The sequence below is a fragment of the Microplitis demolitor genome, chromosome 4, assembly GCF_026212275.2.
Source record: "Microplitis demolitor isolate Queensland-Clemson2020A chromosome 4, iyMicDemo2.1a, whole genome shotgun sequence".
NCBI classification, from domain to species: Eukaryota; Metazoa; Arthropoda; class Insecta; order Hymenoptera; family Braconidae; genus Microplitis; species Microplitis demolitor.
In genome coordinates this window covers 18,311,388-18,555,180 of record NC_068548.1, presented here as the reverse complement: position 1 = coordinate 18,555,180, position 243,793 = coordinate 18,311,388, and the positions used below count along the sequence as shown (strand labels likewise).

The 243,793-nt window shown below is 28.2% G+C and overlaps 25 protein-coding genes, 1 long non-coding RNA gene and 2 other non-coding genes across 50 annotated transcripts in view; 14 read left to right on the top strand and 14 right to left on the bottom strand.

The window, feature by feature from the left end:
• Positions 1–2,087: 2,087 nt before the first annotated feature.
• LOC103568305 (uncharacterized) lies at positions 2,088–2,844 on the bottom strand. The gene is made up of 3 exons (XR_548858.2): positions 2,759–2,844; positions 2,333–2,670; positions 2,088–2,140 (listed from the first exon to the last, which is right to left on the bottom strand). It is a non-coding gene; the product is annotated as an uncharacterized LOC103568305 (long non-coding RNA).
• Positions 2,845–7,199: 4,355 nt separating this feature from the next.
• Positions 7,200–9,349, top strand: LOC103568307 (RNA 5'-monophosphate methyltransferase). 2 transcript variants are annotated; one of them, XM_053738541.1, is made up of 4 exons: positions 7,200–7,439; positions 7,524–7,597; positions 7,678–7,912; positions 8,659–9,349. In XM_053738541.1, the coding sequence occupies exons 3-4, from the start codon at positions 7,730–7,732 to the stop codon at positions 9,199–9,201; spliced, it is 726 nt and encodes a 241-aa protein (XP_053594516.1). In that variant the 5' UTR covers positions 7,200–7,439; positions 7,524–7,597; positions 7,678–7,729; the 3' UTR covers positions 9,202–9,349. The 2 variants fall into 2 exon arrangements, with proteins under 2 accessions (XP_053594516.1, XP_014296298.1); XM_014440812.2 differs by having other exon boundaries at positions 7,200–7,597.
• A 1,111-nt stretch (positions 9,350–10,460) lies between these two features.
• On the top strand, positions 10,461–12,746 carry LOC103568306 (chromatin complexes subunit BAP18). 2 transcript variants are annotated; one of them, XM_014440906.2, is made up of 4 exons: positions 10,461–10,578; positions 10,971–11,062; positions 11,927–12,025; positions 12,307–12,746. In XM_014440906.2, the coding sequence occupies exons 1-4, from the start codon at positions 10,561–10,563 to the stop codon at positions 12,560–12,562; spliced, it is 465 nt and encodes a 154-aa protein (XP_014296392.1). In that variant the 5' UTR covers positions 10,461–10,560; the 3' UTR covers positions 12,563–12,746. The 2 variants fall into 2 exon arrangements, with proteins under 2 accessions (XP_014296392.1, XP_014296391.1); XM_014440905.2 differs by lacking the exon at positions 10,461–10,578 and adding an exon at positions 10,683–10,795.
• Positions 12,747–13,351: 605 nt separating this feature from the next.
• Positions 13,352–15,690, top strand: LOC103568308 (protein lin-7 homolog C). The gene is made up of 5 exons (XM_008545129.3): positions 13,352–13,561; positions 13,706–13,747; positions 13,865–13,977; positions 14,395–14,640; positions 14,903–15,690. Exons 1-5 carry the CDS (start codon positions 13,525–13,527, stop codon positions 15,062–15,064), a joined length of 600 nt encoding a protein of 199 aa, XP_008543351.1. The 5' UTR covers positions 13,352–13,524; the 3' UTR covers positions 15,065–15,690.
• Positions 15,691–17,051: 1,361 nt separating this feature from the next.
• On the top strand, positions 17,052–20,059 carry LOC103568309 (COP9 signalosome complex subunit 8). The gene is made up of 3 exons (XM_008545130.2): positions 17,052–17,246; positions 17,449–17,698; positions 19,744–20,059. Exons 1-3 carry the CDS (start codon positions 17,190–17,192, stop codon positions 19,992–19,994), a joined length of 558 nt encoding a protein of 185 aa, XP_008543352.1. The 5' UTR covers positions 17,052–17,189; the 3' UTR covers positions 19,995–20,059.
• An 11,700-nt stretch (positions 20,060–31,759) lies between these two features.
• On the top strand, positions 31,760–51,969 carry LOC103568310 (nuclear receptor subfamily 4 group A member 2). Of its 2 annotated transcripts, XM_014440907.2 has the most exons (9): positions 31,760–32,003; positions 32,399–33,575; positions 46,327–46,571; positions 48,643–48,863; positions 48,992–49,313; positions 49,382–50,068; positions 50,144–50,452; positions 51,041–51,275; positions 51,692–51,969. In XM_014440907.2, the coding sequence occupies exons 2-9, from the start codon at positions 33,296–33,298 to the stop codon at positions 51,946–51,948; spliced, it is 2,556 nt and encodes an 851-aa protein (XP_014296393.1). In that variant the 5' UTR covers positions 31,760–32,003; positions 32,399–33,295; the 3' UTR covers positions 51,949–51,969. The 2 variants fall into 2 exon arrangements, with proteins under 2 accessions (XP_014296393.1, XP_014296394.1); XM_014440908.2 differs by having other exon boundaries at positions 31,760–33,575; positions 49,010–49,313.
• Positions 51,970–56,645: 4,676 nt separating this feature from the next.
• On the top strand, positions 56,646–63,209 carry LOC103568313 (importin subunit beta-1). Of its 2 annotated transcripts, XM_008545138.3 has the most exons (7): positions 56,648–57,073; positions 57,604–57,662; positions 57,745–57,927; positions 58,778–59,131; positions 59,370–59,519; positions 59,594–61,464; positions 61,853–63,209. In XM_008545138.3, coding segments are annotated over exons 1-7 (2,679 nt in total). In that variant the 5' UTR covers positions 56,648–57,012; the 3' UTR covers positions 61,854–63,209. The 2 variants fall into 2 exon arrangements, with proteins under 2 accessions (XP_008543359.1, XP_008543360.1); XM_008545137.3 differs by lacking the exon at positions 61,853–63,209 and having other exon boundaries at positions 56,646–57,073; positions 59,594–61,468.
• A 2,921-nt stretch (positions 63,210–66,130) lies between these two features.
• On the top strand, positions 66,131–71,801 carry LOC103568312 (carcinine transporter). Its single transcript, XM_053737933.1, has 10 exons — positions 66,131–66,202; positions 66,294–66,518; positions 67,403–67,579; positions 67,649–67,752; positions 68,815–68,969; positions 69,061–69,478; positions 69,549–69,763; positions 70,715–70,896; positions 71,097–71,275; positions 71,400–71,801. Exons 1-10 carry the CDS (start codon positions 66,131–66,133, stop codon positions 71,611–71,613), a joined length of 1,941 nt encoding a protein of 646 aa, XP_053593908.1. The 3' UTR covers positions 71,614–71,801.
• LOC103568311 (uncharacterized) lies at positions 71,775–76,021 on the bottom strand. The gene is made up of 7 exons (XM_008545135.3): positions 75,785–76,021; positions 75,524–75,631; positions 75,244–75,453; positions 73,201–73,758; positions 72,896–73,128; positions 71,962–72,183; positions 71,775–71,863 (listed from the first exon to the last, which is right to left on the bottom strand). The coding sequence occupies exons 1-7, from the start codon at positions 75,809–75,811 to the stop codon at positions 71,836–71,838; spliced, it is 1,386 nt and encodes a 461-aa protein (XP_008543357.1). The 5' UTR covers positions 75,812–76,021; the 3' UTR covers positions 71,775–71,835.
• Positions 76,022–78,556: 2,535 nt separating this feature from the next.
• LOC103568314 (eukaryotic translation initiation factor 3 subunit J) lies at positions 78,557–82,553 on the bottom strand. The gene is made up of 6 exons (XM_008545139.3): positions 82,198–82,553; positions 82,018–82,100; positions 81,438–81,557; positions 81,013–81,151; positions 79,788–79,937; positions 78,557–78,917 (listed from the first exon to the last, which is right to left on the bottom strand). Exons 1-6 carry the CDS (start codon positions 82,211–82,213, stop codon positions 78,721–78,723), a joined length of 705 nt encoding a protein of 234 aa, XP_008543361.1. The 5' UTR covers positions 82,214–82,553; the 3' UTR covers positions 78,557–78,720.
• A 1,663-nt stretch (positions 82,554–84,216) lies between these two features.
• Positions 84,217–87,287, bottom strand: LOC103568383 (odorant receptor 43a-like). The gene is made up of 6 exons (XM_053737932.1): positions 86,945–87,287; positions 86,006–86,480; positions 85,551–85,650; positions 85,346–85,468; positions 84,860–85,015; positions 84,217–84,645 (listed from the first exon to the last, which is right to left on the bottom strand). Exons 1-6 carry the CDS (start codon positions 87,285–87,287, stop codon positions 84,592–84,594), a joined length of 1,251 nt encoding a protein of 416 aa, XP_053593907.1. The 3' UTR covers positions 84,217–84,591.
• A 1,531-nt stretch (positions 87,288–88,818) lies between these two features.
• LOC103568315 (39S ribosomal protein L42, mitochondrial) lies at positions 88,819–89,414 on the top strand. The gene is made up of 2 exons (XM_008545140.2): positions 88,819–88,923; positions 88,987–89,414. The coding sequence occupies exon 2, from the start codon at positions 88,987–88,989 to the stop codon at positions 89,341–89,343; it is 357 nt and encodes a 118-aa protein (XP_008543362.1). The 5' UTR covers positions 88,819–88,923; the 3' UTR covers positions 89,344–89,414.
• A 389-nt stretch (positions 89,415–89,803) lies between these two features.
• LOC103568384 (uncharacterized protein DDB_G0283697) lies at positions 89,804–94,689 on the bottom strand. 2 transcript variants are annotated; one of them, XM_053738463.1, is made up of 6 exons: positions 94,496–94,689; positions 94,309–94,407; positions 91,646–93,717; positions 91,468–91,572; positions 90,942–90,997; positions 89,804–90,850 (listed from the first exon to the last, which is right to left on the bottom strand). In XM_053738463.1, the coding sequence occupies exons 2-6, from the start codon at positions 94,318–94,320 to the stop codon at positions 89,997–89,999; spliced, it is 3,099 nt and encodes a 1,032-aa protein (XP_053594438.1). In that variant the 5' UTR covers positions 94,321–94,407; positions 94,496–94,689; the 3' UTR covers positions 89,804–89,996. The 2 variants fall into 2 exon arrangements, with proteins under 2 accessions (XP_053594438.1, XP_053594437.1); XM_053738462.1 differs by having other exon boundaries at positions 94,309–94,689.
• Positions 91,074–96,804, top strand: LOC103568317 (enkurin). Of its 7 annotated transcripts, none has more exons than XM_008545145.3 (8): positions 91,074–91,157; positions 91,514–91,668; positions 91,770–91,899; positions 92,289–92,376; positions 94,715–94,790; positions 95,003–95,433; positions 96,186–96,428; positions 96,619–96,804. In XM_008545145.3, exons 6-8 carry the CDS (start codon positions 95,035–95,037, stop codon positions 96,802–96,804), a joined length of 828 nt encoding a protein of 275 aa, XP_008543367.1. In that variant the 5' UTR covers positions 91,074–91,157; positions 91,514–91,668; positions 91,770–91,899; positions 92,289–92,376; positions 94,715–94,790; positions 95,003–95,034. The 7 variants fall into 7 exon arrangements, 4 of the variants coding, with proteins under 4 accessions (XP_008543367.1, XP_053594440.1, XP_053594441.1 ...); XM_053738465.1 differs by having other exon boundaries at positions 91,107–91,136; XM_053738466.1 differs by lacking the exon at positions 91,074–91,157 and adding an exon at positions 91,211–91,334.
• Positions 96,735–101,814, bottom strand: LOC103568316 (uncharacterized). Its single transcript, XM_008545143.3, has 5 exons — positions 101,724–101,814; positions 100,857–100,976; positions 98,929–99,862; positions 96,930–98,085; positions 96,735–96,832 (listed from the first exon to the last, which is right to left on the bottom strand). The coding sequence occupies exons 2-5, from the start codon at positions 100,974–100,976 to the stop codon at positions 96,820–96,822; spliced, it is 2,223 nt and encodes a 740-aa protein (XP_008543365.1). The 5' UTR covers positions 101,724–101,814; the 3' UTR covers positions 96,735–96,819.
• LOC103568385 (uncharacterized) lies at positions 100,983–118,919 on the top strand. 2 transcript variants are annotated; one of them, XM_053738460.1, is made up of 4 exons: positions 100,983–101,482; positions 103,563–115,639; positions 115,729–115,968; positions 116,579–118,919. In XM_053738460.1, exons 2-4 carry the CDS (start codon positions 103,664–103,666, stop codon positions 116,648–116,650), a joined length of 12,288 nt encoding a protein of 4,095 aa, XP_053594435.1. In that variant the 5' UTR covers positions 100,983–101,482; positions 103,563–103,663; the 3' UTR covers positions 116,651–118,919. The 2 variants fall into 2 exon arrangements, with proteins under 2 accessions (XP_053594435.1, XP_053594436.1); XM_053738461.1 differs by lacking the exon at positions 100,983–101,482 and adding an exon at positions 101,753–101,838.
• Positions 118,920–122,291: 3,372 nt separating this feature from the next.
• Positions 122,292–124,062, top strand: LOC103568318 (CXXC motif containing zinc binding protein). Of its 4 annotated transcripts, none has more exons than XM_008545149.3 (2): positions 122,292–122,388; positions 122,540–124,062. In XM_008545149.3, the coding sequence occupies exon 2, from the start codon at positions 122,582–122,584 to the stop codon at positions 123,065–123,067; it is 486 nt and encodes a 161-aa protein (XP_008543371.1). In that variant the 5' UTR covers positions 122,292–122,388; positions 122,540–122,581; the 3' UTR covers positions 123,068–124,062. The 4 variants fall into 4 exon arrangements, with proteins under 4 accessions (XP_008543371.1, XP_008543370.1, XP_008543368.1 ...); XM_008545148.2 differs by having other exon boundaries at positions 122,373–122,453; XM_008545146.3 differs by having other exon boundaries at positions 122,381–122,471; positions 122,540–124,061.
• A 2,400-nt stretch (positions 124,063–126,462) lies between these two features.
• Positions 126,463–161,665, bottom strand: LOC103568320 (uncharacterized). Its single transcript, XM_008545150.3, has 8 exons — positions 161,492–161,665; positions 135,883–136,268; positions 134,517–134,939; positions 131,825–132,321; positions 129,548–130,027; positions 128,298–129,476; positions 127,492–127,661; positions 126,463–127,420 (listed from the first exon to the last, which is right to left on the bottom strand). The coding sequence occupies exons 2-8, from the start codon at positions 136,030–136,032 to the stop codon at positions 127,185–127,187; spliced, it is 3,135 nt and encodes a 1,044-aa protein (XP_008543372.1). The 5' UTR covers positions 136,033–136,268; positions 161,492–161,665; the 3' UTR covers positions 126,463–127,184.
• Positions 161,666–166,277: 4,612 nt separating this feature from the next.
• On the bottom strand, positions 166,278–166,350 carry Trnak-cuu (transfer RNA lysine (anticodon CUU)). The gene has a single exon. It is a non-coding gene; the product is annotated as a tRNA-Lys (tRNA).
• A 191-nt stretch (positions 166,351–166,541) lies between these two features.
• Positions 166,542–166,623, bottom strand: Trnas-gcu (transfer RNA serine (anticodon GCU)). Its single transcript has one exon. It is a non-coding gene; the product is annotated as a tRNA-Ser (tRNA).
• Positions 166,624–167,751: 1,128 nt separating this feature from the next.
• Positions 167,752–179,657, bottom strand: LOC103568387 (serine-rich adhesin for platelets). The gene is made up of 52 exons (XM_053737931.1): positions 179,489–179,657; positions 179,343–179,399; positions 179,193–179,258; positions 179,040–179,096; positions 178,898–178,954; positions 178,764–178,817; positions 178,622–178,678; positions 178,481–178,534; positions 178,343–178,399; positions 178,201–178,257; positions 178,064–178,120; positions 177,918–177,974; positions 177,797–177,853; positions 177,517–177,570; positions 177,381–177,437; positions 177,239–177,298; positions 177,101–177,157; positions 176,959–177,015; positions 176,820–176,873; positions 176,678–176,734; positions 176,540–176,596; positions 176,401–176,457; positions 176,259–176,315; positions 176,117–176,173; positions 175,975–176,031; positions 175,835–175,888; positions 175,693–175,749; positions 175,551–175,607; positions 175,078–175,134; positions 174,949–175,005; positions 174,807–174,863; positions 174,658–174,714; positions 174,513–174,569; positions 173,643–173,699; positions 173,501–173,557; positions 173,357–173,410; positions 173,215–173,271; positions 173,073–173,129; positions 171,261–171,317; positions 171,122–171,175; positions 170,982–171,038; positions 170,840–170,896; positions 170,701–170,757; positions 170,561–170,614; positions 170,423–170,479; positions 170,290–170,343; positions 170,147–170,203; positions 170,007–170,060; positions 169,854–169,910; positions 169,719–169,775; positions 169,511–169,637; positions 167,752–169,119 (listed from the first exon to the last, which is right to left on the bottom strand). Exons 1-52 carry the CDS (start codon positions 179,655–179,657, stop codon positions 168,027–168,029), a joined length of 4,164 nt encoding a protein of 1,387 aa, XP_053593906.1. The 3' UTR covers positions 167,752–168,026.
• A 5,557-nt stretch (positions 179,658–185,214) lies between these two features.
• On the bottom strand, positions 185,215–188,148 carry LOC103568321 (uncharacterized). The gene is made up of 6 exons (XM_008545151.2): positions 187,475–188,148; positions 187,194–187,399; positions 186,846–186,983; positions 186,704–186,770; positions 186,149–186,443; positions 185,215–186,086 (listed from the first exon to the last, which is right to left on the bottom strand). Exons 1-6 carry the CDS (start codon positions 187,821–187,823, stop codon positions 185,774–185,776), a joined length of 1,368 nt encoding a protein of 455 aa, XP_008543373.1. The 5' UTR covers positions 187,824–188,148; the 3' UTR covers positions 185,215–185,773.
• A 2,408-nt stretch (positions 188,149–190,556) lies between these two features.
• Positions 190,557–191,855, bottom strand: LOC103568388 (putative uncharacterized protein DDB_G0286333). Its single transcript, XM_014440817.1, has 2 exons — positions 191,457–191,855; positions 190,557–191,353 (listed from the first exon to the last, which is right to left on the bottom strand). The coding sequence occupies exons 1-2, from the start codon at positions 191,587–191,589 to the stop codon at positions 190,557–190,559; spliced, it is 930 nt and encodes a 309-aa protein (XP_014296303.1). The 5' UTR covers positions 191,590–191,855.
• A 1,212-nt stretch (positions 191,856–193,067) lies between these two features.
• LOC106693396 (uncharacterized) lies at positions 193,068–194,328 on the bottom strand. The gene is made up of 5 exons (XM_014440893.2): positions 194,195–194,328; positions 193,869–194,007; positions 193,656–193,793; positions 193,419–193,570; positions 193,068–193,328 (listed from the first exon to the last, which is right to left on the bottom strand). The coding sequence occupies exons 1-5, from the start codon at positions 194,293–194,295 to the stop codon at positions 193,097–193,099; spliced, it is 762 nt and encodes a 253-aa protein (XP_014296379.1). The 5' UTR covers positions 194,296–194,328; the 3' UTR covers positions 193,068–193,096.
• A 6,259-nt stretch (positions 194,329–200,587) lies between these two features.
• LOC103568323 (phosphatidate phosphatase LPIN2) lies at positions 200,588–214,802 on the top strand. 3 transcript variants are annotated; one of them, XM_008545155.2, is made up of 11 exons: positions 200,588–200,786; positions 205,605–206,692; positions 207,335–207,507; positions 207,587–208,436; positions 208,521–208,624; positions 208,840–209,030; positions 209,228–209,407; positions 210,405–211,038; positions 211,132–211,909; positions 211,988–212,091; positions 213,686–214,802. In XM_008545155.2, exons 2-11 carry the CDS (start codon positions 206,504–206,506, stop codon positions 213,834–213,836), a joined length of 3,354 nt encoding a protein of 1,117 aa, XP_008543377.1. In that variant the 5' UTR covers positions 200,588–200,786; positions 205,605–206,503; the 3' UTR covers positions 213,837–214,802. The 3 variants fall into 3 exon arrangements, with proteins under 3 accessions (XP_008543377.1, XP_008543376.1, XP_008543378.1); XM_008545154.2 differs by having other exon boundaries at positions 208,825–209,030; positions 213,686–214,799; XM_008545156.2 differs by lacking the exon at positions 209,228–209,407 and having other exon boundaries at positions 208,825–209,030; positions 213,686–214,796.
• Positions 214,803–216,132: 1,330 nt separating this feature from the next.
• Positions 216,133–217,967, bottom strand: LOC103568324 (mRNA turnover protein 4 homolog). Its single transcript, XM_014440830.2, has 4 exons — positions 217,827–217,967; positions 217,390–217,694; positions 217,079–217,315; positions 216,133–216,342 (listed from the first exon to the last, which is right to left on the bottom strand). The coding sequence occupies exons 1-4, from the start codon at positions 217,852–217,854 to the stop codon at positions 216,193–216,195; spliced, it is 720 nt and encodes a 239-aa protein (XP_014296316.1). The 5' UTR covers positions 217,855–217,967; the 3' UTR covers positions 216,133–216,192.
• Positions 217,968–218,283: 316 nt separating this feature from the next.
• On the top strand, positions 218,284–239,708 carry LOC103568325 (14-3-3 protein zeta). Of its 4 annotated transcripts, none has more exons than XM_008545161.2 (5): positions 218,284–218,394; positions 231,892–232,199; positions 234,290–234,413; positions 235,504–235,667; positions 236,295–239,708. In XM_008545161.2, the coding sequence occupies exons 2-5, from the start codon at positions 231,900–231,902 to the stop codon at positions 236,448–236,450; spliced, it is 744 nt and encodes a 247-aa protein (XP_008543383.1). In that variant the 5' UTR covers positions 218,284–218,394; positions 231,892–231,899; the 3' UTR covers positions 236,451–239,708. The 4 variants fall into 4 exon arrangements, with proteins under 4 accessions (XP_008543383.1, XP_008543380.1, XP_008543382.1 ...); XM_008545158.2 differs by lacking the exon at positions 235,504–235,667 and adding an exon at positions 235,000–235,163; XM_008545160.3 differs by lacking the exons at positions 218,284–218,394; positions 235,504–235,667 and adding exons at positions 218,542–218,652; positions 235,000–235,163.
• A 3,839-nt stretch (positions 239,709–243,547) lies between these two features.
• LOC103568326 (ATP-dependent 6-phosphofructokinase) overlaps positions 243,548–243,793 on the top strand; it is a 9,674-nt gene continuing 9,428 nt past the window's right edge. For 2 of the 3 annotated variants that reach the window (XM_053738554.1, XM_053738552.1), the window contains exon 1: positions 243,548–243,653. The gene's annotated coding sequence lies outside the window, so the exon portion shown is untranslated. Of the gene's footprint in view, positions 243,654–243,786 lie in introns of those variants that run through there. The other variant, XM_053738553.1, reaches the window with a different exon arrangement.

The window sequence follows — 243,793 nt, the reverse complement described above, 5'->3', positions numbered from 1 at the left end:
AGCTGGCTGATGACATGATCGTGTCAGTAGTAACCAGCAAGATACCAGGGGACTATTGCGCCAGTCCGACCGAGTTGCACAGCCATACAATCCGGGGCAAGATACCGAGACCTTTTTTGATCGAGAGGTCTCCAAGACTTTGGAGGACATTGTGTGTGGTTTTATACATATATGTATAGTATATACTTACATATACATTAATATGTATATATATATATATATATAAAGAGAAAAAGTAGTAGTAGAGTATATAAGCAACATTTCTTAGCAATATATGTAATATATACACGCAACTGGGAGTGACGGTCATAAAGGAAGGCCACGGATCAGGTGCCCGTGTTGTATTTTCCCTCCTACTGTTTTATTATTTATATTCTTTTATCCTTAATACTTTTATCTTATTTTATATTAACCCCTTACTTATCTGCGTCTATGACTACTCCATTATTATCGTCACCATAACCGTCAATTCGACAGGTTTTCTGCCCTCTTTTCTGTCCCTGAGTAAAAATATTCTCTTTGAGTCTGAGTAAATTTTTACCACCAAGATTTACACCGAGAAATTCAAAGCTATATTCGTTTTCTGTCTCATTATTTAAACTCTTGTTTTTTTTTTTATTTTTATTTTACTCTTTGTGTCTGTCTTCTCGACACTTGCAATATCTGCAATAGCTTTAACTTGTACTGGGCGGACCTGGCGCAACTTTCTGCCTCTTACTCTTCATCCCCATCATCAACTCGCAATATACAGTTAATGTTTCGCCGTCTTCGTAGTCTTCATCATCATCGTTGCCTTTAAAAAAAAACTCTCCTGCAATTGCTGCTGTTTCACTGTCGCCATTTCCTGACATTGCATTCATCATTTATTTAATTTAGTCTAAGAAATAAACATTATAACATTAATACTGTATCATTTATCACTATCTTAAAGAGTAAAAAATAAATAAATGACATGATAAGATGATAAATATACTGTATGATATTGTATTTAAGAAGATTATATTTTTTATTAGTTATATAAAAATAATAAAGTGGAAAAAAAAATTGATTTCGCAATAAGATCTGAAGAGAATTTATTTTAATATTATTTTTATCCCTACATATTTCTTTTTCATCATCATATTTATTTTAATTATTTTATTATATTAAATTTTACATATATTTTTATTATTTACTTATTTTTATAAATATTAAACTAAAGTGTAAATATATTCATATGTGACGCAAAATGATTATGATTGATCGAAATAGAATTGAGGAAGGTTGAAGAAAAATATTATTTCAGTATGTTTCACTAATATATACACACATATAAACGAATATATGACCACATTTTAAATCGTCTTGTGTGATGTTCTTAACAGAGATATATATTCATTATTTCGTAATAATGAATTAGCAAATAGTAAAGCTTAAAGAATTAACTCATTCGTTTTTTATTTTTTCCATCTTCCTATCTTATTTATATACTTTTATAATTCTATTAGTTTTTTTTTACTTTTTTATTACTATTATGTTTTTTATATTTTAGAACTAATGGAAGATTTTTATATAATATTACAAAAATTGTAAACCACTGAGAATAATATATAGCAGCCAAGGTCTTTATAAATTTTTCTACCTTATTTTTTCATTGCTACATCTCTATTTAGATACCACGAATAAGAATAATTCATTTACGATTCCACTGAAGCGCAATAATTCACGTATATACTCTTGTCTTGTCGCACGACCCAGTTACACTCGTTAACCGTCTCAACGAGTTTTTAAAAACAACATTACACGTACCGGCGATTAACGAGGAGACTTTGCAACCCCCTTCCAATAAATTTATAATATATCGATTTGATAATAATAATTTAATAGGCCATTAATTTTATTGATTTAATATTTCATTCATTAAATTTATAATAAAAAAAAAAACCAATCATAAACCAATAAAAAAATACATAATAATGAATATTTATAATTATATTTGATTTCGTATTTTATTTATTGTATTTCTTCTTTTCTTCTCTTTATATGTTTTTGTTAAAATTTTTTTTTTAGTCAATTTTGTAACCTGGCGATTGTAAAATCATTGAAGAATGTGGCTCGGCAGATTTTAGGTGGATTACGACCGGATGTGCTCACACGTTCGCTGTAGATCAAGATACATTAACTACATATACATATACTTCCATAAATATATACGTGTATATACTTGTACTAATGTATTTATGTATGTCTGTACGAATATAAATGTATACGACACATGAATAATATCTTTAGCATGTGTATAAATACACGCAAAAGAGCAAAAGGTAGTGAGTTAAAAATTGCGTCATTTTACCCAGAGTGTATCCAAGGTCTACAATCGATTTGATCATCCACAAAAACGAAGGCCCTCTGGCAAATAAGATGAATTGCCTGAGAATTAAGAGGGCCCTCGAGGTCAGAGACAGTTTTTTTTTTAATTTCGCAAATATATGTTTATATATAATCCTCTGTCGTTATTATGTCTATTGATACAAATCTTTTTTTTGTCTAGTTTATGGCTTATGGTTAAATAAGACAGACAGATTAAGGAAGTCACTGACGAAACCCCGTTGGCTTAAAGATATAAAATTATGTAGGAGCTAAAAATTAAAAAAAAACCTCATAAAATTTAACAACGGTTAGTTTTGGGTCCTGAAATTAAAATTTTTTAGTCATAAATCTTGAATAAATAAATTTGTATTTTTTTATATTTAACTGAATCATATTTATAATTAATTACCTGATGATTTTTTTCGACATAGAAATAAGGCGTCATCGAGGCCACGTGACTAATTATTATACGGCGTCGCAATCGAGCAAATTTATCGTCAAGTCAAGAGATAAGCTCCCCCACTGCTAAATTACAATATGTGTAATATTCACTCAGTTATTCACGTTCACGTGAACAATATCTTCATAATACTGATGTTTTGTACAACTAAGAATACGTACATATAAATTCATATGTATGTATTCGTCTATATCAACATTCCCACGTTTTGATAAGGTATCAAAGGGGACACAGAGTCAGTGGTAGAAATTTAAAAACAATTTTAATGTTAATGATTTGAGGTGAAATTTTCGGATCATTTACTTGCTAAAAAATAACATTCGCCGTAGGAAAAGAAAAATTTGAAAAAGTATCGATTATTTTTAATCTCTTAACTTAAGGGAACACGTCACCGCACCTCTTTCTACACTCAGAAAAATAAACGGGACTATTTTTGTTGCACTTGTAGAGTAAATGAGAATTTGAAAATAATTTTTCTCGGAAAGAAATTAGAATTTTTGAAAATACGAAATTTTTAGCCCTCTATTAAGGGGGGAAGCTGGTCTGAGAGACAAAGAAAGTATATTTTTGGGATTTTATTTTTTTGAACGAAGGAATAAATAAAATCTGGGCGTCGGTTGGCCCCGCGGGCCAGTCCCAAAACTTCCCGCTGTTTTCGACCTCAAAGATCTCGAAAACATTAGTGTGGATATATTTTCGAGCTCGAAAATGCTATCACATGCAATTGTTTTTTTTATGATCTTTTCAGGCTGTAACAAGTTACGTTTTATGCTGAAGTTTGAAAATTTAAGAATCGAAAATCATTAGTGACAAAGCGGTTTTTTAAATTTAATTCCTGATTATGTTCAATAAAATAAGTGTATTGAGGCAGAAATCAATGTCAGAGATCAAAATCAAGATTCAAATAAGTTTTGACTCATGTAAGATACAATAAAATATGAAATATCCGATAAAAATATTAAAAACTACGTTTTTTCGATTTTTTTGTTGATATTATGATTTAAACTAAAAAACATGTTTGATGACATTATATGATATGATCAAAAGAAATCATAAAAAGGAAGAGTTGGTATGATTTAAGACACATTTTAGTACATTATATTATGATTTATCCGGAAAAAATAACATAAAATGTTATTTTTTAAGTTTTCAACGCCGATATCTTCCTAACGAATTAATCGATTTTGACGTTTGAGGTGGCAATCGGCGCGTTTTATTAAATTCTAGAGCTGATTAAAATTTGAAATCGATCGAGTCAGTCGCTTCGAAAATATTTGGAAAAAACCGTTTTTCACCATTTCTTTCTCCAACCATACTTCACGAACGAATGAACCGATTTTGATGGTTAAGGCGGCAATTGACGTATTTTAATATTCTAAAGCTGATCAGATTTTGGAATTGTTTAGTTAAGTAATTTCAAATATATGCGCAAATAACTTTTATTTACCATTTCTTTCTCCCGCGATATCTCTCGATAACCGATTGAGATGGCTAAGGTGGCAATCGACCCGTTTTATCAAATTCTAGAGCTGATTAGATTTTGAAGTCGATTGTTCAAGTCGTTTCTGAGAAATCACTAAAAAACTAAAAAAAAAAAATTATTTTTTTCGTAATTCGCAAATATTTTCGAGTCTACTTGATCAAATGATCTAAGATTTTTAGTTTTTGAAAACTCGGTTTTCGAAAACCGGGGTGAAACCAATAACTTTCAGAATTTTTAAAAATTTACAATTTTCTTAGCGAGAAGTTAAAAATATTCATTTTTGAATTTTTGGTAAAGATGCAATCAAAAAACTCAGAGTTTCGCTAAAAGATTCTCCTTTTGTTTGATTAAAAAATAAGTAGTTATTGAAAAAAAAATCCTTTGTTGAAATCTAAGATGAACTTATGTACTAAAGAAATCTTTTTGGTTTTTTCATTTCAGATGAAGCAGTAATGAGTTATCCTGCCTACGACATGGAGACTTTTTTTTGGAGATGACTCGGCTCTCCCCATTACCACTGGCTTATTTTTCAATATTATTTTATGAAAATTTAGCAGAATATTCTTGGAATGATACTTAATAATGTTACAAATTTTGAAAATTTTAATAAAGAAGGTACTAAAAAAAAAAAAAAATGACAAAAATATTCTCTTTTTTTTGTATCTCAGACCAGCTTCCCCCTTAAGGTTTTAAAAAACGCTAAAGACTCTATTTTAGGTTTCCAGTGTTTGTCCGTTAATTAAATTGAATTGAAAATCAGTTGATGTTACCTTAAACTTAAGTTTTGAGCTCAATTTCGATGAGGATTTTTTTTTTTTTTTACTGTATACCAACTTTTCGAATAATAAAAAGAAAAATTTTAATAATTAAAATTTTTTTCCAATACCCTAGTATATATATATATACATATGTAAATATATATCCGGATTATATCCGGAAGTCACGTGTCGTATCCGCTACTGGGTACTGTACTGACTGTTCACTTTGGTAAGCAAAAGTTTCTATTGTCACTGCATCCGCTGTCGTTTAAGTCTCTGTTCGATATGTCAAAAAGAGGAAACCCAATGAATTGTCTCCATCACCACCACCAAGCGCCGTTAAGTCTAAACGACTATTTCAATGTATTTCAACGACAACCAAAGCATCCGGACCACCTGCAGGATAATAAGAATATTTTATTCACAAAAATACTGACTATCTGCTAAAAAAAAAAGTCAAATGACGCATATGTCAATGAAGGTATATTTAGAAATAAATAAATATATATTTTTATATACAGCATAAACATTAACGGTAAATATGACGTTGATTTTACTACTATACGTGTTACTTATTACCGAGTAGAATATAGATATTGACCATGGACTCATAAAAGAAGGCTGTCGTTGCAGTTGAGTAAACTAACAATTGAATTTATTTGTAAAAATACACGCAAGAACTATAAAAACATCTAAATCTCGAGGACAAAGAGATCATAAGATTTAAAAGGACTAACAGACAATAGTTAAGGTTTTTACCCGCATGTACCTGCCTCTAACAACCGAATCTTCTACGCTCAATCCGATTGCCATTATAATAAAGTATCAAAGTTAAAGCCAGACTAAAATCCGGAAAGGTTGGATTTACTCAGAGTAAAAAACAAATCATCAAAGCCCAGGATGTTGGTCACCTTATGCTGGCTCCCGGAAGTTTATTACAGACAGAACTAAACTTAGATATTAAAATTTTTTTATCTTCCTCTTGTCCGTTTTCTTCTTCTTCTTCTTACTCATTGTACCTGGAAACTGGTAATTTAAGTAAACTATTAACAAGACGAGGAAAACTCAACAGCTGTACTATCTAAAAATATTTACCCTTCCGTTTTAGCTTCAATGGTAAATACATCCCGTTTAAATTATTTGGTTTATATATAACTTGGTTTTAAAATTTTTTTGCTTAATTTATTCAGTGTGTAATTTTAAAAAAATAATTAAAAATGTCTTATATGTATTATCATACGATAAAATATTTAGATTAAATTATCGTTGAATATTTTTGTATAATTTTAGCAGATATGTACGTGCTTAAATAAACGTAGACATTTAGTAATATAAGTAAAGCAGCAGTTAAACTCTTCGTTAAGACAGGAATGAGGAAATTCAATATTTATCTGTCTTTTGAAAGTTATTGACAGTCTGGTGTACACGCGTTCTTACAAGAAGCCTCACTCATTATCTTTGTAATGTTTGAAGCTGCGTGGCATATCACATTGCTGCCCATCTGTCAGTTAAAAAGAGAGATCCGAAGAAGTAGAGGAATTAAATGTAATGGCATAAGGGTATACTGTAAAGTTGTTGAGCCAAAGAAAGCATCAGGGTGCGGCACACGCGCATCAGATCAAAGTATCCCCGGGTTTTTAGTTGATGCATTTTATTATAAAATATGGGAGAGAAAGAAAGGACCGGTGTGTCCAACACCTGCCTTTGGTTTGCTTCTTCATCTCTCTGATTACTACACTCTGTTCGATAGACTCACGTGTAGACACGCGTGCTTTCTGATATACCTGAAAAAATATATATAAGGATACATAATAAGTGTCCAGTTCGTGCTTAAGAATTTCTAAATTTTACATTTTAGTTTTGTAGATACAAAACCTTTTACTTGAGTTTTTTTCTTCTCTTCGTTTTATCTTTTTTATTTTTAAGAAACTGAAGAACTGAGTTGGGAGAGAAACATAAAGAATTCGATATGACGGTAGATTTGGACGTGGATGCGGGTAGAGACCGTTAAAATATATCAAGTGAAATAAGATATAGATCCTTTTTTTCAAGCATCATCAGGTCATTGTCTATGGTTTACGTAATGTGACTCTGAGGTACATTGGTGGTGATTTCTAAAGCCCACCATGACCCCAAGGACCATTTAGAAGGCCAGTGTATGCCGGCAATCTAGGTCGTGGACACTCGCGAATTATCCCGCGATCCTTCCGCTGTTGGCAAATCCTTCTCCCACCCAACATGTAACCATACTCTGCATCACCAGAGTTGCGGTTCAGTGTTCCACTGGGCATAGTTGGAGGTCTTAGTCTGATCAGTTAAAGCAATAAGTTGAGAACTCTAGACTCTAGATTACACGCGTCCGTCACAACTGCTTTGAGGGTCGACGTAGGTATGTTGCAAGCTTAAATTTACCGCGTTTCTCGGCAGTCGGCAGCACCAGTTGCCAACTCACATGCTTATTGGATTTCTTTAGACTCATTCACTTGCCTCTGCGTTGTATGGCTGCCTCGCCGTTCCCGTCTATGTCCCAACACATTTAGCCATCTGGTATTTGTTGCAATTTAATTGTTTATCACCATTGTATATCATTACATTGTAAATTATGCATTTATACATATTTATTACAGGTCATGTTTATTTAAATATTATTATTTTATTAATAATTTATACTAATAAAAGATGAAAGGAAATAATGAAGCTGGTGGTGATGGAGATCCGGGTGCTAGTCGGCACGGAAATTTTATCAATTATTACAAATTTCACCCGGCAAACGAACGTATCTGTCAACTTCCGCAAGGCGTGTGGTTCTCTCAACATCCGGACCGGAAATATATCGCGCTGGATGTCGGCTGCAACGCCGGGGTGAGTTGAGGATACAGAGTATTATGGAGGATAAAGTAAAGTAAAGAATTAGTCTCATCATCAACAGGCTTGTTAGTTGATTTTTATAAATATATGTGTATACTAGAGCTAGCAGCTGCAGCCGGACGGAAGAGGCTGGGTAGCATGAAGTACGCAGCATCCTGATTCCATATATACTACCATTAAAACAGAGTACTACTCTTTTTACTAAATTTAGATTAGACATGAATTAGTCATTTGCTCATTCCCGCTTTACTTATTTCCTTTTTTCCTTTCTTTCTTTACTCAATATAGCATACGCACGCGCCATACCCAGCACCACATCCTAAACTAAATGACTGACTGACTGACTGGTATGTAATGTGTCTGTTACCACTTCCAGAGGCGGCTCGTTGTGGTCGTGTATTAAAAATAGAGCCTGGACCTGGACTATTTCACTGGATATTGGAACCCTTCTTTCGTTCTTTCTTTCTTTCTTTCAGCTTGGGTGTTTTACTTCGCCGCAGAGACCCAGTTTACGAGACAACGACAAGGATGATGACGACGACGGTCCCTTTTTATAAATTTTTTGAAACATGCCGTCTGTGGATCAATCTTGTCTATAAATAAAGAACCCTCTTTTTGCAGCCACTGATTTATCTTCAAGGTCCTCCAGTGTCTCGCTCTTTTTTTTTATTTATTTTGTATCTGAAATAAACGTAATGATAAATATATTTTTTAAAAATCCATTTCTATTTTGTTTACAGGAACTCACTATCGAACTGCGTAAATTTCTTCAAGATAATCTGACAGTAAACACAGATATAAATTTACTGGGTATTGACCTCGATCCCATTTTAATACAGCGGGCACGTGAAAATAATTTTAATCAATCGATTACTTTTGAATGCCTAGATTTTGTGTTATCTCAAAATAGAAATGATATTATTAAAAATTATTTGACAAAATTTGATAGAAATAAATTTGATGTTATATTTTGTTTTTCTATCACAATGTGGATTCATTTAAATCACGGCGACGAGGGTCTTGTTAAATTCTTGGAAGACATTTGCTCGTATACCCAAATGCTTGTTATTGAACCGCAGCCATGGAAGTGTTACAGAAATGCCTCAAGAAGACTGAGACGTTCTGGTGAACAAGATTTCACGTTAATTAATTTTTTAAAATTTAACGGTGATATGGAGAAACACATTATTGATATTTGTACTAAAAAATGTGGATTTCAAAAAGTTTCTACGAGCGAAAACAATAGCTGGGGTAGAAAACTTTTGATTTTTAATAAAAATTAATTTTCAAATAATTATTTCAGCTGCCCAATTTCAAAACACAGTAAAGGGCAAATTTTTAAAAATCGATATTTTAGTATTTTTAGTTCCAGTGAACATGATGGTTCCGTAACAAAATATTCAAAAACGTCAATATCTCGGACAAAATATCAATGCACAAAATTTAAAAACTACGAAATGTCTGCAGACGAAGTTACCAACCGAAATAATAATCTGTATATAAAGTAGGGATCAATTATCTACTAAAAAATACATATGTTATATTTCAATGAGTGTGAATGTAGCAGACATCAGACAAATTTAAAATTATTAATAAATCAAGTAAATAATTATTAACATAAAATTTTTAAAAAATGAGCATATAAAAAATTTTGAAATTAATGAATGAATTTTTTAAAATTATTGTTTGTTAAATTATTTATTTTATTTATTTATAATTTTAAATTTGTCTGATATCTGCAACATTCACTCATTATATTTCAACAATCAAAAGTTGTAGTCGACTTTTACGGCTACTTCGTAACACACCCACTCAAGTACGCTGAAAATAATCCAGTAATTGACGAAATTAAATTTCAACATTATATTAAAATATGAGTATTTTTTCTTCAGTTCATTTAATAAATATGAATATTTCTTCCACTGATATTTTGTCTACAGATATTTTATCCCGTGGATATTTTCATGCGGCACCGAACATGATTCAATTTATACTTCAAAAATTTTATTTTTTTCAGTTACTATGTTTTGAAATGCGGCAGCCGATTAATTTTATTTATTTATTTATTTATTTGTTTTGACACCTATAGCTCAATCATTTTAAAACTTTCCTCAAAGTTTCCTTATGAAGTTTAAATATCACTTTTTTTTTTTTATTCAATCAATATTGTCCTCAATAATTGACCTCGATAGTAAGTTATAGATACTTAATTATAATTTTTTTTATTCATTATCATTCTCTTTCTTAATTTTCGTGCTAGTTTTTAAAATAACTAGTTGTTTTAAAAATAGAATTTATTAATGATCAATTTACAAATAATAGTCATTAAAATACTTATACTACAACAAGAAATCAATGAACAATTTACTGTATTAATACTATACTACATATATATGTGAGTTTACACATATATATCTATGTATTTATATATTACACGTTCATTAATAAAAATATTTTTTTTAAATCATGAAAGAATAGAGACAGAGAATAAATTGAAAAATAAAAAAAAAAAATAATAAGATTGTAAAGACGACACGAGAGGGCAGACGCGTACTGTATGAATAACTTGTGTGATATGTGGAAGTGGATGATGCTCCGTCATCAATGCTCGTAGTGGTAAAGTTTAACTACAGGAAATAGTCATGAATTCAGCGAGTAAGGTAAGAAAATAAGGATAAGAGCACACAAATTACCTGGAATTCGGGTCTACTTCCGGACCTAATTCCCACTCTCTAAATATCCTACTGTTAACCACCACCATTTTGTCACACACCATTGTTAGTCACGTGTCATACATCCAAAGCCCGCCTAAATTTGTTGCTTGCACTATTTTGTATATTGTGCTAAATAAAAATGGATGTCGATAGTGGTAGAAAGGTCAGGTTATATTTACGTTCTTATTTTTTTATATTCACTCAAAATTATTATTTTACTTAATTTTTTTTAGTTTAAATAATCGCCCTGATACTTTATTTGTTTATTAAATAACTTGAATTTTACTATTTTATGTATTTATTGCAAGTAATAGCTAATATGTATTTTATTTGTTTAGGTTGGAGAAATATTTACGGCTGCCGGTGCAGCTTTCAATAAACTTGGTGAGCTGACGATGCAGCTACATCCAACAACAGATTCACCAGCTGGGTATGCTTTCATTATTTATCTTGATAATTTTAATTTGTGGGTAAAAAATATCGTGTTATTTACATTGATAGGTATATTTTGTTTGGTTAGTATTTTTTTCGAGCGTAACTTAGCGCCATGTTGGACGCTTCGCGCTTATATTTTGGCGCGATATTTGAAAATTTATAAATTGTAATTGATATAAATAATAATAAATATGGGATTGAAGTTAGCCGATATTAATAATTTTTGGAATATTTTCAGAAGGATAAATTACAAAGAAAAAAGTATTTTAAAAAATTGCACTTATAGTTTTTTTAATTTTCTACATGTGCATATTTTTTTTTGTGATTGATTTGTTTGAAAATAATCTAAAAATTGTTAATTGTTTGCTAACTTCAGGATCATAAATTAGCCGGCGTCTAATAATTTTTGGATTTTTTTAAAAATGATAAATTTAAAAAAAAAAATATTGAAAAAATTGCACCTATAGTTTTTAAAATTTTCTACATGTGCATATTTTTTTTTTTTTGCATTTGATTTTTTGAAAAAAAAAAAAAATCTAAAAATTATTAGATGTTGGCTAACTTCAGGGTAATTAATAATTATGATCCTGAAGTTAGAAGACAGTTAAAAATTTTCAGATTTTTTTAACAATTCAATTACCAAAGAAAACAACAGGTACAATTTTAAAAAATATTTTTTTGTTATACTTTATTGTTTTGAAAAAAATTCAAAAATTACTACAGGTCGGTTAAGATCAGTATCATTAATAATTATATTATATTTAAAAAGAAAAATATATTTATTTAATATTATTAATTTTGAGTTAAAAAAATGATTTGTTTATTTTTATTTATTAAAATTTTTATTATTTTAATACAGTAAATGGACTGACGAGGAAATTGAGATGCTCCGTCACTCGGTTAAGACATTCAGCGAAGATTTACACAAAATAAGTGATCACATCAAAGGGCGAACGGTGTAAGTTGGAAAAATTAATAAGAAAATAAACTCTGAAAAATTTTCAGACTTGTATTTAAACTTTTTCCTATTTTCAAGTTGTTCCGTTACAATAAATCAGACGCTCGTTATAAACTCAAACGATTTTTTAAAATTAAACTTAAATTATTAATTTTCCTCTCAATAATTTTAAATTTCCCAACGGACAGCTGAACAAAACAATGTCACGTGTAGCATCATTCAATTTTCTACGTCACTTATTAATTATTATTTAACTTAATTTTTTTTCACATTTACTTTAGATCACAAATAAAAACAGGCTTGAAGAAAAAAGTATTTGAAGAAGCTGGTGTACCTATAAGACACCCAGTACAGCAGAACGTTCAAATTAAAAAACAACCTACTGTTAATACTAATCAAGGATTAATGAATACGTCAGCGGAAGTAACATTAAATATGTTGAATGCAACCGAATCTGAAGTTGACGTTGAAGGACTTCCTGAAGAGTGTCAAGTTAAATTAGAATTCGAGGGTGCCACTGAAGAAGTTGCGTCTTAACTTCCTTTTAAAATTTAATTAGTTGATAAAAAAATTAAATATCCATTATTTTTATACAAGAAAAACAAATTGATCTTAAGACAAAGTAAATTTATTAATGTAAATTGTTTTATTGTAAGTGTCGGTAAATTCATAAGTATGTAATTATTTCTTCAATTATTTTTAAATATATAGTAGTATTTAATTATTTTTTATTTATAGTAACAAGGATGAAACTATAAAACTATAAAAATATGTTATCAATTACGTAGACTTATTTAATTTTAAATCAATAAACTTCATAAATTATAAATATCTTAAAGTAGTTGACTCGCAAACCGACTTTTCATAAGAATTTCATGTAATTGAAATATGATATCAATGAAGATTTCCTGTATGTAATTTTAAAAAATCATAATTTTTGACCGTTTGCAAAGCGAGGTATTGATAATCAAAGTGCACACAATTGACATGTAGTATCTCGGACTAACTTAAAAAAAATTATATTTTCACGTATTTTTCAAATTATTCTGCTTAAGAATCTTTCCAAAAACTAATAAATTATAGAAAGAAACATTTCAAATTTAAAAATGTAGAAAAACGATCATACTACCGATTAGTAAAAGAGTTATAAATATTCAAAGAAATCTTTCACAATTTCAAATGAGTAAAAGCGAGTAAGCGATATCAAGTAAAATAGGAAGCAATAGCGAGTGAGAGAGTAAGCAATAGCTACTAATCAATGTTGAATACCTGTGCAACTAATTTACCTGTTGGATTCTCAACCAGAATAAACAAGTAGTGAACTCTAGTGACAGTTCGTGAGATAAAAAATGGCGATATTTTTTCTTATTGGTACTGATGGGAAAAAAACTGTCACCTGAAACCACTTTTTGCTCTATTAACGCGCCACACCTTGACAATTTGGTGTTTTATTGTTGTTTTATAAATAAATATAATAATTAGTCAGATTTTTAAATACAATGGCATCAGTGACGGAAACTCTTACGTTAAAAAATGGTAAGAAAACTTTTATTAAAAAATTACTCGCTCCAATTACTGTTTTTTTTTTTTTATTTTTATTATTTACTTTTTGACCTTTAGATGTAATATTTTAGAAATTTAATTCTATTGATAATTATAGTTTTTGATGTTTAATTTTAGATGTAGATCGTGCAATAGAATTATTGGATAAACTTCAAAAAAGTATGTATTTATATTATTGTAAATTTATTTATTGATTTAGTATTATTGTAATTGTTATTTGTTTATTAATAATTTATTCGAGTAATATATTAACTAGTATGATTATTATTAATGTAGGTGGTGAAGTGCCAAGCACAAAATTAGCAGCTTTACAAAAAGTACTACAGAGCGATTTTCTAAATGCTGTGAGAGAGGTTTATGAGCATGTTTATGAAACTGTTGATATTCAGGTAAAAATGAATTAAAAATAATCATAGTTATTTTTAAATACTTTTTAAATAAATGGTTTATTGGGCTGTGCGAATAGTTTGAACTGACGAATTATTTGTATCGAATCGAATCATACTATTCAATTTGAATTTCGAATTATTTGTAAATTCTTGAATAATTTAAAAATTGTCTTTTGAACGACTGGAAATTGTAATATTTTTTCTAATAATTCAAATTTTAGTCAGAGCTAAAAAGAGTTCAGACACGAATCTACGAAAAAATGATCTTTGTTATTTTAGAAATTAAGCTCTCCATTAAATAAAAATTGAATATTTGAAAGCTGATAAAAACTTTTTCAATTCGAATCAAATAATTTAAAAATAAACATTCATTCTATACTTAATTTATTTAAATTATTTTAAAAATATCTATTGAAGGGATCGCAAGATGTGAGAGCATCAGCAACAGCAAAAGCGACGGTAGCAGCATTTGCAGCAAGTGAAGGACATGCTCACCCACGTGTTGTAGAATTACCAAAGACTGAAGAAGGTCTTGGTTTCAATGTTATGGGCGGTAAAGAACAAAATTCACCAATTTATATATCAAGAATTATTCCTGGTGGTGTTGCTGACAGGCATGGTGGATTAAAACGTGGAGATCAATTACTTTCTGTCAATGGCGTTGTAAGTTATTTAAAATTTAATTTTTTAAATATATGTGATACTGTAATGGCACACGACCAACACTTTTGTTGTTTTTATTAAAAAATTGAATATCACGCTTTCGCACTTGAGGTGTGCAAAATATTTGAAAATATAAACTTATAGAATTTTAAAAGTTTTTTTTTTTTTTTTTTTGTAAATAAAAAATTTTTGGTTGACTGCTGTTCGCTTTTGATTCTTTAATAATTTAATTAATAATAAATAATATAAATTATTTTTTCAGTGTGTTGAAGGTGAAAATCACGAAAAAGCTGTTGAATTACTAAAACAAGCTCAAAATTCGGTTAAGCTAGTAGTTCGTTATACTCCACGAGTTTTAGAAGAAATGGAATTGAGATTTGATAAACAGCGAGCTGCTCGCAATAGACGTCAACATGTGCAATAAATATTATTTTTAAATCATCTTTTACTATCTCTATTCTTCATCTATATTTATAATTCATTTTTATTAATTTTATTATATATATATATATCTGCATTTATTATTACACATTTTTCCATTTCATTCGCACTATTTATTATTTAGGATATAATATATAAAAAAATATTATAGTGTTATTAATATCAATGTATTATGTGTGATCAAAATAAATATTAGTCAATAAAACAAAGTTTAAATAATGTCTTGAATAAAAAAGTAATCAATTAAATCGTTTACCTTTGATATTTATCATCATGCAGTTTATCAATTGCGCATACAATTTTTCACCAGATCTGTACCTGAAAGTTTAAAATTTTACCTCTAAAAGTTTGCGGGAAGAATGACACATGTACTAATTTTAATCGTTTGTTTTTTCATGAAAGGAAAGAACGACTTTCTACCCTCTTAACGGGACAGGAATTTAAACTTTCGGTGCAATTATGGTAAAAAGTATAATTATATACTACAAAATAACCCCGAATCCCGATCAATATGATTAAGACATTAAAATTTATTTATTACCAAGACATAAGATGTAAATTTATTTGTAAAAAATGAAATTTTTTATTTATGATCGCACTAAATGTGTTTTATCATACAATATATTTTAAATCGAATAATTAGTAGATTAATTTACATATTTATACATATTCATTTACATTATTCTACTTGTAATACACATATTCTCTGAAAAAATAAAGAAAGAACAAAGAGATTTTTTTAGGTATTCTATTTTATCATTTAACTTTTAAGGCCTTATCTTTTTCGCAATTATACTTTTTGCAGGATTATTTTTTAGGATTTTATGAATCGCGGGTATTTTGTCGACGATTCAAATACTACGCAGCTATAAGAGCTAACTGTCTAATGTTCGACAATCACAATAAATATTAAGTCACGAAAAATTAGTTTGACTCTATCGATCGTTTCCAACGATTTTCCAAATAAAAGATTTCTTTACTCAGTGATAATTTTTTAAATATATTTTAAACTATAATAATTTTTATCCAGAGCATTCGATATATGTTATTCTTGAACGCCTTCAGAATCTTTCAATAATTTATCTTATAAATATTTTAAAGTTATTATTTATAAATCATGTATGTCTATTCGAATTTTAACGTAGTTATAAAAAAATATAAATGATTATTTATAACAAGAAAATGTAATGTAATATTGAATGAGTATAAATGTCCTGACAATTAGCAGTTTTTTAAATTTTGAAATAAACAAAAAAAATATTAGTAAAATAAAAAATAAAAAGTACGCTTTTAAATAATTAAAAAATGAAAAATCAGTACGCGCATTTTTAAAATTTCATTATTTAAATTAATTAATTTATTTGAAATCTATAAATAGTGTCATGTCTACGAAATTTACTCTTATAATATCGATATAATTAAAAATTATTGGGTTAATTATTGATTCCATTTATTTAATTACCAATGATATATTTAAATATATAAAAAAAAAGATCCAGTTTTATTAAAATTTTCTAGTGACAAAGTTTGATAAAATAAAAAATTTTTAGTGTGAGTGTAACATAAAAGAGGGAATTTTTTTAATTTCTGAATAAATAAATAAAATGTAAGTAGAATAAATATTGAAAAATGCAAATTTATATCAATAAAAAATCAGTACGCGCATTTTTTTTAAATTCCATTATTTATTTATTTGAAATTTGCTTCACTCACACTCATAAAAATTTCCATACTCATAGAAAGAAAATATTTTTTTTTCCCCACTTGTTTGTTGCATTTACACTCAAAAATTTTTATTTTTAAAATTAATATAAAAAAAGTAAAAGTTAATTTATATACGAGCGCGTAAATTTTAACAACCAATAATAAATTTTAAAAAACTAATTCACAATTAATTCATAGAATAAATCATCATGTCTAGATAAAAACTAGCCTTAATGTAAAAATTCATTTCCATGTATTTCAGTTTTCCGTCCAATGTTTTGTCCACTTTCGTGCGTGTTATTTAATAACAATTCCTATATATACAAGTTGTCACAAATCACAATTGACCTCAATACTCAAATACTTAAATTATAAGAAAAAAAAAAATAAATAAACTTAAAACCATGGTATTAAATGAAGTCGAAACTTTGGTTTACGAGCTTGAAAAATCTGAGCTAGAAGTAAGTATTGTATTTCGTAACATTATAGGTTATATTTGACCGGTTATTTTATATATTACTTTCTAAAATACCCAACATTATATTATTTATTACGAGCTTAATGACATGTTAAGTAATTTATTATTTATTAACAATAAATCTGAAAGTGATGAACATTTTAAAAGTTTGAATAATTAATTAATTAATTAATATTTTTTTTTAGGCTCCTAATGGTTGTGCATCACCGCAAACTTATGCTCAATTATTGGCTGTATATCTTTATCAAAATGATTTATGTAATGCTAAGTATTTATGGAAAAGAATACCATCGAGTATAAAGAATAATAAGACTGAGCTACAGCAAATATGGATTGTCGGGCAACGTATGTGGCAGAGAGATTGGCCAGCAGTTCATACAGCTTTGGACATCGAGTGGACTGATGAAGTCAGTGGAATAATGCTTGCTCTTAAAGGTAATTTGTATTCACATTTTTATATTTAAACTTATAAAAGTACAAGTAAAATACAAGTAAGAGACCTAGTATTCGATCAGGAAACAAATACCCAATCACTCATGTATTTGTATAGATATATTTTATAATGAGAGCAACCTACAGTCACTACTTGACTGCTCGAATATTACTACGAAATTTACTAAATATTATTTGAATTTAACTTTATACTAAAATATTTACTTTTAAATTAACTCTAGAACTTTTTGTTTATTTTTATTATCATTGAAATTTGATAAGACAAATCTTATCATGTCATCATTAACTCGCAAACTTATTGATTTCGATGATTGTACAATTATAGAATACTTGGAAAAAAATTTACACGGTTAAATTTTTTTTTATTAATCATCTTATATATATTTTTTTCACTGACACCAAATTAAATTTTTATTATCATGAAAGACATGTCATTGACTAAAAATTTTTTTTCTTTTCTTAATTATATATGTAATATATTTTCAGTCATATTCAGTGACAGAATAATTAAAATATTAGTTTATTTGAAGAAAATACGATCGTCTTTTTTCCCGCGTAATTTAAATGGAATTAGAAGAATTTAGATAAATTTATTTGTGTCGAAACTTGGCAATAAAAAAGAGCTCAAACCATGAAAAGGCACAAATTTAAGTCAAGACCTTTTCAATGATATAAAATTAGACCAAGCAATAATATAGATTAGTATTAAACAATTATTCATAACATTTACAAATAATTATTTATGAAATTTTTTTGCTTAAAATTTTTAAATTTTAATGAGACAATTGTTTTTTTAAAAATACTATTATTTATTAGTATATTACACATCATGGGAAATAAAGTAAGAAATGACCTCGGCTCCGCCTCGGCCAACAATTACATGTGATCTGAGACATTTCTTACTTTACTTCCCTAGGTGTGTAATATACTATTTTTCATGATACCAGCATCTAAATTTGAAGTTTCAGTGTCTCTACAGCCTGTCGAAACAAGCTAATTTCAAGCCGATGCTGCAAACAACTGCTAGCGAATTCGTAATTCACAAATCCCTTTACAACAGGCAGAAACATACGTGTTTCTTCCCTTGGGAAGAAACAAAATTGTTTCTGCCCTGTGCTAGATATATTTAATGCTCATTTGCAGCCTTATTACTCTCATTTGTCTACTTGTCACTTCAGTTTACTCATTTCATTTTTTAAGTGACAGATTTAATTAAACAAATAAAATTACTAAAAATAAGTGCAAATAATATTTTTGTATTATTTACTATTTAATAAGTGACTGCGAATCACATATTTCTCATTCTCTAACAGTTCTCCGCATCATCGGCTTGAAATTAACTTGTTTCTTACTGGCTGCTGACACTGAATCTTCAAGTTCCAATACAGGTAATCATGAAAAATATAGTGTGTGAATCAGGATAAAACACGATTTCAGACTGCGGGTGATGTCAGCCGCCTGCGGCTCGGGCAGCCAACCTCACCCTAGTCTGAAATCGTCTTGTTTCATACCTTGTCACACAATATACTATTAAATGTTATATCAGGTTGCCTTAAATTTCAGATTAAAACAACGTCATTATTCATCATAAAATAAAATCACTGATCAAACAAATAATTTATATATCCTAAAAAAATATATAAAAATATTTTGAAACATCTTAACATAAAATATATATCTATACTTACTAAATTTTAATGATCCTGAAGTTACAAGATAATTAATAATTTTCGAGCTTATTTTCCAACAAATAATTTACAAAAAAATAAAAATTGAAAATATGCACATGGAGAAAATTTAAAAAAATAAAAGTGCATTTTTTTCAAATACTTTTTTTTATTATTTATCATTTAAAAAAAAAATCCAAAAATGATTAGACGTCAGTTAACAATCTCATAAATTTTTAGTAAATATAAATATACAAATACATAGAGTGATCGAGTACTAGTTCCCTGATCGGGTACTAGGTCTTTCACCTTATAATTAATATTAATAATTATTGCTATTATATTCTTTTTTACGAATAGAAAATGTCCGTGAAAGAGCAATGTCACTTATTTCTGAGGCCTATTCGTCCGTAAACCTGACAGTACTCGCCGCAATGACGGGTTTGTCATTAGAACAAGCTAAATTGTCAGCACTTGAACGTGGATGGATTTTAGATGATACCACAGTGAGACCTTGTAAAGTAGATAAAGAGGAAACGACAATTCAAGCTTCCCTTGCTGAAAATCAGTTGCACAAACTTACGCAATTTGTTTCTTTCTTAGAAAATTAAGAGTAATTATAAATTATATAATAATAGTTAAAAAATAAATTTTTATCATTACTAATATTATTATTATTATTAGATTAATTATTATGGTTTAAGATAAAAAAAAAGAAAGATATTAATTATTATTAAAACACGTTTAAAATAAGAATTTAATATTTAAATCTTTTAAATCTATAAGAGATATCAACAAATGTATAAAAAAGTATCAGCAACATCTTTAGCACGTAGCAGAGATGATTAAAATGGTTATAAATGACCATTAATTACGAAAATGAACTGTCAGTGGCGTTAACTCATCTAACCGAAGCTCATTTACTTAAAAATGTGAATTGCCGGAGTTGTTACGAGTAAATGTAAATATATTAATAATCGGATAAAAAGTGTTTCCACATCACAAGTTACAAAGAGGGATGTAATATTGCAAGTTAAAGTCGAGATGAATAAAAAAACTAATAAGACGAAGAGGAAAAAAAGGAAAGGAAGATTAAGACGACGAGGCACACACGAGGTGACCTAGGAGGAGAGTGGCAAGAAGTGACTCTCTGACTGCCGTCGGCATCGTCGTGACCTCTTGGCGTTGTATCGCACGGAAGATGCTTCTTTAACATCATCTTCTTCTATGTATACTCTTTTTATTTTATATATAAATGTATATCTGTGTTGAGGTGCAGAAACGACCTTTGCGCTCGGTACTCGCTCTGTACCTATGACTTGAGAGCGTGCGCTCATAGTTCTCGGATTTTACTATCAACTGAGTTGCACTCTGGCACCGTGCACCAAGTATCCAGCCATCCAACCATCAAGTAACGTTTTCATACCCATTCTTTATGGTATATACCATCCAGTACCAACACGGCAACGCATTAGAGACTAAACCCGAGGTAAACGAGGATATTCACCACGACATCGTGATGACGAAATCATTATTCCGTGTGGCACGCACCCCGTGTCTATGAACGATAGATATTATTACTTTGTCTACAGTAAAAGAGGGAGAGAGAAAAAGAAATAAAAGTAAAATATCTTGTGGGTCTTTTGCTAGGAGGAGAAAATTCTCCTGGGTACGGGAGAATGAACGTCATGTACAAGAAGAGAGCGCGTTATCTCACGTAGCTAAGTGCTTAGTGGTGATGTCGCAATACGACATCACCGAGCGTTAAAACATTCAGGGCGGTGCGGGTTGGTTCGTTGGCTTGCAAGAGGGCTCGTTCGATTGTTTCGTTATCGCGATCATCCTCGCTCCTTCGCCGACGGGTCAATCTACCGCTCTCACCCGGTGTTTTATATTTCATTCTTTTCCTTTCCCTCTCTCTTTCTCTCTCTCACTCTTTTATACTCTCTCAGCCTTGTAAGACGAGAGTAAAATAGTAAAAGAGCTTCTACGAATGGATATGAGGTGCGCCTAGACATAGCTCATTCCTCTGTGCCGACGGCGATAACGCCTCCTCTTCATCAGAACACATCAAAACAACAACAACAGTAACATCAATGCTCTACAATTCCGTATAGTGTATTTGATACTTTGCATCATATAATAATAATAATAATAATAATGATAACAATAATAATAAAATCAGCATCTCGACAATATGATTTTTCAATGTATCATTGTGAATTGTAGGCAGTATTAAACTCTCTGGTAAACCCATCGACTAGGATGACTAGATATAAAAAGCGCGCGCGAGGTAGGCTAGCCGAATTACTTTCCCTGCAGGCGAAAGCCACACCATAAATTACATAGATTTATTTATATATATGCATGGGATATATATTAATCGAAAACCCGTCGAACCGGGATTCAATCGACGCATGGATTTATACCTCGTACATGAATAAATGTATACGTGTATTAATTTTTATTTTTTTTTAACATATTCTCCTCTTCTACTAGTTAAGTAGGGATGTAATCAGCGGTACGAATCTCTGAGCACACATCTACTAAGCTTATTATGTCCTCTTTTATTTATAAATTTATTTTATTTATTTTTGAAATTAAGTTACTAGACATCAGAGAATGTCTGAACGGACGGCCTTCATCGTCAGCAAGTCTGAGTGACAATAATTTATGAAGATCGCCGTGAACATCACGGTGAACGTCGTCGCTGATAACCCTGTGTAAATCTGTGGCAAGTATAACAACAATAACACCAGCTCGACTATTAGCAATAAAAATCGCAAGAGCAACGGCAACAACGGGGTCGAGCAGGGCTACAACCGCGGGGGCTAAATGTGTACATACACATCTCTTTCTCTTTTTATTTATCATATATACTTTAATACTTAATAGAGTATTTGATGTTAGCTATGCAGTGACGGTATAAAATAAGACTCTTCGTGAAATTTCACAACAACCTGGCACTCCACTAAGCTCCGCCGGAGCGAGAGAAATATCTGAAAGGTGCAGGTTAGAGACGACGACGAGAGGTGAGGCCATGGCAATAGGCTACAAGCCCTCGAGGAGTCTGTATAGGTACTACTCTGTACTCTCTGTACTCTCTATATTACATAGTATAAACATGAATATATATACATTTATACGCGACTTGTGCTATGGCTTATACCTAGATGTGTATTCCCCGACACACTGTTTGATGCTGCACGAATGTGTTCCGGGAGGCGGAGGAGAGACGGGAATTCAAGAACCGAATAAGATGCTGGTGCCTTGAGGTAAATATATACATATATATATACTCTAACAGAGAGAACGGAATATGGGATCACCTCGGGTTAGGGTTCGCGGGATGCTGCGCCCACGCTTCTATTGTTTCTCTTTCTTCATTTTTTTAACCCGTTCCTTTCAGCTGCACTATATAGTATAATGCTCTACGGTGTATTGTTATTGTTGTTATTGTAGTGAGTGCCGACAAATCGGCAGAGTATCAAGTAATGCTTGATACGCTCAATGTGCATAGTAAACCGAGTTCATCTCTAATACACCAGGAAGTCTTTTTATTTATGTTAAAAAATTAATCGATCAAGTCTATGTATTATATACATGTATACGTTTAGTGACGTAATTGTTGATTCATTTTTTATTAATTATCACCAGAAAATGAATAAAATTAACTTGCTTATTACAGGACATATTCTAATCACAGATTAATAAAAAAGATTATCCGTTGATATTTAGAACTATTTTAATTAACTGTCTAGGCAGCTGGAAATTATAATTTTCATTGATGTGAGTAATTAATTGTATTCTAATTATTTGAACCAACTTTACTATAAAATAATTTAGCACATGAATAATGTAATTTAAGTAAATTATAATTTTTAATTACATCAGTATCAAATGTCCATCAGACACTCGCATCTTCCGTGTAAGATTAAGATCAAATTGTATGTGTGGTCTCTTCTTGCACTGGAGTATAAGTGATAAAAAAGAATGAGACAGAGAAAGAGTTAGATCCAAGTCTAATCGTTCACGCGCAGCAATCGTCGGTGTCCCACTTGACTGGAATGGAATAGCGTGGGATAGGCCCTTGGGAGATGATAATTATACGTCGCACTGGCGTTACTGCATCAACCAGCAGCTCTGGGCATTCGCATTTGCAACAGTGTCTGTAAGTAACTAATAGTAGTAGTGTTAGTAGCACGACTTGCGGCGTTTGCATGCTTCGCAAGCTTATCTTATTAGATAGGTGTCTTTGATTCTTTTGTAGATTCAAACATTTACGATCGTTGGATCGTTTGCAGAAGCCAGAGAGCAAACCACGAGGTTACTATGATGTATAGCATGACTTGTTGAGATTTCCGTACAGGTTTAGAGGGTTACAGATAATATATATCTATATATGTATATATATAGATAAAAGAATAAGAAGAAACAGAAAACGAGTGGAGGTAAAGCATTCAGGTCGTGTTAGTAGTTGTCGTCTTGACTCGGCTGTGACTATTCGTACCTGCAATCTGCATATTTAACAGCATCTGTACGATATATACGATCGAAGAACTACCAGCCGATGAACCACGACTTGACTGTTACCTCTCACCTCGAATGCGTCGCTCTCATCTCAAAACACACGTAATCGTCTTCTTTAACGCTGGAATAAAAGCGATGGTACTTTTTATTTTTTTTAAATCAAAGATATTTTTAAATTTTATAAAACTAAATTATATATCAAAATAATTATACATCGGTATAAAAATTATGATAAATAATAAAAAAGTAAATAAAATAATTAGGTCTATTTAAATGAATAAACTTTTGACACTCCTTAGTGTGCTCATTACATGTTCGATTTTTAAAAAAAGTCTTGATTACAGTGATAGGATTTTCACTTTTGTCCACTTATCTGGCAGGTATCATTATCATTATCATTATTGTCATTAACATCATCGTCAGCCGGGATTGCAATTAACGCATTTGAGTACTCATAACTTTATGTAGTCATCTTTTCTTTCTTTTTCTCTTCCTTTTATCTATATTAAAAATGACGGCTTCGTCATCATCATCATCACCAGCATGATGATGATCATCTTGAGAGAATACGTCGCGTGAGAGTAGTAAATACACAAGAAACTTAGTACGGTGTGGGAATGAAATTGGCCCCGCGGCGGCTGCGCGCACAACGCGAGATTTACTATAATATGATAATAGCTGCAGGTAGGCAAAAGGCACTCCCCATAGACCACACGAGACTGTCTTTACCTCTCTTTCTCTTTTTATTTATTTTTTTTTTATTTTTTTTTTTTTATTTAACTAAAACTCTTATTCTCCCTCAGTTGTTTTCTCAACTCGCGTCTTCTCAAAGTGAAAGGCGGCGGGCGAGTCGCGTCATTGCGGCTTGTGCGCTAAGCTAGTAGTTTATACCGCTATACACACCGTCTAAATCCTCTTAGTCTTCGTCGTCGTAGTCGTATGGTCGTAGTCGTCGTGCGCCGCTATTCACCGTCTCCAATCTCGTGCATTTGTATCCGCTATGTTATGCTGTAGCAGGCATACTACTCCACGGCAAGGTCCCCGCACCCACGGGGTCAGGGGTCGGCTCACCCACTCCCTCTCTACCTGGCCCTTCACCTCCTGCTGCTGCTGCAAGCGTAGCTAAGAGGTGCGAGCGTGTTCAGAGACAGCGCAACAGTCACCTCGATAGATCTTAACCCGTGTAAATCGAAGGCGATATTTTTTCGATACTGTTTCGGAAATGAAAAAGAAAAAAAATTAATTTGAATGAAAAAAAAAAAAAAAAATTAGTACCGCTACAATATATGTAGAATCCAATAAAATAATTGAGTATTTATGTGTCCCACGGAGATTAGCGAAATTACAAATAATTAATCGATTCCTTGTGGACTACTCATGCAACCAATGAGAAAAAGCCATTCACTTACATAGTATTATAATATATATATATATATATATACAATGTTTAGCTTTGGCGGTCTTTAATTATCCTTATCCATAGATATACACACAATTGTGGATTCTTGGATACTTTGAGATGGCAATCGTTGTAACTTCCGTCTCTATACTGACTGTTTAGTAAGTCTACCGATGATCATACTGAGACGCAGGTGCGATTATAGCTTGCAATATGCGTGACAGATGACACATGAAGGCATCGTATCTTGACAGGGGTGTAATGAAGTTACTTACCTAATCAAGTAATTGGTTGTATAGTAGTAAGGATTGATAGTTGAATGAGATTTTTACTGGGTAATGAAAGGTCGCACAAAGCGTATGTGTCTTTCCCTTTTTTTATTTTTGTATTTGATTTAATGTTCGTTCTGAGTTTATTAACGCAGGAATTTTAAAAAGCCATGATTTTAATAACGAAACTGAGTATTGCTGGAGAAAGTCGGTATTTGATATCCTAGGCCGTTATCCTCTTTGCTATCCATTTTCATCCTGAATAATTTCTGGTTCACGGGTTCGACTGTAAGTCGGTCGCGCTCGCGCAATTTAACCCGATATATATTTGACCTGATACGTCATCAAATCACATTAATAAATTGTTTTAAAATTTATTTTTGATTTATCGTCGTCTTGAATGGATACCAGTTGACATTATTGTTATTCTGAAAAAATAATTAAGACCATGAATCTTTTTTTACTGTCCTGGTTCTGTGCAATATTTTCTTACCCTGTTTTTATGTCTATTTATTTATATGTTTACATATACTTAATATATAATTGGATGCAAGCATTAAGATAATGATGAACGATGCAAAAGATTTGTTTGCATAGCGAATGCACGATGGCAAAGGTAGAAGACACGTGGACGAACCCAGAAGGTGGTAAAAAGACAACGAAGGATTCGTCGTGACGTTACGTGCTGCGGAGAGAGTCTCTTGGGAGACCAGGTCGATCGTAGTCGTCCTCCTCCTTCTCCTCCTCCTCATTCTCCTCATCTCCGTCGTCATGTTGCCGACCGCTAGCTTTCCCTTTCACACGCGGCGCTAATAGCCCATCGTTTCCCGATCTATCGGAGAATCGAGAAGCGAGAGAAAAATATAAAAAATTATAAGAGAGATAGAAGTTAATAGCAATGCAGAGATGTACTTTTATACATGTAAATATACTTACTTACTCCCGAGTAAATCCAGATAAAATTATAAGAGAAATATAAATTTTATATTAAGTCAAATTGAATAAATTTTATTTGACACACATGTCCATCTACTTTTTTGACTTCACCTAAATCTTATTTCATTACGACCTATAACAGGTCACATTGATCATTCTTTTGAATTTTTAAAATTTTATTAACAGGCGTTTTTACTTTTTTTCTTCTCACATTATTATCTTTGTTGCACTAATGTAGTAATCAGGAACTTTGGCCGAGTTTTTCTTTTTCTCTTAAACAAACGAATATTATCTAAATTTGAAAATTAAAGGTCACTTCGCTAGATTAGACAGTATAGCGCATCAATGTGTACACAGAAAGAAAGGATTTGGCGCTAAATATTTTTACTCGCTCCAGGGAAAATTTTATCCATCTCAAGAAATTTTTGCATTATGAATTGAAAACGAAAATTTTCTTGGAGACCCGAGTCAAAAAACAAATTCGGATTTAAGTCTTAAAGTTCTCAAAATATAAAGGAATAATTTTATCCGCATTTGAATCTCAAAAGTATCATTCAAAGTATTCTCTCCCCTCTCTTTTTCTATCTAAAATTTTCAAAATTCGAAAGATAACTTTTCATTCGTTGAAGATTTTGAGGTCTTGATTATAATTCAAAATCAATAAATTATTCGCATTTAGACCTCATAGTTGTCATTGAGGATTTTGAGTACTAAAGTAGAGATACTTTCTGGGCGGCAAATAAAACATCAAAGGAATTGAGGCTTTTGAGGACTAAACTAGAATTAGTTTTTTAACTCGGGGAGAGAAAAAAATTTCTTCTGTCAAGAAAATTTTTGTTTCCATTTCATAGTACAAAATTTTTCTTGCGCCAAGAAATACTTTTTTTCTGTCCACTGAAAAAAAAATTTATTTGAGCCAAAGATATCGTATATTTGGATATGGCCAAATAAATATTTAATTGTGAGAAAAATATAATGTAATTGAGCAAATTCATTGCACGAAATAAGTGATTTATTTGAGGTAAAGAAATTATCCAATTGCTGCATATAATAGTTAGCTGAGCCATGTGAAATATCGTAAAATTTTCCGTCATTCGTCAAAAATTCAATATCTTTACCATAAATATATAAATTACTTACCACAAATAAATTATATATTTCAATCAAATTATAAAATTATTTGAATCAACTGTCATATTTAGTCGTACCAAACATATGTATTTGTCATTAAGAAATATTTAAAAAAAAGCTACAAATAAATTGATTTATCTGGGACAAATATTTCTTTTTTTCAGTGCGCAGTCCGTAGTTTGTACTCAGGGATTTTGTTCAAACCAAAAAAAACAGCCGAAAATATTTAAAATATTTAAATTAGCATTACGTATTTATTTTTATCGTATCGAATTTCAATTCACTTAAAGTTAAATATGAGTTCTTCAATCACTAAATCAATTGATTAAGTAAATTTGATTCCAATGATAGCTAAAAAAAACAAGTAATCTATTTTGTACAGAGTTACACACTTTCCTAAATATATACTTGATTCATCAACTTCATCATTCCTTAATTGAGAGTATATCAATATAAAAAGGGAGGTCATGTTACTTGTTCTCAACCCGTTATATATCTGTGTACATCAATCAATAAAACGAGTTGATGTATACTTATACCCATACACAACTAACTGTCTCGATAGTAACAGCGAGGCCTACTGAAGCATCATAAGTCCCCGTCCTAAAACAACTATCACATATATGCGTCTCTCCGGATCTTAAAACAACAGTACGCTTTTCTTCCGGGACCTTGGCTCGATTAGATAACATTAATAATTAATCTAAAAAACAACTAATGCCCTTCGCTTTTGGCGGTCGTTTATGGCTGATGATGTGTGTACGTACATTAAGCTCTACTACCGTATTATCTTATTATTATATTACTCTTTCTCCAATAAATAAATATATATATATAGATACATAAACCTAACACATGACATCGTGACGATGTGACTTTCTCCATGTACACTTGGAATACAAGGAAGAAAGAAAGAGATCATCAACTAGGTAAATCATGAGTAACTGAGAAAAGTGATTAGGGAAAGACAGATCAAACGATTAAACTCGATTTCTCAGTGTCGACATCATCATGGTTAACTCCTTTCTTCTTCATTATCATCATCATCGTCATTATTCATCTATCCATTTATTCACTCCTTTCAATGATGTGTTCGACTATAATTTAATAAAAAAAATAAATAAATTTATCATGCTTTGTGTATATGCATGTCACTAGGTAATATACATAGCAGTACCGCGGTCGTCTGGTCCACTCGTGGAATTCAAGGCTTTCTTCTCATGTTTTATTATATTTTAACGGCCTCCACCCGAACCGAAGATGCACGGACACACTCTCTTCTCTTCTCACCCATTTCTTCTTTCCGCGTCACCACCAGCAATGTAATAATCATTAATATAACCATTATCATAATAATAATTATTATTATTATCGCCATCATCAACAGTAACAACAGCAATAAATAACATATGGATTCGTCTAGACTGTCATCTTACTACCTACAACATTGCCAATAGTGGATTTTAATAGACGCTTTTATATATATATTTATAAATCTATATATGCAAAAGCACCGTGAGATAAACAAAGACACATACATATAATATTCACACACATGCCCACACACTTGAGGGCCTTGCCCCGTAACTTTCGTTTTCGTACTCTGTCGATATTCGCCGATTACGCAACCTGTTGCCGTTGCCGGTGCTGGTTAGAAGTGCTGGTGCTGTTATTATTCCTGGTGTGGTCCACCCTACGCTTTCAGTATTAACAGTCACAGACATGACAGGGCACTGGCCGGTTGTTGGCCGTGATTTCTGTACACTCGTCCACCTTCTCCATTATAAAAAATTTTTAATGTTTCTAAACTTTTTTTTTTTTAATTACACTTGCTGTCATTTCGTTATGCCTCACCCTATAAATTTATCACCTAATAATTATTCGTATTTTTTTTTTATATAAAATATATAAAGTATAAATAACTATAAAAATGTTTTTAGTATATTAAAAAAAAATAAATTAAAAAAAAATTAATAGCATGCAAATTTTAGTGGCGTGTAATTTTGCTAAGCATAGTGAGATCAAGGGCAGCATCATAATTAAATAAAACACATCTGGATATATTTATTTATCATATTTGTTGTTTGGTGTTGTCTCTGGATCACCTCGATAATTTCTTCCTCTTTCGTTTCCTCAGACTCTTGATTTCTTCTTTTTCCCAATTGCCCAATGTGCATCAACTACTACCACATATCCATCATACGCACCTTCGCTTTGCCACTTTCTAAAGAATTCCGAAGACCTTCGAAATTGCCTCGCGGGCAGCTGCTCCTCCTTTCGCTATCTTACTTTTGCATCGTTCTTGCTGGTTTAAGATACCGATGATGATTCCTCTTTTTATGCACGATTAATTTAACAACAAATAAATAAATAAATATATAAAACTTGAATATTACATTGTGACTTAATATAGTTGTTTTTGATGCTGTCTGTTACTTCATCACCTAGAAAAATTGAGATAAATTTAATTCACTTTTTTTTTTTAAATAATATTTTATTCAGTATAAGTGATACATGAGAAATAACGATAAACGAGACAAGAGTTTCACGTGCATTAACTATCGTAATTTCCAAGTATTGCATAAAAGCTTATGTATCATATTATGTACATACTGGTGAAGCAAAAAAAAAATACATCAGACTCTTGGTTCGTTGGATCCAATGGTTCATGTATCGTACACATTTTTTTTCATACTTCCCCGCATCATCTCAGGATCGATTAAATAATTATAATGATAATAATAATCATTATCATCATCATCGAATGTTTTTTATGCGAAAAATGAGTGAACGAGGAAGTGCAAGATATTGGAGGCGAAAATGCCACTAGAGCATGAAGGTTAATAAATAATAAAAAATATAAAGGGCTGATAAAAAAAATGGTTTCATAATGACACGATGCAAGGTTAAAAGGTGATTGCCGGTTGTTTAATGAAGTAGCTTTAAGCTTTAACCGTCACCATGACCTAAGCCATTAAATCTCCACTGGGGCGTTCGATCGTCAGTTCCGTCAATAACAAATACGAATAGTAGAAGAGTAATCAGAAAAAATGATTAACGCTTAGTCACAAAAATAAATATAACTTATGTATAAATATATATGTTCATATAGATTAGGCACCTTAAGTTATGAAGGGGAAGAAAAAATAAATATGAAAAAATAGTTACGTTTCACTTGCAGCCTGTGATGTGAATTGAACGGGTAAACTTTGAGTAGGCGGTGGGTGGCACAGTGACGAAACGGAAGGAAAAGTGACGCAGACGTGGGCGAGATTATGGTAAGGGTGGCCTGCTACACTACACGTGCTCTCGTTCATCCCGCCTACGTATTATGCCACGCGTATACTCCATCCACGGTAGCTTTTATCTTGTATAATGTGTTAACTAAAAGAGACTGTGAGAGTTGACCCATACGTAATAGTCTGTTTGCACATGGCATCGTGCCAGGTAATAAACTCTATGAAGGAAAATAAAAAATAAGATAGTACTGATAGAGAATTTATTATGAATGAATATATAAGAGAACAAGAGGATGAAGAAGAAGAAAGAAAATAAGATGAGGAAACTGATGATGATATAGATATGTTACGTCGTAGAATTCACCCTTCATTAACTCTTTTGTGGAATATTGCTTGAATGGATTTCGTCACCATTGTTATAAATACTATGATAATCATTATCAATGCTATAGTAATAAACTGGCTGATAAGTATTTTCCGGTTGGTGAAATTCATTCTTCAATTCCTTGTCCAGAGTATTCTATTTTTTCGCGCCCTCGATTACGACGACTGCTCGAGGCGCAGACTGACGATATGACGTCACTCATAACAATGACGTCATTGTTAGCGGAGACAGAGTAAAGTGAGGTAACCACCCCCTTGTCACTACCCGGCACCCCCAATAGCAGTAGTAGCTGGAGCTTTACTGTTAAGGGTCATATCACTATACTGCTGCGCAAGTCCATCGATCCACCGTTGCCCCGGTCTATCCCGGTGTATGACGTTCACAATGACGTCATCGTGGCGCCGTTCGCCGCTACACACAGTACGGTTTTAATATAGTGGAGAACCGCGCGCGCTCCGGACTCAGTTACGCGGTGACCGGCCTTACGTGCACCACCACGAGAGCTGTATCAGCTTCTCTTAATCCGCGTGCTCCGATAATCAACAGTGAGACAGTTATTACTTTATTTGCAATTAATAACGTGACTTATTATCTATAAATGTCTAAAATATATAATTAACTTTATTGCTATTTGTTTACACAAGTGTATTCTTCAGACTTTATTTTCATATTTATTTCCATCAATGATTTCTCAACTAATTAACAAGATTTAAATCCACATTAAATCACCTGTAAGTAAAAAAAAAGGAACTGAATTAAAAAGTTATAGTTGTAAAAAATTAACCAATATTTTAAAACTTTACCTTGCACATTTTTAATCACACAGCCCATGCGTGGAATTTTATTTATAAATTCAAGTGTAATAACTTTTAGCCCACTTCCTATTGTTCTCCAACGAATTCGTGAAATAATATTCCTTTTTTTTATTCATTATCGTTATATTTAATTCTTCAACCACTTGCTCACTTGACGCAAATTCACGAGCCACTAGGCGCGTGTTTTACAGAGTTTTAAAAAAGCGCATAGCTGTTCCTCATATATATATATAAGATACTCCTAAATCCTGCACGTAAAATTAAATACGTAGGACATATGAGTTAACAAAACTGTACGTCGTGGAATACAGGGAGAAGAATCATCTCCTCATTGATAACATCAAGGCAATCGAAGTGAACAACTATCTAGAATAAAGACCATAGATGCTGAATCAACCAAGTGCTTATCAGTTCGATTGTCATCGTCATAACAATAATCCTCTGGTGGATATTTACATCGTGGAATAAAGACCGAACAATAAATATCCAAGAGATAGAGAGAGGGAGAGACAGAAGTATAGAGTTAAAAACACCCTAAAGTAAATATTTGGTGGCCGTATGCGAGTTCCCAGGTCGGAATTGTGGAACGAGCGATTGGTGCCGCCTGAGTGTCTGGAGCTCGCAGTCAACGAGAGAGTCTTCAATGCCATTTGGAGGGAATCTGGAACACCATCATCGGCGACTGTGGCAGGTCGGTTGTGTGTTCTTAATACACAAAGACAACGTCTTGTTATTTTAATTTTTCACCCTATACTATTGTTATTATTACGCGTCACATCCTTTTTTATACACCACCACTCTCTGTTACTTGCAATCAACGAGTCCTTGGGTGTTAGTTGTCCATCTCACACCAACAAATCATACCTAAGCACTCTAATATATATTATTACTGCACTATTGTTGTTATTGTTAATATTGCTGTTAGTATTTTTATTATCACTGCAATCAAAACTCATCGCGCAGAATTACAAATTCAGATAAGTTAGTGGACTTTTTAAATTTTTTAAATTTCATCACCGCCAACCTGGAAAATTTAGTAATACTATCAGTAGGTTTATGAACAATGTCTTATTATTACTATGACTATTACTATCATTAATATAAATATTTATGCGATACGATAAATAATTGGATTATTAATTACGGGAGCAATTAATAAAACAAAAGTAAAGAAAGAAAAAAAAATAAACATAAGAGAGTGCGTAGATATGCGTACTGTTGAAAACGTGATTGGAACTAAAACGAATACAGTTGAACCTGCGGTATCTGGTGGCACGACAATGCGCGGTAGCATTGTCGAGGACTGTGTTGTTGTGGAGGAGTGCAGCGTTGCGGCCCACGTTGGATCCAGGACAATTGGTGCAGCTGTTTATCCTGGTAGACCTGGGTTCCCACCACCAGATAATAACAATAATAATGATCATCACAGAAACCTTGAGGCCACTGAGCATCTCAATCATCATAGTGATCATCACTCATGGAACAAGTGTAAGTCCTTCGACTCACTCTACTATTGTGCCTTGACTCACTTGTCGCTGTTTTAACTTTAAATTCAAAATTATTAAAATTTTTGGGCTATGGTTTTTTAATCGGATGAATTACTAACAAACTTGTCTCACCTTGACCTGTGCTGCTGGAATATATTGCTGATTAATTAACCATTTACTTCTTTATTCTGATTAGTTATTTTTTTTTCCTTCAATATTTAACAAAAAAAAGAGAAGGAATGAAGAAAGTCTGGGTGAATTTTTTTTTGCTATCGCGCCCTCGACGTTCCTCGGGCCAGGATGTCGACGACGACGGTGAGAGGTTTTACCGTTATATTATATGTATATATATATATAAAAGATAGACTATATGGATACATGCATTCGCACATACCTACATAAATTATTGTCCGCGTGAGGTGGTCATGGTGATGGTGGTGATTGTGGAGGCGGCGTTGGTGATCGAGAGACGATCGTTGTCGAGTCATTGGATTGAATTATCATAAAAACACTCACACGTATATGATGCCATAGTGTTGTTATTATTATAATTATTGCTGTTGTTGTATCTAGTAAAAGAATCGAAAGTCGAGAGATAAGTGGTATTGAAAGAAAAATATTTCTCTCTCACTATTTTCCTCTTGTCATTGAATAGTTGCATTAAATTACAATATTGTGTCTGATAAGTATCTAATGAAGTCATACCCGATAATACATTAATTGTTTCAATCATAACTATCAATAAAAAAAATATAAAATAGATAGAGAAAATAGCAAACCATAAATAAATAAATAAATAATAATTTGCCACTAATTGACAACTTGAGGAATAAATTACAAAGAAGTTATAACTGATGAGTGATGATTAATAAATGACAAAAACAGTAATTCACAACAGCTTAGCTATTAGTGTTTAACAAACTTTGAGCATCTGAAAGTAAGTGTTGAGCTGATGTGTCCCCGATCGACAGTTAAACTCTTCGGGAAACATAGTTACTCTCTACTGAGTCTTTACAGGTGTAACCGGTTCGTTGGTTGATAAATATAGTCTGGCAACACGCCCGACACTAACTACTAGGCGTTATTTCTTAGCCTCGGTTACAACAAGATACACGCGGATATAGCCACTTTGTCGTTCATGCCATTCGTCTCGGTGGTCACGCACCCGCGTTTTTATCACTGGCACGCGTCTGTCTGACTAACGTATAAAAATTACCCTTCATCATCATTATCATCATCATCATCATCACTTTTATTTAAAGTCAATCAACAACTTTTTAAAACCCACTTAATCAAATCGATTTTCTGCATACAATTACCCAAAATAAATTTTAACTTACATATTTCATCTCTATTTAAATTTATATAATTATAATTACAACTAATATCGATCAATCTATTAATGAACTTGTCGGTGAATATTCATCATCTCGAGACATTTGTTAGCTTACGTATATACTTAAATATATTTTGCTGTTGAGAAATTTGGCCAGCATCAAACATCTTTTATATCAATGACCGTTGTTTTTTGTATGATAATTTACGTCCGCGGCTTTCCCTTTCCATATCACGAATCGCCACGTGCTTTTCTCACGTAATATAAGTTTACTGCATGTACACGATGTATGACACGCTAACTTTACACATGAATCAGACATTTATTTATTTAACGCTTACAACATATTAATATACAGTTGTTATTAAATTTATACACCGATATTTCACACTAATTATGATGATAATCATAATTATAAGTATACAGAGCAACTCGTGTCAATAATTAAAATTTAAATGATCATAAGTAGATTTTTATAATTGTTCAGTAAACAAGTTTATATATATATATATATATATATATATATATATATATATATATATATGTGTTTATAAAATTTAAAAAATGAAGCAGTGAAGCTTTTTTGATCATACACTTCCGCAGCGTATCTTCTTCTTCTTAGAAGCCAACTGCATTGTTTTGCTGCTCGACTAAATATACACGCATGATCCAACTGCTTGGCTAGAGTACAAAGACCCGAGTCACGTGCCACTATACTTTTTACATATTTTTTAAATTAAACATATATCTCTTTATCAATCATATCATCATCTTCTATTTCATTTCTTCTATGAAAGACGACAATAAAAAAAAAATATTTAAAAATATGAGTCCTAATTTAAAAATGTACACAGTACACTATTTAAATTATAAATATAAATATAAATATAAATATAAATATACGTAACTTTCTTGAGTTTATTTCTCTTGGTGATTAAAATTATTTGATCACGCGGTCCCACGAGACCACCGGAAATATCTTCTAACCAACTAATGCATACGTTTGACGTATTTGTTTGCGTGCGCAAACGATCGAACATATTTATAAATTTATTTAAACGTACACACAAATACAAATATATAAGCAAAAAAAAAAACATGCATCAAAGTGTAATAAATATTAGTAAATTATGCAAATATATATATTTATTTAAAAAAATAAAAGACATTAATCGTCAATTCATCAACTCTATATAATACAGATAATATATCAGTACTTAACTGTGTCCTTAAAACAAAGTACCTATCACAAAGTAGGTCGTAGAACATTTCATTTGAAGGGTTAACAACCTCGTTCCAAATAAGTCAACATATACAAATCCTTTAAGACAAAGTATCATATCCGTGAGTATAATGACAGGTGTAAGAATAATGAAAAATTAAAAACTATTCCAATTGACGAAATTGCTTTCATGTTTTATTTGCTAAAAAAAAAAAAAAAAATAACAAACAAAAAAAAAATCAATTGAATTGTATAAAAACAAAGTACTTGAGAAATCGAAACTAGCCACTTAATAAAACATGCAGACACAAACTACCCTCGCCTCATCAGCGTATCAAAACCGATCACGTGTCTAGAACAACCAAATAGATAAATAGAAATAAATATACGATGTATCGAGTCCATTGATTTATATCGTGCACAATACGTCTATTAATTGATAATAATCTTACAACACTTATTTTTTTTTTCCATAACTTTTTTTTATAAATAAGTTAATGGTGATTTTCTTTTTATACACAGACAGTACGGACGTACATTAATTTTATTAGTTTGAATCAGTATCTGAAAATATTTAATTCATAATTATTTCAACAGATATTTAAGCATTATCATATATATATACTTATAATATAAAAAATATTGAGGTCGCATTTAAAGCCATAAATAATTATATTTGAATACTTGGTATCGGTATTTCTTGGAGGCTTAACGGCGGTCGGATCACAGCTCCAGTGTTGACCACTTTTAAAATTGGTACTTCTGGGTCACGAGACCCAGTAATATCTTGGGTCCAGCCAGTTCATCAAGTTTTGAATCGTTAAATCTATTAATCCATCATTACTTAGCTATGCTATATGCTGTCGCGGGAATCAAGTTGATGAAGCCACTCCTTTCCATATCTTACTGCAAGAGAGTGAAAAATAAGAAAGCTAGTATGGAGATGATTACCGCATTAATTTTAATCTCCACGAGACAATGTACATACGGATAGAAAATATACTTACTGCATCATATCATTACTATATACCGTCTATATATGAGTATATATATATATATATCATATGAGTACATATATATGTGAATATATATACACAAGTATGCAAGTGAAGTATACAAAGAAAAATATCAAAGTATGATAGAAAAAGATAAAGAAAGAGAGAGAAAGTCGTGTAGGCGACCAGCTGAGCATGTCGGGGTAGGTGAAGGGAAACGGACGAGCCAGACGCCTGGTGGTTCGGTGGCAACGTCCAACGCTGACGTCACAATTCCACCCCGCCCGTTATCGAGCGACTTACGAGGACGTCATACTTCAAGGACGTATGCCGCTATTTCGGGGCCGCCCGACTCGGGATATTTTGCTTAGTTTCATATACAGGTGTATTATATATAAATATATATACAAAATTTAACTTGTTCTCTTGCTTACTCCCACTTAAATTTATCTCTATTACCCTCAACAACTCTGTATATGTTTATATATAAATCTTTACTCGACCTCGTTCTTTTACTTCCTAACTTCCATCATTTCGTGCAAAAAAACTTTACCGGCACTTTTATCTAATCCTCTCTTGCTATTGAATTTTATTTATTTTTTTTTTTGTAAATGTTTGTTACACAGTAGAGTTAATTTATATCTCGCAAACTGACAAATTAATATTGACGTTGGCATTTTCGATTGATGTGAACTCAAACGTATTTTAAAAATAGTAAATGAAAAAGTTTAATTAGTGTTAATGTACATCAGTGTAGCAGATGCACATTTACATTAAATGATATAATTAAGTAAAGATTAATTAGTATGAAATATGATAAATATGAGTATAATTAATCTGAACATCGTTGAAATAAATCCGTTATTTCTCTATTTTATTTAACTTCTTATGTATTTATCTTATGCTCAATACTGCATACTATTATTCATTGGCTATTTCTCATAGATGCAAGTGAACGTGAACAATCAACGACACTATTGCAGAATATGAGTAGCTAAATCTAATGGATTCTGTTCATAAAGAGTTAGTGTATCATGCGGAGACGTTAAAGACTATCATACCAAAGAGAACAAAGAAAAGTTTGTGATAGTATATAACAGCAAAGAGTAGCATTACTTGCACCTAACGATGAGATATATATGTAACATAATAATGTTCTGAACACGATGTTTAATATTAGTTAAGTTGAGTTGAGCTGAGTAGAAATAAAGAAAAACGTGATCTATACTCTCGTCGCGGGAAACTACTCTATTCTCTTCTAGTACTGATCCACACGATTGAACATGATGTGATCAACAACTATGTATATATATATATATATATGTAGACTTTCCTTTGTTACTGTACTATGAGCGAGATAGTTGCAATGCATTATAGGAAAGTCGAGCTGTATAAATAATTTGAGAGTGAGAGGAGAGACTTTACCCAGTAATCTTTAATGTATATTGAGATCGAGAGTGTGGTTGAGGGAATGTATCGTGATCGTGGGCGTGCGTTCATTGAAGGGGTGGATTCATCTGGATGGAAAGTGCTTTGGCAGAAGAGTAAATTAAAGGTCTTAGATGTTATGATGTATTATATATGCACAGTAAAAAAAAAAATCCATTATTATTTTATGTTGGCTATAAATATATTATTTTATAGGTATAGCTAAATTGTATAACTTTTATAAATTAATATCGATCGATGTGTTTGATAACCAGTGTGTCGTAATTTAAATATTTTAAAAATTTAACTGTAAAAAAAATATTAAAAACAGGTTTTAAGATTTAGTGTTAATTATATAGTTTTTTTGAGTCCTCAGACTAAACAATCAATTAATTTATATTTTATTAATAATAATAATTGATTTGATTAACTTTCATATTTTATACTATACTACGATGAAAGTCTTATAAATTTATTTTATGATTTTTTTTTCTGATGATTTAATTAAATTATTTAAATAAAAATATAATTAAATTTTTTTTTTTAAATTTAAACAAATAAAATTTATATAAATTTTTTAAGACTTAAGCACTGATTTATATTTTATTTTATTGTAGCATACCAAAGTACTGAAGTTATGTCATAAATAATGAATTTAAAAAGGCCAAGTGTGTAGGTAAATAATATATTTATGCTTATCTTGAGCGTAATGATAATCGATGATCACATTTCTCACGCCTGGGCTAATATTCATAGGAGTGTATACAAGTGTGATAGATACAAACATATATATATACATAAAGCAGGAAGTGAAAATGCTTGAGTTGATTTAGAGTAGGTGGGTAAGGTGTAAAATAAGCTGATAAAAATGAATATGAATTAATACAATAAAAAAGAGGAAAGAAAAAGTATGTCCATTTTTTCAAAACTTTTCGAGATATTTTCATTTATTTATGTTTGTAAACAACACAACATTAAATAATAGAAAAATAATAAAATGCGTGTAACATTTAAATCCAGTAGTCAGTTAGCAGTATGTGAAAAAGAGTGATAAGTAAATATATAAATATATATGGATATGCATATAATAGAATGTGAGGATGGGATGGGATAATCGATGAACGGAACTGCGGCACAACGATGACGTCATAAACTGCCGTTACTACGTCACAACCGACGAGGTGGTTGCAGAATAACAGAGTGAGGGTGGTGGTGAGATACTAGGGTGGTAATAGTGGTGGTGGTAATGTAAAGCAGAAGCTGTACTGGGTCAACTTGCATGTCGGTGTATAAGAGAAGTATGTGGACGTCGACATCGACGATGAAACACCGCCAAGGCCGTATTTAACTCATTGCTCTGGTGTTAAAGGGGAGCGTTCAATATATTGAAGCAGTATATATTTATATTAAAATATAAACCAAATATGTTTATGTTGATACTAAACTTATTGTTGGCATATCAACGATTTACTGATTAATATTTTTATTTTTCCTCGCATGCACGATTTTTTTATTTTCGGTTTATTCACGTTCGTGAGTATGACCTACACTTTACACTTGTTTGAGTTGTTAATCACCCTGAAATAACAACGTCCTTGTTAGTGACATTCAAAATCCTATTGTTTTTCTTTCATTTTTTGTTGTAAGTTTTAAATTATTGCCATAACATGAAACTGATGATACGAATTATTTACTCTATCATTTGATTCAATTTTTAAAAAAATAAAAAATATTATTTTTATATTATTGACAATGTCTCAATATCGTAAAAAAAAGTTTGGTGTGAAGTATTTAGTAGGTAAACAGTTTACAAGTTTGTTTTATACATCAATCCACATTGATTTAGTGCTCACTAAATAAAAAACATTTTTTAAAATCCTTTGACCTTAATAGCGAGTTATTTTGAATTTTTAAAAGATCCTCTTAGAAATTTCTCTGATAGAAATTTAGACAGGATTTAGAATAAATTTACAGTAAAATGGTAATAGGATGTGTGTCTAATTTATTCCTTTTTGCAAAAATAAATATATGATACCTCCTGCACTGCCGAAATTATTACAAAAAGTTTTCACAAACTTTTACTTATTTTAATTGAAATATTTAAAAAAACGTTAATTATCATTGAATTATCGGTAATCAAACAGTTTCATGTAAATATAAACAAATCTTGTTAGATCAATAAAAAAGTTATTTCTTAAAGTTTAATCATTTATGTACAACGGTAGACATCAATTGATTAACGATCCGTTTACTATTTAAAAAAAAAATCTCTAAATCGAATAAACGCGTCGATTTATCAAATTATCAGACATAATATGTCATATAAACAACAATAATTATAATAATGAATTTAAAAAAATAAAAATCCGTATTAATGAGGATAATAAATATTCGAAACAAGGTCTAATTTTAGTGTGTGGTTATAGTTGTAGTGAATGCGAATCAAAATCAAAGAATAAAAAGGTCGAACAAAAAGTATTCGTGTCCTGTATAAAGAACCTGTTCTCTCCAGCTTGTATTATTATATCCTAGTGATTTTATCCATACACTTGTGTACTGTTACAGTGTATTAACAAGGTGTGATTGTATATATGTAACGATGGCTAGCGTTTACCCACGCGGTTAGTTGATAGAGGAACAGGTTGGCGGACACCGGGAAACCGGTACCCACTTTCCTCGGTCACACTATACATACGTTTATTCTCATTATTACACATATATAAATATAAATATGTATTTATACATGTATATAAATACATATGATCAGTGTAATAGTCCTGCAAACAGCAGCGGGTGGTTATCACGTGATCTCTGTCTTGCAGTCTCTCTTGTCCGCCTTCGTGGCTAATGTAAGCTAATCCAGATGCTTTCGTTTGTCTATTTATAAAACTCTTTTTTTGGTAAACATCGAAAATTTTTCCTTAAGCAATTGTGTTACACGGAGAAATTATTCGCGTTTGAAATTCTATGGTGTCATTGTAAAGCCTAACTATGCACTGTAAAAAATCGGGAGTGAATTCGGAGTGATTACGGATTTTATTTAAATCTGCATTCAATCCGATTCGGAGTTTGAATATTTAAATAAATTCCCTTTAGAAGTTAATTTCTCTTCGAACCGGAGTTTCAAAATTATAATAAGCTCACCTTTGGAGTGAATTTTACTCCAAGAGCATTAATTGCAATGTAAAAACTCGGGAGTGAATTCGGAGTATTTATTCGGAGTTTTATTGCAATCCGAATTCGCCCGAAATTTTTGAATTTTTACCTGACGAAAATTGAAATAAACACATGCAAAAATTACTATGACCATATTAAAATTTCCAATGGTCGTATTACAAATTAGTGTAAACATTAGAAATTTTACTAAATGGTCATACAGTAGGACCTCGTTATAAGACTATTAGTTTCTCTCTCAAACTATCGCGATACCTGGTTTATAAAAAAAGACAGAATTAAAGTCTTATAACGAGGTCCAACTGCAGTAACTTTTGCATTTTCTTACGATTTTCGTCAGGTGGCCAACATGGTCCGGCTTTACTATGACACCATAATTTTCAGGCAAGAATAATTTCTCCATGCATGGAACAAAATTTTTTTTTTTTACAAATTTTGCTGACGAATTTTTTTTTTTATTTCCAAAAGGTAAAAACAGTGTCATGAAAATAATTACTGCTTTATTTGCGGAGGGTAATATACCCCTTTGGATCAATGCATCAGAGTAGTAGAGGCGGCTTATCCGTCGAGCGTTGAATCGATTATAACGGTATAAATAAATAATTGAAGATAAAAATTAAAAAAAAATATTTAACATGAAATCAAGTGTCACTGAGGTATTTTATGTTAAAATATAAATGATTAATCGTCCTATTAATTTTTATTATACGAATTTCACTTGGTTGATTTGAGGAGAAAGGTTTTTTTTTTCTTCAAGTAGTAAAAGGGCACTATGTAGCTCATCAAGATGTGACTACTAACGATTACCTAAATCGGACATAATCAATTCTCCGTTCACTTTTGTATAAATAAATCTAAAAAATAAAATAATAAATAAAAAAAAATGTTCAAGATGAAAAAGTATATAAGAAAAAGTTTAGTACGGTGTCTGAATAAATGAGGAATATTCAATTGACGTTGAATGAATGTTAAGAAGATGATTGCAAAGAAAATTATTGGATAGCAGTTTAAGTAGGACTATTGAATACAGTAGACAGCAGCGGCTGGGAGAGTTCGATGCTCGTGTATTACCCCGACTACTTTTATAAATATATATATAATATATATGTGTTCGTCGTATGTTAAAAATGTGTGCGGTGACACATGGACACACTTATATATGTATACACACACAGATCCAGACAGAAAAAGAGAAGAGGCCGGGCGTTCTATCTTTAAATTACTATAATAGATGACCTCCGATTGGCCTGGTCATTGGTGGCCTCTTCCGATACCAATCGATACCATTAAGTCTGGAAGCATATAACGAAAAAGATTAAGAGAAAATAATTTAATAGATCAATAGAAAGAAAGAGGAAGAAAGTTTGAGATAATATACTTGTAATAAATTTAAATCACTGTGATTATTATGATAAAATTAAAATATTTTCCTCATTAAAGATTAAAATTAAATAAAACTAGGACTTAGTTTGGATTAACTTTAGTCTAGGATCAATTACATGGCTAGACACTGGTACAAATAAATCTTGAGAGTGGAGAGCCGTTGACTACACTAGATTCACTGCATGCTCGACCAGGTGCTGCTGATAGTATTAAATCTATAGGCATAAATATATATACAAGACAAACGTGTGCGCTCTCAAATACGCTGATACGTAACCTATAGAGCGCACGTAAAGAGAGTGCGCTCACTCTTACACCGGGTACAGCTATAAGAGACTCGGTCTCACGGTAGTACAATATCGTAAGTAACTTACGCTGAGGTTAAAGGGCACGGACCTACATATCCGCGTCGCATTGAACGGTCGCTTCTCATTCGTGCCTATCTTTTATATTTATTTCTGTTACTTCTTCGAAATCGAATTTAAAATCACTCTACACAGGTCTGGTCTATGTATTTATATGTATGTACACATGTATACTTTTTAAAGAGTCCTGGTTTATTTTTTGATAAAGTGAAATCTGTAAAAATTTATCTCAGGTATATGCTTGAGTCAAAAAACAAATTTGGATTTAAGTCTCAAAGTTCTCAATGAGCTTTTTGAAGATCAATTTAGAATTTTAAGATTGACGACAGTATAGAAAGTTATCCTAGTTTAGTCCTCAAAGTAGTAGCTACGACCAATTTTACCCCTTTGAGGACTAAACTGGAATATAACATAATCTGAATTAGAGCCTCAGAATACTCAAAACGTAAAGGAATAATTTCATCCGCATTTTAATTTCAAAAGTCTCATTCGAAGTATTCTCTTCCCTCTCTTTTTCTAACTAAAATTTTCAAAATTCGAAAGATAACTTTTCATTCGTTGAGGATTTTGAGATCTTATGTATAATTCAAAATCAATAAATTATTTGCATTTAGACTTCATAGTTCTCATTGAGGATTTTGAGTACTTAAGTAGAGTTACTTTTTGGGCAGCAAATAAAATATCAAAAAAATTGAGTGATTTGAGGACTAAACTAGAATTTGTTTTTTAACTCGGGATAAATTATTATTTTGTTGAGCAGTTGGATTGAGGGTAATGAAAATATATTACATATATAATGAATTTAAAGAGATAAAAATATTCATTTGATTGTTAGAGTGTTAGAGTATAAATTTAAAAGAAGAACTGGGTGGTAAAAATAGAAATGTATTTGCGAACGTGGTTGTCTAGCAAGCAAAAAAAAGTAATGATGAGAGCTTTCTTAATTTGGTACCTTGATACGCGGGCTGTATCTTATCTGTTACTTCTTATCATTAAACCCAGCTTTGTCATGTCGTCGCAATTCAACGGAACGGAATAGCGAACCAACCATCGGCCGAAGGCTGGCTACACGTGCGCAGGCACGTGGAGAGGCGTGGCTTCAGATGTATATAATACTTGTGGAAGGGAATAAAACCGAGTCCAGTGACGAGATCTTGGTATGATGATTTCTGGTAGCAATCTACTTATCCCTTATATCCGCACCAGACTTATCTACTTAATCAAGTCTTACACTCATGGTCTTTCTACTGATATGTACTTTACGATCTATACACAATATGTCACATATATTATTGCTATTTATACTCTTCAGTCCATAAATATTCGTCACGCCTTGTAAATCAAGTGCTGCAAAATAAAAAAATGATACAGTAGGGAAATTAAATTGACGGCTTTTATAATCCGTGACTATCTGATTTGTATAAGTTTACCAGCATCATTATTGTCGAAGGGTTTGTTTAGTATTTTTTTTCTTTACTTGGGTAAGGAAGTAGATTAAATTTCATTTTTTTACCCCTATGATACTTTATTAATATATATTTCACTTCTTCCCTTATTTATTTATTTTTTAATTTATAAATCACTGCGTTATCATCTTGTCATCAAACTTACCCCGCAGGTGGGTAAACATTGAATTAAAATAAAATAATTATGTCCCATTTAAAGACGTACATCATCACACGAAGATCGACGCAGATTCGTTTCGTTTTTTCAGATTAACTCCAGGCTGTAGTTCATCGATTCTTTGCTACTGAAATCATCATTCGAAAAGTTGCGATTATTATACATGTCAAGAAAAGTATCCGTACTTACGTATAAGAATGAGGATACTAAAGATTTAGGGTGGTTTTACCACTTGTCTGCAAGGACATCAACGCCGCAGTTTAAAAATATGATATATTTCAAATGCCAATGATTTCATGTCTCCCTTGAGATAATATACACATGCAAGGGTTGCCAAGTGGGATAGCTTCTATATAGATATGACCAGGACACCGAGGACTTCAGTTCATATCGACGTCTACTCATAGCAACTTCTATTTAAATAATAAAAAAAAAACTTAAAAATTAAATAATTGTATGAAAAAAAAAGTGAAAAAAAACTTTAAATTGGACTTGAGTTTTACCACGCAGTGACCGCACATTTTTTACCATTAAAATTATTTTAAAAAATAATATTTTGCATACTTGATAGATACTCAAAATTTCATATTTAAACTTATTAACATATCATACATTTTAATATAAAAATATTCCCATTATAATTAAATTAATAGTTTGAGTCTATTTAACAAGATTAATTATCAAAAAACTAGACTCTTGGGATATTAATCATTAAATTAAATTTTAAAATCTGTATCCAATTGTACTTTGGGTGAACTATTTATCGTATGTATGTTATACATATCAGAAGAGATAATCAATAAAATTGTCTAATAAACGATCCAGTTGTCGACGACAACCAAGACCGGGACTTTATTCGAAGTTATGATCGACATGGACCGTACGCAGTACGATAAATACTGTATCGATCAGTGTACGTATGCATTGTTAAAAAAAAGCGTTTCGTCGATTGCTCAGTTGCCCTCTCTTTCTTCCTAATCACTGATAACATAATCATAATTATCTCTTTGATTTTTGCCATGCACCTGTAACAAAATGCACTTAAATTTCTTATAAAATTGCTTATTTTGTTGATGAATGTATTGTAAAGTTACTTACCTTGACTCAGTTACTTATTTAAATATTTATTTACTCGATCACATGACTGACTAAATAAATAATTTATTGATAAAATTATAATTAAAAAAAATATTTATATTTAAAATTTATTCGTGTATGATCAACAGGGCAGCTTCATACGCCCAGTGGCGAAGACGATTGTGAAAAAGAATTTACCGGTCATCAATTACCGGTTGATATATCTAGTAGTGAACAAAATCAACATCATCAACGTACATCATCATTATCATCATCCACTGAATTAATTTGCACAGATCGTGGCTCTGTTACCACTGCAATCACAACGGCTTCCACAACGACCACTGGCACTGCATTCACAGTTGCATCAAGTATGCTTCTGCTACAGACACAGGTGATTTTATTTTTTTAGCTATTAATAAATATTATTATCATAAATATTTTTAACAAATTATACACATCAGTAAATTTATTATTTCATATTTATTTATAATATATATTATATTTTTAAAATATATATTAGGGTGACCCAAACAACCGGCTTTTTTGTTTTCGAGTCTTATATGAAAATTTGTTGGTTTAGAATGTTTTAAGAACCTCCAAAAATCAGTTTAATAAACAATTTTTAAGGGGTCGCTCAAAAAATTTGAAAATTCCAAAAATGATTGAAATTCGTTTTTTTTTTTTATTTTTTACTTTCTTGTGGAGGAAATATTTTCTATCTGTAAAATCAATGCCATGCTGAAAATTTTGGCTCAAAATATAGATTTTTAAACCTCGTTCAAGAATTTTGAATATTAACTCATAATAGGCAGCTAATACTTTGAATAATTTTTGTATTTTTTTAAAACTTAATTATCATATTACGACACGGAAATAATTTTCGTATGAATATTGCCATGTTATTTATTCTAAAAATTACTCTAAATCGAGTAATCTCGGGCCATTACGACTTTTTACTTTTGAATTACGAAATTTTACTCTTTCAGTGAGTAAAAATCAATCAGATTAATTTTTACTCATACTTACGAGTAAAAATTACACCTAGCGACTGTCTAAATAAATTCTCTCGTTCAATTTTTACTCGTCAGTTATGATAAAAAAATTGATGATTCAATTAATAAAATTTATATTGAATTAAAATAAAAACTACAATGAATAGGCTGAAATTTCTATAAGAAATAAAAAAAACCATCTAATTGCCTTAGAATATGAATTAATATAAATATTTTGAAAAAGAATAAAAAAAAAAAATTACTCGTATTGTGTTGAAAAAGAAAAGATACAAATTTTTTTTTTAATTTTAAAATAAATATTAAGTTATAGAGAGATACAGAGATCGTCTTTTTTTCCAAGCCTACGTTTGTGTGCGTAACATGTTAGTTGCGAGCAAAATAAAAGACATTTAATCGAAGCCGATATTAAGCGAAGATTAACGGAGACTACTGAAATATTACTCTGCAGTTTAGAGTAAAAATTACTTTCATAGATTAGAAAATTTATTCGAGTTAGAAGCAGTTTTTCATCAAAAAATTAATGGGTTTAAAAGAATGGTATATTGAAAAGTAAAAATTAATCGCATGGAGTAAAAGTTAATAGATTAAGATGAGATATTCAAAATAATTGAATAAATATAAGACTTTTAAAAAATTACTCAATAATAGAGTTAAATATACTCTAGCAATGTTAATATTTAATCAAAAAATTTAAATTTTAAACCAAAAATAAAAGTATGTAAATAATTATTTTTTCTAAGCCTCGGGTTCTGTTTTTATTCGTTATGATATAAATTGATGGTGAAAAAATTAAGATTATTTAATATTAATATCCAAGGGACGCTCCAAAACGTCTAAAAAACAGCACTCAGAAACATTCGAAATTTTTGAGCGACGTTTGATTATTTAAATTTTGGGCAAAAATTTTCAGCATGGCATTGATTCTTCAGAAAGAAAATATTTCTGTCAAGAGAAAGAGAAAATTTACCAAAAAAAAAAATCCGAATTTCTATAATTTTTGGAATTTACAAAATTTGAGCTTCTTAAAAATGTTTTAGCGCCCTGACTTTAGAGGGTTTTGAAAATAAAATTTTCATATATGACTCGAAAGTAAAAAAAATTGTTTTTTTTGGGTCACCCTTATATATATAAATATATCAATTGTTTTAAAATAAAATATAAAATATATAGACCAGCAATAGACATTAACTATGAAACCCAGTTATTGTCAAGAATGAGGTCCCTAAGGAGCAATGAGTTAAATGTCAAACCATCGAATAGAATACCTACCCTTCTTTTTTTTCTCTCTTCTTTTACATGCTTTTTACCATCTATACCATTTATTGCTCGTTTATCCTGTCGTCTAGCTGTCATAATAGCAATGTATCATTCTGAGTATACACAACAAATAGAAAGTAACACATCGATAGCCGTCTATAATAAATGAGGCTTTCCTTTTGAACATTGCAGAGCCCATTTGGCTGCGGCAGTTTTGCTGATTTACTCAGTGCACCTTACACTGATCCTACGGATACAGGAAGTCTTACTGAAGAATTAGAACCCTTTCCAGAGTTACAGTTAGGCAATTCTCAGTCTGTAACAGCAACACAAGACGATATCACCCAATCAAATCTACATCATCAAATTCAATCTCGATCACTACCTGGAGATCTACAAACAGATTCATTGAGGTGAATTTCATAACATCTTGGTCTACAGTTTTTTTTCTTAAACTTTTTTTTTCGTTACTTTGAAAGATGTTTAACGTACATTAACTTAGTATACTTACGTATTATTACGGATATTTAATAAATAACAGCCCAACTCCACTACCCAGTTTCCAAGAGACGTACACCGTTCATCAGCGCTACACACGCCAAGAACTCCAGAGTCTGGATATCAAGATGGATGACGAGTGTTTCGATGCTCTTCAGTATGCTTGTGCAGACACTCCTTACACTGCTGAATTCAATGCTGCTATTCCCTATCATCCTCAACAACAACAGCAGCAGCAGCACCACCATCACCATCATCAGCAATCCCAACATCATCAGCAACATCAAATGATGCATCATCACCAACAGCAACTTTCTCATCATCATCATCACCATCATCGTCAAGACAATCATCACCACCAAAATGTAAGTTAGCACGAATTATTTATTGATTATTATTGACGGTATTAGTAATCAAAGTAATATTAAAATAGATTCCGCCAACGTTGACACCACCTCCAGTAGCAGTGCCAATTCAATCAGTAACAGCGATGGCTATTTCACCATCTCCACCATCACCTTCACAACCAACTCCGCCACCTCCTCCACCACCACCACCTCCACCGGGTTATTTTTCCGCGATTACGTCAAATCACGGTGCCCCAATGCAGTCAGCTGGTAATTTACACCAGAGAGACATGTCTAGTGGGTTTACAAACGTACCTATACCGGCTTATGGTCAAGGGAATCTAATGAGTGTATCACCGGTTTCAATGACATCCAACGTCACTGGATCAAATGTCCACATTGGGTCAACACGTTCTCGGGCACCAATGTTACAGAGGTCAGACTCTACGAGCAGTGGTAGTAATCAAGAATCACCAAAATCATGTCCCAGCACATCCAGTAATGTTAATTCAACTCCGTCACCTAGTGCTAGTAATGAGAGAGCACCACAGAGTCCAAGTCAACTGTGTGCTGTTTGTGGTGACACTGCTGCTTGCCAGCATTACGGAGTACGTACTTGTGAAGGTTGTAAAGGATTTTTCAAGAGGACTGTTCAAAAAGGATCTAAATATGTTTGTTTAGCTGAAAAATCATGTCCTGTTGACAAACGACGTCGCAATCGATGTCAATTTTGTCGGTTTCAAAAGTGCCTGATGGTTGGTATGGTCAAAGAGGTTTGTATTATTTTTATGTAAAAATAAATATATGTGGAGAATTTATTAGATTGATAATCATTTTTTTTTCTTCAGGTCGTCAGAACAGATTCTTTGAAAGGTCGACGAGGTCGACTTCCCTCCAAGCCAAAATCTCCTCAAGAATCTCCGCCCAGTCCGCCCGTTACACTGATCACTGCATTAGTACGAGCGCACGTTGATACTACTCCTGATGTTGCTAATTTAGATTACTCTCAATATCATGAGCCAGGCGTACCAGCACCTTTGGTAACAGACGCTGAAAAAGTCCAGCAATTTTACAGTCTCCTTGCGACGTCCATTGATGTTATTCATAATTTTGCCGAAAAAATTCCTGGATTTACGGATCTCTTAAAAGAAGATCAAGTAAATTATTATTTTTCATTAAATCTATCCCGAGCCAAAAAACAAATTTGGATTTAAGTCTCAAAGTTCTCAATGAGCTTTTTGAAGATCAATTTAGAATTTCAAGATTGACGACAGTATAGAAAGTTATCCTAGTTTAGTCCTCAAAGTAGTAGCTACGACCAATTTTACCCCTTTGAGGACTAAACTGGAATATAACATAATCTGAATTAGAGCCTCAGAATACTCAAAACGTAAAGGAATAATTTCATCCGCATTTTAATTTCAAAAGTCTCATTCGAAGTATTCTCTTCCCTCTCTTTTTCTAACTAAAATTTTCAAAATTCGAAAGATAACTTTTCATTCGTTGAGGATTTTGAGATCTTATGTATAATTCAAAATCGATAAATTATTTGCATTTAGACCTCATAGTTCTCATTGAGGATTTTGAGTATTAAAGTAGAGCTACTTTTTGGGCGGCAAATAAAATATCAAAGAAATTGAGGTTTTTGAGGACCAAACTAGAGTTTGTTTTTTGACTCGGATAATCTGAATAGTTTAATTTGCTGACTATAAATAATAATAAAATTAATTAATATGTTATTTCAGGAGTTACTCTTCCAATCAGCAAGCTTGGAACTTTTTATTCTTAGGTTGGCTTATCGCACGAGAGTCAGTGATAATACTTTAACATTTTGCAACGGTGTTGTACTATCACGAACACAATGTTACCGATGTTTCGACGAATGGCTATTCAATATCCTCAAATTCTGTCATGTTCTTCATAGTGTAGAAATTGATGTCAGTGCATTCGCATGTCTTTGTGCGCTTACACTCGTTACAGGTAAACTAATAATATAATAATTGTAATAATGATACAACCATTAATCAATAGTAACCATCAATTATTTTATAACATCAAAGATTCGTTGAGTAGTCAATTTTTTATTTATAATTGTATTGTTTCTTCAATTACTTGCATTACGTTTTCTCGTGCGTTGATTTATATTTTTTTTTACTATTTTTTACAATTAATAATTCACATATTCTTTGGGAAATTACGTATTGACGTTGATGCATGCACCTGTTTCTCGACTTTGAAATCGTTCATGTTATCACGCGATTACTGATCGATCCAAGTTCATTCGCCTTCACTTCTCATCTTTTTTTTTTTTCTTTCACAATAAAAATATTAATGTTACAATATCTTACGTGTGTTACTTTCAGTGTATAATAATATAATTACTAATTGAATTATAGATCGATATGGTTTGAAAGAACCACAACGAGTAGAAGATTTACAAATGAGAATAGTAGCATCACTACGTGATCACGTTACTTACAATTCAGAAGCCCAGAGAAAAACTCAGTACCTGTCACATTTATTAAGTAAACTCCCCGACTTAAGGAGTCTTGCTGCACAAGGTCTTCAGCGAATTTTTTACCTCAAGGTGGAAAATCTTGCACCGATGCCACCTCTTATTGAATCTTTATTTGTTAATAGCATTCCCTATTAAAAGAACAAAAAAAAAATAATGAAAAAAAAAAAAAAGAAAACATGACATACTCATTAACTATAGTTATCATAAACTCGATTAATATTTCATTAAAAATAATCTTTAAACTTTTAAGTTATAAATATTTTCATATAATACACGGTAAAAAATTAACGGAGTAAATCCAGAATGGATGCCCGTTTATTTATTTGATTCTTCTGGAGTGAAATTCATTCCCAAGAGTTAATTTAAATACTAAAACTCCGAATCGGAGACAATGTGGATTTAAATAAAATCCAGATCATTTCGAAATCACTCCGCTAAAAAAAAATCTCCCTATTTACTCCGTATGCGGGTGATTTTTAAAAAATTCCGGAACTCCGAGTGACGGAGTGAACTCAGATTTAAATAAAATCCATTTTCACTCACAATTTTTTACAGTGTATAATTTTATAAAAAATTTAAATTTTGAAATAATTAAAAAAAAGTTCCTAATCGATAAATAAAATTTTATTCTAATAAAATAATTCAAAAGTTTTATAATAAAAAAATGTTTATAATTTTTTTTCATATTTAAAATATTTAAAAATTAAAATTTAAAGGATATTTCCAAGAAATATTAATCTTGAAAAATATTATCATAATATGCATATATATAAAACAAAAAAAAAGAGAATACACGCCTTACTTTAACAATAAGCTCCTCTCACGGACCCAAATGGATAATTATTATATTAATAAATAATTATTAACGTGAGAAGTATGAGAATTGTTTATATAAACATATCAGGATATCGAGATGATCAGTCGTTACGACAAATAATCTATTTTGCGATGGATATTTTTTTCATCTTTCTCACGATTTAATATATTTAATAAATCCCCTTAATGTTTTATATTAAATATAAATATATATATATAAATATATTCACAACGAGGCACGTATGACAAATACCACATGATAATCGTTGAGTGAGATTTTAAGGTAAAAAGATAAAATAAATAAATAAATCAATTATCAATTAATAATTATTGATATAAATATATATTAATAAAGAATTAAATATACAAATCGACCCTTCGATCAGTCCTTATACATTTATGTCTATGTGATTTTAGTAATTTAAGACTTATTAAAATAATCATGGTGTCGTCTTGTTTTATAATTTATCAAATTTTATAAATAGAAAAATAAAAAATGTATATGTTAGTTGTAATAAAGACCGTGGTGATAAATTTATAAAAAAAAAATAAAATTAATAAAAAAAAATCAAGACGGCACTAGAGTAAAGTTACCCATTATTTTATAATATTAATTTTAATAAAGAAACTAATATATAAAAAGTCGAGTGAAAATAAAAAAAATGAATAATTGTCTTTATACATGTTTTACGCTATTGTTTATAATTGTTTATATGATTGTTATTATTCATTTATGTTAATTAATTCATTATTAAATACATATATATACATTATATTTTATTTTTAGATTAATTTGCAACAGATTTAAATTTGTCATCAACAAAAAATCCTATAATCATTACTGATAATTGCAATAATTATGATTATTTGTATTGATTAATATATAATTAAATTTAAAAAAAGAAAAAAAAATGTCTGCGATGTGTAATGAAATTAATTAATCGTGCCTCTTAGAAAATTTTCCTATTGTCTATTAGATATACTTACTAGTGATTGCTCTACGGCAATTACAATAAATAATTTGTAATAATAACTTTGAAAAAAAAAAAAAAAAAAAAAAAAAAAAGATATCTTTTATTACATTTTCCGCTGTGATTAAAGTACAAAAGACAGCTTAGATATCAAGTTTTAATTATATTTTTAAAAATCACGTTCTTTAGCTCGTGATGTTCTAAGCACCCTCTTGTAGAATTGTTCGTGTACTGATTTTAAGTTTTGTTAAAGAAATGAAATTATACATTAAAAAAAAAATAAATAAATAAATATATCTACTAGTTATAAATCAGTTAATGATAAATAAAATAGATAAATAAATAAATATTTAAATGTTATTAATTTAAAAAATAGTATTTTTCATTATCTTTAAAAAATTATTTTGTGTCTGCAATAAAATTTTCAAATCTTTATTTTTTATTTTATATCAATTTTTTTCTGCATTATTGACCCATTTAAAAAATATCAATCGCAGTTATAAATCGATAGAAAAAATTTTTTAACAATTAAATAACTGCCTTTTTTTTTTAATTTCCAATTTTCTTAGCGGGAAGTTTAAAAAATTATTAAAATTTTAAAATTTAAAAAGGTCTAAATATTTTACCGCGGAAATTTATTATTTTTATTTCAATTAAAATTTTTAGAGTCTACAAGTAGATAATAAAATTTAAATCTTTTTTTATTGAGGGTGTTTAAAAAATAAAGAAATAAAAAATTTTTATTCTCTTATATTGGTTGATAAATTTTTTTCTACAAGTGTGAATGCAGCAGACATCAGACTAATTCAAAATTATAAATAAATGTAGTAAATAATTAATAAAATAAAATTTTTTAAAAATGCGCAAAAAATTTTAAAATTAATAAGTGCATTTTATATAAATATTATTTTTTTCATTAATTTACTCTATTCATTTATAATTTTAAGTTTGTCTTATGTCTGCTACATTCACACTAATTTGTTTCTTGCATTAAAATATACACTAATGGCCTCAAAAAATAATTTATTTATATAAAAATATACATTATTATTATTAATATACGCATAATCATTATTATATGCTTATTATAATTGGCCAGTAATGAATGAGGTGTGCAATAATTTTTACGAATTTATTGAGAGCAAGAGAATGTATTTGATAATAAAAAAAAAATCTATAAATATAAATACATAAATTAATAATAAATAAATTTTTTTCTATTAATTAAATTTTTCGCCGAAAGCACGTCCATTGTTATAACTTTTTTACAAAATGCTGTCAATGCACATTTTTTAAATTATTAATTTTATTTCTCTTTTCAACTTACTATTAATTTATAGTAATAATAGTTTTTAAGTATATATACTATCATTTGTTGTGATTGTTCAATAAATTATGTTGTGATCATAAAAAAAAACAGAATTACTGTAAAAGATATGATAGATATAAGAAAAATAATTAATTTGAATAATATATTACTACAATCATTATTATTATTATATTAATATAAATTAAATAGGTTTATGAAAAAAAAAAAAAAAAAAAATTTGTGTAGATACTGGTCCATGAGCTTTGTAATATAAGAAAAAAAAGGAACAAAAAACATGTTGAAAATTCTTTGTTTCTTTTTTTCAAATAATTATATATAAATAAATTGTAATACCACTCACATTCATATGAAACAACTTTTTTTTTTTTTTAATGTAATGCCTATAAAATGTATTTATACAAAACCAATGCACGGTCCCTATTTTCGAGAAAAAATATATATATATATACTTATATATAATCTTATATGAATTATTAAAAAAAACTAAATAAATAAAAGTGTCCCAATTATTTACTTAATTTTTTCCAAAAATCCATACGGCAATCGCTATAAATATATTTTATAGAAAAAAAAAAATAAATAAAATAATGTGATATATAAATAATAAGATATAATAAATGCTCGTTATAATGCTTATCAAAAATAAAATGTATTCTCATACATTGTTTCATTAAATTAATGAAAAAAAAAATGGCTTCCTTTTATTAAGTACCCGTATAAAGAATACATTAAAAATTAAATTCGTTAATAAAAAGTTTGTAGTAATTAAAAAAATAATATTTATAAAAAATGCACTTAGTAATTACAAAGTTTTTTAAGCGCACATTTTTTAAAAATTTTATTTGATTAATTATTTACTATATTTATTTAAAATTTTAAATTTGTCTGATGTTTGCTACATTCACATATGATTAATGATTCCGAAGTCAACACACGATTTACAATTTTTGGATTTTTTTTAACAAATCAATTATGAAAAAATAATTTCAAAAATGCACTTGTAGAAAATTTAAAAAACTGTACGTGCAATTTTTTTAAATATTTTTTTTTAATAATTGTTGTTTTAAGAAAATTTTGAAAATTATTCGACGGCGGCTAACTTCAGTATCATATATGATTACAAAGTTAGCTGACGTCTAATAGTTTTTGGTTTTTTTTTTGTCAAAACGATAAATTATAAAAAAAATATATTAAAAAAAATTGTACCTATAGATTTTTAAATTTTCTACATCTGTATTTTGTTTTCTTTGCGATTGATTTGTTTAAAAAAAAATTCGAAAATTTTTAATTGTCCGCTAACTTCAAGATCATCATCCACACTCGTTTCTCACTTTAAATTATGCGCGCCAGCGCGCATGCGCATTTAAAGCGTCCGCCATTTCGCGGTTTTATTTTACGCATGCGCGCCGCGTAAAAAAATAGTCCCTCAAAATATAATTAAAAGTAATATATTTTCAAAAATAATATCATAATTACCCAGTAAATATATAAATTATATTCAAAATAATATTTAAAAATTTTTAATTTATTTATTTATCCATCAAGTGATGAAATAATTATTTAAAGTAACGATAAAATAAACTGATGTTCGATTACTCATTAGAAACTCGTTCGATGATAAAATCCCGCGTCCATTTTTTATCAAGCCACCACTAGCGCCAGTGAAATTGCAAACCAACAAAGTTCGACGCATAAATAATTCCTCACGTTAAATAGAGATAAGTATAGTTCGATTGTCGCGACATTTTAAAACGCGGATATAAATAAAGATATTTTTGTCCGTTGGATAGCTGACAAGCTCAAAAATTTCTCATAACGATCAGGAAGTCAATGGTGGGGATTTGGTTGTCGTGCATCTTGAGAGGAGACTTTAGTACAGTGACTACATGTGGATATCCGCCGGTCGTTGGTCGCTTTTATCCGTTTCTATACGTTAAAGAATTACTACATCCACTTTTATTTCGCTACGTTATATTGTTATTATTATCTACACTATATACTATTAAATTACAATTTTTTAGTACAATAAAGGTTTATAAATATATTATTTAATAATATTTATATTAAAACGGGTGTTGAAAGATGCAAATGGATCAGATGACGGTGCAGCTGATACAGGTCCTAGAGAAGACCGTATCACAAGGTGAGGCATCATTTTCATTTTTTATATATCCATAATACCCAACCTAATTATTCTCCACGCGCGAGAAATTGCCAGAAATATTTATATGCTTTATCTTTTGAAAATTACTCACCGGCTTCATTTTATTCACTTGATATATTTTTTTTAAAGCTATTTATTATATACAATTTAATTGTTCTCAAATAAATGTATTATCGTCAAGGACATGTGCTTTTAAATCAAGAGTTAGCTTTCATATTTTTTTTCTTTTCAATCATGCGTCACTCCTCAATACAAACGATTGCATTCTTTGACATCATGATAACGTGCTACAATAATTATATTTAAATACAAACTCTATTGATATTTATTTATTATTATCAATAATTGTAGACGGATTGAAATATAGGTTAATTTTTTTAGTTTGAAAGATGCCAAAAAAAAATTATCTCGCGTGCCTGTTGCTAGGGGCATGAAAAATAATTCGATAAATTATTTACGTATATATTTAAGCGTTATCTTAATATTAATTTTTTTTTATTGGGTTTCAGATAAAAATGAGCTGGAAGCGGCGCAACATTTTTTGGAACAAGCTGCTCTTACAAACATTGTAAATATTTATATATTTATTTTAATTTTTTTATTGCTGACTTTAATTATTTGGTATTTATTTATCAAATGTTTTTTTTTAGCATGAGTTCGTACAAAGACTCAGTGGAGTACTGGGTACTCCGGCTGCCAGTACCGTAGCACGTATGGCTGCTGGTCTTCAACTAAAAAACCAGCTCACATCCAAAGATCCAACTTTAAAAGCACAATACCAACAAAGGTGGCTCGCTATTCCTGCTGAGACACGAGAATTTATTAAGAAAAATGTAATATATATAACTACTTATTTTTAAAATCATGTAATTAACCCTTCTCGGTTGAACATGGGTCGTTTGTGTCCAAATATTCTACTGTAAACAGCCTACATGCCTCTGAATTTTAATGAAAATGTTTATTGGATATTTATAGTGGCCACATTTCTGGAAAATATGAAAAAATCAGGGAATTTCGTTACAAACCTGGAAAGATTTTTAATTAATTTTTTTTTTTTTTTATTGCAAAAATCTGTAAAATTCTATTTTCCGTCCAAACTGCAAAAAGCAAACTGTAATTTCGCCTTGAAAAAAAATTAGTAGAAATTTATTCCATTAGTGAAAAAATGAAGTAGTTAAAATTAATAAAAGCTGTAAGAAAAAAAAAATCTTCATAGAAATCGTCAGGATCTTCAGCTTCTAAAATGCATATTAACAAGTGAAAAAATAAAAAACACTTGGAGTATACATAAATATTGAACTGATTTGTTTCACTATATTTATTATCCGCGTACTTGAATAATATTTTATTGATATTGTATAAAACGTTCATTACTACCTGTGCTCAGGGAATTTTTTAATTATTTGACTGAAATACCTGGGAAAGTAAGAGAATTTCGGTTTCAAAAATCTGTGGTCACTATGAAAAAGGATTTACAGGACTGGCAACAAATCTATCGCATAGTTAGAAGTCCAAAGAAAACCTATGAATTTATTAAGATTTTTCCTTACAGAATAAAATAATTAAATAAGCGGCGGCCACTAATAACCCATGTTAAACTTTTTCGAATGCTGAAAATAGCAACACCGGATTAGGGGTAATAATTTATACCGATGTATTTATTTATTTTAAATTGTATTTTAGATCTTAGGAGCATTAGGAACAGAAAATAATCGACCAAGTTCAGCAGCACAGTGTGTAGCATACGTAGCAGTAGCAGAATTACCAGTTGGTCAATGGACCGAATTAATAGCACTGTTGGTAAACAATATTGCCGATCAAAATGGTACAGAAATGATGAAAGAAGCGACACTAGAAGCTATTGGTTACATTTGTCAAGAAATAGACAGTGAAGTTTTGGTATCTCAGTCAAATCAAATTCTTACCGCAATTATTCATGGTATGAGAGGTTCCAGTACATCAAATCATGTTAAACTAGCAGCTACACGTGCTCTTTATAATTCACTTGAATTTACCAAGGGTAATTTTGAGATTGAGGTAAATTTATTATTTATTTAAATATTAATGAGTGTGAATGTAGCAGACATCAGACAAATTTTAAATTATAAATAAATAGAGTAATATTTATATTTTTGTAATTTGTCGTTTTCAAAAAAATTTTAAAATTATTAGACGTCAATTAACTTCAGTATAATTACATTCACACTCATAAATATTAAACATTCATAGCACTGACAAGAATGAGTGTTATTTATTTTATTTTTTTTTTTTTTAGACTGAAAGAAATTTCATTATGGAAGTTGTATGTGAAACAACACAATCAACTCATACGCAAATACGAGTAGCAGCTCTCCAGTGCCTTGTCAAGATCATGTCACTGTATTATCAATTTATGGAGCCTTATATGGGTCCTGCACTTTTCCCTGTAAGTATTTAATAAAAAAAAAAAACGCAATTGTTGTTAATGGAAAGACAAACTAATGAATATTTGTAATATAGATAACACTTGAAGCGATGAAGTCAGATACCGATGAGGTGGCACTTCAGGGAATTGAATTCTGGTCAAATGTTGCTGAAGAAGAGGTAGATTTATCAATGGAAGAGGGTGAAGCTTCTGAAGGAGGTAGACCGCCATCAAAAGTGTCTCGACATTATGCCAAAGGTGCTCTAATGTTCCTCGTGCCAGTGTTGATTCAAAAGCTCACGAAACAAGAAGAGTTTGATGATGAAGATGATTGGAATCCATCAAAATCTGCTGGTGTCTGTCTGATGCTCTTGGCATCATGCTGTGAAGAAAATATTGTGCCGCACGTCCTTCCATTTGTTACTGAAAATATTAAAAACCCAGACTGGAGATTCAGGGACGCAGCATTGATGGCATTTGGTTCAATTCTTGGTGGACTGGAACCATCAACATTGAAGCCTCTTGTTGAACAAGCAATGCCAACATTAATTGAATTGATGTACGACGTCAGTGTTGTTGTAAGAGATACAGCTGCTTGGACATTTGGTAGAATTTGTGAAATAATACCCGAGGCAGCCATAAATGAAACTTATTTGAAACCATTGTTAGAATCTTTAGCAAATGGTCTACATGCTGAGCCAAGAGTTGCCGCCAATGTTTGCTGGGCATTCACAGGATTGGCTGAAGCGAGTTACGAAGCCGCTGAAACTGAAGATGGACAACAACCTGAAACTTACTGTATGTCTGCATTCTTTGATTACATTGTCCAAAAACTTTTAGAAACAACAGATCGTCCAGATGGTGCGCAGGCGAACCTACGATCTGCTGCATACGAAGCTCTTATGGAGATGGTTAAAAATTCACCAAGAGATTGCTATGTAACCGTACAAAAAACAACAATGGTAATTTTAGAACGACTACAGCAGGTATTACAAATGGAGACACACATTCAAAATCATTCAGACCGTGCTCAGTATCATGATTTGCAATCGCTTCTCTGTGCTACTCTACAATCTGTCTTGAGAAGAGTAACACCAGAAGATGCGCCGCGAATTTCAGATGCGATAATGACCGCACTTTTATCGATGTTCAGTTCGAACTCTGGTAAAGTTGGTGGAGTCCAAGAAGACGCATTGATGGCAGTATCAACTTTAGTTGAACAACTTGGTGAAGGTTTTTTGAAGTACATGGAGGCATTCAAACCATTCCTTTGCATGGGTTTGAAGAATCATGCTGAGTATCAAGTGTGTGGAGCTGCTGTTGGACTTACCGGTGACATTTGTCGTGCTCTTAAGAGCAAAGTATTACCGTATTGCGATGATATTATTACATTGTTATTAGAAAATCTCAGGAATAATACAGTCCATCGGTCAGTGAAGCCGCAAATTCTTTCGGTCTTTGGAGATATTGCTCTGAGTATCGGCCCAGAGTTTAAAAAATACCTCGAAGTTGTTTTACAAACGCTTGTTGAAGCTTCGCAAACAGATGTCGATCGTAATGACTACGACATGATTGATTACCTAAATGAGTTACGTGTTGGTGTTCTTGAAGCTTACACCGGAATAATCCAAGGTTTCCGCGGTGATGCTGAAGGCACTAATCCGGATGTACCGAATCCTGATGTCCTTTTAATAGAACCTCAGGTCCCGTTCATCATTCAGTTCATCACCACAATTGCTCAAGATCGTGAACATTTGGATGAAAGTATGTCAGCAGCAATTGGTCTACTTGGTGATCTCATAATGGTATTTGGAGCTAAACTTTTACCCCTTGTTGAAACTGAACCACTCACTGAGCTACTTATCAAAGGTAGACGAGCACGTAATAGTAAAGCACGAGCTCTTGCTATTTGGGTCACTAAGGAAATTCGCAAGCGCAAAAACGCTGTTAATTCTACGTCAAGTTGGTGAGTAATTTATTTATGATCATGTATTATTTTAACTCTTTAATTTTTTTTTTTTTTTTTTTTTTTATTATAATGATGCTGATGATTATGATGATGCAGACTATGATGTGAAAAAGAGTGAACGTTGTTGAATATCCCTCTAATCATTTGTCATCCATTAATTATTTTTGTTTATTATTATTATTTAATTAGTTTTAATTTTTAATTCTACACGTGAATTTTCTTTGCTCTCAATGTCGACAAATTCGTGCCTTACAACGTAAAAATAAATAATAAAAAAAATTTATTACATTGTGATAATAGACAAAATTATTATCGGTAAAAAAACGAAAAAAAAAAATTTCTAAATAATCGTTAATTATATTTGGCCCGCTTTTGTTATTTGCAGATCGCCCCATGATTGTACTCTCGTGCGAATTGATTTGACTAGAAAGCTATCGAACACAATACAAAGACAACAAGATTGGATGGTGCGGATGCGAGTAGATGGATGTGCGTGAGTTCCAATGTTTAAAATTAAAAAAAAAAAAAAAATAGAAAAAAAAAAAAATTTTAAAAATAGAAAAAAAAATTAAAAAAAAAAAAATTAATGAGGATGTCAATGACAAAATGATGAAAGATATAGGATGATAATGTCTGCACGTGTTCTTCCTGGCGTTGACGCTACTATCCCCCGGTCAAGATCAATCCATAATTAATCGACTGGAATTAATGATTAAAATATAATATAAAAATGATGTAATTGCCGGGTAAGCTGCGTCCGTCAGAATTTGGATGGCCGACGAAGGATGAAGGAAGAGTGCAAGTGGATATGTTGCCAAATAATGAATGTGAAAACAAGAGACACGTCTGTTTATAATGTCTGGTGATAAGAGTGTGCCTGATATTAAACTATTTAAATAAATGAAATGAGAGAAATAATATTTGAAAAAATGGATTTAAATAGAGTACAGGACTAATCACACTGCTTGGTGTCACGGTGCCATGTAGTTTGATTGTAGCGTGTGATAGATATGAATAAATTTTTGCGTGTGATAATTGCATTGGATAGATCCATTTATGAATGACTATGATGTAAGATTGTTTTACAATGCGATACTTTTGAATACATTATTACTATTATTATTATTATTATGATTATTATTATTATTATTATTATTATTATTATTACTATTATTATGATTATTACTATTATTATTACTACTTTTACTATTAAATAATAAGAGTAAACTAATAATTATTAACGATGTCAGTAGTTATTATATAAATATACATAAATAGATATATTTTTTTTAATCATTAATAATAGGCTTACGTGGAAAATATTGTTAATTTTCCATAAAACAACTGCTCTTATTTCAAATGTATTTTTTTTTGTTTATGAATTTATATAAAAGAAAAAAAAAAGAGAAAAAAAAAATTTTTACAACAATCGCATTGAGTGCGCTAGTAACGAATGAGTTAATCTATAATAAGTGAAGAACTAAGAATGATTATTTTATGTATGTACTATGAATATAAGTTGTATGAATGAATATATGAGAAAATAAAGTACTAGTAATAAAAAAAAAAAAAAAGAAAATAATAAAAAAAAGTTATGGATGACTGAATGGAACACGTGCGTGTGTAAGTATGAGTTATTGAATGTAGTTGTAAATGTTTTTTTTTGTGCATATGGTACGTTATGATTTTTTCGTATCTTGAATGTCTGTTCAACTGTTGATTCATTAAAATTAATAATCTTTTTTGCTGGAATAATTTATTGAATTTTACATAACAAAAAAAAAAAAAAAAAAAAAAAGAAACAAAACTAATCGTGTCAATATTCAGTTTTCTTTTTTTTTTAATGTTTTGTTTATTTTTTTCTTTTTTTTTTTTTTACTAACTTCCACAAATCCCTTTACTTCCTCATTTTATTTTTTTATAACTCGAAAAAAACTGTAACCAATCAATATTTTTATCATATCATGTCGCTCATGATATACGAGAAGTTATATTTTCCGTACGAGTAGTTAATTTTTATTTTTTTTTAATATTGAACTTTTATTATTTTTAAATGTTCAATAAATGTTATTGAGAACAAAAGTTGATGTTGGGTTGATGCTTATGATACTTTAAATGGCGCAATAAAAATATTTTTAACTATCAGAAATATTAATAATTGGAAGATTGTTTATGTTTTTTTTAATTAATATATATTCGTGTAAAAAAAAGTTTTAAAAATGATGTACCTGAAAATGAGAACGTTTTTCGCGGAGCGAAAATAAAAAATCTACTTGATCTAGATTTTTGAAATGTTTCGCATGGGTGCTGGTGTGTCAACCGAAAATTGCAGGCACTCTCAATTACTCATTAAATAGTCGAATTGCATAAACTTTTTCAACTTTAGTTGCGCGAAAAACGTTCCGATTTTCAGTTACATTAAAATTGCTCGACACAAAGAATTTCGCTTGATTTTCGAGTTCGAAATAAAGTTGAAATTTGAAAATTCAAAACAAAAAATACCAGTTGGGTTTTTGTAGACAATTTTTAAATATTTTTTTTTAAATATCCACAAATTTATTTCAAGTTTTCTTTTACTTTGTAAAAAATTGAGTTTAAAATTATTTTTAAACAGTTCAAACTTTCTTTCAAAAAGTTAATTTTAGTTTTTTTTTTTTTTTTTAGAAACAAAAAATTTTATGATTCTGAAGTTAGCAGACAATTAACAATTTCCGACAACAACAATTTTTTTTTGAACAATTTCATTAAAAAAAAAACTAAAATATGCACATGTAGAAAATAAAAAAAACTACAAATGCAATTTTAAAAAAAAAAATTTTTTTTTTAACGTATTATTTTTAAAAAAATTAAAAAATTATTAGACGTCAGTTAATTTCAGTATCATAAAATTTAAAAGTAAATGTTTTAAAAACATTTCAAATAAATTTTCAAAAAACGTTTGCAAAAAATTTTAAACCGATCAGTTTTTCTCGTTTTGAATCTTTAAAAATTTTGAATCATCTCGAATTTGCAAGTTCTTGCCGCAAAACTTTTTTTCGCACGAATCGATTAAAATTTTGATAAGTTTCTCTAAATTTAAAAAATTATTTAATTAAAATTTCAAAAAAACATATATCATAATTTAAAAAATGATTTTAATTAACAGTATTATATCTTAAAGTTTTATTAATAAACATATTTATACTTAAGTCTCAAGTGTATCAACAAGAACATCAGTAAAATAATTAAAAATTTTTGATTCTAATAATGGTATGAATATTTCGTGACAATCGCGCGTGGACTCAACGAAAGTACCTTTATTGAATAAATGGGCTAGTGATATTTATGAATTATGATTAGTTAACTAATGATATAAATGTAAACTTGATAGAGAGAAAGAGACTGGATGTCTGTGCGTGCTAGTATCAACTGGCAACTAAAACGCATAGTGGAGTAAAAAGATAAAAAATACAAACTAAATAAAAAGATTCTCTTTGGATTTTTCTTAACATAAAATTGAATTTTGTACACTCAATTTATAAAATAAATAAAATACGATAATCAATCATGGATAACTAACAAAACAAAAATTTTTTAAGAGAATCTATGATGAAATAAAAAAAAATAAAAATCGTCGTCAATTTAATTATTGCGGCGTTTGTACATTTTACTATATATTTTTTTGTGCCAGATGATAATGAGTAATAATATGAAAAAAGGTGAAAGTAATTTTTGAATGAACGAAATTTATGATGAAGTAAAGACAAGTAACAAACAGAGTGATGGAGCGTGAGAGAAAAATAAAGAGAACAAGAGTGATAATAAGTGTGATAAATGATAATAATGATATTTAAATAAATATATATCAGTTTGTATTTGCGTAATTTACGATAAATTACGAATGCCTGCGTATCGTTCGATTCATTAAATGATGTACCTGTGGAGTCAAAAAATGTGTGTCAAAAAATAATGAATATGATCGAAAAATGAAAACAAACGTGTGGTAAAATTAAGAAAAGAAAATAATTGGAATAAATGAGGGTGCTGTCTAAGAACGATATTTTAGTCTCTATATCTATGAATCCAAATAATGAAAAGTCTGATAAAAAAAAAAAAAAACAATTTCGGTATAATGATAATAATAATTAAGTAATAATATATAATTATGTATAGAGCTTAAATAGTTTACAGGTGAAAATGATGATAGTGCATTTAATGAATTTAAATGCCCGATTTATCCTCATCTACGTGAAGTCCCATGTAACTAGTGACATACTCTGTGTCACCGGTGTCCTCAATCCTCTTCTAAGTACCCTTAACCCAATTGAATTACCCCCGACAACTTGGGTAATCATACATCGTCATCATTCATCCCCCAACACCGCTCACATCGGAAACCCGTTACTTTTTGTGTTGGATCTTCCAAGTGATACTTAGATTCAAGTGGTATCGAATATTATTATCAGTATCAATAATACTAGTATATATCTATGTTTATATATTACATCTTATTTAAATAAATATAAATTATCAGTGTCCTTGAGAGTATCGTGTTGTATATAGTGCATCATTGGTAACAAAAAGACAGAGATTTAACGATGCAACAACTCACGTGACACGTTTGTACGGTATCTCTATTTTCGTAGCCACTTGAATCAAAGCGCGTTAAGATAAACGATCGAGTATGTATGGATCTGATGATAATCCATCTTCGACGGGTCCTGATAATCAGTCCAAGAAAAAAAGTGATGATGATGTAAGTGATGGTACCATTAATGGTATAGATGATTGGTGTGTGCTGTGTTACTTTACGTAAGAATTTAGATCTAAAGAGATTGTTTAAATAGGATGCATTTGATCTCGATGATTTATTACCAATTGTCGGAGAATTCGGTCACTACCAGAAGAAATTACTTTGGTTGGTTTGTTTACCCGCATGTTTGCCATGCGGTTTTTGTGCTTTTAATCAGCTCTTTATGGCATCAACACCCCCTCACTGGTGCCGTGTCCCGGGTCTTGATGCTCTGGACCCTTCACGTCGACAAAGACTCGCGATACCGGCTACTCATCAGGTGCAGAGTACTCAAAGACAATGATTGTAGATTTTTTTATAGTTATCCAGGCGCTTGTGTAACCCAACCCCTTTGAACGTCATCACAGAAAAAAAATATTTTACTCACGTAAAAAATTTTTACTCCCAAGAAAATTTTTGAATTTTTAATTGAAAACAAAAAATTTTTTTAAGCGAAAAAAAATTTAAGCCAAAAAATTTTTTTTAGTCCTACACTAAAAAATTGGGAGTGAATTCCGAGTGATTACAGATTTTATTTAAATCCGGATTCACTCCGTCACTTGAAGTTTCGGAGTTTTTAAAAAAAATCACTCGACATACGAAGTAATAGGGAGTTTGTCATTTCAACAGAGTGATTTGGAGTTTTAGTATTAAAATAAACTTCCCTTTGGAATAAATTTCACTCTAAGGGGATTAAATAAATAAATAGTCATCCGCTCCGCATTCACTCCGCAAATTTTTAGATTTAATCCGTATTCACTCCAAAAATTTTTTACAGTGTAAGAAAATTTTTGTCTTCAATTCATAATACAAAATATTTCTTGCGCCGAGAAATCCTTTTTTCTGTGTAGATTAATATATTTATTCCTGTAGGTATAAATAAATCTCTATTGGAAAACCATCGTATATTATTAATTGATACTCATTATTATAAATTAATTATATTATCATTATACAGTTGATTTATAAAATTAAAAAAATTTGTGGCATTGAGAGTATGCACTAAGGCTTGTCTAGAATGAACGCTCTGCTGTCTGTGATATATATTTTTATAAAGTAAATATCTATTAGTTTAATTTAGTGACATTAAGTCACAGGTTGTTTTGATGATTGGAGGTGTGTAAACACTCATTTAAATGATGAAGCTGATTTATGTCTTAGTAGGACGCCAATGAGACAGTGTACAGTCAGTGCACGAGGTATGATGTCAATTGGTCAGATCCTATCGTCGACTTTATGTATATCGATGGCAACATGACCAACACTTCCTGGCCAATTGTACCTTGCGATCATGGATGGGAGTACGATATGTCTGAAATAGTATCATCTATTGTCATTGATGTATGTTTAGCATCTAGTATTACATTTTAAATTTTATTTGTCATCTTACCTAATTTACTTGTCTTTCAGTTTGACTTGGTCTGTGACAAAGATATTTATCCAACACTTGGACTGGTGGCTCTTAATACGGGTGGTCCTATTGGAGTTTATCTCTTTGGTACTTTAAATGACAGGTAACAAAAAAAAATCTATGACAATAATTATTACATTGTAAAAAATTGGGAGTTAATTCAGAGTGATTATGGATTTTATTTGAATCCGAACTCACTCCATCACTCGGACTTTTAAAAAAATTACTTCGGACAAGGAGTTTGTTTTTCCAGTAGAGTGATCTAGATTTTATTAGAATCCGAATTCAATCCAAATGGAAATTTTAATATTAAAAAAGATGATTTTTTGAGATTTTTTAAAGAAAACTACTGTATGAAATGTTTTAATGTTAGGAGGATATATAATGAGTACAAAATATAAGTTTTGGACCAAAAAATTAAAAATTCAGTGAATTATTCACAATCTCCTAACAATAAAAAAAAAATTCTCCCACTGCTGCACTGAGCGACCGCAGTGCATGAAATAAAAAAAAACCAAAAAGTTTATTAAACTAGACGTTATTTCCCGTACCATGCCCCTTGGGCAAAGAAAAAAATTGAAACTTAACAAAATGGCGGAGTTTAAAAAAAAAATTTCAAAATTTGATGATTTTTGGCCTGGCAAAATTACATTTTTGATTCGATCGAAAAACTGGAGGTTCATGGTACGTAGAATCATATATAAAAGAAGCTGTAATTTGAATCAAATCGATCGGATGATTTCTCTTTAAGTTATAACTGCAGCAATTTTGAAAAATCCATTTTTGAGAACCGATAAGCGGCTGCCTTTCAGATGGCTGTAACTCAAAAAAAACTATTCGAGATATACACTAACAATTTTAGTATGTAATTTTTGAAGGTATAGAGTATCGAAGTATGCCAAAAAAACATTGATTTTTTCAAAATTTCACACTATGCGTCCTCCTTAAAATAAATTTCCTTTCGGAGTTAATTTCACTTTCGAAACGAAATTTCAAAATTATAATCAACTGCCCTTCGGAGTGAATTTTACTTCAAGAGCATTAAATAAATACACAGTCATCCGCTCCGCATTTACTCCGGATTTAATCTGTGGTTACTGTAAATTTTTTTCAGTGTAACAGCAAATAAACATTATAATTATTGTTTTTATTTCTGTTTTATTAGAATTGGAAGAAGACTATCATTTTTTTCATGTTTGGCTACACTTATTACTGGAGGTATTCTTACATCAGTATCCAATAGTTTTTGGACATGGGCTGCGTGTCGAGTTGTCGTGGGACTTACGATACCAGCAATATATCAAATACCTTTTATTATCTGTAATTAATTTATTTTATAATGACAGTGACAGTACATTATACGGATTGTAAATATTAATTAAGAAAACATTGTTTTTTTTTTTGTTAATAGCTTTAGAACTTGTCGGCCCTAACTACCGATCATTCGTCACAGTAATGACCTGTTCATTTTACACAATGGGACTGTGTATGTTAGCTGGTGTAACTTATTTGATACCACAATGGAGACTATTAGCACTTATTACCAGTACACCTTTTCTCGCTTACTTTTTTTACTGGTGGTTTTTACCTGAATCACCCCGATGGCTTTTAGCCAAAGGACGATTGAGTGAAGCGAGTGATATTCTGCAGACTCTAGCAAAAGTTAACGGTAAAGAGTTACCAGAATCATTCACCCAAAAATTGAAACAACGAATGACAATGTCGAGAAGTAAAAGTGAAGAAGAAAGATTACGAAGTGGACCTGGTGTTTTATCGTTATTTAAAACACCAAATATGCGTTTGAAAACTTGTTTAATTACTCTTAATTGGTAAAAATTTATTTCATGAAAATTTGAGTAAAAAGTTAATGAGTAATTATTAATATCTTTTTTTTTGTAGGTTTGCTAATAATATGGTCTATGTAGGATTGTCTTATTATGGTCCAGCTCTTGGTAATGAAGAGCATTTGAGTTTTTTCTTTTCATCATTAGCAGAGATACCAAGTTATCTCGCGTGTTGGGTTGCGATGGATCGATGGGGTCGAAGGTGGCCTTTGTGTCTTTGCATGGTCACTGCTGGATTGTCTTGTGTTGCAACTGTACTTTTACCATCTGGTAAAATATTTTTATATTTTATTATTCTTATTAATAAATATGAGCGATGTGAAAATTTGATTTGAATCGAATAATTCGAATTTTCTCGTATTATTCAAATCTTTTTGAAGTAGTCGTAACTTTTTAAATTATTCATCAGTTTTATAACTATCCGAACGTTTTTGAATTAAGGTAAAATACCTAGTACCCGATCAAGAAACTAGTACTCGATCACTCCACGTATTTGTATAGGTATATTTAGTAAATATAGATATACGAATACATAAGTAATCGGGTACTAGTTCTTTGATCGGGTACTGGGTCTCTTATTTTATATAAATTGAAAAACGACGACTAATAATATATTATGATGAAGTCATCCGTACTTACTATCATTCTAAGTAGTAATTCTTTCATTAATGATTAAAACGTGAAGAATTATTAAACAAGTATTAAAGTTTATTGTCTATGCAAGAAAAATGAATATTTAAACTGCAAAAATCATAACTGAAACTTAAAAAATTTGGAATGTTGAAGTTCCCTGTATTAACATCCAGGTCCCGAGTTATAATTCAGACACTAATTTTCAAAGTTTATTTTTTTCATGCATACAAATACATGAGTGATTGGGTACTAGTTCCCTGATCGAGTTCTGAGTTTTTTGCCTTATTTGTAACTTTTCAAATTGCTCGATTTGAATCGACAAAATTTTGGTCAGCTTTAAAACATTCAATTTTCATTTAATGGAGAGCTTAGTTTCTAAAGTAACAAAAAAATATTTTTTTGTAGATTCTTGCCTAAACTATTTATCTCTGATGAAAATTTGAATTATTCAAAAAACTATTACAATTTTAAGTCGTTTCAAAAGAAATTTTTGAATTATTAGTAAATATTCAAATAATTCAATAATTCCAAAATTATTCGCATATCACTATTAAATATCAACAATAAATTTATTTAAATAATTTACAGATGCTGTAATTACTACATTAGTTTTATTCCTACTATCAAAATCAGCAATATCTGCATCTTTCTTAATAATATATCCATTCGCTGGCGAATTATATCCAACACAATTGCGAGGTGTTGCTATAGGATTTTCAGCGTACATCAGTGGATTGGGATTAATTATAATCCCATTTATTACATACTTGGTAAGACGTAATTTAATTAATTAAAATCAATAGTTTATATTTTATCATGAGCATCAATGGATTTATTCAAGTACATGAGATATAATTATTTTAAAGAAAAAATATAAAAAATTAAATAGAATGAGAAAATGGACCAACACTGCATATTAATTACTATTATTAATAAGTATGAAAGTTTAGATTTATTTATTGTATTTTAGGGTAGAGATAATTTGGTATTACCTCTTGTAATACTTGGGGTAGTTTCCGTAATTGGAGGATTGTCTGGATTACGATTACCAGAAACGCTACATCATCGACTGCCACAGACTGTAGAGGAAGGAGAGCTCTTCGGAAAGGATTGGAAATGTGCTGACTGTCTTCACTGTGTGCCCATCAAGTAAGTCAAATAATTTATAACAATCTTAAAGACTAGTATTACAGTGACAATTTATTTATTAATTAATTAATTTTTCTTTTTTTTAAATTATTTATTTAAATTTAATTAATGATATTTATTTTAGACCTTCCTCAGCGACGACGTCATACGAAGATCTCTCAGTTGGTGAGACAGTTGAAATGCAACCAGTGACAGATACATCTGCAGTTGAATTAGATCAACAAGTACAATTAACTAGAGGACCCAGTACGTCGACTCGTCGACTGATGCGTCAGTCTAGTGTAATGGACACCCAGAGAGACTCTGACGGTTCTATTAAAATGACATACTGGTTTTAATGTTGATAAGCCAAAAAATAAACATTCACGAGAAATGGAAATTTTATGTTTTCTTTTAATTTTGGAAATACTTTCTTGTTTTTTTTTCTTTTTTCTTAATTAATTAATTAAGTATTGATATCTGATATACGTTGATACTGAAGAATGAGAAAATGTGTTGCGCATGATTATGTGCGTGCGTTAATCAAAAAATTTTATTTTATTTAATCATCTTCCGTCGAGTTATAACCTCGTGGTTCGATTGTAGCAACTGTAAAAAATATAATTTAATGATAGAGATGTCGAAATATGATATATATTTAATAAAAAAAAAAACAAACTAGGTATATTTAAGTAAATAATAATGACCTTTCTAGAAGACGACGCTTAAGTTCTGGTGGATAAGCGACGTAAATATAATGGTCCGGCATTGCTCCGGCAGCAATCAGTCTATCTTCGTCTTCATATTTTCTTCTTTCCCCTGACTGACCGTCACCTCCGGGATCATGAAGAGAACTAGATGGTCGGTCCGGCCCATCATGAAACTCTGGATTGTCCTCGCTACCATCCATGCAATCGTCGTCCCCCGAACTAGTCATATTTTATTTTTAATAATTGTATGTCTAATTGATATTCGACTGTGTCCAATAAAACTGATATTTTTTCTCAAGTTTGGAATTTTATAATTCATTAACTGATCAAAGGACTAACACTACCAAAATATACTTTCGTAGAAAATTGAACACTACAAAAAAAGTCTCATAATTTTTTGATAAACTTCACAGTTCAAAAGTTACATTTTTACGTAATTAAATTTTTTTCTCAAACAATTAATTTGTAAAACCTGTAACTTTTTAACTGTGAGATTAAAAAATTATTAAATAACAGATTTTGGTTAAAAAAAAAATTATCTACAAGAACAGTCTTGACATTTTGCGATTAGATTGATAGTTTCGCTGGAAAAGTAAAAAAAAATAGTCAAATTTACCATAAATTTGAATTTAAGCTTCAATAACTTCTGAACAGTTAGATTTTTAAAAAAATTATGGGGACTTTTTTATAGAACATTTACTTTTCTACAAGAATATGTGTTGATTGTGTCAATTCTTTGATCAGTTGATGAGTTATAAAATTCTAAACCAAAAAAAAATTTTTCCCATGTTATCTAAATAGGAAATCTTATTTAGGCGAGCGCTAGCTTTGTAATTGAGTTAGAGGACTTTATAGGGTGGCTAATTTTTTTTTTCTACACAAAATTTTCGTATGAGACCGATAAAAAAAAATGTATATATATTTAAAATACCTAAGGAGAAGAGAGACGACATAATAACACGCAGATATGCCAGAAGAAAGTAAAAACAAAAATGTTACGAGCAGGTACCAAGGTGTATGACGTTGATGACGTTTTGTATCTTCCCAATATCTGTCACAACTCAAGTACCAACAAATTGCACGATTTAATTCTCCCTCGATTTCTTGAAAATCTTTTAGTGAAAGATTAGCAAGAAGACCAGCAATACAATCTCTTACCAATATCTACACCAAAAAATAACAATAATAATAAATGAATAAATAATGAATACATTAAATAAATTTAATGAAACTTACCTCACATTGTATTTTGAGCTTTTGTAATTCCTCTGGATTACAATTTGATTTAAAATTCCTAATTTCTGACTCACGATTTTTTTCTCGTCTATCACCAGCAGAAGGGAGAGCTGCTTCCACTAAATTGCTTGTGTCATTTTCACCCTCGTTATCATCATTATCACAAGCACTGCTTTTGTTGTCAGTATCATGAGGGATATCACGATGATAGCCGGATGACGATGCAGTTGTTGTTGATGTTGATGAAGCTGTCTGTGAAGTACCACGTTCACCTGTCTGGCAATGTTTTGTATGTGCACGATGATAAGACGAGCTTGTAGAAATAATTTCCGATTTATCGCTATTACCAACATTACTGCTGTACACCCTCGCTAATTCACGACATTCACAGGGCACATAAGGTGTTACCCTACTGTCTGTATTCTCTCGCCAAACTTGTATATCTGTATTTACTGAACCTGTTGAATCATCAACTAGAGAACCGTCAAGTTCCATCATACCCAAGACATCACAACGCATGATGTCACAATAATTTGCTAAACAAACAGCATCTTCAGCCTAAAAAATATATGACAATAATAATAATTGCATTGTGTATGAAGTAAAGATTATTATTTAGTCTCTAAACCATGAGTTTCTATCATCATTTTATCTAGATTTTTTTTAGTTGTTACTCAATTCAAAAATTTTAAATTGTCAACATGCGTAATATGATATAGAATATCAATTCAGGATGATGAAGTCAACTATTAAGACTTGTCATGTGTAAAGTGCATCAAAAGTGAATTTGTCCCTGGTACGCTAAGAGAATTATTGATAAAGCTGATGTTGATATTTGCCTCAGAGTACATTTCTATTAGTACGAGTGAAGCCAAAACACTAGCGAACTTAATGAGTTAAACCGACAGTAACTAGTGGCGGATAGTATGTCCTCTTTACGCATCTATTTACGTGATTCGAAGCTACATTATATTTCATAGTCATCGAATAACTGAAGTATGTCAATTTAAATTCCCAAGTAGCATGAGACAACTTTAAGATGCTATAAAAATGTTTTTTAAAAGAGCAATGCAAGACAAATTTTTTTTGTTTCAAGCCAAGTTTCTTTATATAAATAAGACATACAGATGTTGGTGTTAGGAGATATTGAACTTAAAAAAGTAATTTAAATTAAGAAATCAATTAGATAATGACTTGTTTGTAATCAACTTTTTGTCGTCACTTGTTCAAAGTTTTTTAAGCAGATATTTTTTCGGTGACAAAATATATAAATTTCTAATTATTTTGTCAACATATTGGTGCCTTATCGATGAGTCAAAAAGAAATCTAATTTGGAATGAGTTGAGATTACGTAACTAAATCATTTTGAATCATTCCAAATTGTCTGAACTATTTTGCTTTCGAGTATAAATTTTGGAATGAATGATTTTAAGTTAGATTGAACTCAAAAGTAACGAAATATTATTTTCTGATTTGAGATTATTTAAAATGATTTTAACTCTCGAATCATTTCAAATTAAGTCAAATTAGAAAATAATATCGCAATTTCTAGTTTATAATTTTATGATTTAAAATAATTCGAAATTGAGAATTTTTAATTATTTTAATTATAATTTTATGATATGATCCAATATCAAATAATTTAGATTTTTCAAATCATTTTAAATTAGATTTTTTAAACAGAGATAGTTGTAGATCTATATTTATAAAATTTTACTAAATATAGAATACAAATTCATGGAGCGATCGAGTACTAGGTCTTTTACCTTAAATGTCACAGAGCCGAGTATGCTACTTGGGTTTTTCAAAATTTTAAATTTAATTTTCAAACTAGACACACTGCATGCCATCGTCCACCTTACAGCAATAATTATATTATTTTTAAAATTAAATGATTTGTTAAGTGAAATTGATAACACAACAGTTTATCATCACGATTTTTAAATTATGAGAAAACAAAATTTAAGCCACTATTTGTAATTTTACATTTATTGCTCTCATTTTCACAAATGCATCATAAAAATAATTACCTAACATACGTACCGTATTGACATTACTCTTATGTCTGCTATCGAAATGTGCATCGAGATGTTTTTCTGCATAAAATGATTTCCCGCACAGTCCACATGTCCACTGTGATGTCCTGTGCTGTATCTTGGCCACTTGCTGAGGGTAAAATATATCTCGACTTTCGTGGAATGGGCATTCCAAAGGCAATTCCACTTGATATTTTTTTAAAATAGGTATCCATCTCTAAATAATAAATATGTTCAATCAATACCAATATAAATATCCATTTAAATAAAAAATAAATTTGGTTTACTTTATGTACGATTCGTCGCACCATAGACGCACGATCACGGGGGCATGATATTTTAAAGACAGATGGTCCTGGCCACGGAATCACAGATAGCAGCAACACCACCACAATCTATATTTCATAATATAAATAGAATGTTGATACATAATAATCAATAATGTTGAACAATTATCGTAAACTTTAAGTTTATTTAATTATTTATCCACTAAATAAGTAATTTAGTTTTGTTAAAAATTATAATAAAATTTATTGCACTTTGATTACCTCGAAATAACAAGATTTGGTCTTCATTCATAGCCTTATGTCTGCTGAACAGATCTTCCTGATTAGCTTGTTGTATTTAATGTCAATTTCGTGGTCTTGGTTAATGTTAAATAGTCTAAGTGCTATTCCAGTATGATTATATTATACGCGCACGCGTCCATTGCATTAATCCATCTACGAGTCTAGGTCTTATCATCGGGGGTAGTAGTTTCAACCCCCAAAGGAATTGAGGCTTTGACGTGGTTGGTGTCAATGGGGTTGCGCAATCGCATCACCAATGTTCATATTATATTAATATATGTGTCTAAATAAAGGACACTGCTGTTTAAAAATAATATATTAATTTTTATATCACTTGCATTGAAATTAGAAGTTGCAACATCTGTTTAAGGGGGAAACGGCTATGAGATACAAAAAAAAGAGGATAATTGTGATTTTTTTTTCAGAGTACCTTCGTTATTAAAATTCTTAAAAATTTGTGTCATTATTAAGCATCATTCGAAGAATGTTCTGCTAAATTTTCATAAAAAAATATTGAAAAATAAGCCAGTGGTAGTGGGGAGAGACAAGTCACCTCGAAAAAAAAGTCTCCATGGGGTAGACAGGATAACTCATGACTACTTCATCTGAAATGAAAAAACCAAAAAGATTTCTTAAACATAAGTTTATCTTAGATCTGAATGAAGGATTAAACCAGAGTTTTTTGATTGCACCTTTACCAAAAATTCAAAAATGAATATTTTGTTTATTCCTTCGTTCAAATCCAAGATAAACTTATGTACTGAAGAAATCTTTTTGGTTCTTTGATTTCAGATGAAACAGTCAAAAGTTGTCCTGCCTACGACATGGAGACTTTTTTTTGAGGTGACTCGGCTCTCCCGATTACCACTGGCTTATTTTTCAATATTATTTTATGAAAATTTAGCAGAATATTCTTGAAATGATGCTTAATAATGTCACAAATTTTCAGAATTTTAATAATGAAGGTACTCTGAAAAAAAAAAAAAAATCACAAAAATATGCTCTTTTTTTTTGTATCTCAGACCCGTTTTTTCCTTTATCAGTCAAAAGAAGACGATTTCAGACCAACTCGATTTGAATATCATCAGTTTCTTCCTTAGAACAAGCGGTTAATTTCTGACTTAATTTAAATAAAATTGAGTTTTATTCCCACATGCGTTGTTGGTATTGAGTCATTGAAACTCTATATTTCAACGCTGTAATCACAAAAAAAAATTAAATGCCTGCGTAGTTTATTTTTAAAATTCGACATGAGCATGTCACCTGATATTACCAGGACCTAGGCTGGCTTACGTTAAGACTGAAGCGAGACTTTTTTCTGTTATTTAGTATATAAGGCAATTAATATGAGTCAAATGCCTCTTTTCCGTAATTAAATTATTCTTCTTGAGACCTGACTTTGTAGAGGTGATATTAGGCAGGATTTTTTGGTACTTCTTAACTCTCAGTACAAAATACGATAAATCTTTCATTTTAAGCGCTGTTAAATAAATTGCCTATAGATTCTACAAGCCGACGTACTTTTAAAGAGTATCATAATTCTTGGTATCACTTTAAAAGCAGGACTTATATTGGTTGATGGGTGAATGATAATGTTATATTATACTATAACTGCATTAAAAAAAAACGATTTCTTGGCACAAGAAATTTTTTCTCTTCCCATGAAAATTTTTATTTTTCAATTCATACTGCAAACAATTTCTTAAGACGCGTTTTCATTTGTTTCTCTATTCGCACTCAACTGGATAAACGGTACTATCTCTGTTGCACTTGTACATTGAATAGGAACTTTGTCCAAGCTTTTCTCGTAAACAAATGGAAGTTATCAAAAAATTCAAGTGCACTTCGCTAGTTCATAGAGTAAAGCATCGGGTCTGTGTCTTTATTTTGCGTTTAGAGCTTTTATTTCAGAGAATAGCTGGGACAAAATTATCTGAAAACCGTTCTTAAGGCAAGTAAAAATTTTTGTACCGAGAAATCCTTTTTTTCTGTGTGTAAAATTGTCAATACTATGAGATTTATACATAAATCCTGTGTCTTACTATACCCATCCTGAGACCATGGCTAAGTTTGGTGAACAGATGTCACAGCGAGCCTAAGCCTCCCACATTAAACATAATCTGCTTAAGTTGTAAACAACTAGAACTTAAATTTTATTATTTAATTGTTACTATAAAAACTAGTCTCAATTGTTGGGAATTTCTCGTCCCATTGGAAAACTCCATTTTATTCTTTCATCTCCGACATATATATATAAGTTGTTTGTTAAAAATCTATATTGTATGACCGCAAAAAGCTTCGGTTTTATCACCAAATAAATAATAAATAAATAATGTAGATAATTATAAAAAATGTACTGTTGCGGAATAAAAAATATTTTTAAACTCGATATGGAGAAAGTCATCTTTTTCTCGTCTGAAATCGTCTTGTTTCATCTCTTTCTATACAATATATCATTAAGAGCTAATTTGTAATTAATAAATATATATTAATAAGATACTTGTTATGTTTATGATCAATCTTTATTTAGAAATATGCGCATCCAATATCAATGATTAACGGATATTTTAGCATCTTAACAAGTAAGGCTATATCAGTAGCACAAATGCACACCTCATTGTAATAGTTATTATCATTACTATTATTATTATTATTAAAATGAATAATAAGAATGAACGAGCAAACATTCTGAGGAAACAAGTACTTAAAAATGTTTCTTAATAATAATTGCCGGCATTTATACACACGTAATTGTTCTTCTCATATATATAATTCTTATTCAAATAACATATCAATTTTTTCAATAAAATTGTCAACGAATTATTATTAATATTAAATGTTATTAAATTTATTATTTAAAAATCATTTGTATTTATAGAATAATTCAATATAATTGTCAGAATGAATAACGGCCGCTACATAAATTCATCATAATTATCATCATACGAATAACTGTCGTATTCGTTCAAATGGGTGTTGTCTCCTTCCAATTTTAATTTTGCTTTTCCTTTACCTTTACTTTTTTTACCCTTGTCGCCTTTTTCTATTTTTTGTTTTTCAATAGCTAGATTGTTGATTGTTGTACTGAGTTTCTTTAGAGAAACTGATGGTACTGAAAAATAAAAATTTTTAATAAAAAACCAATAAGTTAATAATAATATAAACATATGGTGGTCGTTAAAAACTAAATTTTCTCAGACGCACCACAAAAGCTACTTTTTAGTGAAAAAATACCTGGGGAGTTTTGTTTTTTTTTTTCAAGTAAAAAGAACCCGCGCATCAAACTATCAAAGTTTGTTTCGATACGATCGCGTTTTTTTTAAATATCTCATGAAATATATAGATTAAAGGAAAAAATCATAGGAACAATTTTGTAGGAAATTAAATTCTTGACAAAAAAGGTCATGTTCATTTTTTTTGTAGAATGTATATTTATGAAGATATTTTAAAAAAACTTTTTTAGATTTTACGAATTGAGCATTCTAAGGATTAGAAATAATAAAATAACGTTTTTCCTTAAATATAGACAACTTCGTAACTCGTAACATATCAATTATTATCAAGCATTAATGAATGCTTATAGTTTGTATATACTTAGAAAAATATTATTATCAATATTTGTAATCCTTAAAACGCTCAATTCTAAAGATCTAAAATACTTTTTTTAAAATATCTTCTTAAATACACATTCTATAAAAAAGATGAATATGTCCTTTTTTGTCAAGAATTTAATTTCCTATAAAATTGTTGCTATGATTTTTTTCTTTAATCTGCGTATTTCACGAGATATTTGAAAAAAACCGAGATTGTATCGAAAAATGAACTTTGATTGTCCTGAAACACGTTTTTTTTTTTACTTAAAAAGAAAAAACCCAATTCCTCATGTATTTTTTTTACTAAAAAGAAGCTTTTTATGGAGCGTCTGAAAAAATTTAATTTTTAGCGACCACCCTAATAAACATAATAAATTTATATAACTTACAATTAACAGATATACGATTAATAAGTTCTTCCGCAAATGCGGGATACTCGATGTGCGACTTAAATTGATTGATCTTCTGTACCAATGCATCACCAAACTGATCGAATTCTTCTTTAGTATCAGGGAGCATTGCATCAATAGCTGTGACGCCTTTAAAAACATTATTAAATTAATTTATTTAGTGACTTAAATTTAGTGACTTAAATTTAATTGGTATCAATTATTATTTTTTTTTTAAATAATTAAATAAATGTTTTACATTGACCAGGAACAATACAGGATAGATTGATAATGAAACGCAATGGCGAATAGGTTAAAAAAGTACGTCTAGAAAAAAAATTAATTTACACTGTAGTTCTTTTTTGCATGAAATTGCGATTTTTATTACAATACAATAACATTATATATGTTATGTTAATTTTAAATAATTAATTACTTTTTTATCTTCTTCTTTAAATGTTTAATTGACAATTAAGACTTATTTTTATTACTCAATTTCACTGGTTTAGTTATATTACTTCCTGAGCATTATCATCTATCTCTATTACGGTTCCTGACAATTTAAACCATTACTTGTTTCAATACCTTATGACATCAATTTAGAAATATAAAGAAATTCACTTTTTAAATGATCAATTGTCTATCAACAATTGATTTATTTCAAATTTTTAATATCATTCTTTAATTATCGCTTATGATCTTGAGCTTCATTGCCATCAATTCAGTCTATTTGCACAGAAAAATCGATTTGACTTTGTTCATGCGTAATACTGCAATCATTTATTAATAATTTGTTGATTTATCAACAAATTTTAGCGCATTTTATACTATTACTCATATTGTAAAAAAAAAAAATCATTACCAACTTATGCGCAAATTGAATTGATTTTTTACAGATATTATATTTTATTTCAATATCTTTTTCATTTAATGACTTTGTAATGCCTCTTTAGTTTACCGATGAATCTTAATCATCTCTTAATATATAAATATAAATTTAATACAAATATTTTTCATGTACGAAAGAGTATTAATGTTGTAAAAAATAAAAAAATTAATATTTGCGCGCACCCGAATTTATACCATTTTAAATTTAAGATCACGTGGTTATTTAATTTTATTTTATGATTTATAAAACTCATTAGATAATGGCACAATAACTTGGGCTATTTCTTAGTAGTTTTAGGGGGTTTGCGGGGACTAAAGTCTACAAGGTTTGACAAACCAAAAGTTTCCATCGCCAGTCGTAGATCTGCTTCCTCAGCCATTTTTTGTCGCCTTAACTGCTCAGCTCTCCTTTCCTCAGGTGTCATCGCTTCTTCTTTTTCCTTTGCCTTCTTTTCGGCTTCTTCACGAGCTTTCCTCTAATTATTTAGAACATAATGTCAATTATTATCAATACTTCCAATTAAAATAATTATCAAAAAAAAAATATCAATTGATAACAACTAAAAATATGAGAATGTAGCAGACATCAGACAAATTTAAAATTATAAATAGAGTAAATAATTTAAAAAATGTACTTATTAATTTCAAAATTTAAAATATTATTTTATTAATTATTTACTCTATTATTAATAATTTTAAATTTGTTTGATGTCTGCTACATTCACAGTCATCTAAAAATTAATAACTAATATTTAAATTTACCTCTCGTTCTTCGATTTTCTCAGCTACTTTCTTTTTCGGTTTAGGCTTAGGTTTTGGTGCATCAGCGGGTTTCTCAACATCTTTTTTCTCTTCTTCATCATCTACATCTTCCCAACTGTCCTATTTTTATGAAATATTTTAAGTATTAATATTTAAATATTCTCATAAATTAAAAATTAATTAGTTTGGATTTTTTAAATAAATCATTTATAAACAACCCCATTTATCGGTTTTTTTAAATGTTACTGTGACAATTGTATAAGTGTAAATGTGGTAGGCATACAATTTTTTAATTACAAATACAAAAATTGAAATAATAAAATTTAAAAATTTTGAATTGACGAAATATGAATTTTTTTATTTTTATTTTAAGAATATCTTAATTTATTAATTCAAAGTTTTAAAAATTTTCCGATGCCCGCTAACTTAACTATCTGGACAATTGTCAGTGTAGGTATTTCTGATAATATTATTTCAGTAGATATGATAACATATTGAAGAAAGGGTTAAACGTAGAGTGTACGTATGAAGTTGCTGTAAAAATGGACATTCACAAGTACCATTAATAAATTATTTTTACCTTGACTTCTTCCTCTTCATCTTCACCCTCCCATTTATTCGATCGCAAGGTCAACTCAAGTTTTGAGCTGATATCATCCGCATCTATAAGACATTAATTATTTTATACCTTATGCTACAAAATCGTATAATTTTTTTTTACAGCCCATGTGAAATGCAGATGGAAAATTCAAGTACTTACCCCATGCGTTCTCCATAATTTTAACTTTGAAAAATCAATATTTACGAGGCTGATGAACTAAGTTTTAAAAACCAGATATTTGTTAGTTAATAATTTTATAAACTATTCTTTAAATAATCCAGATTGATATTTTCTCGACGCGACTATTAGAGAGCCTCGTGTTCACCACGAAAACCACAGATGGGAAACAGTCGTCCGCGGGTCGTCTATGAATTTATTTTTACTCACTGTGGCGCTGTGCTGATGTATTTTTTTTTAATATCAAAAGTTATTTATTACAAAGAGAATTGTTTTGCTGTCAAAATAATTATCATCTCAATGTTGACAATGAAAATATTTAAATTTTTTAAAAATGATTTAAATATTTGTATTGTTGAATAAATTCTGTTTATTTATTCATTCAATTATACACAATATTCGATTTATCTATCGATATCTCGATTAGTATATCTTGAACATGGCTGCGAATTAAAAAACCCGCGAAATATTTTTTTTTCAAATTTTATTTTGAGAAAACCAGTTACAGCAATTCAAAATAATAAATTGTTGGTAAAAATATAATTATTTAAACTGTCACTTTATAAAAAATACGAAAATTTTAATTTTAATTATTTTTAAAATAATACATGTCATTAATTTAAAGTGCGCATCAAATTAAGACAGACTGTTATTATGAAAATTAGAATCGGAAAAAAATTATAGTGAATTAGCACAATGTGGCACCTTAGAGATTTGATGAAAGGAACAAAATTTTTTTTGTCGTGAGTTAATAACAGGTTTTGAAATGATAAACTAGGACAGTGTAAAACAAGACAGAAAAAAATTTTTATAATTAATTATTTTGCTTCAGAAAAATTATAACACACGAAAAATAAGTGGTGCTGCAACAGAACTTTTCTGCAGGAGTTTCTAATCATTTCAAAGCAAAAAAACTCCAGTATAAAATCAATTTGTATGAAAAAATAATTTTAATTTTTATCGAATGTAAATCTTGTTATAAAAATGTGGGAAAAGTTATAATTGACAACAAAAGTAATAGAAAGTAATTGGTTAAAAAATTTTCGCTATTCGTGAAGATTTCGATTAACAAGAAATACTAAAATCGATGTGTGAATGTAGCAGACATCAGAACAATTTTAAATTATTAATAGAGCAAATAATTAATAAAATAAAATTTTTAAAAATGCGCCTTTAAAAAATTTTGAAATTAATAAGTGCATTTGTTGTAAATATTATTTTTTAAATTATTTACTCTATTTATTTATAATTTTAAAATTGTCTGATGTCTGCTACACACAGATTCATTAAATTTTACCTCATAACAATCATTGATTTGAATGGCAATGAAAATCGAATTTTTGGCCCTAATAGCCCCATTTTACTCTATATAATTTGCAATCATATCATAGACCATTCACGACGATTTTGTTTTTACAAATTGATAATCTTGTTGCAGCCACATAAAAGTCCAGTTGCTGCAACATTTTTTTCTGTACAGAAATGCTGCCTATAATCAGAGGAGGACCTGTTTTTATAAAAACTTCCTGGTAAGTTAAAATTACTAATCAACAAATTCTCTAATTTTGAATATCTATTGAGTAATTAATTGGCTATCATTACAGGGATTTTTTCAGCTTCCGGAAAAATGCATGACAGGAATTTCCTTGGAAGATTTTCATCGTTCGAGTACCAAAAATATTTAAAGCATAAGAACACTAAGATCCGAAAATTCGGATAGTGTACTACCGACCCTTAAACTGTAACTGGTGGGACATTTTAAGATCTTTTTCACCTCACTGATCATACAGGAGCTGAAATATCGTCAGTATTAATCACCGAAACTGTCAGGTACAAGATCCTGTGCGACATTGTGGCATTACAGGAGTCCCTTAGAAGTCAGTAGACAATTAAAAATATTTGAAACTGTATTTCGGGCAGTTTCAAAAGTTTATGTCTATTATGTATGACTTGCTGCTTCAGAAATTCAAGCCATCAAACCATTTATAATAATTTGTGAGTTTGAGAACAATATAAAGTTTTCAAATTGGATCATATAGTCATATAGGGTCTATACAATCTATTTTATTTACAAATGACTTTTCAAATAATTTTTTGAGCGGATTAAATGAATAATTTACAAAACATTCCATGCAGAATCGCCTATAAGAGCCCTGATCATTATCAAAAATTATTTAAAATGATTCAAAACAATTTGAAATAATTTAAAACTAAATTTGAATATACACTTAGCATGGATTAAATCATTTTTCTTAATCAGAGAGGATCAGGCTCTAGATCTAGATGATTTGGCATAGAATGCCTCATATTCGTTCTTGTACAATGAAAATACTAAGTATACTGAATTAAATAATCATATAATAAATGGAATTGACATTATTCTTTTACAGCAAGTAAAAAAGAAATATAACCACCCGAAGTTTTCAGCAACTGGAAAAGTAAAATGATGATAAATTATATAAAATTCATTTATGTAAACTATACTAAAAAATTATAATTAATTTGAATTAAATATTAAGTTTTGTGTGTGGTATGGGATAATTCACGATTTTGGATTTGATGCCGGTCAAATTCAGTATCGTCTAAAATTGTCGTGTTCTATGCAAAAATTGAAAACGTGATTCATAGTAATAGGAATTCTTACTTGAAGAAATGTATTCATCGATAAGGGTATCATATTTCCTGCAGTAATTTGAAGTGGATATTGAGAACGAAAAATCATAAGTATAATATCTTTCGATTCATTATGATCACAAGATATCCAGTTGCAATCACAAGCAGCCATATAAATTGAACTGCTCTAAAAATTTTTTTTTACAAATTAATAAATAGCATTTATTAAAATTAAAAAAATCATTTGATCTATTTATTCTTGTCAAAAAAATTAAGTGACCATTTTGAATAAAAAAAAAAAAACATTTATAATTTCTATTATAAATTGTTAAGCTCTTTTTTTAAGTTCGAAATTTTTTCTGTCATAAATTGAAAAGGAAGAGAATTCAATGTAAGACCAACTCGAGAAATATTCTGATTTTGATCTACACATTATTTAATAAAATAGTATTTGTATTATATGCCATCATTATTATCCGTTCTAAATTCTCTGAAATTAAACAAAATAAACATTCACCTGAGTAAGAAGCGTTTCACCAACCCACGAATAAACAAATGTTAGAAATAAGCAATAGCTTAAAAATTGCATATAAAAAACTATTTGTGTAATCGGTAAATCAATTGTTGTATCTGTAAAAACCTATAGGAACGTACAAAAAAATGTTTAAAGCTGGTTTCTCTATACTTAAATTTACAAAACATACATAATCTTATTACTTTACATTTATGAATTGAAATCCTTGAATGCAAAATGTAATAGCGACAGAACCAAACAATGCAAGTAACATCAAGCTAAACATTTTTTCAATATCTTGCACAAACCTACAGAATATGTATGTAAGTAAACTATTTTTATTATATTTTATCATGGAAAAAAATCATTTATATCTAACATATATGTAAGGTAAGACTCGATACTTGATCAGGGAACTAGTATCCGATCACTCATGCATTTGTATATTTATATTTACTAAATTTGATTAAATATAGATATACAAGTACATTGAGTGATCAAGTACTACCCATGTAACAATTTCCATTACAAGTTGCTGATCAAAGCACTGATCACAAGAATCTTTTGATAGATACTACACAGACTTATCCAATATGACTTATACAAGACAATCTTATGGTATTTTTTCGTGCGGAATAAAAAAGAATAATAAACAACAAATACCGAATTAGTCGAACGTGATTCTTTACATGTTCTCGCAGTAGCCGTGAAAAATATTGTGGTTTGTCAGCAATTATTTTAATTCGACTAGCAAGTATTTCCAATTGACCACATACATGAAGAACAATCATACCAAATAATACATCTGCGTTAGTATAAGCAACAGCAGAAAGCCCGCATCCAACAATTTGGCTTATTCTCGTCAAATAGTAACTGTAAACTGTTGAAGTATCATAAAGATAAACAGCTTGAAGAGAAAATAAATTATCAGGATCATCAGTCAGATTTGTTATTGTACGTAAAACAATGCCAAATGTTAATGGGCCTTGATACAATATAAGACTGAAGAAAGCACCGCATAATCCACATATTGTCATTATCCTTGATATTGTTGCGTATTTTATCATTATATTTCTTTCATTCTCATTTTTAATACCATGCCAATCTTTTTCAATCTCGTCGAATAACGCTACCAAAACTTAACAATAATTCTATATTACACATTAAAAAAGAATTTCTTGGCGCAAAAATTTCTTTCTCGCTTCAAGAAAATTTTTACTCGCCATGAGAAATTTTTCACATTATGAATTGAAAACACGAGTGTGAATGTAGCAGAACATCAGACAAATTTAAAATTATAAATAAATAGAATAAATAATTTAAAAAATAATATTTATAAAATATTAATTTCAAAATTTTTTAAATGCGCATTTTTAAAAAATTTTATTTTATTAATTATTTACTCTATTTATTAATTTTAAATTTGCCTGATGTCTGCCACATTCACACGTAAAAATTTTTGTTTTCATTTTTTAATCCAAATTTTTCTTGGTGCCAAGAAATCTATTTTTCTATGTGTAATTATTTAATATATTATAATATTTATTACTGATTAAAAAAAATGAAAATAATAAAACAAATTTTTTTTAAATGTTACCATACCTTTCTTATGCCACCATAAAATAAATATTTTTAATTCGCATGTTGTAATCGGTAAATTAACAATAAGATTATCAACAATTAGTGTTAAATCTCCCCAGATTTTAATCAATGCTAACGTTTGAGGAAATGTTACAAAAGTAAATATTCCAATTACAAAAATAAATGTTTGAACATTAAATGTTAATGTTTGCCATCGTGTTTGATTATTATAATACCATAAACCAAGAATTTTCAAAACTGTCCGATTTAATCCCACTGCCCATTTCAAATCTTTAGAAGCAGTACTATGGATATTATCAAGTGAATTATTATTATTAATTCTGGACTTAAGAGAAGGTACCATTACGATAGTTGAATTACAACTGACAGTTAGCAACTTAGTATAACTACCTTAATTTTTTTTTGCAGAAACTCCGGGAAGACTGTGCACGTGCTCATACATAATTTATTCAAACTTAATAATGCAGTAAGTTCTTTATCCGCTTTATTATTAACGTTCGTATGAGACAATTTTTTCGCATTATTTCTTCGAATCATACAGTTTGAAACTTTTGTACTTTAGATTGATAAAAAAAACTTCATTGTCTGGTGTTTTGAATAATAAAGTATATTAATATACTTCGTAAAAGTCACCGGTCGTTATATTTTTTTATTATCATAAATACTTTATTAAATATGACGAATGGTTGATAGAATTAAATTCATGTTACAAAAAACATAAAAAGTTAATAATGAAAAAAAATTGCTGTACTTTTGTCAACGAAAGTTTGTTGAAATTCTTTATTTAAAGCGTGCAGGTAAAAGTTTGATATTTATTGTCTATGGTATATAATTTTTTTTCTTAACGTTAACAAATTTTGTATTGAAATTATGTATATTTTTCGAAAACTCGAAGTTTCAGTATCAAATTCCAATTTCAGTCTATGGAAATTTTATTATCTAGAAAATTTTCATTCATTTATTAATTGTAGATTTGTTAATTCAAAGAGTTCTATAGGCCATCAAATTCTATCTTTTTTTTATATTAATAAAATGATCAAGGATAAGGAGGGAATAAGCTCTATGGCTTATTCACCTCAAACTTTTACAGTTTTTGTAACAATTGTTTATCAAAAATATTACATATACAAAAAGTTTTCATGAATTCTATCTTGTGTCGGGTAAAATGGTACATAAGCTCTTTTTCACATCTAATAGAATAAATGAAATTATTTTATTGCGCCTCTAGAGTAAATGTTGATTTCAAACCAATTATTCTTGAAAAATTATGATACTGAACCATTTTTGAATTTTTTAAAAAACGATAAATTATATAAAAAAAAATATATATTTAAAAAATTGAACCTATAATTTTTTTAATTTCTGCATGCGCATATTTTTAGTATTTCTATTTCTGTAATTAATTTGTTGAAAAAAAAAGTTGGAAAATTTTTAATTATCTGCTAATTTTAAGATCATGAAAAATTAGAATTGTTGAAAATACTCAATTTTTAATCTAGAATTGTAGTTCTGGAAAACGCTAAAAACTCTCCGATTGAGATTTCCAGTTTTTGTTGGTGAATTAAATAACGAGAGTAAATGTAGCAGACATAAAGCAAGTCTAAAATTATAAATAAAGAGAGAAAATAACTACTAAACTATAATATTTGTAAAAAATGCACTTATTAATTTCAAAATTTTTTAAATGCGCATTTTTTAAAAATTTTATTTTATTAATTATTTATTCTATTTATAATTTTAAATTAATCTGTCTGCTACATTTACACTTATAATTAAATGGACATCGACTTTTAAAAAACATGTGTCGGTTAAAAATATTTCTACCGATGATAAAATACAAATCCTATTCTTGATAATATCATTTTCTTCAACCATTTCATATATTACCAACATCACTACTCGAAATAAATTTCATAACCTAGAAGAAAAATAATTCCGGTGTTCATAAAATAACAAAATTAAAATTTAATAATTCAAAGGTACGATAATTTAATTTTTACAATTAATGAAATGATAATAAAATAATATATATATTTTTCCAGATGTCATTCCGACAATCTCTATTTCGATCATTGAGAAACTATTGCCACAGACGAAATTACAGTGACAAACCCGACGAATTAATTATATTTAAAAATGATATGGCTATTTGTTGGCACCCAGAGCCTAAATTTCCTTACGAATGTTCTAAGCCGCTTCCAAAAGTAATAACACCACCAAAGTCAATTTTGAAGACATCTGAAGAAGAAGCTTTCAAGATGTTCACTCGTCCAGAAAAACCACCAGAAGTTATGGCAGATGAACTAGCTAAAATGACTTACACGACAAAACACATTTGGTTTCCTCGTGCCAGAGACAAGAAGGCCAAGAAAACTGAACCAGACAGACCTTACTTGTAAATTAAACTCCTGTAAGATTTTCATATAGATTATAAATAATACTTTTATTAAAAACCATTTAAACTCTTTCATTGATGTTATTTATTTAAATATTATTGCTTTTTATTTTTCATCAAACGATATCGTTATTTATATACAAATATTAATCATCGTAACTCAAATTATATATAAAAATTTTACAAAAATATCAAATTATTTTTTATTGCACAGTCTTTTATATTTTTAAAATTATATTTTTATTTATATTCTATTAGTTATTTATATTTTTTAAACGAGTGTAAATGTGGCAGACATACGACAGTTTTTTAATTTCATATAAAAAAGTTAAATAATTAAAATAATAAAATTTAAAAAAATGCATGTACTGAACTTTGAATTTTCTGAACATGCATTTTTTTATTTTTTATTTTATAAACATTTAAATTTATTATTTCAAAATTTTTAAAATTGTCAGATGACCGCTAACTTTACCTTCATATTTTTTAAATTAGTATCTTTCATTTTTATATTTATTCTCATATTTATAACTTTAAATTAATATATTATTCTTCTCTATAACTTTAATTGCAAATATTATAAACTCATATTCTATAAAAATATAAAAATTTTATATAAACTTTATCTTTTACTTACAATAATATTTTTAAAAAAATCTATGTAATACTTTGTGGAAATAATTGTCGTTCGCCTTCGTACATAAATATTTCCATGGCTTTATAGAGTAAATAATTACCGACACCAATTTTATCCAAATTACCCATTGTCGTAATAATACCATAGTAATTGCCACGAACGCAATTAGTCAATTTATCAAGACCTATAGCGTCAATCATTGCTGCCTCGCGAGTAAAAGCTTCTTCTTGCATGCGATTCATATAAACATGTAGACAAATAACACCTTTTGAATCCCGCCAAATGTCTAATATTTTACGAATTTTGGTAGAAGGTTCACCAGACTTATTTTTAAACCAAAAATCGAATGCGTCATACAGGTGAGCTGCTGGTCGCGTTGCTTTGCCCTTGCCGATATAAAAAATAGCTTTGAGAAATATATTCCAGCGTTGTCCAGATGATAAACTACGACCATTTCGCGGTAGATTATTTGTAATCCGCGGATCCAGGAGAATATAATTGAAATATGATTTAGATATACCTCCGCGGTATCTTCTATTAGGTTTTGGTGACTCGAATTCTTTGAATATTCGATCCTCCAGATCTTGAAAAGGTTGAAGATTACATGCCCAAGGATCTGGTAATGCGGTTTCAATTAAAGGAGAAAGTGTACGCTCATGTTGGAGTGACAACTTTTGCATGCCGACGTTTAAATCAACATCTTTTTCTAATTTTGTCAGTCTTTTTAAATATACATGGTAAGTTGTTGATGTTATTGGTCCAGGTTGCTCTCCCAGCAAAATTAAACGATTGCGAAGGTCATAATTTGTGAGAATTTTTTTACCTTGCATTGGTTTATACACAACTTTTGATGGATAATTATCATTATTTTCAGCTAAAATAAATATTATAATTAAATAAATATTATAATTAAATAATTATTATATTAAATAATTAAAATTTATATTTTTATAAAAAATTCTTACGCATTTCATCTAATAAACTGGATCCACTTATATATTTATCTGACACGTCGAGTTTTCTGCAACACAAAGAATATTGTAAAATGGCTATGACTAACAATTGTTATCAATTACGCAATAATTTAAACCAAGTACTTTAAATAGATATCACTGTAGTTGCATAAAGACTGAAAGTATACCGTCAGATACAAGCAATGAGTAAAAATATTTAAAATAAATGTTAATATTATTTTCCATATTAATTTAATTTATTATAGATCTATATTCATTAAAATTTTTTACTCTGCTTATAAGTATAACTGTGACTGTGTATTTGCGAGCGAAATTTAATTAATATTATCAATATCGTTCTTATTATTACTGCAATTAGCATTATCATTTAAATTACTAATTAACGTAATGATAAGTTAATAATATTAGCAAAGTTAAATTTATTATAGAGATTTTTATAAAATATTTATCAACAATAATTTATTTAAATAAATTTTTATTGCATATAATTAAATAGTAATTTAATAAAATTACTTACGGTAAAACACATAACCGACGTTCCAAGAAAGCTTTCTTTTTTTCAGGATCAATGTAATGATATTGCTCTTCGACAGTAACAAATGAATCATCGCATGATGAAGAACTGCAAATAAATAATTTTATTAATTAATTATTAATAATTAATACAAATTTAAGAGTTTAAATAGACTACAAACCTAAATGATCTAAAAGGAGTTTCGTAAGTGCCAGTATCACTACTTTCCATTTTGTCTTCAACTTTTATTTTACTATTAATGTCATTATTTTCTTTGTTTGGATAAAAATCATCGCACTCATTAGTCGTGTCAATAGATGGTTTGTAAATTAAAAACGAATCCATAAAATTTTCTGATAATGCTGTTGGCTCCTCACTGGACCAAGACTCGTCGGATCTCTTTGAGATTGAAGCAGGTGGTGTTCTATTACCTTGGTAAATATTATTTATTTCATAGAGCAGCTCAAGTTCTTCTTCTTGGCTAAGTTCTGATTTTATTGATAAATAATTTGACGTCGGTGTAGAAGATCCTGGACTATCAAGAATAGATTTTATTTTTTCATTAAAAGAAACATCTAATTTAGTTTCTTCATTATTTTTTTCATCAACAATTTTATCTCTCACTTTATTTTTTAGTCTACCAGATGGAAGAAGTAGATGAGATCCTTTGGAACATGAGCTGGGTTTTATTTTATTAATTCCCAAAATTTTTTTACCGTCTACATCTAATTTATGAGCTTTATTTCTTATTGAATTGTCATTGCTTATTAATTCCGAGTATTTTTTATCATAATCGTCGTCATAAGAATCATTTAAATTTCTAGCGACATTTTTCAGTAAAGATCCATCATCGACATCTGATTTACTCTCATTATTTTGCGAAGAAGACGATGTATCACAACCATTATCGCTGTAAGTCGAATTCGATGAATTCTTATCAATATTACTATTAAAATATTCTTTTTCTTTAGATTTATATTGTTTACGTTTAAACTTTCTTCTCGACGTTGAACTGGCACTTTTAACACATAAATTATTATCCGATGGTTGAGTTAACGAGGTTTCGTTTGATGAATTATCGTTTTCCAATGATTTCGATCTATTTATTATATTATTTTTATTTACATTAACATTAATATGAAAATTTGGTGACTTACTGACGATCGATGTATCAAGTAATGCCTCATATGTTTTGTTTTTCATACACTCTAAATTATTTTTAAATATTTTTGGTTGAGGAAGTAAACTTACATATTTTTTAGTATGCTTGCAATTTTTAATTTCATCACTCAATTTTTTATTGTTCAATGAACCACAAGTTTTTTCAAATGAATTAGAAAGTCTCCTTATTATTTTTTTAACCAGTTTTTTTTCGTCTCTAATAAATCCGGACTTCAACTCTGATACAATTTCATCATGCAGTATTGGTGATATAGCATTTGTATTGGTACTATTACTATTATTATTATTATTATTATCATAAGTTCGTTGCCGTCGACGAAGTGTTATATTATTATTAGGAAAAAAATTAAAATAATCTTCATCAGTCGTATTTGAATATTTTGTTTGCATCGAAAAATTATCAGGCGGTAAATTACAACTAAAAGAACTGTCTGATTTATATAAATCATTCAATCTTTTTATATTTTGTTTACTCTCATCAATAGTGTTACTCGTTAAATCAATTTCTGACGGTACATACTCAGCTATTACGTTCCCACGATTGATAAAAATTTTTTCAAGAGTTATTTGAACTTTAGGCTTCTCATTATCACTATTACTGTCATCATCATCGTCATCATCATAATTGTCATCTTGAGTTTTACTTGAATATTTTGCCAAGACAATGATAGCTTCGAAATACGAGCCTTCAAACGCATAGTGAAATGGAGTATGACCGTCATCGTCAGTAGACAATGGATCTCCACCGTTGGCAAGCAGTAATTCGAGTACTTGCACACGTCCCCAAGCAGCGGCTACGTGGACTGGTGTCATTCCATCAGTTGATTTAACATTCGGATCACCTCCGTGACGTAAAAACAGTTTGGTAACTTCTTCAGCGAATGCTTCAGACTCATTACCAATCACCAGATGAAATGGCGAGATACCATAAGATGGAATTAAAATATTTGGATCAGCTTCTTTATCTTTTAGCAATGCTTTTACTTGGTTTATATTATTATCTTCTAGCCCATCATATAATGAAGATGCCAAATACAGTCCACTTTTTTTCGTTATGAGTGAATTTAATTCCTGTTTAATTATTCATAGAAAATATTAGTTTATTATAATAATGAATATAATAATGAGTGCCAATGTAGCAGACATGAGACAATTTATAAATTTCAAATAAATAAATTAATTCATTAAACCCAAGTAGCACAAAGACAACTTTAAGATGTCATCAAGATATCTTTTAAAAGGAAAAGACAAATTTTTTTTCGTCAAAACCAAGTTTTTTTTATATAAATAAGACATACAGATGTTAGCCCTAGAAGTTAGAAAAAGTTTCCGTTCTTTTTTCCGTCTCAAAGAAGTCTTTTAAGCAGATATTTTTTTAGTGACATAAATTTCTGATCGTTTTGTCAACATTTTGGCGCTTTATCGAAACGTCAAATAACAGCCTAAAACCTGATATATTATAGATGTCATGAAGTCAAATGCTACTTGGAAATGTGCGTACTGATTTTTCGATGATCTAAATACGCATTTTCTATTATTAATTTTCCTTCTACCTACATTTTATTTATTTATTCAAAAATTAAAAAATTGCCACTTGTCAGTTACACTCATTCACTCTTACGTATAATAATTAATAAAGTAATATAACTTAAAAATATTTACCGGATGGAACATTTTGTTTTACTTCAACTTTCTGGACTTAAAAAAAAATTTTAATTTATAATTAAAGTAATTATTTTGTCAGATCAATTAAAAGTCACTCTGAAAACAATTAATTTTTTGAATATTTACTTGAATAAATCATGCAACCTGTTTACAATAGAAAAAAAAAAAAGTTTTTAAAACAAACCTTCTAATTAAAAACCTAAATAATTAATACAATAAATTTATTTAACTTCTACAAATTACTCTCTTATTTTTCATATTTATAATACTAAAATATAACTTATTTTTATTTTTACAAATTAACTTGTGATTGTTGTTACAAAAGAAAACAAATGATTGGTAAATAAATACAACAAATTACAAGGTTATGATTTTGAATTTTTATTTTTAAAAAAACTTTTAGATGGCGCTAAAACAAAATGGCTGGCGGTCGATAGTAAAAGCGGAACATTTAAAAATAAAAACATGTGGTTGCTAAGGTAATATATTTATTATTGATAAAATATTAAATATATGTACATACATGTCATGCGGTAGATAATATCTGTGATAAATAATTACCATAAACTTTTAATTATAAAATTTATACTAATATACTAAACGCGATATTTATTTAACAAGTGGAATTATTTATAAATTATAAAAATGGTTTATGAAAATGATCTTGATGAAAATATAATGGAATTAATAGCAAAGCCACCGATTGAAATAGAAGAACCGCCAATGTACGTATCTAAATTTCGTAATTCTGTTAAAAGAGCTTCTACTCGTGGCAAAAGTGCGCATAAAACTTTCGGTGTACCTCGGGTATCATTAAATCCACCGCAAGAATTTTTAAGAAAACATTCGCGCAATGAAATACAACGTCCTGATATAAAACATAAACATTATCATATACCAGATTATCAACACAAATTACCGGAATGGAAGTCACGTAAATTATCAAATACTTCAGATAAAATACCAAGAAATTCAACAAATTCTGAAAAAAATTTTAAACGTGATAATATTATTAAAATTAAAAATACGCAAGCAAAAAAGCCGATACTCTATTACGTTGATGACCGCCGTGGAAATTCGTTTCCACGAAAACCTGCTAGTTTTTCTGTTTGTCAAAGTGTGGTAATTTTTTTTTTTTTTTTATTATTATTAAACGGATTCTACGGTTTTCGTGACACCGTCAAATGACTGGGAATTCGTGTGGAACTCAACGAAATGAAACTTTTTAAGAATAAAATTTTTCGATATCTCACTTTGTTTTCGAGAAAAATGCGATTTTTTCAAAAAAGTGAAAAATTTCGTAAATTTTAATATCTTCAATTTTTTTCGGAAAGTACATTTACATTGTAGCAAATTAGGTGTAAATTCAAAGTGATTATGGATTTTATTTTAATCCGAATTCACTTTCTCACTAGGAGTTTCGAAGTTTTAAAAAAAAATCACCCCGCATATAGAGTAATTAGGGAGTTTGTTTTTCAAGCGGAGTTTCAAAATTATAATAAACTCCCCTTTGGAGTGAAATTTACTCCAAGGAAATTAAATAAATAGTCATCCGCTCCGCATTCACTCCGGATTTAATCCACGTTCAGTCCGAAAATTTTGTACAGTGTTAAGACAAAAAAAATTTTTTTTTCTTCTTTTGGCTATCGTCCCAATTGGGCCATGTGCCAAAAAGACAAAAATTATGAAAAAAAAATTTCTGAATTAGTCCATTTTGGAAAAAGTTATGGCTGTTTAAAAAAGTCTTATTTCGTCGAGTTTTACAAGAATTCGTAGTCATTTAGCGGCGCCACGGAAACCGTAGACTTCTTATCATTAAAAAATCAAATTTATAAATTTTCTAATAAAATATTTTGTGTAATTATTAACTTTAGGAAAATGAAAATCCTCAATTTTATTTAGAAAAAAATCGTATGAGTGAAAAAGCAAGAAAAAAATTTTTAAATAAATTTATAAACGCTAGAAAAACTTCAGATCAATCATCTGCAAAGAGTGAAAAGTCATCAGAGTATGACAGATTAGAAAGTAAAGAAAATAAAAAAAAATCGTTTAAAAAACATAGTAAAGAACTGAATTGCCGTTACGTTAGTGATGAGGAACGTGCTCAGCTACTTTCGGTAAGCTAATAATAGAGTATCTTTGCTTTTAATTTTTTTATAAATTTAGTATCCATTAAAAAGTATTAAATTATTTTTCATCATTGAAATAAGAACAATTTTGATTGTTTTTTTTTTTTTTTTTTTTTTTTTTTTTTTTTTTTTTTTTTTTTTTTTATTAAAAATAGAAATTGTAATTTTTTTTTTACAGGGTATGAAAAAAAGATGGGAAGAAATGATGAAACAGTTTCAAAGCCTTCCATTTCTTACTGACACGCCGCCCAAGGCCAAAAGAAAAGCAAAAATGGAGCAGGATTTAAAGCAACTGGAGAAGGATATAGATATGATAGAACGCCATCCTCATATTTACGTTTACGACGATAATAATGATGATTAAAAAAAAAAAAATGGTTTATTGATTTATCCTGTAAAAGAAAATTGATATATACAATTGAATGGTCATAATTAAAGTCAATAATAACTGTCGGTAAATTAAAAACAAAAAAAAATTAAAATTCTTGCCAAGTTTCCGTAATAGTTTCATCGTTTTTATTAACGATCAAAGTGAAAGTATCACCGCTATTGGTTTTACGTTTTTTCGATCGTTTTTCACTAACTAAATTCTCACTTTCTTGTACTTTACTGTTCTGTTGATCACTGAGTGGTCGTAGAGAAAGATTTTGACAGTTTTCTTCAATTTCATTGCTAATAGCGACAATTCTATTGTCATGTATAGCCGGTATATCACAATAAAAACACTTAACATCATCGAATTCATCATCCAACAGTGGATGAAATATTCTACCACAATTAGGACAGTTCCGATACTTAAGGCATGTTACTTGCAATAGTGTAATGGAACATCGTGGTAACCGATGACCTACTGGACATGTTGGTTTATTCCAAGGTAAATCAGTTACCATTTCACCGCACAAATTACAATATTCTGCTTCAATTAAATTTAATTTAGCTGTTGCAGACAACGCATTTTTTGCCCGTTTAACTGAAATACTTTTTTCCGTACTTTCATCTTCACCAGCCAAAAAAACTTCCATATAAAGACGTAAAAAATGAATAGAAAGCCTCAAATCATCAGATAATAATTTTTTCTTAGATATTTTAATCATAAAATCGGCTGCCGAATGAACGAATATCAATGGCTGAGCTTCTGATACTTCACCAACAAAGTTATCAATCTTCTTAACAAGCTTTTTATTCTTCATAACTTCTGTAATCAATGTTAGCCACATGATAACACGAAGTCTGTGAGTACTCAATGATTCTAAATCCTCAGAAATAACTGGGAAAATTCGTTCTGGATTAGCATCACGTGACGCCCGTATTCTTATTGATTCCAAACAGTCCCAATGATCACCGAGCGTTACGTCGTCTTTATTTAAAACTTTCCAATGGTCAAATTCATCATCTTTGAAGTTGAATAAATACATTGTGCTTGGTTCTCGGTTCACTAGATGATCGTACAATACATTTGGACTTGTGACATTTACTAATGTAACACCACTTGGTGCACATGCTAATCCCAAAAAATGAACTTTTGACGGTTTCATATCATGACTAATACTCTCGCTAGTTAATTTACATTTTTTCATTGTTATTAAATACATTTTGCTGTTTTGTGTTGTTACTACTAATCGATTATTTCCAATCGAAGTTAACCCTGAAATAATTAATAATAAATAAATATTAAATAGTAATTAAGACCATTTTCAGACAGTACTCCCGCTTTTTAAAAATATACAATGATTTTCAATTGTCAAAAGAGTATCAAAATTTGATCAATGAATTAAAAATAAATTTAATTCAGTTGATATGAATTGGGAATCAAGGGGTGAACATGGGTCTGAGATACAAAAAAAAAGCATATTTTTGTGATTTTTTTTTTCAGAGTACCTACGTTATTAAAATTCTCAAAATTTGTACCATTATTTAGCATCATTCTAAGAATGCTCTACTAAATTTTCATAAAAAAATATTGAAAAATATGGAAACTTTTTTTTGAGGTGACTCGGCTCTCCCCATTACCACTGGCTTATTTTTCAAATTTTATGAAAATTTAGCAGAATATTCTTGGAATGATGCTTAATAATGTCACAAATTTTAATAATTTTAATAGCGAAGGTACTTTGAAAAAAAAAAATCACAAAAATATGCTTTTTTTTTTGTATCTCAGACGCGTTTCCACCGTAAACGAAATTTGTTAAATAAATTTCAGTGATTTTTCATGTCAATTTAAAAATTCGAATTTTCAAATTTTGTAAACTAAAATTTATTCACTAAATTTTGTTTAACTCCTAGTTGATATTAACTATAAGTAATTTTTTTTTAAATTCTATGTCGCGGCAAAATTACTACGACGTTGTCCGTTTTTCAATTAAATTTCCAATTTTTTTTCAATTAATTAATTAATTAAATTTTAATACGCTTTTGACAGTTGAAAGTCATCGTATATTTTTAAAAAGTGGGGGGTCTGAGAATACTCTGAAAAATATATAAAAATTACCAGATATTAAAAATCCTGGTAATTGAATGTGTTGTTGTCCCAAAAATTGTCCTTTCTTATCAATTGTTAACATTATTAAAAAATAACTTTTAACAATAATAATATTTATTACTTCAGTAGTGCGTGTAAATTCTTGTATAAAACTCACAGCCATACGATCAGGAGTAGATTCATATTTATAAAGTGATTCTTTAATGATTTTATTATTCGTTTTATTTATTTGAAGACCATAAACACGTCCATCAATAAATCCAACGATAATTAAATATTTATTGGTATCAAGATTTACCCAAACAAGTTTTGAAATTTTAACATTTATATCAAAACACGTGCGATAGACAATCGTAGGCTGTACTTTTATTTTTATTTCAAACACTTTCATAACTTTCCAGATGACTAGATCACCGCTACGATACCCCGTCACCAAATAGCTATAAGACAATGATTTATCTTCATAGAGTGGACTCCATGTTATAGCTGTTCCAAGTAATCTCTGTAAATTACTTCTAAATTTATCAGCATTGACAAGATCTGCTTGAATATTTTCTGGATCATATTCCAATTCATCTTTGACTGTTTCCCACCATAACGCTGATAAATTACTTATAGAATACCAACTATTTCTTATTTTAGTAGTTACATCTATAGCACCAGTTGATGTAACAACAGCCAATAAACATTTTGATGGTGACAATAATTTAATTGGTGACCAAGCTACTCCAACAATTCTTGGTGTATGATCTATTTTATCTTGTATTTTTGGTGTTAACGTTACATCTAATAAAAATGAGTACATGTCGTTTCGAGTGAACTCATTTATTATTAAACTCATGTGGGGTAAAAATTTTCCGATTGGTAAATAACTCGATGCATAAATAAATGATCGTTTGAATTTAGCTGTAGGATATGCACACAATGGATTCGGTTGTAACTCCTGTAATAAATATAATTATTATATTAATATAAATGATAATAAAGTATATTAACAACCCTGTTAAAAAAATGAGTCAAAACAATCCAATTTCAATACTATTATTTATTTAAGCCTTCGTAGGATTACTGTCGATAATTTGAATGTCAGGGAGGATTTTAGTAATATAGTTCTTGAATGCTCGACTTACAATCCCCACAGTGGAAAATTTCTAAGCCCATGGATAGAAAATTATACTCCAGATTTGTGACGTATTTTAGATTTCAGAACAAGGAACAAATTAGAGCCATGTTTTATTATTTTATAAATGTATTTACTATACGTGATCTCGAAAACAGTTTTATGAAAGTCCTTTGCCAAGAGGTTCATATAATCTTACGAAGGCTTAAATAATAATAAAAACTATATAGATATACATTTAACACTGAGTACATCATTTTCTTTAATCAGGCAAGTATATGGTTGATAAAAAGTTATTTTAAATGTCTAGTTATTTTAATTTTTTAAATAAATAAATATAATTTTGAAGTTGGCAGGCAATTAAAAATGATTGAATTCTTTTTTCAACAATTTAATTTAAAAAAAAAAAAAAACTAAAATTATACACATGTAGAAAATCAAAAAACTGTAAGGGCAACATTTTGAAATATTTTTTTTTTAAATTTGTCATTTGTAGAAAAAATATAAAAATTTGATTTTATGATTTTTAAATTGTCATATGTCCGCGAACGTTTCTGTCATATTATAATGAGTATAAATGTAGCAGACATAGGACAATTTTTAAATTACATATAAAAAAATTAATCAATTAAATTGATAAAATTAAAAAAAACATGGACTAATTTTAGGATTTTTTAAAAGTCAGCTTTTTAATTTATTTTGAAAAAAATTTGATTTTATGATTTTTAAATTTTAAAAATTGTCAAATGTCCGCGAACTTTTTTATCATATTATAAATAAGTAATGTTAGTAAATAATAAAACAAATAAATAATTACAAATATATGAACGCCTTTTTCGGTTAAAACCGAAATTTGATTATCTTGTGACCAATCAACAGCAAAAGGAGATATAACAAGTTCGTGTATTGATAAATTATAATAGTCACTGGCTTCCATCTTAAAAATAAATTATTAATATAGCTCATAAAATTAATTATTTATAAGTATACAGAGTTAGAGTTGAAATAAATAAATAATTAGGTTGTGTTTTTTTAACCATAATAACAAACAAGCCACATGTGTGAAGGGTAAATACGGATATAGTGATTACGGATACGAAGTATAGAACATGAAGGGCATGAAAAGAGAGTGCGCCATTTTTAAATACCCGCGCATGCGGATGAATAAAAAGCGGTAAATTGAAAACGGGACTTGATAAAAATGTGTGTTTGTAAGAACAGTGAGAGCAGCAGTTGTGATATGAAAACCGATTGTACAACAGAGCACCCTCGCATTGGGGAATTATATTGCTCTAACATACTTCCGGAACACCTGTATTAACGATGTTTTGATATATCCATACGTGTGTGTAATTTAAAGACAGCAGGGGGCGCGTGATTTTTTTTTCTCAATAATTCAAGTCCAAAATGGCGAGTGTGTTGTGAATGTATATTGAAACGCAGGTGAGAGACAATTATTTTTTTAAATACCACTGCTAATATTATTTATTTTGTTCATTGTAGGTATATATATGTGTATACATTTTAAGTTGAATTAATTGTGTAATTGGAGTGTGACACGTGGATAGCGTAGTAATGTGGACAATAATTATTATATTTTGTATCGTGTCAAGGCGTTACCATGTTGGTTTTACTGTTAAATATGTCATAGCATATCAAACGTGATAAACTATTTTATTCTTACCTTTTTTTTTACGTCCTTTATAAAACAACATCACTCAAATATTATTCTTACATCATTCATTATTTTTATTACCATTTTATAAGTGCTAGTGAAATTAACTTTATTTTTATAATACGTATGTATATTACTTTATTTCATTTTATTTTTTTTTCGCGGTAATAGATTATTACCGTATGAAATTTTTTATTATAATAAGTCACTTGTCTCACACGTTTTGCTTCGAAAAATTATACTGATATGCCGTGACGGATATTGTCTTGTTATTGTTTAAATTATCGTTATTTATTTTTTTTTTCTTTTTAACTGTACGATTATTTACATACACGATTTTCCAATAAATAATGTAGATAATGTGTATTTAACTTGTCTTTCTAGAAAAAAAAAGTAATCATAATAATAACTCACACATTCACACATACACGTGTTTATCAATATGTTTTTTTTTTCTTTACGTTCTTGAACTGGAAACATCGCAATTAACCACGGAATTATTTATTTTTTAAATACTTAATTCAATAAATATGGCAATTTTTTACTGGCGCATATCTATTTTTAATTATTTGACACTTAAATTTTTATATATGAATGGAGCAGACATCAGATAAATGTAAAACTAAATAAATAGAGTAAATAATTTAAAAAATAATATTCATAAAAAATGCACTTATTATTTTTAAAATTTTATTCTATTCAATAATAATTTTAAATTTGTCTAATGTCTGCTACATTCACATTCAAAAATTTGATGATAGTAAAGCTAGCGGACATCTGACAATTTTAAAAACTTTTAAGTAATAAATTTAAATGTTTTTAAAATAAAAATAAAAAAATACATGTTTAGACAATTCAAAGTTCAGTACATGCATTTTTTAATATTTTATTTTAAGTATTTAATTTTTTATATGTAATTAAAAAATTGTATGCCTGCGACATTCACACTCATAAATTTTAAATGATTTTGCACTTTTCAAATTTGAATTATCAAAAATTTTTTTTAAACTGTAGTTATATTGATAATTTAAAAGAATACTAGTTTTTTTGTACATCGAATTGAAGGACTATTGTGCTTATTGGAGTCTATAGTTAATTGATTGTTTTGTCATCAAATCTCTTATCACAAGCTAGTGAAATAGCTAAGGCTACCTTATCAGCTTGATAAACTCTACCACATTTATTCTGAGCACTTACACGTCGTTATAAACCAATTGTTTTTTCCAAGTTTGTTTTTTATTTTTTAAATAAACTATATCAATTGAACAAATAAGAATGAAAAATAAGAATAAACAATTAATTTATGATCAATAATGTTTAAAAATAATTTTTATTAAAAAAAAAAAGTAATAAAATACATTTGATAAAATGTTATTGACCTAAATGAGTATGACTGTGTTTAAAATTTGTCGCTATAATAATTAAAAATTTATTTATCACGGATTAATCGAAATAATTATTATATTTGTTATTAAAAATATATATATTTATATGCAAACAATTAAAATTATTAATTCTTTGTGCTAGATTTTATTTCGCAATTAATATAAATATATATACATACACATTAATTTCATTTAAATTATCATTAAACTTCCATATTAATGACTTTGATATTTGCACTATATATAATATATATTTGTATATATTTTCATACCAGATAATATTATTACTTTTATGTTATAATATTATTAATATTATAAATATGTAATCTCTCGGTTGTCTGCTTTAAGTTATTTAACGAAAAAGTAAAAAAAACTTGCAGCATATTTGCTACAGTAAAAAAAAAAATTGACTCGACATATTTACTATTTCACTTTACAGTACATTAAAAAAAACTAATTTCAGGTTCCGAGTGTCCTGCCGTGTCAACATGACCGCTAGTAAATGAGAAAGCAAATAACATTGGGCATTGAAAATAAAAGTTTTGATCAGCAAGACAATGTACAATGAGCTACAGCGGGAACCTGCCAGATTGGCATCAGTATAACCCACCGCAGCATGGACGTACAGGATCGTCCAGCTCACAAAATGCTAATCCCAATCATATATTTCACTCTAGTATTAATCCACCGGCTCTAGATTCAATAAATTTATCGACAAACGAACGTCAAAGCAAGCACCACCGCAATGACGTCAATTATTCACGAAATTACGCGTCGACGGCGATGGCCGGACCGAGTTGTACGACAAACTCAAACACGGGTGTCCACATGGGACTTTCGGGTTGTGTGGGTCACTACGGTACATCGCCGTCAAGAAATCCGATGATGGAGGGCATGCCGGGTTCAATGGATCCACGTCTAGCGCCTGTGGGTCCACTCAATGAACCCGAATTACCGCATCGGAACAATCAAATGCCATTCAACCCACCTAATAATCATTCAAGTGGATCAAATATAAGTAACATTCATTCCAGTATGGCTCCACAGACCTCACCAGTAGGGCCCATGTCACCAGGAGGACGTCAAGCTCCACCATTCGGGACTTGCAAAGGTCCCTGCTGTAATCCCGACACGAGTATTGCTTACCAGCACTGGGAAAAATATGGTCACTATCCAGCGAACGCTGCCTACAGAGATAACATGCGATCTGCTGGTTATCATATGGAAAATCGACGCTTTGTACCTGACATGAACCTCAGAAAAGATTGTATCGAGAATAAAGAATTACCACCAGCGGCATTTCCCGTGGACAACCGTCGTAATTATCCCGAGTACAAATATCGTAAAGAATTATCACGAAATTATCCTAGCTCTAGTTTAATTCAAAATTATAATTCAATGCAAAATTATAATTTTACATCGGAATGCCAAAAGTGTCCTCACTCGGTGAAAGATTATTTAAGACGCAGCGGCCCTAATTCACAGGCTATTAATTCACAAAATCAAGGAATTATTAAGTATCCAGAGCAACAAAATGTCATTGTACAGCAAAAGTACAATAATAAACAGATGCCTTATCAAAATGGTGCTTTAGGAACAAATAGTATGCCAACATCAAGCGCAAATAATCTTCCATCATCAATACAAAATTCATATTTTAATCCTCAACTACCTCGGGATATGGCCAGAGATTTTCCACGCGAATTTCCAGATCCCAATGCCGTTGGTACTAGGTTACCAACGTCACCTTCAGCATTACACGGACCTTATCAAAAATACCACGCGTATCAACAAAAATTATCTATGCAACGGTTTTCAATTGAAAGTCATTTACGTGCAATGACAAGAGTGCCGGGTTATCAATCTCATCCTAAATATCAAGAATATCTGATGAGATATCGTGAAATATTGAGATTACAACAGAATGCTGACTATCAAGGAATGTTACAAGAAACATCTAAATTACCAAGTCCTTCTAATGGTCCACCTCAAATACCACCGATTAATTTACAGTTTGATCAGAACGGTGTTCTTATCAATACTAATTACAACCCTGGGCATTTTCCGGGGATTCTTAATCCTGTTAATCCAATTGGTACATCAGAAAATACTGACAATACGGATAATAATAATCAAACTAATGTTATTAGAAATCCAATGGATCAACAGCAAAATAATTACAATAAAATAACAGAGCAATCATTAAATTTATCAAGGAATCGTGATAATTTACATAACCAAGATAATTATATGATGCGAAAGAATGATGCCACGGATTTTGATAATTTAATAGTTAATGTTGATGACCTTGATATGTCTCCGCCTATAAGAACATCAGTGGGAGATACTCTGGGAACAACAACTTCAATGCCTACGATTGATAATCAAAATTCAAAAGAATTTACAGACAAACCGGCACTTGATGTCCGACAATTTTTAGCTAATTGGGATGAAACTGAGGAAGAAGAAGCCACAGCTGCAAATCTTTCGCAAGCTGGAATGAATAATATTGCATCAGTTGTTGCAGCCAGACGGGCTTCTGTTTCACCACCAAAACAAATTATAACTGAAGATAATCGTGAATCACAACAAAATAAAATAAATAACGTTGATAAAATTAGCGAACAGACAACAATAATAGATGCTAATTTAATTGTACAAAATAATGTAGAAAATATAAATGTTACTGGATTAAAAACAATTGAAGAATTAGCTAATTCTGGTACTATTGTCCAGTGTATACAGAGTGATAGTGATGATATACCAACAATTCATATTGTTGATCATTTGCCAAATGAATCCGAATTGACGACAATTCAAACGGTATATAGCGATGTATCCTCATTGACAATGGAACAAATTGCTAAGGCACCAATTGAGATTATTAATGAAACACCTGAGGGTACTGAAACAATAACACTGTACGAACCAGACTCTGATGTTTGTACTAAAATAACGGAATGTAATGATACTACGAAAGAAACAGGAGGTGTAATTGTCGTTGATCAAGTTGTTGCATCAATAATTGATGCGTCTGTAGAAATTGCTGAGGTAACAACTGAAACCGCAAATGATAATAATAGTCGAGATAAAACATTGCAAGTTAATTATGAAAAATCATCATCACAAACTGATAACACGGATAAAAATAATAAAAATAATAATGATAACAATAATAAAAATAATGATAATAATAACAGCAATGATAATAATAATGATAGTCAAATAAAAATTATTGAGTCGAGTAAAATTAATCCATCTAATAATGATAGTAATAATTCATTAAATCTCAAAAAACAACATTCTTTTGCTAGTGAAGAATCGCACAATCCAGATGATATTAGTTTACCTGATCTACCAATGTCTGAATGTACGCCTATTTCAACGACATTGAATACGCCTATTCATTCTGACAGTGAAGAATCACCAGAGCACGTTACGGATTTATCAATATCAACAAATCCAATAGAAGTTATACAAAATAGTCCTATCATAAGTTTTTCACATTCGCCGATTAAAATTGATCCTTATGGTAATTTAGAAAATGGAAGATTAAATGAAAAACGTCCTGAAGATTCATTGGATTTTGATTTTAGTGAAGAAGACAATTTAAAAAATAAATTTAACGACAGCAATACTAGCGGTAATAATAAAAATAATAACGATAATGATGGTAATAAAAAAACGGCTGTTGAAGATTTTGAAATTGCAAGAAGATCTTGTACATCAGCAAGTAATACAAATGTCTCTGCTATCATCAGTGTCAGTAGTGATAATAATCCACATTCAGCAAATAAACTTGAACTTGAAGATCATCATGAACAAGTGCCTTTAAATTTAATATCGATGGATAAAAATAAATCTCCAGAAAAAGATAAAGAATTTTACCCATCATCGGATCCTTTGGTTGGAATGACGCAGTCTTCAGACTCAATATCAAAAAATAATTTAGAAACGTCTGATAATATTGGTGACATTTCAAATGACATGATACAATCTGGCGATTGTTCTGGCGAATCATTAGGAGCCAATACTATTCTTGGTAACTCAGTAAGTCGTATATTGTCGTCTGATGAAATAGACACAGGTAAATGTCCATCAATTATAAATACTGAAGATTTTCAACAGTCTGACGAACTTGATAAACTATGTAATATGTCATTAGACGACTCTTGCATGATGCCATTAATAAGCGACGATAGTTCAAGGTTAGCAAGAATACCTATGACGTCTATTGAAGATCGATCATTAACCAAAGTAATGACAAATATATTACCCATTAGTGATATAAATGTACTTGAATCGTCAGATGACGATAATGACGACAATGATGATGAACAGTTAGATAAAGAGGACGATGACTGGATAGAAGTTAAGTCTTTAGACGGTCAAGAAAATTTAACTGTAAACTTATCCACTAATGAAATGGTAAATAGTGATAAAAATAGTACTGAGAACTTGCTAAGTAATTTACAAATACATTCCAATGAGTCAGATAAAAAAACTCATGGTAATTATGATGATGTTATACAAATTAAAAAATATAACAAAACTTTTCCTGCTACTATTGATACGGCAAATACCTCAGCCGAGTACAATTTAAAGTGTGATAATTATTTAAATAATGACAAATCGCGGGGTGAAGATAAAAAAAATTATATTCCATCTATTTTTGATATTTCCGGTGAATCTCAGAGCACGGATTTTGATAAATTTGAACGTCGGAGACAGGAAAAAAATAATAAAGATCGTTTGAAGTCATTACGAGAATATCGTCGGGATAAATCTGTTGAAAAATTATCATTAGGTAAAAATGATTTGAATGATTATGATTGTAGTCAAGATAATTCATTATCTGATGAGTCGACAATAACAACCAAAACGATTCAAGTTCGTGGTATCATTTTATCAAATAATGATAATAACGAAAATGCTGATAATAATGAAAGAAATAAAAAATTTAATAATTATAACAATAATAATACTAGACAACAAATGGATGAAATGTCGAGTGTACAGAGTGATAAATCATTTGAGACAATATCTAATGCATTCAGATCCTTGGAAACGCACACAGTTACCAAATGCTTTCGTGGTGGGCATAAAGATACTGATGTACAAATACACGTTGCTAATATTAATGTTAAAGAAAAAAGTGATGATGAAGCAAGTGAAGCCATTGACGCGATTGAAATAAAGATAAATGTGTCACGTAGTGATAAAAATCGTGGTAATAAACAATTGAACGATAAATTAACTGATAGTGTTAATGAAATTTGTCGCAATAATAAAAAACGTGGCTTCTTTTCATTTCCCGAACGTGAAACAGTAAATTATTCACCTAAATCAATTTTTAATTATCGTCGTCGTAAATCAGTGCCCGATGAATTCGACACTCGGAAGTCTAAGTTTCACAGTGAGAAATTTTATCGTCGACACAGTGGGGGCCACAGTTTTAAATCATATCGACGTAAGTCTAATGAAGATAAACATTTTACTGATAATAACAAAAAAGTAAATCATGAGAATATAAATTCAAATAATAGTAATAATAATAATAGAAATTTTGAACCCACTTTAATGCAAGACCGTAAAATAATTGATAAAGATAATGATGATAGTTATAATTATGTTAATTTAAGTCAAATGTCTCGTCAATCACACGATGATTTACAAGAAACACTAAAAAATAATACGAATAATATTTTGGATATTATACCAGAAGATACCAAAGAAAATGAAAATAGTGAATCGGCGAGTGATTTAAATAAAAGTAAAGACGCACCACGTAGATTATCAGTAGACACAACATTAAATACTTGCCGTATTGATGATCTAGATAATATTGCTTCTAGATCATCGTGTGACATGACACCTGGCCCATCTGATACAACTTTAATAAACAACATTTGGAATAAATCAAATTTTTTAATCGACAATACATCATCATTTGATTTTGATAATTTTGACGTTGCACCAAATTATAGTAGCAATAATAATAATAACAACAACAACAATAATAACAATAATACTAATAATAATAATGACAATGATAACAACAGTCAAACAGGATATTCACTGATAGACGACGAGGATGGTATATCATCGCGAATGGACGCAGAGGTGCGTAATAGGAGATTGGAAGATAGCGAAAGATATCGTAATCCGTACTCAAATGTTAGACAATCTAGTCCAGATAGCTTGGAGATTAATCTTAATACAGTTCCGGTTTACACAACTAAAGATGGCAAGATAACGTACAGTCCCAACCCACGATACACTTATCGTGTTCTACTTATGGAAGCGAGACAACGCGAAGGTTATCCGATGATTAAAGACCTATATCAGCCAAGAACACAACCAAAAGATTACCAAGAAAAGAGATGGAATAAACGTAAATACGAGCCAACTGACAGAGACAAATATTTAGATACGGGTAAAAGAACTAAGTCAATGACTTGTAAGCCTGGGAGTGGAAGGTGGGGTGATAGTCATCATGAAAGACAGTTTAAGATTAATAATAGAGTGATCAATAATAAATATGAGTGCAGATCTAGAGATAGGGTTGATGATTATGATGATTTTATTGGTGATCAAAGTACTATTTATACGGAAATTTCAACTCCGTTGAATTATTCACCGAGTGATTCGACATTTAGTTATGATCACCATCGTCATTCCCAGTCTATGATGTACACCGGCCGTAGGAGTGAAGATTTTTATCACGAGGATACGTCGAATTTTAAGAGAAGACATGATGGTAATTTAGAATGGGATCGTGCAATTGATTTACCAAGTGGTTCTTCGATTAATCATATTAATTATGACAATAAAATAATAAGTAATGATAATTTTGAAGGTAATAGAGGTGTAGAGTCGAAAATATCAAATGGAGAAGAATTGGAATTATTTTCTAAAAATTTAACACAAGTTCATCATGATTGTCATGATCAAGATGTTACGGATACTTCAATGTCTACTATTGTGAAATCAAATGTCATACCTTCAAAGGACATCCGTAGCGTTGAAGAAAGACGTGAGAAAACAGCGAGAGAAAAAAATAAAATGACTCCTGATTCTTTAGATCCTGAAGCGTCGAATGACGACGATGATGATTTTAAAGATATCGGGGGTAATTCAATAATGATGATGAAGCCACCAGCTAGCGTTGATACTGAGCAGGATTCTCAAGCAATGCTTACTGACAGTGGACTTGAATCTTCTACTACTTACACAGAAGGTAGTAAAAGTAGCAAAGAGCCAAAGAGATGCCAAAGATGGCCAAAAAATTTGTTACATCATGTGGAAAAAGTTGATAATATTAGAGAGTCTAAAAATGATAATAATATTTTTGAATCAATAGTTGAGTTAAATGTTAACAATGATGTTGTTTTACCAGTTACTAATTCTGATAATAATGTTAATAATAATGTTGATAAAGTTGATGATATAAATAAAGATAATGCCAAATTGTTTGTTGAAAATGAAGGTGAAGGTGAAGAAATGAGAGAAGAGGAAGAAGAAATAGAAGATAAAAATCATGAAATAAGAATAGAAGAAGAAATTAAAATACAGGAAAATATAAATAAAACAATACCAAATATTACAAATATAGAAAAATTAACGAATTTTATGTTGTTAATAAAAAATAATAAAAATTATGACAGTTCAATGCTAAAAGGTCTTGATTTAGCATTTCCTAGTCATAAAGTAACTCGTAAATTAAATTGTCAAGTTAAAATAAATAACGAGACTGCTGTCAACGATAACGATAAAGATGAACCAAATAATAAAAATGATAAATTAAAAGAGTTACCAGCGTCATTATCGTCATCTGTATGTACAAAGCAAATGTCAAATTTTATTGAATTTAAAAAATTAAACGATGGAACGATATTAAGACGGATATCTAGTGATGAAGTTGAATCACGCAAAAGAGAAAATAATATGAGTATTTATTATGAAGATATAAGTAGTTATACTGGTGCAGGAACTTCATTATCAACGGCAACTGATGCGATTGCTGATAGGAATATTATTGGTTACAGGAAATTTAACGTTAAAATGCCGAGTGATAAATTAGTCGATGTACAAACAAGCAGAGAAGCTGATACGTGTGATGATATGCTACCAAATGATACAGCCATTTGTTTATCCTTGAAAGAGTTATCGGTTAATGACAATAGGCATAAGGATAATGATGAAGACGATGATGTATTTGAAAAACCATCAGTACCACCAGTTGTTTTTGGACCTTTGAATAATCCAAATTTGATTAAAACCCACGAGCCTGACGTTAGTGAAATTTCAATAGAGTCAGAAGTTTCGAATTATATTGACACGCGAAGTTCAACACAATTTGGAAGTGATTGCGCTGAATCCAAACAAGGAAGCGATGACTTTAGTAATAACGGTGGTATTAATTTTTTGTCAACGTCTAGTCAAGAAGCCATCGATGCGACTGATCTTAATGACGTGAGAAAAAGTTTAGTATTAAATGGACTAAAAAATGATAACTGTGAAACTCGAGAACAGCAGGAAACATTTGATAAATTGAATGATTTATCAAAAGTTGATGACGACAATAATGATGAGGATAATGATGATGATGATGTTGAAGTTAATGTCGTTGATAATGAAACAGAAGATGATAATAAAAATAATAAATGTGATATTAATGATAAATTATTATCATTTTCTGGTAGAATATCGAGTGAAAGTGAAGATGATTCTAATGCTCAAGATGCATCACCATTACAAAGTGATAAAGTTGAAAATTTGAATGTTAATGAAAAAGAAAAAGAAAAAATTTTAAGTTTTACTGGACGCATAGACAGTCCAGAAAATCATATAGATATAAAACAAAATTCACCGGTTATTTTTTTTGATGATAAATTAGAAGATAAAAATAATAAAGATAATAATTTAAAAGTTTTAAATTTTTCTGGACGTATACCAAGTCCAAAATATCATTTTGATACATTTTCAATTCACCAATCCCATGAGCTAACGGAAGATTTGAATACATCATCAAATGTCAATGAAAATACGGATAAAAATTTAACATTTTTGGGTAAAATAACGAGTGATGTAAGTGGGAAACTGTTGGATAGTAAGAAACCATCAACGACAATTGTGTCAGATAAAATACCAAAATTTATAATTAAAAAGACTGATTATTCATCAAAATCATCAACTATATCACAAATATTACCTCCATCAGATATATCGTCACTAAAAAGTATAGACACCAAAGCATCATCAAGTCATAAAATTTCTTCACATCCTAAAATACCAAAGATGATAATACGAAATTTAAAATCACGTCCTGGTACACCGACAGTTGAAGAAAATGCTGTTGAGTTATCGTTTCCTAAAGCTCACGAGGATCAAAAAATATTTCAAGTTAAAATAAAATTGGATGATAAAAAACACCATGAATCGCGTAAGGATTCAATTAAAAAATCAATTGGAATTATTGAGTGCAAAGTACCCAAAATGAAGATAAAACTTGATGATTGTCAACCGAAAATGATTTTTGAAAATGCGAGTATGGAATTATATGATAATGATTCAGAGTCTACGAAAAATGTACCGAAAGTTAAAATTCGCAAGATAAAAAGATCAACTTCACGAGAAGGAAAGTCGTCATCCAGTAAAACTACTAAGAAAAGTGAGCATTCAGAAAGATCTGAAAAATCAGAGCGTATTAGTGGCAGTAGGCCTGATAAATCCAGTGAAAAACGTCGAGTTGGTGACTCAAGGCGTGATGTAAATACCGAGGAGAGACATGAAAAAATTCCAAAATTAAAAATTAAAAAATCAGAATCTCGTGTTTCTCAATCATCTCATGATTCGAAAAAGAAAAGATCAAAAAGTCCAACAGATACTTCTAGCTCGTCACAAAAAAGTCATCAGAAAAAATCATCAAGTCGACATCGAAGTGAAACTAAACAGCAAAGTGAACGTTCACCGTCAGTAGACAAAGAGGGAAATACAAACTCTCATACAAGTATGTCAGAGAAAATACCGAAAGTGATAATAAAACGTGCATCATCAAGTGCTGAGTTCAAGTGTGAACTAAGTAAAGATGGTGGGGATGCAATTAAATTAGATTCTAAATGGCAACCAGAAGTTAAACTCGAACGTTTTAAAGTACTGGATACCATGGCTAAAGAATCATCGCATGTTAAAATTCCAGTTAATATGCTTCAAGTCCTCACAATGACTGATATATCTCATGTGTCCACATGTTCAAAGAGAGATCGTTGGACACGCACATCGTCTGATCCAAGTGATAAAATTCATTTAAGTTCGGATAGATCAATCAGTAAAGGCAAACGCAGACATTCGGATTCCGGGAGATCAGGAAAAGGATCTTCAAGTTCTAGTTATCATAGCCATAGTCATAGTTATAGTCATACTCACGGTCATGGTCATGAGAAAAAATCTAATGTAAGAAGAAATTCAACGAGAAGTTTAAATGATGATTCAGATGCTGAAGATTTCCCGCGAATTATCCGACGCGATGGACCAAAACGTCTGAATGATGAGTCGAGTCAAGATGAAAGTCTTGATACTAAACTAACAGCCTTCACTGATTCATCTAAAAATCACCACCACCAGCAGCAACAACATCAAGATCAAAATCAAAAAGAGAAAACAGCCGTAGTTGAACTAACAACACCAACGATAGCAACAACAAGTGCAGAAACTATGAGTGAATTTGAATTTAGTGCAACATCTTGCAATAAAAAAATAAATGATTTAATAACAGAACAAACTGCCACGACACTTGCCAGTGAACGTGATGTGACAGTAGATGTTGTAAATAAAAATATTGATGATGTTGATGTTGGTGAAAATTATGAAGTACCTGAGTCGGTGATAAAACTTGAATCGTCAGACGAGAGTCAAACAACTATTGAAATTCTTCCAGCATCACCAGAATTATCACAACCAGAATCCGAAGTACCAATGCCACTTGAAGGTAAACGTAGGATAGCTAATGGTGATATGGCACAATTGTATTCAGAGGATGCGATACCAACTCAGTTTGAGCTTGAACTAGAAATAGTTGATAATAGCTCTGAATCATTGGAAGTTCCTGTACCAGAGATAACGAGTTCTATTGTTGATGATTATTGTTCGCCTAGTTATGCGGAATCTGTTAGTACTGCAGTTGGTGATGGTGATAATAATAAAGACAGATGGAAGAGTCGCAGCGATAATATTGTTGATAATACGGATGATGGTGGTTCAACATCAATGGCAATTAATCATCACCATAAATGTGATGTGCCGAGTGAAATAAATATCTGCTGTTCTGATTCGTTGGTTAAAGAAGTTTTGGCGGCTAAAGAAACTCTTAAACGTTGTCTTGCTAAAACTGCAAGTGAATATAAAAATAATGGTAGTAGTAGTACTAATAATAATAATAATAATAATAATAATAATGATAATAGTAATAATAATAATAATAATAATAGTAATAGAAGTAGTAGTAAAGTTAAATTATTATCATCAAGACCAAAGACTGCGGCGGAAAAGAAACAAGGCGCTGGATTTGATGTGACAAAAAGTTCTTCAAGCAGAAAAGATGAAATAAAAATGGATAAAAATCATGTCTTCCAAGAGAGTGGAGTTTCGTATGATGTTTCACGTAAGGATTCAACAAAATCACATCATGAGGAAATTGATAAAAAACATGAAGGAAGTAATAGAAAACATGAAGAAAGATCTGATAGAAAACATGAAAGTTCCGATAGAAAATATTCAAAGTCGAAGAGAACTAGTAGTTCTGATAGAAGAGAAAAACGTTCGAAAATTGAGTCAGAGAGTTGTAGTAGCGGTAGTAAAAAACATGAAGAAACATCTGTCAGTGTAACAGTTGCACGTGACAGCACTCTTTTGGTTAATGATACGATAAAAAGTCTTAAACGTTCAAGAGAATCGAATGATTTGAGTGAATCTAGTAATTCTGTCACGAAGAAAATAAAATCTTCATCATCTTCACATTCTGCTGAAAGCTCTAGTTCAAGATCAAAAGCATCAAGTTCTTCATTGTCATCATCATCGTCAACGTTATCATCATCATCATCATCATCAAGAAAACATAATTATGATTCTGGACGTTCTAAAGACTCAGAAAATCGGCAGCCATGTCCGTCACCAAGTACTGATAGTTCAAGTAAGGTATGTAATTATAAAGTACCTAAAATACCTAAACAACATCATCAGCAGCAGCATCATCATCAGCACCAACAAGAATTAAAAACAACCACGACTGAAGTTACGAAAAATAGAACAGAGATAATGCCTACTTTAGAACCAGCTGATCAAGTTAATTTTGATCTCAATGAAAGAGATACTTCGAGATCTCCGCCGGAAATAACAAAGCAAGACAGCACGGAATTGAATCCTGATAGTCCGAAAAAAGTTGATGAGAAAAAATGTGAAAAGGATGATTCTATTATACATCAAGATTCTGAAGCTGTTACATTTGCTGATATCGTTGCGCAAATGGCTTATCATGAAAAGGTTTGTTTTGAACATTATTGTTGTTCATTTATTTGATGATTAATGAGATATATTATATTATATTATTTAATGAATTGTTACGTTTACAGGCGACTATTAAGCACAAACGTTACTGCATATTGTGTGAGAGATGGTTCCCAACAACAGAAAGGCATAGAAGACATTTAACTGGATATCAGCATCGGCATACTGAACTTACCCAACGCAGAACCGTCCATGCTTTATTCATGCTGTTCACTGGTAAACCATGTCCTCGATTATTACCTGCCAGTATCGTTAGGACAGACTGCGTACCTGGTGAACCAACTCCACTTCAAATAGCTGTTCAAGTAATTTATTTATTTTTTAATTTCCGTGTAAAAAAAAAATTCGTTCTAAAGAAGTTTAATAATACTAAAATTAGCTGACGTCTAATAATTTTTTGATTTTTTTTTAAAAACGATAAATTAAAAAAAAAATATATTTAAAAAATTACACTTATAGTTTTTTCAATTTTCTACATGTGCATTTTTTTTTTAAATTAAATTATTGAAAAAAAAAATTTGAAAATTATTAATTGTCTGATAACTTCAGGATCATAAAAGTTTAACTCAATGTTTTAAATTGTCTAAAATTTTTAAGTTTTTTGTGATTAAAATTGTTGAAACAAATTTTTTTTACACAATTTATTACTAATTATATTTTAACTGTTAATAAATTTTAATATTTTTTATCAATAGATTTCTATAAAAATAGTTTATAATCGATTGGGGTAAACCCAAATTATTAATGATACCATATTTTTTTTAAATTAAGTTATAATTAAAAAACGAAAAATACGGTGATAAAAAATTTTTGATAGCGTAATTAAACTCGATAAATTTAATGGACGGGATATTAATAATTTAATTAGTCAATTAAAAAAAATTATTATTAATGATAATTAATTTATTTTTTCAGGATGTAGCGATAAGTTTGGAAAAAGGCGCCAGTAATAAGAATAAAACTATCAATGAAGACGACAAATCGTGAGTAAATAATTAATAAGTTGGTTAGCCAAAGATATTAGTGAAATAAAAAAAAAAGTAAGAAAAAAAAGCTTGAAAGAAAAAAAAATATATATACATAGTTATACATATATAGATATATAAATAAAAAAAAATCAGTTAGTTGATTTAGTGTATATTTAAATAATTTGAATTTGCCAAGAGATTTTCGAGGTATTTCAAACAATTGTACAAATAAATGTTACGAGTACGTTATACTCGTGGTTGTTTAATTCACGGAAAAAAAATCTTATCTCATAAGTCAAAAAACAAAAAAAAAACATAAATATTAAACATAATATATTTATAGATATAAATCTTATTTTGAAATAATATATTGATATTTATTTATGTGATTTCGAGTATGAAATTGCATGGATATTACATACACGTAAGTATGTTCGGGTTACACGAGTAATATATATTTTAAAATAAATCACTTAATAATTGTGGGAATTAATTTTTTAAGTAGACAAAGATTTTTTTATCTTTATTTGTGAATTGGTGATTTTAGTATATATTTAATAATGGACAAGGGTATTAATATAAATATAATTATATAAATTATATTTTAAAAAATTTTTTAATATGTTTGGCCTTTTTATCCACTCTCTTGCTCTTATAAATAATTTTTAGCCTATGTTTAATTTTTTTCTATTAAAATAATGCACGTGTGCCTTAATTATTATACATTGAATTTAAAAAAAAAACAAAGATTTTAATTAAACTAATAAGTATACTATTATTATACAAATAAATGAATCTCTTTTAAGTGAAGGCCTAAAAGGGCACTAGTTTTAAATGAATTTTATAGAAATTTTATGCACGTTTTTTTGTCTTTTATATTCGAATTTGATAATCATGTTAAATTATTTATGACTACTGGTAAAAATTTATTCATAAAAAAAACAAAATATTAGCACACGTTACGCTTAAATTTTTTTTTTAAATCAAACAAAAAATTCAATACCATTGTGACCTTATGAAATATTTTATTGCTACGCTAGATAAATATTTTGCATTAAATATAAATTTTAGATAAATTTTATGCGGTAAAAATATTTTTTTTTAATATTTATGTGCAATCAAATTCGCAAAGTATTTTTACCTATAAAAAAAAAGTTCATATATATTTATAATTAAAAAATATAGACAAATTTTTAAACTGCACAGGCTAATTATGCTGATAATAATGAATTAATAATTATTTGAGCATTTAACATAATCAATTGAGAGTGGTACCATAAATTATTTCTTTAAAAAAAATACCGTCAGAAAAAAAAACAATCATAATTATTATCAAACATTAGATGTGTTAATTATTGCAATCAGTGTGTGTTCTTTGTGCCTAAATGATATAAAAAAAAAGTAATAAATATCTATTAATGTTTAATAATATATTGGACATAAATATATACTATAAATATATAAAATATATATATTTATATTTGTAGACATGTACAAAAAAATTAAATGTGCGGTTGAATTGAATGCCGTGTGGGATTTGTTATTAAATCGTAATTCGAATGTGCCGTAATAGATTTTTATCATTACATCGAATACAAATGAAATAAAAAAAATAAAAAAAAAAAAAAAATAAAAAAACTCCTACAAAGGAAAAAAAATAATTAAAAAAAGATACCTTCAAAAAAGTATCTGCCTTATTAATTTACAATAAAAACGTAAACACTATAATGCAGTTACATTTGTGATAATAAAAAAAAAAAAAACAGGTGAACAAATATGCATAATTATTTATCATATACATATTTATTCATTTAAAATAACAATAAAATTAAAATAAACAAAAGTTAAAATAAATATAAATAAATCGATTAATGAACTCCATAAAATTATTTTGCAATTAAATAATCGAGTTAGCTGTTCAATAGTCACTGTAAATTTGTACCTATAATACATTAAATTAATGTTTGTTTTTCTTTGCATTAGACAGTATTTGATAAAAAAAAAAAAGTTTAATTTAAATAAACACAATACGTGTGTTGATATTCACTGTTTCTTGTTATATAATTGTATTTATATAAATATCTATAACTATTGTCTTATTGAAAGTAATTAATTAAAATCGATTAAAAAATTTTTAAAAAATTGATATATTAAATATATATTGACTATTTAACAATGCTCAGAGTTTTTTCATCGGGTTATTATCTTTTAATTTTTGTCTGTCATTTTAATATAAATTTATATAAATAATTGTTTTTTGAGTGTACAAAGTGTGTTTTCAATCGAAGTTATTTATAAATATTTGTAAATGATACAAAAAAAATTAATTATTATTAATAATAATAATATAAATATATATTTATACGTCAGTTCAATACATTAAGTTAAAAGTGTGATTGAAATTTAATCACATGGTTAATTTTTAATTAGTTTGAAAATTTTATGTGGACAGGGTTTTTATTCAATGGATCTCTTTTATAATAATTTTTTTTTTTTAATTAACATTACCATTATTTTATAATGAATAAATATAGACGAATTACTACAATACAAAATAATTTTTCAAACAAATAATCAACGTTACCACTGTTTATTTTTAATTAAATTTTTTATCGAACATATTGTTAAAAAAAATTAATAAAATCTAGATTAATTTCATCACTAAAAAAATGCTCGTTATTATGAAATTAAAATTTAGTAAACTGTTAATAATCTTTTTAGTCATGGAATTATTATTAAAAAAAAAAAAAAAGCAAAAAAAAAATATTTGTTTGATGTACTTAGGAGTCATATATTTGCGAAACCAAATCTGCATTGATTGAAAACCAAAATATTAATTTTGAAATAAAAAATTTAAAATCGTTCTTATATAGAATATTGATGTTTAATAATACAGCGGCCGTTATTTTTTGTTTACAGCCGTTTTTAAATGTATAAAGTAATCATATTAACTACTTAACATTCCGATATCATTATCATCAAACTTGTTGAGTTTTGTTTTTTTGTTTGGTAATTATGCATTAAAAGTACTGCAATTAAATTTAATTGTCTCAATGATAATATATAAATATTTTTGCACTTTGGTAATTAATTTGAGTAAATTTTTTTCTTTGCCTATCACGAGTGATTTAGATGTGAAATTTAAATTTAAATTTATTTGAGATAATTAAATTTAATAAAAATACTTGTGCGTTCTTACATTGTTATTATTAATTATCATTTTTACGGTTATTATTGTCATGAATTATTATTATTATTATTATTTTATTTGATGTATAAAATCTATATTTGTTATTTGTTATTTTATAAATGTATAATAATAGTTTTATGTTAGAACGTTAATAGTTATTAAAAAATGGTTTTTACACGGGCATTTTATTCGCGCATTTGCATTTTAATTTATATTATTATTATTATTAATTAATTTTAAATATACAATCGATTAAGTGTACGTCAATAATTTCGAATTTAAGATGAAATAATAATAATTTTCATTTAAGTAATTTAATACATTATTGTAATTATTATATTTACATTAGTGATGGTAATTAGGACGATAAAGCGCTGGACGATATTAAAAAAATGAATAATTTGTTTATTTAAATGATACATTCCTTTGAGATAAATTTTTAATCATCAATTATAATATTAATGTTTTGTTTTATGAGTGACGGATTACCAAAGTGACCTTCAACATTTTATTAATTAAATTTAAAATCGTCGCTTATTTTTTTTCATAATAATTTGTAATAATTATTTAAATATAGAAAAAGAGTTATGCAGAACGGGACATTGAGTCATATGCCTTATTATGATCGATAACTGATTGTTAATAATAAATTTTTAATTGTATAAACTTTTATCATAATTTTAAATATAGATATATACATATATAAATATATAAATACATTTTTATTTGAATAGTCCCACCTGATATTTTACTGTGTGTTTAATATAATAAAAGGGGGTGCTGTACATTGTAAAATGTTTTATGTGTGTGATAAGACTTGTTTTTTGTTAACGTCAGCCTGTTGCACTATTATTATAAATAAAAGAAATTTATGCAATTTATTGTCTTATTATTATTAAATGTTCCACCATGATATCTCCCCAGACGAAATCTCCCCTACAAAATTTCCCTACAACAAAATCTGTTTAACACAATCTCTATAAATGAGATCTTATAATAATCTATGCAATTACAATGATTTCTACATTTACAACTGGAATCGTATTCAGGTTTTCTTCACATTTTATATGTACATCATAAATACATAGAATGTGTTACACATACATGTATGAAATCATGGAAAATTCCCAGCCGAAATTTGACATCATTGTCAATTGCAAGAACTTGACGTAAACTTACTGTGAAGTTAATCAAAATCATTGAATGTCAAATTTCTGAAGTGATAGTATGGCCATCCGGGATTGGACTGATAAAAATAATTTTCGAAATTTTATCCTGGAGAGATTTTGTCCAGAGAGATGAAGTCGTGTTATCATTATTAAAACATTACAAATATTTATTTATTTAATTCAATTTACTTCAATCGGCATTATTCATAAAAATATAATTCTATAAATTTAAAGAAAAACATGTTGCACCATATTGCCTACATGAGTATTATTACGCAGAATCAAATAGTACATAGTAAAATTTTTACAACTGTAAAAAACGAGGAAAGGGATCCACCAAAGAAGTTGATATCATGAGTAGCAATCCTATTTCTAAGTCTATTCTAGACATAATTTTTATTTGACCTATCAGCCGATAGTAGTCCTCTTGTTTTTAGGTCAGTCCTTAAGCAAATAAAGCCAAAATCAGACAGAATTTCAGGCGCATCTACCTGTCTGTTGACCCCTTTAAAAAAGAAGTACAGATTTATCTGCGACTCTGAACTACTGATCTTAAATTGGTGGTAAATGTTGATGATGTTGTTTGCATTCTCTAACCGCATAAAGTAACGTAAACATTTACAAAATTTCCATTGAACCTTTTTATTACTATTGATATGTTGCTCAATATATGGAGACCAGATCATAGACCCTTACTCCAGGTTTGACAAACGCTGAGAAGATATGTATTAGTGTGCTGATATTCTTGAACTCTGCTTGCTCTACAGATAAATCCTGGACTTCGATAAGCACGAAGCGAAATATTATTTGTTAAATTATTTTTGTAGTCTATTCTAATCATGAAATTAATTTATAATAGGGTGACTGAGCCAGTAAATGAACGCTTAACCAGTGAATGAATGATTGAATTTTTTAATATTTTAATTTAGAAGGATTCAACAGAAGGATGCAACAAAATTAGAATAGATAATTTTTTTAGCCCTTTAAATTTTCTTAGAAATAAGATATTTTTATCTATTTTTAAAAATTTTTTTTTCTAGCTCAAAAATCTATGAAAAAAAAACTTAATTTTTTTCTATGGAATTCTATGGCACTCTATAAAGATTTAAGATCTTAACTTAAGAATTAAAATTACATGTCAATTATTAAAATGGAGCTAAAAATGATAAAAAATTTTTTTGTAATCTTTTAAATTTCTTACGTAATAATATTTTTTACGCATTTATCAAGTTGATTATTTTAAAAGTCAATAAAAAAAAACTGTTTTCTACAGAATTCGACGACATTCGATGTTATTCCAACGTGTGCTTATGCGCATTTCCTTGCGCTTGCGCGCGAACAAGCGCACCAGTACGTTCCATGATAAATTGTTTGATTCCTCATGTAAACTGCTCTTAGGTAAATAAAGTCACACATGTTTTTATCAGTAAAATCGAGTGTAACCTAAACAATAATATTCAAACGTAGTTATCAATTTAATTGTAAGCTGGGAAGGTAAAAAACTCAAACGCAATAATAAGTATCTAATAATTTCTATGTATTTTTACAGTTTAACTAAACAAAAACAAAACTAAAATCTCTCGAAATAAAAATGGTAAAAATAGGATTAAAATTTCAAGCAACATTAGAAAACATAGAAGAGTTAAACCCAACAGACCCAAATTTTCGTTGGGGTCTTAAACTAAAATGTTCCAATTGCAATGAATCAACTGACAAGTGGCATTATTTATCATTAAACGAAGAAGTTCCAGCACCTCATGGCAAAGACATTCATCATCTTGTATGCAAATGTAAACTTTGCTCACGTGTCAATACCGTAACAATAATTAAAGATTCAATAAAAAAGTACACTGCTGAAGACACCGAGAAATTTAAAACAATAGCAGTGTTTGATTGTCGAGGATTAGAACCTACGGAATTTTCACCAGGAGATGGATGGGTCGTCAAGACTATTGAGAATGGAACCGAGTTTGAAGATGTTGATTTGAGTGATCTTCCCTGGGCCGATTACTGCGATAAAGTCAAAAAACCAGTCAGTGTTGATGATATTAGATATGAATTTGAAAAAGTCAAGTAATTGTAATTTTTTTTTTTTTTTTTATTGATAAAAGATATGATATATTTGTACCAAGGATTAATGATTGAAGTTAGCAGACATCTATTTTTGAATTTTTTTCAAAACGATAAGTTACAAAAAAAACATATTTTCAAATATTGCATTTAAATTTTTTTAATTTTCTGCATGTGTATTTTTTTTTTAGCAAATAATTTGTTAAAAATTTGAAAATTGTTGGTTATCTGATGAGTGTAAGTGTAGCAGACACGTCAATTTTTTAACTACATATAAAAAATTAAATAATTAATATAATAAAATTTTAAAAAATTCATGTACTGATTTTTGAATTGTCTAAACGTGTATTTTTTTATTTTTAATTTATAAACATTTTAATTTTATATTTAAAAGTTTTAAAAATTGTCAGATATCTGCTATCTTTGTCTTATTTTTTGCTAACTTCAGGATCCATGAAGTAATAGATCATAAGGATTAAATAATAAAATAATTATTATTAACAACGACATAATATAATTTATTCATAATCATATACAAAAAAACCATTCATTATTTAATGATAAATTGTTCGAGACAGATTAAATTTATTATTGTTCATAACAATAGTCTTTTATTAGTTCATCTCGTTATTTCGTTAATTATTTTTTTTTCTACCCTGCACTGTCCGTCAGATGACTGGAGACAAATCCGAGCAGGGGAACACTTAAAAGTAAACCAATTTTAATATTAATTACTTTTTTTTTTTTTGTTGAATTTTATGAATTTTGATAAATGTTGATGTCACTTGGAATGTATTAAAGCAGCCAATAAATTAATTTAATTTGGTATTCAATTAATATGTCAGTGTACCATTTAATTAATTATATTATTAAGTATAATTGTTAAAAAGGAAAATTAACAAAAATAATAGTTATATACATTGGGCAATTAAATTTAAATAATAAATAATGCTGCCTTGCAGTTCTACTATTTTTTGTAAAGGGATCACTGTAAAAAAAATTTAAAACTTTTTTTTTAGAAGTGTCAGTTAAAATAATTGAATTAAATTTTAAATAAAATTATTTCGACTAAAATAAAATGAGTGTTAAATAAAAGTTATTAAATTTATTTTCATTTTAAATTCAACTTTCTTAAAAATAAAAACTTGATAAAAAATACATTAATAAATAAATAATAATTTATCTAATACGATTACTATAACTATAATAAATAGTTAATATCTAAATTCTATGACTTTTCTAAACATTAACTACGTAATTACTATGTTCTAGTATTTAAATTTTAAATAAATATTGCATTTTACGATTAATTTATAATGATTTCGTTTTTAACGAAAATATTCCAACGTAAATCACATGAAAATTTCTAATTACTAATACTAATAATTGATTGATTAATTAATTAATTAATTAATTAAATCTAATCATACCACTATCAGTCTATTCTCACAAAAATATCACCGTGACTGAATACAATAATTTTTTTTTTTATCATGAATGTTAATCAAAGTATCGTCGATGTACTTTCAAACCCAATAAAAAAAAAATTTTTTACGAGTATAAATCAATGAACGTGTTATTAATTAATAACACTGGTTTAATATATTGGATTTATACATGCAAAGTGTGAAAACATTTTTGAATTGGAAAAAAACAAATCCAATGATGATCTTTTAAGATAATCGTAAAGCTCAGGTCGGGTAAAATCATGCAAAACTATTAATTCAGTCACTGAATACATTTTAATAAAATTAATTATTACTAAAAAAAAAGTATTTTTCATGATACCAGCTTAGTGTCATCTAGGTCATAAAGTACCAGCATTGAAACTTTCAATTTCAGTGTCTCTATGGCCAGTCGGAAGAAGCTTATTTCAGTGCAATGCCGCGAATGAATAGTAGCAAACGTATAAATTGTGAATGCCTTCAGTCAATAGGCAGAAACTTGTTTCGTTCCTTGGAAACAAACAAACAATGTTTCTGCCCGCTTACTGAAAGCATTCGCAACTTAAACTCTGATACACAAAAAAAAAAAAATAAACTTTGAAAATTAGTGGTTGAAATCATAACCCGGATTCTGGGTGTTATAAGAAATTTTAACATTCCAAATAATAAATTTTATAATACGTGCCATAAATTTTGAATGTTTAAATTACGATTTTTAAAGTTCAAATATTAATTTTTTCTGCATAGACAATAAATTCTAATATTTACCTTAAAATGATTCACATTTTAATTATAAATGAATGAATTACTATTTAGAATGATAGTATTTACTGATCACTTTATCATTATGTTTTTTATCGTTTCTGAATTTATACCGTTTATTTTTTCCGTGTAGTTGTCATTTGTTTAATAGTAATTTCAGATCGAGTATTAATTTTATTTGCGTAAATGACAGTCTTGGCTTTGTAATTAAGTTTTATAAAAATTAGTTTGAATAATGGCCCTGTTTAAAAATATTGATTGAAAAGAATTAAAGATGACGAAATTCGAATTCTTTTCAATAATTTCAATTCTTTTGTTTGTATATATAGATATATAGTTTGCATGGAGTGACAGCTTCTCAATTCTTTTCAATCAGTATTTTTAACCAGGGGGGTAGTATTTATAGTTTCTGCTTAATTATAAATTGCAAATTACAATTTTGCTTACGCTAATAGTTGATGACACCATTGGTCTTAAATTAACTTGTTTCTGACTGACTGCTGACAATAAAACTAAGTTCCAATGCAGGTGATCATGAAAAATCTAGAGTGTAACTCAAGATAAAACATGATTTCAGTCTGTGGGTAATATCAGCCTTCGTCTACGGCTCGGACAGTCAACTTTACCCTGGTTTGAAATCATTTTTCGTCTCTTGTCACACAATATACTATTTACATTCGACTTTAAATCCGTCAACTATAATTAATTTAAATGAATTAATTTAACAATAACGAACATAAGTACAATTTTTGGCATCGAAATTAATCATCTACAATAATAAACTTGTCAGAATATTTTCTTTTTCTCTTCGTTTTCTAATGAAGCAAAGTTACTTTTTTTTGTTCATTTTCTATATTATCTTTGGTAAAGTGGGAAAGTTAGTCCTACTGACAAACAAAAAGCTATATTACTAGACTATTTTAATATAATCCAAAGTATTGACAGTATGACGTAAAACGTAATATAAATATATAACTTATATGTATTGTGTTATATAAATTATTGTTAAATACAATCCGAGATAATAAATAATATAATAGAAATTCTATTTCAATAATATCTGTTTTAAAAATAAAAATCTCGGTCATTTTCTTTTAATGAAGTAAAAAATTGTCGATTATGAAATAGTAAACGTCTGTCTCTAAATATAAGTAATGAATAATTGTCTTTTTTTTTTATTATTTTTTTTTTTTATTACTTTAGAAAAAAGCAATGGAGTTAAATAATATATAAATACTTCTAAGTGGGTCATATTCATTAGGGTGTTAAGAATATAATTTATTTGGTTATTGATTGATGGATAATAATTTTTAAATATCTACTTTATATGTACTAGTGATTACTGATGTATTGTTTAGAGAATAATTACTACCGCCATTTTAAAAATTTTAAATGTATTAATTTTTTATACGTAGCAAATTTAATCTATTTACTATATATAATACACATATATATTTGAATATGACCATAAAAAAAATATATCTACACTAAAAAATGTGCCCATTTCTATTAAAAATAAAATAAAAATTATGAAGAAGTTTGATTTTGAAATAAATTTAAAAATTTGTCTATGTATGATGATAATGAAGATGAGTAATGAATTTTAAATTCCATTAATTTGTATATTCAGTATATTAATAAACATTGAGACTGTTATAACACGCGTTTGTAAAAAGTTTAAACGACCAGGAAAAATACCCTGAAAATATTTTATATAGTACGTCATATATGACTTTGACGTTTCTTTTAATCTTCCTCACGTTTAGTTGTAGACAGACATAAAAATATATGTGAGTCCCCCTGCAGGATGTCTGTTAAAAAAAAATCCCCTCTGTACCTATACAGACAATTAGGTATTATGTTAAAAGTTAAAATAAAAAAAGAAAATACTTTGAGGGACAAGTTTTTCGTATCGATTCAAGGCAACGTGTCGTCGAGGATCGTGTCCTGAAGGCACGTCTGCTTTAGAGTAGCCGACTGGTCCTCGAGGCTACGCTTTAGGCCTGCGATCGTGTGCATCAGCATTTGTCTTCGCAGCTGTGTCAGGTGATGCTGAAAATTTTGGTTGTCTTGAGCACTAAGATTTGCTTCTGCTGCTAAACGTTCTTGTCGTAATTGTGCTATTTTTTCTCTCAATGTCCGTCTTGAATCATCTGTAATTTTATTTAATTATAGTAATTTATTATTTTAATTATTGTTTCAAATTATATTTATAAATTAATACCTGTGTCATCAGTCGCAGTATCTCCATCTGAATTTCTCAAAATAACATGCTCGCCTAAAGTCTTTTGTATTCTTCCATATGTTGCACTACCAGCGTAAACTTTTCTCTTTACTGGTTCACTTTGAGGACAATAGTAAGTGCTTTCTTTAATCGGTCCCATATCAATAGATCTATTGAGTAAAAAAAAAAAAATAAATAAATAATAATCTATATTATTAAGAGAATAAGGAAAATTTTATTCCAGCCATATCTATTAGAGTTAGTTAATGCTATTAAATTTGGTATCGTTAAAAAGACCTTGACTTGCATTTGTGTCTTTTCATGGTTTAAACTCTTTTTTATTGCCAAGTATCGAGATAAATCAATTTATCTATATCATTCGATTTACATTTAAATTACGCGGGGAAAAAAGACGATCGTATTTATTTTCTTTAAATAAATTAATATTTTAATTATTTTATCACTGAATATGACTGAATATATACAACTATTATATATATAATTAAAAGAGAATAAGCAAATAGATTAGACGACTAATAGAAAAGAATTGACCATGTGTAGATTTTTTTAAAAATCCCATGATTATACAATCACCGAAATCAATAAGCTTGTGAGTTAATGACGAGATTTGTCTTATTAAATTTCAATGATAATAAAAATAAACAAAAGATTTTGGAGTAAATTTTAGAGTAGATTTTAAAAAACAGTTGAATTCAAATCATATTTAATAAATTTGGCAGTAATTTTCAGACAGTCATGTAGTAACTGTAGGTCGCTCGTTATTATTATTGACGATAAATATTTACCTGAATGTCATCAAAGGTGCTCGTCTCAATTCACATCTATCGTCTGACTCTGAAGAACTTGACGTAAGCGTATCTTCTTTAGTTTGTCTTGGAATTTCATTTTTAATCATAAGACTAGACTTTTTTTGAGCAAGAGATAATGCTTGCTCTCTAGTAAAAGTTTTAGATAATCTACCGTCTTGACTAAACGATCTAATGCCATTCAATTCAATGGCACGCGATCTCGATCTATCTTTTGTCTCTTGTTCCATCATTAAAACGCGATTCTGTACCAAATTACGGCATGGGGAATGTTGTGGTGTCTGGCGTAAGACAACCGGTGAATCGGGGCATTTATCGTGACGATAATGATAATTATCTTTTATTAAATTACCAGAATTACGTTCCATAAAACGATGGATCGGTGAACAAGGCTGATTAAATTGTCTTTTAGGACTAGTGTGTTCAATATCACGTATATTTCCGCTCTGTAGTTCCGGTTGTGAATTACGGCTTTTTAATAATGCCAATTCAATATTTAGTTCGGTATTTTTAATTAATTCTACTCGTTTATTAGCTAACCCGTTGTGAATACGTCGTGACGGCGAAGGCATTATAACAGGTGAAGTATTTCGAGTATTTGTAGCAGTAGTTGTTGTTGTTGTACTGCTGGTATTTTTCATATTTACAAGAATATTTTCAGCTTCAAGTATAAGCTCGCGATATTTTCTATCCGCTTCTCTATCGGCTTCCATAAGCGCAAGTTCTGATGCAAAGGTTGTCATATAAGAATTTCCAGACATACGCTGCTGTTTTAATATATTCCCATTGACATAACTTACAGAGTTTGAGCGGCGCTTTACCACGTCATTATCCATCACACTTGGATGAATAAAGTTACGGCGGTGATCTTCATTCTGCCTCAAGGACGACAAATTATCATTTATGTCGTGATGCTTTCTACGTCTCAAACAAATCGGCGTACCACCGACACTTCGACTCCCTTGATTAAAACCAGAGTTTTTTAGTAACATTCTTTCTACCAGTACCCTGTTTAAATTTGCTGTTGCGTCGTCGCATTTTTCTAATCCAGTTTTTTTACGTTGTGATTGACGTTTTTTACGTTTCTCACTAGACTTATCATCGAATTTTTTGTGCCGAAGACTTTGACGCTTTGAATTATTTCTCATACTTGCGGATCTAAAAAAAATTAAGAGATTATTTTTTTTTTAAAATAATTTTATGGTTGCCATGTTTATTTAAAAACTTACCTATGCTGAATTTCATCTTTAGATTGTCTTTTCAAAAGCGATTCTCTCAGCCGCGTACTGCGACGTGTTAGTTCAGTTGTAAATGTAAAATAAGTACAGTGGCCAGTGTTGGGTAAATGAGCTTCTAAATCCTCAAGATCCAAAAAACTCCCGTTATCAATATAATCAAGTTCATCATTTTCAAGTGGATCATTTTCATCACCGCCATCCTGACCAGTGTCAATGTCCGACGGTGAATGATTGACATAATCCTCGCAATCAGTTGGATCACTGTCTGACAAAATGTCAGTCTCTTTTTCATAAATATAACTCTCGTCAAATTTACCCATCATTTCATTAAGCGTAATGTCATCTTCAGAAGACCGAAAACTCTGTGTCATTGATGATGTTTCTGATGAACTACTGCTATCTCTCCTTAATAATCCGGTTATCTTTGATCTAACATCCATCGCTGGTGAAATCCTCCAGTTTTGATTTATTCTATCAAACAAAAAAAAGTACATTAGTAGATAATAAACTTATTCATTTCATTTTGACTTTTAAAAGTTTGTTTCTTTTTTTTTTAACCAGCGAATAAAAGTCTCTGCGGATAGACTACACAAAAAGAAGTCTCTAGACGTATTGTCAATTGTACTCTGTGATTAAAAGTTTGAAATAAAGTAGAAAAAAAATGTATGTGATGAAATGAAAAAAAAAAATAAACATTTAATTGGTAAACTCTTGAAAGTTTATTCATCTAAATATGATGGGAAAATAAATTGGAAAAGTGTTAATCCATTTTGGGTTAAAAGACGCCATACATTTCTCAAAACTAAATATTTTTTTTTTACTGGAATTAATTAACTATTTTTAAAATATCAATTTGTCTTAATAATTTATTTATTAAAAAATTTTATTCCAGATAAAAAAAACTCATAAAAATTTACTTGTATTTTATAAGACGTAAAATTTAAAAAAAAGACATAAAATTTCAGGAGATTTTAAAAAGTTCAGTTTGAAAATAAGTCATACAATAACTGCTTACACAATCGGTAGCAGAGACAATAGCAATGAGGGAATCGTTATAATCATCACCAGAGAGTAGCTGGTACAACATTGTCGAGTTTTTACAAAAAAGGTGAGTTTTTAATTACATTGAAACTTCTATTCATTTTTGTAATTAATGTATGTAATAAATATTTTACTTGTAAATATTAGACTGAGAAAAAAAATAACTTTTGTAAAAACATTTTTTTTTTCGAGTAATCGATATTAATTATTGTATTATTAATTTCATATTTAGCGCGAAGAATTATTTTTTTGACGGAAAAAAATCAAAATTTATTTACACTACTGCAAAAAGAAAATGAAAATATCTTTAAATAAACTTGGGTTTCTTCGATTAAAAAAATTATTTTGAATATCTTCAAATTTAAGCGCCAAAAATATGTTAGATTTAAAATTTTTAATACCATAATTTCTTGTGGTAAGAATATAGGGGAGAGAGGAGTAAAACGGGGTACTTAAGGAAATACCAAGTTTTCGAGGACTCAAATACCCTAAATCTTATTTTGTTTAATGATATTCAAAGTAAATACAAAAAATTGTCAGGTACCGTTAAAAAAAAACATTTTTCATTTTCGCGGGCAAAATGGGGTATCCCTTAAAAAAGATAAAAAAAAACATTTCTGGATTTTAAATGAATTTAATTAAGTTAAACTTTTTTTGCAAGTAATATACATGAAGATAAACTATATTTTGCATGATTATAAGATACAAAAGAAGAAAAACAAATTTTTAATAGTGTTTATTATAAAACAAAAGTCATTAAGATTTTTCAACTGACATTTGATTTTTGAAAAAGTTTAACAAAAAAAATTAAAAATAATGCTCAATTATATTTACAAAAGTGATTTTGGAATGTTTAAGACCATTTTAAATATAAAATTTTGGGGTTACCCCGTTTTGCCTACCCTACCCCCCTTTGCCGCTCTTCCCTTACAATGATTCAAAAAGATTTTTTTTCTCTCAGTGTATTTAAAAAAAAAAAATCCTTCAGTTTTATTATTTAATTTGTTTATAATATTTATTTTTTTCTGTTTGTATTATGGACCGTCAATGAGTCAGAATATTGTCAATATACTTTTCAATCCATTAAAAAAAAAAAAATTTTTACAGATGTAAATAATTAATTGTGGTATTAATTAACAACCAGTAGTATAATACGTTAGATTTATAGATACAAACTGTTTAAACGTCTGTCAAGCCTCATAAAATCAATGGCATCGATATACTCACGGACTACGCCCTGCGCTGAGGCTCTCCTGTCGGCACTCCCTCTTGGCGTGGCCGTTCCTATGGTTATTAACATTCACATCGCTAGCACTTCCGGAAGACTCAGTGAGCTTAAGACCAGAGCTACTACTGGTCTCGTCAAGGGTTAAACGTGATTTGTTGTAACCATTTGCAATTGTTCCAGTTGTTGCTGTTGTTGTTGTTGTAGCAGTACTGGAACCAGAAGAATTGGCCGAAAGCCATGGGTTTGTTCGAATGCGGGAACGTTGTCGGGGTGATTGAGCTGCGGGCGAAGAAATTAAGGGCGGAGGAATTGACGAGGGCACTGGTAAACTATTACGAGCCGTTACATCGGTTGAATATGACTCGGTCCTTCTGTGCTGCGGTTGCTGATGATGATACTGCTGCTGGTGTTGGTGCAGTTGAAGGGAGTCTCGCTGATGAGTCTGCGAATTCAGCTGACTCTGCTTGTTGACTAGATGGTTAACTGCCTCTGCAGTCTATGATGGAAAAAAATAAGCTTTCAATGTATGAAAGTCATATATTTGTTTTTTTTTTTTTTTCTTAGTAGTTATGTTGCGGAATATTTCTTTCAAGTTGGGTATAATTGTTTTACGAATGTTAATGTCAGTGGGTTAGTCTATTTCAAATTCAACCCTCTTTTTATGTGAACACAGTCGCCTGTCCTTTTACCAGTACGTCGGGTTGCTTTCAATTCGATTTGCATACTAAACGAACCACCCGTCGCTTATTGGACGCTCTGATGCCGAATGAAAAACCGTTAATTCAAACTGACGTCTATTTTACACAGGATCTGTTGTGATGATTAGCGTGTCTTGTCAAACAAAATTTGTTATCAAGTTAAATGTCATGATAAAAATTTCAAACTTTATAAATATATTTTTAAGTTACTGATGGGAATGTATAAAAGTTTGATTTTATTTTAAACTTTTAATTATTCAAAAGTTCGTATTAGATTTTATTTTCATAAAAAAATATAAAAATAAAAATGTGTTACATAATTTAAAAACAACGAATCTAACTTCCGGGTCTGCGTTCATTAGATAAAAAAAAAGACAAACATTTTATCGTGAGATAAGCTTTCAATGTGTGTATGGGCGTGTGTGTTCTTTTTTTACTTTTTTTTTCCAACACTAAAGTTACTTTAAAATGTATGCAAAAATTTACAACGGCGGAAGAAGAGATACGCGAATACACATGGTAGCTTTGACAACACCGGTGTTCTATATGAATAAACTCACCGAGGTGTCTTTGAACCTAACCACCAAGAACAGCTAATCTCAGGTCATGAACTCTTTGGGTAAGGTTCAACGATAATATACATTCGACCGGAGATGCTCTATAACAATCATGATAAACTTTCTCAACTGATAAGATAAAAAATCAAACTTTTGACCCCGTTTGAATAGCTACTGCTCTCGTGTTTAATTAGCACGTAAAAGTATTGATTGCTTTGGGTATTCGGGTTTATTCTATAACTAATACGTAATTCAAATTTTTTTGCTCATTCTTGACCTAAATTTACAGAAGAATATTAAAATTTATTATGATATGAGTAAACATTATTATTATTACGTTATTGGATTTGCAAAGAATTTATTTTCCAATAAATTTTTTAAAAAAATAACAGAAAAAAAACATTTCTTGCCCCAATTAATTTTGTATTATGAATTGAAAATAAAAATTTTCTTAGGAGTAGAAAAAATTTCTTGCCGAAAATAATTTTTTATTAACTTAAGAAAATCTTTTCTCGTCCCAAGAAATTTTTTTGTTTTTTCAATTCATGATGCACGAAATTTCTTGGGGTGAGTAAACCCGTATGAAAAAGGTATATATTGTTAGAAATATATAAAGAAATATATTATAAAAGTATGTGATAAATATATGGCGGCAAAAATATCTATATTGATAAATATATGTTTTTTACATATATTGGATTATGTACTCATAATAATATATTTATTTTTATATGTTTTATATATGGATAGTATATTTATAATTTATAAAATATAATGTAATAGACTATATATATTTACATACATTTAGACTCATATAATTAGTAATTGTCTCTATATAATTGATTATATATAGAAGAATTTATGTTTAAACCTATCCCACATGGAAAAAGATATATCCGGGAATACATGCCGGCAAAATAGCATACATATGACAATACTAGATATAAGTCGGATATATACTATCTTGTCGGGATATATATTTTTTCGTGAGGGTATTGTTCGCGGTATATTAAAATTATATTTTTCCAATATATTAAAAATTATACTTTGCAATATACTAGAAAACATATATGAAAAATATACATGATACTATATATTAATTAATATGCTACTATCAATACAATATATCAATATAAAAAAGATATACGTTAAACATACATCACAAAAGTTATATTGATAAATATATAGTTATTATATTGTAGCAGTATATTTTTTTTCAATATATTATCATATATTAATACGGCAAAAATGTAAAAATTATTATATATATATATATTTATATATATATATATATATATATATATATATATATATATATATATTGTACAATATATCATATTATAATATTCATATATTTTTTTACATGTAAAATTTTTTCATGCGGGAAATTTTTTGCACCAAGAAATACTTTTTTTTGTGAATAATTATTATATTACCTTAAAGGGAATAGTAGTTTTTAATTCTCTGATGAGTTTGTTCTCTCGTGTCATGTTAATGTTACCATTCACCCTGACATTCTCAACGCACTCGTCAATCTGGGTCTCATTTACCGGACCGTTGACCATTATACTGGCAGTATCACCTGGTCGCTTGTTAACGCGACCTCCTTTGTTACTTTGAAAGTAATGCGTCCCCGTCCTGATATTTATATAATACTCTGGTGGATAACTGGCTCCTGGCGATGTTCCGTCTGTCGAATACCCGGTACTATAAGCACTTTCGGGTGATGATAAATTAACACTTCCGGTTCCACCTGAAGTTCCAGACGAGTTTGTTGTTGCACCTACGTACGTTGTCGTTGAACCGTTCTTCAAAATAATATTGTCTACGTTTTTTACTGGTGAGTTAAGTGGGTAAACCTTTGAACAATAAAATAATAAATAAAACAAATTTATATACAAGGTAAAAGTACCGGCTTTCGATACTTAATATTTTATTTTAACATATGAGGAATAAAAAAAAGTATTTTTACGGTAATAAGTATAATTACAATATCTTTAAATATGATAGAAGTATCATTATATTTTTGCATCTTGTATAAATTACATTATAAAAATTTTTGAAGTGTCTATATAACCGGTAATTCTACTCCATTAAATTTATAATTATAAATAATTAATAAAAATTTTACTGGGAAGTTTTTTTAGTAGATAAAAATAATGTATTTTTTAAGATGAGATAGACGAATAAATGGAGTTGATATAGATAAAAAAGTTAAAGTTGGATATAGATAACAAGTGTCTTTCAAAATCAGTGTAAAGAAACTGAAAATGGTAAAGAGAGAAGTCTATAATTCGATGGCTAGCCGATAAAAATAAACGAGTGATTTTGTGACTTGAAAAAGAGATACGAGAGTTACTTCAAATAGAAAAATACGTCTGATTTTTATTTTAATCTAAAGTATATTTTTTTTTCATTGATCTAAAGTCTACCTTTATAGATTACGGTTGCTTTTATATACTATATATTATAAATATATATATGTATATTGTTCGTTAGTTTGTCAAATAATTTCTTATTGATCTCTGCGTACTGTTAAGAGGATGAGGATTAAATATGGCTCATAAATATCATGGCGTTCTGGTAAACCAGGGTTTTATTAAAGGCGAGGGTAAGTGTTGAATATTAAAGAGCCTCCTGCGACTAAATATTTGAAAACAATATGTCTCACCACAGGAGATAACAATATTTATATTAATATATTTATGATGATGGTTTTTAAAATTAATTGTCATGTTTATTTAAGATTATTAATTATAGCTAACATTTAAAATTTTATTTATTATATAAAAATTTAAATACCTGATGAAGTCCTGGCGATCGATTATTACTATGACTACCTGGTGAGTTGCAATTTGAATCAAAACCTTTTTCACCTTTCTTTCTATCTTTTTTTTTCTTTGGTCGCACAATATGCGCCTCCATCCACGTACGCAACTTCGTACCGAACATGATTACGCCCACGACTAACTATTATTATCAGCTTTGCCGATTTATATTGTCGTCTTTATATTCAAATTTATTCAATTTTATTACTTATAAATAATTAAATTTAATTTAATATTTAAATTAATATTATTTTTTAAAATATAAATTTACTTTATAGAATTATATTAAAAATTTTTATAATATCTTTGACGTGATTCGTATTTTTTTCCACCAAATTTCCCTTTTTTCCTCCCGCCCATCTGTAACAAAAAAAAATATTTTGTTAATATATAAAATATATAAAAATAAGATGTAATAATTTATTTTCTCTGAGTTAAAAAAAAAAAAAAAATAATAAAAAAAAATTGGAAAGTTAAAGAAGATTGAAATCTAGTAGAAAGCTTTCAGTAAAATTTCTCAACAATGAACGTACAGAGGTATTAGGAACTTTACCGTCTCTACTCTCGACTTGTTCAACTTGTAATATATATATATATATATATGTATAATAACATTTAGTTGTGGGGGCGACTGACTTTTCTGCAAACGGAACTAGGGTTGAGAAGTTATAATGCGTGGATCATCGAGATGAGGGTGTACTCGTAGTACTTTCGATTTCTGACATGAGTCAAACTTTACTTCAAATATAACATTCTAAAAATATATGTATATATTTTTTTATGTGAAAAATTTTTTCATATTAATAAATGTGAAACTCATGTAAAAATTTTCTTGTTAATTCAATAGGTTTAAATAAATAATTGGTTTTTTTTTATATAGAGTACGAATTAATAAAGGATCAATATTTAAGTGATATTATTAACGGTTCACATTTATATATATATTTAATTATTTGAGTAATGATAAGTGACATCTTTATACTCCATTAAATTTTATGTAATAGTAAGTTAACTATTTTTATAATTGTAATAATTAATATCATTATTATAATTAAAAAATATTTAATATTTGATCAGAAATTACCGATTATGAGAATACGCTCAAAATTGTATAAGCCACGAAAAAAAATAATAATGAATTTCAAGAGAAAAAAAAATTATTAAGTTTAGGAAAAAAAATAATAATGAATTTCAAGAGAAAAAAAAATTATTAAGTTTAGGAAATATTAATTCAAAATTAAAACAGTATTATGTGATATAGATTAAATTTAAATGAACTTTTAAATATTAAATTATAAATTTAATTTTTACTGACAATTTTAAACACAACTCCATTTAACTTAATTTGAATCAGTTGAGTTTTATAAAATCATAACTAACTAGATAAAAGTCTAAGTTTAAATTAAAGCTACACAAAATTCGTTAATACTTGATAGTTTATAAAAGGTCAAACTATAAATATTTAATAAATATTTTCAATTAAATATCTTAGTTAATTAGCGTACAATTTATTTTATAAATTAATTAAGAATCATACTTTATTGTGCACTCGCTTCACAAATAAGAGATTAAATATAATTTTATAAATTCTCTATACATGAGAATTATCATGCGTATTAATTTCCTGAATACAAACCAGATGTTGAAAAAAAAAAAAAAAAAAAAAGTAATTTATATTTCACGTGGACTTGATGCTTTTAATTATCTTTCTGCGCATTTTCGAACTGTTGCGTCTCTATTGCTTTGGGGATAAATTTATCGGTTCATTCATGTAGATATATATTTTTGACACGCACCCTCAGAATTAATTATCTTTATTATTATTCTAATATTTTTCAAATAAAACATCGAAGCAAACAACCCACGTGCCATATATAAATTAAACAATTAAAAACAAATTACTATATTGTACATATATGATATATATTATTAAAGAGGCATAATATGTACATTATTTGTAACATTGAATATACAATAAAATTTGTATTTTCCGGTTAAATATAATTAATACACGAGAGCGATTTAATGCTGGTTTTACTCTGTTATTATACACATTCCGCTCTGGCATTGTACCATATATATGTATATACATTTACAACATTCATCCATTTATCCATATTATTTACAGATACCCTTGATGAGAGTAACATATAAGCACGTACATAAAGAGTAGTGTGTATTATATGTGCGAATATGAAGTCTGTTTCAGAGTATCGCATCATATAATATGGAGTGTATGAGAGTGTGTAGAGTCCTTGGTGCATTATAACCAACGAAGGGTTCAGTTCTGTGGTCGTTGGAACCACATACCCTCCCAGGAAATGTACACTCCACCCTCGTATAGAGTTAGTGCAAAGTGACATCATGTATATACATGATGTAACAGACGACACGAGCTGGTGCATCGAGAGAATTGGGGGACAAGTCAAAGCCTTGTTAGTGTCTGGTGCTACCTGACAAACGTCTCCCTAACAATAAAGGGTTATCATCACCCTGTTTGGTCAATTTAATTTATTGTAAGTCTGTGGTCAATCCATTATTTGTTTGTTTTTTTGTCAATACAATTCAATATCATAGATAATTTTTTTTTTATTAATTTACGACACATTTGAATAGCGGAAATTGTCATCTTGTCTCGTCGACTGTTCGTGCATATCAATTGTCAGCTCGATTTTAAATTACAAATTTTTTTGTTTTTTAAATAATATTTTTTATCCTCTCGCATTCTCGATTATACTTTATTCTCATTCTTTATTTTATATATATGTAAATAGTTTTTTTTTCTCTTGTCATATTCATGTGCATGCACGAACGCTTCGACGGCAGTCATTCATTGCACGGACTTTACGCCCATTTGATTACCCATTTGGGAATTGAATTCGTATATCCGGGCATACGTGATATCCTTCCATATAAAAGTCTCGGAATATCAGTAAAATGTTTTAAGAATTTATATAAATAAATAAATAGAAAAAAATATATATTCACTTAATATAATATTTCTAGAAAAATCATTTGAATAATTTAAATTTATATTCAGCAATAATTTAAAGTCGAATATTTAAAATAATATTTAAATAAAAAAATTGAAATATTTAATTTTAAATTTCATTCAATACGAGAGATATTTAATAGCCTCCTGTATAAACTTTTTTCATAACATTAGTAATGAATATAGTTTAAGTGATGTATTAGTAAGAAGCTGAGTTAGTAAATGGAATAAAAAATAATGAAAGTTATTAAAGTTTTCATCATTTATAATAAATTTAAAAATAACTTTCAACAGGGAGTAATATTATTTTTTATTTAACGGGAAAAGTCTTTATAAGATTTTTCCCGTGCACGTGCAGAAGATTAAAATTGGTAGGAAATGATGGTGGTAGGTAGCCGCACGATTTAGAGGGATGATGGGTATGGGGTTTGGTACATGAAGCATCTTCCTGACTCCGGAAATAAAGATAGCTTGCTATACTCTTTGGCAAAAGGATGAGAGAAGAGATTTTAGAGAATGGAAGCAAAGAGTCGTTGAAAATTCACTGACACAACTATTTTATACACATATACACCATGAGAATATGATTTATCCATGTGGACTCTTGCGATTTTCCTCAGTCTGCTGTGCGTCTGGTTTATATCTCTACGAATTTTGTATTTGTATATATACGCTTGTGCACCCGAGCATCCCTTTACTAGAAAATCTCAGGAGGGATGAAAACGAGCAACGAGACAAGGGATAGGAATATTCAATTATCTGCTTTCGCGAGAAAACCCAGATGAGAATAGAGAAATTGTATAAATTGTAAGTAGGTAACTTTTGATTTTTAAATTAATTTTTTTTTTCGTTTATAAACTCATCAGTTGTGCAAGATTGCAATACTGCATTGTTTCAGATATTGTTCTAATACTTTAATTAGATTATATTTTAATTAAAATATAGAGAAGACAGGGCACAACAAGATATAGAGATTAATTAATTCTTGTGGCTTTTGAGCACTGAATCAAATTTATATGCATCTATTTCGGTCAAATTTGTCATCATTTGTATTAAATTATTCTTTAAGATTTAATAACATATTAAAAAAAAATTAAATTAAAAAATTTTTCATTTCATTGTTTCATTGTAACAATTTTAATTACTGTTATATACTTTCACTTCATTTATATTTAATATATTTATCATTATTTTTTATGAAAATTTGGATCCGAATTCTATGATAAACTTAAAGTAATAAAAGAATTTTCAATTATTCTTTTTTTTAACAAAATTTTTGGGACATTCCGCTGTAGTTACTCTCCCCTGCTATAATTATTTCTTTAATCCAATCCACTTTTATTGAATTAATAAACATAAAAATATTTAACTTTTGTGTCATTTAGAAAATTTTTAATAAAACTTTTTTTTAATTAAAAGGGTTGTAAACTAAATTCCATTTTTGATAAAATAATAACAAATTTTTTATTTGAATTTTTTTATAATTTTTTAAAAATTTCAAGTATAAATAAAATAATGGTGAAATAGGGTGCTTCGTTTCCGGCGAAAGTATTTTTTTTTGTTGCGAATCAAGCAAAATATTGTTTTTTATGCTATAACAAAAATTCATCCCGAGTTTGAGCTCTTAATTCCAATCCTAGGTACTTTCCATTTGATTTCCAAGATTTCCCATTTAAGATACACGTAAATTAAATTACTTTTTTTTTAACTTTCTAATACTCAGCTGCGTTTTATGATATCGACGCGGTTTTGGTCGCAAATTGTAGGGCATTTGTTCTTCAAAAGTGCTAATAGTAACTTAGCTGTAATTCCAGCTGTTTCACTGATGTCCGCTGAGGAAGTCATTTTTCGTATCAAATTGACCTTTATTGGCTTGCAGAACGTAAACCAATGAATGCACATCAAAAATGTTAATGGGAATTTTATAGGAAATTTTATTCCCTTCAAAAAATTTTTAAAAAAAGTGACTTAAAATTGAGTTCGTTTTATTCCTTACGGGGGACCACTAGTGTGACTAACCGAAAAAAAGATGACTTTTGGGAATTTTTTTTTTTTTTTAAACTACGGCATGGAAGGTTTTAATGTTTTAAGGATATATTTTGTGGATATATAATGAATACAAGATAAAATTTTTGGACTAAAAAATTCAAAACTCAGCGAGTTATTCACAATCTCCCAATGCTCCAAAAAAGTCCCCACACTGCTGCAGTGATAGCAACCTTCACAATACCTGAATTCAAAAAAACTAAAAAGTATATTAAGCTAGAAGGTATTTTCCGTACCATGACCCTCAGGCTAAGAAAAAAATTTAAATCTAATAAAATGGCGGAGTTTTAAAAAAAATTTCAAATTTTACACAAAAATGATATAATTTTTGGCCTGCCAAAATTACATTTTAATTCGATCGGAAAACTGAAGGTTCATGGTACGTAGAAACATATATAAAAGAAGCTGCAGTTGGAATCAAATCGATCAAATGATTTGTCTTCGAGATAACTGCAGCAATTTTGCTCTTCCGATGGCTGTAACTCAAAAAACTATATGAGATATGCACTCAAAATTTTATTACATCATTTTTTAAGTTATAGACTATCGAAATATGCAAAAAAGAAATCGATTTTTAAAAATTTCATACTAGTGGCCCTCTTAATGAATTATCTTTCAAATGATATGAATGTTCTAGTTGAGAATATTTGAATAAGTGTAAATATAATTTCTACATGAGTGAATCAGCTGGTACCGAGTAATTGTTAGCAAAACATATCTCATTACTTCGCAATAAAGTTATGCAATATTTATTTTTATGTAAAAATAAAAATATATATTTTTGATTAAAATCTCATAAATATTGAGGAACGAAAATAACAAAATGAATGATGAGCTTCTAGACTATATATGGGAATGTATATTATTTTTAATAATATTTTTTTATAAATGACTTTTTCACGTGAAAATAAAATAACGAGGATTAGATGATTTATTGGAGTGTGAAGAGAAGTAGCGATCATATGTGTTTACTTGTTGGAAAAGACTCGATGAAATGAGTCTCTTGAGACAAGCTAGAGACGTTAGGTATATAGGGATCCGAGTCAACATCATGCAGCTAAACCCTATTTACGAAATAACAAGATGAGATGGGAATGTAGTATAGTATGGTATGGTATAGTATTGAGAAAAAAAAATCCAGTCCAAAGTTAGCACCTCGACTGTGACTCATCCAATCTGAAAATATCTGTACGAGAGAATAAACTCTAGAGAGCTAAGAGACAGCGAGAGGAAAAGATTTCAAATAAATATGTATTTATTTCATAATATTTTTTTATTTACCTTTTACTTTATTTATTACTGTTTATTTATTTTTTTAACTGAAATAAAAATTAATAAAAAGCAAAATAACTGTAGAGCAAGTTGGTAAATTATTTTTATGGAAGAGGTCGCATTTAGTTGAGTAAATATTTAATGAAAGTGAGACATAAACTAATGGGTTGTTTAAAGTGAACACGCAAGTGTGAAAATTTGTGGGTTTTTTTTTTTTAAATTATAAAAGAATAGTTTGGATGAGAAATGAGGTATAAGAATAAAGAGTAGAGTAGAGTAGAATAGAGAGGGTAAAAGTAAAAAAAAATATAAGTGAGCATCCCTGTTGGCAAAATACATATACAAGCAAGCAACCCTCGAGTCACAAACTAAAGGGATGCGCGACACTTTCCTCTTTTTTTCCTTGGCTCTTTAAAATCTAAAGGACAGTCATTATCGTCTACAATCGTGCTTGTATAAGTTAATGGTTAAGCACAGTGACCTATTTTATTTTTAATATTATATAATGTATAATATTTTTAAATTTATTTAAATGGAGAACTTGTGTATACATAGATAGTAAGTAAAGATTATAATCGATCATCAGTTGCTTTTCAAAATTTATCTTGGCAATTTCACATCACTCGGATACAAGAGATATTATACGAGATTTTGGCACATAAGGAGTGTAGATAAGAAAAAGAAATATCGTGTTTAACATTTGGAGCTAAGCCAGGTGTACTATTACTATGGCTTTTATCCAAGATATTCGGGTATGCTATTATATTTTATATGTACTAAGTTAACTATAGTTTTTAACTAGGTTTAGTAATAGCTCTTATTACTGCAGTTACTTCATTGTACACATTTCTATCAATAAAAAACAATTTTTTTTTATTAAAAAAAATAATCCATTGAATATTTGGTATAATTATGCAGTTGGACGATCTCACATCGATGATTAAGTATAAAAAATGATTATACACGGAAAAAAATGATGCTCAAAATTTGAATAGTTTGTAATTTGTAGTTTATTTTTGACTTAAAATTAGTATATTTGTATACTAATATCAAACCAGGATCATTATATATTATAAAATGGCTATTATTTATATTAAAATTTGATACGCATAGAAGAGCAAAATATGTAATTTTGTATATTTAAATTAATATGAAAAAGAATCGATAAATTGGTATCTACATTTATTTATTACTATTCAAATAAACATAGAATAATTTAAAAAATTTACCACTTATTCGATTTATGTATATAATAAATTAATTTGTAATAACGAATAAATAACATTTCATATTAATTTGTAATAAAATTTCATATTAATTTGTAATAACGAATAAATAACATTTCATATTAATTTGTAATAACGAATAAATAACATTTCATATTAATAACTAATCAATAGGATAGAATTTATAAAATAAGAGTAAAAAGTTTTCAGTATTTTTATGAGTAAAGGATCAGTATCTAGTACTCTAATTTTTTATTTTATTATTTACTACTTATTCGATTTATGTATATTGTAAATTAATTTATAATGATGAATAAATGATATTTTAATCTAATAATTCATCAGTGATATCGAATTTATGAAATAAAAGTTTGTATTTTTTGAGATTTTCCGGCTGTAAAAATCAGTATCTAAGATAGCAATTGTTAATTTGACCAATCACTTTTTAATATCCCGTATGAAAATAACATATATGGTCAAAATATATGTAAAAATATATGATAAATATCAGAAAATATATGTGGCCAATTTAACTATATTTTCTGATATATTTTTTTTGATATTAAAAAATATAATATTCATCATACACGAGTCCGTATATGTTTAGTATATATAAAATATATATGTCAATCATATACAAAAAATATATTTTTATCATATATGAAAATATATTTCTTGTCATGTACGAAAACTATATTTTTTTCATACATAAAAATATATATTTTTATTATATACGAGAAATATACTTTGATCATATATAAAAACATATATTAATATTGTGTATGGAAAAAAAAGTTCCTTATTCGTATGACCCACTCCAATTAAATTAGATCTAAATTTTAATATACTCTTTAAATTGCAGATAAAATTTTCAAAATTATTTAATTTGATGCGAATATATGATGTACCCATATACATATACATATATCGAATAAGAAATATGCTAAAATATAACAAAAAAAATATATGGTGCCATATATAATATAAATTATATACTATCATATATTTCATTTCATATAAAAATTTTATATTTTTTGAATATAAAAGGAAATATATCAATACAATTTAATATAATGTAAATATAAATGTATATATAGCTTCATATAAAAAACATATAAGTTACATAAATCGAATACATATATTTACTACTGTATATAATTTTATATTAAATCGGCCAAAATCACTATATGATTTTTTATAACATACAATATACTATATCATATATTTTTTTGTTGCAAACATATATGATTTTATATATTTTAACCATATATTGTTTTTTCATACGGGATATGTATGCCATAAATTAATCAATTTTCACTAATAAAGTCACGTATTTATAGCTAAAAGTAATAGTATTTAGTTATTTTTTGAAATAATTGATAGTAGTTTTTCTAAATCTACAAAAATTAGTAAACTACTTAGCATTAAGTACATAATAGTACTAATTATTGATAACAGATTCCACTTTTTACTATTATTTATTCATTTTTACTATTCTGTTTTTTTCCGTGTAGGTTAACCCCCTTTCTGGGTAAACCTCGTAACTAAATTTTTTTCATAATTCAACTTATGAGTGAAAAAAATTCTTTAGTACTGCTATTGCATAAAAAAAGCTTCAAATTTTAATAATTATAATAGAATGTTCGAGAGACTTTTGAATTTTAATACTTCCATTCACGGGTGTGTAACAGAATAGATGTTTTGACCGATTTCTGAAAAATTATAATTTTGCAGTTACGAGAGTTACCCAGAAAGGGGACGTTATTTTTCGAATGTTTGTAGTAATTGAAATGGATGGATTATTTAATTATTTATCAATTAATTACTTTCAATAATAAATGATTGAATCACATCCCATTAAAATAACATTATTTATTAAAATTTAAATGATAAATGGTAATAAAATAAAAATTAATTATTGAGGAATTATTTAAATGCAACTATTTTAATATTATAATTATCTGATAAAAAATGTTAATTAACTTAAAGTATTGATAAATTTTTTCAAGGAACGTAAAAAATTGAGCCTCTATTTTTGATATTAATTAAAAAAGTATAATTTCATGCATTTTAAAAAATGTATGAAAACTTTAACCGTAACTATAAAGTTTTAATTTATAAAAGTTTAAAAAAATGAGAGAGTTGAAGTGAAAACTTTTTTAGATGAAAATTTTTATAAACTAAAATATACTATGACCTGAAAAAATATTTACGTTAGAATTTGTCACATGGAAATTAACTAATTAATTTTGTTTGAGGCTAATAGAATCTGGATTGTATAAATTACTTGAATTAATAATTTTAAAAAATATTTCTGTCGTAAACAACAAATTATATTAGTAAAAAAAATTTTTATTATTAATGTAAGTTTGCCTAAATTTTTTTTATTATCGTAAACATGCCGAGGGATTTTATTTATTTAGGACAAAGGCTTTACAAGCTCAATATTTTTTATTTCAACAGCTTACGTAATAGGGCGGATCAAAATATAAAAAAAAATTGCTGATAAATTTTAATTTTTTCATGAATCGTGCTAGTACGCTACGTTAAAAATTTACGGAGTGAACGCGGATTAAATCCGGAGTTAATGCGGAGTCAATGTAGTGCAAAAGACTGTTTACGGAGAAAAATATTGGCACGAAATCACTAATTTGTATTATACTATCGATCAAACTTGAAACAGGAAGTGAAGCATCCAAAAAACTATTATACTGCACAGTACTTACTACACACGAAAATACTTATCGATAAGATTTAATAACAATTACTTTCATACATTATAATAATTGGGATGCGACTTAATAATTTTTTATAAGAGCATAATAACTTTTTAAATGCTTTACTTCTTTTTTCAAGTTTGGTCGATAGCATAATAAAAATTGATAGGATTCGAGTCAAAATTTTTCTTTGTATTTATTTATTTAATTCCCTGGGAGTGAAATTTACTCCGAGGGGTAGTTTAATTTAATATTGAAACACCGGTCCGAAGTGAAATTAACTCCTAAAGGAAGTTTATTCTAATATTAAAACTCCGAATCTAAGTAAATTCGGATTCAAATAAAATCTATAATTATTCTGAATTAATTCCCAATTTTTCACAGTATGTAAAAACTAAGAAACGTTTAATCAAATCTTTAATTAAACCCAAAAGACCTAATGCTTTCAATTTATACAAACTGTAATAATATTTTTAGGTTAAAAAATAAAACACCCAGTGACGATCTTTTAAAATAATCGCAGGGTATCAAAGTGGGGTAAACCCTCTATGCCAAACTGAGAATTTATTCTTAGTGAAGTAAATGGCAATCTTGCTATTGTTTCATGTTTAAAAAACTAAGCGGAAAATTCCCGTTGAGTTTTCAGGGCGCCAGAGACACGAGTGATTAAAAATAAAAAAGCGATCTAAAAAAAAAAAAAAAACAATAACAATAATGATAATGATAAAAGTAAAAGATGCAAATGTTTCAATTCAAGTAGAAAAAAAATTAATTGAGGCCACGAGTGCTTTCAATGTTTCAAACAAATAAATTTATGTCAATGTATATAATAAATATATGTATTAAATTGAAATTTATATTTTATAATAAATTATATTTAAATGTATGTATTTATTCTGGTGAGAAAAATCTGGTATTGATATTGTTCCGCCATCGTGTTTTTGTATTTTACATATACAATTCCGGATGTAAATGCCACCGATGCGGAAATCGATGAAACGTCAAAGTGTCTTATATATATATCTATAACGAGAAAACTTATTGATGTGCATTATTTTATATAATATATAATAAATATATAAATATTATATATAACTGGATATAATATAGGGAGAGGGTGTGAACCCAATTGTTGAGTTTTTATATAAGGGGAGGCATTATCACACCCAGGTCTTCTATTAATGTAATGTAATGCTACCTACTTCATTTGCACGTTTCATTTGCCAAAGCTATGGCTACAGTGGTTTGCAGGAGATATTTAGGATATTAATTTTAAGTCTGCTAAAGCTCTTAATGCTTATATTCTACTGCATAATATTACTACCGACAATTATGTAAATTGTATTTAAGCATTTGCATTTGCATTTATTTTTTTTTTCACCACCGAAAGCTTTGCACTTTTTAAATTATTATTGCATAAAATAACAAGGTACTTTGAATATCGTATAATAGTTTATTGTTGTAGTTTATTTTTTATGAAGAAAAATTATGACCAATGAAAATAACTCCATAAATCTGTTGAGAAAAACTGAATGAACAATCTTTTGTCTATCAGACTTTAAAACATGTAATTAAATAAAATTAATTACATTTTTGTAAAACAAAAAAAAAACAACACATATTTTTTAAAGTTTTAAGAATAAAATAGCTTAATTGTTGATAATGGTAAAGAGAGAGCAAGATCGAGTGGTACTTATATTAATTCTCAATTAGTAAGGCTTAGTAGTAGTAAAAACGAGAAAAATAAAGTGAGAGGCAGTGAAGAGGATAAGAGTGAATAAGAGTAAGAGGTAAAAGGAAAATGAGGGATGAATTTGACCCAGGGGTTCACTCCACAATTTTCCTTGACGGTACTTATCCTTTTCAAGTATTTCAGGGAGTCCTTTTCTCTTCTCAACAGAGTGAAGTAGAAATCCCGCATGAATTTATACAAGTCATACATAAATCTATGTGTCTAACAATATTCTAAACTTCACTATTTGTTTCAGTCATTTTCAACAAATTTACGTCATGATTTGTATTATTTGTTTATTTATTATTATTATTTTGTATTATGCTTTGCATTGCACGTGGTCATATTATTGTTATTATATTTTTGGTGTAGATGACTTTTTATTTTAAAATTTTTGGTGTCTTATTTTTGTGATACTGGAAATCATCAGGACATTTAGGAATATAATATACATATATATTCATGAGACAATTAAATAATAAATTTATTAATTTTTTAGAGTAATTCCAATGTTATAATTGAAAGGAACTGATAATTTTTTCTCAGTTCTTTTCTATAACATTGAAATTACTCACAAAAATTGTTATTATTATTATGTATTTTAATATACTAATGATATATATTTAAATTAATCCGTGCTTTCCGATTTTAGATGCTAATTAACACTCTATTGTCTTAAGAGCTGAATAAAGAAACAGAAAAAGATAAAAAAGAGAGAGAAAAATATAAAAGTAAGAACAAGAGATGAAGACGATGAAGGAAGGAGCTCATTACTTCTACCAATTATGGTCTTGAACGAACGAGGAAGAATCAGAAGAGCTTTTTCAATGTCACAAAGGCTACACTGAGACTCGGTTCTGTATTAATAGCGAGTTGAAAGAAAACTAGAACTCAAGAACTATACATCGATAGTGTAAATTTTACTACACATACATACTGATGTAACTAATGAATCATGGCATGTAACAAAAGCACCTAGAAATCAATCAGTCGACTTTTTATGTTTCATCAAAAATTAATATATTTTAAAAAATTATTCAAATTTTTTACGATTCATTCAACAGTTAGAAAAGCATTCATTTCATTTAAAAGTATTTGTTAATTGGCTTATTTAATTACTGACCTAAATTCATATCTTAAATTGTGATCATTCACTTTTTTTTAGAGTTGACAAAGTAATTACAGAAGGTAATAATGCGATAAATCTTCATAATTGAGTTGTATAAAAAAAATAAAAACAATAGTTTAATTAAAACAATAAAGTTAGTAAATCAGTTGTATTATTAATTGGATTCATTAAACATTTAAATTATTTGTAATCTCTGTAATGTCACGAAAATACCATTTGTGACGACAAAAGTACAAAAATAAAATCTTAAATTAGACTATGAGTCACTGTTTTAACAAGCACGGAGAACACAATGTGGTAATTAGAGTAGTGGAAGTAAAAAGTAAAAAAAAAAAGTTAAAAAAAAAAACACTACATTTCATTCAGCTCATTATTAATTTATCTACAATTTTAAAGCCAGATGTTCATAATAAATAAAAAAATTTTTAAAACGGCGCGTTAATAGGATTAAATCAGTTGTAAATCCATAGAAAGTTCACATTCATTTACTCTACCACAATATAAATTTTAAAAAATTTATATATGTGGATAGCGAAGCAAATGAGAGCTTAAAAAAAATTACTCGATTAAATTTTTTTGTTTCATCACATCCTAAAAAAAAACAGCTTGTACTTCAACTATGATAATAAAAATATAAATTAAACAAGTTTTTTGATGCAAACAATTAGTATCAATAAAATTAAGTTACGATGCTAGGTCAGGTATTTTAAATTTTATTTAATATTTCTAAGTACCTATTACTTTAATTTTAGCCTCTTTAATAATGAAATTGAACAAAATTCCATTGTAAGATATATATTTAATTGAAATTTACTTTGATTCTAATAATAACCAAAATCAAAATAAATTTCCAGTTTAGTGTAAAATAAAAATTTTGATTTTTTTTTATCAAAATTTTAGGGTACCGGTTAGATCATTTATTCATCTCTTCATATATTAATATGAAGTAAAAATTGAAAATAAACCATAGTTTGAAATGGTGGTTATTGCAATTTAAATAAAAATTTTTGTTGATAAAATGATTAAAAATTAAATTCGTACATTGGGGGTGAAGGTTACGAATTGCATCAGGGAGTGAAGGGTTGGATTGAGCACCTCTGCAAGTGCCGGGGTTGCGATGGTAGTTGTCATAGCAACCCGGGAGCTGGTATTCCGTAGATTGAAATATCCCGGATCTACAAGTCGTGATGATCGATAAAAATATACGAATAATATAAACCAATAAGTATTTTACAATTGTACATGTTAATTGTTTGTACACAGGCTTTCACATCAAGTACACTCAAATTAAATTTTGCAATCCAATTTTAATGGATAATTGCATTGGAACTTTTTTTTTACTTATGTATACATCTATACAAAATCGATTGGAGATTTGAGATTCAGTAGTAGCTCTAGACATGGTAAGATAGTTCGAGAAAGATGAACTCTTTCAGCGGAGGCTAGAGAATAGAAGACAGCAGTATACTGAAGACTAGACACACTCGTTGGCATGTTGCCCTTGCAAAACTACCTTACGAGAAATACTAAAGGGACATAACAGAGAGGCCAGATGAATTTTTATTCAAGAGGCGACCCGTCCTCTTGAGTACGATCGCTGAAGTTCAGAATGGACGATACTGCGTGTGTACGCGAATGCGCATTAGAACTTCTACATAGCTCTATCTGGATTACTCTTGAATTTTATCTCTTTCTCTCTCTTCCGTAAAAGAGAGATAGAAATGGCAGAGGATATAGAGGAGGCTTTTCTACCCTTCATCTAGGAAGGGTTGGATGCATAATTCCCGGCGAAAATCAACGCCATCACACACTTTGTTTGGAATTAATAGGGATCAGACAGCTGAATATATATAGATACAAATATTCTTATCCTTTTAATGAATTTAATGGAAAATATTTAAAACACTGGCATCAATATTTTAATTATTTTTTATTTAATTCATTGAAATATTCATTTCATTTTTTTTTTTTTTTTTTTTTTTTTTTTTTCATTACAAGCCTGAATATGCAAATGTTTGCATTTGTATTTGTGTAAAGCATAGATGCTTTTGATATTCACGATGAGAGATCCTTTGAGTTGAAATAAACTTAGTTTCAAGCTGAATGAAGTTGTTGGTTCGGAATTGAATCAGCAGACCAGACAAACTATAAGTGAGAGCTTCACAGCTACTTCCAACCACAATTGCAGTTGATTAAAGGATACTCTGACTAAATTCAACAGTATGAATGATGCTTTTATGTATATAATTAATACTTTATTTTTATTTTTTTTCAGTACCATATCAAGGTAATGTAAATAACTGAGGATTAAAATTATTTACACTCGTATTAAAAAAATACGAGAGTATATATTTCATTATATTATCAAAACCGTGGGAAGTATGTGGGGCAAACAGAAGCGATCGAAGATCGCATGGGTAGAATTGCATATAAACGTGTTCCAGTTGAAATTATCCCAGTGTAAAATTGTTCACGTACAATCTTTATACACTTGACTTTTTAATTTTAATCTGCATGCTTACTTTTTATTTTATTTTTTTTTTTCACGCTACGTTTATTATTATACGCCCTATTATTATTATTAAAATGATATTGGATAATAAATATATTTACATGCGAAAATACGTTTTGAGTTTTTTGTTTTTTATATTTCAAGTTCAGAATGACTTCAAGTACTCAGTGAAATTCATTCTTTTGATATTTTAAAATTTATTCTTCTTCACTCGAGTCCTTATTTTTTGTTTTTCTTATTTCTTTTTTTTATCTCCTCGAGACAAGGTCGGTAACTATATAATATTCAGCCGCCTCTGCGTTGGAAAATTTTTACTTGCTTTTACTACTGTCCTCAAGACTGAATTAGATGATGGTGAGTCATTGAAACGAGAAATTGAAGAAGACGAAGAAGAAGATGGAAGAAATAAAATAAAAAAACATAAGACTAGACGAGTAGGAGGAAAGGTTGAGAAGGGGGATGAGAAAACGGAAAGAGGTGGGTCTTGCTAAGGGACAACAAGGAAAGAGAGTAAATCTAAGAAGTTGAGATCTATCCAACTTCTGAAGACGGCAAAGTGTCCCATGGGTAGTCCGATTCACTAGCTAGGACCAATTCAATTTTTAAGAATTTGCTTTCTTAGCCATACTTTCAATTTAATCTTTTTTTGCTATTCTTTGTAAACTTTTTTTCTCCCCCAAACCACAAAAATTGAGAATTTTTTTTGTACTCTCCGATCCATTTTTTTTCCCTCTTAATCAAAGTAAAGTATGCATGGCACGAATGCAATTTTGCCAAGGCTTCTAGGTTTTGTTGGTACGTCAACATTTCCATTTTTCCTACATCTCCCTCACCTTTGCTCCCTATTTCATTTTGGCAGCTGGCCATTGACTATTCTCCCTTCACAAATAAATTCGTTATCTTCCATTACATTTCCTCATTATTCTCATAAATGGAATACCCACAAATTGCTAAAAAATTTTTTTTTCAATAATTATCTGTGTGTAGATGTAAAAAAAAAAAAAACAGCAAAAAATATTCATTGAGTAAATTATTCAATCATAAAAGTACACGATTTTACTTGCGCAGTCCAGCGGTTTCTTTTCACCCCCAACTTGCAGACACATCTTTTCATCCAATTGAGCTGAAAGAGTGTAGTAGATACATGCGTTATTCTTCCAGGCAACCAAGCAAGAAAACCCAGTAGATGGAAACTCTTTCATAGACTTTTATCCTCTGGCTACTCGTTAGTTGTCATCATAATCTTTTTTTTATTTTTTATTTTTCTGGTTTATGTCTACGTCTATTTAATTTATACGCCCAATGAGCAGACGTATTGGAAAATATACAATATACTACATCATACTGTTTTATTCGAAATTATTTGTGTATCCGTATAAACTAGAGTGAAAAACATAATAATAAAAACAAAAGGAAAATAATAGAGAATGTTTTTTCATTGTTATGACATACTTGTATGTTCATCCAACTGAATTCAAATGTCTACAATTTTCCCGGTTAAAAAAAGAAATGCGTATTTCGCCTTTTTTTTTTTTTGTTTTCAAGCGATTATCGGATATTGCTGGAGTGGTGGAAAATTCGTATGAAATAAAAAGAAAAAATTAGACTACAAAAAATGAGATGACATTATCGTGAATTCTCACTATCAGTTTTTGGAGCTACGTTTATCAAAAGCTCGTCCCGGTAAACCGTACTACAGGATTCGAATAGAAAGGTCGATTTATCACTAGTTTTAGTCTATCTCTATTTCTCTCTCTAACATTATTCGTTCTCTTTTCTCGGTACTTCCGTTAAAGCCTGAATGCTACGGGCAAAATATTTATCACTCTGAGAGAGTATTGTTTCTACTTCAATAGTCCGGATACTCCAGGCCGTTGTATAATTACAAATCTTTTCAATTTATTGGAATACTTTTTCTCCGTATACTTTTATGCTATTTATTTTTGTTGTTTTGTCTGAACTCTTACAAACATTTATTTAAAAACTTAAAGATTTGCTGCCCTTATTGAAAAACTTTTTTTAAAACTACTGAGTACGACTTCAAAGTTAAAAATCTTACGGTGATTAAAAGTTGGACGTAAAATTCATAAAGACTAGGGCAGACTTTAAAGTTTAATTTACATTAATTAAGTTATGAGCGATAATCTTTTAAGTAAATAAATTATTTGTTCTTCATACTATTGCTACTTCAAATGTAAAGTGAGTTTAAACTTTAAAGGACACATCTATTTTAAAGGAATAAAAAATTAATACAATCGATTTACACCTTTGCGATTTATTCGATTGGTCTAATTCCGTCGTTTGATTTAGCAGCAGTTAATTTAGTAGTGGTTAATATTTACTCAATTATCGGCGTCAGTTTTATTTTTAGTTGAACCCAAAAGATGCATCATACAAGTCTAATTCTAGCTGGTTCATGTATCAATGGACTATTTAATTCCCTTCTATCATTATAAATTAAAAATAATTTTTTTTTCGTTTTACTGCCGTTAGAAAACTTGAATTAAATATTTACTTTTTTTATTTACAGTCAAGTTGAATGACAAGAAAAAAAAACACATTTATTTTTATATTCCCTCACTATAAAAACTAAAAACTGTGATTACATTCAACATTTTAAATGATCTATGAAATGAAAAGAAAATAAAAAAAAAATTGATTTAAAGAAGCTTCAATGAAAGTACCAAAGTTGATCATTAAAACTTGAAATGGCAAAAAGAGACCATAGTAAGTTAAGTTAAGCGTCTCGCAGCGTAAGTCTGACCTAAATATATTTTTTATCCCTTTTGAATGTCTTTTTTTCATCATCTTCTAAACATATTATAAATTCATCGTATAAACGAGGTGTAGACATAGATTAATGACTAACTATCTTTTTTTATCACATCAGTTATAAAATTCAAAAATACATATTTGAATTAAATTATAAATAAAAATAATTCAAGTGAGTTTGTTATTTTGATTGTAAGTGCGTGAATCATTTGTGATAAAAAATAAACTAATCCAATTTTCTTTTATTGCAGATCCGCAAATTTGGATAGGTAGATAATGTGGTTAAGGATATGTTGAGATTGGTCCAATCCATTTTATGTAATAGGTGGTATACCTTCTAACACACATAAGAAAAAATACGTATCAGATCTATAGTCAACTTTCAAAGCTATCTCTAGAGACTGTCGAATTTCTTTCGGGATTAAATGGGATCCGGAAGCTAAACCTGAAGAATCGACAGAAATATTTTTTGGCACTTTCATTCTTTTTTACATTTGATCGTATCCAAATCTCAACTACATCCACACTTTGACACACCCACACACTCACACACACATACAAACTTGACTTTTTTTTTATTTCCTACACACATTACTTGATAATTTTGACTATTCTGATATCGTACGACAAAAAAAATTTTTCTCTTCCTTTCATAATTCTTGGAGATACGCCAAAGCGATCGAAGCATTTTTACGAGCACGTACGATTTATTTCTATGATTTTTGCGATCCTATTTGAACGAGTTGTCCATAAAAATATATAAAGACATTTACAAAAAGAAAATGAATAAAGATAAAATTTTTTTTTTAACCCTGATACATTATAAATTACTTATTTAATTAAATGTATGTATAGATTTTATCAAATAATTTCTCCTTTCGTTTGCTTGCATTGTCAGTTAATCAAGTCTGGCCCAGAAGGGAGTGTCTAGGTCGACACACGTGTATGACAATCAACAGTATGAGTAAATTTAAAAGGCAAACATAAAATAACAATACAAACCTCGTCTCAATATTTTCTTTCTTCGTTTTAGGTATATACTAGTTTCAGGTACAGGTATGTCCATCAATTCCTTTCAGTCTTTTGAATAATACCCAAGAAAAATAAACTGGAAGCTCATTCTTTGACACTGATAACAAAAAGAGCTTATACTTGTGCTCAAGTTGTTTTTTTATGGAAATTTTTTTACTTGTCATCTTTAATTTGATTAAATATGATTCAAAAATTCGAAACTATTTATTTATATACTATGACTTTTATAGATGAAGAAATTTTATGACAGTAAAATCAAAATGATTCTAAACTTAGCAGGCAATTAAAAATTTTTGAATTTTTTTTATTAACAATTGAATTTTTTAAAAACTTAAACATTAAAAATATGCAAGCGTAGAAAATTTTAAAAACTATAGGTGCAATTTTTTGAATTATTTTTATTTTTAAATTTACCGCTTTTAAAAAAATCCAAAAATTATTAGACGTCAGCTAATTTCAGTATCATAAATTAGAAGACAACTGACAAGTTTTTTATTTTTGAATAAACAAACTCGATATTTGTAACTAAAAATAGACACCAATGGATTTTCAAAATTTTACCGCGCATTTTTTAAAATAATTTATTTTAATAATATTTAATTTTGTTCTAAAAATAAAAATTCTGTCAGTTATCTACTTCTTCAGAATTACTAAACTTTCAAACAACACAAATATAACCTAATCCAAGATATCGATTACTGCAGTAATCGAGTTATCGATACATCGAGAAAAGCGCATGCGTGCCCTTAGTTTTTTTTTAAATAACGAATAAAAAAATGGCGTTGTCTATAAGATTCATGGCCGTTAATTGTCGCAGTTCATTCAGAAGATTCTATAAATCAATTATCATAAACTTTTTCGACAGAACTGACAAAACTCAAACTAATAAATCAAATTTTAAATTCATATAACAATATAAGCGATTGAAATCAGACTTCAAGCTAAATTTATCGACGTTTATTGATGTACGTTTCCAACGCCAATAATTATTTGAGGTTGTTTTTTTAAATTTTTTTTCCAACATAACTAGAAAATAATAAATTTATTCATTTCCCCGCAGGAACGTATGAATTAAATTTATTTTAGTAGATTTAATGATAATTAAATACAAGCACTAAAATATCGTTTGTTGCGACAAGTAATTATTTCTACAAGAAAAAAAAAGCTTTAAATAATTGTGTTTAATTGCAATTTTAATGAATTAATTAAAAATCTAAATGTCAAGAAGTTGAAATACAGTAAAGAATAATTTTTTTTAATTAAAAGCGTAAACGTGTTAAGAAAATAATTCAAGGCTTTCAACAATGGAATGCAAATTAATTGAAATGAACAAAAAGGTGATTGCAGTAATGTTGTAAGTAATTTATGTTTTTCCTTTTTCACAACAATACATGCAGGTTCTTTATTTTTTTTTTTAATACTTGACTAAAACATTTATCAAGATTAATTGACTTGGTTTTTAAAGTCCGTATTTTTTTTCTTGAATATTCAATACGACGAGTAAATTTAAATTTGCTCTCCTTAATTGCAAGTTTATGGAAAATTATTATAGAGTTACGTCAATGATAATTATTTATCTTGAGCTTATTTTGTAATAATTATAATATCGACATTTTAAATCGATTATTTGTTTTATAATAACGAGCGACCTACAGTCACAACATGACTGCCCGAATTTTACTGCCAAATTTATTAAATATGATTTGAATTCAACTGTTTATTAAAATCTGCTTTAAAATTGACTCTAGAATCTTTTGTTTATTTTTATTATCATTGAAATTTAATAAGACAAATCTCGTCATTAACTTGCAAGCTTATTGATTTCGATGATTGTGTAATCATGGGATTTTTAAAAAAAATCTACACACGGTCAATTCGTTTTTATTAGTCGTCTAATCTACTTTTTTTTCATTGACACCAAATTAAATTTATTTAATTATTATTATCATAGAAGACATAACAGACACAGTGACAGAATAATTAAAATATTTATTTATATAAAGAAAATAAATACGATCGTGTTTTTTTCTCCGCGTAATTTAAATGTAATTCGAATAATATAAATACATTTATGTCGATACTTGGCAATAAAAAAGAGTTTAGATCATGAAAAAGCACAAATTTAAGTCATGACCTTTCTAACGATACCAAATTTAATAGCATTAACTAATTCTATCATATAGATATGGCTGAAGCATAATTTTGCACGACTCATGATGCGAAGCATCTGAGTGTGCTTCACGGTCGAAAAATTTTTTTTATTCTCTTAATAATATAGATGACTGCTTAATTTGTTGATGAGTTTATAATTTGCGTAAGCAAAAAATTTATTTTAAAATATTATAATTATTACCTCAATTTAATAAGATCGTCAGTACTTTGAGGATATCGTATTACGTAATGATATTATAATATATAAAAGAGAGTATAAAGTATAAATTTAAATTGAGATAATATCCGATAACCAGTTTGGAGAGAAGAGTCTTAGCTTAAGGCAATTTTCATTGATTGCCGAGATTGGTTCATTGATTGTCTGGTCAATTATTACATTCGGACCATTAACGTCACCCGAGTACCCGAGTGCCAGACATAATAGCTATAATTACATAATTTATCAACTGCAAGGTGGTCGTAAAAAAGAAAGGGTGTAGCGGGAGTCACTTACAAAATCATGTATCCATGAAATGATAAACGATATCTAGAATATCTTACTCTGCGTGTTTTTATATCGCAGTTTATTGATTACCGTAGTGCATTAAATTATTTTTTCATGCACGAATTTACGGATATATGATATCTACGATAAATAAAGTGTTTTTTACTATTCTATTTACGAAATTGAATTGCAAATGATGATAATATCAATAACTTGGGATAATAATTATATAATATCAATGAACATAATTTAATGATAGAGGTTTATGAATACATGTTGAAGAGAAACATTATAATGCTCATGTTTTCAGTACATAAAAATATATCATTCTAACCAACGAATGTTAATAATAATATGCATAAGTCTAACGTAAAATCCATTGAAATTCTCATACATAAATAAAGACTTGAGGTAAGGTTGTTGAGCATTTTTCTTTCTGCAGACAACCAAAATGTCCAAGTGTCTTGTAAAATAAAACAGGAAAATAATTCAGTACTTACGGGTGGGGCACGCCCGAGGGATGAAATGTAGTAGTAGAAAGTAAGCACAGAGTATAGGGATGGGATAGAATGGAATTTTGCGACAACTCAGCATCAGTAAAAAGAGAAAATGTTATACATATATTATACATGTAACAAGAAAAAAAAATTCTTTATGCATACGGCAATGAACGAATATATAGATATATCACAATAATGTTTGAAACTAACTTCTACCCCTTCTTTCTTCATCTGGCCCTATAGTTGAGAAATCTAGGAAGTTAAAGTACGTCGGGAATTACTAAGCCTCTCTTATACGTCTGCAGACGAGAGAAAGCATATTATATAGTGATGTATACATATATAAATATATAATATAGCCTATACATTTACATGTGACCCTTCTTTCGGTCGTTCTCAAAGTCCCGCAATGCACGCGAACCGCGCGCATCTTTACTGCCGCTAAGCGAATTGCGTGTTAAGGTACTGAACTATCCAAATGTGCGTTTGTAGGGATAAATTTCACCCTTGACGAACCCTCAACCGACTGCACCATGACTTCGACCCCTTTTGTCAACCATGAAGAGGTGGGATGAACAGAAAATGACATTGCATTGCTCGTGAATAGGGTGTAGGGTATAGGAATTCCTTTTTTTTTCTTACAAAGGGGTGAATTTTGCCACAGTCTTTTCGAATGACGGAATTGGCTGGAAATTATGAGGGGTAAGCTTGGTATATTTTGTCCTCAAAAAAGCCATGTGTTTACCTACATATTCACCAGTGAAATTTAATTAAAACTATTTAAATATCGACGAACAAATTTAACGATTATCGCACTTATGAGTTTGATAACTTTTTTTATTGGCTTCAATTATTTTTTAATAACTAGTTTTTAAAAAGTATCTTAAATTGCTTTCATTTTTTAATAAATAATGAGATATACTTTGATGATTCTACTTAGGTGTTAAAAGTTTTATCGAATAGTATTATCTAAAGAATAATCTCTTCAAAGGACACGTTTCTTAATTAAAAGTTTAATTTGTATTATTATTATTACAAATTCATTTCACAGCTCAAAAGATGTCTTATATATTTTTTATCACAGTTTTACTGATATTTAAAAATCTTATTTTTAAATAAACTTTCGATTAATGATTGATTAAGATGAAAATACTGTCATTTAATATTTTTATTCCTCGATAATAATCCGAATAATCGGCTCAAGTAAATAATTTATCTCTTTGTATCTGGTAGAGGGTTCTTGGGCTTCCGACTTTTTCATCACGACAACACGATTCGCGTAAATGATTGTGGGGTAAACTAAAGTGCTCTTGATCACACCCTCCATCGGCAGATCTTTGCTCATATATATACATAAATGTATATATACCATCACAGACATATGACGATACGAGATCTGAATACCTATACCTATTACATTTTTACTATGACGCAAGTATAGTAAACTATTATACGAGTTGTAAAACTCGTCGTTCTGTTTAAAATTTTTTTTAAATTTCTCAGCAAACTATTCTTTGTAAAAAGTATTACTTGAACAGATTTTATATTTCGATTACGTCTGACATGATTAATCGAGTTGAAATTTCCTTCCTTTTTTTTTTATTTTTTGTAATAACACAATCATTTTTCTTTTCTTTCAATACGTTACGGTGTTCACAAACAACAAAGAGACATCGTCAAAGTATTTTGTCTTGATAAAGTTTTTTTTTTTATAACAAACTGTCACTAAAGTTGTTTTTATGTATTCTCGTAGTGTAATAATAGAAAAGGTTACTCTCATAAGATTATGTAATATTTAAAAAAAAATCGTTGGGTAGCTCGCTTTTCAGAGCTTTTATTAACCCCTTAGCCTCTACACCCACTAAGGATTTTCGTTTTTACTTCTCTTGTTCTCATTTCTCATATAAAAGCACTCAGAAGATCGAAGGAGGCGCAGTCGCTCTCCACTGTTGAGTAAGACCAAGAATAAGACTTATGAAAGTACATACATATATGTACTTTCTTTACTGTTTAAATATTACGTTATGGTGATTTCCCTTGCTGAAGCTAATTTTTGTATTTACATTTCTCATTTATAAAGGAAAAGATTTTTATAAAATAAAACAATAATATTTTATTACGGAATTGATAAAAATTGCAATAAATGTTTTTTGTATAAAAATGAATAATATTTACAATATTCATTTACAAAAGTAAATATTGTTTTAAAATATAAATACTCCGTTGCTAAATATCATATTGTGGAGTATAAATTTTGTTTTTTATAACGTTAATCGGCATGCCATAAGTATGACACGATAAAACCCATCCCTAACCCTTCGCCCTCAGATGCGGTCCTTCAGATTTTACGTCACCCTTCTCAATTGCAATTTTGTGCTCCGTAAATCTCATGGGTAAAGTACGCACAACGGCTGACAGTGTGAAATGACATCGTTATTCATAATTTGTGGGTCTATGTAACTAATCAAAAATTTGACTTACACTCCGTTTAAAAAATAACACATTAATAACACGTTAATTTTTAGCATCAATTGTCTCATATCTCTATCAAATAATTTGCAATAGGATAAACATAAAAATCTATAATTCGTTGTTTCAACTCTTTGGAGTTAAAAAAAATTTTTACGAAAATTTCAAGTTATTGTGACTTGAAATATTTTATTTTAGCCTTGAAACATTATTTTTTTAAGTGACATATGAATTTATTTATGTACACACTTTACACATAACGTGGGATGTAAATTTGGAGCTTGTCACTGCTTGTACTAGTATGAAAAGTGACTCGAAAAAATATTATTTTTCTTTCTGTATACAAAAGGTGTCAAGTGTCAACGAGTATGCTTTTAAAAATTGTCACAGAAAATATTTAAATTTATTTTTTCAATAATTTTATTACTTTATCGGATGAAAAAAGTAAAATTTTGTGTCATATATCTCTAAAAACAAGATTACAAATCATATAATTTTATAAAATATTTAAATTTAAGTTTTGTTTACCTTCTCCATCGTACGTCATTCTCCATTGAATTAATTCACTTGAATTATTTTCACTTGAATGACACTCAAATTAAATTTACAAATATAGTACAACAATTAAAGTGTTAATCGAGTTTGAATAAAGTAGTTATAATATTTGAATTACATTTAAAAACGACGAATAAACCGCGATACTTTCACGACGAGAGCTGTCACGAGACTGCAAACCGGCGGCACGCTCTAGGGAGCTCTTCAACCTGTCAGGGCCGTATATAAAGCATGAAAATCCACGACAGAATGGTTAGGTGGCGCTAGAGTTTCACAAATCCAACCCCTTTGCTTTTTACCACCCTTAAAATACGGAGTATAAGTTACATAATTTGGATGTTTACTTGAGCAATAATTTTTTTTTCTTTTCATCACAGAAAATTTATTATGAGTAAACTTTTTTATTTCAATAAAATTTTTTCGTTATTTCTAAAGCTGAAAGCAGTGAGGGGATTAGATCCGATCGCTTCCGATTTTATGGTATTTCCGAGGGTCGAGCTTTATGATTATGCAGTCCCACCCTCAATATTCTATTGGGTAAAGTGATTGTAAATATTAGGAATAAACGATGTGTACTTAGCTTTCTCTTGTCAATACACGTTCAAAGTACTAAATAAATAATTTAGTTTTGCAAATAATATTCATCTATTAACGTAATTATTCAATAAACTTTTTTTGTTTTTTTCTTCATATCGTTATTAACATAATTTCAAAAATCTTAACTGTTATAGTTTTTTAACCATTCGTCTTTTTAAATTATAATAAATTTCATTTTAACATTAATTAACAGAGGGTTATAATTTTTTACATAAATTTACTAAGTAAAAAAAATGTATGAACATTTTTATCATAAGATTGATGTTGTTTTTTTGTATTTGTATATTTTTTTTTAAAATTGATGAATTGAGAGTCGAAAGTATTAGTATAGTTAAAAGCAATATAATTGCAGCTTTCGTAAAGCAACTCAGCACTTTTTCTATTCTTCTGCTGTCTCGATATTGGAATTGAGCCAAGACAAATATCAATTTTACGTCATCCTGAAAATTACTACTTCGTTCGTTTAGGTTCTCAGTAGTCTGCCAAATTGAACATCTTATCCATTTTATCGATATTCAAACTACTAAATGGAAAATCCTTATCGGTCAATAGCTTTTTATCACAATTTTTATTTTATTTTAGAATGTAACTTTTAACAACTACTTTCAATAATGTTATATTTATTATATTTAATAAAACTGTTGTGTATATATATATATGTATACTTAATACACGTCAATAAGAATTTATCATTAGAGGAACGAACAATTTTCTTTTGTTCAACAGAACGTCCGAGCGATGAAAATTTAACGGCATCGTAATTCAAACAATCACGATAAAGCCCGGGGGTGTTCTATCATAATCATAAAATCTACTGTCCATCATCTATTCTTTATCCAATCTCTGATACACACACGCCAAGATAATATTTACTTGAAAAATGTTGCCAGTCACTTAAAACGAAATTTAAAAATGATCGCAATACGTAGCTTTTATTTTTAGCGTTTGTTCTTGATGAAAAGTTTTCAAAGTGAAAGACTTAGTGTTAGTGAGTCTTTGCATTAAAAGTTAATTTATATTTTAATATTATCTGATTTAAATTAGAATAGTGTTATTACTATTACTTAAGCCATGATATTTATGATTTAAGTATTTTTTGAATATAAATTTATCGATAAAAGTAGCATAAGCTATAATATTTGATAATGATATAGCTTTGATTAATTTGATTATCATCAAGTCAGTAACCAAGAACAATAATTTAGTCTAGCTATAATAGTTTCAGCAGCTATTAAATTTACTAATATTCAATATAACGTCAGTTTCATTGAGTGTATATCAATAATCGATGTTATTAATATAAAACTGTTTTCTTGAAACTGAATAATTTTAAGATACCTTAATCTTATTCTTTTCTGTCAAAAATCTTTGGCAGATTATTAATTTACATGAAACAGATGTTACTTGCTCATTGTCATTCCAACTAAATGGCAAAAAGTATAAATTTTAATCATTTTTTCGAAATTTGCCATTTGGGTAAGTGACAAATTAATATTAAGACGCGTTTTCATTTGTTTCTCTATTCGCACTCAACTGGATAAACGGTACTATCTCTGTTGCACTTGTACATTAAATGGAAACTTTGTCCAAGCTTTTCTCGTAAACAAATGGAAGTTATCAAAAAATTGAAGTGCACTTCGCTAGTTCATAGAGTAAAGCATCGGGTCTGTGTCTTTATTTTGCGTTTATAGCTTTTATTTCAGAGAAAAGCTGGGACAAAATTATCTGAAAACCGTTCTTAATGCAACGTTAATCCAATTGAAAAAATCACATTTACTTCAATTAAGCTGTAAAATGTATAGTTTTTATAAAAAAGACAAAAATGAAAGTTCACATGCTGAAACTTTCAAATTTACATTTCGTAATGAATTTATTGCTCTTCAAACTAGATTATTGAAAAGAAAAAAAAATAAATACCACTAACTGAAAATGTAAAATTGACATTTTATAGTTTCAATATCGTTATTTCGAGAACCAAGTATTAAAAATTTTCACGTAAAACCTGCTAAAAAAAACTGTAAATTTTAAAACATATTGAATGATACTTTAATGATTTTCATGAAATATTACAGTATGCGTTAGTAAATTTATTACATTGTAAAAATGTAATGTTTCATACTTAAAATGTAAAATTTACTGCACGACACAAAACTGCAACTTTTACAGTTTCATTCCCGAAGTGCTACGTTACTATTTGAAAATTTAATAATTACCGATCGAATAGCAATTATTACAGTTTTTTCTTTTCGTGCACATGCCCGTTGTTTAGCATTTTTTTTGTGTTATTGAAATTAAATCTTTCTTGTCAAAGCTTTTATGAATTAACAGAAATGTTTTGCCTGCGAAATAATAGACTAATGAAATTTTTTCATGCATTGGATGTTTCGAATCATGCTTAATATAATGTCCAGATAAATTTGGGTTTTGGCACCAATTTTCATTAAGTATAAATGCAACAACACCATGAGCATATTTATCTTGTCATACAAAAGGAATCGTATATTAGGATTTTTTACATTGAATCAGAGTGAAAAATTAATATATAATCATTACAATTTAAATACCTCTTGTAAATTTCGTATCCAAGTTTTCTATTCTCATAGTGCTCTAGATTACTTTCACTTCATCAAATCCACGAGTTCATTGCCGTCGTTAAAAATTGCTGCATCAATAGTTCTTTCTTCAAGTTCAAAGTAATATTATGATGATTATTATCCATTATGATGATGTTCTTATCCACGAAGATTCGTTAGTATATTTTCCGGTTAATTGATTTGTAGAGCATGAGAGCTTGAGTATGTATTACCTGTCTGCGGTATATATTCATGAATTACTACTACATTGTTAAATACATTTATAAAGATATAGTACTCATAAAAAAAGAGAAAGAATAACTACATAAATGATGCACATATAACTTTTTAGTCTTGTTGTCTTTTACTGACTGAACTGCCACCCTCATCGTTACAATATGCACTTGTTTCACGGCTCGTTGACTCGATTTACCCCAACATTCATTGTGAATTCCTGTATTTATAATATATATAGTGCTACCCTTCTTCATTAACTGTTCTTTCTTATCCATGTATTTTTGTTCCTTTTAATCGTTCAGCGAAATAAATATCATTGCAGTAGAAGATAAAGTTTTATTTTTAAACTTAAGTGTGAAAAAGCTATAAATCGTGCAGATTTTTTTTATCGTCCACAAGGGATTCTTAAGCGATAAAAATCACAGTGAAAAAGATAGTAGACAAACATCGACCCAATGTGATGTATAGTCCGGATATTTTATGTCAAAACTCACTTTTTTTTCAAATTTCACATAACTAATTTATATTTGCGCCGAATATTATTTTACAGTGGAAAAAAATAAAAATTATATGACAAAAGAACTTTTACAAATCCATATTAATTATATTATTATGTATGTTATGGAGATAAAAAAATGAATAAAATATTTCCGAGCAATGGATACAATGATATTGCTGGAAAGGAGGTATTGAAGATCTGCTGTTAGATGAAATTAAATAACGTACATACTACACGCAATGCAGAGAAAAAAATAATAGGACGTCTGGCCGATCCTTATTTCCTTTCTTTCCAGACATCACCAATTCAACTGCTGAACTCAATTCCGTCTACAATCGCGTCACGATTTTGTGTGAAAAGAAAAAAAAAGTAATTTGATAAAAAAAAAAATGATCGAATTTTAAAATGACGCTATAATGAATCTGAAATATTTACTATTTGAAAGATAGAAATTTAACTTTTTATCTTACATATTTACAATAAATAAAATTAAATGAATACTTAAATCGTGAAGCTTTACAGTTCTCCCTCGAACCATACTTAATACTAGGGTCCTGGAGTAAAATACGTCGGAATAAATTTTTCAACAAATACTCTTATTGCGTTTTATCGGATTCTATCGCACCCTATACCAATGATGTTAAAAGCTTTTCTATACTTTATGCAAATCATTTTGTAAGCATCTCATTTGTTTTTTATATTGATGATTTAATTTACTTTTGTAGAGTTAATTAATTGTCTTTGCTTTACGTCATGAAAATAAATGATAAAATAAATTACAGCAATCAATACATCGATAAATGTCAATAGATTATTTGCAGTAATTATTTAATGAAAAATTGCAAAAAATAAACGCCCAACGTGGGGCTCGAACCCACGACCCTGAGATTAAGAGTCTCATGCTCTACCGACTGAGCTAGCCAGGCATCCGGGCGTTGAAAACACGTTTTTGTATTTATGCATATCCTAAATTTTTTCTATTTTAGAAAAAAAAAGTGTATAAATACTTGATAATTGTTGTTTATTTAATAATAATTTGTTTTTATTTAAAAATTTATTATTTATGAAAAAATTTTTTATTTTTTTTGATAAAATAAAAATAATTATGTAAAAAGTCCGACGAGGATGGGATTCGAACCCACGCGTGCAGAGCACATTGGATTAGCAGTCCAACGCCTTAACCACTCGGCCACCTCGTCCTGCTGTCAATTTTTTTCTTTAAATTATAGTTCATAAACTTATGGTCTTCTTTAATAGAAAATTAAACTATAGTGAGGGTTATTCGTCGTGAATCGATTACTTTTAAAAGAAAATTATATAAATACAATGTCATAGAAAAATTAAAATACATTATTTATATCGCTGAATGATATTTCGAGACTTTCGATTGAATATCAAATACGGTTGTTACAATTTTGCCTGATTGCAGCTATGACTTTCGAAAGTTTTATATTTTTTTAATTCTATAATACAAAAGAAGATATTAGATGTTGCCATGAATGTTACAACAGAGTGTGATAGGAAAAAATTTTCAAATAAATTAAGAAAAAATATTTATTGGAGGATTTACATATGTAAGATGGCATATTTTCATCATATAAAAATTTTGGATTGAATTGAAATCTTGAATCCCAGTGGATTATGAAAATTCAAGTTACGACACTAGTTTTTCTTATAGATTCCAATTTTTTATTTTCTTCACCTCTAAGTTAAAACGATATATCACGCAAGTACTCTGTGAAATTTATTAGTTCAATCAAGATTACAATATTACAAATGAAAAAAAATGAATTTATAAATTATTTTTTGTTTTTGCGAAAAATGCACCAAATTCATGTATATATTACTTTGAAACACATTCCCTATATAATTATTTAATTCTTGAAAGCGTAAAGATGATGAAGATGCACGTTCTACGTAAAAAAAGAAAGCTTCGAAAATGTTCTGCATAAACAATTTTCAAATTAAGATAATTCAGAAGGTTGAATTAAATTTTTTCCAAATTTTGAAAAAAGCAAAATTAAAAACGTCGATTAGTATACATTAGTTCTTCATGCAAACACCAATTAAACTTTGTATGGACTTTTCTGAGATTTGTTTGCAAAGAGTTTATTTAAATATTATTTACTTTTTTTTTGTAAAAAGTTCAGAAATTAAGTTTTTTACTATTTCTAGACTTTTCTTGAATAGTGAAGAATTTTTTAAGAATTATTTTTTCAATAGATTCATTCTAAAAACTTTTGCTCGTTCGTATAATTTTTACAAAAAAAAAAAAAAAAAAAAAAAAAAAAAAAAAATCTGTTTGAAATCATGTTCCTGACAAAATTAAAATAAAGTTAAAAAAATATTAGAAAAGAGTACTATATCGATCAGTTTTAAATAATCCAAAGATCTTAAAGTTCAATTCTCAAATTTAGAAGTTCTACGTGCGGGACATTTTTGGAATTTTTTTTCTACACGGTATACTACTATAATTCTTTAAAGAGAGGACGAAATCATTGATCGTATAAAAACTTATACCAATGTATTTGGTGCTTTTATCAAAATAAATATATTTTATTTTTAATCTATTTTTTTATTTTTTTCATTTTGAATTAATTTTTTAACTATTTATGACTGGTGGTGGAAAAGGATCTTCTGGTGGTGGTGGATGTGTTAAAGGAGGATATGTTTGCGGAGGAGTTGGTACTAAATCTGATGGAGTCGGAGGAGATAGTGTTGTAGTAGTACTAAAGTCAGGGAAGAATAAGTCGTCTAGCCAAGACTTTGTCGTTTTAACTGTTGTTGTAGTAGTCGTGGTTGTCGTAGGTTCAGGTGTTGTAGTTGTTGTTGTCGGTTCAGGTGTTGTTGTAGTAGTAGTAGTAGTAGTAGTCGTGGATGTCGTAGGTTCAGGTGTTGTAGTTGTTTTCGGTTCAGGTGTTGTAGTAGTAGTAGTAGTAGTAGTAGTAGTAGTCGTGGTTGTCGTAGGTTCAGGTGTTGTTGTAGTAGTAGTAGTAGTAGTAGTAGTAGTAGTCGTGGTTGTCGTAGGTTCAGGTGTTGTAGTTGTTGTCGGTTCAGGTGTTGTAGTAGTAGTAGTAGTAGTAGTAGTAGTCGTGGTTGTCGTAGGTTCAGGTGTTGTAGTTGTTGTCGGTTCAGGTGTTGTAGTTGTTGTCGGTTCAGGTGTTGTAGTTGTTGTTGTCGGTTCAGGTGTTGTTGTAGTAGTAGTAGTAGTAGTCGTCGTGGTTGTCGTAGGTTCAGGTGTTGTAGTTGTTGTAGTGGTTGTAGTTCTTGTTGTCGGTTCAGGTGTAGTTGTTGTCGTCGATTCAGGTGTTATTGTAGTGGTTGTTGTAGGTCTAGGTTTTGTGGTAAGTTGAGATAAGTCACATGGGTATGGTTCTAATCCATCAGGAAGCCATTGAAACAATTCGTTTAAAATAGTTGTATTGGGTGAAGTACCTGTTTCTAAAGCATTTGTTAGATGTAAAATACTAGTATTAAGTGCGTTAATAATGTAATCCATTAAATTTTCTATTGATGTTGTATCATATCCTTGTGCACCTACTCGAAGAAGTAAATTATGGCGATCATTCAATAATCGATAAATTTTTTTTAACTGGTTGGTGAAAATACATCGATGTGGTACAGTAATATTAATTTTAAGCGCACACAAATCTTCCTCTGATAGCTGACCTTTCATTTTCGGTTTTAATTTTTGTCTATAATAAAAGTATTATTAATCTAATTGTTGATTATAATTAGAAAACAAATTTCAATAAATTGAATCTGAGTTTAATGCATTGTAAATCACTAAATGTGTTATTTCCCATTTAAAAGCATTATTTCGACTTGTTAAGAATTTGTTGGTACGTAGATTTTCTATTCGAATAGAATGAAAAAAATATACACACGAAGAATATGTATGTGTTGAGAGAATTCAAGAGTGAAAACAATCTAAATAGTTTTATAGACTAATACTTGTTAACAAAACTATTCAAACCCTATAAAATATTTTTTATATTGATAAAGATGACCCAGCTACGACACTTAATTTTTTTGTACACATTTATGATTTACAGTGACACTTACAAATACTCTTGTTAAAAATACCTCAAAGGATATTTTGTAGTAGAATTGGTTATTTTATCCATACTATAAGTACTTTCATATGTTTTCGGGGTAGTACAAAAACAATCCGTTGTCTCTTTGAAATAGTTCGCTTCAGTTGATGTGACTACTACATAAGTAAAATGATTAATATCTCGTTAATTATTTCATTGTTAACCTCATTTAAATAAATTAATCATGATTAAATTACCTGAATTATTATTCCATTCAATATTAACAAGTTGAGTTGACATCGGGGTTGATGTGACTATTAAAAATGATTGGTAATAAATTTTACTATTTTATTGTATACAGTATGAAAAATTATTAGGCATCGACTATCTACCTAAAATATCATTACACTCAGCATCAAAAAGTTCAGTAGAACTCAAAGTAGTGGTGTCTATTCAACATCAAAATAAATTAATACTTAGTTTTATTTATTATTTTTTTTTTTGTTGTAAATTGAATTAAAAATGGTTATATATTATTTGATTACCTGAATAATTATGGAATTGAGAATTAAAAAGTTGAGTGGAACTCGAGGTTGTGTCTATTAAATATGAGAAATGATCAAAAATAAATTTCATTATTTTATTGTATACAAGCATTAAAAATAATTAGGTATCAACTATTTACCTAAACTATTGTTACATTCAGCATCAAAAAGCTGAGTAGAACTTGAAGTGGTTGTGTCTATTCGACATGAGAAATGATTATTAATAAATTTTATTATTTTATTGGAAAATATCTTTGAAAATAATGAGGCGTTATTCAATCACCTGAATTATTATTGAACTCAGAAACAGAAAGTTGAGTAGAACTCCAAGTTGTGTCTATTCAAACGTGAAAAATAATAAATAGTTAATTTTGTTACAAATCGCATGAAAAATTTTTGAAATATTTTCTAATTACGTGAATCAGTATTCCATTCAGTGTCAAAAAGTTGAGTGGAATTCAAAGTTGTTGTATCTATTCAACAGGTAAAAAAACGTATACTTTTATCATTTTATTGTAAATAGCATTAAAAATAATTAGGTATTTTGCAATTACCTGAATTATTATTGAATTCAGAAACAAAAAGTTGAGTAGAACTTGGAGTCGTGTCTATTCAAACATAAAAAATAATAAATACGTTATTTCGATATTTTGTAATAAATGACATTAAAATTTTTTAAGTATTTTCTAATTACGTGAATTATTGTTCCATTCAGTGTTAAAAAGTTGAGTGGAATTCAAAGTTGTTGTGTCTATGCAACAGGTAAAAAACATGTATACTTTTGTTATTTTATTGTAAATAGCATTAAAAATAATTAGGTATTTTGTAATTACCTGAATTATTATTGAATTCAGAAACAAAAAGTTGAGTAGAACTTGGAGTTGATGTTACTGTGACGCATCAAAAGCAACTAGTATTTAATTTCATGATTGTGTTGAAGACTGCATCAAAATTTATTAATTATTTTTGAATTACCTGCATTATTATTACAAGTAGCATCAACGAGTTGTGTGGATCTTATAGTTGTTGTGGCTATTTCACATGAAAATAAACTAATATTTAGTTCAATAATTTTGGTAAGAATCGCGTTATTTATTATTTGTTGTTTTAATTACCTGAATTATTCCACTCAGAATCACAAACCTGTGGGAAACTCGAAGTCATTTTGACTATTATACGTACGAAATAAATAATACTTAGAGCGATTATTCTGTTGTAAATAGAATTGCATATTATTGGATATTTTTTTAGTACCTGTTTTATTGTTCCACTTAACATGAAACATTTGAGTGGAACTCGAAACTGTTGTATCTATTTAACATGTGAAAAAAATGAATATTTAGTTTCATTATTTCGTTATAAATAATAAGGTAAATGTCCCAATACCGGAACAAGACCCAATACCGGAACGATTTAATAATCATTATATTATATTTAAACTCGTACGCGATGAAACTAAATAAAACTTTCTTTATTTGAAACCTTAATCTTTCAGTTAAAAAATAAGATATAAAATAGATTTTAGAAAATATTTAAAATATGAAAAAAAAAATGTTAATTAGAGCAATAGTCTCGGATTCATGACTTTTTCATGTCTCTTAATGGTTTTGCTAAGAAATCAGTCAATAGTCTTAAGCTTATAGAAAATGCATAGAATTACTTTTCAATAATTTTTTTTTTGTACATGAATCTTGAATGACATAAAATTCAAGAAAACATATTAAAAATATGAAAAAAATAGTATTATTATAATAATTTTACTGTTCGTCTATTGGTACACCAAAATGAACCCGTGCCCAGTACCGGAACAGCCAATCATATTAATGTTATCGATAGTCATTAATGGTTAGTTTTATTGACTGGCTAAATCAAGTACAATATTAATTATTACTGGAGACCTAATATTTAATGCAGTATGTATAATTGTTATAAAAAATAGATTAAGTATAGATAAACTCTAATTTAAATCATAAAAAATAAATTTTTGTTTTTAGTTTTTTTTTTAATTATTTTTCTAGTATAACCTCAAATGATTTATTTTGTTTCTATTTTTTAGTTCAAAATATTTATTTTCATCGAATATTCAATCATTTTAAAATTTCAAATACATTCCCTCGCGGTTTTGATTCACCCTGGAAACACCCTGGAAACACGATAGAATCACGGTGGATCCACGGCGGTTACACGGTGGGTTTTTTATCATGTTATCACCGTGATTCCATGGTGGTTACACGGTGTACCCACCGTGATTCCACGTACACCGCGTAATCACCGTGGATACACTATGGATTCCTCGGTGAATACACCGTGGAATCAGGGTGGGTACACCGTGTTACCATCGTGGAAACACCATGTAACCACCGTGTATACACGGTGATAAAATGGCACAAACCCACCTTGTAACCACCCTGGATCCATCGTGATTCCACCGTGTTTCCACTCCCAGGGTGTTTCCAGGCTGATTTAAAATCGTCAGGGTTTTACATTATGGGTGTGATATAGCAGACATCAGACAAATTTAAAATTATTAATAAATCGAGTAAATAATTAATAATATATAATTTAAAAAAATGCGAATTCAAAAAATTTTGAAATTAATAGTGCTTTTTTTGTAAATATTATTTTTTTAATTATTTATCTTATTTATTTATAATTTTAAAGTTCTCTGATGTCTGCTACATTCATACTCGTTTTACATTAATATTATTTAATAATTATTAATATTTTCACCATGAATAAATGCAAAAAATAACTTATTTTATTTACTGTTCCGGTATTAGGACAAACGAATTCCCATATTGGGACAAGGCTATTTCAGCGTTCCGGTATTGGGTCTTTTGGGTGTCATAGAAAAAAATTTTTTTTTTATATTAAATTTAAGACAAATGAACTAATTTGATTATTTTTAAATTGGTAAATGTCTATTCTATATGATGTAATAAATTATTTTGGTTTATAATTTATTTGAATATTTTTAAAACGATAAAAATCAGTCATATATACCCTTCGTCGTTCCGGTATTGGGACATTTACCTTATCGAAATTTATTAATTGTCATCTAATTACCTGAGTTATTATTCCCATTAAAATCAACGAGTTGTGTGGAATTCGGAGTTGGTGTGACTATTCCACAAGTAAAATAATTAATTTTTGGTATCGTTATTGTATAGTAAATAGCATTGAAAATTATTGGGTATCAACTTATCACCTGAAATGTACTTCCACTTAGGATGGAAAAGTTGAGTCGAACTGACAGTTGTTGTGTCTATTAAAAATGTAAAACAGCAAATATTTAATTTCATTTATTTGGGATAAATAGCATTAATCTTAGTTAATTATTGTCAAATTACCTAAATTATTGTACCACTCATCGTTGGAAAGTTGAGTAGAACTCGCAGTTGTGTCTATTCAACATGTCAAAAAATTAATGTTTAGTTTCATTATTTTGTCATAATACAAATAATATCAAAATTTATTGATTGTTATCTAATTACCTGAGTTATTATTCCAATCAACATCAACGAGTTGAGTGGAATTTGGAGTTGGTGTGACTATTCCACAAGTAAAATAATTAATTTTTGGTATCGTTATTGTATAGTAAATAGCATTGAAAATTATTGGGTATCAACTTATCACCTGAAATATAATTCCACTTAGGATGGAAAAGTTGAGTCGAACTGACAGTTGTTGTGTCTATTAAAAATGTAAAACCGCTAAGAATTAATTTCATTTTTTTTGTGGTAAATAGCATTGAAGGTGTAGTCTAATTGGTCATTTTCGAAAAATCAATTTTTCTTCTTTTACATTTTTCGAATGTATAAGTATCTAAGCAGATTACATCAAATTTTTATAAAGATCCAAGTGTAAGTGTATTCTTCTGAACTTAAAGGTTGATAACTATCATTTTATGCGTACTGAACATGCGAACTGCCCCAGCTTGGACACATCAAGAGAGGGCAGAATAGAAAGAAAGAAGGCCAAATCAGCAGCAAACAAAAGGTTTAAGCAAGAACAAGGTGCTTCGTACGGTTTATGCATCATAAATTAAATTTTGGTAAGAATTTTTTTTATTTAAAAAAAACTAAAAACGCGTTTTTCTCACTACGTTTACGTGGCCGCCCTTTGCGATTTTTCCGGAACCCGTGGGCTGATCCTTCTAAAATTTTAACTACATATTCTACAGATAAATACTTACAGAATAGACTAAAATCATGTTAAAATTCGATTTTTTTGTTTCAGATAAGTCGTTGCCGAGATATCGTGAGGGAGCCGACCTACTTTCAAATTATGGCATTCCGTTAGAGTACAAATTTTGTATAAAAATACTTGAAAAAAAAAAGGTATAAAAATTTTTTTTTGTAATTTAAAATTTCATTTATCATCTCTAACAATGTTTATATACTTATCTTTCATAGTAAGCTCACAAGAAATTCTCAAAAATAGATAATTGTTTTAGCCCACGAACTAGACTACACCCTTCATCTTAATAAATTATTATCAAATTACCTATATTATTGTACCACTCATCGTCGGAAAGTTGAGTGGAACTCGAAGTTGTTGTATCTATTCAACATATGAAAGAATTTATGCTTATTAGTTTCATTATTTTTTTATAGAGAGTATCGAAACTAGTTAATTGTTTTCTAATTACCTAACTTATTATTACAATGATTTTTAACATGTTGAGTGGAGCTTGGAGTTGATGTGCCTATTCCACATGTAAAATATTTAATTTAATGATGATAGTATCATTATTTGATAGCAAATAACATTGATAATTATTAGGGATCACCTAATTACCTAAATTATTATTACACTTTGCATCAAAAAGTTGAGTAGATTTTAAAGCTGTTGTGCCTATTCAAAATGAAAAATGATTTATATTTAGTTCTATTATTTTGTTGGAAATAGTATCGAAACTCATTAATTGTGATCTTATTACCTGAAGTATTATTCCATTCACCCTCAAAAAGTTGTGTGGAGCTCAAAGTCGATGTGTCTGTTCAATATGAAAAATTATTAATACGTAGCATTGAATTGCATTAAAAATAACTAGGTATTATTCGATTACCAGAATTATTATTCCAATCAATATTAACAAGTTGTGTGGATCTCGAGGTTGATGTAACTATCACACATATAAATTGATTAATATGTCGTTCAACCGTTTCGTTTTGAATAATATTAGAATTTATTAATTGTTATCTACACCGAATTAGAGCTGAATAAATTTGCTTAACGACCTATGCATTGGTTTAACTGAAATAAGTATTCCACGGCCCGTGGGCTCTTTGCAAAAAAACAAAAAAAACCAATAAATTTGGAAATTTATTGTCTCGCGGTATTTCTTATGTTTGCGCTATAGCCGTAGCTTTAAAAAAAATTTTAACGAAAATGCACCGAAGCTAGAGATTGCAAACTATAAAATACTTTTTTTAAAATCTCGATACGATTATTTTTTCACAAAGTTACAGCCTCGCAAAAAACACTAAAAAATTTCTAAAATTTTTCTGTTCCTTTTAGTTTTTGCGTTAGTGTAGTTACCTAAATTAGTACTCCATTCATTATCAACAACTTGAGTGGACTTCGAGCTTGATGTGGCTATTATACATGAGAAATGATTAATTATAAAGATCATTATTCCATCGTATATAATATTGAGAATTATTAAGTATCACTTAATTACCTGAACTAATACTCCACTCAGCATCGAAAAGTTGAGTAGAACTCAAAGTTGTTGTATCTATTCAACATGAGACATAATTATAAATAAATTTCAATATTTTATTGTAAATAGCATTAAAAATAATTAGGTATTATTTAATTACCTGAATTATTATTGAATTCAGAAACAAAAAGTTGAGTAGAGCTTAAAGTTGTGTCTATTCAAACATGAAAAATAATAAATACTCAATTTTGATACTTTATAGTTATGGCATTAAATTTTTTTTAAGTATTATCTAATTACGTGATTGATTATTCCATTTCGTGTCAAATAGTTGAGTGGAACTCAGAAATGTTGCCTCTGTTCAATATAAAAAATGGCTAATACTCAGTTCTATTATTTTGTTTTAAATCATATTGAAATTCAGTAATTGTTACCTATTTACCTGAATCATTGTCCCGCTTGGTACTAAAAAGTTGCGTCGAACTCAAAGTTGATGTGTCTACCCAACATATAAAGCAGTTAATATTTAGTTCCATTGTTTTGTTGTAAATTCTATTGAAATTTATAAATTACTATCTAGTTACCGGAATTGTTATTCCAATCAACATCAACAAGCTTAGGAGATATCAAGGTTGTTGTGACTATCAGACATGTGCATTAATTAATATTTAGTTTGATTGTGTCGTTCGAAATAGTATTGGAATTTATTAATTGTTATCTATTTACCTGAATTATTGGCCCGCTTGGTAATAAAAAGTTGCGTCGAACTAAAAGTTGATGTTTCTACTCAACATATGAAATAATTGATATTTAGTTCTACTGTTTTACTGCAAGTACTATTGAAATTCATAAATTGTTATATAACCTGAGTTATTGTTCCATTCAGTACCAAGAAGTTGTGTAGAATTAAAAGTAGTTAAGTCTATTCAATATGAAAATGATTAGTTCTTAGTTTTGCTACTTTGTAAATATCATACAAAATTATTAGGTATTTTTCAGTTACCTGAGTTATTATTCCAACCAATATCATCAAATTGAGTAGTCCTTGAGGTGGATGTGACTATTGCGCATGAGAAATAATAAATAATCAATTTTATCATTTTATTGAATACAGCATTGAAAATGATTGGGTTTCAATTAATTACCTAAACGATTATTCCACTCAGCATCAGAAAATTCAGTAGAACTCAAAGTTGTGTCTATCCAACATGAAAAATAATGAATAATAAGTTTTTGTATTCTATTGTAGAGAGTCTTGAAATTCTACAATTTTGATCTATATACCTGAATATTTATTATGCTTTGCATTAAAAAGTTGCGTGGAACTCAAAGTTGATGTGTCTACTCAACATATAAAACAATGAATATTAAGTTCCATTGTTTTGTTGTAAAAACTTTTAGTATTAATAAATTATTATCTTATTACCTGAATTGTTATTCCAATCAACATCAACGAGCTGAGTAGACATCAAAGTTGATGTGACTATCACGCATGTGAATTAATTAATAATTAATTTAATTTTTTTACTTGAAATGGTATTGGAATTTGTTGTTATCTATTTACCTGAATTATTATCCCGCTCAGCATTAAAAAGTTGCGTCGGACTCCAAGTTGATGTGCCTACTTAACATTTAAAGCAATTAATAATTAGTTCTATTGTTTTGCTGTAAATACTTTCGAGACTTATAAATTATAATCTTTTTACCTGAATCATTATTCCATTCATCATCGAAAATTTGCGTGGAACTCAAAGTCTCTGTGTCTATTCACCATGAGAAATATTTTATTTTTAGTTTTGTCATTTCTTCCTAAATAACACTAAAAACTATAAGATAAGTTACCTGAATTATTATTCCAATTAATACCAACAAAGTGAGTGGAACTTAGAGTTGTGTCTATTCAATATAAAAAAAGATTAATACTCAGTTTTTTTATTTTTTGTAAATAGTGTTGAAATTCATTAATTGTTGTCTAATAACCTGAATTATTTTTCGATTTAACATCAAACAATTGAGTGGAACTCAAAATTGTTGGATCTATTTAATTTGAAAAATAATTCATGCTTGATTTTGTTATTTTGTTGTAAACATCAGTCCAAATTGTAATGTATTTTTGGATTACCTGAATTATTATTCCATGGAATATCAACAATTTGAGTGGACCTTGAGGTTGATGTGACTATAATACATGTGAATTAATTAATATAATCTTTGATTGTTTCGTTTCAAATAATAATAGTTACCTGAATTATTATTCCATTCAGTATTAAAAAGTTGAGTCGATTTCATAGTTGTTATATCTATTCAACATGACAAATAATTCATACTTACTTAGTTCTGTTATTTTGTTGTAAGTAATCTTGAAATTTATTAATTATGATTTATTTACCTGAATCATTGTTCCATTCAGCATCAAAAAGTTGAGTGGGACTCAAAGTTGTTGGATCTATTTAATAAGAAAAAAGACTCATGCTCAGTTTTGTTATTTTATTATGCATTCAAAATAACGAGGTATTATTTGATTACCTGAATTATTAAACCATTCGGTATCGAAAATTTCCGTGGACTTCAAAGTTGATGTGTCTACTCAACATATGAAATAATTTACATTCAGCTTCGTTGTTTCGCTGTAAATACTATTGAAACTTATCAATTGTTATCTAATTACCTGAATTATTATTCCCTTCAGCATCAAGAAGTTGCGTAGATCTCAATGTTGATGTGCCTATTCAGTATAAAAATGATTTATACTTCGTTTTATTTGATTGTAAATAGTATTAAAAATTAAAAAGTATTATTTGATTACCCGTATTATTATTGAATTCAGAAACAAAAAGTTGAGTGTAACTCAAAGTTGTATCTATTTAACAGGTAAAAAAACAACCGTTACTTTCATTGTTTTTTTCTAAATATACCATTAAAATTTATTAATTACTATTTAATTTACCTGACTCATTATTCCAATCGCTGTCCACAAATTGAATGGAGCTCAGAGTTGGTATCACTATTCCAAATATAAAATAATTCATATCAAATTCCATTGATTTGTTGTGAATGGTATCAAAACTTATTAATTATGATCAAATTACCTGAATTGTTATCCCATTTATCGAAAAGTTGAGTCGACCTTGTGGTTGTTGTGTCTATTCGATGTGTAGAATTGATATTCAGTTTTATTACTATGTTATAAATACTATTGAAGTATTAATTATTATCTAATTACCTGACTCATTATTCTGATCAGTACCAATAAGTTGAGTGGAATTCAAAATTGATTCCTCTGTTCGAGGTATAAAGTAATTAATATTTTGTTTCATTATCCGTTTCGCAATCGCATAAAAATTTATTTATTATAAATAAATTACCTGAATCATCATGCCAATCAATTTCATCAAGATTAGCGTCATTTGAATGCGATTCATCTATTTCACATGTAAAATAATTCATATTTTATGTCATTATTTTTTTATTTTTTTTTTGTTAGTCGCAATAAAACTCATTAATAATAATTAAATTACCTGAATAATTATTCCAATTATACCAATCACTATCATCATCATAAGTGAAATTAGAAGTCGATTCCTCTAATACATTTGTAAAATAATTAATTTATCGTTTAATTCTTTGTTATAATTCGCATTTAATTTTATTAATTGTAATTAAATTACCCGAAATATCATTCCAATCAGTATCGCTGTCTTCACTAAATCTAGGAATTTTGTTGTCTAATTCACATGAAAAATAAATAGATAATATTTAGTTTAATTATTCTGTTGCTAACCGCACTAAAATTAATCTGTAAATATCTTATTACCCGACTTATTACTCCAGTTATCAATAAATTGAGTGGAACTCAAAGTTGATGTTTTTGTATCGACAGTACTTTGGAATTCATAAGTATTCGTAAATATTTTATTACATGATTCTGCCGTCCAGAGGACAAGCAGAGCTTTATAAATATTATCGAGACTAGATTTCCTCATGGAGATTAATTTTATACTAAGAGAACATTTTCGATTAAAAGTAAATCATGAAACATACTTTATAAAACACTTTTATCAATGACAGATTTTTAATTGCTTTTCTATTATTCATTATAATTCTGACTCCCGTGAACATTTTACTCGGTCAGATGTACATTTGGAAAAAGAAAAAAATAAAAAGTAATGTCTTGTCAATATTCTTACTGTAATTATGCCCTATTTATAGTTAGAAATGATTATATAATTGCAATAATTGTTATCACATCATCTTATAGTAATATTTGACAGACAGTTATTAATTATCAAGATTTTTATTATTGTACAGTACATAAAAGTATTTATGGGAATTATGAAATGAATAAGGAGCATTAAAAAACCGACGTTGTTATGTATAGTCTTCATCTTCATCTGTATCTGGTAGAACATCAGTCGATAATTCACCATCTTTTTTTTTAAATTCATGAGGCTTTTTTTCAAATTGCTCTTCTTCAGATTCTTCAAGTTGTTGATGAGAATCATTTTCAGATTGTTCAGATTCGTGATGGGAAATCACTACGGGTTTTTCAGTTTTTATTGTGTTTTTCATAACGTTGTAAATACGTTTTAAAATATCTCGAAGATGTAGATTGTCACCATGTAGATTTGATACTATCGCAGGCTGATTTTGGGTGTAGAATTTCGAGAAGTCTGTTTGGTCTTCCATGTTATGTATTTTTGTAACAATCACACAATCTTGAAAAACAAATCTTACTGCCAAACCGTCTTTTCTACAATACTTAGTCCAAAATTTATCCATCATTCCGTGCATTCGAGCTGCTTGTACCTTCGGTTTCAATACTAAAAATTCTGAAAATTTAAAATAAAAATGAAGCTTCTACGTTAAAAAAACAATTTGTTATTTATTATCATCATTTCTTTTGCACACTTCAAGCAATAAACGCCCCAAATGTTCTACTCTCGTTTAAAAATTTTTTTCCACATTTTGAAATTAAGTTCTATGTTTCAAATAATCCACTGAAATATTTTCAAAAAACCGTACACGGAGAGAAAATTATGATAACTGTTCCTAGTACGTTTATGAAATATCATCAAATACCGTTATGGTAATGATTACTTGGGATTATGGGATATAGACCCATACTTTCTGGGAAAAGTTTCCATAAGTATGGGAATAATTCCTATCATTATGGTAACAGTTTCCATATCGCATGTGAAAGAATCATGATAATGATTACCATACTCATAGGAATAGTTCCCACAAGCAAATAGTAACCGATCCTATAACCACATTGTAATGGTTCCTCAGTGTATATGGGAATAAGCCCTATATATTATGGTAACTATTCCTATAATATTATTGTAAACATAACCATGATATTATGGTAATCATTTCCATAATGTATGGAAATTATGGTAACTGTTACCATAATATTATGGTAACGATTACCATAATAGTATGGGAATGGTTACCATAATATCATGGTAATAATTCCCATAATATTTAGAAATTATAATAATTTTTTTTTGTAAGAAGCGTTTTTTTTGTATATTACAAAATTTTAAGTATACAAAAAAAAACACTTATTACAAAAAAAAAATTTATTATAATTTTTAAATATTATAGTAACAATTACCATAATTTTCTCTCCGTGTACTGTTGTCGAGATAGTATTGTTATACACAATACCAATATTTTGAGGAAATTTACTTGATATGTCGAGGAGAACGTTAAATTTTATTTTTAGTTTGGATAACATCGATTTCTCCGTACAATTCGTAGGAATGAATACATCTTTCAAAAAACTTGATAAATATACTTATTTATTTTTGCATCAATTTGAAATTATTTTAGAATATTTCGATATCTTTGTTTATCATACTCTTTATTCGTTCTATCAAATATAATCAATGCCACGCGCATAGTTTGAAAAAATCAAATTTCTTTTCGAGCCAAATAAAATAAAAAATAGCGTTTGAGGTGCACATTGAATTTTCGAAGCTTTTCATCGAATAGTTTTGTTTTTAGATCTTATAAAAATTAAGTAGTAGGGAATTTTACTTACTACTGCTGACGCGATCTTGCACTGCATTTCTCATTTTACTCATGGTTTTAAGTTTATATAATTGATTAATTATTCTGCACAATTTAGAATCACTTTTATCACCATGAATTGCGCAGTTCATCATCATTTTACCCAAATTTTTTTTTAAAAATTGGATCCTATAAAATGTATCTGATATTGGGGATAAAATTTTGTCTGGATCTTTTTTTTCAACAATAGTAGTAATATTAGTTGATATATCATAACTTAGTCCTTCTTTTATTAGAATCGGAAATAAAAAAAAATAAAATAGCGAAAAAATACTGATTGATATTCGATACATTTTGTGCACTGACTTTTATTTCACTGTTGATAACTTTTATAAGGCTGAATATATAATTTAACGCCTATCATTTAAAATTTTTAATGCACCAATATATTTATAAGTTTGACGTATCATTGAATCAATTCTCTATATTATTAATTTTTAGAAGTCAATTTCAAAATTTTGGTCGTTTGATGAATAGTTAGTGTCATTTTTTATTTTATACATTATGTATATAAGACACTATTCTATATATAAATGTACAAATTTCAAAACAGTGTGACTTTTAAGACTACTTTGTTAAAAATTCTACATTAATATTATTTTGCATTATTTACTTCAGAAAATTCTTGTAATTTTATTCCATTATCCCTGATTAAGCAAAACGATTTACTCAAAAATGAATATATATCTATATAAATGAATGAATGTCTATATAGTATTAAAATTGAATCGTTTTGAATCATTTTTTTTTATTAGGGATAAGAAAAAAGTTTATACGTTCTAATTTATTCATCAATGATAAGTCATTATAATTATAATTACAATTAGTTTTTTTTTTAATTAAAATAAAAAAAAAAAACTTTTTTTAAAGTTAATAGATTTCTGACCATTACTAAAATATAAATATAGATACATAGTAAAAGTGCATGAGAGGGTAAAGAAAGATCGATAGGGCGTTGCACCCTCGTATGTTGGCACTCTAATAGAGTAACTTTGTTTTATCAGTTAAATAGCTGCAGATTTCTTTTGATCGCCAAAACGGAAGTGCTTGACAATATAATATTACAAAAATTTAAGTGTACGTCTGTATTGTTTTTATAGCCGTCATCATTAATTGTAAAATATTAAATATATTAATATGTAATACATATTATTATATTAAATGATTGTGATAAATTATGTAATATATCATTTTTTGTGTTTTGACATCAGAAGGTCGTATATATGTATATGTATTGTATCATATATCACTTTACCTGCCATCGAGAACATACTGATAGTAGAGACTTAAAGAGAATAACTTTCTCTGCCCCCAAGTACAAGAAGAAGTACTTGCACAGAGACTAACTACTGTATATATAATGTTAATGTAACTATTAGATGTACAAACTGCGTCATATAACTCTTACTGGTGCCTACAGTGATTCTCAAATATGGCCACAACTTATAATTCATCATATTTATTCATCTCCGCCCATTAGTCATTATATTATAAATTATTAGTAGCAATTTATTATGTTTTTTGTGCATCGTGAAAAGCCGTTTATTTTAAACTTTTCTTTCAAATTTTCTGTTAACAAATTCAATTTTTTCGTTTATGATTATTTTCTTTTTATTCAACACAAACTAAACAAGTTGAGATGCTATTTTTTTTACGACATGTTTCCTATTATAAAGACTAGGAAATAGTGTAACACCTGTTACAGATGTTGCGGTTTTAAATAACCATTGTTTATAGTATGACGCGGTTTTCTCGTGCAATATGGTCTTAACGGCTTCGTTGTCATTTCGTTGGATTTTAAAAAAGTAAAATGTTATTTAACTTTTTATGGTTATTAAAGAGAATATTGTTTTGTAAACAAATGATTTTATAGGTTTTTCCAGAAATCGTGAGACTCTTTCCTTAAGTTTCCGCGAAGAATATTGAAAATTTTTCAAAAAAAAAATGAGGTAATATCTAGTCTAGTTTTCAAAAACCGCCTTTCTTCATAAATGAGAATAAAAATAGGACTTGTGAGCTTATGCTAAAAAATTTTTTTTTTAACTTTTACTATACAAATTCTATCTAAACGAAATTTCTGAAGGATAAAAAAAATAATCCAAGCCCTCGACTACAGACAACATCGACTATCAATAAAATACATAGAAAATCACATTTATTGCACGCCTCATAAGCGAAACGTTGAGGTTGTGCTCTACTCTCGACATTTCAAAAAAAGCAGTTTTCTCGAAACTGAAATCGATTTTTTTTTATTTATATCGCACTTATAGGTTAATATGAGTGTGCTAATATCAAGTCAAATAATTTGTCAGACACATAAGATATAATTCAAAAACAATTATTTTATTTAACATAGTAAATAATAACATTAAAAATAATCTTTCCTAGACGTCCGTGTGTCTGTGTTTATGGATTGGTGTATGTGGCAGGGAAATTGATCGAAAGAATTATCGTACGGGAATAATTTTTTTTTTATTATCCAAAGTAACACCCTCCGGACTTTCTCAATTAATATGAGCGTTCAATTCCCTGTCGCTTAATTATTGTTTATAAAGAACTAATATACGACTGTGTATTTTTTTGTATATTTTATTTTTTTTTTTTTTCACTGGTGCTATCTCTGACGGATAGTTTTGCAAACCGCATGTATATATACTGTTATGGGCCTTTTACCGGTGCTGCATCCAGACGGCTTTTTTCGGCACAACTCTTACATTCTTTCTATTTTTTTGACGTCAAAAGTTGACATCAACCGTAGCGTGATAGTAGCAAAAAATTTTTATTTGATTTACTCTATAATTTAGGAATGCTAGTTATTTTGACTTTAAAATTAAATAAGCGTTATGAGGCGTGCACTTTTGGATTTTCCAAATTTTTTTATTTTATGATACCATAAATAGTTTATACTCAAAAAAAAGTATTTATTTAACATCAAACAATTAAGATACTTTGTATTATGTTAATTTAATTGAATTGAGTCTTTGAAATTCGTAGTTCATCTAAATACAATACAACCCATAACTTTTATATTCAATAAACTATACTCTGTATTTATGTTTCTCGTTCTCTATCTCTCTCTTTAACTCACGGACATCGAACTTACAGAAATAGTGAAACTAGTACAAACTCTCAACAGTGGCGTTATCAATTTATCAGTTCATATTCTGTTGTCTGTGACAATACAATAGAGAATTCTCCGTTGACACACGTCACTGAGTATTAAACAAATAATGTCATATTAAACTCAATGAAATATATTTATCAGTGTTTTAATAGTCTGTTAATATGAGTTGTGCTTATATTTAATTTACATATTCTATGAATCGTGGATCAACTTTTTTTTTATAAAATAATATAGATTTTTAGAGATACAAAAACTTATAATTATAAACACGATTTTCCTTTTAAATATATTTATTGTATTTAAATTTTTTTTCATTAATAATGAATGTTTGAATGCACAATAATAGTTTTAGAGTTATTTACAATTTATTGTCTTAGTACATCAATGATCAGTTAACAATTTTACTTTCATACAGAAAGCTAAAAAAAATGTCGTCGAGATAAAAATAAAATTTTATAAAATTATTAGTAAGAATTTTAAATAACAAGTATAATTGTGTATCTTTTAATAGATATTTTTATAGATCTATGTGTCAAATACCACACTGAGAAAAAAAATGACTTGTAGAAATATTGTATTTTCTTCTTACAAGAAATTACGCTATGGGAAACTTCCAGTTTAATGTATTTTTAGTGCAAAAATTTGATGACTTCATTCGAAATCATTTTCTTAGTTGGATAAATCTAAGCTCAGCTCGAAATATGCTCATCTTCTTTCTTTTTTTTTGGAGTACTATAAATAAATTTTGATTTACTTCTCTCAAAAAAATTATTCTTTAACTTAAATATGGAATTGATTATATAATAATTTTTACTACTGTTGTTTTCCTACTTAAGAAATTATTGTTTTGAAAAGAGTTAATTTTTTTCAGTAGAGCATAAGCAACTATTAACGACATTTTTATACATAAAATATAGTACTAGGAGTCATTAATGATTTATAATAATCATAGCATGGGGATGTTCGTCGTTTATTCCATTCTATAGCAAATTCAACAATTCCTGTAGCATCGACAAAATTAAGTGCAATTATATTAGCATTAACAAAGAATTGCTCGTTGAAGATTTGTAGCAATATCGGTGAGATGATATCTGCGGCACTACGAGGATCTTGATAACTACTAGCGTTAATATTATTAGAAATTCCATAACAATCAGGAATGTAATCCGATTTAACTGCAGCCATTATTACTCTTGGTTCTCGAATACATGGTCTATAGCAATAAAATTTTAAATTTAAGTTATCAGAATACTCGATATAAATTTTTATACGTACTCGTGTCTACATAAAACTTGATCATATTTGGCAGCGTACTCCTCGTCTATAACTTTTCGAATAACTTCTATTGACTTTTTGTGTTCCAATTCGTAATTTATGTGTAGAGACCATACAGAATTATTTTCTGATTGAACGGCGTGATCGAAACTTATAATAAGCCGCTTGTTCGATTGCCAAATTTCATTCAAAGTTATATTCCATGGATTAATGGGTCTTTCATATAAAATATAGTCTTTGAATTCTTTTTCGAGAAATTTTTTGAAATTACGATGATTATCATCATTTTTGAAACCTAAATATTTATTATTTTATTTTACCATTAATATATTAAATCGTTTTCGTTACAATTTCATTTAGGGGAGACTAAATTAATGCGGACCACCTAAGGATTTTATTAATTTATAGTGAAACCAACTGAAAAAGTTTTAATGTTATCAAATTTTTTGCCTAATAAATATCTCAGCTAATCAAAATTTGTATTCAAATTTTTTTCAAATTCACTTACGCTGTCCGTTTTGTTTTGCCGCCCCTAAACTTTATATTAATATATACCTTCAGAAAAATTTCGAAAATTCATTACAATTATTTCTTTAGTCGCAAGAAGAAACAGTTTAATGTCCTTTAATATTAAAAATAATTATAATCAGTAAATATAATATCAAACATATATATACGTTAAATACTTTAAATTTACCATAAGTATTCCCAGTAGAGGCGTATTTCGTGAACATCCTTCATTTGACCAATATTCAATAGAGTTTTCAGGGAAATAATCTGGACTAAGGTCAATAAATCGCACTCCATGAACTAACTGAGTGAATATATCTTGATTCTGTGTAAATAAACATAATACGATAACTATTTGGATATATTTGATACAAATTACTAGAAAAAAGTTATTAGATTAAAATCTCTGTTCGAAAAAAAATTGACATTATCGAATAATTTACTTTGCTCAAATTATTTCTGGATGAAAATTTTCTTCATTAAAAAAAATATGAAAATATATTTTAGAAAAATTATTAACACATATATTACTTACCTGCGTGACTGTATACTTTTCATAAGGAGTCTCCCATATTGGGAGGTTTTTTATATATAATCCAGACTTATGGCTTCCTGGTAAAATAATTTCACTTAAACGATACGGTCCTATAGAATTTTTCATTTCATACATCCAATTACGATGTGTTGACAAGCAAGTCGTTTTTCTTATTCTATTATTTCTAATCCAAGCACCATAATATTCTATGCAGAAATAATTCGCATTTTTATTTAATTATTCTAAATTACTGTTGTTTATTTATTCATCTAATTACTTACTTAAACAAATGTCTTTGTTAACTGGTATTTTATTTCCGTTCAAAAACGATAGTGTTAAGGGAGTAATAACATTACCACTATAAATATCAGGCATATATTCAAAAACTGGGATTGAATTATTAAATACCGGATTCCTATCATAGATCGCGACTATATCTCCCGACATAAAATTTTTGTTGTACCAATAAATACCAATTTTACGAGTAAGATTATTATCAATCTTAGCCGTCAGTGTAATTATTAATTGGGCATTGTCAAAATCATCAATGGGCATGCAGTTATCGGACATAACGTTACGAATTGTCAAACAAATGAAAATTATTATTAATTTCTGAATAAAAATTAACATGATTAATTTTATTTTTTACTTTAAAAGTTGGACAATTATTAAATGCTACTGCAGCAATTCACTTTTTGTATGATGATACAAATATTTAATAATTATGTTAATAAAGTAGTTCAATAAGTAATAATTTTATTGACGAATAAAAAAAAATTATTTATGATATTGATATTTTTTTTTATTTAAACAAAACGATTAGTTAATATTTTTCCCGTCGTTTCACTTATAAAAAATCCCAATAACTTAGGGTACTCGAATGTTATTTGATGGACTTGTCACTTCCTCTACCTCTAGAATCTAGAAATAGACAAGTATTTTTACGAACAATTTGTGCCGATAATGAGGATCGTAATGACCTTAATGACATTTTTGTACGTGTAAAAAGAACTTAAAGTAGAAGTGTAATAATTAATCTAATAGTTAATAATAGTTATGTTATCTTAGTACGATAGTAATAGATTTCGATAAGCCATCAAAAATTTTATTTTTTTACTCCAAAATAAAAAATGATTCTCTAGCTAAATATTATTTTCTAAATAACTCACATATTCTAGCTGTGGAACTCAGAAATATAAAATTTTTTAAATGACCTTTGTAGGACAAATTTAGGATAAAAAAAAATTTTTTGTTTTCTTTAATTTTTCTTTTCATTTTCTAAATAAATCGGCTGATTCGATTTATTATTCAAATATTCATAAGGGTTAATTGAGTCGATTTTAGGGTTAATTACTCAGATATTTTTTCGAGATTTAAAAAAATGAATAAAGCCAAAATTTATAATATAATTTTGGACCATTGTATAAACCAACTTTAGAATCAATTTAAAACTGATTACGCTCAAAAGAACACTAGAATTTTTTTATTTGGTCAAAAAATATGATTTTATAAAACTTCATACAAAATTAGAGTGATTTTTTTTATTATTAAAAATGAAATCATTTTAAATTGTGATAAATATTTTGTTTGATTACTATTGCTCATATTTTTCGCGCGAGCGTGCATTTGTTATTTTTTATAAATATATTTTAATGTACATTGCTGTGTCAATTGTGTATATTTTTATGCTATTTCGAGCTCTTAGCCAATCACTTTACGAATAGTTTGGCTTCACATATTTTTTAATGTCTTTTACATTATGGGCATTAAATGTAATGAGCATAACCATTCAATTGTTAACTTGAGTAAAAAATATAATGCGTACTTGGAAAAAAACGAATCTGGAAATTTAGTTATAATTACTATAAGGAAAGTAACCCGAAGTCATTAATGGATTCGATAGCTGTTACATTAGCATTAGTAAAAAATTACTATTCCATAAGTGAAAGATGCAAACACTTAGTAATTTTTAATCTATGATGGTACATTTTAGTTATGGAACTAATTGTGATTTGAATTCTTTACAAAAACAAATTCGAATAATTTGCTTTGCTCGATCCTTATATATATGTATATATTGAGTAGGCCAAAAAAAAGAACTAATTTTTTTTTCTTTACTTACCGTAAAAATATTGTTAAAGATGATGAAAAAAAAATTCTGGTAAAGTTTGAGCTCTTAATATTAATATTAAGAGGTTACTCATCAAGTTTTTTTAATTCCCGTTTAAATAACATGGAAAAGAATAATTTTTTAGTTTGGAATTTTTTACCTTGGCAATGGCTCATTGTACGAATAAGCCCAGCATACATTTTCATAGAGAATTTAAGGTAGTTCACTCGCAAAACGATTTTTCTTAGGAATGCGATGAAATTAAAACATGAGATTAACGAAAATGGGTAATACTTAATGAAAAAAAATCGAAATTTTTTTCACCGATTGTAAGACGAGATATTAACAATCAAAAAGTGCATAATTAACATGCTAGAGATCTACCAAGTATAACAAAAACATGTAGTTACCTGAACATCTTGGAAACGGTTCTTACCATTTTTTTTAAAAACTTATCCACTGTTGAATGAAAAAATTATAAATTTTTTGAAAAAAACTCTGAATTTCTTGACCGATTTGTTTAAAAAATATTGATTTTTAAAATATAAATAATTTTAAAATACTTGACGCGTGGTGTTACTTTTCACGGGAACTAAAGAAAAAAAAAATCAGTTCTTTTTTTGGCCCACCCTAATATATATATATATATCGCGTTATTAATTCTAAAAACGCCTTATATGTATACATTTTTATATGCTTTTTTGGCTTTGAGAAGATTCTTGAAGCCAAAAGGGTGTATGATTTTTTTTTCATTGCCAATTGCTCGGTAGAGTTATTTTAGAGTTAAAATTTTTTTGAAAATTTTGAAATCCAAACGGTTGCATGACAAATTATATGCCCTGTAGGCTTTCAAAAATTTTTTTGAATTTTAAGCTTCAAAAATAAGCTTCCAAAACGATCTCTAATAAAAAATAAATTATACGTCCTTTTGGCTCAAAGAAACTCTCTAAAACCAGAAGGGCTTATAAAAACATAAGTCCTGTTGGAATTAATAAAGCGATAGGAATTACTACAAGAATATATGCGACAATATATGAACGTTGTATATTCCGTAAACTCAGTATATCTATACTTTAAAAAAATCTATAAATACACTTACCCAAGACTATTACAGAAAAAATATTACAGACATAAATACTAATTAGAAATGAACTAAAAATAAATTGAATTAATTACATTTTAATTATTAAAAATTATTTATACATTCAAATATAAACATTATATTTATAAATTATAAAATATTAAAAACTATTTCAACTTGAATAATTATCATCGTTCGCAGTCTCGGGTGAATTATTCTGTGTTTTAGAATTATCAATATTTTGATTACTTTTAAAATTATACTGTTGTTGATTCGTAATTTCATTCAAAATAATTTCTTGTATCTTGAGACGTACAAACATTTGTCTTTCAATCGTTAAACTACGCATGGGGCTTCTAATACTCATAAGAAAATGATAAGTATCATCATCATCCTCATTATTATCATTAGTATGACAAAAAAATTTTCTATGATGAATACTTTCATAACGTTTACGCTCAATACTACTCTGATAATCGCAATCAGTTGAATCAACAAGTACACGTTTTCTGTTAATTTTATTACGAACTTGTTTCACAACTGGTATCCCTCCTACTTGCAATAATTCATCCCCAGTCAATAACGATTGACAGGAATCACCGTCAACAAGTTCATCGTCAAAGTGTGCTTCTTCATCACCTTCAAAAATGTCGACTTGTGGCTCTATCTGTGTTCCATCAAGTGAAGTTGCATAATGACTACCACTAGTTTGTGTAAGTCCACTGCCACCATTCCCACAACCGATCACACGTGAATTCATTTGATCACGTAGAAATAGTAAACTTTTAAACCAAACCCATTTAGATTCATGTTGATGTTGTTGTTGTTGTTGTTGTTGTTGTTGTTGTTGTTGCTCACGTATCGAAGAAGGGGAGCTACTGTCGCATGTTTGCTTACTACGATATGTTTTCTTCAGTTCATTCCGGAAATTGTCCCGAAGATGTTTCCATTTTGATTTCGCAACTTCACCTAAAACAATTTTATTTTTAAATTTAAACTATCCACATTACAGTTATCATTTACATTCTATGCATAGTATTTAAATGTTAAATTTAAAAAAGCAGATACTTACAAGAGACATCGCAAGCTCTTGCGATCTCTCCCCACATCTTCAAAATAACATCTCGATTATGATAATGGGTATTCTTTTGATCCCATATAGCTGGACGTGCTTGAACTTCATTAATAAGTCTTTGCAAGTCCATAATTCTCCGGAGCAAACTATTTATTGAAAATCAAAAATCTATATCTTCATGCCTCGTTGCGTTGTTATTATTAAATTGTTTTTTTTCTCTAAATTTTATTATAAAAAAATGGCGTTAAATATTAGGGACGAACGGAGCAACATCGTCACGATGATCACGACTTTGCACTGTTCTCGCAACTCTTTTTCTCTCTCTGGTCTCTCTGCGTAATGACGTAGCGACGCCGAGCCGAGCTGAGCGTACAGCATTCGGGCAGTCGCTTCGTGTAGTAATCCTTACTACATATACCTTGGAATATATATATATATATATATAAATGTAAAGAGTAGAATCAAGACTCGCCCTTGTCCTCTATGCATGTATATCTTTTTTCTTCGTATTCTAGCCGTTAGTTTTACATGTTCTGTAGCGATTCTCATAGTCTTTCATTTATATATGTATATGCAAAGATTGTATGGATTAAATGTGTGCGCTTACTCTCACAGTAACATCCAAATGTTACTAGTAGGTCTATATTGCAAACGTTACTCGCGCACACACGCATCTCGCGAAATCGTTAAGGCAACGCCGAACCACAGTTTGGTTTGACTGCCGCGTGATTATACGCTCGGCTCGGCTCTGCTCGGCTTTACTCGGTCTTAATATATATACATATATATATATATACAATTAGTTTACGCCAATATAAGAAATTTAAAATAATTTATTTTAATACAAAACGATCTCCTGCACCCAAATAATCTAGAAATTTTAAAAATAAAAAATTTGTGTTGGTTCCGATATGAGAGAAAAATTTTGCATAAATGTTTCTTTTACTCCAGATGAATTGAATAGTCTGCAATTTCTGTTGATCGATACCTCGACTTTATATTAAGTCTTCCTTGTAATGAGAAGACATGCAACCAATTTTTGTTATTCTTTTTTTAAACTTTACATTTTAGTTTTGTAGACAATCTCAGAGAAAAAGAGAGAAAGAGAAGCTATTGATTTTTTATACTAGTAGTTTACTATTCATTTAGGTTTCAATTTCAATGATATGAGATATCTAGATAGCTTTAACAGGTATAAGAATCATCGGACTACATGATCACTTTTATTTTTCAGATAACTAATAATTACCAGATGATTTTTTTTTCAATTTTTTAATGGAATAAAAATATGAGATTATAAATAAAAATACCATGTGGTTTTATTTATTAAAAATTTTTACAATAAACCATATAAATTTTTTTTGTTGGTATAATAATAATAACAACGAAATTATCAAGCAATATAAAAAATTATCTCTAATTAAATTTAAATGAGAAAACTAAATACATGTATAAACATGTGTTTCTAACACATGTTATAACATTTTTTTAGAATAAAAATATTTCTTCTGTCTATTCAATCCATAAAATATTTTATTATTTTACAAACTATAAATTATACAAAAAACTTATGTATTTTTATTAAAATTCTTTATTGAAAAATATGTATAAAAATCATTTAATAAATCCAATCGAAACTATTCGTAAGAAATCGTTGAATTACTGAAAACTTCCAATATTGACTCAACAGTTAAATTTATTAATTCAGGTTTCAATTCATTGATTTCTTTAAGTTTCTTTTCAAGAATACTTGTCGATTGATATTCAATTTCCCGCAGAATTTGACTTTTAGCAAATACTGTTAGTGCTCTGGTGAGAATATTAATCAGGTGATCCGTCAGGTGGCCTTCTAATCTTAGTGTAAAGTTACTAAGTAAAAGATAATATATTAAGAGTTTCAATTATAAATTTTGTATGCATAAAATCTATGATATAAAATAAGATCCATATTAAACTTACTCAACTTCAACAAATTTGAAAAATTCAAGCTTGAGAAAACTTTTTTCTAAGTCCACCGAGGCCAAAACTCTCACTCGAAGATTTTTAAATCTTCCTGTAAATGATCCTTTGCGGGTGAACATAAGATATCTAATTGTATAACCATAATTTAGCTAAGAAATAAACAATCAATTTATTAATTACTGTAAATTGAATTGAAAATCATATTTATAAATAATTATAAATTATTAAATTTACATAAATACTATCCCAACCAAGATCAAAATCACAACTAAAAGTCTTATCATTGTAACGCAAAATAACATCACCAGATCGTTTAATTGTTACAAGATTTTGTACCCAGCCTCCCTGTAAATGAGTTTTTCCAATTCCTACCTACAGAAAAATTTTTAGTTAATTTTATTTATTTATTTACACAATTTTTTTTTTTAAATATAAACGACGTCATACATCTGTCATTGTTATTAAGTGATCAGGAACTTTTAATGGATCCATTCCTAGTAGTTTAATAGTGTTACGTATTAATGCTAAATTTTTATCAAAAATTTCATTTAAAATAACTTCCTCTAACTGCGATCTCTCATACAATCTACAAAAAAAAAAAGAAGAAAAATAATTATTTTTTTGTAATTAATTTATAAATACTGAACTCTACTCCATGTACACTGAAAATTGAATGAGGTAATTACGGAGTATAGTTTTTAAAAGACAATTATCTTCAGGTACATAACTTTTAAATCAATATGTTATTTAAATAATTAAATAAAAAAACTTACGCTGCAAGTTTTTGATGTAAATCATTGCGTTGATCGAGAGCTTGAGCTTCAGCGCATGAAATTGTTGCGAGTACCGTAAAAAAGAAAATATTAAATATCATTTTAATTGTTGTGTAATTATTGGAAGACTGTAGCAACCTAACAAGACCAGAAGAGGTTTATTAATTTTTATTTAATACCTTTATACTGATATCATTATTAATTTGCTTGTATCTTATCTTAAAATCAATGTATCATTTAGATAATCTTTAGTGAGAATCTAAAAATTTTGTTAAATAAATTATAAAAATTTATAAAATGTATAATACCCGCTACCGGGTTTTCTTATTAAGTTATCTATAAGATATCAGGTCACTTGTAAGGTTGTTGTATGGATGAATTTCGCTAAAACAGTTTGCATTATCTGATATAAGGATTTATATTGATTACCGTTTATTAATTAATTTTGTAAAGAAATATTTATACGCATCAATGAATATAAAAAAAATTATTTGCTTAAAACTTTTGATTAATTTTAAAATAAATATACGAAAATAGGAGCTCGCTAATTTTTGGAAAAAAGAAACTTTCTTTTTGTTTTGATCTGGAAAATAAAGATCGAAATTCTCACAAGTTTAGTATTTTTTCATAAATCGATGATTTTAACAAGTTTAACTTTTTTTTTAATACACAATATATGATATACAACAATATACGATATGATAAAATAATGCATAATTTTGTGTTAGTAAAAATATATTCGAATGACCAAAATAAGTGGAAAGCGATTCCTGGATCATGAATCAACAAAAATTGAATATGAATACATATTTCTTATTATTTATTAAATACATATATGTATAAGATCATTTACATTTGATCTATTACAGTAAAGTATACACTGCTGTTTAAATTTTTACCACCATTGGAGTAGATATTATCTGATCTTGCATTCAGATTAAAGAATAAGTAATGCAATTACTGGAAAAAAATCCTACTCCTGTAAGAAGAGCACTTTAATATATTTCACTTGCTAGTTAATAAAACGAAATATTTATTTAACAATTAACATTATTGGACCCGACAACTAATCGTATAATACGAACGGTTAATAATAATTGATCTAATATAAGTGGAAGGGCGAAAATTGCTAGATGACATTACGTTGGGTCCTCTTGGAGGGTCCCATCGAAATGTCTCTTCTTCATTCACTTCAATGTCCTTATCGCCCTTCTCTAGTGGAGGTGAACCTTATCACAGGCTGAGGTAGTTCTGACGTCAGAGGCTAGGTTCCATATTGAGGAAAGAATAGCTTATACTCTCTAAAATAGAAAGCAGAAGCGAAGTTAAAATATAATTGAAGCGAGTGTCTTTCTTGTAATTCAGCACTTTTTACATGTCACGCTGATCGAAGTTGTATAAGGTACTATTCCGCTAGTATGAAGGCCCTTATCTGCAAATAGATCTTCCTGAATTGTAGATTCTTCATACTTTATCTTTGGTTGTCACTTTTATCTCAATCATATCTTGACCAGGAGTTATCTGTTGTCTTATAAATAACAAAATGCTGCAATCATCAACAAATAAACCGATGTTTTTATTTTGTGACTGTTAGATTTTTTAAACTTGCCATTGAAAAATGACATCTAGTCAGGGCTTTGTCCTGAACAAAGTCAAATGATTTCTTTATTCCACTGTTGGTTCATAGGCAGTAGTATAGGTCAATGTCCTTTTTTCAATAATAACTCTCACTTTCACTGATCGCAATATAACTTTTGCCATCATACAGAGCACAGATTTTACTTTCAATGACCTCGACAAATGAGGTTTGAGTTTCACTTTCATTGACCAAACGACCTAATGACCTGACTTACATACCAAGATTCGTTTGAACTACTTTCTCTGTTACTATTAGCTCATTCACACAAAATAAGTTTATTAGATAAATATATGTTTTTCTTTGTTTTAATGTTTGTTTATTTATTTAAAACTGAAATCTTGATATGAAAATTCAATCTTGATTATTTATTTTCTTTACTACGTTTCAAATAAATATTTTCAAAACATCTTGTTATCTATCAATCCGATAATAATGAAATCGTACAACAGTTTTCTGTTGTACAATAAATTTTACTCATGTAGATTGTCATTGTGATTATCTATCTTAAATAATTTATTTATAGTTATAATTTAAAAATTCTATTAATCAGCAGATAATAAAAATTATCAAGAACAATTTTTTTTCTTTTTATTAAATATAATAATTCTTTAAATACAATTTTAATTAATACATATTTTTACAATTCTTCTTATTAAAAATTAATATTTAATTTTTACAAATAAATTAAAATTGCTATGGTTTAATTAAACGAAATATATTATTATTTTTTAACTTTCCGCTATGAAAATTGAAAATCCTCAAAAAAAAAGGGAAGTTATTGGTTTCGGTCCGATTTTTAAAAATCAAGTTTTCATCAGATCTTGACGTTTTGAAAATTATCAGACGAGTAGCTTACGAATTATACAAAAAATAAAAATTAAAAAGATTTTTTTGTTGGTGTTTTTGTCGTATAACTTATAAACCATTTGCCCGATTTGCTTCAAAATGTAATCACTTCTGTCTTGATGAGCCTTTGCGATTGCCAAGTACGTTAAAATTGATTGACTCGTTTTAATGGTATCATATGACAAAAATTAATTGTTTTTTAACTAAATGTATTTTTTTAGTCCAAAAAAAAAAAAAAATGAATTCAAGGAACTCAAAAATTATTAATAATAACGTTTTCGTGACTAGTTTTTTAAGCTCAAAACCAGTGGGAAGTTTTGGGGTTGGCCCGTAGGGTCAACTAGTTGTTAGATACTTTTTTCAGTAATATTTGTATAATAACTTATAACTCAATAATTATTATTTTTATCCAGAATTCTACTGTTTCAATTCTTGATAAAACATAAAATTTCATGATAATAAATCTTACTTTTTAATCAACTGATGATACATGTAAATTTATCACAGGCACTTATATATATTTTATTTCACAAAGAAGTAATTAAAAAAAAAAAAACGCTTTTTTTTATAATACTGAAGTTTTCGTCATCGTCTAATAATATTTGGAATTTTTTTCAAAATGATTAATTTAAAAAAAAAAATTTTTTTTTCAAATAGCAGCTATAGTTTTTTAATTTTCAACTTGTGCTTATTTAAAATTATTATTTTTTTTGTAATTTATTTGTTGAAAAAAATTAGAAAATTGTAAAGTGTCTGCTAACTTCAGGATCATTATTTTTTTACTATCAAAAAAAAATTATATAAAAAAATACAATTCACTCAATTTGTACATATTTAAGCTCCATGTATTTGTATTTCCGTATTTATAAATATAAACATAAAAATACATGGAGTGATCGGGTATTGGGTCTTTTATTTTACTTATCACATGAGTTTTTAGTATAAACATTAAAACAACGTGTTTGGAAATAACAAATTAAATTAGATAGATTTGGTAATAAATATTGAGATTAACCTCGAACTCATCTCTTGAAAAGACTTGATAAATAATTTCAATTAACTCTATTTATTAAACATAAGAAATTATGTTTCTCGATGACCTAAAACTCTAGCACTTATTTCCATGGCCAGCAAGATTTTTATTTCCTTCCTTATTCGGTTATTTCTAAATCATCGTTAATATATTTAAATATAATTATTATGAGTAATAACTTAAAAAATAAAAATACCCAACAAAATAAATAGAAAAATCTCAATAATCACATACATAAATAAAATTTAAAATCATAAAAAACAATCAATTTACCCGTACGTCATGAACATTTGATCACGTGTTATTATCGCCGATTGTTTTCTTTCGTAGTGAGTCAACAAACATTCAGGGAATTCGTCTTACTATCGAAGTAAAAAATATCAACACATGTTTATTATTTTCTTTGTAATGCGTTATATATTTTTTTAATTGTGCACAATATTGTTGTGTACAAGGAAGTATAATACTTTAATATTATACTGCAAATAGTTTCATTGTAAACATTCTTGTTTATGAGACTTGCCCTCGAAATGTATGACGTAATTATCGGACCAATAGAATACCTTCAATCTGTGGGTGTGCGCATGTGATAATGACGTCTTTTTCGAAGTATCACTTGCATCATAACACATCATATACAGCAACACAACACATTTAAAACCTGTATGAAATCTGATTGGCCGATTTACTTAACACGCGGTTTTCTCCTTCTTACTTTTATTTATAATATATATCGTCAAACCTGAACAACATTCACTTATAAGTTACTATTTTAACGTAACGTTTAATTAAGTAGAAAACAAGTTGATCTATTACGTACGATGTTATTATTTTTTATTATTTTTATTTTTTTTTACTTTAAATTATTTTTATAAATAATTAATATTTCGCATGTTATCTATATTAATATTATAAGGAAAACATAACTATCTTAATGTAAATACATATGTATATAAATATATTTATATATTTTTTTTTTTAATTATCTTATAACTACATTATTATTTACTCACGTTTTTCTCATATATATACTACGTCACTGGTCACTGGAGCAAACGTGAACTCATGTTATGAATCAATTAGTAGATATGAGTACAAAGATGTGCAACTACATATGTATTGTTCAAGTCCAGGCCACTGACCCGGTACTTAGTGGCAATAACCGACGAAAATAAAACAGAGTTGTATTTAAAGTGGATAATTTTTTTATTACACTTTAGATAATCACATGTGCATTAATCCAGACATGGAGCGGAAATGTTTTTTTTTTTTTTCGGATTGCAATTAAATAAGTCAGAAATATGAAATGTTATTTATTTTTTTTTACAGTGACAATATTTTTAAAAAAATAATTTTTAATACAGACTTTAATAATTAGTTTTTATTATTTTTAAAAAAATGTGTTTTCAAAAATTTCACATATATTATTATTATTTTTTTTTCCACTAAGAAAATTTAATAAATAAATATTACATTAATCTAGACATGGAGCGGAAATATTTTTTTTTTTGGATTGCAATTAAATAAGTCAGAAATATGAAATGTTATTTATTTTTTTTTACAGTGACAATATTTTTAAAAAAATAATTTTTAATACAGACTTTAATAATTAGTTTTTATTATTTTTAAAAAAATGTGTTTTCAAAAATTTCACATATATTATTATTATTTTTTTTTCCACTAAGAAAATTTAATAAATAAATATTACATTAATCTAGACATGGAGCGGAAATATTCTTTTTTTTGGATTGCAATTAAATAAGTCAGAAATATGAAATGTTATTTTTTTTTTTACAGTGACAATATTTTTAAAAAAATAATTTTTAATACAGACTTTAATAATTAGTTTTTATTATTTTTAAAAAAATGTGTTTTCAAAAATTTCACATATATTATTATTATTTTTTTTTCCACTCAGAAAATTTAATAAATAAATATTACATTAATCTAGACATGGAGCGGAAATATTTTTTTTTTGGATTGCAATTAAATAAGTCAGAAATATGAAATGTTATTTTTTTTTCTTACAGTAACATTATTTTCAAAACAAAATAATTTTTCATACAGACTTTAATAATTAATTTTTATTATTATTAAAAAAATGTGTTTTCAAAAATTTCACATGTATTATTATTATTTTTTTTTTCCACTTAGAAAATTTAATAAATAAATATTACGATTTTTTTTTTTTTTTTTTTTTTACCAACTTCTGATACTTTAAAGGAAAAAATTTAATAAACAAAGCTAATAATTCATTTTTTTAATTCTTATTTTTTTTTTATTGGAATTTAGCCAACGGTAAATAAATCTTGTTGACCGCGCGTGCAAAAGTGAAAGCTCTGTAAATTAAATATATTATAACGCCAAAACGTAAAAAATGTAATTGCAAAAACAATTTACCTCGATTAGTTTTATGAAAAATATGTTTACTTCTCTGGACGACAATAATAAAAAAAAAAAAAAAAAAAAAAAAAAAAAAAAAAAATTAGTCATTTTCACATGTTTAAAGTTACACATAAATTACGTAAATAATTATTCAATAAGATTATATTAAACCTGACAAAAAAATGAATTATAAATTACCTCTAAGTGATTGATTATAAAATAAAATTATTTTTATGTTTTAATGTTTATGTATATATATGTATTTAAAAGATAAATAAAATTATTTTTATTGTTTATTTACATCCGAATATAAGTTCGATAGCTGGTCCGAGTTATCTTAACCAATCACGTGGTAATAAGTTTAACGCAAAAACAAGCTTACATTCAATATATGTATACATATATAAGTTAAATACAAGTTATATATTACTTACATACTACAGTATAAAGAAATATATATGAGTGCAGTAGCCAATAAACGTCAGTAACATTTAGACTTTCATCGCGACTACACGTGTGTTTATATTTAACTGATCTCTGTTTATTAATTTATTTATAATTATAAAACAAAAATATGTGTTAATAATTTATTTATTATTTATTGATATTTAAATAATTATAAAAATTTTTTTTTTCATTTATAACTATAACAGTTAATACACATGTTGGATATACTCTGGATATTTTCAGTAAGTAAGCGCTGCTCTGATTATTTATAGATTAATAAATACTAATAAAAATTTTAAATATTATTACTTTAAAATTTATTTAAGTTTCATGTTTATGTCATAGTTTTCTTAAAATAAACTCTTTATTATTACATAAAGGATATTTATAATAGTGATTTTTAACATGATAAGCATAAAATTTTTAACATTAATGATTTGTAATTTTTATTATTATTTATCAAGTTGTAAATTAAAAAAAAAATCTTCTGTCTTGAAATTCAGAAGATCAAATTTAAAAAAAAAAGAAGAAATTCTCTAACTTTTTAAAATATTTATTATATTAATACTGAAAGAATATATATATATATCGTGCGGCTTCCTCGCGTGATCCAGGTGAATTTAATTTTTTTCCTGTATATAAATATATACAATACATATGTGAATGTGAATGTTCTTCTTACAATTTAGTTTCTCAGGCGTTACTTTCTATTCGTATATCGGTTTGTATACAAATTCTGGGTTAACGTACAAATACAAAATAAAATTCAAGGCTCTTTTCGTCTATTGAAACTATACAAAAAATATTCCCATCTCTTTTTTTATTTATTTATCTTTTTTATGGCGTGATTGAGTTTAGGTGGGGATTATCGTACGACTGTGACACATTTGGGTGTTTGAAAAATATCGAATCATCAAAAGTCTATTTACGTTTATAGATAATGTATTCTTTAATTCAAAACATATTTTTTCCTGTTTTTTTTCTTTTTATACTTATTTTTTAAATAGTAAATCATATGTATAAATGACGTGAATATAATTTTTGAATAAAGCTTTTGGGAAACTTACATTGTCACGTCCATGGTCAAGAAAACTGGACAAAGGCCAAAGGTCATGTTGTCATGTATTTTTGTTAAAGTAGAAAAGTCAATGTATTTCTTACTTTTTTTTTTTTTTTTAAGCTGACCGTACAATTTTGAAATTTTTATTTTTTAGTTATATTCATTCGATAATCGAGATGTTTTTTAAGATAAATTATTTTAATTAAGTCTTTCAGAATTTAAACAATGAATTAATTTAATTATTTACAAAGTCAAGTAATTGAACTTTGTAATCAATTAAAATATTTCAAAAAAAAATTATCTGATAAAATTAAATTGTATGACGTATTTTAAAAATAACATAAAAAAAAATTTGTATTCCATAAAAATTAATAATTATTAATTTAATTTAATTAGTAATATCTATTAGACTAAACAATTTATTAATCTTAATTAAATTTTTTCTTCAACCAACGATAAAATTATAATTAATGTTTCATAATTTTTAAAACACTTATTAATTAAAAAAAATAATTGAGTAATTATATTTATAACTGAATGATAAAGTAAATATTAATTAATCGATATATCAAGATAAGTTTTTTTTCTTTTCATTTTATTTTTACTAAAAAATTATATAAATAAACTGGAGCTTAGTCCGAAAGTTTTTTTTCCTTTGTATATAAGTACAATTATGCAACTCCGTTTCCGAAACATTATTAGTATTACTTAAAATTTTGAATGAAGATTCACTAGAAATAAAAATATATATGGCGTAATAAAATAATTAAATTAAATATAAATATTTATTCGAATATTATATATCATCATCATAAAATAAAGAAACAAAACAAATTATTGCAACATCAGATAAAGTAATGAAACCAATCGCGGAACACCCTCCATCAGCGGGACAATGATTATTTTTTTTGATAAATGAACAAACAATAAGTATAATTATAATTTTTCCTTTGTTGCAAATTGTACATATTCAAATCTACATAAAAATTATTTATTATATCAGTATATATTATATACTAGCTTAACTGTCCCTTTATTATATTTTCACCATTTTTCTTAAATTTTTTTATTCTCATGATTACCAATTTTTTTACACTTTCAATCATTTTTTTCGAATTCTAAATATATATTTAAGCTTATGAAATTTTTTTAAATTCAATTGCCTTTTTATAAGTAAATTCCTTATCGAAACTTCAAAATTCCCACGGTTGTCCCGCTGTTGTTCTCATTGGTCAACGAACTAGATTTACAACATGAATTATTAAGTAAAAATAAAATAAACAACTGAGAAAATAAAATATTGAACGAGCCATTACTTTTACTTATTAATTTATGAGTTTATTTACTGAAGTAAAATCTATAAATTGATGAAGAATTTTTTTATCGTGTGATTTTCTTAACATTGAAAATAAAATATATGAGTTGTCTATCATGAAAATTATCCAATTAATTCTTGTTTCAAAACAGAAAAAAATTATTTATTTTGATAAAAAATTTTTTCTTCTTATTGTTAACAACAAATATTAAATAAGAAGAAAAAAAATTTTATCCAATGAAACTGATTTGTTTATTTTAATTATTTATAATAGGTATGAGGCTACAGAATTTGAATTAATTATTTATTTTTTTCCGAGTAATCTATCAGCATTATTAAACTTAAGTAAACAACATTTAAATTTTATAATTAATTTAATGATTCGTGAAAAGATTATGCAATCTTTTTAGCTAATAACACCGCGCTAATGTTCTTTTTTGGCTGTACGTTAGCAAAAGTTACACGCACATGATTGTCGTTTTATTTTCACTAGTTCGATGAGTAGTCTGCAGTCTGCAGTGTAAACGGTCAAAACACACTTCCGGTTTGGCATTATTTTATAAAGAGAATTGGCAAGTTGCCGAGACATTAGTAATCACCGTAGAGAATTCATTAGTTGTCTCACCTCTGTAAGATAACTTTATGATAACATGCGATATCATCAATCATTTTTTTTTCTTTACATTCATTTTATTTTTTATTTTCTCAATAAATATGACTATACATTAATTCTAGACATAATAAAATTGCATAAGAATAATGATGAGAAAGTTTTTTAATTATTTATTAAACATTAATAAAAAAAAATTATTTTATCCGATAAATGTTTACTTGAACTCAATCCAGTTATTGCACAAAAATTGTAAATATATAGTAAAATAGGAATTTTTGTTGCTGATATTTTGCCAAAATTAATGTTAAATTTTATCGAAAACAAGTATGATCTCACAGAGACAATAATAAATTTTACTAAAAAATAAAAAAAAAAGTTAACTCCGTTTTTTGTAAAATTTTAATTTAATTATTTTACGTTATGAACTGATTTACATTTACGTAATAATGAAGTACAATGTTCAATTATCTGTCATTAATATGTAAAGTTCAATGTCCACTTTTCAAGATTGTAAAATAATCATAATTATTCAAAAAAAAAAATAAATAACATAAAAAATGAAAAAAAAATGTCACCTCAGTTACATGTATTTAAAATTCTATATATTTTAAATTATATAACAATATAAAAATATGAACAACTATTAATTTTAAATTTAACTTATAATTATAATTTAATTCGTACCATCTTTGATGAATATTCAAACGAACAATAAGTACTTTGAGAAAAAAAATTAATAACATATTTGAAATAAATACTAACAGCTAATTGTTTCATGCAAATAGTTTTGAAATATTTAATCGTCTAAACAAGAAACAATTAATGTTTCAAAATCAAATATACTTTTAAAAAATTATTTCAAAATCTAACGAGAAAAAACTTTGAACAATATCATTATTATCTTATCCGTCTATTGAGTAAAAAAAACTAAAGTCACATAAATTATATAAATGACTTAAACAATGATCTATTTTTTTTTTATTAGATTGATAATAAAATACAATAGAGTGACACGCTGGTTAACTGGATGACCAAACGCAACGTGACTCGATAAACTTTTCTTGTAAAACACGCGTTTATATGTGTTCGACATAAATGACTCAGGTCTTACTCTTTATCACATAATGTAATAGATATAATCCTTTTTTGAATTGCCATACATTTTTTTTAACACTTGGACGTTACTTAATATAAAATTAAATGAAAAAATTTTCTTTTTATTTAAAATACTCTCAACTATTGTCGTGCCTGTGATAGAAAATTTATAAAATCACTTAAATGTTCGTTTCTCATTTTCAATATTTATAAATACCTTTTTAAATATTTAGTCGAGCATAAGTACAGTTGGTAAATAAATAAAATAAATTTTTTCAGAATAAAAAACTTTTATTTTTATAAAAAAAACTAAATTTTTACTTTAAATTGAGATTTATTTAGCATACAAACTTGTTTTTAAACTAGAAATATATGTTGAGTATTAAATAAAAGTTTATAATCAATATATGTTTATAAAACTGCTCTTGCTGTTCAAAATTGGAGTATAAAATTTAAAAAATTCAGGACATGTTTATATTTTTCACGGAAATTACTTAGAGTCAGATATTTTAGTTTTAATTAAGAGCCCAGATTTTTTTCTACGATAAAAACTCTGATATCATAGTTTTGAAAATTCACATTTGTATGAAAATTTGTTCATACATTTGATAAAATTGACAATGAAAATAACATGATAAGTATAGTTTTCGAAGAGTGCAAAAGAAAAAAAATAATGAAACGTTTTTAAAAAACATTTGAAATAAGTTTACATTTTTAACGAAAATTATTTAGGTTCAAATATTGTCGTCTTGAAAAAATTTTCAAATTTTGAAAATGTCTGAGTTAATTTAAACATTGAATAAAAACATATATACAAACTATACAAAACATTTGACAAATAGTAAAAAAAATATTCATTATTAGTAACAAAAATCTTAAAAAGTTTAAAAATAATAAACTCAATTAATTATTGGAATAATTATCGAAAAATGAATGAATATTAATACTAATTAATAATAAATTTTTTTAATTTCCAGGTTGAAAAAATACAAAAGTGAAAAATCCGCGCCACGTGCATTTATTGATCACGTGGTACGCCATCTTATCGACCGAACATTAAACACGAGCTGTCATTGGATTTTCCAAGACCACGTGATCTACCAACTGACGTATGTCCCCACCAGTGATTTAGTCGTGTACTATCTTGTGCAATCTAGTGTGTGAGAGTTGTCAGTGTATATACCTATAGCTCATAGAATTGTCAGTGTGTTAAGACATATATATTTATATATACATGTATATTTAATAGCGGGTGCTGAGACTGGGGAAAGTAATAGTAACAAACAGGCAACAGCAGGCAAGAGCTAGCAAACCTGGTCAAGACCCTTGAGGTCTTGGGAGAACAAAGGATTTACAAAACGCCAAGTGAACGTTAACGTTTTAAAATTCTCAATCGATTTAGTTATTGTAATTTCGATTATTTAATTAAAAATAATAATATTTATTATTTATTTAAGACACTAAGAACAATTATTTTTTACACTATCAGTGATATAGATATATCTACTCACATACATGCGATTTAAATTGATTTGACAGTTTTTTTTCGTCACAAAATATATTTGCATATTGTGTATATTCATATATCTCGGAAGTGGATGACGACAAATAAATTTAACAGCTTTGCTTAACATTATAGTGGACTTTGATTCCGCTATATAATAATATCAAATATTTATTTAACGAATTACATATAAATATATTCACTGATCAATGATTTTTTATTTGAATATTTGTGTGATGACTAGATAGATCAAGTACAAGTATTCACAATTAGTTATTGTCTGATAATTTAATCTCAAAAAAACAAGGATATAAATATAAGTAACAATAATAATAATTAACAACGATTGGTTAAGTGAGTGAGACATATAAAATGTACAGCATGAACTACATTGGCAAGTTCATCAGTAACTTTCGTGATTTTTACAATGAAATTAATGCTGCTACTCTTACTGGAGCTATTGATGTAATTGTCGTTGAACAAGATGATGGATCATTCACTTGCTCACCTTTTCATGTTAGATTTGGTAAACTTGGAGTCTTGAGATCAAGAGAAAAAGTCGTACGTATTATTATTAATTTTTTATTTAAGCGGAATTTATTATTGATTTATCAATTATTTATTACTTAATCAAATTGTTCCTGTATTTAATATTCAGTAATGAATTATTAATATTCAATTTACGTCTATCGTTAATTTAACTCTATAATCAAAAATGAGACGTGTGATTATTAAATTAACATTTTAGTTTGTGATAATTGATTTGTTAGATGACAATTTAAATTTTGTTTGCTAAATTGCAAGAACATATTTTGAAATCGTATATTAATTTTATCAAATATAATGTTTATTAATGAGTGTAAATATAGCAGACGACAGACAAATTCAAAATTATTAATAAATCAAGTAAATAATAAAATAAAATTTTAAATTAATAAGTGCATTTTTTATAAATATTCTTTTTTTTATTATTTACTCCATTTATTTATAATTTTAAATTTGTCTGATGTCTGTTACGTTCACACTTGTGTTTATTAAATAATTTTTAATTTTAATCATATAATTTTTAACTTAAAAATGAATTCTGAAATTATTGCTTCTAGTTAAAGAAAAAAAATATAATTTATTAAAATTTTTATGGTATTAGAGTAAACATAAATTTATGAGAACTTTGCTCCAATTAAATTTTTTTTTAATTTTCAGGTGGACATTGAAATAAATGGAGAGCCAAGACAAATTCATATGAAATTGGGTGATTCTGGAGAAGCTTTTTTTGTTGAAGAAGTAAGCTCACATGGTCTTGAAAATGGCACTGAGATACCACCACATCTTGCTTGTTCACCTATACCAGATGACAATTGTTTTCCTCCTCCTAGGTATGGGAACAAAACTTTTAATTTATAATACTAAATAGCTTATAAAATATTAATATTAATTCAATATTTTATATTACAGATTTCATTTATTATCTGATCTCCCTCAAGAGCAACATGAAAAAATTCTACGTGACTCGGTGCTGTCGATAGAACGTGAAAAATTGGAGCAAATGTCATCTTTGCCAGTAGATCAACGTGAAAAATTTTTAATTGAACAATTTTCTGATTTGCCAGCTGAGCATCGGGAAAAATGGCTTCAAATAGCATCAATGACATACGAAGAACGTAGTAAAATTTTTGAAGAAAGCTTAAGTGCGATGTCAACACGACAAAAACAGCAGATGATACGAGATGAATATTCAGCTTTGAAAATAGAAGATAGAGAAAGATTGTTCAAAGAAAATTTTCCGGAACTGCCGGCTGAACAGAGACCAAAGTTTGAGAAAGCATTGTTGAATGACTGGAGAAGAAAAGAGGACGATGATGAGGATGAAGAAAAATGGAAAGAGCACAATGAAATTTCATCTCAAGCTGAAGAAGAAATTTTTAACATGGATAATATTAATGAGGATGAAGTCAAACCTGTGTCTACACCAAAATCATTTGTCGCTGTTACTTCCTCTGAGAGAATAAGAAAAATTAGCGTTGTTAATAATGATTTTCGACCAATTACTGATGATTCATCGAATAACGTTAGAGAAAAAATATCATGCGACGAGTCTAGCAAAGTTGATAAAAAATCTCACGTTGATGAAATTGTTGATGAAGTTAAAGTTCAGTCATCGTCTTCATCGAAACGTAAAAGAAGGAAGAAGAGTATCATGAAGAAAAAAGGAGCTCAAAGAAAAGCCAGCAATGGAAGTAGCAGTCAGACAGAAGTCAGTGAAACTGAGACAACTCAACCTACTGAAGAATCACTGAGTGAACCAGTAAACATTTAACTTTTTATTCTTATGAAAAAAAAAAAACTTAATCCTTTGTAAATATGTTATCTAAAAAAAAAAATATTTCAGGTATTGAAAAGCGCAAGTCCCATTGTTGAAAATGAAACCAAAGCAACTGAAGATTTGCCACCACAATCAGATTATCACTTCTTCAGTGACACTGAAATTACCAAGTAAGATTTATATATATTATTTTTTCGTAGTTACCTAAGTTTTTATTAGTAGAAAACACATTACACTTTACAATAAAACTATTAATCATATCCAATACTTAACTCTAATACTTGAGTGTTTTTCTTTTTTTTTTTTTTTTTTGTAATATTGAATGGTTTTTTTTTATTTTTTTTTTTTTTTTTATTTTTTACCTTAAAAGGAACCGGGATTCCAGGCCTTGCTCACCTGTACAATCCGACACGGAATTCGAGATGCGTAAAATTGAACAACAACGCGAAGAAGTTAAAGAACGTGAGGATGATAAAAGTCATCAGCAAAGTTGGAGATGGGGTGAATTACCAAGTCCACCACTCGAAACATCTCACGCTCTTAATTCTGCTACAACTGTTATCCAACCAAATGATGGTAAGTGAAAAAAATAAATATTTTTGCTATTTTTAACCACAAAACTCGAAATTTTATTTTATTTATTATCAGTTAATACAATCATTTATAACAAACATAATACACTAAAATAAATAAAATTAAAAATACATAATCACAAATTGCTTGTTACACTTTTTTCCACTAACCATATTTGCTAACGGCTTTTCCAATGGTAGCAGAGGCACAGCGTTCTATGCTCAGTGGTATGTTCTCCTTCATGAAGAAGACGTCACGCGTAAGACACAATCCGGAATCCGAAGGAATTTACTTGAGTGATTTAAATGCTGATGAATTGGATCCTGAAGTCGCTGCCCTTTATTTCCCCTCTTCCCATCGCGGAACTACCGTAGCGAAAGGTATAACATTTATCGCTTATTCTCTGCATTACTATTTTTCTATAATTATTACTATTTATTTTTTATTATTTCAATTACAATCATTGCCATTCATCATTACATATATTAATTTATATATTAACATTCATTATCGTCTGGTAACAGTTGACTAAAAAATCAGTTCTTACTCTCACTCTTATTCTTTTTTAATTATATAAAAAAAGTATACACAGTAGAAAACCCAATTATTGGCACAGTTTTATTAAATTATTTGCTTAACTTTTTTAAAAATATTCAATGATCTTGAACTGTCATGAAAGTATGAAAATTTTATTAATTAATTTGAAAAAAAAATTAAAGCATAAATTGAAAAAAGGACAACGCAGTTACAATTCGCCGAGATATAGATTTTTAAAAAAATTACTCAGTCTTTATTAATTAGGAGTTAAACGAAATTTGGTAAATAAACTTTAGCATGAAAAATTTGAAATTCCAAATTATAATGTTGAAGATTTTACTAAAATTTATTTTCCATATTTTATTTAACTCCTAATTAATATCACTGTAAATAATTTTTTTAAAAATCTATACCTTGACAAAATCGTAACTGCGTTGCCCTTTTTTAAATTAATGCTTAAAATTTTTTTAATTGATTATCAAAATTTTAATATATTCATTACAATTGAAAATCATTGAATATTTTAAAAAGTGGGAGGGGGACACTGCCTGAAAACGGCCTGAAATATTTAAAAAATTGATAAATATTTAAATACAATTTCGATTATAAAGTCCATATAAATTATATGACAAGTCAATAATTGGTACATTTGATTAATAGTATAAAATATTTCATATTAATTATTAATATTAAATATAGATGTCTGACATACTTTGAACTGTAAAAAATTATATTTATTTCATATATTTATAAAAATTTACGAGTTTTGTGGATGTTGAATGAATATAAAAAATTATGTGGACAAAACAAGTGATGAGGCATTAAATATGTCTATTGCAGAAGGTAAACAAGTTGATGAAGAAGACACTGAATCTGGAAATGGTCCAAGCTTACCACAAAGTCCTAACAGTGTAGAAGGTGCTATTGGAGGTCCTAAATCATTGGACAGTGATTTCGAAGAATCTAAACAGTCATTATTTGACAATAATATCGATATAAGCTTATCACTATGTGGTGGTTTAGATATTGAAAATGGTCCAATTGATGAATCATTTCAACAAAATTTACTTCACTATGATGATCTCTGCAATGATACCAAATTATATGAGAATCCAAATTTGGTTGTTAAAATAAATGGTAAATATTACAATTGGACAACAGCCTGTCCAATTATTATGTCACTAGTTGCTTTTCATCGTGGTTTACCTCAACACACGATTGAAAATTTGTACGCGCAGTCTGGTTCTTTGCCAATTCATCAAGACAACAAAAAAGAAATAGCTAACAAGACAAACGAAGCAAGAAGTGGTTACAGTTCGTGGTTCTCGTGGAGACGTTCATCAACTCAGCCGCCTAAAAAAATTTCTGAAACCATTGGACAAGACGGCCATGATATTTCAGTAGAAAATAATCAAGCTGCGGAATCCCCAGAGTCTGCTATTGATATTGAAGAAGTGGACTCACCATCTGCAGAGTAAATATTTATTTATGTTTTCTTTTTATTATTAAACTAGATCGTTAATTAATTAAATGTAAATATCCTTTATATCCAATTTAAATTTTTTAGTCAAGAAAAAAATGAAGTTGAAGAAAAACAAGTAATGCTAGAAAGCAAGAATTTGGATGAAAATTCATTGAATAATCTTGAAGGAAATCTAACAGCTCAATCTTCAGTCGAACAAACTAATGAAAGACCAGAGGGTGAAGGGTACAGCGGAAGCGAAGATTCAGACAGTAATCCAAATGAAACTCAAGGAGTTAGAATACCAGACCGACGAAGACCTTACTATGAATCTGGTGAAAAATATCGTAAGACACTTAGACTTACGTCTGAACAAATAAAAAGTTTAAATCTTAAAGAAGGACCCAATGAAGTTGTATTTAGTGTTACTACCGCTTATCAAGGTACATCTCGTTGCAAATGTCATATTTATCGATGGAAGTGGAATGACAAAATAGTCATATCTGATATTGATGGTACTATTACTAAATCCGATGTACTAGGACACATTCTACCAATAGTAGGAAAAGACTGGGCACAGTCGGGTGTCGCTCAACTCTTTACTAAAATTAAAAATAATGGTTACAAATTATTGTATTTATCAGCACGTGCTATTGGTCAAGCACGTGGTACACGACAGTATTTAAAGAGTATAAAACAAGATGATCTTTCACTTCCTGAAGGGCCTCTGCTTTTAAACCCAACTAGTCTACTGTCTGCATTCCATCGGGAAGTTATTGAGAAAAAACCTGAACAATTTAAAATATCTTGTCTAAGTGATATTCAGGCACTATTTCCTGAAGGTTCTAACCCATTTTACGCAGGATATGGCAATCGAATCAATGTAAGTATTTTTTTATTTGAATTTAATTTATAATCGATCAATTCCATGAGTTAATTTAATTATTCTATTTTATCACAGGATGTATGGGCTTATAGAGCTGTTGGTATTCCAATAACACGGATTTTCACGATTAATCATCGTGGAGAATTGAAGCACGAGTTGACACAGACATTCCAGTCATCGTAAGTGAAATTATTGTTCATTATTATTGTTGTTATTGTGATTTTATTATACAAATAATACTACAATAATTCACTAATATTTTGCACGCATTCGACTAACAATTATTTTTTTTTATTGATAATATTTTGTCATTAATAAAATAAATAATTACCTGGAATTAGGTACTAGCACACTAGCAAACTGACAGTATTAAAAATCTCGAAACTTGACATCGAGGATAAATTAAAATCCATAAATTTAAAATGGAATGAATCTGATAGAAACCCGGCAACTTGCTATCAGTATAATTTATTTATAAATTTTAATAGGATTATTTGACAGGGAAATATTTATATGATTGCAGCTATGCGTGTCAGAGTGATAGCGTCAATGACTTGTTCCCGCCTCTACCCAGAGCAACCATTCACTGATGACAACACAACCATAGACAATTTTTATTTAACCTTTTTTTTAGACAATTTATCAATTATTTATTATGCTGAATTTCGTGAAAATATCTATAACAGTGATTTTACTAGTATTATTATTTAAATAATTTATTTATTTTAAATAAATAAAATGAGAATCGCGTTTTAAGTATAGCTTTTTAGCTTGCATATACGGTATTTGGTTGTGCATCAACTTCTCCTTATTATTTATAGGGTAAGCACTTGATAAATTAGCTTCGTTATATCGTTATCGATGCTTTTTTTCATTTAATTTTCATTGCGTTATCTTTATACACATTATCACAATAACATTTTTATTTTTTTATCCAATTAAATCATCAGCTGAAACTGGCTTGCGTCATGGGATATGCTTTGGGTGAACAATTTAGCTATAAAACGCCTAGCTGACCAATTCATTCATTAAATATTTCTCCTTCACAGATAATAATAACAATGAAACTCTAATTCTAACATCGATGTTTTACTCTACTCACATTAAGGTAGATGTACCATTTGTAGGCACTGCTCTATTTTTGGACAATTAATACTTAATTTGAATTAATGATTTTAATTCTCATTTTAATATTGGGATAAAAAGTATCGTTAAAAATATTTAAAAAAATTAATTATGCTATTACGTCTCTTACAAATTATTTGATTCGAATTTTTCAAGTGTCCAAAACTGGCCCTAAAATGGCCAAAAATGGTACCTCTACTCTATAACTCAATATTTGTAGATAATTATTATTTTTTTTAATGTTTTTTTTTTCTGTGAATAGATTTTCAGAATTTTTCTGTGAATTGATTTTCAAAATTTTTTGTTACAAAATAATTAAAAATGAAATTTAATCATGAGTAATTGATTAGAATGATTTTTGAATACTTTATTTATTTATATTTTTTTTTTTTTTAAAGAAAAAATTTTTTAAAATTATTTATAATATTTTCCGGTAAATTTTTTATCTATAATTTTTAAAAATAACTTTCATGTTTATTAATAATAAAAACTAATGTTTTACTTCAATTACATTTATTTCAGTCATCGTAATAATTATATCAAACATAAATTGGTATTTTATATCAACAATAAAAAAATAATAATAATCATAATTGTAAAAAGTAAGTAAAGAAAAAAAAGACAAATAATCATTAATTAATGTTTCAGATATTCAAATATGAGTTACATCGTCGATCATTTATTCCCAGCATTGAGAGAAGCATCTGATGAATTCAGTCACTTCTCATACTGGCGTGATCCCATTCCCGAATTGCCAAACCTCGATGATTTATTCATTGAAAATCAATCTACTCAATAAGGATAATTATTTTATATTTACTACCTAATTATTTATTTCGCAAACACTAAATAACTATCTATAAAAAATAAAATAAAAAGTGTTAGCTTTGTTTGCTAATTTTTCTACTGTACAATCGCAATGACGATACAATGCACAGACGAAATGAAAAAAAAAAAAAAAAACGGAAATGAAATTCTCGTAGATAATCAACAAAAAAATTCATGCCAGTACTTATTAATCGCTTTCCTGTTAATTGACTATATAATATTAAGCAGGGTATAAATTCAAGCTTTGACACGAAAAAAAAAAAGAAAAAAAAAGTATGACTAGATATTTTCAATAAAGAAATAGCATTCCAGTTATTAATAATATGTAAATTATTTTGTTATACGCCGACATTTATCATTGGAAGTATTTTTTATTAGAAACATTTAAAATTTGTACGTTATTCTAAACTAATGATACGAGTAACTAAAAAAATATTAGTACATAATTATTTACAGGCCAACGCCTAAAAATAATATTGTTTTAAACAACATTGATAATAACTATAATAATACAATTGAATGAAATAGTTTCAGGGAATTTCTAGTCTTGGATATTAATGTAATCAATAAGCTTTGAGTTTATTAATTAATTCATTGTATAAATATAAGATACAATGAAAATTATCTCACGTTCATATGAGGTTATTCTTTACGACTAGTAAATGATTTATCATTTTTTTAATTGTTTCGTATCACTTAAAATTTAATAGCTATTCTTTAAATTTAGTTGGCATAATTTATCTATTGGAATTAAAGACAAAAAAAAGATTAATTAAAAGCAAATGATTTGAATTTTTTTAATGTGATATTTAAATGTGAACTGTGAAAAGTACAGGATTTTTTTGTTTCCATGTAGAATATAAAACAAAAAAAAAGTTTTATTTAAATTAATTTGCTAGATGAGAATCGAAAAAAAAAGAAAAATATTTTTTTATTCCACAATTTTGTAATTGTATTTTTACTGATAATTTCCAAGAATACAATTACAAAAAGTCTGAATAGTACGTTTTATAATATATATTTATTTATATTAATATTTGTATTTTGTATCATTAGTTTTATTTTCTTTTTTTTATTGATAAGGTTTCATACAAGAGATAACGAAAATAATCAAGTCGCAGTGCGATTAAAAAAAAACCAAAGATTTGGTAAAAAAAAAAAAAAAAAAAAAAAAAAAAAAAAAACATTTCGTACTGGATGATGGAAAAGAAAAGCTGGTGTTAGAATTTATGTTGTATATATTATAAATTATTTAGTTTGTTAAAATTGAATTAGTTTTATTAATAATATAATTTATTCATTTAATGTTTGTAATTTACGTTGATTTATATTTTTTGTAGTTGATTTATTTATAAATTATGTAATAATGAGTTTATCATTTAATTAAATTATCAATAATTACAAATAAAGTGTCTGAGGAATGACCTAAAAAATAAAATGATCTCAGCTAACGCACGCTTATTTGGCTTATTCTTCATTAATTAATTAATTAATTAATAATTAGCCACGAGCTTTAAAGATCAAATTACAATTGTCATTTTTTAGTTAACTTATTACTCGAGCCTTAAATGCTAACTGTGTAATGTCTTGTAGCCAAAACATTTAAGAAATAATGATTAAAAAAAATTATAACTGCTGAATTTATTTTATTTATTTCATTATAACTCCTTAATAAAATTTTGTGTTAAAAAAAAAAAAAAAAAAACAAAGTAAAAGTTATGATTGTAAATGTTATTTTTTAGTCTTTGGCCGTCCGCGTCTTCTAGGTCGATTTTTAATCAATTCTTCAGCGTCAGATATCTCCAATGAATCAATTGACGTAGCGCTTCTCGGTCTGTCATAATTTAAAAATGGTGCAAGTTTAGGATGCGTTGGGGGACGTGCAAAAATTTCGGACATCCAACTATAGACTATCTACGGTTAAAATTTTTCGGTTTGTTAACTAAATAGAATTAAAATTTTTTTTTCTTTATTTTTGTCCTGATAATAAATATTTATAATCTTACCCAAATAAGAGCACAGACTGCGATTACTATAATAGCAACCGGAAAGGCCATTTTGACTCATTCGTCACAAAATTTTAATAAAAAACATCCAAATAATTAATTTTAATTATAATTGAAGCCATAAATTTTACACAATCAATTTTGTTTGTTTTTATATCGCGATAGCTTCATTTGTTTTGCCGTTCAAATATTTTTATTTTGTTTTTGTTTATAATTATGATAATCTTATAGTTTAAAATAAATAAATTTTCGAACAAGTAATTATATACAATAAAAAAATGTTTACTTTTTATTTAAAATTAACAATAACATAAATTATTTTTACGTTTCATTAGCAGTTTCTGTTTCCATATCTTCTTCCACATTACCGTTATTATCATCGTTAGTTTTTAATTGTTGATATCCTTTCTTTTTTGAATAGAATCCAAGTGGAACTAATTTAAATGTTGCCAATTGCATACCAAAAAGTTTCTGCAATAAATAATGAATAATTTATCAAATAATTATCGAATTTACATTTATGCTACAAATTTGTCTGCCTAAATTACAGCTCTACCCTAGTCCGTAGCTCCTTTAAAAACTGGTTCTTTTAATTTCCGTAACATCAGAATTTTTTTTTTTCAATTTCATAATCATAATAATGATAATTATAAAATACAAAAAAAAAAGATAAGCTACCCCTTTAAAATTCCCATTAAAATAATTCACTGCAGTAAAATTAATTTGATGTTATCAGCTAACAGATTGGGGGCCGTTCATAAAATACGTCACGCGAAATTCTACCTTTTTAGACTCCCATCCCTCTTCGTCACGCTATGCCAAATTTTCTACAATCCCCCTATTAATATTGCGACACAAATGATAGACCCTCCCCCCCATAATGACGGAAATATATGCATAGAAATATCTATATATTTACAAATATGAAATTAATGACTTTATACCATAACAAAAAAATAAAATAAAAAAAAAAAAAATTGCAAAATTGATGAGCTGCGAACGTTCTCTTAGACCCCTGTCCTCCCCCATAAGTGCGGATGTATTTTATGAACGGTTCCTTAACCATCTGTTTTAAAATAAAGTTATGAATTAAATATATGAATAGCTATCGATTAGATATTTTATCTTGGTAATTTTATTTGGATAGACCTAGTTATGGTATAAATATAAATGCGCAAAATAATTAAAATAAATAATTAGTACTTACTAATATTTTTGCTTGTTCTGGAGTAAGCGGTTGTCCTTTTTTACAAACTTCGTAATCTTTTATCAATGTAACAACTCCTTTTTTCAATGCCGTTGGCATACCAAGTTGTCTTAGATGAGGCTCAATGGCATGTGAAAAATCAGGTAAAGGTCCTTCATGTATTACTATTGTATCAGGAACAATAAATCCTGCTCTAGCATACTCAACTTCTTGATAACTATTCATCCAACTTATGACCTAAATACAAATTAAATAAACTACTGTAATAAATGTATTAATCATCAAGCTCAGTATCTAAACTATTAACTTACCTTGCTTTTGGATTTATTTGTAAACAATAAACCACATTGTCCATGTAAACCATTAGCTAGTTTATGGATACCATCAGCAATTTCTTCCTCTGGTGTTTTACCCATACCCACAGCAATTATTTTATTTTTACCAAAGAAAAATCTACTGTCTACCCATTCTTCTCTCAAATCTTTCAACTTATTGTTACGCATATTATGTACAGCAAATACAAATATACGGTCATATTTTTCAACGCAATTTCTTACATCATTTATAATATGTTCTTTTAATGCTTTACCTTTTTTACTTGTTTTCGTAAGAGAAACTGTAATAAATAATTTATAGATTAATAAATAAAAGCATGATCAAAATAGGTTAACTTTCAATTTAAAACAAATTAATTATTTAAATATTCACTACTTGTTTACAAAAACAAGAAAACGTAATTAATACTTACTTTTCTTATCCCTTTTTGATTTCGGCATTTTAAATTTTTAATAATAAATATTTTTTAAATTATGCAAAAAATTAAATATTTAAAATTTTAATTTTGTCAGCTCGTGTATTTAAAACTTATGAACCATGTGCTGAACCTCAAAATTACAAATGATAATTTTTAAAGGTGGCGCAACATTCAAATGCCTGTTTCAAAATGGCGCTAATTACCCACTGTCATATTAAATTATTAAATATTTAATAATTCAAGTAATTATAAACATTTTCAAAAAAATTTATGTTTTTTAAATTTCAATTACCATAAATTCGAATAATATCTTTAAATAAAATTTAAAATAGTAATTATAACTGTTGTAAAGTTTTTTAAAGACAGAGGCGGGAAAGTTTAAATAAACGGAAACGCATATAAATTAACATGCGCAGTTAAAGATGGCGATTTCCTTGAGTCTCAAAGCAGAAAGCACCATCACCAGTGCACTGTGTAAAACTATAGTGTAGTGTGAACAGGAGCCGTTGTAATAAACTGAAGCATCGAGATTTTCCAGACCGCTAACTGCACTCGTTATTAGGTGAGTTTATTTAAATAATTATACAATTATGAGTGATATATTATTCAAAATAATTTATTAACAAGTGATACATATTAACTAAAAAATAATAAATTTTAATTAATCGGTTGTACGAAATCTATCGTATACTAAATTATGTGAAATTGTCGAGACAGCCGAGTGAACCCCGTAGCCATTAAATCTGCCGACGTTACTGTCCCCACAATCTAGTCGCGTCAGTTCGTTTTATCTAAAAACGCCCTTTAAGGCCTTTACAAGGTAATATTTATAATTTTTAACTCATTTTATTAAATCATTACGTATTTCTATTTAATAATAACCTACAAATAATTTTTTATACATTAGTCATTAGTAAGAAATAAAAAAAAGAAAAACTTATAGTTTTTTTTTCTTTTTTTTTATTCCGGTCATGCGATATGAATGCGGCTCGTACGCGAATGACGCACGTTACATTAGAGTAAGAGAACAAGATATAGAGATTGTTAAACGACAAAGATATCCTCTCTTTTTTGATCTTTTATCTTTTTTTAATTCACTATCTCACTTGTTCTCTTTTACTCACTCGTCTGCTACATACGACGGTTGCCATCTTGTTTTGTACGCCGGCGAATTCCAAGACTTTCTCGCTGGCTATTTACGGGAAATAAAATTCTTTAAGACATTTTTAATGGCATACTCAACTGTAATTTTCATTAATTATTTTTTTAAAATTACTACTAAGTATTTGAAATACAGTTTTTGATTAATAATATTTTTTTATTATCAAATATATATTTTTTAAATGACGTTATTGGAAACGCACTTGAGGGGAGTGCCCTTGCGCCATGTTGCTTTACTCACCGGCTACTATTAATAATTTATTTAAACATTTAATATGTTTTAATAAATTAATTAAACATAAAAAGTTATTTTTTCATAATTAAATTAATTATTACAGTAAAGTGTAGAAATTTTTTCAGTTATTTAAATATTTTATTCTGTCAACCCACCTCACCTACGCAATTTTTTTTCATCTCCTTATATGGCGCATAGATTTCTTCAATGTCATGACTTTTTAATTTTATATATTTTACATAAAACTTTTTTGTTTTTTAGATTTATTACTTATTTTTTGGTCAATCATGACTGAACTCCTATCAAATGATTATATAAAATAAATTATGCCACTGTCTCGCCGGGTTTACTGTCATTCGGACGTGCCGGATGAACGTGCAATGATGTGCATTGAATTCTCAATAATAAAAAATTCAGCTTTCAATTACGACCTTATAAAGTAGAAATTAATGTTAAAAATAAATACATACACATATATGTGTATGTGCGTCTATGTACGTACGTACTTATGTGGTATTAACCAATTAAGATAATTTGGTGTGATAATTATTAGTATAGATATTTTTGGCGATAAAGATTTTTATATATTATAAATTGTCAGACATATAGACGAGTCAGGGTCTTTTGGTCTTCCACTTGACGTCGTGATAAAAGATAGTCCAGAGTAATGTAATTTTTTTCTCGTGACCAGCCAGCAGCCTTTGATAAACCAAGCAACCGCTCGTGTGATCGATATATGAGCGTACCTCCAGCCCACGCCTTTCTCTCCTCTCTGCACTACTATTATGTTACTTTACTAATATACCGTTTTGTTAATTAACACCAAAAGCGTTTACAATTTTTTATTATTTTCACTTCATTAAATCATTTATATTTTTTGGTCGTTAATCAACCAAACTATTTTAATAATCATTATTTAAAAAAAAAAAAAAACTCGTTTTATAATTACTCAGATACTACACCGTTTAAAATTTTTCAATTATCGTTTTAATTGTTATTGAACTAAGTATCAATACTTTTCAGCAGCCTATTAATTATCAAACATTGGAAAAACGTTGTTTAACTTTAATTATTTTCTATCTTAGTAAAAAAAAAAGAAAAAAAAAAGAGTCAATTGATTTTTAACAAGTAGAAATAATCAAAGTTCAATTGGTAAATTTCATTTGATTATATACGAGTGTAAATGTAGTAGACATACGACAATTTTTTAATTACATTTAAAAAATTAAATAATAAAATTTAAAAAAATGCATGTATTGAATTTTGAACTGTCTAATCATGTATTTTTTAAATTTAAATTTATTATTTTAAAGTTTTAAAAATTGTCATATGTCCGCTAACTTCGCTATCATTTATTATATCCATTATTATTATTATTATTTCATTTAAAAAAATCAATATACAGCTATATCGGTAACTAATATTTCATATTTAATAATTTTTCTTTTTGACGTGATTCTTTGTTATCTGTATTGTTTTTCGGTCCCAAGCAATTTCATTTTTTCGTTCTTATTTTTTGATTGATTACTTTTGCTTCCTTTCAATCTCATAGTTCAATCAATCTTAATATTATTTTCATTATAAATTTATGTCATAAAAATCTACTAATATTTTATAAATTTGTTAGTTAAACAATTTACTTTTCATATTACTTCCAAAACTAATATTGCATCTATAAATATTAACTCATAAATTTATTTATTTAAAAAAAAAAACTTATTTTTAAAAAGTATAACTATATAGTATTTATACTTTTTACAAGCTATTGGCTGTGTAAGAGCATCGAACTTGACGTTAGTTAAAAAGCTTCTTCATAGTTCTCTTGTATCTCTTCAATTATCGTGATAAACTCGACCCACATCTTTATATTTTATGAAGAGTGAGTAATAAGTACAGAGGGAACTATCAAGACGTGGTGTGTCTCTACACAATATACCAACACGTGACAATGAGTTGACAGCCTCTTAAAGCCCTTCGTCTTGTTGAAATTTATGCTCTTTTTATTCCCGTTATCATCGAAACAAAATATTTACTTCATAATAATAATAATTATTATTATAAAGTCAAATAATCCACATCATTTATTTTAAAAATTGATTTTAAATATCATTCTGAAATCAGTTGAAAAATCTCTAATAAAAGAAAAAGTAATTTATTTTTATATTTTTCTTTTCGTGACCTATTATTCTCAATCTAACGGTAAATCAGTTTCCAGGCGAGCTTACTCTTGCTTTTATTTCCTCTACAATATATATTATTATTATTATTTAACACAATGTAATTTTCACATTTTATTTCATTTACAACTTCAAAAAAAAAAATATTTCAATACTTGAAAAAATTGTAAAAAAAATTCCATTTCCTTTTAAATTTTTTATTATAATTTCAAACAATATATTCCTTTTTTCATATAATTGCAATAAATCAGGTCAACTATATACTCTACTTACACCATATTTAGTATTTCACACAATTTTTTTTTGTTATTTATATATTTATATACTACTGACTCTATTGTATTTACAGAATTTCTAAACTTTCTGACCATAAAAAACTTGTCATTAATGTCTAAAAAAAAATGTTATTTTTAAAATTAACAATAAAATTTATTATACACAAGAAATTTCTAAGCCACTAAACCATACCAGAAAATTTAATCATACATAAATATTGCCGATTAGTACAAAGAACTATGAATTAAATTCTTGTTATTTATAATTTACAACAAAATTAAAATAGCGAATATATGATAATTGTTGATGTAATATAAGCGGAAGACAAAAAAAAACTAATTTAGAACTGTATATTAGACACGCGATACACTTTGGCGGTTCTCAGTCTTTTTCTATTTCCATCTCACTCTCTTCCTCATGTCTCGCGATTGACCGCGTGACTCAGTCATGACGACGTACGTCACGTATAGAATAGAAGAGAGGACAGGAGTACTCACATCACATCAGTACTACATACTGGTTAGATGAGTGTGGTATTATATAGTCTGTATATATATATATATATATATATATATATATATATATATATATATATATATATATATATATTTAGTGTTCATGGACACGTCATCCTTAGAATTATGTACCAGTAGGCCCACGCCCCTACACTGCGTTCAAATCCCCTTGATTTTATGCACTCGCGTGGTTTCCCAAATTCTCAAATTAGGGAAAAAAAATTTTTTTGGAAACACAAATAATTAACATCTATCTCATTCTCGTACTAAATATATTCCATAAAATGACTCATTATTTAATATTATTTAATGTAATAAAATTAAATATTGCTTAAATAAATTTATTTATTGTAAGCTTGACATCACACGCTATTCCAAGCTGAATGACGCACCAAGAGTTCACTTACGTTTTACGTCCTGTTCAAGTTCTATGCTTGTCTCTAGCTATCGATTTTTATTTAAATTTTATTATTTTTATTTATTCAATTTAAATCCAATGAAACATAAATTTCATTTAAATGAATATCGATAAAATGTTCAAGCGAATGCTAGTTTATTGATATTTTTTTTTTCTACATTTCATTTGATAAATTAAAGTACCATTTTTTTTTACTCTTTCTGTTAGTGATAGCATCTTTGATACACTTCATAAAGTATATACTGTCTCTGATATTTTAGAAAAAATATATCATATTACATGATAGAATTTATGATACTAATTCAATATTGTTAGTTTAAACATCATCTTATTTCTATTTATCCTACATGATGCTATCTATTATTCCGATTTTTTGTCTTTTTGAAAATAGAAAAGTTAAGCGAAATAAAGAAAAACATTTTTTAAAAAAAATTTATTTTCATTGATAAAAATTCCTACGATTGAATTCAACACTATTTGTCATTAAAATTAATACGTGCTTATTAAGCTTGAATGAATGCTATTAAAAACTTTGAGTCATATTATTTAATTGCTAATATAAAAATAAATACGAGTAATTTTTTGCAGTAATTGACATGAATTTACTTTTTTATTTTATTTATAATAAACTTGGTTTTAATATTTCAATATGTTGTTTTGTCAAGACTTTTTTTTTAATCTTTATTTTAAAAATCAAGTGCTTTTAGGCACTTGGAGATATTATACTTCAAGTATTATGAAGCCCTGCAATAACAAAATAACGTTTCGATTAATTTTTTTTTTTCTTACAATAAATATAACATCTGAGTTGTTCAGTTTGAACATTTTTTTGTGTCAGTCAGAAAAATATTTCAAGGATAAAATCTCATGAAAATTTCAAATTATTTAAAACTGTTTTTAAATCAATGCAAAAATGAAATTATAAAATATTGTAATTTATTTTTCTTAATTTAAAAATACTCGTTAGTTACCAATCTAATCAATCTCAAAATTTAATCAGATATAAGTCATGATAAACGCGTTCGATTGCAGTAAGAAAACCTCAAATCGAACAATTTGTTCGCGTGATATTGATTGAAATAAATTTTTTATATCTTATAATATTTATTATAAAAAAAAAAAAAATATCTTTATATATTTCTAAGCTTTAGGGGTTTGAAAGTGTTTTTAATAATAATGAATTTGTCCTTGAAAACGGTGAGGAATTTTTGAGTTAAATCGCGGAGTCAATCTAGACTTTTCATATTAAATAAATAAATAAAAGAAATAAGAAAGCAAATACATATATATGAAAGAAACAATACCAAATAATTTTATTTAGTATTCCACACCTAAATATTATTCCATTTTATTGTGTACTTATGTACTGTATATCGATTTATGCACGACGTCTGGCAGTTAGACATGTTGAAAAGTTCTCTATTTATCACTTACTTCTTTTACATACAAGATTACCTTAAATTTCATTTTTTTTCCCGTATATTTATTTAAAAATTTCTCTGACAATTTGTTTGAATTCCATTGTACTTTATCTCGTTTTGATTTACAAACTTTTATTTATTTTTTTATATAGAAAAAAGAATTTTTATCGTTGATAAAACGCAAATGTGTTTATTGAAAAGCAAAATATCAATCAAAAAAAAAAAAAAAAATTATTGACGTGCGTCGATATTTAAATCGTTGACCAAATGTGGAGATATAAATAAAAATATACAGATAACTATTTCCGTAGCTAAAACTAGAGGAGAGAATGGGAAACGAGAGCTATCGGTTTGTTCATGATATCCGCCCAACCAGCTGCACCTGACGGAATATAGGCTTATACAATACTACAGATTCAAACAATAGTCCGACGAAAATCGAATTGTTACATAAAACCTCCCAGTGCTATCATTCATTGATTTGTATATATTTTTTTATTTTTTAATTTAACTTAATTTAATTTACTTTTTTCTGTAAATTGATAAGTAAATCTATCTTTTAATCAAATTACATGAGCACTTCAATTCAATTAACTAAAGAAAGAAAGAAAAATCGCCATGATAAATTCTGATAAACTTGACCTCATATTGGCTTTATCTTTAAAAATACAATTTCGAATTTATATTTAATTAAATTTTATTGCTGTTTAAAAATTTAACACTCAACTCGTCTTATTTTGTCTGGACGTTTTATCGAATTTTAATATTTAATGACTAATAAATATAATATTTGATTTATTGTCCAGTTATAGCAAATTAACTAATTGATTAATTTTATTAATTGATCCACTGATAGTAGTTCAATATAAAATTGTAATTAATTTAAGTTAAATCTTGGTGTTCAAACAACACGTGGAAGTGGATTCGCGTGTATTGATGCAGTATATACAAGACGATATTATTGATCGTATCATTACTAACCTATCGTATGTGTATAGTAGTGTAGGTTGGTTCGTTTTCACGAGGACGAAATAGCAACCAGGATAGAAATGTAGGAGTATAGTATGTAGAGGATCGAAGTTAAGCGTACGGTAGTTAAGGTCGATCGAGTTAATATGCGTTTAAATATTTATATAATAATATCACAAATGTATGCCTAAGATAATTGGATTTTTTTACCTCTTCTATAAACTTTTTCTCTCTATTTAATAATAATTTTATTTTTTTTTTTCTCAAATCTTAACTTACTGAAGTTAATTAACACCGAGTGTTTACTCGATATCAATATTTTATGTATTTGTACTAGTGACCGAGAGCTTACCCGGAAATTTATTTACATGAGCTACCGGAAAGCTCAATCGATTAAATTTAGTCAAAGGAAAATCCCGGACGATACTCATATTTCAAAAGAAAATAAAAATAAATAGAAATTTTTTAGAAATTTTTTCTATCACTGATTCAATGACGATCACTTGAGTGGAGCAAATGAAAAAAAAATACAGAGGGAAAATTCATTTATTTGTAGGAAAAAAAAAAGAATCGAGTCCTGTTGTTTTTGCAGACATGAAAAAGAGTGGCCCTGGCCTAGAAACTCGTTTTTATTGAAATCCTAGAGCTGTGTTAGAGATGTTGAATATCGATAAACATGTGGACACATGTCACAGAGATTGACAATATATATATATATTATACTATATACATTGAGACTTAATTCAACAATCGTTATTCTCATTCTATAATTTCGTAATATCATCAAATATGAAGTAGACGTTAGTAGTAACAGAACTTTATTATATATAAGTAATTATTTTTATTAAACATTTTACACTAAACCTAGCTCATGAATTAAAGCTATTACATATTCAATATTTTTAAACTATTATTTTTAGATAGAAAAAATTAAAATGGAAGGATATCGAGATATAATGAGGTGTGACTTGAGTTATTAGAAGGACACAATTTAAAATTAATATCTTGAGGAATCTTAAGTATTATTATTATTCTTGTACATGAGTAAGCCGACACTTTATTTCCACTCAGTTCGTCTAGCTGATAAATGAACTGGATAAATCTCGGCACGATTATCATTAGGAAATAAATTTATATCAAGTCCTTGAAAGCTTGAAGTTACAAAAATTTCATCGTCATTTTATTTCCCGAGCCCTTTGGAAGGATATTATTCAAATCTCGACATCAAGAGTTTTTCTTATTGAATTTCCCGTATCCTATCGGATATTCAAGCTCAAGGATTGATAAATATTAAATTTATATAAAATTTTGTTTCTATATGGACGTTTATGATATTAATTTTCAAAAGATTCGTAGAATCAAGCCCTGAATATAAATTCAATGGACCTTTCAGATCAAATAAAGTTGAAATAAACGTTCTTATTTCTTGTCCTCGTTAACGTACAAAATATTTTGTTAATTATATATACTTTTATTCTTAAACATTTGAATAATATAACAAATGTATTTTACAAAAAAATTTGTATGTCAGCCTCTTGAAAAATTTTCAGATCTCTTTTATTAAAAGATGTAAGATAAGATGAGGCCTGAATTTACAATAGGAAAAGTCTATATACACAAGAGAAAATGGTGGCGACTGGGGTACTCTGGTCTTCTTCTAGTACAAAGGAGTAGATGGTGATAAAAGAGAGATAGAGATAAAATGAGTGGTAAATGTTGAGACAGACAACGTAGAGAAGCAAAACCAGAGAAAAAATACATAGGGTTGGGTCTGCAGGGGTTGCGCGCGCAATTTTAACAGATCAATATTTCATTTCCAGCCGTTTCAACAAACCATGTCTTCTTGTTACCATCTTGCTCACTGTCAACCTGTACAAACTCTCCCCATAATTACCTCTCACTTTTCACATTACACCATATTTCATAATTATCATCTTCACATGTCTCTTCTTCATTTTTGTTTACTCTTGTAACCCTGATTGTTTACCTATAGACGGAAAAAAAAAGAAAATTATCAATTCATTACTGTCTTTAAATCACACAATTCAAATCGATAATAATAGTAATAATGAAATCTCTTAAATAACCAACCCACTGCCCACTTGCCTTTACAATAAATCTACAGGTATTTAGTCTTGTTTAAATTATAAAAAATTTGCGAGGTTAATGAATACAAGACAAAGTAAAACAAAACATTGACCTCTCAAACGATTATCATGTAATATAAATTGTATTTGTTAAATGAATCATTTAATTATTGTCAGTTAATTTATTTATTCTGTTGAAAAATTCGATTCATCATTCAAATTATTTATAGACAAAAAAATTCTGAATGTATGAGTATAAATGTAGCAGACGTCAGACAAATTTAAAATTATAAATAAGGTAAAAGCCTCCATTATTGACACTATAAGAATTTCTGTGATTGTTTGAATTTTTTTATCGTATTTAAAATAAATATAATCAACTTTTTTGAATTGGACGTTTTAATTGATGTCTCTACTTTTATATTTAAATTAATTTATTTAAATAGCAATAAATCGAATAAAAAATATATTAATTTAAACCCAACTCTAAACGAAATTAATACGAAATTTTCAAATATTCTAGCGATGGTGGTCTACTCGGGAAAATAAATTTTTTTACTGCGAATAGCTGATACCCGGAAATAAAATTGAACTATTTTTCCATTTAAAAATATTAAAAAATTAATAAATTAAAACAGTATGTCAATAGTAGAGGCCCTATTAATAATGGGAGCTTTTACTTTAAGTAGAGTAAATAATTTAAAAAATAAAATTTAAAGAAAATGCACTTATTAATTTGAAAATTTTTTAAATGTGCATTTTTAAAAATTTTATTTTCAAATTATTTACTCTATTTATTTATAATTTTAAATTTGTCTGGTGTCTGCTACATTCACACCTATTTGAATGTGTAAAAATTTTCTGTTCTTTTTCTTATAAATATCAATGATTACATTAAGTATGTATTTAATACAATTTAAATAGCTACAGAACATTACTTTAAATAAGTACATATATCATATATCATAAGCCTATTTATACCAAAGCTTAATTTTTCGTACATAAGCGACATACTTGATTCTTAATCCTTGAAAAAAGTCTCCAGATAAGTAAAAAAAAGTTGGAGTACAAACGTTGTATTGAGAAAATAAAAAAATGAAGGATAAAAATCACAAGAAAGCTTACAGTAGGAAAAGAAGAATAGTAACATAACGCGATGAATTCAACGGCGTCCCCGGGACGCTGCCCCACCCAACCTCGTTTGATGGCGGCCATGCCAGCACAGATCAATATTTCGGCTGAGACCGAAGACCCACGACTTTAACCAAGTGACAGCGAGCTTACCCGAAAGTTGTTACGAAGTTAACCGAGTTGTTACTCATCCCCACTTGCCGACAGCGTTGCCGGCTCAGTCGTTGTGCGGGAGTGGTCATTGAGGGATGTGTAGAGTCGTAACGCGTGATTGAGGAACAAAAAAAAAAAAGAACGAGTAGTACGTAAGAATTTTAAGTGATTGACAAATACCGGTATTTTTTTTTCGTTGATGCGAATATTGATTTTACCAATCTCGCTAACGATATAATTAATATTCCTGGAGACTAAACGTAATTACTTTGGAATTGCGTCGTTGATAATTCTAGTCTGATTTTTTAAAAAAAAAGCAAGGCACACCTTGACTGACTGACTGACTGACTGACTTGTCTTTCTTGTGATAGCGAGTGAAACCGGAGAAGCACACGCGTCTCCGTTAATTTAATTAAGTATTTATTGTACAAAGGATTTTTAAAATAGGTAAGACTTAGTTTCAAAAATTTTTTTTTTTACTTTTTACCTATTACTCAATAAATATAAATATATATATTTATATGTTCAATATTTAATAAAATATTAATGTAGATGTATAATCTGGGCATTGTATTTTTATAACGAGACTTATTAAAAGTCTAAGCTTGCCGTTGGCCTCTGCTGCCGCTACTTAACATCCGGCGCGCTATTCTTGTCTTTTGTAACCCTCTTCATAAGCACATTCTTCCCTTTTATTACTTCTCTTCATTCGTTGATATGTATTTTTCTTCTTATTTTATATTTATATATATATTTTTTTATTTCCGTTCCTACTTCACAAGCTGCCCTCAGAGTTTCTCCGTAACGAGCTATCGATCCTCGTTGAGTCTACGACGCAAAAAATCTCGCGTACTACCTCTGCATTGGCGCAATGTCCGTTAACACAATTACCTACGTTTCTTTTTTTTATTTCTATTTACTGAATAACGAATTTATTTTTATAATTTAAAAAAAGAAATTAATAAATTATTAGTAATTTTCTAAGAGAAACTTTAATTGATCGAACACTTTTTTTTTAAATGCAGCTACATGTGGCGCCACTCAAAACTTTAACCTAAAATATTTTAGTTAATTTACTAATTATTTTTGATAATTTAATAGATTGTCATAAGTGATGGGTGTGAATATCATTGACGAGTCAGAAATTTTTTAATTTTTGAATAAATAAATAAATTGTAAGTGATAAAAATTTAAAAATTCGTATTTGAATCAATGAAAAATTAGTACGCGCTTTTTTTAAAATTTCATTATTTTAATTTATTTATTTAAAATTTATAAATTGTCTGATGTCTGCTACATTCACACTCATTCATAAGTGACGTTTAAATTATCTTTCTTTTTCTTGTGGAAAAGTTGAAGCCTGAGGTGAAAATATTAAATTAGTTTTTTAAAAATATGTTTAATAAAGTCGATATACTATGTAATTAATTATCATAAATATTAGGCACAGATCGAAGGTATTGACATAAAACAAATGTAGGATTTATTCAAGGCCATTGAGTATTCCCGACACTGAATTGTTCAAGTCGTTAGGAATTCGTGTCGAGGTCTGATGATGACATTGAAGTGACTTTCTCGAGGAAACTCTTGTGTCTTGAACTTCTCATTAAATAAACTTTTTTTTTTTTTTTTTTTATTTTAGCCGAACAATTTAACTAAAAAATATTCATACAATATTACATACTTAATCGTTTTCAAGAAATACGACTACTGATACTGATAGATAAAAAAAACGATAAAATATTTTATCTAAAGTTGGTGGTAAATATAAGAAATTAAATAATTAATTAAATTTACACTTTGTTTTTAAACTATTCAAGACGGATGTAAGTGTATTTCATTATCTGATTAATCCACAGCTGAGTTAATACTCTTTAATTAATACATTAATTGATAAATTTATAATTTTTTAAAAGTAGTCGAGCTCAAGTTTTACTCAACGATTGTTAAATTTTTTATGTCTTAATTGCCAGACACTTGTCTCAGAACTGGCAACACTGACATACATTCGGCAACGTCGTACTTTGATCCTCATAAAATCTAAAAGTCGTACCAGGTGACGGTGTAGTAAAATATTGAAATATAGAACACGAATTTCATAACGAATCGCACTATGATAACGTTTTATTCAGCACCCTACGTTATACATTATCATTATTACCACGTAATCTTCTGCTGAGTTAGATAAAATATTTGTGATGTGTAAGAAACTAAAAAAAAAAAAGTGTAATAATACATACATAGAAAGAGAGAGAAGTAGAGAGAAGCGCCAGCAATGAAGTTGCTGATAATGAACTTTTTTATGTCAAGTGTAAATGAAGTAGCAGCCCTGATCGAGAACTAAATGAAATAGAACGTATATTATAATCTGAGAATCGTTCTCATTCTAAATGCTAACCGGAAGTGAATGAATAAAACCGGATATAACATACTCGCACCCTTCTCTATCTCATATATGTAATTTACGTTTTATACAATTGTTTAAATATTAAAAGATATTAATTTAATATTTAATGAAAAAATTGAAATAATTCTTTTTTAAAATTATAATTGTTTTTTTAAAGTAATTCGTTCTTGAACTATTTGAGACGTCATTATAGTTAATTTGTCCGTTAATTATTAATCTAGTGGTTTTGATAGATAAAAAATTTTGGAAGTTTGTAAATTAACTCGAGGTCAATTCAATTCATAAGTAAATATTATAATAATAAACGTTGTTTTATAAATTAAATGGTTGAGTAGGCGTAGTAAGCTGGGTTCCTACTTTATTCTTCATTTCCTTGCCAAAGTTATTATATATATATTTATTGTATTATATCATATTAGTGTACAGCTTAAGAATTTGATTGAATACCAGGAAAATTTATACTGTAGATAAATATGTTTGAAGATGAATCATTGCTAGGATCCGATAAATACTTTTTATTTTATTTAGATCATTTTTATTGAATTGTTTAATTATCGAAAACTAATTATCTGGCATCAAGGTTGTTGTTATTAGTCACGGTTATGCAAATCGTGCCTTGCCTGCGCAGTCGTCCCTTTAATTCGCACAATTTTCGTCGTGCAATATTATCGAAACAATAGAGTAGAGCATTAGTAGGTATTCAATAGATTATAAATCTTAAGATGTAGCTTAAGGTTTTTAAATTCAAACTGAGAAAATAATTTTGAAAAAGAAAAATAGTTAAAAAAAAAATTTAGTCAATAGAAACTAAAATATCTTTTCAAACCTGTTCTAAGTAAGAGAACAATTGTAAAGCAATTTTTTTTTCAAGTTAAACTGATGATTTATGTCAGCCGAGACGGTATTAGTTTGAAGATCCGACAAAATTAATCAGGTAAAAAAATCTTGGCACCAACTTAGCATACAAATGCTTTTTGTGACTGTAGAAAATTTTAAAATTTTCTCTTGAATTTAATAACTTCAAAACTAAATTTTGTCCGACAAATTTTAAATAATTTTACATAATAATGAATTTTTTAAGTTTATTTATTTATTTATTTTTTTTACAGCTGACACAATGTCTGTGGACAAAGAAGAATTGGTGCAGCGTGCAAAGCTCGCAGAGCAAGCAGAAAGGTACGATGACATGGCAGCAGCAATGAAGGCAGTAACCGAGACGGGGGTTGAATTGTCAAATGAGGAAAGAAACCTACTGTCTGTTGCTTACAAGAATGTCGTTGGTGCGAGACGTAGCTCGTGGAGAGTAATATCCTCAATTGAGCAAAAGACCGAAGGCTCTGAGCGTAAACAGCAGATGGCCAAGGAATACCGGGAAAAGGTTGAAAAAGAATTGCGTGAGATCTGCTACGATGTATTGGTAATTTATTTTCACTATTTATTCTTATAAACAGTTTCTCTTTTAATCATATTTCCTATTGTACAAAACTTAATTTTTTCGTCCCTTTGAAAATATTTATTTTTTACATTTTCATCGTGTGCTATTTATAATTAATCATTAATATATTTATTGATTAATAACTAAAGAATGAAATTTCATAAAAACACGAAAAATATATAAAAGATTATCAAATAATCACTAAATTACTTTGACCATTAAAATAAAAAAAAAAATTTGTATATTTTCATCATTAATGTGTCGGTGGTTAATTATAAGTATGGCCATGACATACAATAGAGTAATGCATATTTGTCAACTAAAGTATTGGATACAAAAGATATTTAGTAACGACAATAATAATAATAATAATAATAATAATATTTGAACAATTAGTATAGTTAGGGTATACACACATTGCTGCTTATTGTTTACACAATTGCTATATAATATTCTCAAGGTTCAATTCAAATAAAAATATATACATTAATGTACAATAATTTCTTATTTTATAATTTACACAGTACGATAATTTATCACGTCAAAAAAAAAAAAAAAAAAAACAATATGTTTAATGTGTCATACCATTTGATATATTTCATATTATTTAACTATAACATCTCTTGATAACTCACGATGACTATTTATTTAATATGTATATATATTTAAGTGAAATACATTAATGTCTTAATACAATATAATTTTGCAAAATACTATTAAATAAAACTTGTTATTTTACACTTGGTAATTTGGATTACATCCAAAATTTTTAAGTTATTTGGCAAACTTATCAGCTAAATGTCTAGTTTTGTTTTCAAATAAATTAACATCAGTTATAAAGTTTATTTAATCATTACACAAGTATACAATTATTTAAAATTTATTTAGAAAGTTATATAATCAATCACAAATGAAGTTTTAATATTTTTCTTATGTAAATAAATTTATAATTAGTAGCCAATTAAATAAAAAAATTTATTAAGCTTTTTAGAAACTATTGCTACAGATAATAAATAGTAAAAAATAAGCTGGATCATCTTACTTGTTCTAAATACCCAGAGAGATCTTTAGAAGTTAAGACAATAAACAAAAAAAAAAAGCCGTGTATTGAATTTCTCAAGTGGGTCAATTACCGATATCTGAGCTTGATCCTCATCGAGATCAAATAAACGTATAAAAATGAACATCATAAATAAAAAATAAAATATTTATTATGAAGATAATGAAGTGAAAAAGAAAAAAAAATAATTTTAATATAACGATGAGTAGTTTATAATCGGAATGCGGAAATTAATAGGAAATGAAAGAGGAAGTGGTTGGCGCACCTCAACGGTTCTTGCTCAATGATTGAGTACTTACTGACTTCTCAATTCAAGTACTTAAAAAAGTTAAATGAATGGATATTTTATTTAATGTCAAATTATTTTATGAAATATTTAAAAAATATTGTTTTTTTTTTTTTTATTATTTATTAAACATAATAATGATCGTCCTGTACTAGATTTGAATATAAACTACTAATTGGATAAAACTACAAACAAGTTTGACTTTAACTAAACTCAGGTACTCAACGAGAATTCATCAAATGTAATTAATAATTAAACTCTGTCCTCGTTACGTGCAAAGCTTATCTGCAGTCGTATATGAATACGTAATATACATGCGGTTTAATATTGCGCGTTTGAGCTTTTAATAAACAACATGTTTACGTCATTGTTTGACGGATAACAAATATATTTAACTCATGCATAACTTTTATTAATTATTCATGTTTATTAACTACAAACAAAAATTTATTAACGAGTATTAAATTAATTTATTTTATTGTTACATAAATATGTTTTCATTTTTTATCAAAATATATTATTTAGTATTACATAAGAATTAAAAATAATTGACTAATTGTTATTATCGAAATGTTCTTGTTTCCCGTTTTAACAGACTAAGCAATTAAGTTTTAATATTTATTCATTTGTAACTATTGATATTATATTTTCTTATCAGTTTTGTCGAATACGATTTTAAATTTCATTATAAATAATAAATTAAATTATTGTTTATTTTTTTTCCAGGGTCTTTTAGATAAATACCTGATCCCCAAGGCCAGCAATGCCGAAAGTAAAGTATTTTACCTCAAGATGAAGGGCGACTACTACAGGTATCTCGCGGAAGTAGCAACTGGTGAAACCAGAAACGGTACTTAATAATTTTTATATTTATTTATATGTAAATATTTTTTATTTATCAACCCATTTATCATTTGAATTTTTTATTTTATTTAATTTATGAAATAGTTATGCGATAGCATTTGAAAAAAAATTTCTTTTTTTTTTTTTACTTGATATTTTTTAATTATTATTTCACATCATTAAAAATATTGTCCGATAATTTATTTTATTAATTGTTAAAGCTCTTAAGTAAATTAAATTTTATTTCAAAATATATAAATTCCATTAAAATTAATTTCATTCTATTTGTAAATGAATATATAGATATTTTCTTTTTGTCATAAATATATAAAATAATGAGGAAGTAGAGTAAATGAAATTGACTTAATACTTTGCGTGACTTTATCAATAAAAGCTAAAATAAAAGCTCCATTATCTGACGCGCACGTTGAGCTATAGAAGTGGTTGATAAAAATAATTAAATAAAATATTAATGGATATATGTGTGTGTGTGTTGCATGGATTGCTGATAATTAATTAACATTAACAGTAATCAATAAAAAAAAATATAGACTTATAAATTTATCCACTATACTAAATTATTGCACGTACAGCCGTCGTAAATGACAGCCAGAAGGCATACCAAGATGCCTTTGAAATCAGCAAGGAGAAGATGCAGCCTACCCACCCAATCAGGCTAGGTCTTGCGCTCAACTTCTCAGTCTTCTATTACGAGATCCTGAACTCGCCAGACAAGGCGTGTCAACTGGCCAAACAGGTATTATATTGGCTACTTTATTAACACTTTGCTGTCATTTTAGGTCGTCAATTATTATACTTTACCTAAGAAATTGACAAAAGAAACATTGAAAGAGGATGGTAAAATGGTGCAATGAGAAGAAATCTACCTGATAATGGAGACATTGCTTTGCTTTAAAAATAAATCACAGTATTTTTTTTTCCCAATAATTCATGTGTTTTGCTCGGTTTGACGTGTTTTTTTGTTATTTTTTATTAATCCACTGATTGACATTAACGATAACAATTATTCTGAAAAAATATTTCTTCTTTATGTCGATTATTAATTATCATTTTATTTGTCGTAATTTGCGTTACAGCGGTGGTTGAGGATTCACAAAAGGCATATCAAGAAGCGTTTGACATAGCAAAAACAAAGATGCAGCCTACACATCCCATTAGGCTTGGTCTTGCACTCAACTTCTCTGTTTTTTATTACGAAATTATAAATTCCCCAGCCAGGGCTTGTCACTTAGCTAAGCAGGTTCGGTCAAACGTTTGGGTTTGCTGTTTGAACTAAAAAACATTTTATTTGCTTTATTAAACTTTTTTTTTCGGATAACTACTATTTTATTGAAAGCATTGTCGAAATATCCAGTGATGTCTCCATTGTACTACTAACTGTCCTCTGTTATATTACAAAATGTTGAAACCAATTAATTTAATCAGATTCCAATTATAAGAATTTGAAAAAACATCGTTTGTAGTGTGAATAATATCGTAATGGCATAATATGTTCAATAGCTTTCTTTAATGTCCTTTACAAAGGTTATCATTATTATTTATTATTCTTTCAATAAATTACTGTCAATTAATTGAAATTAATTTTATCTCTTAATGATCAAATATATATTTATAAAATATATTTCATTAAGAAAATTGTTTGACCTTGATACGCTTATAGTATATAATTACTTATTTTAGTAGCTAACATACTATAGAAAAAACAGAACTTAACAATAACTTTGAGTATGACAATAACAGTAATAAATTTATTTAATATAATTAATAATAAAGTGTGATTTCTATATTTGTTATTAATAATTATAAAAAAATATATAAATAAATATAATATATATAAACAACAGTATACATGGCTGATATTTTTCAGGCGTTCGACGACGCGATTGCGGAATTGGACACACTGAACGAGGACAGTTACAAAGATTCCACACTGATCATGCAGTTATTGCGCGATAACCTCACGCTCTGGACAAGCGACACACAGGGTGATGGAGATGAACCACAGGAGGCTGGCGACAACTAACCCTCCTAAGATTAAGTCCTACCTTTCTTAACCTAATAAATAAAAAAACATCCTATTCTCTATCGTTATCCCCCGCCCTTGTTCCCATTCCTTAAAGAGCTCATGAATCATTAGTCCTAACCATTTATTATAAATCGTTCCATTTCACCAAATCCTAATCATTTTTCGCGCAATTCCTGTTCTCTAGACAACACTACTACTGTAACAACTATCACCATCATCATCTTCATCATCATCATCATCATCATCATCATTATTATCGTCATCATAATCATCATCACCTCATTACCGATGCTGCGACTTTGTTCAACTGTTCCTTCTTAAATTTTATTTTAAAAGATATCATTGGCGGACGAAATTATATTTCTCCTAAATTAAATTAATGAACAAATGTAAAGATTAAATAACAGCAGAATTAACATCAATATTTATTTAATATCATTATTTCGCAATGTATCCTTGAATGCGTGCGACGAGGCTAAAAAAAACTAGGGAGAAAATATTGATCTATATTATTACTCTCTCTTCTCTTTCTTACTCTTTTGTTTACCTTAAGAAGAACAATCTACACAACTATAAGTGGGTCAAATAATTTATTAATTATCATCATCATCATCATATAATCATCATCAATTTTAAGGTCACGTCGTTGCAAAAAGGAAGAAGATATTATTATTAAATTTTCATCTTCAAATAATTTATTTCCATCAACAAATACGAGAATAGCGACGATGACCAAAAAAAAAAAAAACTACGAGAATAAGGTACCAACGACTATCAAGATTACTTGTGACGTAGGACCATTCGTAAATAAAAAAACATCAAGAGCTAGAGTATAATGACAGCCAACAATTAAATGTTGAGTTGAGAAGATTGAGTTGAAAAAAAAGAAAGAAGAAAGAATAAATAAATAAATAAAGAATCATAAATTAAACGAAACAAATAATAAGGATTGTTTCGTGTCTTATATGTAATATTGTTGACACGCTGACAAGTTTTATTGTTAACTTGAAATTACAAGTGAATTAAAGAGAAACAAAAGAGAAAGATTATTTGAGAGAAGAAAATAAAATTTCCAATGACAGTATAATTAAAGGAGGACAATTGAACAATTGTATATTGTCGCTAAATTCCATCTACTATTTATTTTATTCGTCGGTTAACATTTAACAATCAAGTGTGTGTGTAATAGAGAACTGAAGAAACCGAAGATTGATAAAACAAAAAATCAACATTAAAATATAAAAACAGGAAAAATGAAAGCAAGTTGAATGAAAAAGGAAGATACACGCATCAATTTACTATATTATAGCCAGTCGTCATTAAATTAAAATTCACATTTTCTAGCGAGTACAATATTATTATTATTATTATTATTATTATTAATATTATTATTATTATTACGAAGGAAAGAGCGCATGAGGAGAAAGCAGAGTAAACTAAAAAAATTACATTAAGTTATTTAAGTTCCAATGTAACATCAATGGTAACTTTAATTTATTGTTATTTTATTATTTTTTTTTTTAATTTGACTCACATATAAAAAAAAACTGACGATTATATCGTTAAAAAAAAAACGTCTTTTTCTCTCGTATTCGCTTTCCTTCCTCATTTTTTTTTCTTTTTTTAATTTTATTTATAATTTATTTCCATCACCATCAACGTCCGCCTCTTTAATAGACACTTGAAACAAAATAAATCACAATCATAATTTAAAACAATAAAATAAATAAACAAAAGCACATTTACATACATAAATATATTTAATCTTTCTTTTTTTTTTTTTTTTTTTTCCATCTACCAATAAAATACAGAGTGAGTCCTGGAATAATTAATAACATTAAGTATTGATTTTTAATGACAATTGCATAAATTAATAATAATAATTATGCCGCAAGAGTTGTGAGGCATTGTGAACTGATACTATCATTCTCATGATTGTTATCCTCTTTCTCCCCAATTAAATAAAATTTGGATTATTGATAATACGAGAGTAAAAAAAATAAAAATAAAATATTAAAATCCATTTGTCATTTTCTCCGGATTGTATGTTCTTATTAATTAATTTTTATCCATTTAATATTAATCTCAATTTCCATTCTAACTTTATATAATAACAAGAGAAATACAAAAGATAAAAAAATATTTAACATGCCGGAGATTATTAATATTTAAACATTTAATAATTCGTGTTAATGTTCAAGAATAATGTGAGGTCGAGAGAGGATAAAAGTGAAATCATGTAAAATTGTATGTTGTACATTTTTGTTAAAAAAAAAAAAAAAAAAAAAAAAAAAAAAAAAAAAATCTAGTTCTTCTCGCTTTTTCATTCAATTTGTTTCACACTTTTTTAAAATATTTTTTATTTAAATTATACATATTTTTTTTTCTTTTCTTACATATAAGTTATAACTTGTCGATATTACATTAGCAAAATTTGTCGATTGATTCAGTTGCTCTCATTTTCTGGGTAAATAAAAACTAATATATATATATATATATATATATATATATATATATATATATATATATATAAAATATATTTAAGATCACAAAAAATGGAGACGATCCTCAAACATCCGCAGTCGGAAAGGCGCGTGTTCGTTTAAATGGTGAGAAAACATTTTTTTATTTTAATATAAATAAAAAAAAAAAAAAAAAAAAAAAAATATGTACTACAAAATTACGCGAATTAAAATCACCGGCAATTAATAAGTAAAGTGTTGTATAATAAAGGAAGAAAATATTAAATTAAATAAAATCATTCACATTTAATGTCCTTCCAATTTAAGCAGCGATTTCGAGAGAAAAAAATATATATTATAAATATATATTTATCAACATAAAATAAAAACTAAATATTTGTATGTTACTTGTAATTGTCATCCAACAATACATTAAATGTATTGCATACGTAACTAATTACACTTGCATCAAAATAACATGTCAAAGAAATTTTGAAACAATTTAAATTTAATCAACGAGCGCTCTTTCTCTGTCGTGCATTTATGTGTATATTTCAAACAAAAAATTAATATTATACATTTGGATAAACGTTTTACTGTCGTGTTGATATTTTTAAATGTTGTGTCGCTGTCTGTCCAAAGTACAGAAAAAAAAAATTGGTTAATTAACATGCCAAGCGAACAAGATAATTAAAATTGCATATACGTGTGCCTATTAGGCTGTTTAATATTGATCATTTTTTTTTAATGTTATAAATAATTGTCTTATTAAAAAATTATGCTTATTTATTAATTATTATTTTTTAATTTTATTTTAATCTCAAATAATTTTCATTTGCATTCCATTTTTATTATTTTACATCATCTTTATTATTTTTTTTTTTTTTTTTTTTATAATTTGAAAGAATAGTCAGTTGAAAAAGTATGTGAATGAACGTACTTTTTTATCATCATTTCAACAACTCACGGCACTTTCTTGACACAAAACCAACAATAACAACATAAGAGAGGAATTAATGATAACAAAAAAAAAAAAAAATAAATTCTAAGAAAATAGTTTAACATCATCTTTACCCCAAAAGAAATTACTTTCGTCCTCCCTTATATCCCAATTCCGAAATTACGTTGTTCTATTTGTATTTATCATCAATCATCGTAATTGTAAATTATAATTATTATAAACGTTTACACGAAATAATAAATTCTGATAAAATGTCTAAAAAAAGTAAAAAAAAAAAAAAATATTAAAATCGTTACGAACCATTAATCCAATATGACAATTGTCCTCAAAAGTTTCAGGATTTGCATGAAAAAATATTTTTATTACATTTAAAAAAAAAGGAAAGATTATTATTATTAAAGTATTTAAAATAATAGTTCTATTGAAAGAGGCATACGTTCTATAAATTAATTTATAAATTCGCATTAGTTTATTAACTAAATTATTGATACGATAAGCAATTAGTAATATTATTAACTTATTAATTAATTAATGTTGTAAGTTGTTGATTACTTATTTATTTTCTTCTTTAACTTATTGCAGAATACTTGCATATATGTATTAATGATATATGTAGTTATACATGTATGTGCCTTTTTCAACATGACGGGCCTATTTAATAATTATGACGATAAAAATGCTATACAATTTTTGCACAATTTATACGTATTGTCTATAATGAGGGTATTTATATTAATTCATAAATCATTTACAATAATCAAAGGATAAAGTTGTATAAAAATTTTGATATTTATTGTTTTTAATATTTAAAATTTAATATTCCAAAATAGTATATTTTGTAGTAAAAGATGAATTCAGACAATTTCAGATCTGTATATTCACGAAATTTTTAATTTTGTTTCATCTCGTGCCAGTTACTATATTTTTCATAATTAATTGCATTGAAACCTGGAGATTAAATGTCTGGAGCCAGTTTGGATGAGACAAATTATGACCAATAGCGCATGAAGTAATTAAACTGTCATCTTGTACAAAAAAAATTAAACTATAATAACTACAACATAAGTAACTAGTGACTTAGTAATAGTAATAAATGAGATTTTCCATTATTATCATTTTTAATTCTATATAAATAATAGTAAAATGCTAAAATTTTGAACTTTCACTAGAGTACAAACTACATCATTAAAACAGTAGTTTTAACTGTCAAAGATGGTGAATTGTACACATTAAAAAAAAGTTTGTTTGGTGCAAGAAATTTTTTTGTCATGAATTTAAATAAAAAATTTTCTTCGGATAAGAAAAAATTCTTTTCTTGTTCTGAGAAAATTTTTTCTCGCCTGTAGAATTCCTTTTTTTTCTGTATACTAATCATTTTAACTTAGTGCATAGTAAAAATGTTGATTTAAATGCGAAAATGTCTCAAATAAACTTCTGAGCGCTTTATTACTATTTGAAAAAGTAATTTTTACTTTATTACTTTGTGGATGATTAATTTCATATGATTATTCTGAGGCTTACAATAAACGAATACGACTTTAATGTAATTGAGATAATATTTTAAACTAATTTAACTTCTGAAATCTAGACATTTCTTGCTTCAGGGAAGAAACCGACGATTTTGAAACCATTAAATCGCATTGGTCCAAAACTGACCTGATTCGATTGACTAATCAAGGTTTGAAATTCGTTGTGTCAATGCAGATGATATGAAAAGTATAGTTTTTAATTAGAAAAAACAATTTTTAAATGAAAACTGAAAAATATTCTATTCTAGTACCCTCAGCTTTTTTATAAATCGGTTTGCTTTATAAAACAAAAAAAAAATGTAGTTAATTTTTTAGATGTTTTTTTCCATTTTCGCGGTGACTTAATAGATTTTCAAAAATCTATTAATTTTGACAGTTTTCGAATACAAGCATTCATTAGTTTAATCATATTCAATATTATGATCAAGTAAGAATATGGAAATAAAATCAAATTAAACAAGCGATAAATTAGTGAAAAAAAATAAATATGCGGGGAAACTTGTTTGTAAATAAAAGTGTAAAAGCGTCGATCAATCTTTAATTTTTTACCATTCCAAATTCTGATAGAAGTAATTATCGAATTAAATTTTGGCCATTTAGAATTTTTTTATAGACAATATAGAATGTAGGTGTAGTAAATGAAAACGTAGATTTAATATTACCGGAAGTTATCAGATATATTTGGCTGAGTTTTTCTCGGTAACAAAATCTCTAAATATAAACTATAGATTGCACATTGATGCACTACTATTCAATTTAGCGGTTCCCTTAAATTTTCCGATATTTGTTTGTTTAAGAAAAAAATTCGGCCAAAGTTCCTGATTATTGCATTAGTGCAATAAAAATAACACAGTTCGCCTTCTTGGTTGCGAGAGAGAAAAAAGTAAGAACGTCAGTTAAGAAAATTATCCTGATAGCAAAGTTGACGGTAAGTTCGTGAGTTGCGAGATCAGTTGTCGCCAAGTTGAATGCAATAAGTTGACAGAAAGTCACGGGAAAATTTGTTACTCTCACCTTGCAGCAGTAAATTGTCTAGCAGACTTTTTGATAAGTTGGCGACAACACTTATCAACTTGATCGCAACTAATTGACATCAACTTTCTGACCAGGAAATCTGGCTATCAGGGTACTTTCACCTATGAACGTGATTTTTTGCACGTACTCACACTTTGCGAAAATTCTCACATGTCATCGTAAATGGATCCCTTTCAATAATAAAAGCGGCGATGATGCAAGATTCACGGTAAGTTGAATTTAAAAATAATTTTAAAAAAACATTAGCTTCTTCAACCTCTGTCTGTTCTAAAAATATAATCTTGTTTGTCAAATACTTAAGATTTTAAAAGATACCTAAAATATCTCACTGTCTTATTGATAATAATTATAAGTCGTTAATTTTTCTATCTCAATTTCGCAACTTCCTCTATATTTATCACTTAATTTTATATATTAAATTTCAACAAAACTTTATCACATCTTGATAAGTAGTATTTGAACTTTTATAATATATCATTATTTTACGGTACATTTAAATAATTTATTTCGAATTCGTTTTCTTTTACGTATAATCAAATAATTTATTTAAAACAATATAATTATTTATTTAAAAATAAATAAGATTTATTTTGAGAAGTCATCAGTCAATTTTTGTCAATATTAAATTTCTTGTAAAAAAAAAATTTATTTTAGTTATAGTAAAAAAAATAATAACAATATTTACTGCGCATTAAAAAAATACATTTAAAAATTATAATGACCGTCCAATCATTAAAATTAGACAATGTTTCATTATTATTACTTTTAGCTGACGAAAATCGATTTATCCCAATGTCTAGTGTCATATATTGACTGAATTACATTATAAATTACATCATATCCCTCTTGTATCCTACGCACCAATAAAATAATTTATTTTAATTTAAATATTGAACCCTTCAAAAATGATAGTTATCTATTGCAATAGCAGATAAAAATAAAATTAAAAAAATAAAACTATTGATGTATTAAATGAAATAATAAATGATTAAATAAAAATGATAAAATTCCAGCGCGAAATTAAAAGTACGTGATTGGCTAAAAAAAAAAACGCCATCTCGTGTTGGACTAAATATTTAATTTATTGAAGGTTACTAAGGTGTGGTGGGGGAAAGAGGAGGGTGTATACGAGTTGATTTAAGGTCACCTTCATCGGCAGAAGTGGCCGGAACGACGACCAGGTGACTTCTGTCAGTACTCTTAAACAATTGAGGTGCTTTAAAATATAAATTATACTTTACTTATATATCTATATATTTTAATTATTATATTATTTAAATAAATCAAAAAGTCATTATTATTTAAACTCACTAGTAATTATTCATTTATCATTTATTATTACTGTCAGTGGGC

Coding starts and splice junctions, on each gene's coding strand:
- LOC103568307 (XM_053738541.1), top strand. CDS start 7,730: ATGAAAGGAAATAATGAAGCTGGTGGTGATGGAGATCCGGGTGCTAGT. Junction 7,913..8,658: donor ATGTCGGCTGCAACGCCGGG/GTGAGTTGAGGA, acceptor TTTTGTTTACAG/GAACTCACTATCGAACTGCG.
- LOC103568306 (XM_014440905.2), top strand. CDS start 10,772: ATGGATGTCGATAGTGGTAGAAAG. Junction 11,063..11,926: donor ACAACAGATTCACCAGCTGG/GTATGCTTTCAT, acceptor ATTTTAATACAG/TAAATGGACTGACGAGGAAA. Junction 12,026..12,306: donor CACATCAAAGGGCGAACGGT/GTAAGTTGGAAA, acceptor CATTTACTTTAG/ATCACAAATAAAAACAGGCT.
- LOC103568308 (XM_008545129.3), top strand. CDS start 13,525: ATGGCATCAGTGACGGAAACTCTTACGTTAAAAAATG. Junction 13,562..13,705: donor AACTCTTACGTTAAAAAATG/GTAAGAAAACTT, acceptor GTTTAATTTTAG/ATGTAGATCGTGCAATAGAA. Junction 13,978..14,394: donor ATGAAACTGTTGATATTCAG/GTAAAAATGAAT, acceptor TATCTATTGAAG/GGATCGCAAGATGTGAGAGC.
- LOC103568309 (XM_008545130.2), top strand. CDS start 17,190: ATGGTATTAAATGAAGTCGAAACTTTGGTTTACGAGCTTGAAAAATCT. Junction 17,247..17,448: donor TTGAAAAATCTGAGCTAGAA/GTAAGTATTGTA, acceptor ATTTTTTTTTAG/GCTCCTAATGGTTGTGCATC. Junction 17,699..19,743: donor AATAATGCTTGCTCTTAAAG/GTAATTTGTATT, acceptor TTTTACGAATAG/AAAATGTCCGTGAAAGAGCA.
- LOC103568310 (XM_014440907.2), top strand. CDS start 33,296: ATGCGTACTGTTGAAAACGTGATTGGAACTAAAACGAATACAGTTGAA. Junction 33,576..46,326: donor TCATCACTCATGGAACAAGT/GTAAGTCCTTCG, acceptor TATGATCAACAG/GGCAGCTTCATACGCCCAGT. Junction 51,276..51,691: donor TGCGCTTACACTCGTTACAG/GTAAACTAATAA, acceptor ATTGAATTATAG/ATCGATATGGTTTGAAAGAA.
- LOC103568313 (XM_008545137.3), top strand. CDS start 57,013: ATGCAAATGGATCAGATGACGGTGCAGCTGATACAGGTCCTAGAGAAG. Junction 59,132..59,369: donor AGGGTAATTTTGAGATTGAG/GTAAATTTATTA, acceptor TTTTTTTTTTAG/ACTGAAAGAAATTTCATTAT. Junction 59,520..59,593: donor TGGGTCCTGCACTTTTCCCT/GTAAGTATTTAA, acceptor TTTGTAATATAG/ATAACACTTGAAGCGATGAA.
- LOC103568312 (XM_053737933.1), top strand. CDS start 66,131: ATGTATGGATCTGATGATAATCCATCTTCGACGGGTCCTGATAATCAG. Junction 66,203..66,293: donor AGAAAAAAAGTGATGATGAT/GTAAGTGATGGT, acceptor TTGTTTAAATAG/GATGCATTTGATCTCGATGA. Junction 70,897..71,096: donor TCCCATTTATTACATACTTG/GTAAGACGTAAT, acceptor ATTGTATTTTAG/GGTAGAGATAATTTGGTATT.
- LOC103568311 (XM_008545135.3), bottom strand. CDS start 75,811: ATGAAGACCAAATCTTGTTATTTCGAG. Junction 73,759..75,243: donor ATAAGAGTAATGTCAATACG/GTACGTATGTTA, acceptor TATATTTTTTAG/GCTGAAGATGCTGTTTGTTT. Junction 71,864..71,961: donor AAGCGTCGTCTTCTAGAAAG/GTCATTATTATT, acceptor TATTTTTTACAG/TTGCTACAATCGAACCACGA.
- LOC103568314 (XM_008545139.3), bottom strand. Junction 81,558..82,017: donor ATGAAGAGGAAGAAGTCAAG/GTAAAAATAATT, acceptor TCATAAAAATAG/GACAGTTGGGAAGATGTAGA. Junction 79,938..81,012: donor ACTGGCGATGGAAACTTTTG/GTTTGTCAAACC, acceptor ATGTTTTTAAAG/GCGTCACAGCTATTGATGCA.
- LOC103568383 (XM_053737932.1), bottom strand. CDS start 87,287: ATGGTACCTTCTCTTAAGTCCAGAATTAATAATAATAATTCACTTGAT. Junction 85,651..86,005: donor AATCACGTTCGACTAATTCG/GTATTTGTTGTT, acceptor CATATTCTGTAG/GTTTGTGCAAGATATTGAAA. Junction 85,016..85,345: donor GTGAAACGCTTCTTACTCAG/GTGAATGTTTAT, acceptor AAAAATTTTTAG/AGCAGTTCAATTTATATGGC.
- LOC103568315 (XM_008545140.2), top strand. CDS start 88,987: ATGTCATTCCGACAATCTCTATTTCGATCATTGAGAAACTATTGCCAC.
- LOC103568384 (XM_053738462.1), bottom strand. Junction 91,573..91,645: donor ACTCCTTTTAGATCATTTAG/GTTTGTAGTCTA, acceptor ATTTATTTGCAG/TTCTTCATCATGCGATGATT. Junction 90,851..90,941: donor CAGTTTATTAGATGAAATGC/GTAAGAATTTTT, acceptor TATTTATTTTAG/CTGAAAATAATGATAATTAT.
- LOC103568317 (XM_008545144.3), top strand. CDS start 94,957: ATGGTTTATGAAAATGATCTTGATGAAAATATAATGGAATTAATAGCA. Junction 95,434..96,185: donor TTTCTGTTTGTCAAAGTGTG/GTAATTTTTTTT, acceptor TATTAACTTTAG/GAAAATGAAAATCCTCAATT. Junction 96,429..96,618: donor AACGTGCTCAGCTACTTTCG/GTAAGCTAATAA, acceptor TTTTTTTTACAG/GGTATGAAAAAAAGATGGGA.
- LOC103568316 (XM_008545143.3), bottom strand. CDS start 100,976: ATGGAAGCCAGTGACTATTATAATTTATCAATACACGAACTTGTTATA. Junction 99,863..100,856: donor AAAAAGGCGTTCATATATTT/GTAATTATTTAT, acceptor TATTTATTACAG/GAGTTACAACCGAATCCATT. Junction 98,086..98,928: donor ACCAGGATTTTTAATATCTG/GTAATTTTTATA, acceptor TAATTATTTCAG/GGTTAACTTCGATTGGAAAT.
- LOC103568385 (XM_053738460.1), top strand. CDS start 103,664: ATGAGCTACAGCGGGAACCTGCCAGATTGGCATCAGTATAACCCACCG. Junction 115,640..115,728: donor AAATGGCTTATCATGAAAAG/GTTTGTTTTGAA, acceptor TTACGTTTACAG/GCGACTATTAAGCACAAACG. Junction 115,969..116,578: donor CACTTCAAATAGCTGTTCAA/GTAATTTATTTA, acceptor TTATTTTTTCAG/GATGTAGCGATAAGTTTGGA.
- LOC103568318 (XM_008545149.3), top strand. CDS start 122,582: ATGGTAAAAATAGGATTAAAATTTCAAGCAACATTAGAAAACATAGAA.
- LOC103568320 (XM_008545150.3), bottom strand. CDS start 136,032: ATGTTCGGTACGAAGTTGCGTACGTGGATGGAGGCGCATATTGTGCGA. Junction 129,477..129,547: donor AAAGATGAAATTCAGCATAG/GTAAGTTTTTAA, acceptor AATTTTTTTTAG/ATCCGCAAGTATGAGAAATA. Junction 127,662..128,297: donor GCACCTTTGATGACATTCAG/GTAAATATTTAT, acceptor TTTACTCAATAG/ATCTATTGATATGGGACCGA.
- LOC103568387 (XM_053737931.1), bottom strand. CDS start 179,657: ATGAGGAAATCTAGTCTCGATAATATTTATAAAGCTCTGCTTGTCCTC. Junction 176,735..176,819: donor TGAGTGGAATAATCGTTTAG/GTAATTAATTGA, acceptor CATGCGCAATAG/TCACATCCACCTCAAGGACT. Junction 173,558..173,642: donor TAAGTGGAATTATATTTCAG/GTGATAAGTTGA, acceptor CTTGTGGAATAG/TCACACCAACTCCAAATTCC.
- LOC103568321 (XM_008545151.2), bottom strand. CDS start 187,823: ATGTTAATTTTTATTCAGAAATTAATAATAATTTTCATTTGTTTGACA. Junction 187,400..187,474: donor TAACAAAGACATTTGTTTAA/GTAAGTAATTAG, acceptor ATTTCTGCATAG/AATATTATGGTGCTTGGATT. Junction 186,984..187,193: donor AAAAGTATACAGTCACGCAG/GTAAGTAATATA, acceptor TTATTTACACAG/AATCAAGATATATTCACTCA.
- LOC103568388 (XM_014440817.1), bottom strand. CDS start 191,589: ATGGACTTGCAAAGACTTATTAATGAAGTTCAAGCACGTCCAGCTATA. Junction 191,354..191,456: donor AAGAGCTTGCGATGTCTCTT/GTAAGTATCTGC, acceptor AAATTGTTTTAG/GTGAAGTTGCGAAATCAAAA.
- LOC106693396 (XM_014440893.2), bottom strand. CDS start 194,295: ATGATATTTAATATTTTCTTTTTTACGGTACTCGCAACAATTTCATGC. Junction 193,571..193,655: donor TTGGTTGGGATAGTATTTAT/GTAAATTTAATA, acceptor TTTATTTCTTAG/CTAAATTATGGTTATACAAT. Junction 193,329..193,418: donor TTCAAATTTGTTGAAGTTGA/GTAAGTTTAATA, acceptor TCTTTTACTTAG/TAACTTTACACTAAGATTAG.
- LOC103568323 (XM_008545154.2), top strand. CDS start 206,504: ATGTACAGCATGAACTACATTGGCAAGTTCATCAGTAACTTTCGTGAT. Junction 206,693..207,334: donor TGAGATCAAGAGAAAAAGTC/GTACGTATTATT, acceptor TTTAATTTTCAG/GTGGACATTGAAATAAATGG. Junction 209,408..210,404: donor CGGAACTACCGTAGCGAAAG/GTATAACATTTA, acceptor TGTCTATTGCAG/AAGGTAAACAAGTTGATGAA.
- LOC103568324 (XM_014440830.2), bottom strand. CDS start 217,854: ATGCCGAAATCAAAAAGGGATAAGAAAA. Junction 217,316..217,389: donor CAAATAAATCCAAAAGCAAG/GTAAGTTAATAG, acceptor ATTTGTATTTAG/GTCATAAGTTGGATGAATAG. Junction 216,343..217,078: donor CAGAACAAGCAAAAATATTA/GTAAGTACTAAT, acceptor TATTTATTGCAG/AAACTTTTTGGTATGCAATT.
- LOC103568325 (XM_008545161.2), top strand. CDS start 231,900: ATGTCTGTGGACAAAGAAGAATTGGTGCAGCGTGCAAAGCTCGCAGAG. Junction 234,414..235,503: donor AACTGGTGAAACCAGAAACG/GTACTTAATAAT, acceptor TTTGCGTTACAG/CGGTGGTTGAGGATTCACAA. Junction 235,668..236,294: donor CTTGTCACTTAGCTAAGCAG/GTTCGGTCAAAC, acceptor GATATTTTTCAG/GCGTTCGACGACGCGATTGC.